At 33.7% G+C, this 245941-nt stretch overlaps 26 protein-coding genes and 4 long non-coding RNA genes across 57 annotated transcripts; 13 read left to right on the top strand and 17 right to left on the bottom strand.

Moving 5' to 3' along the window:
- The first annotated feature begins 7178 nt into the window (after positions 1-7178).
- LOC105248706 (homeobox protein Hox-A1) lies at positions 7179-26400 on the top strand. The gene is made up of 3 exons (XM_011253643.3): positions 7179-8896; positions 22678-22841; positions 26101-26400. The coding sequence occupies exons 1-3, from the start codon at positions 7669-7671 to the stop codon at positions 26341-26343; spliced, it is 1635 nt and encodes a 544-aa protein (XP_011251945.1). The 5' UTR covers positions 7179-7668; the 3' UTR covers positions 26344-26400.
- A 10368-nt stretch (positions 26401-36768) lies between these two features.
- On the top strand, positions 36769-46668 carry LOC105248693 (N-acetylgalactosamine kinase). Of its 3 annotated transcripts, XM_020026681.2 has the most exons (11): positions 36769-36904; positions 36983-37165; positions 39829-40002; positions 40502-40669; positions 41645-41852; positions 42611-42719; positions 43014-43171; positions 43797-43937; positions 44323-44437; positions 45248-45452; positions 45996-46668. In XM_020026681.2, exons 3-11 carry the CDS (start codon positions 39842-39844, stop codon positions 46171-46173), a joined length of 1443 nt encoding a protein of 480 aa, XP_019882240.1. In that variant the 5' UTR covers positions 36769-36904; positions 36983-37165; positions 39829-39841; the 3' UTR covers positions 46174-46668. The 3 variants fall into 3 exon arrangements, with proteins under 3 accessions (XP_019882240.1, XP_011251930.1, XP_025264047.1); XM_011253628.3 differs by lacking the exon at positions 36983-37165; XM_025408262.1 differs by lacking the exons at positions 36769-36904; positions 36983-37165 and adding an exon at positions 39562-39742.
- A 12167-nt stretch (positions 46669-58835) lies between these two features.
- On the top strand, positions 58836-72401 carry LOC105252009. 2 transcript variants are annotated; one of them, XM_025408264.1, is made up of 8 exons: positions 58836-59147; positions 67025-67148; positions 67319-67404; positions 69011-69103; positions 69949-70011; positions 70389-70472; positions 71127-71352; positions 71999-72401. In XM_025408264.1, the coding sequence occupies exons 1-8, from the start codon at positions 59073-59075 to the stop codon at positions 72145-72147; spliced, it is 900 nt and encodes a 299-aa protein (XP_025264049.1). In that variant the 5' UTR covers positions 58836-59072; the 3' UTR covers positions 72148-72401. The 2 variants fall into 2 exon arrangements, with proteins under 2 accessions (XP_025264049.1, XP_025264048.1); XM_025408263.1 differs by having other exon boundaries at positions 70389-70526.
- Positions 72402-74005: 1604 nt separating this feature from the next.
- On the bottom strand, positions 74006-79068 carry LOC105250037 (facilitated trehalose transporter Tret1). Its single transcript, XM_011255898.3, has 4 exons — positions 78893-79068; positions 77979-78250; positions 76235-76659; positions 74006-75676 (listed from the first exon to the last, which is right to left on the bottom strand). Exons 1-4 carry the CDS (start codon positions 78921-78923, stop codon positions 74995-74997), a joined length of 1410 nt encoding a protein of 469 aa, XP_011254200.2. The 5' UTR covers positions 78924-79068; the 3' UTR covers positions 74006-74994.
- Positions 79069-80942: 1874 nt separating this feature from the next.
- LOC109609917 (facilitated trehalose transporter Tret1-like) lies at positions 80943-85313 on the bottom strand. 3 transcript variants are annotated; one of them, XM_025408320.1, is made up of 5 exons: positions 85080-85313; positions 84265-84536; positions 82521-82945; positions 81270-81960; positions 80943-81118 (listed from the first exon to the last, which is right to left on the bottom strand). In XM_025408320.1, exons 1-4 carry the CDS (start codon positions 85108-85110, stop codon positions 81279-81281), a joined length of 1410 nt encoding a protein of 469 aa, XP_025264105.1. In that variant the 5' UTR covers positions 85111-85313; the 3' UTR covers positions 80943-81118; positions 81270-81278. The 3 variants fall into 3 exon arrangements, with proteins under 3 accessions (XP_025264105.1, XP_025264106.1, XP_025264104.1); XM_025408321.1 differs by having other exon boundaries at positions 80943-81296; positions 81386-81960; XM_025408319.1 differs by having other exon boundaries at positions 80943-81960.
- Positions 85314-85805: 492 nt separating this feature from the next.
- LOC105250034 (bromodomain-containing protein DDB_G0280777) lies at positions 85806-94535 on the bottom strand. Its single transcript, XM_011255895.3, has 5 exons — positions 93963-94535; positions 93217-93357; positions 92189-92474; positions 87029-91804; positions 85806-86933 (listed from the first exon to the last, which is right to left on the bottom strand). Exons 2-5 carry the CDS (start codon positions 93342-93344, stop codon positions 86568-86570), a joined length of 5556 nt encoding a protein of 1851 aa, XP_011254197.2. The 5' UTR covers positions 93345-93357; positions 93963-94535; the 3' UTR covers positions 85806-86567.
- Positions 94536-94578: 43 nt separating this feature from the next.
- On the top strand, positions 94579-98985 carry LOC105250035 (MORN repeat-containing protein 5). Its single transcript, XM_011255896.3, has 5 exons — positions 94579-94622; positions 97567-97729; positions 98017-98206; positions 98282-98441; positions 98538-98985. Exons 2-5 carry the CDS (start codon positions 97576-97578, stop codon positions 98727-98729), a joined length of 696 nt encoding a protein of 231 aa, XP_011254198.2. The 5' UTR covers positions 94579-94622; positions 97567-97575; the 3' UTR covers positions 98730-98985.
- An 8-nt stretch (positions 98986-98993) lies between these two features.
- LOC105250036 (NHL repeat-containing protein 2) lies at positions 98994-103135 on the bottom strand. Its single transcript, XM_011255897.3, has 10 exons — positions 102829-103135; positions 102205-102530; positions 101906-102072; positions 101668-101827; positions 101146-101561; positions 100830-101059; positions 100151-100376; positions 99789-99986; positions 99575-99688; positions 98994-99456 (listed from the first exon to the last, which is right to left on the bottom strand). The coding sequence occupies exons 2-10, from the start codon at positions 102386-102388 to the stop codon at positions 99064-99066; spliced, it is 2088 nt and encodes a 695-aa protein (XP_011254199.2). The 5' UTR covers positions 102389-102530; positions 102829-103135; the 3' UTR covers positions 98994-99063.
- A 1972-nt stretch (positions 103136-105107) lies between these two features.
- Positions 105108-106078, top strand: LOC105250033 (HIG1 domain family member 2A, mitochondrial). The gene is made up of 2 exons (XM_011255894.3): positions 105108-105491; positions 105756-106078. Exons 1-2 carry the CDS (start codon positions 105359-105361, stop codon positions 105914-105916), a joined length of 294 nt encoding a protein of 97 aa, XP_011254196.1. The 5' UTR covers positions 105108-105358; the 3' UTR covers positions 105917-106078.
- Positions 106079-106914: 836 nt separating this feature from the next.
- On the bottom strand, positions 106915-113814 carry LOC105250032 (rhotekin-2). 3 transcript variants are annotated; one of them, XM_011255891.3, is made up of 8 exons: positions 113532-113814; positions 108713-108903; positions 108376-108585; positions 108051-108230; positions 107867-107961; positions 107584-107798; positions 107228-107498; positions 106915-107115 (listed from the first exon to the last, which is right to left on the bottom strand). In XM_011255891.3, the coding sequence occupies exons 1-8, from the start codon at positions 113676-113678 to the stop codon at positions 106919-106921; spliced, it is 1506 nt and encodes a 501-aa protein (XP_011254193.1). In that variant the 5' UTR covers positions 113679-113814; the 3' UTR covers positions 106915-106918. The 3 variants fall into 3 exon arrangements, with proteins under 3 accessions (XP_011254193.1, XP_011254192.1, XP_011254195.1); XM_011255890.3 differs by lacking the exon at positions 113532-113814 and adding an exon at positions 111083-112442; XM_011255893.3 differs by lacking the exon at positions 113532-113814 and adding an exon at positions 109390-109801.
- A 281-nt stretch (positions 113815-114095) lies between these two features.
- On the bottom strand, positions 114096-116258 carry LOC105250031 (26S proteasome non-ATPase regulatory subunit 4). The gene is made up of 6 exons (XM_011255889.3): positions 116054-116258; positions 115648-115788; positions 115456-115567; positions 115010-115384; positions 114639-114924; positions 114096-114564 (listed from the first exon to the last, which is right to left on the bottom strand). The coding sequence occupies exons 1-6, from the start codon at positions 116182-116184 to the stop codon at positions 114365-114367; spliced, it is 1245 nt and encodes a 414-aa protein (XP_011254191.1). The 5' UTR covers positions 116185-116258; the 3' UTR covers positions 114096-114364.
- A 324-nt stretch (positions 116259-116582) lies between these two features.
- LOC105250028 lies at positions 116583-119571 on the bottom strand. Of its 5 annotated transcripts, none has more exons than XM_011255886.3 (3): positions 119238-119571; positions 117814-118158; positions 116583-117738 (listed from the first exon to the last, which is right to left on the bottom strand). In XM_011255886.3, the coding sequence occupies exons 2-3, from the start codon at positions 117961-117963 to the stop codon at positions 116872-116874; spliced, it is 1017 nt and encodes a 338-aa protein (XP_011254188.2). In that variant the 5' UTR covers positions 117964-118158; positions 119238-119571; the 3' UTR covers positions 116583-116871. The 5 variants fall into 5 exon arrangements, with proteins under 5 accessions (XP_011254188.2, XP_011254187.2, XP_011254189.2 ...); XM_011255885.3 differs by having other exon boundaries at positions 117814-118144; XM_011255887.3 differs by having other exon boundaries at positions 117814-118139.
- Positions 119572-120302: 731 nt separating this feature from the next.
- LOC112637789 lies at positions 120303-121129 on the bottom strand. Its single transcript, XR_003122749.1, has 3 exons — positions 120998-121129; positions 120555-120815; positions 120303-120464 (listed from the first exon to the last, which is right to left on the bottom strand). It is a non-coding gene; the product is annotated as an uncharacterized LOC112637789 (long non-coding RNA).
- A 66-nt stretch (positions 121130-121195) lies between these two features.
- Positions 121196-122612, top strand: LOC105250027 (protein FMC1 homolog). 2 transcript variants are annotated; one of them, XM_020027167.2, is made up of 3 exons: positions 121196-121353; positions 121475-122177; positions 122269-122457. In XM_020027167.2, exons 1-2 carry the CDS (start codon positions 121217-121219, stop codon positions 122151-122153), a joined length of 816 nt encoding a protein of 271 aa, XP_019882726.1. In that variant the 5' UTR covers positions 121196-121216; the 3' UTR covers positions 122154-122177; positions 122269-122457. The 2 variants fall into 2 exon arrangements, with proteins under 2 accessions (XP_019882726.1, XP_019882728.1); XM_020027169.2 differs by having other exon boundaries at positions 121223-121353; positions 121987-122177; positions 122269-122612.
- Positions 122613-122913: 301 nt separating this feature from the next.
- On the bottom strand, positions 122914-128478 carry LOC105250026 (short/branched chain specific acyl-CoA dehydrogenase, mitochondrial). The gene is made up of 9 exons (XM_011255882.3): positions 128127-128478; positions 126200-126314; positions 125969-126069; positions 124303-124509; positions 124005-124175; positions 123779-123904; positions 123459-123641; positions 123241-123376; positions 122914-123176 (listed from the first exon to the last, which is right to left on the bottom strand). The coding sequence occupies exons 1-9, from the start codon at positions 128160-128162 to the stop codon at positions 123001-123003; spliced, it is 1251 nt and encodes a 416-aa protein (XP_011254184.1). The 5' UTR covers positions 128163-128478; the 3' UTR covers positions 122914-123000.
- A 594-nt stretch (positions 128479-129072) lies between these two features.
- On the bottom strand, positions 129073-130600 carry LOC112637785. 2 transcript variants are annotated; one of them, XR_003122722.1, is made up of 3 exons: positions 130427-130600; positions 129235-129379; positions 129073-129093 (listed from the first exon to the last, which is right to left on the bottom strand). It is a non-coding gene; the product is annotated as an uncharacterized LOC112637785 (long non-coding RNA). The 2 variants fall into 2 exon arrangements; XR_003122721.1 differs by lacking the exon at positions 129073-129093 and having other exon boundaries at positions 129234-129379.
- Positions 130581-151178, top strand: LOC105250025 (protein hu-li tai shao). Of its 7 annotated transcripts, none has more exons than XM_011255876.3 (16): positions 130601-131109; positions 135851-135985; positions 136104-136290; positions 136376-136758; positions 136938-137384; positions 137468-137604; positions 137701-137818; positions 140586-140699; positions 140810-140902; positions 141155-141350; positions 141495-141632; positions 141797-141868; positions 142365-142439; positions 147586-147653; positions 148329-148457; positions 149066-151178. In XM_011255876.3, the coding sequence occupies exons 2-15, from the start codon at positions 135878-135880 to the stop codon at positions 148440-148442; spliced, it is 2250 nt and encodes a 749-aa protein (XP_011254178.1). In that variant the 5' UTR covers positions 130601-131109; positions 135851-135877; the 3' UTR covers positions 148443-148457; positions 149066-151178. The 7 variants fall into 7 exon arrangements, with proteins under 7 accessions (XP_011254176.1, XP_011254178.1, XP_011254177.1 ...); XM_011255875.3 differs by having other exon boundaries at positions 130602-131109; positions 148314-148457; XM_011255879.3 differs by lacking the exon at positions 142365-142439 and having other exon boundaries at positions 130602-131109.
- Positions 151179-151491: 313 nt separating this feature from the next.
- On the bottom strand, positions 151492-154332 carry LOC105250024 (tubulin alpha-1 chain). The gene is made up of 3 exons (XM_011255873.3): positions 154149-154332; positions 153357-153579; positions 151492-153258 (listed from the first exon to the last, which is right to left on the bottom strand). Exons 1-3 carry the CDS (start codon positions 154149-154151, stop codon positions 152132-152134), a joined length of 1353 nt encoding a protein of 450 aa, XP_011254175.1. The 5' UTR covers positions 154152-154332; the 3' UTR covers positions 151492-152131.
- Positions 154333-154489: 157 nt separating this feature from the next.
- LOC112637786 lies at positions 154490-155883 on the bottom strand. Its single transcript, XR_003122723.1, has 3 exons — positions 155682-155883; positions 154985-155231; positions 154490-154636 (listed from the first exon to the last, which is right to left on the bottom strand). It is a non-coding gene; the product is annotated as an uncharacterized LOC112637786 (long non-coding RNA).
- A 188-nt stretch (positions 155884-156071) lies between these two features.
- On the top strand, positions 156072-158335 carry LOC105250023 (E3 ubiquitin-protein ligase TM129). The gene is made up of 7 exons (XM_011255872.3): positions 156072-156267; positions 156363-156618; positions 156723-156972; positions 157069-157258; positions 157318-157512; positions 157605-157747; positions 157843-158335. Exons 2-7 carry the CDS (start codon positions 156417-156419, stop codon positions 157964-157966), a joined length of 1104 nt encoding a protein of 367 aa, XP_011254174.1. The 5' UTR covers positions 156072-156267; positions 156363-156416; the 3' UTR covers positions 157967-158335.
- A 145-nt stretch (positions 158336-158480) lies between these two features.
- Positions 158481-162744, bottom strand: LOC105250022 (DNA-directed RNA polymerase II subunit RPB2). The gene is made up of 7 exons (XM_011255871.3): positions 162717-162744; positions 160626-162561; positions 160331-160553; positions 159782-160243; positions 159338-159680; positions 158981-159239; positions 158481-158901 (listed from the first exon to the last, which is right to left on the bottom strand). Exons 1-7 carry the CDS (start codon positions 162742-162744, stop codon positions 158616-158618), a joined length of 3537 nt encoding a protein of 1178 aa, XP_011254173.1. The 3' UTR covers positions 158481-158615.
- Positions 162745-163170: 426 nt separating this feature from the next.
- On the top strand, positions 163171-167387 carry LOC105250020 (proline-, glutamic acid- and leucine-rich protein 1). 2 transcript variants are annotated; one of them, XR_003122720.1, is made up of 9 exons: positions 163171-163337; positions 163419-163808; positions 163948-164285; positions 164385-164561; positions 164643-164907; positions 165077-165280; positions 165367-165659; positions 165778-166965; positions 167116-167387. XR_003122720.1 is itself a non-coding variant. In XM_011255868.3 (8 exons), exons 1-8 carry the CDS (start codon positions 163293-163295, stop codon positions 166853-166855), a joined length of 2790 nt encoding a protein of 929 aa, XP_011254170.2. In that variant the 5' UTR covers positions 163171-163292; the 3' UTR covers positions 166856-167387. The 2 variants fall into 2 exon arrangements, 1 of the variants encoding a protein (XP_011254170.2); XM_011255868.3 differs by having other exon boundaries at positions 165778-167387.
- Positions 166907-170429, bottom strand: LOC105250021 (esterase E4). The gene is made up of 7 exons (XM_011255870.3): positions 170151-170429; positions 168896-169181; positions 168624-168809; positions 168240-168519; positions 167676-168151; positions 167306-167591; positions 166907-167228 (listed from the first exon to the last, which is right to left on the bottom strand). The coding sequence occupies exons 1-7, from the start codon at positions 170406-170408 to the stop codon at positions 166928-166930; spliced, it is 2073 nt and encodes a 690-aa protein (XP_011254172.1). The 5' UTR covers positions 170409-170429; the 3' UTR covers positions 166907-166927.
- Positions 170430-171082: 653 nt separating this feature from the next.
- Positions 171083-172814, top strand: LOC105250019 (60S ribosomal protein L8). The gene is made up of 5 exons (XM_011255867.2): positions 171083-171166; positions 171425-171572; positions 171830-171971; positions 172078-172391; positions 172581-172814. Exons 2-5 carry the CDS (start codon positions 171435-171437, stop codon positions 172758-172760), a joined length of 774 nt encoding a protein of 257 aa, XP_011254169.1. The 5' UTR covers positions 171083-171166; positions 171425-171434; the 3' UTR covers positions 172761-172814.
- An 827-nt stretch (positions 172815-173641) lies between these two features.
- Positions 173642-177991, top strand: LOC105250018 (ATP-dependent RNA helicase bel). The gene is made up of 8 exons (XM_011255866.3): positions 173642-174044; positions 174618-174690; positions 174991-175499; positions 175589-176061; positions 176130-176434; positions 176689-176988; positions 177076-177345; positions 177477-177991. The coding sequence occupies exons 1-8, from the start codon at positions 174000-174002 to the stop codon at positions 177578-177580; spliced, it is 2079 nt and encodes a 692-aa protein (XP_011254168.1). The 5' UTR covers positions 173642-173999; the 3' UTR covers positions 177581-177991.
- A 6165-nt stretch (positions 177992-184156) lies between these two features.
- LOC105250016 (dnaJ homolog subfamily C member 3) lies at positions 184157-186971 on the top strand. Its single transcript, XM_011255865.3, has 6 exons — positions 184157-184361; positions 184460-184570; positions 184682-184881; positions 184955-185280; positions 185346-185692; positions 185805-186971. The coding sequence occupies exons 1-6, from the start codon at positions 184316-184318 to the stop codon at positions 186221-186223; spliced, it is 1449 nt and encodes a 482-aa protein (XP_011254167.1). The 5' UTR covers positions 184157-184315; the 3' UTR covers positions 186224-186971.
- Positions 186972-187014: 43 nt separating this feature from the next.
- On the bottom strand, positions 187015-189365 carry LOC105250015 (dynein regulatory complex protein 9). Its single transcript, XM_011255864.3, has 5 exons — positions 189221-189365; positions 188496-188863; positions 187952-188235; positions 187644-187891; positions 187015-187368 (listed from the first exon to the last, which is right to left on the bottom strand). Exons 1-5 carry the CDS (start codon positions 189248-189250, stop codon positions 187108-187110), a joined length of 1191 nt encoding a protein of 396 aa, XP_011254166.1. The 5' UTR covers positions 189251-189365; the 3' UTR covers positions 187015-187107.
- A 1970-nt stretch (positions 189366-191335) lies between these two features.
- On the bottom strand, positions 191336-196269 carry LOC105250014 (5'-nucleotidase domain-containing protein 3). Of its 3 annotated transcripts, none has more exons than XM_011255861.3 (9): positions 196045-196269; positions 194364-194539; positions 193605-193832; positions 193237-193239; positions 193012-193152; positions 192784-192941; positions 192501-192687; positions 192271-192411; positions 191336-192061 (listed from the first exon to the last, which is right to left on the bottom strand). In XM_011255861.3, the coding sequence occupies exons 1-9, from the start codon at positions 196229-196231 to the stop codon at positions 191705-191707; spliced, it is 1578 nt and encodes a 525-aa protein (XP_011254163.1). In that variant the 5' UTR covers positions 196232-196269; the 3' UTR covers positions 191336-191704. The 3 variants fall into 3 exon arrangements, with proteins under 3 accessions (XP_011254163.1, XP_011254165.1, XP_011254164.1); XM_011255863.3 differs by lacking the exon at positions 196045-196269 and adding an exon at positions 194852-196025; XM_011255862.3 differs by lacking the exon at positions 193237-193239.
- A 326-nt stretch (positions 196270-196595) lies between these two features.
- On the top strand, positions 196596-239920 carry LOC105250013. Of its 6 annotated transcripts, none has more exons than XM_011255854.3 (7): positions 196597-196743; positions 216291-216389; positions 224469-224550; positions 235599-236374; positions 236623-236940; positions 237485-237806; positions 238067-239920. In XM_011255854.3, the coding sequence occupies exons 2-7, from the start codon at positions 216319-216321 to the stop codon at positions 238472-238474; spliced, it is 1977 nt and encodes a 658-aa protein (XP_011254156.1). In that variant the 5' UTR covers positions 196597-196743; positions 216291-216318; the 3' UTR covers positions 238475-239920. The 6 variants fall into 6 exon arrangements, with proteins under 6 accessions (XP_011254162.1, XP_011254156.1, XP_011254157.1 ...); XM_011255855.3 differs by lacking the exon at positions 196597-196743 and adding an exon at positions 214497-214604 and having other exon boundaries at positions 238067-238474; XM_011255860.3 differs by lacking the exon at positions 216291-216389 and having other exon boundaries at positions 196596-196743.
- A 161-nt stretch (positions 239921-240081) lies between these two features.
- LOC105250012 lies at positions 240082-243854 on the bottom strand. Its single transcript, XR_003122753.1, has 9 exons — positions 243650-243854; positions 243243-243378; positions 242561-242706; positions 241763-241889; positions 241553-241664; positions 241027-241199; positions 240527-240670; positions 240319-240405; positions 240082-240262 (listed from the first exon to the last, which is right to left on the bottom strand). It is a non-coding gene; the product is annotated as an uncharacterized LOC105250012 (long non-coding RNA).
- Between the last annotated feature and the right edge of the window lie 2087 nt (positions 243855-245941).

The following is a 245941-nucleotide window of genomic DNA, read 5'->3' as shown; positions in this document are numbered from 1 at the left end:
TATTTTTTGATAATTTTATGATTCAAGATTTATTTTTTTTAAATATCCAGTTAATTTATATTCAATAATCCATCCAATAGTAACAAATTATTTTTTTTTCTTTTTTTTATTATCATCATATAAAGTATATTTCAACTCTTAGGAAAAGAGAGAAATATTTTTCTAATTTTGACTATATTTTAGAAATTTTAATAAAATACAAATAGTCAAGAAATTAATTTAAAAGAAGTAAAAAATCAAGAAGAGAGAAAAAGTTGGTATCTTGACGAGGATTAATTGATGGAAGATAAAGGAGAAGGAATATTTTAACCCTTCCACTTTAGGGCCCAAGATATGTAGATCCACTCCTGTCCTCGGCAGAAGGAGAAAGAGAACGGGATTGGTCACGGAGAATGAGCGAGAAGTGCACTTATCACGATGCAAGAGGGAGAAAGCGAGAGCAATGGTGGAGGGTAAGTTGCTAATTAGAGCCAGATTAAACGCTTGTCTGGGGAGCCATTTTCCTTGCCGTTCCTCGCCGTGGCCGAAGGAGGATGAGCGGCGAAGCGGGGACGGGAAACGGAGAACGGGGTGAGGAAAAATGGGGAGAGGGTTTGCGGGGGTGGCTGAGGCTGCGAGAAATGGGGAAGGGGATGCGGCAACGGAAGGGACGACGAAACGTCGACGCCGGCGGGAGAGGCGGGCTTAATGAAAAGTGTTTGCCCCGTAAAAGTTAAGATTAATTGGCGCTCGGGGGGTGGTTACCGCGATAATCAGCCCGGGCCAGTGGTTTTCAAACCCTCCCTGGTCGCCCTCCCGATTGCATTCTCCTTCGGGCTGCAATCGGATACGTAAGCAAAGTTCTTCTTGAAAGGGTTCATGTATTTTGTCGCATAACAACTATATTTAAACTTTCTTATTATTATCTTGTATCTTAAAGAGAAAAAAATATTATTTCATTAAATTCAAATGCAATGTGAGAAATTAATTCTAAAGGATCTAATTAATAAGAAAGAAAGAAACTAGTGGAAGAAAATATAATGTTAATCAAATGTGAAATTTGTTTTTCATTATAAAACTCATATTTTAATCAATTTATGATTAGTGTTTTATAATAATAGAAATTCAAGAAAGAATAGGATTTTGCAATAATTAAAATTCTATCTTTTCTTTTTTTCTTTTTTTAGTTTTGCAAATTTCTGGTCATTATAATGTTGGAATATTCAAATCAAGTTTATATGATCGATCTTATTTTTAATTTGGATAAATCTAAGCTCAAGATTATGCAAGCTGTGTCTAAAATATGACATTTGCTTTTTCAGACAATTTTTGTCTTAGAAAATTTGATTATTTCAATTATATACAATATATATAAAAATCTTTCTTCTGCTTAAATAATAATTATTAAATAATAATTTATATTATGATATTTATATCATGATGTCAGTATAATAATAATAATCGATGAAAAAGCCGCAAGAAGTATAACTATAAAATTCTAAGAGCTTTTTCCCATGATCTTCTGCAATTTTATCAAAAGTCTATCAAAAGTAATTTATGAAGCAGCAGTCAATTATCGGCGATAATCACACGGCGCATAATTAGAGAAATTTAATTACGCGTTTTTCCGAGCAGCGCTTTCGTTTACGGTTGAGCACAGCTGGAATGGGAGGTTAATTTGGCGACACCTAGTTTCATTAACAACGCCATTAAAAGTAATGGCCGGTGAGGGGGCGAAGTCGGTCGCGAGGCCTCCTAGGGGGCTGGGAGATTCTAATTACGGAATAGGACTTCCCTGGTGGAGTACGTAAGGAGGGGGTTGGTGAAGGGCAGAAGAGATCGAACGCCGGATACGGAGAGGGTGGTCTATCGAGTCGAAAGACGCCATGATATTCGTTAAACGGCATAATTGCACCCTCCGGAGCGGACTCGCGTAATTGTGCCGAGCCCGACGACATCGTGAAAAACTTATCGTTCTTCCGAACTGATTATTGAAATCGCGCGATTAATTTCCACATTTAAAATGATAGCTAGAAATGAACGGCGAATATCTTGTATGAAATCTTTATTACATAAATTTCAATATGTATAAAAATAAGAAAGATTATTCTAAGTACGCAACGAGAATTTGGATTAGCATAGTTTATAATGCAAATGATGTAATGAAACAATATACGTAAACAAGCGGATGAGAAGGGGAAAGAAATAAAGATAATAAAGATAATAAAATTTCTGTAATTAATGATTTTTATCAATTACTGAACAAATTGTGTGTCTGTAAGTGTTTTTTTTATGTCTAAATTGATAAAGCGATAATACAAGAAGATGAGATAATTGCGTACGTAACTATATTATTAGAAAACTTATAAATCGATTATATGGCTTTATTTGCTATTATCGCTCCTTAATCTAAAGTGGAAAGATGTATTTGATGACAATGATGACTTATTTATCATGTAATAAAATAAATATTTCATAAACCTATTTATACCAATAAAATCGTTATTTACGATCTATCTGATATTTATAGTGATATACGTATATCTTTACTTTATCAGATATAGTAGAGAAACAATATTCTATTACTCATACTAGAGGAAAATAATTTTATAATATAAAAAAATATTTTAATTTATTTATGAAAAGTTTTTTATATGTAATATTTTATTGAAATGAAGATTCAGTACAATTTGCAAGATTATCACTTATATGTTTATCAATACTAAATGATAATTATTATATCTCATCATTAAACAAATTGATCGTTGTCAAATTAAAGTTTGATAAGGATTCAAAGTAACTTTAAATTTTCTAAGAGAAATATAACAATTGCCTTTAAAATATGTAATCGCAATGGAATTATATACATATTATATATGTTTATATAATAATTAATTTTTCATAATTTTATATAATAATTAATTTTTCATAACTATTTAAATAATTTTTATACAAAAAATTAATAAACAAAATTAATTATTATAAAAGAGAAGGCAAAATAAAGTTAATATATATCTTTCTTATACTCTATATTAAATAACTTTTTATGCTATTTTTGCTTTTATATTACATCAGCTAGTAAAGACCAGCTGGTAAAGATATTATACGAGTAATAAATAATCGGAGAAGTTTCAGAAGATTCTTTACTGGAAAACTGATAGTTTTGTTTCGCCCATCTCATATTTTTTGCGTTACACAAAAAAAAGTATAAAATGTTCTAAGTAATGTCATTTTTGCCACATGTAAGCGAGGAAATAATTGAAATTAATCTGATAAACATCGAATAAGGCGCAATTAACGATATTTACATAAATATAGACGATTCGTGATAAGCGATACACGACATCAATTAGGACTTATCAGCGAGGATTGTTAATCGAAACAGCAATCTTATCATACGGATAAGAAGCGCGACGTGGGAATTAAGCATTATCAAATTGTTAATTACTTTCATCAAAGAGACACAAAGCACATACAATGTTTTCCTCTCTCTTTTCTTACTCTCATATCTATGTCCATTAATTAAATCGTCTCATGACTTCTTGATTATCAAGAAAGCCGCCAAACTCAATCGCCTGCTAATTAACATTATTGGTGGGGAAATAATTATCAGGATTACACTATCGTTTTGCATTATCAACATACTGTTAAAAACATTTTTTATTGATTTAATGTGAAGATTCGTCTGCACTTATAAAAAAAAATATATTTATTCTTTATAAAAAAATTATTAATTTATTATCTACCATTTATACTTTAATATTATAGTAATTATAATAATTATACAAAAGATTTACTTGAAAAAAATATTTAAATTTTTGCTACAACATAATTTTTAATGATTAAATTCTGTAAATTAATGATACACGTATAATACATTTACATTTATATTTATCGTTAATAAGATGCGATTTGTTCGCGATAGAATATTATTTTCTGGTTATCAATATATAATTGTTTTTAATACATGATTCCAAAAATTTGTTTTTAACGAGCATTTTTAAACAGAGTTTTGTTCAATCGAAATGAAGATATGGCGGAGGACAATGGAGACGTTCTTTTGCTTATCGTGACGGAGCATAATCGGTGGTTAAAAATCGTTTGATGTTTACTCGGTAACCAAAAGTGACAGAAAGCTACCTGTTTGTACGTGCCAGCGATCCACAATACGATATACATATATGTTTACTACCTGCATGGCCGTGATATGTGTCGTCAGTGGCGTAGAATCTATACACATTCAAAGATTTATATAAGGGATCACTCACATTATAACATAATTTCGAAATGCAATTGCGTGTATCATTAAAGTTTATCGATAATAAAAAGAGAAAATGGAAAGAGATAGAAATAGATAAATAGAGAGAAAGAGAGAGAGAAGAATATTTCAAAATACAGTTTATAAAATTATAATCCGATAAATTTCACGATGACATATAGGTATGATTGAAAAAATATTGACATATATCACGTAAAATAATATGTTTTGCGGTAGCCACTTAAATTTTAAGCATCTAAATTTGCATTTCTCTCACTTTTAACTGGCGTACTTAGTTTATTATTTATAAAAATAAGCAAGATAAAAGAGATTTGTGAAAAATTTAGTTAACATTAATAGGAATGACATTTACATTTAATAGGAATTATATTTCAGCTAGAAAGATTTTGTAAAATGGAGTCCGTGCAATAGGATGGTCATTCTTTGAAAAACTTGGAAAAACTTGAACTTTCGTTTTTTTGAATTTTCAGAAAAGAGGGTTAAATTACTGTCGCAATAAAATCTCGAAATCGGCCCTGTCGAGGAAGCAACTTGCGTATCCACGACACTGTGATGCGCGCGATAGCATTACTACGGGAGTACGTAGAAACGTATCGAGAGACGAGTGAAAACGAGTATCCCGTGAGTGTGCTGGACGTGCCTCGACCCTTAAGCAAACATTCTTTCGTCTCTTATTTGGCTACATACGGGCAAACGAGGAGAGCGGACCATTTACCTTCCAGGCACCGTGGTCATTCGTGGTAGAACCACGAAGCAGGTGATCCATCATTTTTCGACTGTTAGACGCCTCGAGTGCCTGCGACACGATACGGATGCCTTCGATGCATATTTATATCGCATTACTATTAACTTATTAACTTTCGCGCCATCAAACAATTTTTGATGGTTCTATGTCAATTATAATAATTGTATATTAGAAATTTGGGCATCTAATAAGAATAAAAATAATATTCGAAAGATGGAAATAGGGAAGAAAGAAGGTGGAAATAGGGAAGAGAAATATGAGAAGGGGGCAGTTGTATGATTTTTATTTCCATTAGAAAAATGAAAGAATTTTGAATGCGTAATAATCTAAAATTTATATTTACATCATTGGAATACATGTAAAACTCATAGAATAGAAATACACTTTATAAAATCAAATATGTAATTTCGGAAAGTAAAAAGATGGATATTTTATGTGTTTAATTTTACTATATATAATTATATAATTATATATAATATATAATTATATAATGTATTATAAGTATTTCAATTCATAATAAATTAATTTTTTGTATCCTGATTGTTAAAGTAGAGCGACCGCATTACTAATCATAGAATATTTTGACTATGGAATATTTTGACCAAAAGAGATATATTTTGACATTAGATGCCTTATGTCACCCCTCTGAAACCAAATATTTAATCGATATGAGAAATAACTGATAATGGAAACGATTACAAACGGGGTGTGATACCTATTAGGCGACTATTAGGTGCCTGATAACGTAACATGTATTATTGATATAATGATACTTTATTGTATTGACACTTTATTGCTATCTGTGTAACGGACGTTCACCAATACACATATCTCTGAAAGATCCCTATCGATTACACACTTTTTAGATAATGGACTATACAAATAATCCCAACGATTCATGTGACTATATATAATATATTTTGATAATCGATTGCACACTATAAATATATGTGATGACTATATATATATATATATATATATATATATATACAAAATTATAAAAAATTTTTGAGATATTGTAAATGTATATATATATATATATATATTTCATTATTACATACATTTCAAAACATGAATTTTATACATAAACATCAGATTAGTCATACACTAAAGTTTCAAGGTATAAATGTGATAAAAAAAATCATATAATTAAAGATATATTAAATGTTATTTATTTATTAAACGTTATTAAATGTATTAAATTAATTAATATATAAATTAAATTAATTTAAATTATATATTAATTTATAAAATGAGAAGGTTTGGAAAAAAAAAGAAAATAAGTCTTTAATAATTATCGAATTTTATGTAATATTCGAAGGGTTGTTTTTTTTTAAATTGAGTTTAATAATTCGAAGGGTTGTTTTTCTAAATATATTTCGAGAATCAAGAAAAATCAAGAAAAAAGTTTGATTAAATAGCACAAAAGAAATGTATTAATTTTCACATTTTTAAGATGTACGATTCAATAATAATAATTTCCTCCTCCATAAGAGACTTCAATTCTGCTTCATTTTCTTAATAATATACAAATCGTCAAAGAGACAAATTCAATGACAACGGATTACAAGTAAAAAGTCGCACATTACGAGTTATCGTATTGCAAATTACGTGACACAAGAAGATTATTACGATCTCGGGGAGAAAACGAAATGTCTGATTGTGACAATTTGGCCAATTTCACCGCCATCTTCCATCCGAACAGTTTCACGAGTCAGACTCGGTGGGTAATCATCGGACTTGAGTCACAGTTAAATTAATGATGCGATAATATCGATTACAATACCGTCTCCGGTACCCACCGCGCGATGCACCAAGAATCCCCAAGAAGACGCCGCGGAATCGTCCATCCGCTCGCACCCTCGCCGCATCTTCACGCCTATTTGCCTCTTCTTCCGACTTCCACGGTCACGTGGCGAGCATCTGTGCGTCTCTGTCTCACGTCGGTGCCTCGAACGACTTCTGATTGGTCGAGGGGGAAATTCGCCGTCTAGGGTGGCATCACCATCCCCGTCGCATCCGACGGAAGTGCCTCGCTCTGTCTCACTCTCGCCGAAGGATCCGGTGGGTGTAGCTCTCGGACACGCCCGATCCACGATGGGCGTAGTCAGAGCCAGCTGCAACGATTCCGTCTAGTGGGGAAGCTTTTTCGGTGGACACGCGGTCATCCGCAACGTCACTTTGCGACGCGACGCCGAGCCGCCTGCTCGTGTCGTCGGCCTCGTTACAGATCGTGATATAATCGTGGGACCGATCGACAGACGGTTATCGATCATTGAGTGCGGATGATCTATGAATCGGTCAGCGATCGCTCCGATGACATTCATGTGATAATTTACGAAACTGTAGCGTTGTGTTGAAATGCACGCAGATGCATCATCTGCGATAAATGTCACTAATAACCGATCAGTTTAAGAGATGATCGGATGAAGACTTTGTTGTCACTAGAGTTCATTTGCATCAGTGTTTGTTTTAAGAATCATTCCGGTATGTCTTTATCGTTCAACCGCCATTGATCTTTCAAACGGTTTGATCTATGACTCGTTCGAAACAGTGCCGATAGAGAGATTATTATATCGATTACAAGTGGATATTCGGTTAGTGTTGCTATCAAAAAGACATAATCTCATCAGTATGTGTTAGAGATCTACAGTGATCGCAGGATATGGCAGCTATGCATTACAACGCGCAGATGGTCTCGGAAGATTTGCATCAGCATCCACGGCACCTCTACAATCTCCAACAGAGACTCCAGGATTCCGGATCTTCGCCTAGATCGGAGGATGCCAGATCGCCGCTGAACAGTCGAGTGAGATCGCTCGAGGAAATGCGTTTCGTGGACGCTAGATCACCGGACGTGTCAGAAGATAGAGTAATCAGGTACCACGACGACGCTGGAAAGCATTTCTCCAAGGACCACGTGAGTCCTGCTTTTTTTCAGGACTCGGAGAACCCTTCTAGAAAATGTTTCAGCGACGAAATAGCGACAAATCGTTGCCGTGAGTCGGAAACCTCCCCCGGAAGAACGTCCTCGCCACAAAATTACATTCTCAGCTCGTCCAATCAGCACAGCAGCTCCATCGGCAAGACATCCTTCTGCATCGACGCGCTGCTCGGTCGTGCTACGAAGCAGAATGAAATAGAACAGTCATCGGCCGATCGACAGAAAGCGTTCTCCAGAAGTCACGGGGTCCAATCCGATAATCTGAATCTTAGTAGCATTCAGGAACGGGAATCCCCCAGCGCCATAAGATGCCCTGGAGACCAAAGGACAACCTTGGGAAATCCCTTGAATCCTTTCGTTCAGCATCATGAGTCCGAGTCGCCCAGTCTGGAGGCTCGGGATAGACATTCCGCCAGTCGCGAGACCGTTCTTGGTCTTCATACCGGCGAATCCGGCGTATCTATCCAAAGAGGCCAATTCAGGCCCGAAACGGGGACCAGCAACTACCGGAACGACCGGCTGGAGAACGTCGAGGACGACACGTCTGTTGACGTCGATCCGACGCGGACCGGAAGCGCCAGCCCCGGAAGCAACGCGAGCCGCAGTGCCGCTTCCAGTCCTCCTATATCTCCCGGTTCGGAGGATCCGTCCAGTAACGGCATCCTGGGCCATCAGAGTCTTGCGTCTGGGCCTTATGGCGTAAGCGCGATGGTCAGGCAAAATCAGGGCCTCCTACTGCATCCCGCGGGACCACTTATCCATCCAGGAGGATTGTACTATCATCCAGCCGGCGGCAGCGCTTTCCACTCGATACATAAGGAGGGTCAGCCAGTCGGTCATCCCCAATCCGGAGGGCCTCATCCTCAGCAGCATCACATTCATCCACTTCAGCTCGAGTGGTTCGCTCGGACCGGCATGTTGTATCCCAGATTACCTGCAGATTTAGCCGGTGAGTGAATTGACATGATTAATCTGATTAATTAATGACGATTGGAATATCTTAATCTTGGTTATGCATCGATATTGACGCAATTTTTAATAATTATGGTATGAAAAGAAGGGATGTATTTCGCGAAAGTAAAAAAAAATGTTATTAGATTGAAATTTCGTGAATATTGAATTTTAAAAAGAAATCATATCTCATCACATTTAAAAAGAAAAAGCGATGTTTGAAATATATTTAATAAGAACTTTAAGATAACATTGATAAAATATTAGTTTAATTAATATTTAAAAAAATTAAATTATTTTATTATAAGAATAATTTAAAATTTGTATGCGTTTGTGTGTGAATATAATAATATATATAAAATAACTTTATAATGTCATCTTTACGTCTATCTGGATTCTTTTAATGAGATAACGATATTTTTTGGTAAAGTAATAATAAGTCTTAAAAGATATGTTGAAAATTATTGAACATGAATCATAAATCTGACTAAATATGACATGCCAGAATTCGAATTGCATCATTCCTATGCATAAATCATTCCGATCGAATTGCGCTTATCAACCAAAGGCGAAATATTGATCCGTGTAATTAATTGAATAATATCATTATGATCGCCAAAGAACGACAAACAATTAATTGTGCGATATCTATCGTAAAGATCGCAATAATTATCATCACTATAAAAAAACAAAGCAAGTTTGATTCTGCTATTTTATGATAAGATATCATTTATATGAGCCTTTGAGTGAAATAGTACATATAAAGTGCGAAAACAGCGAAAACACATAAATCAATAATGCATTGCAAATGTTTGATGGTCAATTACAAAGATATTACAGAAATTTTAAATTTCCTTTGCGAAAGAAAAATAATAAAATTAAAAAATTTAATTTTATATATTTATAATATTTCTGTAAATTTCTTTACAATATATTGTATGTTTCAACATAAAGAAAAAGATACATTAATTAATTATAATTAAAGTAATTTTCATCATTTTTATTTGATTGTGAGATGAGAACACATGTTTGATACATATCATATATTAATTACGAAAACGCGAGATACGCATTTAATATTCAAAACTGGGAATTTCCAAATCAAATTTGAAGGCCGCACGATTTTTATCATAATCAAAAATAGAATCACGAAGATTGTAAACTCTATACCGGATGTCTTTGTAAAAAGCCCGACTTGACCTTCGTGTTAAAATCATTAATCTTTTTTTAATGCCCGATAAATTAATGATTTGATAATAATTTGCGAGGAAATTGAGGATATGGCTGATAAAAATCGCAACGATCGATAATAATCATAAATCTCTTTTTTCTAAGTCGGCAGTGACGCGATGCCAATCCCTGAAAAATATATGTCGATTACGATTTTATCACTGATCGTAGATCAGTAACAAACAGTGAGCATGATAGCGCAAGAAAAAAGATAGAAGAAAGATAGCGTCAAAAGATCGATTAAAAGAAATATTCATAATCGATCACGAATCTCCTAATAAGAATTTAAAGCGACTCTTAATTATCGATTTTCTTGATCTGTCGGGGAATTAAATAATGTCTACGAATGTAAACAGATAATGAATTTATTCCTTTCAGGAAATATCCAGTAGGATTTACTAAAAAATTTAATTTGCAAAATTTAATTCCCGATTCGATTAGTAACACAAAATATCAAATGACATTGATTAATGACTTCGCAATCTCTTAAATCTTCGTAAAAAAAAAGATATATTGAAATTTATCGAGGGAAAATGCGTATTGCGCAAAATCGAAATCCTTTACATGGGTGAGTGGATCGCGTCGGATGATATCGTCGATCGACGGTAACTCATGCGTGGGAGGTCGTGTTATGTTAGCTCTCGACGGCTATTACCAGCTATTAACTCGAAAGTGAGAGGCAACATCGAAAGACAGATTGCCGTTACGATGAGCAGATAGTACATGTTTACGTGTCTAATGTACCGTTCCACTAAACCATATTGGCCGACTACTCAAATTTTATGATCCCGATAATATGATGATATTCGCATGCTCGTGATTTTGAATATGGCTTCTCCAATTTAAAAGAAATATATGTGTGTGTGTGTGTGTATGCATGTAACGTAAAATATTATAAGGATTTAATATCATAAAATGAGATATCAATTGTTTCAAATCAGGCATTTATCTATATTTAATCTCGCATAAATAAGATGTTCAAAATTTTTGTCTTCTTCTGTTTTGATTAAAATTTCGATCGATAATCTTTTACTATATTTAACACATAAATCAAAAATACATTTACACAATACAACAGAATCTCTTTAATCAAGTATAAACAATTTTTAATAAAAAATGTTGATTTTCTTCATATTAATTATTTCGCACTACATTTTATCTAATAAAATAACTTTACAATTTTTTAATTAATTTTTCAATGATTTTTCCTGAATAAAAAGAGAAAAGATCTAAAGATGCATCTCTTTTCATCTCTTGCCTATAAAAGAAGAAAAACTGCATCGCTGCCAACTAATTCGCAAACCTTGCCACGAATCACAGAGCTGTCTGGAAAATACAAAGAAGGGAAAGACGAAGAAAGGGACACTAAGCGACGGCGGAGGAAGTTGAAAAGCAAAGGGTTTAGAAATGAGAGAGGGTGGAGGGAAGGGAAGGGGGTGCAACAAGAGACTTGGTTATCACGGTAAATTTCGCGCTCGGAAAAAAGAGCCGTGGCCGCGTTGTCAGGCCAATCAGTCGAGGGCTTTTATCGAACAAATTGGTCAGTGAACGTATGGCGATGGCGGCGGCGGCGGCGGCGGCAGAACAGGGGGGCGGGGGCGGGGGACAAGGGAGAGACGAAGAGAAGCAAAAATGAGAGGCGGAAGGACGGCGGGGATGCCGCGGACACAAGTGGCGGGTGCGCGGGGTATTTCCTGTCAGATGATCCTGATTGGTAGTTGCCGAGCAATCCAGCGTCGACCAAAAAGGATGAAAAAAAAAATCGAGCGGTGGCGTAAAACAAGCGCAAAAAAAAGAAAAACGAGAAAAAAAAAGAGAGACAGAGCGCACATGCGCGTGGCAACGAAATAAAACGCGCTTCGAATACATCGACCTCCCCCCCGTTCCTCGCGTCCCCCCGCATGGGGGCCATCGTCCGTGGGATACACGGCTCGACTTGTTAAAAATTGCCGGCAGCCGCGCGCGCCACCCCCGCGCGACGTTTCGTAAATAATGAGGGGATAGCGGGGGAGGCAGCGGACCGGGGGACGGAGGTGGGCAGGCGGGGGTGGAATGCCGGCTTTTATTTGCGGAATATTTGTCGCGCGTTATGCCCGCGCGCGGCGACGCAACGACAACATCATGTTTCATCTATCCCGAGCCGCGCGTAACGGCGTATCGAAATTTAACTAGCGCGCTATAAACGGGGTGTGTGCACGTGTCGGGGCCCGCGTATTGCACGATGTACCCCGTGCCCGCCACCCACCCAAACCCCGCATCAACGTCCGGTCGCCAGATAGTTATCCATATCGCGTTACGAACGGACGGCCCGCGTCGCGGCCGCACTAATTAGCGCGATTCTGCGGCCATCGATTGCCGCTGTCAAATGGAAATGACCATTGAGACAGCGAAACATCATCATTACTATAACAATTATATTACTAAAATTATACTAGGAATGTGTATACGAACCTGTATGCAAATCTTGGATGAATGAATCATTTAATTTTAAATTAAAAAATTTCTTAATAAAAATTTTAATAGAATTGAATATTGTATCTGAGAAATTTTAATCGGATATTACAGAAAAATTCTATTGAAAAATCATTTTGATCGAAGAAAAGAAGGGGGAGGAAACGAAGGGAACGAGAAAGAAAAATATTCGAAAAAATATGATATAAAAAATATGATAAAAATTAAATATCAAAAGATCTCAGATACCTTTTATGCATTTTACGTAAGATGAGGATATTTCTATTAATGATTATAGAAACGAATTTTTTTTCCAGAAAAATAACTTAAGATTATTAAAATTTTATTATTGTTTACTAGAATTTTTATTATTATTTTATTATGATTAACAAGAAATATCTAAATTATGATTAGCAAGAAATATAAAATTCAAAAACGCAGTTGTAATTTTTCTTAAATATAAATAGAATAAAATTAAAGGTAACTTTTCTTTTTGATTCAGTTCTATATTTTTTAATCGGCACGTATATACGTCAATCAGCGACAATTGACATCAGTCGATAGTTGGCTTTTGGATTAACGTGTGAAACGATCATCGATTTTCCGACGGTGACAGTCACATGGACAGGCCGACGATGATTAATTGTTCGCGCGAGTTGAAATGCAATTGTAATAATTACTGTCCCCGCCGAGCATATACCGGGAAGGAATAAATTATTCATCGCAAATTTATGGCCTTTTTACGTGATATGAGCGTGCATTGAGAAAATCCTTAAGCGTTTTAATAATATTAATTGCAGGTATCGATATCAACGGTAAATACATAAATAATAGCGGAGGGTGCGATAAATCTCGCCCTTCGATAAAACTGGTAGCGTGATTTTTATTTTCAGCGTTGTACTTTACATATTTTACGACAATAATTTAATGACGGCGAATGTTTGATTTGCCGATTATGAAAATGTAAAATTTTCGCGCTGACGTTTTATTTTATGCGTCTGGGAGCTTCTTATCTCGCAATGTTGCCTGTCATTATAATTTTCAGTGACAAGTTATGGAATTTAAAATATAAATGTTGAATATAATAAAAATATAGGAACGCGTGCGTATATTACTACTTTATGTAATTCATTCTATCTTATTTTCTCTGTCGGAAATGTCGATAAAGCGATAATATTTGCTTATATATAAACATACTTTCTTTTTTTTGCAAAATCTCTTTTTCGCCTAAATGTAAATCGAGTTACGAATTCCTTTCTAATGGCCGATAGTCTGTGAAGATATTTTTTCAAGTTAATGGGGAAGCTCTTAGAGTAGAGGGTGCAAACGAAATTAAAGACGGTATTTGCCGTCGAAGGGTGTCGAAGAAAAAACAGCATTGCCATTTCTTTTTGACGTCGCAATGAGACGTCGCAAAGTAAAATTAAATATCCTATAAAAATGAACGCCATATAATTCGGCAAACTCTATTATGCTAATTATGTGTGCGCTCTTATACTTATCGTGATAAATTTTACGTATTTGCAGAAAATTATTCGCGAAAAATCAAAAACAAGCAAATTGTTCTACTTCCACGAGATGATTAAATTAATGATATAAGATAAAATGATAGTAGAAGGCGACAAAAATTAGAATTTGGCATCCACTAATTTTATTAATGGATATTTGTTTTTATAGGGAATGAATTATTAGATGTATCATTTTTTTATACATCTACAAGATATATTACTATGAAATTGTGTGCAATAAATTGAAATATAGTCTTAATATGACGTTAAATAATTGTTATGTTGATATTTTTCTTAAGGTAAAGTGTGTAAAGAATTTTGATTGTTAATTATGTAGACTCCTAAGGCTGATATTTTTTAAAGAAAAAACATAAATAACTAAATCTCGATCATTTATCTATCCAACCGCTTTGCGTTTTTAATCAGCCGAATATGGATATTCAAATCTACATAAAATATATCAGTATTATTAATTCGATATTCGTGGAACTAGAACGTACGCCGGCGATGTATAATAATTTTCAGCAGATCGATGATGTTCGGTCGAGGAAAACGAAGATTCCCCTCGAGGAACCGCAATTAAGGAGGATTCGTTTCTTCATGGACATTTCGATCGGCAATTTGGCTTAAATCGACTTGACGAACCGTGAGGGTAGCGGCGTGACGATACGACCGGAATCTCGTTTTTTTCCCTTTCTTTTCTTTTCTCTTTTTTTCGACCCGGTCCCGCCGTCCATACGAACGGGGAGAAACAATGACGAGGAGATGGCGGCGGAAACTCTACCAACAAAAGGGGAATGATACTCGGGAGACAGAGCGAGAACGAGAAAGAGAGAGAGAGAGAGGGGGGGAGTTGGTGGATGATTTAATTAGTTAATTGTGCGTCATTCATCCGTCTATTCATCCCCTTCGCAGCCTCCCACGCCCCGGCACGCCGCTGCCACCGTTCTGTCACCATACCGTTCCCATGGCAACTCCGCGGACTTATAGTCCGTTTAAACGGCCAATTTCGCATTTCCGACGGAGATGCGCGAGAGAAAACCACCCGCTTTGCACACTTTGCCCTTTATAATATTATGCGTATAATATTGTATACATATACACATAATATAACAATTGCAAAATGTATCATACATATAATAATTAAGAATTAAAGATACTATATGCTATAGGAATGATATAATAAAAATATAATGCGAGGCGTACGTAATTCGTGTAACAAGAAGAAAAGTAATAAAAAAATAATATTGGAGCAACTATTAATTAAATCGCGCGAAACATCGAAAGGAAGTTGTGTCGGCTCTTATCGTGTCGTTACTGTCGCCCTTTGTACCCTTTTACTCTAACATATGGCGCACCGATTGCGGGGGATTAATCCTATTTGTTCGAGATTTACAGCATTCCTATTAATTCGACCGCAGCGCTTATGGTGTTTCAGATAGCTAAGCTTGCGCGGCTGATTGCACGAGATATTGTCGCGATATCTACTTCCACAGGGAGATTTAAACGGGTATTCATTTAAAATTACGCGATAAGAAATTTGTATGAGAGATAAGGGAAAGAAAGAGGGTGTGCGAAATATACAAAACTCGGGGGATAGTAAATTAATTTATCATTACTTAATTATTTTTAAAATAATATTAAAATTTCGTAATGAAAATATTCGGATAAAAAAATTTTACATATATAATTTAATAATTTCAGGAAGCAATCTAAGATATAATATAAAATTTAATTACTGAAATAGTTATAAAAAATTTGTATATCTCATTAATTACTACTATATATATTTTAAAAATATCTATTAATTATTTTATACAATATTATTATTTTTTTTATGTAAATTATATCTCGATACGTTAAAATGTGAAAAATATTCGCCGATCAATATTTCATTCGCATGATCAATAGAAATCAGTAAAAATTATTTCTTTCTAATAAATATATTTATAAAAAGGATTCATATTATATATATATGGACATACAAAAATAATTATATCGCATTCTCTAGTAATACAATAATTATATATGCCATGTAATTAGATCAGATTAACACAAACTAATGACAATAATTATTTCTTCGCTTATGTAACATCGGGCTCATCGTAATGGTAGCAGTTTGAGCGAAGGCGACGAGTCGGCGTCGGGCGAATCAGCGTCGTTAGCGAGCGGCTTCTCGTTCGACCTCGGGTCGCAACGACGACCTGATGTCGATGTTGTTTCCGGATCCGGAATTAAAGCTCAACGAGAGAGTGGCAGGGAGCATGGACGACGAGCGCGGATAGAGAGTCGGAGGCGGAGGAGAGAATTGGGGAAAACCGATGCACTCTCGCTCGCACGCACGTATAGAGTAACGTACATACGCGCGATTGTATATACACTCTGGAAACCGGCGGCGGCGGCATCAGGTCCGCCTATAAGCGTATAGGTGGTAATGGCGTTTCTGAATTAGCTGCCAGCTAGTTTGGCCGTCCGCAAGCAAACAGATCTTGGTTACCCGATGTGTAACATCCCGCGCGCTCGCTCAAACGCGCCATCCCGTGTCTATATACGGTCTTGTTGGTAATACTATTCGCGTAGCTACGCGCGTGCGTGTGTGTATGTATCGTACGTCTGTGTACACGTGCGTCGGATACCTGCCGGATACGTGACGCGTACGGTCGAGTACTCCTTTTCGGCCGCAAAACACCTTTGACTCTTTGCGACAGGCGACTCTTGACCAGGCGACCGGTTTAATGCTCGATGAAGCGGACGAAGTTCGTTTTTCAACCTCGTCCGAATTAAAAGTACTTTAAAAAATATTAATTGTCATGAAAATTCAGGGGATGGCTTTCCAGAGCTACGATTAAATGATAATCAAAGTATAATATTGTCGCTTCTAAGAATTACCAATTCGCCTTCTTCGTCACCGCGGTACAATTGGCTAAGTGTTAAAGCAGAGTTCGCCGACACTCCACTCCGGAAACTCTATGGGGGGGCCTGCATCTACTCGGCGACGATGCGAGAAGATGGCGAATCGGGCGAGCCGGTAGAAATGCGCGCGGCAAGAATAAGAAGTAACATCGCGGATGTTTATGGCGTGATTTGTGGCGAGTTCGGGATTAAATTCAGCCATTTCGGGTAAGGAAAATAGCCTGATAAAACTTGCCCAACTTTTCTATCCTTTCTTCTCTCTCTTTCTCTCTTCCTTCATCTATCCATCGCAGTCTCTCTCTCTTCCTCTCGCGCTCGTCCGGCTCCGTCCCCGTCTACGACCACCCCCGGTACGTCGGGGGTGGCTGTCGGACGGCGAGAGGGTGGCGGATAGCGACTCGCCTAGATTCGTTTAGCTCGGATCTGAGGGGTAGGTAATTCGGGGGGCGGAACACGGCGAAGGGGGCCCCGGGGACTGCGGGCGGAGCTTGCCGGCGACGCACACACGCGCACGACACCCTCGCACATGCACACAGACGAGCATAGGATTGTGCTCTTTCGTACACATACACGTACACACACGTGCATACACGCACACGTGTCTGGACGGACAGGTTATAACACAGCCACGGAAGCAAAAGCTGAGAGAACGCACCACCAACGAAGTCGTTACCAACCCCTTCGCTCGCTCGCCATTTCCCTCCCTCTTTCACCCTGTTTCTCTCTCTCTCTCTCTCTCTCTCTCTCTCTTCTGCGCTCTATTCATCCTCATCTTTCCCTTTCTATCCCCCTCGAGACGACGAGCGCGCACGGTGCAAGCCGGAGGGTACAGCGGCACGGTTAGAGGTATACACGCCGATTTAGGACGCTAATTCCAATTTGCAATTCGCTATTGGGTAATTGCTGCCCATTAGAGGGAGGCCATTTTCGGCTGCTACGTAGACCAGCGTAGAACCGCGTCCACGACAGCTATGTGTTTTATGTGGGAGCGGAGTGAGAGCGCAGATCGATGCACCTTCGAGCGAAAGACGAATCGCCAATTATTTTCGATAAAAAATAGAATCTTGTATTAAAATGGCGCTTCCAGTTCGATGACGAAAGACACGAACACATAATCTCTTCTAGTTGCAAATTTTTTCCAATCTTTTACTTTACCTTTAATTCTGCATTTTATCTTTGATAACGATAAAATAAATCCTACCGGAAGCTTAAAGTAATCAATCAAAGTAGAGAATATCTTTACAATAAAATATGTATATTTTTATGATATGAATATTTTTATGATATGATAATTTTTGCATATTATATATAATATATAAAAACAGAGAAAGAAAGAAAGAAATGTTACTTTTCCATGATATGAAGCATTTAGATGATATGAAGCATTTGGGTCATCCGTTTGAGTAACGTGGCACCCTTCGGACGAACCAACGCACAAAAAGGACTAAAAAACGAAGGTGAAGTTCCTGCGGGAGCTGGGATCGAGTAATCAGTTTTAATTAAGCGTACCTTTCGCTCGAGAGTTAACGAGGGTAGTTACTCGTTAGTCCGAGATATCGTGCGATTCGTCGACTTTAAAAAAAAAGAGAGGAGTAACGAGCATGAGATCGGATCTCGGCTCGACGGGAAAAGGAGCTATATTCGAATGATTAATTCTGTAAGTATTACATAACAATCACTGATGCTGAGGAATAAATGTCTTACACTCGATATCTCGAATTGTTGCATTTGTACAAATTAATGCGCGTTATTACATGGGGATTATCGGAAATAAAATTAAAGAAATAGAAGATGATATCTTTAATTACTTTATAAGAATACAATTAATTTTTTTATTATTGTTAATTAAAATTATATAAAAATCTCAAATGTGCTGATTCATCTTATTCCATTATCTGTATCCGTTAACGACGCGAAACAAAATATGTTGCGATACCTACCGCATCGTCGCCCTTCATTGTGGCACAAGGGTATTCATGCGACCGGTGAAGTGTAATTTTTCCGGGGGTTATAAGCTACAGGGGGGGATAGAGCGAGAAAGAGTAGTCGCTTTAAGTACAGATAATAGGTGGTGTTTACCGCCACGATGATCGGCACTATTTAAGGGTGGCCTGGCATGAAGCGGCCGATGGGACCCCAAATAAATTAAATTATCATGATAAAGGCCCCTTCTACCGTCCCACCCCCTCGATATAAGAGCGCGAATGGTGATTGTCCACTCGATAAAGTTGCCCTCCTCATGTTTACCGACATCTGTCACAGTTTGCGCATTTCCCGATCCCGATCGGACGCGCAGCGTGCCAAAATGATCAATTTTGGCGGGACACGCATGTCAATGAAATTAGGCCAATTCGAAAGCAAATGTATCGCGCGAAGAATATATTGCGCGGGAATTAATTATGGAAATTAATTATAAAATGATATATATTTTTTATATCAAATTGATAGAACTGTCCTACACAATATATAATAATAGTGAGAAGGAAAAACGTTGGATGGAAAGAAACGGTTTTCATTAATGTACAATACGTATGTTGTTTTAGTATTTTTCTCCTAACATTTTTTTTCTACTATAACATAAATGCAGACACTTGTCATTTTTCTTCTCCATTATTTTTATCGACCTCGCGATTGCACCGGATTGCTTTTATTTATTGAAGCGGGGAGAGGGGAACTATTTGCAGTTAGTTAACGCTATAGTTAACGTGGCGTCCCTACGATGGAGGGGTACGTACCGTATGTTAGGTGCCAACCCCCTCGATTGCGCATGGCGAGCAAATTTCTTCGGTACGTTTCTGTAACGTACTTCGTTGATTAATACGATGGCTCAATGAATAATTATCGCGATGAGCCGGCCAATTTGACGACGAAGGGTGCGATAATTTATAGCGGCTATTTGTCATTTCTTAAACTTTTAAAAGAATGATGGATGCGAGACTCTTAAATATGTCTAAACTTGACTGGTATCGTTTGTTTCGTCCAAATAAATTCAAATTTTACAATCTTTGCAAAGTTAACAATTTATATTTAAAATTTCGATAATTAATAAAGTTTTGGGGTTCTCTTTCAAAGAATAGTTGCTTTAGAATAATTGCTAATATATTAAAAAATAGTCATTAAATATAAAATGCAAAGTTTTAAAGAGAGGGGATGACAAGTTCAGGCATTTTCGATGTGTAATGATTAATAAAAATTTTTTCACTTCAATCAAAATTAAATTCGAGCCATAATTGTGCTATCTGAAACGCGTAAAAAAATATTGAAAGAAATTTTTAGCCTAAGAAAACTTAAGAAATGATGGTTTAAATTGCCAGGAAACTTTTTTATCCCGGTTTTATCATTTTAAGTGTAAAATTGAATCGTCAGAACTCTTAAAGAGCTATCGAAAATTTTTGAGAAAATACCAGATTCCAAATACATTTCAATGAAATTTGTTTCTTGAAATTGATTATGAGGAAAATATCTTTTACAATTGATGCTTTATCTCTTACTCATTTCTCTTAACTATTTGACTCATATTGACTAAAAATAATTATAGATTAAAATCTAATAACTGATTATAGAGTTAATATAATCTTGTGTCGTATAAACAGTTTTTGTAATCGAAAGATACTTTTATCTTAAATTATCTTAGATAAGGCACAATAGAGATAAAACGATACGTTGCTGCGTGGCGAAATTTTTTGGACAATGCATAATACGATGTGATATATGTCACGAGTATCTAATGGGCATCGCGTAGATGGTGTCCGCGAACGATGAAATTGAAAAAGGGATATAAAAATAAATCATGATGGGACGAGCGAGGAGCGCAATGGTGCAAATAATAATTGTCACAAATCAGCGGGGAGGGAAATCATCGGTCAGGCCATATGTGCCCAGCGGGGGAGAGGGGACAGAGGGAGCGAAACTCCACTTCGTTCAACGATAAATAACCCAATAAATGTGCTACAGAGTCTAAATACTAACAACTATCAAATGTAGTTTCTCATGTCCCTCGCGCACGATCCTGGCTTGCATGAACAACTGTCAAAAATATTCGGTGAGCTTAGCATTTTTTTTGTAACATCCATAGGGGTAACAAACATTGAATGCAGCAACGTAATATTTCATGATCGCAAAATGAGTTTAAATTTGCTCGAAATAGAAAAAAATTTCATAAAAAGTTATCTAAATCATTCGAATTTTATTAAATTGACATTTTTATTACAACTTTATATTACAACTTTAAAAAAATTGCTCTAATATATTTTTATATACTTTATATACTCTTTTTCAAATTGTTCAATTCTTACATCATGTTACTCAATGATTACTCTTTTCTCGTAATACTTGTGCTGCGTGTGTTAAATTTGAGGACGTTGTGCAACAGCCTGATAATGCGACATATCGAGATATCGGAAACTGCCGTTTATTTGTGTATCAGGCGTAAAATCGCGCGGTCCTATATCAAAATATACTGGTCTCTCCTATTCGAGGGAGAGCGGATACGTGCGTACCTGCTCGTACGCGGCTTAGTGAATCACGCGCGCGACCGGTAATCCGAATGCGCTCGACTAAACGCCGCCATGTGTACAAACACTGACAGCCGGTCACGCACTTGCTAGTTAAGTTACGAGGGTGCTTAAGCCATTGACGCAAGGCTCACCCCGCTGTTAATCGTGGAAACCCACCGTAAAGCTCGGCAACAACAAAAACACGTGACAAAAATAATGGCGTTTCTCGTATACGAAATTTTCGGCTTTCGCGTGAATTTGAAGTCTGCTATTATTTTTTAATGATTCCTGCGTTCTCGAATAATCCAATCTTATCTGCTCGTTTTAAATTTACTAACATAAATTAAAAACTCTATTTAAGTAACTTGTTTTGCATTAAAAAGTAATTATAATAATTACAAAAAATTAATTAATGTAGTATAGCGATTAGTGTATTAATATAGCGATAAGATAGATTGTAATTGTGTAATATACTGTTTGGTATCTTGTTAATAAGGAATAATATCATGTTTAGCTCTGAATGATAAATTGTTAACATTCCATGTATTCATCGTGTGACGCGATGTACAGTACACCTCCATTCGCGTGTGGATTGATTGCAATATTATCATGTTTGTATGTATCTCGGCGATAATTTCATCAAACTCTGCGGCGTCCTACGCCCATGGTGCTATAAGTCGGCGATCCTCCCCTGACCAAGAGTCATTCACGGGGCTAATTGCAGGGGCGGCTTTCCGCCCTATCGTCTAACCCCAAATCATCCCCCGGTAATCCATAGGGATTTACACTCGCGATAATTGCATTAGCATTCGATGATTTTTATTGGATCGTCCGGCTCGCGATAATGAATCATTTTCGCTGTCCAAACTGTTTGCCGGACTAAAATCGTCAATTCAATTTGTGACTTTTGTCCAACGAATCAATTAAAAAAATTTTTTCCCTGCCAATTTTTATTATGCAAGAGTCAACATCACGTTCGTTAAAAAATTATAACCATTTGTATAATTATTTGCGATTACGATATCGAGAGATAAGAGCATGATCTATTTCATACGTGTCTTAATTATGGAACATTTCAATTTATGGATCATTATCGCAAATATTGTTACTCGAATTAATCGTAGCGTAATCTGCATCATAATTGCAATTTTTTGTAATAGAATATTTTCCTTTTGTTACAGGCTGCGCGGCACAACATGCATTGCTGGGCAAGACCAGAAGGCCAAGGACAGCCTTCACGTCCCAGCAGCTTCTCGAATTAGAAAAGCAATTCCGACAGAATAAATATCTCAGCAGACCGAAGAGGTTTGAAGTCGCGACGTCGCTGATGCTCACGGAAACGCAGGTAAATCCAGATAATGATGTTAAATCGACCATTACCTCTCTCGATATCCGAAATTCAATGACAGCCATGAGCCTGTGAATCACCTCTCTCTTTCGCGCGCGCGATAAGCATCGCGCGATTAACAATTTTTATTAGTCACGTAGTAGAGAGATGTAATGTAACGCGAATCGTGAATCATCTATAATTCCACGATAAAATACCTCTGGGTAATAAAAAGCCGTTCCCACTGCCGAAAGAAAAAACGCGAATAAGCTTGAAGTAATTTTTTCCATCGTAACTTTGCGGTCGCTCATGACGTTATAACAGCTGTCAATAGGAACAGAAAATTATGCCTTTTTGACACTCGTCTACTTTCTCGAAATTACGAGAGAGATATTTTTGCATAATAACGTCCGATCGATATGGATGATGCGCCGAGGAATCGTTAAGGAATCCAATCGGTTATTTTCCGAGTTGGAGCTGGAGCTGGAGTTAAGTTAGCTCGTCAAGAGTCGCTCGACGAGGAGTTGAGCGACGTTGGTCGGTAAATAGCGCGAAAATGGAAATTCGCGAGGTCACGCGAGCGCTCAGGACGGAAAAAGAGGAAGACCCTCTCTTCGAAAGAGAGAAAATCCCTCTCCGGAATAATCCGGTCCGCCCTTCCTCCGTCCGGGACCGGCTGGCGTGCACGCGCGCGAATCCTCTCTCGCATAGTTCAACAACTTAAACATAACTCCGAAGCTTACGAGCCCTGACGGATCGCTCGGCAAACAGACGTGAAAGTCTGAGTTATGGCGGGCTCAGTCGCTGATTTGTTTCGATATTTTACCGATTCTGCCTCGCCTCCATCTCGGCCTCCTTCCTCCTGCGTCCTCTTCCTTTCTCTTCGTTCCTCCTCTCTCCCGCCTTCCGGTCCTATGTTACTCATTTCACGTCTGAGTTCCGCGTTTGCAGAAACGCGATTACCAGCGATTTACCGTCCAAGCTCGTCGCGACGTCCGACGAAGAATGCGTTTATTTAAAAAAGACATTGAAAGGTTGCATATTTCCCCTCTCTCTCTCTTTCTATATATATATAAATCTCTGTCGTTATCAAGGTAAATAATTTTGTTGGTATTATATCGTAGTACAATGTTATTATCTCAACGGGGAAAGTCATAAAATACACTATCTCTCTGAAAGAGGAAATGCTAATTTTTTGATGTATTATGCATTTCTCCGATATTTTCTTTAGACGATCGTTTTTTTGCCTTTAGATTTTTAACGAAGTGATTCGATATTTGATTTACGACTTTATTTCGACAGCGATTTCCTGTTGGATTAATTAAAATCTGATATTCCTTAATATTCGCGATTAAAGTATCACAAAATCGCAGTCATAATCGTCGTAATAACATGCGAAATCTACGCAACAATGATCGTTAGCGAGAAAAATATCTTGCACAATTAGCGCGATTGCGATCGAAATGATATCGCGATGGGAGTCTTTCGATGTTCCATGATTCATTCGTCGCGTTCGGTTTCCCGTGTACAAAGTGTCGATTAATTTCGATTCGCGAGATAATTTACAGCGCGATCTATTTCTCCTCCCTCCCTTTCTATCGCTCGCTCGCTCGCTCTTCATCGCTCGTCGATTTATCGACAACAAATATTTATTTTCGCACGTCGCTTTTTTTTCCCACCTTCGATCCATTTTTTTCGACTGACTCGCTCACGCCTACAATTCGCGCCTTCTCGTTCCCCTATTACTTCCCCCCCTTTCCCCCCTCTGTATTCGACCCCGACGCTTGTTTACCTCGTGCTACGAATTATTTGTTAACGCGACACGAATGATTTACGTAAATTTCTGCATTCCTCTCTCTGTCCCTTTCTCGTAGCAACTCGCCTAACAAATTATCCAGCTGATCGAGAAGCGATGATACATTTGATGTTTCTCAATAAAATTCTAGACTTTAAGAGAGATAAATATATTTTCATCAAACGCTTTTAATCTTATACTAGATTTTATATATCTTTTTATTGGTATAAAAATCTACATATTTTTAAATATTTATAAATAAATTCTATATATTACATATTTCCGAAATATTAATTCATAAAGATTTATTTTCTGAAAAGTGGATTTAATTAAGAAAGATTATGGCATATTTGTTATCATCGCTGATGTATATTTTAGGTAGTAACGATTAGAAATTTAGGATTAATCTCGCCAACGGAAAGATCCTTCGCGTCGCGAGAATTCAGCGAAACGTTCACAGATTCTCCCATTCGTATTCGTACGAGAAAGCTGCGCTCCTACGCGAAGGGTAAAGATATAATACGGTCGGTGTGCCTGGAGGGGATTGGCCCGGGCGCATGATATGTTGTCCGAAAGATTTACATCGTTTTCTTACGATTGGGGAGGAAAAATCGAGTCCCTGTATCTGTCTACCTGATTTACGGCGTCTCGCGGGGTGGTTCACGTAATGTTACCCGCGCTTATGGAGTACGCATTCGCCAAATTAAATCGGGCGTGGATCGAACGCGTCGAGATTGAGGCACTTATGCCCGCGATAAATCGTCAGATAATTAGCACTTTTCAAACTGATATTGACTCGAAATCAAACTAGGAAATCTTTCAATTTATGTGAACGTATCTGCGAATGAATTTTTATCATTCAATATCAGGGAGCGTGTTTGTATGTATGTGTGTAGAAAGTCCAAAGTACTTGGAATATTATCGTTTATTTTTCGATATTTACATATAGAATGATCAATAATCGCTTGTGTAGGTAACAAGGAAATTATTACTTTGTGATGGAATAGTTTGATACAAAATTACGTTAGATAACATGAGTCATTTTCTCCTAAGTGGAATTTATTATCAGAGTATAATATCTCGTAAGTAAAGATAAATTTGATAGTTTGTTATTTTCTTCGCTCTTAAATAAAAATGTTAAATATATTTTATATGAAATATAAATTCAAGCGGAAATGTTATAATGCACACAAATCCGTTTGAAGAATCTTTCTGTTCACGCGAAGGTTATTTCATAATTATCTAAAATTAAATACGAGATAAATGATATTCAGTGCCCAAATATTTTATCAGAGCAGATATCGCGCTCGTTGTAGTTGTTAGTTCCGCGAAATCGCTTATCGCCACGTAATTTCTTTAATCTTTCTTTACGTCGCGAGCACTTTGATTGATGCGTAATAAGTAATTTTGATAAGTTTTTGCTCTTTCTTTCTCTCTCATTTTGCATCGATCAATAATTACACGGTTATACTTTCGTTGCAGGTGAAGATCTGGTTTCAAAATCGCCGAATGAAATGGAAGCGCAGCAAAAAGGCGCAACAGGAGGCTCGTACGAGCGGTAAAGTCGAAGAAACCGGAAGCGCGAGAAGTGCCGAACGAGATACCGGAAGTGACATTAGCGTCAACGCACCTGGAACACCGGAGGAATCCAGAGGAACGCTCCAGGAAAGTCAGAGAACTGGAACGGACCTTCAAGAACCTTTGTATCGGCCTTACGTGGTTTAAAGAACCAATAGAGGCACGTTTAATCTTTGGAAGACCAACATTTTTCAAAATAAACTTCAAGCATTTTTTTCGCTAGTTATTTATTTTATATATATAATAATTTATATAAATGTTAAATTAAAAAATATTTTTCCTTGTTAATTATTGTGTTTAATTTATTATAATAAAAGAAAATAGTAAAGAAGCAAGGAAGGTGAGAAGAAGAAGAAATACTTCTTTTAAAAGATTAAAAAGGAAATTTATTGTTGGCCCTCCAACGATTAGAAAGATACGAATAACATCAAGCTGAATGTGCTTCTTGGAAAATTAATTTATTCAGAAAAGTGATTATTTCGGAGTTTCTAAAGATTCGAATCTAAAGATTCTCTTACGACTAAGTTCCGCTAATTAATTCGACCGTACAATTGTTCCTATATAGATACTTTCGTAGTAAAAAGTAAGAATGTTCCACTTCGTCATCTCGATTGCGATATAATTTTGATAATCGACTATAATAATAAATATCGCCGTGATTTGTAAAGGAAATTGAAACCAGCATAATGTCGATTTTTCATCAGTTTATATCAATTGTCACAAATAAACGTGAGAATTACTTTTGCGTGCATCAATGTTATCGAAATCACCTCAATTTTGATTTTCGCTTATTATATCGATCATAATTTTTTACCAAAAAATACTTGATATCTCTCGTGTATATATATATCTCATCTCTATAATTTCTTGCATCAAAATTCTAATGTAAATAATTGCGAATGAGATAATATCCGCATACACACGATCATTAACGATACCTCGCTTGTTAATCACGGTTATTAGTGCATCACACGAGCATCATTGCTGATTCGAGAAGTTCAAAGCAAGAAATATTGATGGTATAATCGAATTAATCTTTTACAGTCTGCCTGCATTTTGAGCAAGTAGCGGCTAAAAGATTCATACGTTGTGACCGTACGATCGAACGGTACATGCGTGACAGTAAAACTTTGCTTCGGAATCTATGAGAGCCTCGAGACGGATGCCATTTAATCTAAATCCGTCGTGTACATAAACGTTCTAGGGACTATTTATTCTGTGTTCGCTGGGCTTGTAAGATAGAAATGGCAGATAAACGCTGAAACCGCGACGTTGTTAATATAAACGATGTAAAGAGGAGATACACAGGATGGTAGGATCTCTACCCTGTCCAGGGTTATAAGTGTTATTTGAGTATTGTCCTGTATGAGTGCACGAGCGAGAAGCATGTATTTATAGCATACAATGTGAGTGTAAATATTATCCGCATAGATTCTAAGTTAGCGAATGCGATGCAGATACACGGTATGATTATCGCGAGAAGTTCCTAAATAAATTATGAAATCGAGTAAACTCTCGTTCTGCGTCCTTCCTTTTCGCCCTCGAAGTGTTCTCCCGATTTAGATTTAGATATGCTATCAGAGAAAGATCATCATTTTGTATATTTACATGTTTATTATTTATCTGTGTCTCTTAAAGAGATACGCATATGTTTGATCTAAAAATAATAATTAGTAGAATTATACATACACGTCATATCTGAAATTATTTTTTCGGATAAGAAGAAACAGCTATTTCTCTGGCGATTGTAATTTTGATTTCTAAATCAGACACGTTCTATATTTTTAAACTGATAGAAATATTACAATTATCTGAAAATATTTATATGTCGATTTTTCAAACTAAAAATATTTGTTATTTAATTTAGCACATAATTTATTCGAATCAAAATTATATGTTTCAAAGTAGTTTACTTCAACGTTGTCTAAAGTAAATTTGCTTCTTTTCTGATTACAATAATAATGTCAAATAAATGGAAAAAATCCGGAATCGCAATTTTTGGAATATCAAATTTTACTTTGCACCTGAAACGCCCGGATCCGCTTGTATTGAACCGCGTGTGCGAGGGAGCCGGGTCTCCTCACGTTATTTGCATGATGGCCGCTGATTGGTATATGGCTTGTAAATGAGAGGCTTCATCCCCCCGGCGGACGGCCCACCTGGCTGGTTGGTTGATGCCCGATGGAGAACCGAACATCGTCGTGTTTCGAAAGGCATTCGAAGGAGCCGCGTCGCGCTGCGCCGCGTCGCGTCATCAGTATTTATGACATGCTAATTCCCAGTTACGAATTCCGCGACATTCCGCGGGATCCGACGGCGGGGAGTCGCTCGTTCGGAAAACGTCAGCGACCGGAGAAGGAGGAGAAGCAGAGTCGTATTTGACGAACTGGCGGATCGATGTCACCGCTTCCCCGCGCTTTCATTTCCTTTTTCTGCCGAGTCCGAAATCACTTTCGCGAAAATCGCGAAGACGACGGATGCATATCGATAAATTGGGAGTCGCAATCAACAAGAGATATAAGTGTAAAAAGTGCCGCGAATATAAATTGATATAACGCACTCCCGAAATATATGTAGAGTTATCTCTGTGCAAAATAATCTGCATAAATATCTCCGCAAGTAGATCGAGTGGCAATTATTAATTAAATAAATGGTAAATTAATTTCTTGAAAGGAGTAACCACGTGTAGCAAGAATCTCTCGCTTTAAATATTTCACATAATTTTTCACAGCATTTTTATTTCCACGAAAATTGAAAAAAAATTATTCGAATTTCGAGAACGCTAAATGTTATTAATGGATATTCGAAAAATTGTCTCGCTCTATATATTTTTCCGCTGTAATTTCGCTGCCGTGCAGATTCTCGTCAATCTATTCGTTCTTATTACCGATTCGACTGCCAATTCTTTCCCCGCCTGCTGTCGTGTGCCGTTCCAATTTTTCGTCTTCATCTTTCGGTCGTGAAAAATCCGTGGCGAGAGCAACTCGAGCGAGGATTTTACCGGCGTGATTATTTGCGAGGAAAAATCTGGGATTGCCCGAGATGCAGGCAGGCCAGAACGATCTTGGGAAACGTTCTGGCATGGCGCCACGTCTCCGTTTACGCCATGGTGCGGCGTGGCGGAAAAAGGGAATGGCCGTAAAGCTTTCTCGAGGAATACGCCGACGACCTGAGAAAGCGCGAAGGCGTGTTACCGTGACGCTCTCGAGAGGGAATTAGCATAACGGCCAATCCCGCTTCGCGTTTCCCGCGTGTTCCTTTCTTCCGGTGGACGCGGAAGGTCGGAGAAGGGGGAAATTTATTCGAGTGCGGGCCCCGTTCGCGGACGGCAATTTAGCGAAAAACGCATTACACATAGTACGCGTCAATCTCGCGATCGATCTTGAATAATTGTGTTTGTTCCTTGTGATTTATCAGTAATTTCGCGGCACTCTAGTCGATGAAATCACCACTTGACTGTTGAAGATTGTTTTGCTAATTTTTAACTTGGACATACATAAAATTGATTTATTATTTTGCTATATTGACCTACAAAAAGTGCGATAATATTCAAGATTAGATGAATGTTTATAACATCATATGATTAAGAATTTTATTTTTATCAATTATATTACTATTATCGGCACGATTATCAATTTTATTATTATTATATTTTTTTATTTTAAGATAACATAAATATATGTATAATTTTTGAGTGAATATAAATTCGAAGAGTAAGGGAGCCAGACTAGATTTATAATAAAGTAAGTATTAGAAGTAAGTTTCTAATCTATAAGACAGGTGTCTTCCTTTTAAAATGCTTCGAAATCCTTCAACTTTCAATTAAAATAGATTCAATCTTGGAATTATTTTACATCTTACTTGCAATAACTACAAGAAAATCTCACCATTGTTTGATGGACGTTATATTTCGGTTAGCTGATTTCTCTCGTATCACTTAATGGAGGCTCGTCCTCATCGAAAAGGAAGTCGAGAGTCGTCGCTGTTGCAGGAGAGGATTGCGAAGACAGCGTGCTGGAGGGAGACAGGGAGGAAGGGAGATAGTTCGAAAGGACGTGGCGACGACGAGGGTGGGGCACTCATGTTTATATGCATTGTATTGCTAAAACCCTTTTAACCGAATTACATTTAGCGATTCTAGTGCCGCTTCTATGTCTGCGTAACTTCCCTCTTTCCCTCCTCCTCCGTTTCTCTCCATCTCTCTCTTTTTGTCGCTTTCCTTGCTCCATCCCCTTTCATTTTGCCTACCTTCCGTCTCTCTTTTACTCGCTTCGAGATACGGCGCGTGTCTACGTATGCGAAGAGCTACTCCATCCGCCTTTGGAAGATCCCATACGACGACGGTGGTGAGCTGATGGCTGAGGATGATGGTGCGAGGGGGTTGGTGGGCCGATGGATGGGTGGTGGAGGACGGGGGACGGATTCCAAGAGTCGGAGAACGGCATCCCTGAATCCCTGATTCTCTTGGTAAACAAGTGCTTGGGTGATTCACTGCTTGTTCACTCCTATCGGCCGTCGTTTGTTTCTAGACGCCATTGCGTTCTACGATTCTACCTCGTTTTCCGGTCTAATGGATTTTGGGGGCCGTCGAGGGTTGCTTCGAGAGTTTCTCGCGTTACCTCTTTCTCTCCTTTCTCTCTCTCTTTCTTGAGCTGCAGACATTTTTAGCACCTTTCGTCCCCTTTAGAGAATCTTGTTTTGATGCTGTCAATGATCTGTGTAACAGAACATGTTGGTAATAAAACGCGCCTATAACAGGATGGAATACGATGAAGATTCACCAACACGATAATTTGAAATTGTCATCAAAGATGTGTAACAAATGTTGATATCACAGATACTTCTCGCATATTATAATTATTTTAATATGATAATATATTATAATTATTTTAATATTAAACTTTAAGCAATATTTTTATATATAATTGTATCAAAAATTATTATAAACGTGTACATTAATTACGAATCTTAGTTGTTCAAAATCAAGAAGATATAATCCGTATCATTGTTCCATCCAGCATTAATCTCACAGAGATTCATAATTCAACACGTATGGGAAAGAAGAATTTAACATTTTAATTAATGTGTTCAGCTTGAAATTTTTAGATATTTAAAGTACGAACGATTTTTGATTGTATCAACTTTAACGTAACGAGACATCTCAAGGATCAATCGCCGCCATCTTCGACAACACCCTGCGAGAATCACGAGAGATACGTCCCTGCCTTGGCTCGCGCGCATCTCGCGGCAGAGTCCGTCATTAGCGCTAACAAGGTTAGCCTGGGGCTGTGGGGGGTGGAGGCCGGTGGGGGAGAACGAAGGGAGATGCCACCCTCTTCCAACGACCTACCCTTTGCTCGCAACACACACGCACGCGCGCGCGCGCGCGCGACACGTGCGCGAGAGCGTGTACGTATAGGCGCGTACACGTACACAATCTTGCGGCCGTGGTCTCCTTAGAACAAGGGGGGATAATAAGATCTGCGACAATCAACCCCAACGACGACGACGCTGCCGAGAGAGCGTCATGACGCTCTTCTCGGACGAGCTTTCAGGCGACGTCCGTCACGTTACGTGCACATCTCTTCCCCCATCTCTATCCCCGTTCCTCTATTCTCTTTCCCTTCGCGTTTCCTTTCGTCTTCCTCCCTTTGCTTTCTCCCCGTGTCTATCTCTATCCTGATTTCTACATCTATCTCTATTTATCTCCGCATCTACATCCATTTCATCTCTCTTCGTCTCTAGATCCCCTCCTCTCGTTCTCCATCTTCCCTCGTTGTCTTGTCCAACTCGCCCTCTCGTCATCTCCTCCTACCTTCTTCAAGCTTCTTGTTCTCACCAGTGTACTCAGAGATAGGAAGCTATCCAGTTTCCATTTTGCCGGCACGATTCGTCAACAATTTCTCTCGAATGTTGAAACGATTGTAATTGCGTTCTTTTTGAACACTCCAATAACAGCAACATACAATAGTCATGTAACTTTTATACTTTGAGAATTGCTAAAAATATGTGGATACGTTTAACATAATATTTTTCGATAAATGATGTATTGAGTTATCACAAAATATTTGTGTTGATTTTGAACATTTATTGAATAAAATTTTTATTTTTTTTATTTATTTGTATTTTTAATTATTTATAATTTGTATTTTATTTTAATTTAATAATTATATTTTAGTTAAAACTTATAAAATTTATGTATGTATTATTGTGTGACAGATATTGTTTTAATTATTAAAAATGAAAAAATTAATATATTATATACATATATTTGATTCTTTAAGCAATAAATTATAGAGCAATCTCTTATATTAGAATTGGAAAGTTTTAATAAACCAGATGATAACGATGGGGAGTGAACTCTGATATTTATATCTTATGCTCGGTGATATGGAAGATATTAGCCAACCCCATAAAAACTAACACAAGAATACAATTCGTAGCTTTGTCAGAAACTGATCTACTATCTCTCATATTTATCCGAGTTTCTTATTTCTACTTTGTCTTCCAAGGACCAAACTTATCCATTACAAGATAGGTCGGAATCATAAAGATCGGATCTATTAGGATTAAAGCTATAATTCACGTGGAATTGTTATTGTCGTTGTTAGCGAGGCAAATTACATGCATTTTTATGTTCCGGAATAGATATGTCGAATAAAGTTGGAAATGTTGCCTTTAATGAATGTGCCATGCAAGAAATTAATGAATGACAAAGCAAGAAATTACTTCTATTTTATTAAACATTTTTCTTTATTGTAATCCATGCTGTATTCTTATTTTTGTCTTCCATATTTTTTAAAACATTCGGAATTAAAGAAACGCAATTTCAAATTTGTAAAAAAAAAAAAATCTTCGCAAGATTTTTCCTAGTCTCTACATCTCAATATAAATAAAAAAATTATTTTGATATTTTTCTAAACAAATTATAATTCGCTGTCTAAGCTTTTTATACTTTACTCTTCTACTTTCTTTACTATGTAAATTATAAGAAAGTAACATTTGATCACGCTCAGACGTTCGCGCGATACATCGTCGAATAAGAGACTAAAGCGAGATGTCCAGCGGTTCGGTAAACATGACGAAGACTCATAGATCAGTCGCCGATCCATGCTGTTCTTATCTTCGGGACCACAAAGTTTAAGTACGACGACCGGCGAGCATGGATTGCGTTGGCCGAGTCGATTGTGTGTAAGTGCCTTGGAAGGAACGGAGAAGGATAGGACTGGTGGAGAGAGGAGAAGCCGGGGTGAGAAGGGTTGAAAGGAAGGGAAGGCAGTCCGAGCGATGGAGTGAGGGACTCGAGGGGTTGCGGGAGGCTGGAAGGAGCTAACCGCATCGTAATCAACGTAAAATGGCGTCGGGAACAGGGAACGGAGAACGGAGGAGCCTCCTGAGGTCGTGCCGCCATTGTTGATCACCCTCACCCTCGTATAATACGTGCTATACGGTTCGCCCAGGGATGCACCCTCCGCGGGCACCGCACACACCGAAGTTCTTACGTCGTGTCGACCGTTTACACCGCGCTTGAATGGACGCAAAATATTTTACGATCGTGTAACAGCGAGATTTCGAAATGCAATTTAAGACTACGTGTTGAGTATTCGTGATGATGCGCGAGAAAATTAAAACTTGTATATCCTTGCATAAAATTATAACAATATCGTTCTCTAATTTATTGTCAACTTTACATTTTACGTTATAAATTTGCATATAATCATTATTATTGAGCATTATGATGAGACTGCTTCTTAAATTTTGCTCTCTAGAGACGGAGACCATAAAAAGTACCGCAATGTAATCGTTGGATTCTGCATCAGGTACTTCCAGAAACCCTTTGGTTCTTCGAGATGATCCCCGACTCTCGCTATTGTACGGTTCATTTTGTATTTTACGATAAATCCTCGGTTCGCGTTGGCGAGAGAAAGCGCGCCCCGCCGTCCAAAGTTGGATTCGACCCTGCGGGATGCTCAGCAAGTCGTAATAAATTACGCAGAAGTGGAGCCGTGAGCGGAGATTACTGGCCCGGTTTCTCCCACCATCGCATAACAGCAGCCACCGGCTCCTATTTCACCACCAACCACTCCCCTTTTCACCACCGCTTGCATGATGGCTGTTTCACTTAAACCTCTAGCTGCTAGCCTAGGCTTCTGCTGCCGCTACTGCTGCAATTTTGACGAGCGCACGCCAAATGCGACGCAAGTGAAATCGACTCGCGATTCACGCTGCCGATTCAACGATATGGAAACCGTATCATAACGTTACGTAGAGAAGTGCCCTTTAATACTGTACCGATCTCATTCGCAGCTTCCTACGCTTCAACAATATTTCAACCCCTTACGGACGATAAAATTTGCGAATCGTATAAATAGAAATGGACAAATGAGTATCGTGGGAGTTTTAGATTTACAATTTTTAATTTTTAAAATTTTTAAAATTTTTGATTTATAATTTTAAATGTTTTATTTACAATTAAATATAAATTTGACGATTATGATATTAATATAAATATAATTAATATATAATATAAAAAATAATATAAATAAATAATATAAAAATAATATAAATATATAATATGAAAAAATTATATAAATAATATAATAAATAATATTTTATGCATATAATATTAACATATTTATATACAATATTAATGATAATAATAATTTAGGCAGTTTTGACATTAAACCACTCACACATGTATCAAAACTTAAATATTGATCTGCGTACACTTATGTGTACATATATTTTTTTAGATATAATCAAGCATATTTTTTTGAAAAAAAATATGGGAATAGATTCCAGTGTCCTCTGAGACATTCTCAAGAATTACGCAGTTAATTAACAAGTCTCTTGTGATTTCGAATCCGTTTGCAGCGAGCGTCGCCAACAAAGTCGGAGTAATTCGGATTGTCTGAGCGCGGCAGATCGCATAAAAATTCAGGAAAGTACCCTCTGAACGGTTCATTTCACTCGGGCTGATCGTGTTCGACTCAGCCTCGAGGGCAACATACATTATGGTGTGCTGACTGCCTACCATCTTCCTCGATAACGCAATTTAATCCCGAGAATGATATAAGGAACGCTTTTGTACTCGCGTTGCCCCCGGAATACGTATTCCTCTTTTCTCTACGAAATTGCGCCAACTGCACGAGTGAGATTTAAACGCGTTTTCTAATTCCCGAGACTCTAGTACTTTGTTACACGACAGTCGTATCGGTAAAGCTTGCAAGATTATAGGACACGATAATCTAGTTGGATAAAATCCTTTTCGATATGACTCAAGATTAGCGCGTCGAATTTTTGCACTGGAAGAGAAAAGTTGCGTAAGCGACATATTTCTGTGTTACTTATAAATTTGAAACTTAACTTTTATATTTGCAATTATATACTCTTTACAATTCCTTTAATATCACATATATTTTGTATTGATTTTTAATATTTGTGCATCGATTTATAACCATTTTGAAATGATTAAAAGCTTTAAAATCAAATCTTCAGATAATTAAGATATATATAATTATAATTTTATTTAATTGATCCTTTAATGACACATTGAACATAATATAAGTATGATTAAACAAACAATTATTAATAAGCAACAACATGGGAGATTATCCACGTGGAAACATCAGTATTCGATATTTCTGCTTTATCGATGAAACGGAAATAATATATTTGTTCAACAATTTAGTAACTATGTAAGATATTCTTAATGTTATGTTCAATAATTTATTAATATATAGTATTATTTACAATTATTAATAAAAAATTATTAATAAAATCAGCTGAAGGTAATTTACTGACCAACGGTATCAATATTGGTTACTAACCGAGCATATAGCTTCTGTTAAGATTTTTAAAACAGCTGTAAAGAGCAAAATATAACAGAATTCTTTCTTTAAAATATATTCTTTCTTTAAATTATATATTCTTTACAAATTATAAAACAAATGATATATTCTTATAATAAGTGGTATTCCTTGATTATTTCAAAAAAGAACGTAAGATCTAATCCAGACAGCACACATGTCCAAAAGACGCCTAAAAGACGATTTAAAGTCCTTTAAATGTTTTTAAGATATTTTTTGATCTTTTTGTCTGAAAATTATATTTATTTTAAAAAAGACATAAACCAAAATGCAACAGATATGAATGAAAATATTTTATTAAAATAAAAAAATAAATTTCGATAAAATGTTAGAAAAATATTAACATATTAACATCAATTTAATATATGCTTCGAATTTAAATTAAAAGCAAGTAGAGTATTATTATTTTATGCATTTTTTGATAAGATTTATAATCAAACAAGTTATTTAAAAAGAAAGCTTGACAATACTTGCAATATTTTATAATATATGATTTGCAATTTTTAAAATTTTTTGCACGATAGAATAAAAGTTGACGTTTTGCTTTATTATTGATAAGAACATTATCAAGTCTTGAATTTTATTCCACGTTTATTACGGACGTGTTCAAATAATCCGCCACGTGTGATCGTAGTCAGTATGGCGAATGATACACCTGCAACAGCGACTCACTCGACATTATGCTGTACCCTCGTGAGATGTTCAGATCGATAAGTGGTGGACTGTAGTCCGGATGTCGCGTATATCAAAAAAGACGCATCACGTGTTGATAAGGTTAATCAACGGCGATAACGTGTTGAGCATTTAGCTTAGTCCATCGTGAGCAGCCGTAAAACAAGGTACGTTCCTATCAACCTGCAAAATTTCCTTTTGCATTTCGAAACGCTTTATTATTAAACCTTACCGTCACGTTGTAGTGTTTGTCAGTGTTTTTGACACACGAACAGCTGACGCGGCACAACCGGCGCAGCTGATGTAATCATGAATAACTTGACGCACGCGCATCACGAAAAGTTCTATTATGAATCACGTATCGTGGGATAACACAATATGCGATGTTGAACAAATATTATGATGTCTACTAATCGAATTATGCTCTAGTAATTATAATTGCAAATAATAATAATATTATTAGCAAATAATATTATCAGCAATTACTTTAGATTTATCAGACTTGTTTTTTATTATTTACACTTGTTGCAGACATTTGTTTACTTTGATATGTATAAAGTATAAATCCGAGGTAATTGCTAATAATATTATTTGTAATTATAATTAAAGCATAATTAAATTAAACATGATTTCGTGATTTTTGTTATTGAAAAAAAACTATAATATTTATAATCTTATTCAAATTTTTTCTCTGATTTCTCATAAAAATTCTTCCTTGATGCCGCGAAGACATCCATAGTACGTTTTGCGAAACTTTAATAGAATTTTTAAGCGAATAGAATTTTAAAGTAATATAAAAGGTCTTTGACTTTACTGATTACTTGCATCATTTATAATTAAATGAGATAAGATTTTTATCATTTTTCCTGATTCAATGTTTTTCAAGAGAGCGGAAAATTAAAATTATTATAATGAGTGAAATTATTATAATTTTTATCAAAAACGCAATTATCTTTCGCAATGCAATCTACAGTCGTATTACTTTCTCTTGTGCATAAAGAATTATATGATAAATCCACAATGCGGAATTAACAACAGATGTTCCATCTAGCTACGAAATAAGTTTCATAAGATAGCAATAATTCCAACTGGTAATGTGCTCAATTGATATCGATGCGCGATTACAAATACAAATGTAAGATGTGTGTGTTTTAAAATCTTATTGTATCACTACACTTTCGATTAAATTGGCATTTTAATCCACAATTGTTGATTTTCATTATTTGCATTATATAAGTTATCGATTTTGCTCAAGAAATGATTAATAAATCTATGTTAGAGATATTTAAAATAAACTATTGTATATATATATATATATATATATATATATATATATATATAATATAATATAATTCTCTTTACATATCTCTCTAAAAATATCTTTATATCTCTCTCTAAAAAATGGAATCGCGAATGAAGCCAATTATATAGGTCAAATATATATGTGATATAAGAACTCGACGATTATTCTTTATTAATGAATTACCAAGCGATCGATTTTCTTTATATGTCGTGTATCATGACAAATATTAATTCAATTATATAGGACATCTAATGACACTAAAAATTACTATGAAATTGCTGTGTGTATTAAAGTATTATAAAAAATCATGTCAAATTATTATCATGAACGATGTTGACTTATCGTTATTATTTATGTGTGCATGAACCAGTTTTATATATCTTATCATTTGAAGAAAATAAATGTTAGACTTAGCTCGATAATGCAAACTGCAAATAAAAATTATTTGCCGTTATAACGAGAAAGTTTTTAATGGATGCATCCAAAAGCAATAATATAATTAGTCAATATTATAATTAGTTATTGATTGTGATTGGTTTTCGTGTTTGAATTCACCAATCACATTCAATTGCTACTGAATCATGCTTCTGAATGCACGTGCTTCTGAATTCACTCATTGTATCTGTAATATCTCAAGCGAAGACAAAATAAACATTTTTTAAAGAGTTTTAAGAAGCTCGAGTCATATTCATAAAGGTGAAATGTCACTTGATAATAATGTGTCGCCGGGTTGGTTGTTCGATTTCCGGTGCGGACATAATGTAAATGTAATTATTCTGTTACGCATTAATAGCTTCGCAAATCTTGTTTGGTCCATAATGCGACATTAATCCGTCAATAGTTCCACGATAAAGCAGATTTGTTATGCGGTTCACGTAACAAGTTGATTCGCGTTGTATGTACATACATCAAACGTCATTTCCATGCAATATACCATTCCAAAATTAAAGGAAAAGCTGGTATCTCGCGACCTGGATGTTTGAATAAAAGACCATTGAAAAGGTAGCGACTTTACTAGGTAATAAAATTCAAAAGGTTTTACCCCAACCATTTTATTATGTACTTTATTATTATGTATTTCGTTTTTATCTTACAAAAAGCATTGTATATTGCCACGGTTCTATAAGAAGTCAGTCAAGCAATTATTTTCTTGACAAATACGTCTTTTACTTTGGCATAAATTACGAAAAATTACCAATCTGCAATTTCGTGTGGTTGAAGTATATCTTAGATATATAATAATAATAATAATATAATGTTTTAGATATGTAAAAAAATTTAAAGAGATTCGACTTTTTAAATGTTTCCAAAATTTAATTATAAATTTATATAAATATATAAATATAATAAAAATTTTATAAATATTTTATGTAAATTATTTAGAAAAAATGTATGATACTCCATATTTTTATTATATATATATATACATACATTTTCCATAATGTTTCTTATTATGTAATTTCATAGTCACATCAGGAACAAGAGGCTTAAATGAGATTACGTAGCAGGATTGCTGCATGCGTACTCCTACTCAATTGTATTTGCTGTGGCTATACCTGAAATAGTACCGTAATTACCAACAAAATTACCGCTAATGCTAAAGGAAAGCATTCAATCGTGCAACAAATTGTGTAACCGCGACGTGTAACAGTATGATTTCATTAAGCTAATCGTGCATAAATGATAATGAAACTTGTGGAAGGTACACTCGATTTCGCAAATAATGTGGATTAATTTAAGCTAAACATCCTATACGATTTTAAGAGGTCTTTTTATGCCTCTGCGTAGTTGACTCTTAGGAATGTCCCATCAAGCTAACAGGGCTTGTGTCGTCGAAGCGGATGACCTTGTGCCCATCTTGACACCCGCCGTCGATATTTTACCGCGATTAAAGACCTTGGCCGCTCATTTCACCTCCAAATACAATGTGGAACCTTCCTTCTTCGCTCGAGTGCCGGGAAGGTGAGCTATTTTTAATTTTTTTTTTTACAAGATTATACTTTACTTGAATCTCAATTATTTGCTTTTATCACAATGGATTTCTTTATTACTCAAATTTTTTTAATCCACACAAAGTGACAAAATCGAAAATCGAATCTGATCTTGAATCATTAAGCGATTACTTTATTATTGAGCACATATATTCCGATATTTATTTTTAATATATCGAAGCACAAATGCTTTATAATTCAAGCTCCAAATATTATATAAAATTAATTTTGTTTATAATATATAAAATAAATAAATATAATAATATAATATATAAAATAAAATATATAATATAAATTTCTTTCATAATTATCAGCTAAATTTATATCTTAATTTTTGTAATATGTTATAATATCGCTAATATCTTGTGGAAAATTCTTTTTACGGATTTTGCAACTTATTTTGACAATAGATAGATACATTTACTGATAAATACATTTACTAACGATTCTGTATCGTACGCATGTTGCAGAGTGAATCTGATAGGCGAGCACATCGATTATTGCGGATATGCCGTCTGTCCAATGGCTATTGAACAAGATATCCTTGTTGCAGTGGCACTGTCAAAATATAGCGATATTTGCCTCACTAATGTTGATCCTAAATACAAGGAGTTTCAATGCAGTTTCGAGAACGTAGGGTGAGTATATAACTCAATGAAAGTTCAAGTTTATTAAATCAACACACAACGTTAGTTAATATTTTAGACAAGAGAGAGTTTGAGAAAATTTAAGTTAATTAATTTTTTAACAGCTCGTACGTGTCATGATATTAAAAAAAAAAGAAACTTTTCTTTGTGCTTTGTTAAAATCCCACGTGATATGTACACATAATACTTATCTAATATGATGTAGCGCGGTATACTGCACGTGGCACATAATATCTCTTCTATAACACATTGTCATGCTTGCAGTTGCGATCTCAAGCACTTATAGCCCCCTTAACAATTTAAGCCACTTGATCCCTCACCGCGGCCATCTTGGATTATGACACTGAAGCCAGAATTATACGCGCTTTATTCCCGCACAGTGCACGTGCGCGTTCATGATTGAGATAACATCCCTGCGGCTCCTCTCATTTCGCGTAATTAAATCAAATAAAAATTAAAATTGTTTTACGGTGTAAAATTCCGGTAAAAAGAATGATAGATGTGGCCAACCGACTACGCGTATAATGTAAGAAAAGCAGATGACACCGTGCTCTTTCTCCCCTCCGTGACCCCTCGCTCTTCGTTTGTATTAAATTACCTCCTCCGCGCTTTCTTTACTCCCGGTATAATACTTGGGAAGATAATACGAACTTTCTTAATCTCATTCATTATTCAATGTCGCGCAACCACGTCAGATAGCATGTAACTTATTGTTAGCGCTAGCGAACTAAACGAACGTATTTCATTATCGATTTTTCGATTTTTATTATTACACACACATATTATATTTACGTTAATTATGTAAAAAAGGAGGGAAAATGTAGGAAGAGAGACGGAATTTTTCGAACGAATCCAATTAAATCTAATAATACGCTGACATTTTCTCTTTCGCTATTTTAATTCCGACGACAGTCAAAATTCCATAGATATGAACCGCCATAGATAAAACGCAGTCGTACGTTTCAGATCTTGCATTAGCGACAGTGAGAGCGGACCGGCATGGTACAAATATTTTTTGTGCGGTGTAAAAGGAGCATTGGAAGTGATCCCGACAGAGTCCGTTCCTACGGGAGTTCTGGTTGCGGTGTGGGGTAACATACCTCCTAATTCTGGCCTCTCAAGTTCTAGTGCGCTCGTCTCGGCCGCTCTCCTTTCAATTGTACATGCCAGTCAGGTATTTATCTTATGCAAAATGTTAAACATTATCAAACTTTGCATTTTACTTCATATTAGAAAGAGCAATATTAATTAAAACTTTACTTTTTTCAGTATCAGCACAGAAACAATTCATTTCTCATTAATAAAGATTAATAATTAAGATTTTAATAATTAATAAAAAATAAACTGCTTCTGCGTGGATATTAAAAAATTAAAGTTTTAATTTTAGGATCTTTTTTTTCTTACTGCCGATGAGAAGTTTCCCCAGTAACCTTTCGTACGAGTCTCTAGTCAAACTTTTATGGACTTGTACGAATGGGACAGAAATGAAATAACATATTTCTTATCGACTTTTTAGAGAGGTCTCTTATCAACTATGTATTGTGTTTCCAAGTAGATCAAACTACCGATTACTATCCTATAAAGCATTCTTTTATATCATCGTTGACATTTTCGAATATAGATCTTATTTCTTTGACAGTTTCGTATTTGTTTGAATGGATATCGGACGCGACGTAGTCACGGATCTTTGAGATACTTTTTTAATATTTTGTCTTTGTACATCATTATCTTGTCTCTTTTTGTTTCCTAAAGACATTAAATTCATATTTCTCAGTTAGAGAGTTTGTATCTGAAAATTTGTTTTATGAGAAAGAGAAAAAGTTTTCTTTATTTAATCTTATTCTGAGTATTATTAACTATGTTTTATAAATCATCAACGTAAATTAGGATACACGCGCCGATATTACCATTCTATTCGTATTGGTATTATAGATTCAATTGTCGAAGCATGAATTGGCAACTATCAGTGCTCGAGCAGAGAGACATATCGGAACTCAAGGTGGAGGAATGGATCAGGCCATCGCTTTTCTTGGAAAAGCTGGTAATTATATTTTTATTATTTATTATTAGACTACTTTTATGCAAATCAAACTAGATATTTAAAAAATACACATATACAATTATAGAATTAAATTTAATTATTTAAATATTTAAAATTATAGAATCAAATTAAATTTATTTAAAATAATTTATAGAGAGAGAGAGAGAAAGAAAGAAAGAGAGAGAGAAAGAACAATTGTTTAATTGCGAAATTAAATATAAAATTTAAAATCTTCGAATAATGTTATAAGAATTTTAATATTTCCGTATTATTTCTTGTTTATTCTATGTGAAGGTTCTGCAAAGTTGATAAACTTTAATCCTTTACGTGGCATCGATGTAACACTACCAGAGAATGCAGTCTTCGTAATAGCGCATAGTCAAGCTTATCACAACAAAGCCTCGACTACCGACTTCAATCTCAGAGTTGCAGAATGTCGATTAGCTGCACAGGTATTGTTAGCGTTAATGTCGTATTTGAAGAAAGAACTTTTCGTTACGATGCATATATATACGAGCGAGAAGAATACCAAGATGCAGATAATCAAACCGGGAATTTAATCCTACCAACTATTAAATAACTGCTGTTGTCTACTTAATTATAAGCCGGGCTTTCTCTTGATATTCTTCTGCTCGTTATACATCTCTATAACGACGCTTGCTTACTACGCTTGCAAATATTATTACTCGCGAATATTGATTTAGAATAAAACGTAATTGTACTCGCGATTTGATTTATCTTTTTATTTTAAACAGCGCTGAACTCTTTAAAGATCTGTAAATATATTCGCAAAGAAAGAGACTATCGAAGAATAACAAGACACGTTTTTCAATTACGCTTTCACGCTTGTCTCTCTGCGATAGACATTGATCGATGCACCTCGCATTTATCCAGGATATTTTCCAACTCTCTCTTACGGTTTCTTTAATTTTATTTCTTTTCCTAAAACATTCTTTTCCAGCCAAAGACAATGGAAACAGAGAGGTATAAATCTTACGGAAGCATGCAATTATTTTTTTATGATATTACTTCATTATTTCCCAATTGAACAAGGAAAAATCTCTCTTTTGTATTTAGATGATAGCTAAGAAGAGAAATAAAGATTGGGAGCATGTTCAAAGATTAATCGACATTCAAGAGAAACTCGCTTTGGACTTGGACGAGATGGTTACTGTAGTAATGACGGATTTGCACGAGCAGCCGTATACTCTTGATGAGGTATGCATTGTTGTTCTATAAATAAAGAGGAATTAGAATTTCTCGTTTGCATAATGTGACATGGATCTTTCTAAAGATTACTAAAAAAGTACGTCATAAAAAAGAAAACTTCATAAATTATCCGCTACAAAAAAGAGGTTATATTCATATATTTCATTATTAGAAGTACTATCAATCTATTCAGCCATATTAATTTGCTATTGAATGAATCTCATTATCAACTCGAAGAATAATTTGAAAAAGGATAAAAAAACAGAGCGAGCGAGAGCTACATTTTGTAGACTATTTGTTCAGTCATGACTTGCTATTGAACGAAATTCTTCTCGCTGATGATGAATCAAAGGTTTTTATTTTATCTGTGAAATATAAATTCTTTCCTCCATAGATCTGCGAGAGTCTTGGTACAGACTATGAACGATTGAAGAAGACGTCTCTCATCAGTTCCTTTAATACCTCGCAAACGTTCAAGCTGCAGCAACGGGCGCTGCACGTTTTTCAAGGTAAAAGCATCAATTTTCATGCGCTGGTAAATCGTAAAACGCAGTTTTAAATCCGATAAATCAAAAGAGCTTACCCTCTCGTTTCCCAAGCTAATGCATTAACTTTTTTTCGTGCGAGTGAATATCTCGTTACAGTTAGATCTGTGAATGCTTTTATGCTTGTTAAAAAAGAAAAGAAAAGTGTAGCTATTAAAAAAGTTAGAGGCGAGCACTATTTTGTCCCATTTATTACTCCAATTATAAAAGTATTTAATTCTTTTTTTCTTTTATTTTTAATGTTATTATCAGAAACGTAAAAAAGGTATCAAAAGTTGCAGATCGTCAATGACTTACGATAAAATTATTGCCCATAATATTTTGCACGTGTAAAAGTGAACCAATGATTAATCATATATATGCACATTATTCTACAAAATTATAAATTATTGTAATAGACATATATTTTCAAAATTTAAAAGTCAATTTCAGCTCGCGTTTTTAAAATTAAATATTGTAAAAAAGAAAGAGAGAGAGAAATTAATTGCATAAGAGAAAATTGACATCTTCCATTCACGAAGTATAAAATTATTTTTATTTTCTCCTCTTTATTATATAATTGCTAATTTTTTAAAAAGTTTTATAATTATTTATTTTTTCGATGCAACAAACTCTACGATCCATCTATATTAAATAATATTAAATCGATTAGTGCCTGATTAAACAGTTTGCAAATATCTTAGCTGTCACATTACGTCATCGTCAGATTAAAAAGCGCGATCTTTATTATTATGGCAAGCCAGTAAACTCGCCTCGATCAACTTGATTTTACAGAGGCTAGCAGAGTGCTCGCGTTTCGCCGTATAAACGAGGAAAGCGGTATAATGGAACTCGAGAAGCTTCAACATCTGGGCAGTCTGATGTCAAAGAGCCACGCCAGTCTCCATAAGCTGTACGAATGCAGCCATCCTAGCGTAGACTCACTCGTCGAAAGAGCTATATGTTGCGGCGCATATGGCGCCAGACTCACAGGAGCTGGGTAAGTATTGTATTTTAAGCGTCTCTTTCCAAGTGACGTAAATATAGAGATAAATGATCAGGAACCCGAGAGCTTCCATTCGCTTATAATATCTCTAATATCTTTAATATCGATGTTGTCCCCTTTCCCTATAATATATATATATATATATATATAACATATAAAAAAATATATATATATACATATAACATATAAAATATATAAAATATATATATAACATATAAAATGCATATATATAACGATGTGATCAATATAAGTTTGACATCTGTTCAAGATGTAATAATATGCATACAGACAGTGGCAAAGAAAGTGTGAATATTTAATTTACATCAAATTTAAATTCATCAATTTAAAACAAATTTTCTATTTTATTAGAAATTTTATAACTTTTATAAGAAAGGATTTATTAGACAATAGCGTGTGTTGAGATTTCCGTGGAAAAATTATTCAATATTATATTAATATATTTCGCTGATTTATTACTTTTCACTTTGTTGTTCCGTAACAAAAGTGAAACAAATCGTTATTCCGTGTTGTACACAGTTGGGGCGGTTGTATCGTGGCAATCATTGATAAAAACGACGTCCAACAATTTGTGGATACTTTGCGAACGTATCTCTATCAGAACAGCACAGAGGACCGGGTGGAGCTCAAGAATATGGTATTTCCGACGGCACCGAACCAGGGTGCTATTATTTACACTGTGTCAACACTGTTTTAAATCATAAAACTCGCAGTATAATAAATATAGTGGCTTTCCTTGGCTCGCGACGTCACGCCATACCTTTTTGTTGACATTCCATTATTTTCTCCTCACCTCACTTTACTTTACGTTCCTCTCTCTCTGACCTGCTTTTTTTCATTCTTTATCACAAATTTTAATTGACAAAAAAACATCACCTGTGCCATGCAATCTCCCTCTGGTTGTTGACGTTCGATCCACCACCGAATGAATAGTATGTATTATGTTGTTCCTTGCTGTATATATGAATTACCTAGTTTATCATAGTATAATTAAATTTCTGAATGTAATATCTCTTATAATAGCGCACAACAGTTTCAAAACGAAGATTGACAGTAATTCAAGCTATAATTATTATGTTAAAAATTAACATATTAATCTTTATCTCTTTTCTACGACTATTAGATGTAAAGATATAATTATAACATATGAAAAGAGTTATAATCCACTATTCTAAAAATATAAATCGTACTACCCTATATAATATAGATACGAGATATTTAATAATTGATAATAAATGATTATAAATAATGATAATAAATAATTATTCACATATGGTATTTATATATTGTAACAATTGTTCCATGAAATAATTTATTATGAATAAATAAAATTTGCAGTGGAATATATCACTTTAAGCGAATATATAATTTTATCGACAGAAGTAATGCGAGTTAAAAATTTAAAGTGTATGAATAATTTCTGAATTCTTTTTCTTTAATTGTGTGGTTTTTCTATGAACTTTAAGAGATGAAAATCTCTAATAAACCTCTAATGAGATACGGCGAAAGTTTAGCCTGTGAATAACGAGAGATAAAGTGGAATATATCGTAGCAAATTTCACTCAAACTTCCTACGGTATATTACCATCATTGTATGTTGCACATGAAACTAATATATTCATGGAAAACATACATGTATGATCATAATTTATGTCTATTATTTTATTATATTCTATGTATTTAACCATAATATGTGCTATGAATATGATAAAATATAACAAACACACATGCAATTGCTTTTAAATAACTTTCCTGGCAATTATTATTAAAATTGTCATCAAATGCATTATTCAAGTATATATGAAAAATTTTTATTTGCGGAATGGGATGCTGCACCTACTGTCTTAAAGTCCGACACGGATATTGATTTTCCACCGTCTGTCTGTGTCGATAAATTTTACGGCAAGTAATCATCGGTACCGCTCCTTGAGAAGTCACTTTCGACTTCAATCGCGTTGATGTTATTACTCCAAAGACGATCAATTCCGGATTCAATAGAATGGAAATCAAAATTCTAACTGGAAAGATCAAATAATGTTTTGTCTTAGGCAATATATCGATATAGCAATCTTATATTCGCACTCACAATTTGATCACATCTATTTTTATGAATATATTTTACGAGATATTCAAATTTTTTACAAAATTGCTACTTAAATCAAATTAAGTAAATTGATATATGTAGATCAAAGAAAATTTAATTTTTCAAATTTTAAAAGTTTCCAATGATTTATTTAGATTTTCATTTTTTTAATAATAAAGTTTATTTTAATATCTATTTAAAAATGCCCTTCTTTAAAAATAGTTTATTGCCGCTACTGTTGAATATATCATTTAGAAGATGCTTTCAACTAAGTCTCTTTATGTATTTTCTCAGAGGAAACATGTCTCTCTGAAAATTCCAAGAATAGTTAGCGAGCAGCTAGACTTCATTTCCCTAGAATATCCTCTACATTACGTTGTTTTAATGAAATGTGTGATATGCAAGATCTCAGGCGTTCTTTTTACAGCGAAAAATATGTCTTACAAGATTCGAAAAAATATAGAAAGCATGATTACAAATATTTATAACAACAAAATTTCGATATTATAAAAAATATCTATATCTATATTAAATAGATATTTTACGATATTCTAACAATGTTATAAACAAATACTTTTCAATATCCATTGAATTTGTAAAATTTGTAAATATTTCAATGCGAAATTTTATTATATGACTTTAATTTAACGCAATTAGTTCAACAGTTTGATATTAATGAACATATACAATATAAAAATTTCTATTATATTGGAGAAATTCCACGTTTGTACATTCGCTCTTATTACTGGGATTTCGCGTCAGACGTCATTAATATGTAGCTTTTAATGACTGTTGTAACGCGAATACTAGTATCTAGGGTCAAGCATGCAACGAGAGCGTGCGTATAGTGAGGGCGTGATATAATGACGCGACATGTACCGCATACTTGCAAATTATACTCAGTATTACTGTAGCACGAAAAAGAAAATAGGAACGAAAAGACGAGAAAGATACGACTTTACAAAGTCAATAGTTGGTTAAAAAGAGATATCGCAATTTTTTTTTCATAAATTTCAAGATAACTTAGGCATGGCTCTTGGAACATAAACTCGGTCTTCGCAAGTAAATCAAAGTAAGAAGTTAAAGTTGAAGTGTCTGTATATGTATGTATTTGCGCACGTGTATTTGTATGTGTGAAACTCTTAAACAGATCTTTCTTTGATATTTTCAACCTTTTATTCTCTAATTTTTATTTCGATTGGGCAGCCATCAGTTAAGGTCAACCAATCGTCTATTCTATCTTCGAAAAGAGAGATTCTCAATTAATTTGAATGAATATTTCACGTGCGTGAGAATAATCGATATATTAAAATATTCGTAAATTATTTCGCAGTTATCTGCACTTGCTCGTTCATTCGCAAAGTTGTTGTGTAGAGTTGAATTAAACTTGTGGGTTTATCCTGTACCTATATAGATGGGACAAAGCGGTCAGGCAAGCGTGCATTTGACCAGTCTCATAGAGTAGCCGAAGTTAAAGCCAGAGCGCTTGCTCCACCAGAACATGATGTAAAGATACTTCGGGCCATGTGTGAAACCATCACGTCGATGAAAAGAACTTAACTTTATTTTTCATCTTGTTCAAGTATTGATCAGTCGGTATATGTGTTACAGTTAAGAAAATTACATTAAGAATACAGTAAATCTATAATTTATTGAGAATCATAAGAGTAAAAAAGAAAGTTGTATATATGTAGGCTTCTTATAAATTACGAATTTACTTTAACATGACTTTCTGAATTCTTTAGTTATTTATATAATTTATAATTATTTATACATTATAATTTATCAACTCTGTATTCTTTATATTGATTATTTATATATTTATAACTATTTAAACATCACATAAATTTATTAAATTTTCTATCTCTTATATTATATATTTTAAAAATTTATTTAGCATAATATACGCACTGAAATGTAATTCATTGAGAGTATATTTGTTTTTCGTATCTTTTAACAGAAAGAAAACTGTCAGTTTGCTACTTTATTTTTGTTAAATGCAATGCTATACACAATCATATAAACGCAGTGCATCATCGACTTCATTCTTTGTATGATAACATTTCAGAAACTACATTTGCTTTATCACACTATGAAATATGAACGATCAATCATATCACTGTCAAAGACTAGATAACTTAACGAATAGCTGATATCGAAGGAATCACGTCTGAATATCCAAGAGAGAAATTCGATGCCTCGATACAGCACCTTTAAACCGCATCACGCGTTTTGTCCATTGTTCACACTTCGAAGGGGGTAAAAAGGTGGAAGGGAGGAGATTTGTTCCTTTTTTGTCCTTTTCATCTCGATATAGATCAGGTTTCTCTTGAAATACGTATACGCTATTCATGACATGACGATGATTTATCATTTTTCTTTCGTAAAATTCTCGCTATTATTTCTAGCATAAATAGTGACAAATAACACCAGTTTTTCGTAAAAACACCACTCTGTGTATTTTTTTAAAGATTTTACTGCGTTTATTTTATTCCGATCGATAGAATGGGAGGTATGAATATTTCATGCCATCCGTTCCATCTAAACAGAGGCGAATTTTATTCCATTTTTTTTTTATAACATAGTAGAAATACGCGTTGTCGCTTACTACGGTGATATACATATATGCATATTCTTTCACAGCCACCGAAAGTAGAAACGAACGGCAGCTTATCCCAAATCCTAATCCTATAAGAAAAGATGTCCGGAAAGGGAAAGACAGAAACCATTTTCAGAATATATCCTGTATCGCCTACACGCTTATCCACCATTTCTCTCAGCAAATCAATGTCATTAAAAACGATATAGTATTTATTGATATCGCTGAGCACGCTTCCAAATCGATCGTTATATCGGTCCCTCGTTTGTCGGAATTAAGTTTTCAGAAAAAGCCAAGCGGTGCCAAGGTGATGGATTTAAAAAGAAGATTTAGGAATCATTTCGATTGTGAATATTCCGCACGTGTCAACGTGAGATCGCGAGATCTCGGAAAAATTAGAGCTTAACTCACGCACGTGGCATTTATTCTCCGAAAATTTAACGCGTGACTTATCGCTTATTTTATACTATATAATTTATACTATATAATTTAGTTTGACATATTTATTGTGTTTGTTCAAAAAGATCCAGGGTTCAATTTATTTGAAAGACTTGCTCCTAAAATACATATTTTAGAAATTCGCGCTCTCACCGCTTGTAAGTATTCAGTGGTATTATGTGTCCCTAGATGAGGAAGAAATAAAATGCCATCTTTTTGGAAAATACGTTAGGTGTAAAATTTTCTCGAGAGATAACAGATAAAATTCTGTAAACTATATCATGATTTAAATATTTTTTTATCGTTTAAATTAATGATAATAATTTTTTTATTATTATTGTTATTATATAAAATAATTCAACATTTACTGTAAAATAATTCAACATTTCAACATTCGTACACATTTTATTTATTTATCTTATTTTTCTATAGATGATACATTCATTTGTTCAAGTTTTAAACATGAGTTGAAAAATTACTGAATAACTAATTAATAAAGCAATTTATTTTCAAATGAATGAGCTTCTCAATATGAAGGCTTCAAGCTGTCTCGATACAAATGAAATGAATGAAAAGCAAGCTTTTGTTGGAAAAGTATGAAGTAGTAAGATACTGAATACTCTATTCACAATTGTCTTGCTAGTCTGGCAAAACTTCTCTAATAAGAATACAAACTCTTAAAGTTCCAAGCTCACATATTCTAAAAGTAGTTTTACAAGGCATTTATTCTTTTTGTAAATTTTTTCAAATTGGAAAAATTTTGTGCATTTATTTTGCTATACAATTTCGCAATTTTCTCTCTCTCTTTTATACTAAACAATTTTTCAATTCCATTAAAATTCGTATGCAATATACACATTTCAAATTTAAAAATACAATTAAGAGAATCTTTTTAATTGTTTTAATTTAGAGTACGACATTTTAATTCTATATTATAAGATTTTTGAGCTTCCAGAAATTTTCAACGTGATTGCAAGATTAAATTTGCTAGATAATATCGTAATTGAAATAAAATTTAACAATTCGGTACACGATAAGTATGCTCTTAATTATGATTGTAATTGAATCAATTGTTGAAAGGGCACATGTCAACTTCAGAAAAGTGAATTTTATTCATATGACAACTGAATAAAATAATCTTTGAATTTCGATCAAAAGGTTTTCAAATCGGTCAATTGAAATAAAAAGCATTTGTATAGCTATTTAAATGAAATTTAAAAAAATAATAATTTTAAAAATAATAATTTTAATATAAATAATTTTAAAAATATATTTTTTATTATTGATCAAATAATTTATGATAGTGTGTTATACATGAAAGATTGTTATATTTCACAAAAATCTTTATCTTGAAATATATATGTTCAAGATATAGTTCAAGATAATAATTTACTGTCGTAGGGATTTAATATATAGTACGAATATATAAATATGAAAGTACAAAGAAAAAAATATGTAAATAATGAGAACATGAGAAGAGAAAGCTAGATAACCTGTATTGGAAGATACGACACTGAAAAATGTAGTTCATTCATCTCGAATAAAGCTCAATACCATGTTTTATCGGGACTAAAACGGGAAGAGTAAAGAAAAATCAATGTCAAAAAGAAAGTTTCTCTATATTGCAATGTATACTTAATAAAAAACTCGTAAATCAAATGTATGAGAGAAAGATATAAACTATTTCAGAATAAAATCAAATATTGCGTTGTAATAAAGAAGTATTTCTATCACGCTTCTTATTACGATAAGCGTACAAACAAAATGCGTAGCACGTAATAATTTTCTGTGCTTTATTTTCTTTATAGTGTATAAGCGTGCTATTGCTGTCATTCGTGGTTTTATTGTCATCATTCGCACTAGCGTATTCGAGAATCGTACGTGCTAACTCCGTATGTCATCACATTGTTTTTAGAGAAACGCAATCGCGATAAACCGAGAGAAAATTTTGTCAAAAATTTGTGATCGTTTCTTATAATTATTATAATTATTATAATTAGCGATTATTAGTTCTTGCGATTAATTAACTTTGATAAGATTTATAAACTTAGTCTTGACGATTACATATTGAAAATTATTTATTTCACACGATATACAGATATGTATTCATCCGAAATAAGATTCAAAGTAATAAGAGAATTAATTATTATTTTATTCTTGTTAAGATGATAATTATTTGTTCAATATTTGAACAATTTGTTCAATATTTGGATTCAAACTTCTCTCTCAGTATAATTTAAAACTTTTGCTGATCTAAATGTAACTTGCTAATTATACTTTCAGATTGAAAGGAAGTAATAATGAATTTTATGTTGATCGACGATCGTTTTGAAGAGATTAAAGTAATAAAAATCGATGTATTAATCGGTTATTAATTTGAAATTGTCAAAAAACCGGAATATTCTATCATAGGTAATAGCCTTTGAACTTTCTATAGTCATGATATTTAAAGAATTTCCATTAGCAAGACTATAATTTTTTATCCTTTTTAACTAAGTGATGTTCACTGTATACTTTTGTTATTTATTTCTTATAATTATTTATTTCTTATTTATTTCTATTATAATTTTTAATTGAAGAAGATTTATTTCCATTATTGAATTTAAAGAAGAAATGTTCCTAAGTAATTAAAATGAATTATTATTCCTATTTATGATTCTTATTATGTACTTTTAATTATATATAGCGACAACTATAGATTTTTCTCTTCCTCCTTAAAACTAATATTATTACAATATTCTGTAATCATTTTGTAGCCTGTTAAATATTTTCTTTAAAAGACAGAGAAGGAGAAGAGGAGACGTATATATACATATAGCGTGCATTGCTGTTTATATAAGGACTTTACTTTGTTCCGTATGTGTTTTCCAATTATTTCTCAAAATACGATCGAAGTATCAGAAAATGTCAAATGCAAACACATTTTCTCTTGAATATTTAAAAGTTATCAATTTACACGCAAGTAATTCTTCAAGTTAATTCTTGTGATTGACGATTCGTAAGAATACCGCGGAGATAGTTATTTATTTCAAAGAACATATATAATCATTTATGTATAAATTGATGACAAGAATTATAAATTATTTCAAAATTTACAATAATATTATATCAAATATAATTGAAGTCAAATATATTTCGTATCAAATTTTGAATTTTTCATTTATTTAAGTATAATATACGCGCTCGACATTTTTCAGCGCGGATCAACTCAAGTAATAAAAAAGAACAATATACATATGTGTGTGTGTGTGTGTGTGTCGCAAAATTTCATGTATTTTCGCATGAATTATTCGAGTAAAATCTATCATGCGAGTAATCAACAAAAAGACATTTTCGGACAAAATATTCTCTATAAAATTTTAATTCTATAACTTATATATTCACATTTATATTATAATACAAAATAATAATCATTTGTCATTCAAATTAATAATCATTCTAAAGCGTATATTACTTGTTAGTAACAAACGCAATATGTTTCATCGATTAATGCGTGAATACAATCGCGCGATCTCGAGTACTGATAAGCGAATAAGAAATTTTGTACGATCAGAATTTATTTATTGTTCTCTCTTATTGCAATATAATAAGGTTCGCATCGCATGTGATCAATGTCTGGAGTACCGTACGAAATATTCAGACATCTTATTCCACTGATTAATGCATGCGCGATCTCATATTGAACCATAATTTCGCGAGTGTATATGAATGTATATGAGTATCACGAAAAAACAGCAAAGAAAAAAAACCTAGAAAGACATCAAGTGACAATGGAGCGACTGTATGAGGTGAGCACTTTATAATTTATTATCTATTATATTTGTAAAAATAGTAGCTTGGTATCTCTCTCTCTATCTAGTTTTTACATTACCATGTAATACACACACACACACACACACACACACACACACACACACACACACACACACACACACACACACACATATATACATACACGATACATGTGAAATATAAATATAAATTTTTTTACAAAAAATATTTAATATGCAACTTTTATTTTCTTTCTCTCTCTCTCTCTCTCTCTCTCTTTTCTCTTTATTTATTTCGTATTAAATTTCGTATTAAATTTTTTTTTATTTAGTAAGTAAATAAAAAATTTAATTGCGCATAATAATTATTTTCCAATATATTAATTATTTTGAATACTGATTTAAATAATTTAAACATATTCATATTTCATAAATCAACGAATTTTACCATTGCATATTATATCAATGAGTTAAATCATTTTTAATCTTAAGATATAAGAGAGAGAGAGAGAGAGAGAGAAAATTTTTGTTAATGTTATATCTTTTGGATTTATATCTATATAATTAGAATTGATATAATGAAATGTATATGTATGTATATACAAGAAAAAATATATTAGAAAACAATGAAAATAAAACAGTGAAAAATTTGTTTCCAGCAATTGTATAAAAATTTAAATTTGTAATGGTAACAAATGCAGCTCGATAAAAATATATTTTATATTATTCATTCTCATACCAAAATTTATTTCTATAATTTTTATTCTAAACAGAAATTAAACATTTAAATTAATTGTAATAAGAATGATATAAATAAATATGTCAAATTTATTGCAAAATAAGTGTTGCAGATTAGTGCAATACTAGTGGGGGTAATATTTCGTTCATTTCGATTCTCTTTTTCGGAAGGACAACATCTGTCTCGAGACGAGAAAAGATGCTCTCGATTGAAAATAAATAACCGAACTAAACGATCGATACATTGCTATCTCTCATCCACACACTTTCGTATTTAAATTTATATTATCAATATTTTATAATAAATTTAAAATCTCGTTTTTTGCATATATGTGTGTGTGTGTTTTTTTTTGCATATATATATATATATATATATATATATATATATGTACTTGTATGCATGTATTTTGTCATGTTCTTAATATAGTCTGAATTTAAAAAAACTATATATGGAGTGTAGAGGAAACATACGCACATATGTATACAACATCCGTTAGAAGACAACGTATTTTTCCATCAAGGGAACGTAATCTCTGAGACTTCGTGGGCAAAATAAATTCAAACAGCTTCTCTGATATATATGTACTATACATATATATATTGATATATATGTACTATATGTATATATGTATGTACATGTGAGAAAAATAAGGGTTAACGAAGTCGCACTATACATAAGATTTAGATTTTTGAATAGCAAATGCACGTGTATTATTATTTAGCCTTTAAAGTAGATTTTCACACAAATTTAGTTTCACAAATATTAATCAATTATTAGATTTACAACAAAGAAAAATAAAATTACAAACCTCGGTATATTTTTATTCTATTTTTCTTTTTTTCTTTCCCCTCTTGTTACATTTTATTTTTAAAACTAATTAAAATAAATATTGATTTTAGAGAAAAACTTATATTTATATTTTTTTATATAAGAATTCTGTGAGCGCTATAAATAATTTAAGAAAAAATATAAATGTTTTAATTTATATTTATGTAGCATGACATTTCTTTTGAAATAATATGAATTTTGTTGATTAATAGGGTGTATTTTGATTACATTTTGATGAAACATGCAAACTTACACGGGAATATAGATTGTAATTAACTATTGTTCGTTAGCCATAATTTTCTGACTTCATGCCAAAGCGCCTTTAAATTTACTGCGATAAAGCACAAATGTAGTCTTTGATGTGCAAAAACGTCAGCTCCAGTTTTACGCGCCACGGATATATTCCCATCTACCCCCGGCGTCTCTATCGTCTAGTGCCGATATAATTCAGAATCAAGAGAGCTATATGCGGACACACAGATCGATATTCGTAAAGATTCATTCGGAAATGTTCGAGCGAGATAATGACGGATAATCGATTTGATTTCCTAACGCTTTCAATTTCGTTAAATCGAAACTAGGCGATTTCATTCGTTTCATTCCGATGAATTTTCTGAGTGTTTCGACGTCCTTTATTATCCGCTTTGCGGATTAAACGTCGTATCGATTTCCTATCTTGAGGAGCATTGAGTATGTTAAAAAGTATAATTTATCTGGGATATCGAGAGCGAAATAGTTTGCTACTTTACCTTCATTACGCAAGTTTTAATCAATTCGCCAAGCGCACCTATTCCTACCGGTACTTTTCGCGTAATGTAAGAATCTGCGTGGATGTTACCGTGTTGGAAGTTAGCGCAGAATTGTCGTCGATCTCTCTAGATGCATCTTATAGCTTTAGTGTCAAAAGAGGTACACGTTGCCGGGAACAAATTTACACACCAACGCATCTACATCTTGTTTATTCATTAGATACTCTTCGTCAGACAAATATCAAATTCTGCCTTTCGTAGAATATATGCTACGTCAACTTAATAATTCTAATCGCGTTCTCGAGAACGCAGCCCAAATATAATTCGCAAGACTTTGACACAAACAAATTTCGTTCGTTACGCTTTTGGCTCTCAAGAAATACATTCGCGTAAAATCCTACGTTAATTTATAATTTTGCTCATGCAATTTTCTCGATTATATAAATTAAATTAATCATACTATATCGAGAGAAAAAGAGGGACAAAAGTGGAGAGAGAGAGAGAGAAAGATAATTAATATATGCATAATTCAAAATTGATTTATGCCAATCTGGTGTTATGTAGATTACGTAATTTTCATTTTATAATGGTTATTTATAGCTTGAACTCATTTTAATTAAACGGCTACATAGATTAGTGATATATTCATGTGTGTATGCGTAACAATTTTCACGCGTGGATAGTAACGAAAATTATATATCATGATAACGTCTAAAGATTAAGAAAAATATTTAATTGAAGCGTAAATATAATTGCTTGTGATATTCAATATATATGCTTGTGATATTATCAATATGCTGTAACATGATGACACATAACTATTAGTAGAATTCCAATAAATTACATAGCAAAGCAGCGATAATTGGGAGAAAGACAAGAATAAAATCTTAATTAATTTATATGTGTCAGCATACGTTAAATCAAGTTTGCTTCGCGTTTGCACACAGACACACGACTCTGATAATGACTCTGAATAAAATCTATAAGATATACATAAAACAGATAAAAATGAATTTTCAGTACAAAATTTTTTCCACTAAATTTGCGGTAAAAATATTAAATTTTAGAAGAATTTATTTGTTATACATAATAAATGTGAAATTTAATTATCGCATCTAATAAACTTGGACAATAAACATCTTTTTCAAGATTTAATTCAGCTTTTAGAGCAAATGCAATTAAAATGTCCGAGCTGAGAGTTCAAATGAGAATTCGAAACGTGAACAATGGGAACAATAGTCCTCTTGTGTGTATTCATTTGACAACTTTTCGCGTAATGGAATCGCATGCTTTTTCTCTCGTAAAAAAATTATTTATATCTTATATCGATCAAAAAAAGCAACGAATTGATGAAATTTTAGTGACAAGAGATATGAAATACTGGCGATAAAATAGTAACCGTGCAAACAAGCCGAACCATAAAGATCGATGCTTATGTCTCGACCTCGTAATATCAGTGAACATTACTTCAACAAAGTTATATAATTCAGTAAAGTCAAAGCTTTGTATTGGTGATTGTTATAAACTTTGTAATATTAAAGAAAATTTGATACATATATATTGTTTTATTTTTGCAGCGCGCTGCTTATTAATCTTGAAAAACGTATCTGGAGCACGAATAAAAATAATACGTTTCAAGACTAAAATTATACTTGTTAACACGTTGGATGGCGTTGCCAAGCATTTTCTTGAAAAATATTTAAAAATAGATCCTTTTCTTGTCTTCCTTCAATCTTCATCAAATATCAAGTATATCGAGTACAATCATACATCATGCATCCTGTTAATATAATTCAGAACGATATCGGTAGATGATTATAAAAAAAGAATCCTGGATGACCGGCGTGAAAACTTTGTCGTGCAGTAAGTTTTCTCATTATCAGTCGAGGAAGGAAGAGAAATGTTTTGCCGCGCATCCCCTATGAGTACATATAGAAGAAACCTTACTTTCTCGATTCAATTTTATGTTTTTCTTCTGGTAATACAATACGTGTCAACGTGGAGATCGTGTTCGCGGCTACAAAAGTACCCCCATAGGTGATGGGGTATTATAGACAACCGCGCAGGCGTCACCGCTGGTGGGCTTTTTGCACGACGAGCTAACTCCGGTGGAAGGAATTTCGCGAGGGTGAAACTGACAGTCGGCGCCGAGCCGCCCTCGTGCGATCTCGCATTCTCGATTGCGTGAGGAAAATTCGCCGCGAATCTCTCATGGTACGATGATGCTCCTTGTGCACGACTTTCGATCGACCGCGACATAAAAAGTACTTTATGGTAGAATTTCATCTAGTGCAAATTTGAGTGCGGATTTGCGTGAATCCTCGCGAAAAATCGGATAATTAAAATTGCACCCTCTTTTGATTCGGCGAGAAGATCCATGTGCTCGCAGCATGGCTATCATGCAGTCCTGTTGTTGTTGGCAATCTGTACGCAGAGGCAGCTACGCTTGTGCTGTTTATACCATAGTAAGTATTGGCGGCAGAGCAGTGTTTACGTATACTTGAGAATTGTTATTATAAACAGAAAAGTTTTAAGTAAAAAAATAATATTTTCTCCATTATTTTTCCTACATAATTTAGCGATACAGAATATCAGTTTTGAAACTTTGATATTTGAAAAAATTTTAACATGTATAACAGATTCTCTACGTGCATTTATTTTGACATTTATTTTGACATTTAATTTTTTATTTTTTAAAAGTATTTTGCAAGGTATTTTACACACACACACACACACACACATATATGTATATAAGTTTTTGTTCGTTTATATTATTTATTTCTTTTATATTATCTTTATTTAAGTAAGATTAAACATTATTTTATCTACTTATCTTTATTTTTATACTCCTATATCATATTTCTGTTTTCATTTTATAATAAAATAAAATAGAATGATGTTTTAGATTCTATAGAGAGATACACATTTACATACATACACATATACATTTATATATATATAGAAAGAGAGAGAGAGAGAAAGAAACTTGATTTATATCGTTATCTTGCATCTAAGGACTTATGTGATAGCCCTATGGACGTCTAATGATTAATTTTTCCTCTTTCACGTTCGACGGTCAAGCAAAATAGTGATATGAGACAATAACAAATTAAACGGTTTAGAGGATATAATGATTAATGATATTATACTAACGTTATAAAATTTTAGATTGCTCTTTCTACAATTATAGAAAAATATAAATGTAGTAAACTCATGATGTAGTAAACTCCAGCTTTTATAATATGTATTTCCTCATGAACATTTTTCATAAAAATAGGTCGACTATTGCGTTGTACACAATATATCTTGGGAAATATGTATGCATTTCGTGATATAATTACGTAAAGAAAATTACATAAATATTAAATTTATTATATTTGTGTGATATTTATATCGAATTATCTATTTAATTCAATTTAATATCGTTATATATCAGCACAATAAAAATTTATTAATAACGAAATATTACTAAATGATAACACCAACAGGGTATATAATTAAGTTGATATGACATCATCATTAAACTCTTCAAAAGCATGTCTGGATATCATAAATGTTCTAAAAAAAATTGGAAAAATATTTGGAAATTTTTTAGATGTATTTTATATATTTATATATTCTAATATTTTAAGCATATTTTAGACACGTTTTCCCGACATTTTTAAAATTTTTATATTGTGTGTGATCAAAATTTTTTAATTGTATAAAATTAAAATTATTTTATATTCGCAAAAAATTTTTATTAAAATTATTATTTATTATTTGTGAGAAGAACATAAAATCTGAATAGATTTACTCTATTTATTCTATTTTTTCATATATTTTTTTGTTTACAGAAGAGGAAATCTAAAATTGTACGATTTATAGGTAAAAATTTGTCTATTTGTTACGTTAGGTTTTATTTAATAAACACTTATTTTATAAAATCGTACGTTATTTATAAAATTATTCTTATCTATAATGAAACAAATTATTTGCAACAATAAATTAATAAGATAGAATAATAACATATTTTTTCTCAAGAAATTGCATTACATATTAATCATGATATTTGTGTCTCGTAAAATGAAGAAATGGGAATATTACATAAAATAACTAATGATAATTAAATTTATCGCAGTTATATAATTCATGAAGTTAAAAGAAAACTATACAAATATATAATAATCGCCACGTTAGAGATAATTTAAATTATATTGTTAATGAATCGCTAAAACGTAGTCATTATATTATTATTACCGCAAATGGGGGGTCCATTAATAAATATACAATACGTTTCATGCACTTCAATTGTATTATTGAACTGGCTAACTATTGATCAGCATATTCTCCTGGAAACATATGAATTCAGTCGAAATATGCATATCTATAGTGCGCATATTATTGTACGCATGTATACACTTACACCCACACATATGAACATTCATACTCTTCTTCGAATGTATTTTTACACATTTACAATTTTCAGTTACATTCTCTCGCAGAAACTAAAGGAAAAATTGGGAAAACAAAATAAATATCCGTATTTTACAATATCAGTGAAAATTTTCGTTTGATAAGAGGATTGTGTTTAATTCGTATATTTTTCCGTTTTTTAGATACATATCATTGCGGTGTGTGTTCCAAATTGTTTTTTTTTCTTGGCAGAAGAATCATTTTTATTTTCTAAAAAAATTGAGTCAACAATAGCATACATATGTATATCTGTTTTATTGACACAAAATATTAATTTTGAAATTATGTTTAAAATAATTTTATTTAAATAATGCATTTTTAGTTTATAATGAAAATTTTGTGCAAACAAAATATTATTGCATTTTAATTTTCGAAACATAAAAATAAGCTTTATATATATTTTTTTAAATATTTTATACAAAATTTGCATTAATTATGCGTTTTATACGTAATGTGTATACGTAATATGTATATATAATTATGTTGAACTTAAAATGTGTGCGTCGAAAATTATTTTCATTTCAAAATTTTAAAGAATCGCGAAAACGCAAAACAAATTTTTCGTTAAATTATTATTGAACAGATCTGCGTAACTGTTTAAGGTCTTGGAAATTAGTGGTGTTTGTGAAAACTTATAGTACACAAAGTTACACGAAAATCATTTGTGTGAGTTTCTATGGGACTTTAAGGCGGAGAAAATTAAACGTGTCGAGTAATCTTTATCTTATAATTGCTAAAGTTTCGGTATTTAATCTAATTATCCTCGTTTTACTCTTTCATCGATCTCTGATTATTCTTCGGACGGAGAAACAACTTCCGTCTTATTGCTGCTTATCTGTGTTTTAGTTTCTTTTATAATATGTGACATTAAAATTGAATTAACTTTACAGATTTTATTTTGTACATAGTTTCTTTTATAATATGTGACATTAAAATTGAATTAACTTTGCAGATTTTATTTCGTTTCATAGTTCTATCGCGTTTTATTACTACCGCGAAATATTCATAAAAATTCAGGAAAAAAAATTCGCTTTAATTATCCTACTCTGTTAATTATCTCGTTAGTTTCTGGAACACAATTGCAACAACCTCATTACATACTTCGTAATACCGCATCATTGATTCCCTGCCATGAGAGGTTTAGAGTGATATCTGATCGTGTCGCTAAATGATGTAATGGTTGATGCAAAAAGTTAAAAATGGTTAGCATAAAAATTCTCTAATTTTATTGTTTATTTTAAATTACTTTTAATATGAATATTTTTATTTGTATTATTTTATTATTTTTATTTGTTGCTCGAATATTTAGATTTCTATCATCGAAATTTCTATCGAAAATTAATTGATCTAATCTGCTATTCTTCTCTTCTTTTATAATTACAAAAAAATACGAAATAATTGTAAATTGCCTAATACAATAAAACATTTTTTAGCTAATTTTTACGGAAGATTAAATTAATTTTATACCTCAATTCAAAAGTTTAATCAAAGTTTAACAAATACACGCGCTTACTTACATGTGCTTATAGATCTACAAAAGTCAAATGATTATCATAAATACAGAATTGAAACGAGGGTTGTGATGCTCAGTCAGCATTTCATGGATATCAGAGACTCGACGAGGCGAGAAAAACACGTAGCTTGGAGACGCATTTTCACTTTTTTTTCCTCACATGTACCGGTCTCTGTTGTACGATTTCAATAAAACTTAATTGTGCATAGAAAGCTACAAAAAAAGTTTGAAATTTAAGAAACTGTGGTACTAGACTAAGGGATTTCAATTTAGAACTTTATCATGTTGAGAAAAAATAATATTTATGTACGATAATAATTATGTTATATGAGAGCTAAAAATACATTCCAGGAAAACGTTTGAGCAAATTACATTTAATTTGATGTAATTTGAAATAATAATCTACGCATATAAAATATTATAATTAAATTATAATTATTGACATAAATATGTTCATATGTGTAAATTAAAAATTTATGTATAATTTTCAAAATGTAATTTCAGAATATAAAAATTGTTGTACAAACACACATGCTATGTATATATTTTAACAAAGATGTGTTTTCTATTTGGAGAAGAGTAATTGAGTTAAGGGAGAAAAATTTTTTTTCTATTTTTCTCAAATGGAATCTGTTAGTATTTCTCTCGCTTCCACAATTTTCATTAAACGTTTTTTTATTATAAAAGCATACAAATCAACCTAAAAGCAATTATATATTGTTCAAATTCAAACAAAATTAATGCAAGATAAAAGAATATGCGACAGTTGCGCACTTTTATTATTCTATAAATTGGCATAAAATTATGACATTCTACATAAGAGTAAAGCGAGCTATACTGATTGATTGTTTATAATAAAGAATTTACCTTAGCACTTTTATCAATATTTCTCTTGATTTTATACTTTTTTCATGTTATGAGTAAACATCAATCTTTTTTCCTCTTCACGGAACGAAAATTAACGTAAGTGTTTCATTTATACAAACTTGAGAGATTCTCAATTTTTAATAAATTTTCAGTACAGAAAATGAGAATAGTAGTTTATAATTTCATCTATAGTCTAAGCTAAAATAATATAGCATTTTGAAAAAGTGTAAATAATGTTTTCAATATATTATTAGTAAACGATCGAACTACACATTTATCCATTAATTTCGTTCTCGCGACTGATAAACAGAAATAAATTTCTGTGATTACGCAAATAGAAAATTTAATTTTAACATTAATTATATCGTTAAAAGTGGAATTAAGCTGAATTAGTATGTTAGGCAAATTGAAATCTGATACATCTGAAAAGAAGCGTAGTAACGTAAATATTAATATAATATTTAATACAGTATGACATGAAAGTACGACAACAATATATAATGCGACTTTTCATTTAATTCAAAGTATCAAAAGCGCCGTGATATGCTTACGCAACTTATTGCAGCATTAATTAATACTGCGGTGTGTAAGCAGCAGTTTCGTATTTTCATCGTGTGCGTGTTTCTATATATGAACAAATACTCTCCAGAGAAACTCTGACCATAAACCCTTGGGAAATTTGTTTACCTAATAGAAACATACCACTCCCCCCACCCCTTTTGATCCTTTTTTCCAGCTAAATTATTTTTAACTTTGATTAAAAATGTGCATAGTCTCTCTCTCTCTCTCTCTCTCTCTCTCTCTCTCTCTCTCTCTCTCTCTCTCTAAAGATTTTTCAAATTAAAAATTATATAAATTATATAAATCTCACCATGTGTCAATGTTTCAATTACTTATTCATAACGATGTCACATGAACACATATTTATTAAATAAAATTTTATTTCTTTAACAATAAAAATTATGAGTTTAAATAAATTAATACTTTCTTTTTTTATAAGTTTAATATAAAATTAGCGTTTACATTATCCTAAATTTGATATCATTTTTGTTACCATTTTTAATACCATTATATTATATTATACACGTATTATTGCATTGTATAATATATTAAAGCAACACGCGCGGTATGTTTTAAATAAAGTTCCGCGAATTAAAACACATACAAATTTATGCGTATCTCATAAAATAAATATACCAAGAAATTGAAACGGCTTTTTTTATGAAAAACCAAATAAATAAAAATATATAAAATAAATATATTTGTTCGCACTGAATCAATGCATTTCGCGCTATAATTTCCTGTTTCTTGTTATTCTATCTCTTTATTCATTTTCACAAATGCACGTTCGATTACATTATTTCGTACTCTCGGTTATTTTTCTGACAGTCTCTTGCATTACGATACATTATGTTTACAAAATCACCAAATATGTACCAATTAAATCACTTCATTGTGTAAACTGTATAATTTGTATAATCCGTTATTTATTGAAAAATGACGATCGCCCGACACACACGTGTCCTAACAATTGGATGATAAAAAATGTCAAAAATCATTTAAATATAGTTGCGGCTATCATTATTTTCATTATTACCCGAACATCATTTGCCTGAATTCATTTCGATGATTTCTCGATAATCCTTTCGATTTTCCCGATGCTCAATTGCATTTGCGATTATAATGAATATCTGTGATCGAAAGGCATATTAAGTGCAGGAACTCGCCTGAACGTCAGATGACACATTAAGACGATAATTTCGATCGTTAATCTCGGTATTTCTGTCGCGTATTTGTACAAGAAATTTTATTTTAAAAAACAGCTCGAGAGAACCGAGAAATAATAGCGATTCGCTTCGATTCTCAGTGAGATGAACATCTGTTACGAATATCGAAAGACAGATTGATTATACTCTCCCACGCTAATTAATGCACTAGGATGAACCATTGACCACCGAAACTCGGCAACTTCCAACATTTACTTTGGATGAGGTACACATAAGAGGTGCAGCGCGAACGCAATTGTTCTCTCCAGGTTTCGAAAATCTTTACGATGAAATGATATGGCGGTTTGTGGAAATTTTCTTGAAGAATATTACGTCAGAGTGTGATTTATGAGAGTAATTTTAAAATATAAACGGAGTTAAGATGAGTAAAATTATGAATTTCAGATAGAAACCCCGCACATTTCAGCATACCAAGAGGCTTCTCACGGAGTAGAATTTTAATTTAAATGCATAATGATACACAGTTTAATAATTTCTCGACATTTCGAATTTGCGGTTTGCCCTCCAAAACGATATATATATAAGCGACCTATTGATTGTATAAAGGTGTACCATAATTCGATAATTCTCCGATGCGATATTAGATTCGCGTTAGATTCATCTGCTTCTCGTAATATCGCGTAACGAATGAATAAAGTGTATAATTAATAAAAGGAACATTTAAATTTTAACATAGTAGAATTAAGTAATTAAGTATCGGAAATTTTATTATAATTTCTAAAATGGTTCTTTCTCAAAGGGCAAAATTTACAAAATTATTTTACTTATTTTTTTTCATAAATGAATTCTTTAATATTTAAATAAATGAAATATTCAATTATTCTATATATGTTTTTTTAATAAATAAAATATTGAACGTATTGCGGTGTGCAGTTATTCCTGCGGAAAGGAGGAAAAAAAAATCATGCGAGAAAAAAAGAGGATATTTATTTAATATCGGTGAATTACCACGATACTACAACGACATTCACATGAAAATATATGTTGATGGCATACAATTCCCTGATATATCCCCTGCTGACACTCCCAGAATTAAACTAACTCGGATTATTGCAACGGACGTACATGTCCTCTTTCCCACAAATTGGTAACAGGATTGCCCCCGAGCTTGCTAACGCGAAATCGAATTATTCTCCGGATATTGAACTTGCGCCGCATGTCTGTTGTTTTTTATCTTTTTCTATAAAATCAATACCTAGATATATCGAATCGATAAGCTAAAAAAATGAGACTAAACAAATCTTAAATACGCAAAATAATGGAGAAGATAAAATACACATTAAAATGCACATTAAAATGTTAAAATATACATTTAAAAAATTAAATTACACATTAAAACGTTGTTAAAATACATAGCGCGTGGGTCTATCAAATTATTCAAAAGTATTATTATAGAATGATCTGTTTAAATAATAATAATATATGAATATTCCTAAAGTTAAATTTATAAAATTAATTATGATGTTAATGAGATGTTAAATTATCTTTAATTAATAATTTTATTAAAAAATAGGTTACAATCTCTAATATCTATAGTAGTGTAATTTTTTATAAGATACGTAGTTATGTATATGTGTGACTTGTGCTTCAATAAGAAGTAACGAAATTCACAAAAATTTCAGTTTCTGCATCTAATTCCTCAATTGATTTCTACTGTTATTGAATGACGTATTTTGTAAATATAAATTAATGGTAGCCTCCATTCTGTTTGCGGTTCTAGATATACTTTGTACTGTTAGCATTAACCACTGGTATGATTTTTCGAGAGGAAAGTCAATATCTCAAGGGGAACGTTTCTCAACCAGAGTCGTCCAGCTTTCTGGAATCGGGGACCATATCGCCAAGTAAGCAGACAATAAATAGCAAGTAGCAGTTAGTATTTTAGCGAATTAATAGTATTTTATTTTTCTCATAACAAAGTTCTTGATCTCATGCATGGAATTGTCCTCGAAATTGTCTTTATCTAAGTAGTCGGCTTCGCTTAAAAAATATCGTATTGCTTGTATTGCTTCAGCCACGGTTCATTTCAACGGAATGCTGCTTATCTGCTCCTGCTGTGGCGTGTTGTGCAGTCTCCTTCTTTTGTACGGCTTGTACAAGGTAGGGCAAAATTCCGGAGTAGTCATTAAAGCGCCATATATATAATTCCATTCCTTTGAAATAATTTCATTTCTTTATTTATTTGTAATAATTAGATATTGCAGGAGATTAATTTGTGAAAATATAGAAATGCACAAAGTAGAGAGAGAAAATTAAATTCGGATTAAAAGCGTGATGATAATTCTTCTATCCCTTTACTTATTTGTGAAAATTAGAAATTGCAGATGAATTAAAAAATGTAGCTATAGAATCTCGATTATTATTGTCTCTATTATTACATTAGACTGTTGTACGTTAGATGCTATTATATAATATAAGAAAAAATTGTCACCCTACTTTTTTACATGTCATTATTATTTTATTTTATTTTTTTTTTTTGAAAAGACAATATAATTTTAGATATTTTTATAGCTATGTTATGTTTGAGTAACAGCTAAATTTACACACACACACATATAAATTCTATTAGCTTCCCAATACGAGAATTCTCCATCAGTTCTTCCTCAAGACGTAGATTTTCACGTCTATTACATTTACCACTCAATCCCGTGAGAAAGCAATGGAAGATACTTTTACTGTCATTTGAAACGTGATAAAACAGTATTATCGCTGCTCCCGAATGGATGATATGAAAAGCTACTGGTGTAACATGCACACGTTATTCCCGAGAGGTACGTGCCATTAAACACAGACAGAACGAACAATTGAATGAGCAATTCGTACACATTATCGTTAATAAGTTTATTCAAAAAAAAAAAAAAAAAAAATATATATATATATATATATATATATATATATATATATTAAATTTTTAATGGAAAATCTAATTTTGATTTTCTGATTACTTTCTACTAAATTTTTAACTCATTTCAATATTTCCTCGAATAGCATAATTGAGTAAAAATTTAAATTTGAAAATCTGTTCACGTATTATTCATTGTTAAGACTGTGATATATGGCAAAACGTGCGTATTGATTCTTTATTTTCGTTTCTGTCAATCTATAATACAGATGTATTGTTTTCTTATATCGACTGAAGTTCTCATGCAGTATAATATAGACGTAATAAACTAACAGTAAACGTATTATATAATCCACTTCGCGATATTATTATGAAAGATAAAAATCATAAACTTGCATCAGCGGTTAGCGAAAAAAAAACCACAGAGTAAAAACGCATTAAAAACCTTAATTATTCTGAGTACCCGCTTGGTTGTGACAAATATCATTAATAAAACAAACTATACCATTCACGCGATATAACGTAACATAACGTGAGTAATATATTCATGAATATTAATAGTGAAATACTGATAATATAGCGAAAGGACCCTTTGTGAGCATCATAAAACGTGTTTGATGAAAAATACCTGGTACGTTTTACATTCTATATTCTAGCCTTTTACATTACAGAATTACTACGCCTTTTATATTTTTTATTATTTTAATACAGAAAATAATTTTTAAAAAATCGGAATCGCAATTAAAATCCTCGGAATTTAGAAACGTGATATAGATAGCAGTTCGCAGAAATTTTTACGTGGAAAATCCTATGTATAGCTTTCATGTAAGCTCTTATATAAGTACTCTATCCGTGAATTTTTAGGATCACAAGATATTGCTGCTTCCATGGATTATCGTAATCATCATGTGTGGCATCATTGATATAGCGCATTCGATATATTTGTTCATCGGCACAGTGCGTATATTTTGTATTCTTCTTCATATATGTTATATAATAAAAAAATGATCTTCGATTTTTTGTGATTGGGCATATACTTAAAATTAAAAATGGTCTTTTTTATAATTTTAAATATTTCGATATATATATTTATTAGTAATAATTATTTCAATTAATTTTCAGTTCAAGTGTAAAAAAATTTAGTATATTTTCCTATATCTCATAATGTATTAATCACTAAGATAATCATTTTTATAAAACTGGTTTGTGATGAAAATTTTATTAAAACAATTTTATTAACTTTTAAGATTTGATAGAAAAGGGGCGTAAGTGTTTGAAAACAAGAATATTGTAATATTGTAAATATTCTTCTAATAATATCCTTCTTTAAGCATATGAGATTTTCTAAAAATCACTATCTGTTTTATTTTATCTTATTTTTTACAGCATTTTATACAGCATTTCTTATTGAACTTATAGTTAATTCAATCGATCGTCTTATGAGTTCGAGTGCTATAAATTTTTTGTTTTATTTGGCATGTAAAATATGTTTCCCTATTTTCTTTTCATTTTTTTCTTATTTTTATTTTGCAATATTTAAAATTTATGAGTATCGGCCGCTTGAAAGGCTCGTAACTATTTTAGGAGGCAGTGCTGTTGTTTACGAGAGAAATATTAAAACTAAACTTGGCAGTCTTTTAAAGTAAACCATGGAAAATCCAAAATATGCATTTAAGACACGAGGACAGATGTAAGTATATTTACGCCCCTTTTCAAATGCTAATAAAATTTTTTCAAATGTATTTATATGTATGAGATAAGATTGTATATAAAATATTGGAAAATTTTGATCTCTATTACAGCCCGAGTTTAATCCAGCAAGAGTTATGCTCTACACATTAAATTTCTTTCTACTTTGTTTAAACGTAAGTCTATTCAACTAATTGTAAGTTTAATTGCTAAGTAATTTGTCGCGATTCTAATTGCTTTATAATCATTATTATAAAGCCATCGAAATTTATTAAACTCATTTAAAATGATTTATATGTATATGTGTATACATTATAAAAATATATTACATAATTGTATAAATTATACAAAGTTACATATGAGTCTATTATTCACAAATAATATAATAATAATGCAAAATAGGAAAAGAATATTTTTATTATAAAATAACAATAAGTGTAAAAAAAAGAAAGAGTTATTAAATTAACTAAAATTGCATTGAAATTGCACTTATACGCATATGTGTACGTTTTACAATATTATATCACTCAGTACAAAACAAATATTGTTCCAGACATATTCGCTTTTATGTGTCATCTCGCAATATCAAGAGTACTCAGCTGGTCGCGGTACTGCTGCGCATGACTACGAATATAGGGTCAGTATTCCGAAAATTTTGCAGAGGAAAAAACAGTGGGATAAGGGACGAAAAGTTAAGTGAATTATTCAGTCGTATTCCTTTATTCACGAAGAACGTATTTAAAAAAATATCAATATTGGACGCGTATATACGTATATGTATAATTAACGGACAATAAATGTAAGACGGATTAATTATGCAGACGTATATATTTCCTGTATTAGTAAATGATCTCTAGTACCATTAGACAATGAAACGATAAAGAAGATTAACGAGAAAAATACGATCAAATATTTCGCGAAAGCTAAGAAAGTTACGACGTGAGGGGATATTCATAGCAATTTTGTTACGTCAATTATCTCATAATCATAAGAGAATCGACCATGATCAAGAATTCTGTTATATTTGTGGCTCTTTTTATCATTATCAGAGATGCTTTGTGTCGAATTCTTTTTCCATATAAAAATTATATCTCTCTCTGTCTACAATATCCTTATATAATCTTTTAGTACTTCTCATAAATTCTGATATATATCGAGCAAGATATAATTTTCAAGTTTCGTTTTTTAATATATGATTTTTATCGTTATTTCGCTAAATCTCGCGATCCACGTTTTGAAAATTTTTCATCATTTAATGTATTATTTACGTCTCATATAATATTCCTTGAAGGTTCCAGTGGTGAGATACGTAACCCAACCACCGACTACGACCGCCACCACATCGTGTTTAAGTTCGCGAAAAGGTGTCACCAACAATGAAACAAAAGCTACACCGACTCAGAGTCCCACGGCATGTCACAACCCTCTCTTATCGGAGAAAAGTCCTACCGGGGGTAGGTTATCAAGGAAGCACGTTCAGTTTCCAGATACATCGACATCGCCAAGTCAGATACCAGGTGAGCGCGTGCACATTTTGGAAAAGACTAAAAATAAATATATAAATCTAGGGCAATATGAGAAGAAGAGAAATATCGCGTCATCGATATCAGTTTATGTCGCTCTGTCACATTTCATCACACGTGTCATTTTCATTAATCTATGTCTATATTAAAGCACCAATTTTTAGTTGTCAGTCTGTTTCTTTTGTCATTAAAAATTACGTGTAAAATATGCACATTATTTTGTTCTGACATTTAAAAAATCACCAGAAATACCGCGTACAAATTATTTTATGTAAAATATCACATTTTCAAAATGCACGCCAAAATATTACACGCTAAATATAACATCGAACAAATCAAATTTTATTATTTGTGTAATTTTTAAGTGTTTTCTCTCTGAAAACTTGTGTTCCAAATAATTTGTAAAATAAAATTTTGCGATTAATAAATTATATCTTATATAAATATGTCAAATAATATTACGTAAATAATTATTTGTCTTATCGAATAAAATTTAATAAAGAAAATATAGAATACATTGAGACTAATAATAACAATAATTTTTTTCATATACCTCGTACCTATCAAATTTTGCTAATTAGTTAACTGAATAGACAAATGAAGAACGTTTTGAAATATTTATTATGCATAAATGTTTCAGAGATATCAACAGCAAAAGTTCAAACAAAGTGTTCGCCGAAAATTGATCGCAATAATGCAAGAATTTGGCTACAACCTAATGATGCTATAACGATCGTAGTTAGCCAGTCCTCTCCATCGAGCGATGAAGAGCATGTCCATTACTCGTAAATAGTATGAACATACTCGATACAATTGTTAACAGTCCAAATATACATATACAGAGTGTTCATTTGAAAAATTTCCCCGCTATTTATTTTGTGACTAACTAATTTTTACAAAAAAGGCCAAAAAAGATTAATTTTTTTGTGTCCCACTTAATCTTTATTTCTCTATTTAAAATTTTTAAAGCAATAAATATCCTAACGGGATAAAAACACTGTTCAATCGCATTTATATGTCATTTTGAAAATAAAATTGATCTTTTTTGGCATTTTTTTGCAAAAATTTTAATTGATCATCAATTAAACAAACTTGAAAACTTTTTAAATGAATACCTTGTATATGATTCTTATACGCATTTCCATGGAGAATGTATGTTATCAATGTGTAAATACATCGATGAATTTTTTTAATAAAAGGGGATTCTTATAAGCTTTATTAATTTATTTAACCTTATCTTGTTATTTTATAATAATGCTTGTTAAACAAAAATCTTTCAGTTTTAGTTTTTGAATCTGGATTGAAATCGCATATATTGCTAAAAAAATAGATTTTAAAAAATAAACGGAGAAATTTTTACAAATAAATGTAAGAGTACTATTTTAAATAATAAAGCGAAGACAGAAATAAAATAGACAAAACTAAGCGAAAATGCTACAAAAAAGGCAAATAAAATTTAATGTAATTATTATGTAATTATTATCTGAATTCGACAAGAAAAAATGCCACAAAAGATTTTTTTAAATATTGTATCTTACAAAGTAGTAAGAAAACGGACTGCTAGTTTATAACAAATTAAAGTACGTCTGGATTATAACAGTCGAATATGTTATGAACAAATAATTTAAGAGTTTCTCCATTTTTTCAAATGTAATTTCAGCAATTTCCTCATTAAATATTTAATTTATGTTTTCTGTTTTTCAAATGCGATTAATATAAACGCAAGTTCAATATATAAATTCGTTATAATAATATAAACTAATTATAATTTGTTTACGCACCGTCGACATTCAATTTATGTATTATAATTAATTTTCAATTTACTATAATGCAGATTATATTACAGGTGAGATGGCATTTGACATCAAAAGATCCTTTTCTTGGTCGAGTATGAACAACTCTTGAATACTCTTTATCGAGATAAAATTAAGATATAATTAAAATGTAAATAATTTATTCAATATTAAATAATTGATTTTGAATATTTTAAATAATTGATTTTTTCTTACTGCTTCAAGCCGTGCAATCCCTTCTTTTTCCCTTATTTGTTTTACAAGTCTTATTTTCTTATTTTCTATTTCCGATATGTGGAAAGATGTGAATAAAGCATTAACAGCTTGCAATGAATATTAAAAAACGTCATATGTATATCAATCCATTCTAGATTTCAATCCAGATCAACATTATCAATTATAATCAAATATGATTTTCACTAAAATCCACAAGCATAATTTATGATAATAGTCATTGAACTCCCAAAGGATTTTTAAGGCTATTTATAGGAAATAGTTCCAATAGTGAACATGCCAGGACCTCGAATTGGATATGGTTTCACACATGATCACGCCGGTGATGAATAGCTATACTAAACTGTTAATATCCCCATGATTATGTTACAAATTAAAATACGCCCGAATTATAGCGGTCGAGTTGTATATTAAACAAATAGTGCAAATTTGTATACAAATATTATTATACATAATAAATAATAATAGACGATGTTTCATATAAAATTAAATATTGTAACATTAATATTAATTGATAATTATAGTATAAGTGTGAAGAGATTATTTTGCAAACACAATTTAAGTATTGCAGTGTTCTTTATCGTAAATATATTATAACATAATATTATAATGTATAAGAATATTCGTTAATTTTATACATTAATTGCATTACTATTGTATAATCTTTATACTTTCATTTAACAGAAGCAATAAAAAATAAATGTTACAATTTACTATAAGAGATTATTTCAAGCAAAATGCGATGCCATGCTTATAAGCTCGATTTGCTTAGAAAACAATTTTCAGATCAACTTCCGAATAGACCCTACCTTCGAAATTGATAAAATTTATAGCATTTGAAGATCATAAGAGAACACATATCGTAAAGGATTTTTTGCGGAAACGACTAGGAACGAAGAAATTCAAAAAAGAAGACGGTAAAATTACCGTTTAAGATTCATTTCCGACAACTTTGATTTTGACATATCTTGCTAAGGTCATAACTATGAGCAATTTTCAGAAGGTTTTAACCGTTGCTTGTTGTTTGTTAAAAAGTTATTGAGAAAAAATTTTGAAAAATATAGGAGTTATTTTGATTGTTGAAAGGTATAAACTGTGTGAGGTCTGTAATGTTTTGTTCTATATGGGTTTGCGAGTTTTCACGTGAAGCAATGTTTACCCCACATCCCTTTGTAAAGAAATTGTACTCCGTGACATAGTGGTAAATCTAAACAGATAGTTATTTAGTTATTGTTTTTTGTATTAAATTGTTAGTTTAAGTTTAAGTTGTATAAGTTAATTGAAATTTAGGTTTAAAGTTAAGATTAGGTATTTTGTCTACCGACGAAATGGTTGCGGGAGGTGGAGCCGAAAGGCCTCCGCGTGTGTGTGTATGTGTGTGCGTACACATTTACGTTTCTGATATTTATATAAGTATCTTTATATAAGTATATTTATATAAGTATCTTTTGCAAAATATATGAAAACTTCCTTTTTTGAGTTTTTTTGCTTCTACTCGTTTCCGCAAAAAATCCTTTATTGTATAAATGTGTTCTGTTATAGTCTTCAAATGCTGCAAGTTTCATCAAATTCGGAGGTAGAGGCTATTCGGAAGTCTTATCTTACATTCCTACATTCGATAAGCCTTCTGCAATTTTTTTTGTATTTTTTGAAAATTCTTTATTTGTACACCCGATGACCTTTGCAGTTCCTCCTGTATCTGTTCTAAAGTTTTACCTTTGGTTTCAGGGACATAGATAAGCATGAATAAAGCACCAGCAAGACTGCACCCCGTGAATATCCAAAACGATACATGTATACCGAGATTATCGGCTATGACCAGATATAATTTTGTCACGCCAAAAGATATGATACCGGCTATGATCATATTTATCATGCTGCCGAGAGCTTTTACATTCATGGAAAATAATTCGCCGATCATGGCAAACGGTAAAGCGGATAGACCTACAGAGAACATGATGACATACATGATTACACCGACAGCAGGCAACCATTTTAGATTGCTAGTGTCCACGTTATTATGCTGCAAATTAAAATATGTTGCAACCATGGCGGTCGAACAGGCCGAACCGATTGCGGAGATAATCAATAGCAATTTTCTGCCACTGCGATCAGTAATGAACATACAGACGATTGTGCTGATCACTTGTACCACGCCCAATATCATGGTTGAATATTTGCCCTCTAAATTATTACCCATCTCATTAAAAATTAATTCGGCGTATTGCTCCACGGCTTGAACGCCGCTCAATTGGTGAATAGTGCCTAGAGACACCACGGCTATTAAGGCTCTGTAAAATCAAATTTATTCTTCAAATACTTCTATGATAGCTTCAAAGTTATCAAAAGTTACTATAACGGTTTTGAATCAATTAATTCTTTATGCAATGAATTAATATAATAATTATTAATTTATTTAAAGGAATGTCACAAAATTTGAACCATATATCTTTCAAAGCTAAAATAAAATCTCAATAAATATTTAATTTATGGATGTTTAGATTGCGTTCATGTTTATTAGAATATATTTTGTTTATTTAAATATAGAATACACACATTATAAATTTTGCAACATTTCTATAAATTTTATTTATATTAATTTTCTCATTAAAATCAATATTATATATATAATAAAAAAATATTATTCAATATTATTTTATCATAAAAAACAGATTTGTATAAAACTTTTATTTGTATAAAACTTTTATTAGCAAAATTTTTTTAAAATAAAAATATAAATTTTAGACCCATATATAAGTGAATAGTAAAATAATTATTTTTTTCAAGATTATATATTGATTTGCGAATATCGTTCATGTGACGAAACAAAGTAAAATTTGACATCTTACCTGCGATTTGCAGGTATACAGAAGAGTTCTCGCAAATTAGATTTATTGGCCAAATCAATTTTCACAGATCGTTCAATGGTGTCAATTTCTTCGTGAACATCTTCTTTCCCTCTCAATTGAACAAGCGAATTTATAGCCTTTTCCTTGGCGTTACGGCGCATTAGATGATACGGGGATTCCGGTAGCCAAACGAAAATGACAAAAAATAAGCAAGGTCCTATCAAGGACACAAGGGCGAGATGTTTTACAGATAGGAATGGTCCTATCACGTATTCAAGTGTGGTTCCAATTTTTGAAATGACTGTGAGCATGGATCCGAAATTACCACGAATGTTTGCTGGTGAAATTTCACCAATATACAATGGCGTAATCGTATAAGTGAAACCTGTAGATAATCCGGCTAAAAATCTCGATATATATAGTTCCTGACAAGCAGAAAAAATATAGGCACATTAATGGATGAAATGCATCAAATTGGTTCTTGTTTTAGTGTTTACTGTTTTTTCAAGAAAATAGTGTTAACTCCTTTAATAATTTCATAGACATATTAATTTTTATATAATTAAATAAATCTTATACATATTTTGGCAAGTATAGGCTAAAATTTTTATTCATACACTTTTATTTTAGCTTTATATTCAATGATAAATATAATATGCAGCTATGTTATATATTTTTAATAATATTTAATGCTTACATATTTATTTATATTTGAAATATTTTGAAATGATTTCAGTGATTTTTTTATAAAAAATTTTTCAGCATATTACAAATTTTAGCAGGAAAGAGAAAGACAGAGAGAGAGAGATAGATAGAGAATCTTTTTATAATGATACAAAAAAGTTTTTGATTATTATTATTATTATTATCATTATCATTATCATTATTATTATTATTATTATTTTATTATTATTATTATTATTATTGTAGTAACATAAATAATTTTCAAAAATTTTATAGATATTATTTCTTCCATTTTGATTGTAAGATAATATTTGATAAAATGTTTAAAATTAATTATTTTTCTGTCGTTACTTACAATATGTAATAACTTTATATTTAATTGCTCGTGCCAGATAAAGTTGGTAATTTTATAAAATAGAACATATATTATATAACGACAATTTTTAAAAAGTTTTTTATAGATAGCGTATCTTACGTTATCAGTATAAATTGAGAAAAAATATTATTGAATTGTCTAAAATCGTCATATATTATTTCACGTTATAATTATAAAACAGACTGTTTATCTAAAATATAAATATTTATCAAAAGATATTATTCAAGATTTAGATATTATTAACAATTATCTCACAATAATTAGATGACAATTGCATAGTATTTTTAAACAATAAATGTGAATAATCTTTAAAAGTAAGTCACAAAATTTTGTCTGAAGGAAATAATTTTCTATAAATATTATAGAAATTATTAAAATTACAAAAGTTTATCAATTACAATAAGATAAAATTTAAATTTATATTTAAATTATAATATTTTAATTGTGCGTTTTCAAAGAAATCTAAACAAAGAGATAGATTACGCAAAGTATATAAACATGCAAATAGTCAAATTTTTAAGATAGAAAATCTGGATTGATCAATAAAACGAATAAATATCTGAGTTAATTGAATTCTTAAATTCAGGATGTGTGCTTCGAAAAACATTTATATATCATTTATACCATAAATTGTTCTCAAATAAATTTAATAAATATAGGAGTTATTATAATTATTATAATTACCCACGATGACGTTGCAAAGGCTATCATCAACCAGCTAATAATTGAAGGTACGGCCGCAAATAACATGGTATTTTTTCTGCCAATAATATTCACTATAAATGCACAAATAATAGAACCCGTCATTGCACCTAACATAAGTAGAGATGCCACCCAAGATGCTTCTTCCGAAGTCAAACGCACAGGATATGTTTCATCTTTTCCTTGCAGCAGTATAGGTAAAGATGGTGATGCCCAACCAAAATATTGGCCGACTGTTAGCATGCCCAGATTTCCTGATAAAATAATAAATTTGATGCAAGACTGACATGGAGAGATATAATGTTATATGTGTGTTTATGTGTGTATGTACACCTTATATCCGTATTATTATCATATTATATCCATGCATATTGTAAGATATTAATTATCAATATTACATTACAAGATTAAAATTCTAAAATATGTCTAAACAACTATTTTAATTATAATATACAATTTTTTTTATACATACTCCTAAAAATACATTACATTTAAAATTAATTTGAAGCCGAAGAGTTGTTTTTAATGTTGCATGTTTAAATGTTGCAAGAAATTAAGACTATTAAACACAAAGTATATAAAATAGATTATATAGTACAATACTAAATAATATACTGAAAATACAATTCTAAATAATATACTGAAAAAAGTATATAAGAAAAATATTTCTCAAATTAAATACGAAGATAGGAAATTAAGTGAGAAGAATGTAAATAACATTTTTATATAAATAGCGTATTTAAAAAAATAATATTTAATTTAAAAAATAATTTTTAATGTAATATATATATATATATTATTTATATTATGTATTAACAGTAAGAGTGAAGCTGGTATTGCATCCAAAAATTTATTTATTTCTAATTATGTTTAATTATTCCAAGAAATATATGTACCTGCTACAGCGGCGAGATATACCTTCTTCATCTTTTAGAATGTAACCGATTTCACGTACAAATGTTAAATGAGTAGTAATAAGTTGATTGAATTCTGCTTAGGTAAAAATAATATAGATAATGCTATCATATCAACTTCATCACTACCACATATTGCACATTTTAATGTAAACGTAGTGTTATGAAGAGAATGACAGAACAGATCTACATAATCTTAATTTGAAAATGATTAAATATCTTATCAAGAATTATTTGCAAATTTATATATTAGATAAGTGTGGTGTCTATATGTATATCTGACAGGTAAAAGATTATATCTCCTTTTATATTGTTTTTGAAAAGCTATCATACATATAAAGAAACATGCTGTTTATCTATTGCTACGTATTTATCAATATAAATATCATAGAACAAGGTCACATAAATATCAGATATGTTGTAATATTTGCAATAGTGAATATGTGTATATATATTGTTATGCGCCCGAGTCATTACGGTCCTGCGTTGTTCGGATCCCATAGTCAAGAAACAATGATGGTCTGCTGAGAGTGCTAAGTCGAAAGATAGCTGTCAAGCTATACGGTCGTATTTTATGTACGAGCCATAATTAATCCGTTGTGTTATTATTCTGAGTCATTGTCTGTGTTCTGTGTTGCTTATTAAAGTTCTTCTGTTCTCTAAAAGTGTCTTATTTAACGCGATTCGTGACGATCGTTCTTTTTAGTAGAGCGTCTTCAATATATCTCGAAGTCTTCGCCCCGGGCGTAACAATATATATGTATATGTATATATATGTATATATATATATATATATATATATATATATTACACACACACACACACACACACACACACACACACACACACACACACACACACACACATATATATATATATATATATATATTACATATATAAATAGAAATATGTTTTTTTGATTTATGATTAATATAAATATTATTTTAAACAATTAAGTTTATTGGACAGAATACATAATAAACTAACACATTATATTATATATTGTAAAAAAAAGTGATAAGAATAATAAACAGAAGAATAATAACACAAAGTATATCTGCTATCTGTTGAAATTTCATCTAAGCATATCAGCACAAATGAAAAAATGATGCTTGTAACTAATTCGATCAATTTCTATATATATATATATATATATATATATATATATATATATATATATAATTTCTGAGACACAATAGAAAACAGAATAGAAACATTACATGGATTAAACATTAATGAATTAAATTTATTTCCCATTGTAGTTATAAATTACATATTTTCTGATGTATTATAATACTATTTAACTCTATGTATTATTATTTAAGATATAAATATATCTTAATCTTCTTGAAAAATATACTTTCATATTTAAATATCTCAATAAGTAGGTATCTATTTGCTGCAACATTAAGTGTAAGCAGTATCTTCTTTATTTTTGTAGCAACCATTGTAGTAATCATTGTAGTAATTATTTCCACTTACAAATGATATACGAAATAATAATCAGTTTATAATAAGAAGCTGTTAATCAAAGTTTTCTTTAAAAGTTTAATTAATAAATTTATTTACAACTTTACATATCTGAAATATATTATTATATAAACGTATTGTTATATAAACGTGTAAATGTTTTTATATAAACAGTTTTATATACACTTTTATATAAACTTTATATATAAACATTATTGAACAGAAAAAATGTAATATGCTTAATGATGTGCTTTATATAAAAGAGATTAAATATTAAATTGTTGTAAATAATTGTTGTAAATAAATTTGCAAATATATATATATTATATTAAATATTTTACGAAATGTATTAATATAAATTTCAGGAAAAAGCTTATAACATAATTGAGCAAACTCTTTTTTAATATATTCTTGAGAAATATTTATGTCAGTAATTACTATTAAATTATATTTAAAACAACAATACAGATACACTAACGATATACTATGTACTTACCTAAAACTACGAACAATTATAAATAAATAACAATAGATAACTAATGTAAAAAATTTGATTGTCTCTTAATGTTTTGTAACTGCAAATTTGTTATAAATAATTTTATATATTAAGTGTTCCTCCCTCTTCCTATTAAGTGTTCCTCCCTTCTCCTAAGTATCCCTCCCCCTTGCAATCCCGGGGCGCGCGCGTGTGTGTGTGTGTGCGTACACATACGTTTCTGATATTTATATAAGTATCTTCTGCAAAATATATGAAAACTTCCTTTTTTGAGTTTCTTTGCTTCTACTCGTTTCCGCAAAAAATCCTTTATTGTGTAAATGTATTCTTTATAGTCTTCAAATGCTGCAAGTTTCATCAAATTCGGAAGTAGGGGTTATTAGGAAGTCTTACCTTACATTTCTACATTCGATAAGCCTTCTGCAATTTTTTTTGTATCTTTTTAAAATTCTTTATTTCTACACCCGATGACCCTTGCAGTTCCTCCTGTATCTGTTCTAAAGTTTTACCTTTGGTTTCAGGCACATAGATAAGCGTGAATAAAGCACCAGCGAGACTGCACCCCGTGAATATCCAGAACGATACATGTATACCGAGATTATCAGCTATGACCAGATACAATTTTGTCACGCCAAAGGCCAGGATTCCGATTATAATCATTTTTACCGTGCTGCCAAGAGCCTTTATATTCATGGGAAATAGTTCACCGATCATGGTAAACGGTAAAACGGATAGACCTACAGAGAACATGATGACGTACATGATTACACCGACAGTAGACAACCATTGTAGATTGCTAGTGTCCATGTTATTATGCTGCAAATTAAAATATGTTGCGACCATGGCGGTCGAACAGGCCGAACCGATTGCGGAGATAATCAATAGCAATTTTCTGCCACTGCGATCAGTAATGAACATACAGACGATTGTGCTGATCACTTGTACTGCGCCCAATATCATGATTAAATATTTACTTTCTAAATTATTATTCATCTCATTAAACATTAATTGGGCGTATTGCTCCACGGCTTGAACGCCGCTCAATTGGTGAATAGTGCTTAGAGATACCACGGTTATTAAAGCTCTGTAAAATCAAATTTATTCTTCAAATGCTTCTATGATAGCTTCGAAGTTATCAAAAGTAATATACTATAAAGGTTTTGAATGAATTATTAATTCTTTAAATAAATTAAAAATTCATTATACAATAAATTTTTAATTTATTTAATAGGAATGTCACAAAATTTACAACTATAAATCCTTCAAAGCTAAAATAAAATCTCAATAAATATTAAATTTGCGGATGTTTAGTTTGCGTTCATGTTTATTAGAATATATTTTGTTTATTTAAATATAGAATACATACATTTATGAATTTTGCAACATTTCTATAAATTTTATTAATAATAATTTTACTCATTAAAATCAATATTATATATATAATAAAAAACTATTATTGAATATTATTTTATCATAAAAAATAGATTTGTATAAAACTTTTATTAGCAAAATTTTTTAAAAATAAAAATATAGATTTTAGACCAATATATAGATGAATAGTAAAACAATTATTTTTTTCAAGATTATATATTGATTTGCGAATATTGTTCATGTGACGAAACAAAGTAAAATTTGACATCTCACCTGCGATTTCCAGGTATACAGAAGAGTTCTCGCAAATTAGATTTATTGGCCAAATCAATTTTCACAGATCGTTCAATGGTGTCAATTTCTTCGTGAACATCTTCTTTGCCTCTCAATTGAACAAGCGAATTTAAAGCCTTTTCCTTGGCGTTACGGCGCATTAGATGATACGGGGATTCCGGTAGCCAAACGAAAATGACAAAAAATAAGCAAGGTCCTATCAAGGACACAAGGGCGAGATGTTTTACAGATAGGAATGGTCCTATCACGTATTCAAGTGTGGTTCCAATTTTTGAAATGACTGTGAGCATGGATCCGAAATTACCACGAATGTTTGCTGGTGAAATTTCACCAATATATATTGGCGTAACCGTATAAGTGAAACCTGTAGATAATCCGGCTAAAAATCTCGATATATATAGTTCCTAATAAGCAGAAAAAATATAGGCACATTAATGGATGAAATGCATCAAATTGGTTCTTGTTTTAGTGTTTACTGTTTTTTCAAGAAAATAGTGTTAACTCCTTTAATAATTTCATAGACATATTAATTTTTATATAATTAAATAAATCTTATACATATTTTGGCAAGTATAGGCTAAAATTTTTATTCATACACTTTTATTTTAGCTTTATATTCAATGATAAATATAATATGCAGCTATGTTATATATTTTTAATAATATTTAATGCTTACATATTTATTTATATTTGAAATATTTTGAAATGATTTCAGTGATTTTTTTATAAAAAATTTTTCAGCATATTACAAATTTTAGCAGGAAAGAGAAAGACAGAGAGAGAGAGATAGATAGAGAATCTTTTTATAATGATACAAAAAAGTTTTTGATTATTATTATTATTATTATCATTATCATTATCATTATTATTATTATTATTATTTTATTATTATTATTATTATTATTGTAGTAACATAAATAATTTTCAAAAATTTTATAGATATTATTTCTTCCATTTTGATTGTAAGATAATATTTGATAAAATGTTTAAGATTAATTATTTTTCTGTCGTTACTTACAATATGTAATAACTTTATATTTAATTGCTCGTGCCAGATAAAGTTGGTAATTTTATAAAATAGAACATATATTATATAACGACAATTTTTAAAAAGTTTTTTATAGATAGCGTATCTTACGTTATCAGTATAAATTGAGAAAAAATATTATTGAACTGTCTAAAATCGTCATATATTATTTCACGTTATAATTATAAAACAGACTGTTTATCTAAAATATAAATATTTATCATAAGATATTATTCAAGATTTAGATATTATTAACAATTATCTGACAATAATTAGATGACAATTGCATAGTATTTTTAAACAATAAATGTGAATAATCTTTAAAAGTAAGTCACAAAATTTTGTCTGAAGGAAATAATTTTCTATAAATATTATAGAAATTATTAAAATTACAAAAGTTTATCAATTACAATAAGATAAAATTTAAATTTATATTTAAATTATAATATTTTAATTGTGCGTTTTCAAAGAAATCTAAACAAAGAGATAGATTACGCAAAGTATATAAACATGCTAATAGTCAAATTTTTAAGATAGAAAATCTGGATTGATCAATAAAACGAATAAATATCTGAGTTAATTGAATTCTTAAATTCAGGATGTGTGCTTCGAAAAACATTTATATATCATTTATACCATAAATTGTTCTCAAATAAATTTAATAAATATAGAAGTTATTATAATTATTATAATTACCCACGATGACGTTGCAAAGGCTATCATCAACCAGCTAATAATTGAAGGTACGGCCGCAAATAACATGATATTTTTTCTGCCAATAATATTCACTATAAATGCACAAATAATAGAAGCCGTAATTGTACCTAATATAAGTAGAGATGCCACCCAAGATGCTTCTTCCGAAGTCAAACGCACAGGATATGTTTCATCTTTTCCTTGCACTAATATGGGCAAAGATGGTAATGCCCAACCAAAATATTGGCCGACTGTTAGCATGCCTAGATTTCCTGATAAAATAGTAAATTTGATGCAGAACTTATATGGACATAGATATAACGTTACAGTGTTTCTGTGCATGTGTGTATATACGGTTTATATCCGTGTTTATATTGTAATATATAATTGTTAATATTACATTAAAATTTTAAAATATGTATAAACAACTGTTTTAATTACAATATACCATTTTTTCATACTTTCAAAAGTACATTACATTTAAAATTAATTTGAAGCCGAGCAAGAGTTGTTTTAAATGTTGCAAGCAATTAAGATTATTAAAGACAAAGTATATAAAATAGATTATATAGTACAATACTAAAATAATATACTAAAAAAGTATACAGGAAAAATATATATATCACAAATTAAATATGAAGAGAATTTAAATAAAATTGAGTGTTTATAACAAATAATTTTCAATTTACTTTAAATTTAATTTTATATATATATATATATATATATATATATATATATATATAATAAGAGCCAAGCCGGTATTGCATGTAAAAACTTCTAATTATATTTAATTATTTCAAGAAACATGTATGTACCTGCTACAGCGGCGAGGTATACCTTCTTCATCTTTTGCAATGCCGAACGTTTCACACGTTTCGCACGAAATTTTCACAAACGTTAAATGAGTAGTAATCAGTTGATTAAATTCTTTTCAAGTGAAATTGATTTAGATAATGCTATCATATCAACGTTATCGCAACACTATCACATATTGTACAGTTTAATGTAAACGTAGTGTTATGAAGAGAATGACAGAACAGATCTACATACATATTCTTAATTTGAAAATGATTATATATCAAGAATTATTTGCAAATTTATGTTAGATATTTTATGCTGTCTATATATTTGCGTATCGCTTTAACGTAAGTAAGATGATGATATGTTTAACTAGTTCTTAAAATTAAAAAAAATTGTTAGCCGGTAAACCATTAAATTGATCGTGCTACGAAACATATCTATGTATCACAATTAAGTCGTACGTTTTTTACTAAGTAGTCGTATCGATTTAAACGTTTATAGCTAAAAATACAATGTGTAATTTTCATTTCATATTCTATATATTGTGATATGCGATATATTCTATACAATATTGATGCAATACCTATTTAAAGTTATAAAACAAACTCGAGAACTATTAGTTATTGTATATTGCGTGATGTTAGCATATAACACAGTTTTCTTATACGTATCTATATATATGTATATATGCAATGTAACCTAAACAGCAAACTTGGAGTTATGTGTTTAAAAAGAGAGGATAAACGAGAATGTTATGCTTTTTATTCAACGCATCATCGATTTTCGACACTTGTCCATGTTAAAAAAGTACATTTGATTTTTTTTTCATATACAATATACGTGGCATTGAACGCGTATATTCTATAACAAATTAATTCTACGAAATGTACAAAAAATTCTCAACGCTCAGTTATATCACAATTGTTAGTTATATGAAAAAGGATGCGTAATGTCAATCAGGGTCCAAATAGATTATCGACAGAAAGTTGCTATTAAATATTCATCAGTGATCGTATCATAATCGTAATTTACTTGTAGACATAAAATATAATGACCATTTGGACCGCGATTAAGATTTCGAAATTGTCTTTTTTTCTCCGTTTTTTTTCAGTCTATTATTTTTATGCGTTTAACCACTCCCTAAATGTATCATAAAGTAATACGACCCACATATCTCTGTCTCGGTTTGTTTTACATATATTAGCATGGAACAAACGATATCGTGCTAATATCTTACTTCTAGATAAGAGGACAATGAAGAAGCTATTAAGTAAATTCTAAACGAAATTGTTTACAAATTTTCTAGAACATGCCAAGTATACATCCTGGACCGCTACAACGTGCTAAATTGATAAAGAGGGAAAAAGAGAGAAAAGGAAAAAACGTCATTTGAGCAATGCATCGAGAGAATCAGCTGTTTTCCCGACAAGAGTTCACAGAAATAAGACGTCGAATAGAAGGAACAGGATCGAATTAATGGCATTGTCGATGTGAACTTTTATCTAAGGTAATAATCGGGGATTAAAACGCCCCATGTGTAATATTAAACCGGAAGGATTGTGTCGAACAAAATATAAGAAAGGCCTATCGAGCTTTAATCTCGGTCTCTCTGATAATCCAGAGGGCTGTCTTTTCTCTCTATAGAATCGATCCATATGCGATTGGTCCATATAGAACGAATCCATGTGATTCTCTTGCGAAGATGTTATCCCTCCGTATCTCGACGCATCCTCCTCAGAGATGTTGGCGAAATTGTCAATGTTTTCCATTTGTCGTCTGATACTTCTTAACGGGCTCGCAGGATACGTTTCTACGTGATGCCGACCGTTAAGAATATTCTCATCGCCACAGGTACTGAACAGGTTCATCTATAAAAAAAATTTATCAAATATCAAGAATTATATAAGAAATAATTATTGTTAATATAAGAATGCGTATATCAAATAGATATACATATACTTACCTGCAATACATCGGCCAAGTAGAGACGGTGACCTACGCCATTGATTCCCTTGAAATCAGCGTTGCCCGAGAAGAGTTCATCGAGACCCATCCTCTTCAAAGCGGCAGTCGCGTTGACGACAGATCTGTGACTGAATTTAGGCACTTGCAGCTCCAAGCCATTTCTCGGTATTAGGGTCTTGAGGAGCTTATTCCAGGCTCCATCGCGGAAAGCGCTTCTAACGAGACGCTGCTCGAGACGATCCAGCGTGTCACCAGGCGCGGTATGACCCTGTTGACCTGGCAACACAAAAATTGTCGAAACCAATTTGTCGCTTCCGCCAAGGGCGACGGCGGTAGCGTCAATACTGGGCTCGTAGCCGGCTAAGACTCCTGATCGCCAAGTGGTAGCTGGGACCGGCACGAGTTTCCTCTGCCTGACAGCTGGCGAAACCGCAAAATACAATTCGCCGTCTCTTCCAATGGAACTGGTCAGAGTGCTATTGCAATCAGTCTGAAATACATTGGCAGAGAGCGCCGCCAGCGGTGACCTGAGCGGGACCGTATTCGTCTTGACAAAATCCTTGATTCTACCACCCGTCTGCTTTCTAACTAACAGATTCGTCCTTCTACGAACGAGATCGCTGATGGTGGCAAAGTTCACCTCGGCCACGAGACCCTCGTAAAATTGTTGGGCCTGCTCCTTGTAGAAGGGCATGAGCTTCCTGACCTTCATCTTATCGGCGAAGAGCTCACGAACGAAGGCCGCGTTTGCGATACCTTGACTACGAGCCAAGCTTACGGTGTCGGTTATATTCTGGAACACCAAATGCGGATTGAACGTGGCTACATCGTCCAGTCCGAGCACCTCGTTCATCTGATCAGACGTCGGTCCACGCGCACCCAGGAAGATCATCGCCAACAGACTGGTCATACCAAACGGCGATAAAGCCAGTGATCTCGCGGTGCTCAGGCCCTTGTTAGTGGCTACCCAGAAATTGAAGGCCAGCTCGTTGCACAGTCGGGCAAAATTGATGATATCGGCGCTCGTGTGTTTTGTAGTGACATCTAATCCGCTCGCGCTCTGCGATGCGTCCCAGAGCGGTAGCACGGATTGCGTCGAAGTGTGCTGATCCTGCTGATCGAACTGATGAACCGCCTCTGTTTCGTTTCCCGGTGGACGAATTTCGACACTCTCGTTCACCGAGTCGGACGACTGAGTCTGGACGGGATTGACCGGCTTCCTCAGTGGCTTCGGCGGCTTCGACATAACCGGCGAGGTTTGTTGCGATATAAGTGTCCACTTATGCTCCCCGTCCATCTCGGTCTTCGAGGCGTTAGACTTCTCCGACAGTTTAGGACCAACCGTAGGCTTCGATGTCTGTCGGATCGATGGCGGTGTTACCTCCGGCTTCGAAAAATTTTCTGAGTGTTTCAACGACGCGGGTTTACTGTCATTATTTGAATTAGTCTGCGAAATCGATGCATTCTTTATCGATGAAAAACTATTAACTACCGGTATGATCTGTGTCACATCTTTATTATTTTGATTTGATGCATTATTGGTAGAATTCAAATTGTTTGTGCTATTAATCGGACTTGGTTGAGAAAGTTCTTCCTTGATGTCGCTTGCATTTGTTGGTTTTTTCACAATTTCGATAATAGGACGATCGGTTTTTACATGTTCTTGGATTGATAGAGAAGATAAAGAATTATTATTATTATTATTATTATTTATATTATTTTTATTTTTATTTTTATAATCAGTTGTGTTATTAACGCGATTTTGCAAAAGCGTAAGATTGACAGGATTTTCATTTGATATGATGGGAGTATTAGACGTAACGTTCGAAACATTAATATCTGTAACATTATTAATATACTTGTGTGAACTGTAGAACTCAAAATTGGAATTATTAGCAGATTGAACTGCTTCCTTCGTTGTTGACGAAGCGTTCACAAAAGATTCATTCTTTTCGCTCAATGTTTCTATTTTTGAACTATTCTCCGCGTGTACCGAAGCATTTACTGAATTTCTTGTATTATTCGCGTTAGCCGAATCAATTAATTCAATTTTCCCAGGTAATTCAGGAGTTTCGTCTATCTTTATAATGGGCGCTTCTGTCGTTTTCACCTTTTCTTTGTTTTCTGTTTTCTTCTGATTATTAGTTGTATTAATATTTAACGATTGCTCAGGATTTACAGCGACAACTTCCTCAGTAATTGTGCTCTGTCCAACGCTGTCCTTTGATTCATCACTAACATTCGCGAATTTGTTTAGCGAAGTGGCTAAAGATACTTTCGTAGGATCATCGATATTCGACTCATTACTATTTGACAATTTAATTGGTTTTAATGTATCATTTGACTCTTTCGTGCTGTTTCTAGCCGGTTCCGTTAGTGTCTTTTGCGTTGACGTTTGCAAAATATTTTTATCTTCCTGGTACTCACTTACGTTAAATCTTACAGTTTCTTCGTATATCTTAGTGATACTTTCAGTGGATTCTGCAAACTTTGTCGCGTTATTCGATGCATTTTGAACCGTTTCATTCTCACTAATTTCTTCGAGGGACGATCTTTCCGATGTGCTCGTTGCAAATCCGGCGATAAGGCTACTCGCTAAATCACTAGCTACAAAATTCGTCGTGTCACTCGGTAAACCGATCGGCTCGATCTCAGGAGTGCTGAACGATTGTGGCACAATATTCAATACTTGATCGATAGCGGACACCGGATTGCTCAAGTTTAAATTTGCGAAAACATTATCGAAATATTCGCTGGTCATTTTATTCAAAGATTCACTCGATGCAGTTGTCGATTGCGTTTTAGTTACTACATCAAGTGTCGAAGTGACAGGTAAAATTTCTTCGGGCAATTCTGTAGTTTGATCGATCGCTTGTTTCTGCAAAGTCAATACGTTAATAGCAGTAGTGGTTTCGAGAGTCGCGAGAGTCTTGGTCTGATTTCCCAGCGAAGAAGCGTCGTGAATCTTCTCGAGCTGAATCTGTACAGGCGAAGAAGATGCCGTTGATTCCATTTTTGTGCTAATCAATTCAACATTCGGTCCAGCTGGCGTCGTGACTAAAATATTATTAGCCGTTATTTCGTTATTCGTCGTTTCGGTCTTAATCGAAGCTGTCGATGTTGTCATCGTAATTCGAGAGTTCGCGGAAGCATCAGTGATTGATTCTCTATTCATTGTATTGACAGGCTGTTGAGCGATAGAGTGATCAATAAGCTTAGTAGTAACGTCTTGTGACGGAATTTCTGTAGTAACTATGTAAGTTTGTGAACTAACATGTTCAACATTCATCTCGTTCGTATCGTGAGACATAAATGTATTTACATTAGCACTTGCGGGTTTATCTGAATCAGATACGTTTCGCCTCTGATTGTAATTAATATTTATGATCGATATTTCCGGCGGCGCCTCGTCCGATAGAGATAACACGGTGGGCCTTACTTCCGAAACTTGATTCATTACATTCGAAAAGGAATCTATCAATTGTGTAGGCAGCGGTTCCATCAGTTCCAAAGACTGGATCTCGGCTGGAGATTGAGAATTAAGATAATTTTCCGTGTACGTTGACGTAATCGAGCTTGAGGATTCTTTCGTAACTATCGAGGAACCTTCATCGCGATGATAATCCGTATGCAGCAAAGTTGGAACAGTCGAGACCTCGATTGTCGAAGCAGTGGCGAACGTAGATGGTGAATGCGTGATTTTGTTAGACGCAGTTTCTTCTCTTACAGGCACGGATGCGTGAGAAAGTGGTTCCGAGGTAACAGTATTAGCTTGTGAAAATATTTTATCATCATTGTACGTTACGTTCGTTTGAGATTCTTTCGTAATCTCGGGTATAAATGAAAAATCCTCAGATTGTTTCGTATTGTTTTTATCTTGTATAAGAACGTAACTCGCATTCGAAGAGGAAGATACCTTGTCAGCATTCTTCACTTCAATGGACTCATATGTTACAGCCTGCTTTGTAACGGTAGGAGCATCCGTCGATATATTCGGTATGGTTGTCGAATAGATCACCGGAACTTTTATTTCTTGACTTGCTTGATTATCGGGATTCGTTGTCGTCGACTTTGTAATATTTACAGGATGCGTATCTAAGCTCGTCGGTTGCGAAAATGTTGTAGCTTCAGGTACTTCCGACAGAGTTATCTCGACAAACTGTTCCGTTTGATTAAATCCTTCGATCTGAGTAGACGGTTGGGCGAAACTTGCGGCATCGATGTCAGCTGCATACAAATTGGTCTGGCTCGTCGTCTTATGAGTACTCTCAACTGGGATCACACTAAGCATTTGGAAGATTGGACTTTCGGTAATGGCAGAATGCAACGTAGATAGTTTTTGTTCCGTTAAGGTAATAACTGGAACTGGAATCATTGGTTTCTCTGTGATAATATCAGCCGATGTTTGCTGCGAATAATGGCTAAGCTGCAGTTTCTCATTATGATGCTTGTTATTCGTAAAACCAGCGTATGCATTTGTCTGAACGTCTGACACCGCCGGCTTCTTCGTTGTTGGATTTTTCAGACTAATTCCGACATTCGCGCTTTCAGTCGACGATATTTGTATCTTTTCTGTTGTAAGCTTATGCAATAATTGATTAGATTCACTGTTTGGAGAAATCGCATCTGCCTCGCCGGACAGAATGGAAGGGAGAATGTTGCTCCATTCGACGTTTGCGTGTTCCGGAATCTTCGGTATCGAACCCGTTAAGATCGGTGGTTTGTCGAGTGCGCTCTTCAATACATTCTGTACCTTCTGTACTACATCCATGACCTAAAACGCGACATGAAATGTGTTAAATCCGTAAAGATGAAGAAGACATGACAGCTCCGTTAGCTCTTAACTGGTTATACATTCCTGTTTATTTCTTATTTATGTTTAGATAATATCTAATTTTAGCTGTAAAATTAAATCATACTTTTTCATTGAATATCTAATTTGCACGTAAGTTTTTATTTAATTGCATTTAAGTGAAATTAACTTGATTAAATATACATGTTTTTTCGTATCAAAATATTTCATTAATTTATTTACATTTTTAATTAAAATAAATTTTATTTTAAGTAAAATGAAAAATATATGTGTGTGTGCTATTATTTTTATCTATTTTTCATTTACAAGATAAGAGAAACAAAAGACAAGAGGTGGTGAATCAACCTTTTTTCCGCCCGTCAGAACATCATCGGCTTTTTGAGGTTCTTGTCTGTCCATCGGGACGTGATCCGCGCCACCTGCAGCGATGAGACCTTGAATTTCCTGAGCGGTCATCTGCCGCGTAATCATATCACCATTGTCGTTGTAAGTATAAAACTGAAACTTGTCAGGCCGCAAAAGTCCAGCCGGGGAAGCGACCAGTTTGTGGCTGGATTGCGTATCGTTTTTGCCATTCGGAGGATGCACACGTTTGTTGTAGTCCTGGCGAATCATTGTTGAAGTAGCTACGCTGTAAAGGCACGAAAATCCATCCAGAATATTATCCTAACTTTTGCTTTATAACATTCGGTTATTCAAATATATATAAAAATTATATAAATATACATAAAAATTCGATTTGTATGATAAATAAAATATACGAGATTTTCAATTCGAAATGCGAAAAATCGTATTTTGAAACGTGTATAACAAATGTACGAAGTTTAATGTGCATCATGTATTTTTCATGTAAAATTGTTCATTTTTCAATGAGCTTGTTTTAAAATTTAAATATACACTGAAAAATATACACTAAATATACACTAAAGTCTTGCGATGGTAGATATATCAGCAAGGATTCTTCTGTGAATTGATAAGAACAAAAAGTTCAATGGGCATGTAATTATCCTTAATTAATCTATTCATTAAGAGCACTGAAACTGTCTGGTAGCTCGGGAACTAAGTCGCGATGCCTTTAATAAGAACCGACCATGCTTTTCATGCTTTTCCTTTTCCGCATTCTCTATCTTGTCTTTCCCATGCACAAGGTGCGATCTCTATCTATATACTCCTTGTTCGCATTATCTTACGTCGCCTTTATGTCATCCGTCCGTATGAATTTTCCGAGAAAAGAACTCAGAATTTAATTTTAACTTCATACATATACACATTATATTAAAGCAAGCTCTAAACTTAATCTCTAAATATGTATGGCATAAAGGAAATTTAAAATTTACATGAAACCGTAAGAAGATTTCTTTTATGATACTGACCTAGGATCAAATGTATTCACAGGTATGTGCGGACGTTCATTATGAGCCGGTAAAGGCGCACTTAATTGCGGATTCATCAAAGATACGATTAGTGCCGGCAATAGCCAGCGTAATCGTTGCAGCAACATGATAATTGATTTTCTGAAAATGAAAAGATATTTCGAGATTGTGAAGATAAAGATAGTAGCACTGTTACATTATAAATTACTCCTATTATTAATTTTCTTTCTCTATCTACGATGCGTTTTGTATCAAAATGTTTATTAAAGTTTATCAAAGAAATTTTAATATATAATAGAGAATATTAGACAATATAATTTTCAACATATTCAGAGAAATAAATCGAAAGATAAATATTTATACGATGCAGGATACATATAGACAAATCAACCGGATAAAAATCATGACATAATAATGTGCGAAGAAAAAGAAGCAAAATGAAAGAGAAATAAACCATTGACATTTTTAATTCCTTGCTAATTATATATTAGCGATCTTAATTTTTCTTGACTTAATTACTCTTATTTATTTTTCATTATATATAAATCTGATGACTATTACATGCAATTAGTATGTTTTGCCTTTTAAAAAATCTTTTTCATATATCTGTAAGAAAAGTGTGAATATTTATTTTCTCTTTCTTTTCCCTTTATAAATTTAATAATTACAGATTGCCTCCCGCTAAAAAAATAAAACTTGAGCTTTATCTCTTAAAAATTGAAACTTAGCTTCTCGTAAACACTCACACTTTGAAAACGAAGATAGACTCCTTGAAAATGTCATTTAATCCTATCGAGAATTAATTACCATCAATAATCCCGGTGTCAATAACTCGGTGATCGCGACGTTCGAAAACTTGACACTGAACACACCAGTTCGAGGTGACACAATCAACTCGTAATAATTGACAAAAGGAAAATGTTAGGCGAGTTTTGACGACCCTGTTTAACTGACCCTTCGATTCTTTAACGCGAGACGCGATAGTCTATCCCTTTTGCTTTCTCTTCTTTCGCGTCTGCTCGTTCCTCTTTCTTTCTCTCTCCTTCTGTACCTTCCTTCTTCCCTTCTTCGTTAAGGGATCAAGGACGTTTGGCAGTTGAAACTATTTTGCGGTCGACCTTGTTGGTTGGTCAGACTCGCCGGTGTAGCGACCTCGGCGGAGATTACGAAGCGTGTATCATGAACTCCTCCCTTTTCTTTCTGTCTGCAGGTCCTTTCTCATACACTCCCTCTCGTATACTTCGCGCTCGCTCGACACTCCGGCGCGATTCTCTTCCTATGCCACTTGTTCGCTTCTGCCGTCTTATACCCTGGATAAACACGTACTGCAAGGTAGGATCCTTCGCTGGGAAGAGCGCAGTGGAACAAGAGGCAGAAGAAATAAGGAGGGGAGACGCTTCTGAAGGGTAAGACAGAGAAAGGACTCGCCTCTCTCGCCTCTCGCGATAGTCGTCGGATGGAGTGGATTACGCGGAAACAGGTGACCGCGCGTACATACGCGAGCTTTCTTTCTAACAGATCGCCTTCGACTCGAATATGATCGAAAATTACATAAAGATTATGCAAAAATGCTCGAGAAATCTCTACCGGCAAAAATTGTCATAATCTTCTCAAGTTTATCGTCTCGCTAATATATATTCGAATCGTCTGCATCGCACGATTTACCTTTCTTCGATGAAAAAAAAAAAGAATAGAATTTTAAGTGATGAGCGCGACAGACGTTAGAGACGCCGGTCGACTTGATGTACGCACATCATGGAGCCGCTAAGAATCGTGCTCCCGCAGATCGCCGGAGAGACATAGCGAAATGAGGTAGCCATCCATATTTTTTTGAAACGACAGACGCAACGTAAGCCAAGCCAACGATTCACAGCGACGATTAACGGTACATCGACCGAATGAGTTGCTTACATGACGTACTAAATTGTGAAAGAACCAGTAATGGGCCGTGTGAATGGACACCACAAAAATGCGGCTTTCGGGAGGGGAGGAATCTTTTAAGAGATATTTTATCGGGCTAAATAATTCGTCTCCCTCTTCTTCCCCCCAACGAGTTGACCAGCGTCCATGCATCTCGCATCAATCACACTTTACGCAACTCATTCATAAACGGATCGATTCGAGGCGCGGCGCAGATCCTCTAAGATATATCGATCTTTTTTTAAGAGGAACAATTCCTTTCTCGACCTTCTAAACCTTCCGTTCGCCAGAACTAGGCGATCAGGCCGAGTCCCGAGCCGCACGAGAGCAGGAGGCGAATCGAAATGATAGATTTAGGTTTGACAGTTGATCACGCGAGAGGAGATGAACGAGCTCGCGCTTGGCAAAACCCGTTTCTCGTTTCTCGCGCGACTACGTCTGGTTAAGTTTTCTGTGAACGTCGAACATGCACGGGTTAATAAACAGCCGTCCCACTTGCACGACTGTCCATCCGTAACCCAGTGTTTACCAAGACAACGGTACCGCGCCGCGCCGCGCCGGATTAAGGCTTATCCAACGGTTACCTATCGACAAATTCGACGTCGGGGTTGGGAGGAGTAGCATGGGAAAGGGGGTCGCGAGAATGAAGCACTGGTAAATCCCCGACCTATTTTCCTCGTCACCGATTTCACATCGTACATCTGATTCAATTCACCAATCGATTCGATATATCCGCGATTTAGTTTGAATTTTTTTATTTTTTTTTCCACGAACACTCGATTAATTTGAAATAAATAGAGAAAGAATCCCCTGCGACTCTTTTTCTTAAAAAAAAAATTTAAATAAAAGGATCTTTAGACTAGAGATACTGATGCACGATATGATATTAAAAGTATTCTCGCGGTATTTTCAGAATTCGCTCTTAGCAGCGATTTCGACCTTTACTCGAATCTCAATTAATTCGATCTTCTTTAAGCAGCAATCATTTGCTTCACATCTATGACTATAATTTCAAACATCATTTCTGTCTTCGACACGATAAGTACGAAAGTATGATAACGCTCGGGTGGAAGAGAGAAAAAAAATACAAGTTCGCCCCCGGTGTATGTACCTACTTATGAGAAATTCTCAGGTGCGTGAGAGATTCTCCAGAGAGGTGTCACGCTCGGCTGAGCTAACACGACATTCCAGATTACGTAGCTGGAATCGTTGCTCCGAAGGGAGCATCGTCCGGAAACGACTGGCGTAATCGCCCCCTCTTTTCCGAGTCTAACGTAGCGAATCTAATGTTATAATTGGAGTAATAATTAATAATTTACGATGTGCATGTAAATTTTATGTTCATACCTGTTATATTTAATTTAACACAGAAACATTCGCTATTAATACATATATTTTATATATCACATTGCATTTCCCATCTCACTTCTTACAGAGGGAAGCTTTGCAATGAATTAGTTGCAAAGTAAGAAATTTACTCGTATCCGGAAATCGATTGCAAAGCATATATATGCAAATACAATGTTTTAATTAAAGTATGCTTTCCTAACAATTTTCTATTGCATTGTTTGAGTTACTAAATTGTAAAAATTGTAAAAATTCCTGTCGCTAAAAAATCCATGGATCATAAACTATTTCGATAATTGGCGCATTGATCATTGGTGTCGGCTTTAAAAATCGCGTAAAAAAATAAATTCGACCCCTCGGATATATTTCAATAGATATTCGCATATTTGCTATTCAAAGCGGAATACCTCAACCGAGCACCGGTTAGCTCCGGTAGTATGAGAGCGCACGAAACTTGGGGAATATGTTTCTCGACACATATACACTGGAGAATGTACCACTTTCTGACACATAACAGTAGTATATGCGGCACACGACGAGTAGACGAGTAGACGGGGTCTCTCTCTCTCTCATAGAAATACAAGAGACATAACGGTCCCCTCGCCATTGTCCCATCATGTTACGAACACGTCCGTATCCGAATCACGCGCGTCCAAAAAATCTGATTTAGTTACGCGTGCGGGATATAAAAAGCTATGCCACCGGGTATATTACCATTTGCATTTGTTTACGAATTCGAGACGCGTGTCTCCCTAGTTTTGCACGCCGTTCGTGCGAGACGACTTATGAACCGACCGAGATTATACCAGGAATACCAGGCAACGAGGACATCCTGTAAGGATAAACCCAGTCCCGGTTGATCATTCCGGAAGAAGTCGGCGCTTGTCGACTACTCATATAAAAATTCATAATTAATAATATTAAAGCAGAAATAAAATAGCGATAATTAATAATATTAAAGCAGAAATAAAATAGCGATAATTAATAATATTAAAGCAGAAATAAAATAGCGATAAGCGAAAGAACAAATTTTTTAAATATTTACAATTACAAATAAAATTACAATTTATTATTTTAATATAGGATTTATATATGATCAATCTGATCAAAATGAAGGAAAGTGATAATAAAGAGGAAGATGAGATTGAAATGTTACGAGAAATTCGATTTGTCAATGGAAGCACTTACGAAGGGTTGTGGGATGCGATTGACATGACCGGCGTCGGCAGATATGTCACACCTTACAGTTAATTAATCTTAAATAATTTCAAGATTAGTTTTGTTTTTTAAATTATTTTTACATTATAAAAATGTTTCATATTTTATTTTACATTGCATAATAAACAAGTTGAGATCAGCTAGGAAAGTCAATTAAGAACTAATTAAAACTAATATTCATCAGTTAATAATCAGTTAATGATCATTAATTAAAATTTAATGACTAATCAATTAAGATTATTTCCTGTAATATAATTGTAAAACTGTAAAGTGCATTAATAGTAATTAGTGCAAATTTTATTATATATTTTTTAGAAGTTGTACTAGAGGGAGAATTTCGGAATGGCATGCTTCATGGATGCGGAAGTATGTATTGGCCACGTGGGCAGGTAATAGATAGCACCTGGAATCGTGGAAAAATGGAACGACAAAAGCGTTACACGTTTGCGGATGGTTTAGTATATCGAGAGGATGAATGGGATTATTGTAAATTTCCCGATAGGCGGTTAGCATAATTCTTGAATAAACAGAAGTCTTATATGCCTATATTATTTTCTCTTGTGTTATAAAAATATTTTAGATTTTACAATTGCATATTAAACGGATTGAGACCAGCTGGAAAAGTATTGAAAACTAATGACCAACCAACTAAGATTATTCCTCCGTTCTGCTACGATACCGGTTTCGGAATATTCAACCCAGACAAGAATTGCATAACGTCATATCATAATTGTAAAAAAGTAAAAATACACTGTTCGATAATAATAAAATCAGAAACGCTACTCATATCTATTCTCACAAAATAAATAGTAATAGATTTTTAAAAAATTATGAAGATACTCAAGATTCCAACGACTGTAGAAAGTAATTGGATAAAGCAAAATTGTCGAAAAGGTTGGTCAGAACCGACCGGTCATCGAGAATGGTTACGTGAATACTGGCAATCGGGAGCGGCAGATTTTGCAACGTTACCGCACATTTCATCGGAGGATGAAACGGAAAATTGGTGGCAAAGGTCGATAACGTAATCTTAGCTACAATTATATATATGTAATTGTAAAATTACTTGATGGAATCAATTCCTGCTTTTATTAACTTCATATATCGTTTAAGACTGACGAAATTTGTCAGACATGTGCCTACAGACATGAAATGGAAAAAACATAACTGTGTTGAAGAATGTCAACTAAATCGTTAAACAATACGAGGAAGAAGCAATATTAAGACTCGAATTGAAAACTAGTCATAAAATGAAAAAATAACATGTTTTACATAGGTATAAAATTTATATAAGTGATAACATACATATATATACATATTTTTCATATATATGCTATAACTATAAAATTTGTAATCAACTTACTAATTAACAACGAGTTCTTTTTCTTCAGTCACAACTATCGGTGCATCTGTCCTTCGATGCACATTAAACAATACAGACAGTTTCAATGGTATACACGTGTCAACTGTACAAGCCATTATGTTTAATGTAATACGTAATTGATTTTCTGTTTCATCTGCAGGAAGCTTTACCGACACAGGAGTTGAAAGTCCACCTGTTAAAGAGTTTGCTGCCCATGTATTTATAGGTAAGAATACATGCCATTCTTGTGGTGCATCTACATTTAACTTCAAATTATTTAGAAATACGATATTAAATAAAATATTTAATTCTCCACCATGCGTATTAATCGATGTATTAAAAGTAAATACTTTATCAATATTTTCATTTGAATCATGTTTAGATATAACCATCTGAAAAATAAGATTAAAAAAGTTAAGATATATATCATTATATATATCATTATATATATCATTATATATAAAACATTTTTTGTATGAGAATTTTGAAGGAAAGCGAAATTACACTTACAGTTGAAATTTTTTCATTTTTCAGATCAATAATCTTAAGAGTATGATTATTGGTATCTGCCACATAAAGAATATTATCATCTGGGCTGATAGCAAGACCACTCGGTTCATTGAACTGATAACAGAGTATTTCAAAATTTGTATTAAATATTTGTATTAAAATGTTTACAAAAAACTTTTGAAATTATCTTTTCAAAAAACATAACGAGACTTACGGAAAACATAGGATCAGGTTTTCCTGCACCAAATAAAGTCTTACAATATCCTGTTGTGGTATCTACAGTTTTAATCTTGTGATTATAGGTATCAGCTATATAAATTTGTTTATTCAAGTGATCCCATGCTATCCCCAATGGATGTTGAAGTTTAGCCAAATATTCTTTTCCATCTATATCTCCAAAAGCATGTAAGTTCTATAATTTAAATTAAATAAAATAAGTTAATATATATTACACGACCTTGATATATTGCTATCATTTTAATGAAAAATGATGTATTTTTTGTTCATGTACACAAAATTAGTTATATATACATAAAACAATAAAAAAAGATGAAAAATATTTATTATTAAACGAACCGTTGGATTTTTGTCTCCACCACAAACAGCAGAGACTCGACCATTGTCTAAATGCACTCGTCTAATAGCACTGCTTTCACTGTCTGCAAAAAATGCAATTTTATATTCTTGAGCGACTGCGATACCGGAAGGTTGTGCTAATCCAGCCGTATGAGGATAACTGTTGTTACGGTTCTCTTCCCGGCCACTCCCGACAATGGCAGCGCATGTGCCTGCTGTATATTTTCTTAAAACAAATGGCAAATTTTTAAGAATATTAATCCTTGTATGTGTAGGTTACATATTTTCTTTGCTCTGTCCCTAATTTTATGTATGGTTAAAATGTCTTGTAGTTTTAATTATCTCAAGGTGCTTGCAAATATCTATAAAAATATATATTCTTTGATAGCTATAAAAACTGATCATGTACGACAAAAATTGAAGAATAAATTTTTAATAGATTAAATTGAAATTCAGTAAATATTAAGTATCAATATTTTCAAAATAATTCAATATTTTCAAAACAATAATTTTCAAAATAATATTTTTAAACAATCTTTAAAAGTCAAATATTTTCTTAGTAAAAATTTGTTTAAACAAAGAAGAAATATTCGTTTATTTTACACATTTTAAAACAAAAAACATCAAAGAAATTAAAACTAAACACAAAAATATTATTATATTTTATTAAATATCTTACTTTTCTTTCCACCAAATAGTATCTTCCAAAAACAATGCCCAGATTTGATGAGTACCCGCTATAGCGATTAATAAGACTGGCACAATGCTATCTTTATATTCGTGATGATATATTGCCACATCCCAAGGAGATGATAAAACTTGATTGATTCCCTGTTTTCCACCTTTATGATCATAACCTTGTGAACCAGTGCCAGCTATAGTAGATACATTATTTTCAGTCAGATTTATCTAAAAATGATTCAAAAATGACAATAAAAGTAGTGAATCAATATTTTAATATATGATATGAAGAATGGGAAAATTTTTCTCCTTACTTTTCTAATGGCATGATTGTTATTATCCGCAACATAGATTGTATTATTTAATACGCAGACTCCTTGAGGTGAATTAAATCTAGCATTTTTGAAACTGCCATCTTTAAAACCTTGATTGCATCCACCTATAAAGTGTTCCACTTCTCCATGTTTTGTTGCGATAACAATTCTATTATTTCCGCTATCTGATATGATGAGCTTTGTTCCATGCTCAGATGAAAGAATAGCTAATTTACCAGGAAATAATAAACCATTTTTAAAAGATGATAAAAGATGATATGCTGGCCTCAGTGGAAGACTATGGTTCGATATTTGATTTAGGGATTTGAAATATGCTATCATTACTCTTGCATATAAGAGTATTTCATTTTTGTGATCTTCACCAACAAAAACAGCCAATGGTTGACCATTAGGTCCTGAAATAGATTTATAACTATGTATAGCAATAACATATATACAAATTTCATACAAAAATAGCATAAATCATTTAAATCTTATACAAAAAGATAAATATGAAATTACCTAACATGACAAGACTAGGCCAACATATAATCCCCATATTATTCCACATCCTTAATGTCACATCATTTACCACAGGATGTGTAATATTATATCTCTGTATAGCAGATAAGACATTTTTTGAACTACGTTCATTTGTAAACTTTGCACTGTGAATTCCAATCTAAAACAGGAAAATTATTGGGCAACTATTATAATTGAATTTGCATAATATTTTTCCTGTGTAAAATAATATATTCACCACAACAAGACCATCTTCTATAGAGATTTTTTTTTCGATCTCCTCTAATTCAGCTAAAACATGCATACAATTGATGCAACAATAAGTAAAAAAATCCAAAAGCACGATTTTTCCCTTCAAATGCTGCACTAATGATAATCCTTCCGACACATTGAACCATTCTAAACCTGTACCGTATAAAAATGTATGAAAATGTATAATGAAATTATACTAGAGTAAATGTAAATAGAAATTTTATTATATTTCACTTTGATGTTTATCATTAGCAATAATTATTTGTTACAAAAAACAAAAATTACTTTTTGGAAAATCCTCAATTTCTGCTCCGGTATTTTCGAACCGTTTTATATGTTTTAAAATTAATGTTTCCTTATCCTTTCGTTCCGTCAAGTCATCCAGATGAGAGCGCATTTGAATGCAAACTTGTGTCAATTCCTCGACTACCTCTTGTGCGTTCATTTTTTCATTTACGAGTCCACACATCTGCACAAAGATAGTCGGAAACTAATGAAATTCTTCAAACGAGCATTACGGTTTCTCTCGAAGGTATCTGACGTATTCCGCACACACAGAGAGAAGAATGAGATCACCTGTCACCTGTCATCTGGTCATCTGTCATGGCCTGCTTTGTCGGAAGAGGTTAGGTTAGGTTAGGTTAGGTTAGATCGAAAAATTATCGTTTGACAGTTGGCATCCCTACAAGCTGCGGAAGCACTGCGCGCGCGTATACAAAATAAACTTCAAATTGCTTCTAGCCTAACCATTTTTAGCGATTGACTTTACTTGAATTGCATCGCGTCGCATCGAATTATGATGATTTGCCCGAACGTAATTCGGGACATCTCGATGCTGTAAAGCATCGAATGAGCACGAATTGTCACTAATAATAAATTAAATATGAAATATAAATCAAATCAACTCACCATTCACCGGCTGCTCCACAGGTCGCTCCATTCGCTTGCCTCGGGATATCCCATTTGATGCACACAAATTCACACGATATCATCAACGCGAACTTTATTCGGCGACACTTCGACACTCCCGATTCCCGATACTCGCTCGCATCCGATAATCATCATCAAAGGCGTGAATAACGCGACACAATTTCGCTTCACCTTCGCGATGACGCTATCACTGAATACTGTCAAAAACCGCTATCGCGCACTTCCATCGACATATTATGAAAGTCGCGCGATCATCCTTGGACACTCTCAACGCTCGTTTACTCGTGATATTCGTTTATTTACAGTTAAAGACGCGAAAAATGCGGATGTACGACGAGCTGCGTAACTGCGTATGTCTCCCATCATGTATGACGTATCAATGACGCAACTCGAACTAACATGGCGGCTGAACCGGTGCGCATTCGTTTCTGCGCATGGCCATTATTGCGCTCAACATTCGCGCGACTTTGATTTCTGAACATTGTCTATGGCTTTAATTAATAGCTTTAATAAATAATAATATATATAATATGTATATGTAATAATAATAAACTAATAATAAATTAATATACCTCACATAATAATAAATATATAAAGATATAATACTCTTTATAGATCTATTCTTTATAAAATTCAAAATAATTCATTTTGTAAAACTAATTATTACGCGCGATCAATTGTTTGATCTTTTATCTCTGATATTAATACTTTAAATGTAAAACTAGCAAAAAAATATTTTTTTTTATTATAAATTTTTAAAAAATGTAATTAAAAGTAAAGAGAGTATGTTAATTTTTATATATGAAATATTTAAATAATTATATTTTAAAAATATTTTCTAAAATATTAAAATATTTCTATATAAAAGTATTAATTAATAAAAAAAATATTATAGATGCTTTATTACAAATACTTTAAATATGTTAAAGTTAAACGTGGAATATTTTATACATGCATTATGTGATTTTTAGTGAATTATATATATTATCGAGAAAATGAAAAAATAATAAGCAATATATCTATTTTGAAAATAATATATATAAATAATGCATAATTTTATATATATACGGTACATGTATATTAATACGAATTATAGGTTCAAAAGTTTAATATAATCTAAAGTCATGATACAATAATCGTTTAATTAATAATTAATTTAACAATTTATACGTATTTCGTACTACTATATCTTTATTATTCGAGTGTCGCTGTGTGAATGATACCAAGACTGTATGATATGAACACTAGCGCGTTATTGTTTACATCGTCAAGGCCGAACATCGCCCAGTGAGAAATGTTGATCGAATCTACATCAATTCGACATCGATTCGATATCGATTCGACAAATGATTTATCGAATCGATGTCGAATCGACATCGAATTGATGTAGATTCGATCAACATTTCTCACTGGGCGGGTTATTGTCCATTCGTTATATCGAAACATATTTTATGTATTTTAATACAGCAAATAACTTTTCAATATCGATCGCGATCGCGTCTAGAAAAGGAATTTAACGGAGCATTAATTTACTCCTTGAGTGTCGTCGCGCGAATAATAATATAGCCAAAAAATTAGCCCGAAGGATCGAAAACCGTGTTATTATTTTTTTATCGAAACATTTTTTAAGACTGACATATAAACATTAGCGCGCTATTGTTTACGCCATCAAAAGGTCGGTATTATTGTCTGTTCGTCATCGAAATATTTTACGTTAATTATTATTATTTGAGCCAATTTTTTGTTTTAATTTTAATATTTATAGTATTTAATATTTAGAAATAAATTAGAATTTTTTTATGTTATAATTAAATTTAATATATATATATATATATATATATATATATATATATATATATATATAGTTAATATATATAGTTTAATATATATAGTTAAATTTTTTTATGTTATAATTTATTTTCAATGATGAATTGTGATAAAAACTATACTAAATTATGTAGTAATAAAGGCGATGGTGATTAATATATGTATAATAATATCGGATAATATATTTTAATAACTAATTATACTTAATGGATAGATAGAAAGAGAGAGCGAGATCACACAAAACTTATTTATATTAGAAATGTAATATATACAAAACTTTTGTGTTACAACACTTGTGTGATATTTTGTGCACGTAGCATGGAATACAATCCGAAATTCTGTATTATCCACTGAAAACATTCATAGATTTGGCTTCGTAGTTCATGTTCACATTTTCATGTTTATAGAGGACCATGCCATCTCTCGTTCTTCTCTCTGGACAGGGAAAAGTAAAGAGAGAATAAATAAGATTAATGTCTCATTATTGTCATCAAAAAGCCATTAACACGAATGATCTATATCTATATCATTTTTTAAAGAATTAATTTAATATAACCATTGTTGAGATTGTCCACGAGACGCGAGTTTGATGCTCTTTGCAACATGACACGAGCATCGGGCATCAGTGGCAATTGGCAGGTACTCTCACAAGTTATCTGACAAATTTCATCAAATACCGAATATGGCCGATCAAAAACCAGACACTGAGTTAGATTGGGTGAAAATACGAGAAGAATTTAACAGCGATTTTGTTGTCGAGACGATATTCGATAAAGCGAAACGTAAAACACGAGAGAATCCACTTGTACCTATAGGTAAAGTAATAGTAACCTCTAGCAGTATCAAGATTTCATCTATGCATTTCATTTTCTCCCAATTTATAATAAAAAATTGATAAAAGAACTCAATTTGAAAAAGAATAAAATATTAAGAATGAAATAGATATTTCTACAAAGAGAGTATTGTATTATTTTTTGAAAGTTGTCTAGGATATTTTTTTGAATTATGTATAGGTTAAAGAAATATTATTATTAAATTTACATACATCAAAATATTTTAGTAGATTTATATTTCTCTAGGATGTTTTGCAACTACAGCAGCACTTACTGCTGGACTTATTAGTTTTATAAGAGGAAAGTCACAGATGCAACAATATATGATGCGGGCGCGTGTTGGTGCTCAAGCATTTACCATCATTTCTATAGTTGCAGGATTTATTTTGCTACCTAAATCAAATTAAAATATAATACTAATTTGTACAAATGCTGTTGTAGTATATGAAATACTCCTGCAATTGTCATATTAGATTTATGTATCTAATATGAATATTATATTTTTTCCCAAGAAATACCTATAAGTTAGCAAGTACAACATGGATAAAGAAAATATATTTATCATATCTGTAAATTAATATCTATAAAAATATATTTCCAATTGTTATCAAACAAAATTAAAAATGTATATATATATTGTTTTCTTAACAAGTGTATTCTTAATTATTATAATATATAAAAAAAGAAAAATATTTTATTAATTTTCCTATAATCTATTCTCTTAAATTAATTCTAATATATATATATATATATATATTAAATGTCAATAATTAAATAATTTAATTAATGATGATAAGGATTTTCAAAAACAAATGCATAGATAATTATACATATGTTATTATTATCAGTATTATATTATAAATTCTATATATTACACATATGTGTATTCTTATTACAGCCATACTAAATATTGCAATGCTCTTATTTTTTTTAATAAATTTTTTTTTAATAAAAGCATTATTGACAGGGCTGCTATTATACTTTCTTTAATAATAAAGCTTCGCATTATAAAAGTAGAAAAGAAGAAAGAGAGAAACCATTTGAAAACGAAATGTTTTGTACTCTTTTATATCCACCAAGTTTTGCTAAACATATCAAATTATTCAATCAATATATATTATCAATATATATTGTTTTTAGCCAATACTTACAATTTTTCTATATTTTTATATATTTATTTTAAATTGAGAAGGATGTCATTTTCAATTTAGAAGGATTTTCAATTTAAAATTGTAAAATATTTAAATATATTAATTTCTAATATATCAAATATATCAATTCCAGATTGTAAAAGTCTGATGTATAGAAAATTGGAAAACTATAGCATACTTATCTCTTTATGCAATAATTCTGTACTTATCGGATATATTGATTCTTCGGAAAAAATGGTGCACGCACGCATAAAATCGTTATACATTTTTATTAGTCAAATGGGATTTTAATGTAATGGCACTTTGTTTAAATGCACCACTGATACTCAGTGAACGGGAACGCAGGCTTGTCAAGCTATTTGTGGAACTACAACTGCTTAGACTAGTGCTAGGTGTGAGATCAAAAATTGTTTGTATGGTAGGTTTCGCGGATGTATAATCCGATGGGATTGATTCTGTAATGAAAGAAATATTAGTTGATAAATAATTCATATTTTTTGAGAAATTTTGAAATATCATTTATCAAATTTTGGAAATTAATACATATAATTAATTATGCATATTTACCAATTAAAGGTGTTTCATCATATAAAGAGCCCTGTCTTTTATTGCTGATAAAAGAATTTCTTGTACTTTCAATATTAGACACCCTTTGAACAACTTCTACAGCATGTTTCCATCTCGAGTGATCATTAATATGTGCCGATAAAAGCATTAACCATTTTTGAGCATCCTCCTTTGACTCAAATTTTATGGACAATAATTTGTTCATGCTATTGCCAGAATTATTTATCAAAAGTTCTCTAGCAGAAGATTTAGATAATCGAAGGGATGTTCTCTACAAATATAAATGAAAAAATTACTTAAACTGAACAATAAATTAATTATAAGAAATATATATGTCTACAAAGTTGTCAACTAACTTTATTAATTGGTATGACATGCTCTGGATTTTGACCTTCTTCTGCATGTTTTTTTGATTCCCATATTTTTATATAAAAACCTTGCAAGCGTGCCCAACAATCTTGATTATCCATTTTCACATTATTGATGCCCATTTCCTTGCTAATACAGTCCGGTTGCGCTGCCAATCGACAACAAAAATGTCCGAAAAGTGGCAAAGAGTGATGTTTATGCTCTGAAAAGAAAAAAAATGTAATTTAAATATTTCAAAAATACATTCCGAACTTTTTATATTTTACTTACCGATATTATTAATAATGAGGTCATGTGTATGAATGTTATCATCCGTATCATCTAGGGTCAATTTTGCACGAGCTACTAAGTCAAAATGTGGCCCACTGAAAAGAAAGTGTCTAATTAATATTAATATTTCTAATTTAATAATATTTATATTTATTACAAAAAATATAAAAAAAAAACAACTTACGATTTGCCGGAACTAAATTCGTCACGAAGGGAAGCGGCGAGTTTTTTGCCAACAGTTTTCGAAATTGACGAGTGAATTGTTTTTTTTATTCTTCTTGGCGTGCTAGCGATACTTAAATCCTCTTGTAAAACGTGGCTATAGATTTCCAAAACTAATTCAAATTCGGCAGGCACATTGTTACTGAAGACAAAGTTTATATAAATAAATAAATATAATTACTACGTTCTTTGATTATGATTAGTATGATTACAAATATTTTAATTTATGTGCTTACGTCAAATTAATAAATTCTTTACAAAAAAATCAGAGAATTATTAAAACTTACAATATTAAAACATCGGGAAAACTGATATCCGTATGAGCCCTATCAATAGGACACAATAAGGATGTATCATGGATTTCCGTGCCCAGTCGCGCTAAGCAAAATACAGCGAATCGACGATAATCTCCACGATTTTTGAAATGATCGGAATCCCTCCACATTAAAGGTATTCTAAGATCCGAAATCGATAGCTTGCCCGTAGTTCCAGTATTACTGAAAACAGATACATTATATTATTATTATTAGATATCATTATAGAAGAAGGATTATATGTTATTTTTTCTCTACGTATTTTTTTTTGACATTTTTACAAAGAAAAAAAATACATGTAAGAACTAACCACGGTTTTTTAAGAGATTCGCGACGACGGCTTTGCAATTCCGCCATGTAAACCGACATTCTCTCGTTCGATATAAGCAACGCTTTGGCAGCTTCCAAGCTCTGGGCACGATGCTTTGCGGCTGCCAAAAGTCTCGCCGAGCCTTCTCTCATCTTGATTTCCACCTCGATCTTCTGTTCGAGATCATGCTCCTGAAACACACATAATTCATAGCATTTTAGCAATCGATTCGAATTAGTTGCTAATCTATCGAGCGTTCGCGAAAAATCTTAATTCGAATTTTTAATTAGAAAACTATCCGAAAACTTCAAATGTGAAGTCATACGGAAAGTGCAATCTCGCAGCACAGGTGTTCGCAGGTGTTGAATAAAACCAGCGTAAAAAAAAAGAAAAAGAAGCGACCGGTAGTTATGATCGAAAAAAATCGAAGTATCAGCAATAAAATGACTATGTGGCTAACACGTGGTCACACGTTCATTGTATCGAGTTACATACCTAACGAAACGTTTTACATATTTTGCGAACGCATCATTTCACTCATTTTACAAGATATCTATATAGACCGATTCACGAAGCGTACAATTTAAAATCATTTTGCAAGATTAAAAGATTTTTATTATAAATTTTACGATATATATTATTGCATTCAATATACATAAAAGGAGCGATAACAACACCTGAGAGAGTGTAGTCTTCTCATTCGTCGCTTTTTCAGATCTCGACATATAAAGCTACTATTTTATCGCCACGTAACACGTGTACGAGATGAATGAAAATTCCGCTTTACGAGGCAAGAAATAAACTTTGCGAAAGCGTAAATAAATCGGCGCGATTCTCACAACGCTGGTGTAGCAGAACGTGGCGGAATCGGACTGAAATAACGACTCTTCGGGGAAGTGGCTGAATGCACGAGGGGGTGACGTTCACCTCGACAAATTGGCTCCTCCTTCCACCCTCGGGGAACCATCATACAAACACGGAGTATCGATCCATGCGGTTAGTTTCGTTTCATAGTCAGCGTGCACGAAATCACACGGGTCTATCCTTGCGAAACGCACATTTCTCTCTTATAAAAAATATCGGACACAAAATTCCCCCTCTGAGAATTTTTTTGTACAATAAATTGCGAATAAATTTTTATATCTTGGAATGAATCGTATAATCCAAAAATAACGAACGCATCAGTAAGATCAATAATGAAGATGATTCATTGACGCGCATCGAGCGATTTCGTATTCCGTTGATGTTAGCGTGACACATCCTTTACCTCGACACTCGAGGTGTGCGCGCCTCGTTCTATCAGAGATACATGATCGGGTCACGGCGTATTTCTCTCGAATGTCTCGATGGTCTCGAACAGGAATTTTGCAACGACGCAAGGGTAACCGCGGCCACATTTAATCCCTGACCCCGGTGCTGTAACGAGCCTTGATGAAACTCGTTGCGATGCGCACTGTGCGACAAACGAGTTCACGTACGACGTAACGCAATTCGCGGCTCTCTCGTATCCCTGGTTTTTTTTTATCCTCTACATTTAACGACGTATACTTGTATGTAAACGTTTGTTTTGTTAGCGCGAGACATTTCTCCCGTTCCGTTTTATCTTGTTCCTTCGATCCCTGCGTCCTTCATTTCCACATATTCTCCCTGGATTACTTTCTCTCGTGTTGCTAACAGTTCGTGTGCTTTCCCCGACAGCTTGTCTGCCGAAAATAGTCGCCAGAAATCCAATACCCCGTGCGGTTGTGCCTGTAATAGTCACCGCACACGCGCGACACGCATCCTTTTCCTCTCTCGCGTAAATCTCCCAAGACGCACAACGCACGACATGCCTAACATTCGCGACAAGTATGTAAAATAGTTGGGAGGAATTAATATTAAATTATCATGCTGAAAATAAATGAAGTGGCACATGTATGTAATCACGTCATGTAAATGCATATAAATAATAAATGTGAATAAATATTCGCTTTACATTCTTTGATATTGATTTGTTACGCAATTTTCAATATGTCGAGCGAATAAACGAAAATAACGCGTCTCGTACAAGATCATTATCTGTGAAAATTTTATGTAGTCGAGACTTCCAATCCGTTTGACATTGCCATTTGTATGTCGACCGACGCGATATCACACACGACGTCTAAAAATACGGGCAACTTGCGAGAAAACGTCGGCTTCCGTGAAACGCGTATATGCAATATTATAAACGCGTATAAAATTTTTCACTTTCTATCTCCAAGTTAAATCTCTGAATAATGTCTTGTTGAAGAATCTATTAGGTAATATTAAAAGAAAATTAAAAATAAGAATTTTTATACTATAATTTATAGCAATCGATATTTTCGAAATTCTGCGTACAAATCCTACCTTCGAATTTCGTGCAATTTGTCGAACGTAATACAGATCCAAATCTTGAAAGACGTCATTCTTTCCCTGGAGGGTTGAAGTCCTCGATTGGATGCGAGTATCCTCGACGTTACATTCCTCATTTCTCGATTTATTCGTCGTACGCGGATTCAGTATCGTCAAATGTGGGAAGCAGGAGTCCATTTTTCTTTATTTTTTTTTTTTCGATACGGTACTATTCGTCGTTCGATATTAATTACAATCAAATATATACAACGAAATCACTCCGATTCCGATAACTTGCGAACGGAATCGATGTCGAAGACGCATACCGTCGCGGATGAACAATCATAGATCACAGGTCCATTGAAACTACATTTGCTGAAAATGCCGCACGTGTTTACGAGCGAACAGTTTTACGAATGAATACACGTGACTGTTTTTTTCTTCGTAGCCTTGACGTATCTTAAACAGGAGCGAAAGAGAGAAGGTTGTCCACTGCTTCTTTCTCGCGAAAAAAATTGGAGTCAAGGTAGACTGAGGAGAAGAGGCTCCGCTTCCCTCCAAAACTTTTTCATCCGCCTCTTCTATTGTTCGATACGTTATATATGTTTTTGTAAACTTTCTGACCTCTAAATTTGGCGTAAAACAATGAAGAGAGAAGAGATGTCACATTATCCCGAGGATTATTTCTTCTTCCTGTCCTCTTGTAACGCGAGCGGCCTATCGTACCGATTGCGAGTCTAATCGCAAACAACGGATAGATATTCGGCCGTCCTACGTTTTTCCGTTAGTTATACAAAGTAACTCGTGACGATATACCGCCTCCGCGCGATACAACATACGAGAGCTGTCGTTTCGCCTTTCGTTTCCCCAAGTACTCCAATTCGTTCGCCTGCTCCACCAAATTTCTCCTCTTCTCCACTTCCGGTAATAGTCGACGCCCAATCGCCTATCATGATTCACCGTCGAGCGGGGAAAAAAAGCGATGTGTTTTATACCCTCGCGGATTGTCTACCGGTCTTCGTGCGACGAGACATCTTCCACGACACGTGGAATGTACGATATGCAAATTCGCGAAAATAATTATTATCGGGGCGGTTTAATGAGGCCGATTAAATAGATATTAGACCAAACTGAATACAGTGTATCTGTACAAGAAATCTATGAGTCAAACAAAAATGCTGTTAAATTGTGAAAGAGAAGGAAAGAGAGAGGCACGCGATTCTCGGGAGCACCCGACTAATACTGAATGACGCTCGATCATTCGACTGTGTAAGCATCAACAGGACGCACCAGTGCTACGCATCGCACGCGGTAAATCAGTATAAGGACGAGGAGAAAGAAGGGAAGGGGGAGGAGAGAGAGACAGAGAGAAGGGGGGGGCGGAGGGGAAGGGATCACCGGCGTTAACCGACAATAGATTGAATAAGAGAGCGGGGCGAATATGAGGAATCGCCCACGTCAAACGGCATCCGCCGACTTTTACATTTAACTGTGTGCATTAGAGTAATTATCGCGTAATTATCTACGAAATAACTGACAGCGTGTGCGTCGCTCTCGAAAGTGTCATAAACCTATTAAATAGTAGTAAATATATTTGTTTCATTGCAATAATGAATATTCTCTTATCTGTTAAATATATATCAATTATTTTTGTTGTTATATCAATAATCATGGATAATTACTTGTTATGTATTGTTTCATTATATAAGATGTTTATTGAATATTATAGTAAATATATATTAAGAAAAATTTGAGAATTGAAAATTAGAATTGTTTAATTTTAACATCATTGTACAAAACATATCTCCTGATATCTATTTATATGTGTATATGTATGCATTTTCTCATAATTATTGTATAATATAAATAGGATAAAATGTATTCCACAAAATAAATAATATCCTCTTAGCGAAATCCATAAAAACATTAACAATTCTCTTGCAACTAAAATGAATAGCTCCATTTCTCATTTTTACAAACAATCCAATTGTCTCTATAATTTCAATCTATTTAATATATATAAGGAATATTTTTCCCAAGATATATCTGTGCGCATAAAATATAAAAGACAATTATACATAATAAGGCAGTATATATACATAATAATTACACATTCTTTGTCTTGTCTAAATAAAAACATCTTATTTATGAGAGCAATGTCAACCTTATAATTATAGTATACAGTTAATATTATAATTGTATATTAATAGCATAATTTTCTCAGATATGCAAGCATTTACATTTGAGAAATTTGCCAAGATAACCTAACCTAACCTATCTGATCATTTAAAGTATTTTTCACATGTTCTATAAATAGCGAATTTAATAAAAGAAATTTAAATCAATATTTATTAATCTCTATCGAGTAACAAGCTAACGAATTTCAATTAATGCAAAGTGCAAAGTATTTTTAGAAGCAAAGTCAATGAACCGTTATCAAAGAAATCCGTTAAATTAAACTCACCACATGATTTCTTGCATTTCTAATGCTTTCTCGCCTACGAACTCTCGTTTGAAAGTCATTCAAGCAGGACAAATAATTATTCTCCTTGTAAGAAACATTGTTTAAAGACTTGCGTGACGTTTGAACGCTTTTCTTCCGCGGCGCCATTTTGTAATTTGAATTTTTTATGGTGAATGTGCACGGTTCACCATACCGTTAGGACGCCGAATCAACGCATGGTGAATTTTCATGAACTGAAATTAAAATAAAAATGTTATATTTAAGAAAAATAAATAATTCATAATTATATTCTTATATACTTCTAATTCTTTTCCTTGTTTTTTAAAATGTAAATTATATATTTAATAATATATCGCATTTATACATCATTGGACGTCAATTTAAAGAGAGGCAGCAAGTGTACATACGTATATTACATACATATGTTACAAACATATATTACATATATGTATTATACTGCCCTCTTATAAATGAGGACTAAGAATATTTAAAGATAATTTTTCACAATTGTTTAAAAAATTGACTACAGCCCAAGGGTATGTAAATTAAATTCGTTCAAGAGAGTGAAATTCTTAAAAACATGTATTTAAATAATACAATATGCTGCACTTTGAATCATTGATTCGATTTACCGGGCTTCAAAATATCATTTCGAATTACTCGAATATACGTGTACAATATTGCCAATCAAAAGTTAGGCAGTTTCAATAATAATTGATAATATATTTCATAAGCAAGATAGAGATTAGCTACAATATCATACATAATAATGAAAAAGTTCAAATTTTTTTTCAATTTAGCCGTAAATATGAATGAACTAAAAAAGAAGCCGTTTATTTCTTCTCTTTATCTTTCTCCTTCTCTTTCTCTTTATTTTGTTGTAACGATCCGACAGCTTGGCGAACAGCTTCGGATTGTGGATCCACGCCTGGTAAGTTCTCCAAAACCGATTGCAGAAAAGCAGGATCGGACATGACAGCTGCATAATCTTCTTCTACATCCATCGCTTCTTCTTTTTGAGATTCTAGTTCTTCTAAATAACGATAATAAAAATAAGTGATTTTAGAAAGATTATTAATATTATTGATTTATTTATCATAGACTTACGTTGATCTTGCATAGACATTTGCATAGCGAAGGCGATTTGTTCTTCTTCTGTCATATTAGTAAAATCTGGTACGTTGCCTCTGCATGGAGCAGTGTCATCAGTAGCGGCAGTCGAATCTTCCGCTCCTTCAAGAGACATAGCGAGGGCACGTTTTAGCATAGCTTCCTCATTTGGAGCTTCTTTTATAGTTTCCGGTTGCTTATTTGTGGCAGTCTCATTCGCTTGTGCGCGACGTGCTTCATCTTCTTGTCGTTGTCGTTGTTCCTCCATAGAAACACGTAAAGCCTAAGAGGGAGAAATCATATAGTTTATAAAATCATTATTATTTTTAGTAGGAAACACTAATAAGATGTATATTTTAGGTACCGACCAACGCAAGTTCGGGATCTTCATTTGGATCGACACCAAATTCAAATGCAGCGCTACCCATACCAGCTGCACCCATTCCATCTTCACCCTGTATTATAGGAGAAGAGATCAGGGCATCTGATAGATGTGGTCCTGGTGGAACAGTGACGAGATGACTTCCGGTGCCATCTTTACCATTCAATGCATTCACAAAGGCTGTCAGTACTTCGTTATTAATACTCTCTTCGCCGAAACTTATGACATCAACGTTCACTTTTTCCTTTTTCAAACGTTTGGCTAGTTTTACCAATTCCTTTTCGTCAATATCTATTGGACTTCCGATAAATGCAACAATACGCATTTTATGGTTTTTGCCTTGTCGATGCTTCAATGCTAACTATAAGTTTTACAATCCTTAATACATGTTTGGCGGATATACTTGAGTAAAGTTAAATAAGTTATACATACATGAGCAATCCTAATTCCTGTGATGAGACACAATTTTCCATTTGGCTGAACCTGATGAAGCTTAGACAGTATTCTGCCGACATCGCTTGTGAGTGTTGCTAATACTTCAACGCTAAAAAAATTAAGAGATTTATATTTAACATGCGATAAATTTTTACGTCCGCAATAATATTGATTACACATGAATCATACTTCGCAAGAGTTATGAGACCAACGTTGTTCTCAGGATTCGAACGAGTCTTGGAATGACACACCAAGTTGACAGCATCTTGCTGGGCTTGCAATCGAGTAGGCACGAAATCCCCGTTTCGCATATAATCGCTGTTATCAACGCTGCATATATTGAGATTAATTAGTCTAACTTAAGGAACATTTAAGAGCAAATATTTCAGGGAGGCTCATTATATATATTTAAGATTGTCAACGTCATTGTCATCGCGCTAACCTCGAAATTGCGATACAATTAACTCTAAAGACGCGTACGGAATTAAATCAGAGTTAAAACATTTTATTATAGGGTAAACCGATCTCGTAAATTCAATAGTAATATCGCCAGAGGCGATAAAAAATTACGAATGAAATTTTAAAAAAGACTCACCATATCATCGTACTTTCCAGCACCATGTTGGATGGATCGTCTGTTGACTGCTTTATTCGACGCGAGGCGGCGCAGCAATTTAATCCAATTTTCATCAACTCACGTTTCGCCTTGTGCGCATGCGTACGCATTTAAAGAGCAACAACTCGTCATTCATTAACTAGATTCACTTTAATTTTTACGTCATAAATAGCAATGATTAATCAACAGCTTTATATTTCTTCTTTCTTTCCTTTTTTTTATTTATTTATTAACTTAATTTATTAACTTAATTTATATTAAATTAATTATTTATTTATTAAAGAACACAGTTCCCAGGTAGAACATGAAATTAATGACACATTATTATGACGTCATCATGATTTTATTTATCACTTAAACGTTACCTAAACAAAATGATTAAAAAATGAGTTAAAGATGGCAAAAAGAATCATAAATTTTTAAGTTCAATAATCGCATTATATAATTTTAAAAAGATTATGTTGCTTAAATATAATTAAAATATACATGAATAATTAAATAAACAAGTAATTGCGTAATATATATAAAAAAATGATATTATTATTACGATTGATTCTTAAGATTTCATACGCCAAGTATATATATTCTTCAACAGAGTTCGCTAGAATTGTTTAACATCAAAAATAAGTCACCAAAACATTGCCAAAAGTCATATCAAATGAGATCATTATGATTTTTCTAAAATGACTTTTAGGTGACGTCATAATGATGTCATTATGAGTTTCATGTTCTACCGGGTTTTAAAATATATAAATCATCTCGTATCATACATGTATAAAAAGATAACAATACTCTATTCATGTAGAATGTGACTTAATTACGTGACTCGAAAAGACGAAGGTGGGTGACGGGGGCGGCGAGGGCGGTAGCGAGTTATCGTCGTTTAAAGCGAGCGACGAATATCTTGGCGCTTCGCTCGAGAAGACGGCTTGCTCGTAAGTTGGCGGCAAATCTTCCCGCGCGGCAGCAGCCAAGGCATGCAATTTCCTCGCTTGCTTCCTCTCGTCCAGGATACGTAAAATAATCACGATCGGCCCTATCAGCAACATAATCGCTCCGATCGCTACCATAGTGACCGCCGTGACCGCGCCGCTATTATGAGAGAATCTTATCCTGTTGCTGCTCCTCCGAAGGCTACTGTTCGTCACTTGACGACCGCTGTTTTCGCGAGCAAAGAATTTTGATTCGCGCGATACATCGTCCACGGAATTAAGATCCTTTTCCTTCGCATCACGATTTCCTTCCTCCTTCGATTCCGAAATGGATCCGGTGACGTTCTCTTTTGCGTGGGTGTTTTTCGAGGGTCTATCGTCGAGGAAATATTCCCTGTCCCGAGCTATCCTAGAGGTTTTGCTCGACGAGCTTTTATTTTCGCGGTGATTTTCTATTCGTAATGTTTGTCCATCAGTTGTCGAATTTTCAAAGGGATTTGATAGCGTGGATCGTTGCTCTTTCGAAGCGATCTCGAACTCGTTTTTGATTACATTCAATCCAGGATAATTTTTGTCATTTCGTACAGATGATTCTGGATCTACTCGAATTGTTATCTTCTCATTCCGATCGATCAATTGATCCTGGGCGGATACTATGGCGAGATATTCATTTTCGGCGCGTCTTATAGATGTGATGGTGGATTCGATAGACAAATCGATTGATGAATTTGTCTGCGAAAAAGTAAAAATCTTATATACCAATAATTTTATTTTTCTGATTAACAATTAAGTTCGAGTTTCAATTACCTCGATAGTGTAACCAGTATCCAGTATTCTCTTCCGCAAGATATTAACACCTTTTTGAAGAAGGATGATAGCGACGGCGTTCCAGATGACTAGATGTAATATAATGATTATTCTTGAAGCCCATCTGTTTGTTCTCAAAGTGAGAGACATTACGGCAACATCACATTGGCGATTAATCGGAAGTCAAGGTGTGAATATACCTTTCACACACCTGCTGCTCCTTCCTCCATGATAACTAAGCGACATTTTTGTCATTATATATTCACCACTTAGATCTCACGTGGGCGGTGAATGACATATATATCTGTGAGATGTTGAAAGAATATCTAATCTAACAATCAGGATCTAACAATCAATATTCCAAATATATATTAAAAGCTTAAATACATTAATTCCATACGTCATCAAAGAGATATGTCATTCTTGTATGACATAAATAAAAAAATTGCCAAATTATAATTTAATTATTCAAAGAAATTTTTCATATTTTATATAATATTTAATTTTAAAAAATGCGTTTAAATATATTTTGCTAAATAAATATATCATAATTGCATATTTTATTCTTGGATGTTGCTTTATTCGATTTAACATTAATTATTAATTTTTTACAGACGTAAAAGTAATACAACTATAGAACTTTTATTATCCGAACTATTCGATGAATAAGTCTTTAAATGATCGATTTTTCAGACAATCGAAGTTGTCAGATACTCGATTGTTTGAAAGTGAAAAGGAAATTTATTTATTATATAATTCTGTGAATGCAAATATACAAATTGTATTGCATTTATTAAGTATGCAAATTATAATTATATTAATTTTACAACCTTCTTCATTCTCCATTCTATTTTCTCAAGTCTTTTTCTAAATCGTTTTTTTTATATTTTATATCTATTATAAAATCTAATTTTAATGATATATATGTATTTTAAAAAAAAGCCAACTATAATTGCACAGTAAAAAATTATAGTTGAGATTATACTCTTTTTATAGTTTTTATTATTAAACTTTTATAGTTTTTACTATTAGTTTTTACTATAAGGTTGATAATAATATCCTTGTGATAATAACCTTGTGCGTAGTAATAATAATTTCAAATACAGTTACAATTGAAAATAATTTATGATTTAATAATTTATGATAATTACAAAAAAAAACTGATAAAAATTATTTTTTATTAGTATATGTATATATTTTATGATAATTACAAAAAAACTGATGAAAACAATTTTTTTATCAGTATATATACATCTAAACTCTTACTTGCGTAATCTGTGATATATATATATATATATATATATATATATATATATATATACGTTTATTTTTATTTCCTGTCACTGTCGAAATAATCGAGCGTTCATTTAATTAAACAATAACTATTCGGATAACAGAAGTTCTACGGTATTTGTTTTACGTACAACACGCGTAGAAAATTATTTCAGGTGTCAGCGGGGCACTAATTTATGCGTATTAAAACACATGAGATAATCTCTGAGTCACTATAATAGCAAACCATTTTGAGAAAAAAAATTTGGAGATTTTTACATAACGTTACTATAACAATTCACAGTATGAACAGTCGTTTTAAGCGCAGCACGATTACGACTTATTTGTCCAGTTATACGCGACGGGTCGTAGAGAGCAATAGCGAATGACTCATTTCCACTACCTTGCACCATCCCGTTATCCCGCTTTATACATGCGAAACATGACGACCCTGAAAATTGATGTCTCGTACCACTAACGACTGTATTGTTAAAGACAGCGTCGAGTTCTTGCGTAGTTTAAAAAATTCGCTGTATGTTCTGTCAAGAAAAATATAATTAAAGTAAAAAGTAAAAAGCACAATTGATAACAACAGAAATACAGTTATATATACATGAGAAAGAAAATTATTGCATGTATTTACCATGGCAAGTGACGCAATAGCGTCATAACGCTAAATATATAAAAGAATTGGATCTGAAAAATTATCAATTTTTTTAATTCTGGAATGTTTTTCATCTCTATTTCTTATATAGATAATTGTGCGATTGTCTTTTCTAGACGTCAGCATATTCTGTAGTTTTACTGCTTGTATATTTAATTTTTTCTTCTGCTGAAGTATAACGCGAGTCAGCAGCAATTAATTTTTTATGAAAGATTCAAATGCTATATGTTCAAAACTTTCTCTATCAGATGCTATTTTTTACGTATTTTTCTAAAGTTGAGAATTTTGCTGGATTTTTTCATCTTGGAAGAATGATCTTCAACAAATAGCTGTTTCTCTAAAAGATTGTAAACTTTTGAAACTGTGAAATTCTTTCAGAAGATATTGCTTCTGTCCCGTAAAGTTTTTTTGGTGTATTAGAAGACAGATTACTATTTATAAATAATAAGAGATAAAGTTTAAAATAATTATAAACTATATAATAATAATTATAAACTACTCTATATATCAAACAAATTAATTATTTCATATTATTATCACCTTCCAATCTTTATGAACACATTAATTTTTTCAAATAAGATGTCCACAATTGTTATAATCTATGGGTGCAAAATTATAAATTACACCTATAAATTTCGTATAATTGCACTTTTGATATATGACAAAGGTATTTTCATTGCTTTCCATTTCTTCTTCATAAAACCCTCTTGAGATGCTATAAGAATATACATATAAATAGTCTTCATACGAATTTTTTACTTTTTAAATTATTTTGTTTGCACCATACAAAAGTTAACAAACCTACATGTATTCATAATATCAGTCATTTTTCTGTTGTGCAATTTAAAAAGACAAACTTGTGTATGTTTGAAATAAATTTGTTCTATTATATACTAGGTCTTTCTGTTTCTTTACATTTCAATGATTTAATGTTGATGTAATTGCCATGAACTAAATATTCTATAATAATTTGACGCGTTTTTTCAGATTTTTTATTAATACGATCTTTTTCTTGCATTTTAAATTCCATTCCTTGAAAATCGGTCAATCGAATTAGTTGTTTTATCTGAAAAAATAAATGTATTGCATATAACTTAACAGATCTTTTATTATTTATTTTTGTAACATGTATAAAAAATAATGTATATTTAAAACTTGTTGAGAAATATCATATTTCTACATCTTCTATATAATAAAACAATATAAAAGAGATTTTCAGATATTTTTATAATAAATATATATATTTACCTTTAATTCTGTATATATCTATTTGTTTTGTGACATTTCAAAAATACAATTTAATAAATACAATATTATTCTAATTTTTGATAATATTAGATTCTAATGGAGAAACATTTTGCATCCAGTAACTCTTCCGGCCATCGCGATGGTGATACCATCTAACGAGCATCGGGACAAATAAATGGAAAATGAAGTGCGCCTGCGCCATCGGCGCCATGTTCAGTCATGTCGGAGACGGACAACTTTGTGCTAGTGACTCGTCGAAGGAGGCATCGTAAGGCAAAGAAAAACTTGTGCGGAGACGTGACTACTCAAAACGTAGTTACGCAGGACTGCGAGGTTGATTGCGAACTTCTTCTTCGGTAAGCTCGTGTCTCGTTTCTCGAATCAGCGAAACAAGGTTCACCGGTTACCTAACCTAATTTCTGAGCGCCTTAACCCGAGTCAGTCCCTAATCGCAATACGTTTTACGGCGATTTTCAGCACGTTAGGCAACACGATAATCGAGGTCAGAGATACATCCTTTACCAAGTTTGTTCTTAGCCAATTGACGGACTCTCTAACCGTCCTAGCCTCTAAGGGTATTTCCGAGATAGTCTGCTACGGGTTAGGACGATTCTCGCAGTACAGGTCATCGAAATGTCAATTGGCGCTTCTGCTGTGTTTGAAGGCGCGACACGTGGACGCTCGCGTGCACGTGTACGATCCAGTGTTTTGCCCCGAGGAAGTGCAAGTTTTGCGTGCTCTGGGTCTAGAGGTTATAGAGATCAACGAGGAGGGCAAGCGTATCGTCCAGCGAGATAAAACGACTCTCGTATACATGCCGCATTGCTCGCGGCAGTTGACCAATAATTTTCTCTACGCAAACTGGGGAGAGGGATTAAGCAATTGCATTCTGCTCGCTAATAGCTTCTCAGGGATAGTTGACAGTTGTTTGCACAGGGATGCACTGAATATGGCAGGTTACATATTGCGCATTCGACCTTATGTTACAGAAATTCAATTGGAAAATTCCTTTGAGTACGAGGAAGTTTTCAACGACCTTAGCATTCATATCTTTACCAAGCAAGATTTGCTTAAAACCCCGGCAGATTTCTGGAACTCTAGAGAGGAACCACAATATTTAAAAAAGGACGTCGAATTTATTGCAACTGCACGTTAATAAATAATATTCGACACGAATTATGTAATTATTTTCTCTGGTTCTTGTGGATTGATTTATAACATAAAACATAGACTTTTCCTGTTGTACGACTAATGACTTAATTCACTTTTAGAATACAGCAACAATGAATGGTAATATCAAAATTGTTCGTTCTCTCGTACGAGAAATTCGCAGAGTCTCGCAGAATAAGAGTACAAAAGAGAACGCAATGTTACAGTATATCATGGAACAAGCACATATTCATAAAGAGACGTCTCAAGTTTTGTGTAAAGCAAGAGAAGAATTGAAGAATTTAGCAGAGACGTATCTTTGTTATTTGAAATCTCAACAAACCTGTAAAGATATTCATAAACAATATGCTGGTAAAGGTGAACGTAGTATAAAAGAAACTGCAGATCTTGTAGGTTTTAAACTACCTCATGATCCAAAATAAAATGGATAGTAATATTTAAAGTATCATTAGCGATACAAGTATTCTCACCTGTCCATTTGCCTGTCTATTGTATTTCTGAAAAGATAATCTATAAGTGAAGATTTTAATTAAAGATTATCATACTAACACAAATCTGAATTTATTTTATATAGCACATTTCTTTGTACATCACTTATTTTCAAAAATATGAAATTGTACATGTATCATTGTAATAAATATATTTCTTTTAATTTTAATATTTAGGAATTATAGGTTGTACATTAGAATATTGGAAAATTGAATTATAATATAAAAATACAAAAATATATTTTTGTGGAAATAATACATGTGTTTTATCTTAATAATGACAATCATGATGTAATTTATACTTATATGCATCATAATTTTTAAAAAATTTATACTGATTACCGTTTAGGAATATTGTTTACGTATACATTTCGCAATAGTAGATAATTGCATATTACTTGTCCCTTCGTAAATAGTGCCAATTTTTGAATCTCGAAAATATTTTTCTTGTGGAAATTCTGTTGTAAATCCAACACCACCCATGAAATCAATGCACTTTGCAGTAACACGTAGCGCAGTTTCTACATAACATGATATGTTATTCTTTTGTTGAATTTATAAAAAAGAATTTGATAAATTACATACCAGATGCAACTAATTTGGCCATAGCCGCTTCTTTCATCACATCCTTTTTAGCATCTACCAATCGTGCCGCGTTATAAACGAGCAATCTAGCGCATTCGAGTTCGGTTGCAACTTGAGCTATTTGATGTTGCATCGACTGAACACAGATTTCACAAATTAGGAACAAATCGTTTCTTAAGTGACGATTTTTAATACAAAATAAACGAATTCTTATATACCTGGAATGAAAAAACATCATGTCCAAATTGTTTTCTTTCTAACGTATAGGGAATAGTCGCATCTAGACATCCTTGTGCTATACCGATCATCTGTGCACCAATTCCAACTCTGCCTTCGTTTAAGAATCCAGCAGCATATTTATATCCCTGTCCAAACTCGCCTAAGATATTTTTTTCAGGTACCTAAAGAATAAAAATATGAAAATAATATTGATTATATAATTAATTTTATGTATTTGTATTTGATAAGAGCAATATCTATATATTCACATATGTACATATATGCAAAGAGATTTAGTTTTATCTTTGATTATACATACTCTAACATTGTCGAAATGAATCATGCACGTTCCGGATGCTTTAATACCTAATTTATCCTCTGGTTTAGCAACTGATAAACCAGGCGTATCGCGATCCACGAAGAAAGTTGTGATACCGCGATAACCCTGTTTTAATTAATAGAATATTGCATCAGTTGATTTTCTAAGATTTTATGTAAATAATCATTTCATCTTTTTTGTATCAAATACATAAGGATCTGCTCACCGCGGAAGGATTCGCATTAGCAAAAACTAAAAAAACTCCTGCGATATCAGAATTTGAGATCCACATTTTCGTTCCATTGATAATGTAATCAGAACCGTCTTTTTTTGCTACAGTCTTAAGGGAAAAAGCATCTGATCCTGCTCCAGGTTCCGTTAAGCAAAAACTGCCAGCCTAAAAAAGGTATATTAAAAAAGAATTTTAAATTATTTTATTTCTTTAAATCTACATGTATCTACATGTACATCAGGGAAAATAATGTATATTTTCATAATGTAAATGTGTATCGATAACAGCTTACGTAATTTTGTGCTAATTTAGGCAAATAGGTTTGCTTTTGATCCTCGGATGCAACTTTAATGATGAGCGAATTTACCAATGTATTATGTATGTCGACAAGAGCCGCTATAGCTCCATCGACTTTAGCAACTTCTTCGACGGTCAAAATAGTACTCATAAAATTGCAACCTGCGCCACCGTAATCTGTTGGAATTTCGAGACCCATTAACTGAAATTGGCAAAATTTCAGGTATTAAAATATAATATTTTTTTATTTAACATAGTAAAATATTAAAAAGATTGCGTTATATACGCAAAATAAAAAAAATTGACATATTTTATTATTAGACATTATGAAATTTTATAAATAATTTTTTCTCCTAGCGTGAGAGAGAGGGAGAGTAGTAAATAAAAAATATTCAAGATTTATTTACATATAAATTACTATTCAAATTTTGACTACATTCTGTAGCAAATGTAATTAACATGTATATTGTAAAAAAAATGGAAACTTACACATCACGAGATTTTTATATCTTATTACAAACACAAAGATAAGAAAAAAACAAGAATACTTTTCCTCATTGCTGCACAAAAGACAAATTTTTTTTATCGTTTTACATATGTATTGTGTATAAATATCGTGTAAAAATATCTTTACATGATATGCGTGCAGACTGCAAGATAAAAAATATCTTTAGTCTTTATAGTTTGTAATGAAAATATATATCTTCTTTCTTTATCTTTTCCAATTTGTTAATTTAGCGTATAAAATACGTGAGATATTCGGCATTATCACATTTATGGAATAGATCTCGCAATTGCTACCAGATAGATACAATATTTTGATTAAAAACTTGAATATATATATTTTTTTATCGAAACTTGCAATATACGACTAATTAATAGATTTTGCGAAATTCATCAGTATCATAAAATGTGTCGATTTTGTCGATCAAATTGTGTCAATATATTTTATAAGTGTAAAAAATTATTAAAAGAATATGAATTATATAAAATGTGTGCGAGAGAAAGAGAGATAGCTTTTTATTTCAAAATATTTGTCAATGCAAGATTAATATCTGGGAAATTTAATTTGTTGTTAATTTCGTTTCGATTTTGCTTATGTAATTTCAATATTATTTCTTCCTATTTCTTTTTTATTGGTGATTAAGAAATTATCTCGTGATAAATGCTTTTGATACACACAAGCGACAAGGCCGATTGTTTGTACAAATGCTATATCACTTTCAATGACTTTGATACATTCGTTGTTACTTCATTTTTTACTTCCTTTATCTTTTGATGTACACTCAGTATATTACATGCTGTTCCTTATTTAAATACGAACACATTTTATTTTTATATATTTGAAAAAGCAAAAATTCTTTTTTTTAATTGTACTTTTATATGTATAACTATAATAAATATATAAATAATATAAATGTGTGAATGTATAAATAAAAACAACATAAAAATATAAGTTATATACTTATAAGTCTCTCATAAATATGTAGATATGTACTCTCTCTAAATATGATTGAAATAAACAGATTTAAATATTATTAATCTCTCGATTTAATAACACAAATTGATTGAGAAATGGTAAAGACATTTTTTATATACACACATTCGATTTAAAAGTTTAACTCGATCTAAAATTCAAAAATTGTTTCGAAAAAACTTACGCCGTTCTCGAAAAGCGTTTTCAGGACATAATCATCTATTTTCCCCTCCTTTTCCATTTTTTTCACGTGTGGAGCAATTTCCTCTTTTGCTAGTTTAGCGACTGAGAAATATAAATATACGATATTAGTTTATAAGTTCCATCGATGTCGCAATAAATAGACTTGCAAATCGACTAGCTTGTTTATTGTCATTTTGTAAATTGTACAATCTTGATGAAAAAATATTCTTACCAGTTTCTTTCATCATTAATTCGTCATCGGTAAACTCCGTCAAAGGAGCTGGACAGTGATCTAATCTTGATGTACACAAATGTACTCCTCGCGTTTGCATCAATTTTTTTGGCATCTATAAAATGCATATATTATACAGAATACGTATATATATATATATATCAGTATATCACATAGTTATCAGTATATTTTTCAATATAAGAGGTAACAAGAAATATGTATTTTTTAATAACAAATATGTTTCGTATATGCTAAAAAAATAAAATATATATATACATATATATACATATATATATTTTTTTGCATATACGAAGCATATGTATATATATTTGTTACTAAAATTTTATATTTCTTGTTCTTCTTATATTAAAAAATATGAATGATAAATATGTGCGTGCAGAAAATAGACAAGCCTAATTTATCAACTGTAATTGTAGTCTATCAGTCATTTAATAGTAGAACATGATATTGCACAAACATTCAGTTACATACAGAATATTTTCAACAAAATAGTAAAACTGATAGTACGTAGAAAAGTAAAATTGTTATGACTAATAAAATTATAATTAGTAATTTATCTTGAAGTAAAATATGATATCACACAAATATATTAATTATATGTTAATATCATATTATAGATTTTATAGATATTATATTTTACTTCAAGATAAATTACTAATTATAATTTTATTAGTTTAATATTAATTTTATTGTTTCATAACAATTTTACTTTTCTGCATACTATCAGTTTTACTATTTTGTTGAAAATATTCTGTATGTAACTGAATATTTGTACAGTACCATGTTCTACTATTAAATGACTGATAGACTACAATTACAATTGATAGATTAGGCTTATGTATTTTCTGCACGCACATATTTATCATTTATATATACAGGGTGTCCCATTTTAATGCCCCACCCCAAATAACTTTCTTATTTTTAATTTTAGAAAAAGATGTTTCAGACAAAAGTTGTATGGTTTCAAGGGGGACATAAGGTGGTGTCATTAGTTTGACCTTGAAGAGTCACATGAAGATTACGTGAAGGTCATTTTGAATTTCTTAAATGGAACACCCTATATATTTTTGCATATTCTTGTAGCTTATCTCGAGAGCTTTCCAAAACACTATAAATAAACATTTTTTCATCAAGTACTTTTCGAGTTATGAGGCTTGAAATCATTTCTTAATTTTACATAAACCATAAAATATCTTGTAAAATATTCATTTTTCGATTATTTTACCTTAATACTTTTATGTACAAAATAATGAGAGAAATCAATTGGTGTAAAGAAAACATACAGTTATTTTTAAGAAAAAATATGTAATTTGCAATTAACAATTTCATATTTTTTCTTAAAAACAACTGTATGTTTTCTTTACACCAATTGATTCCTCTCATTATTTTGTACATAAAAGTATGAAGGTAAGATAATCGAAAAATGAATATTTTACAAGATATTTTATGGTTTATGTAAAATTAAGAAATGATTTCAAGCCTCATAACTCGAAAAGTACTTGATGAAAAAATGTTTATTTATAGTGTTTTGGAAAGCTCTCGAGATAAGCTACAAGAATATGCAAAAATATATAGGGTGTTCCATTTAAGAAATTCAAAATGACCTTCACGTAATCTTCATGTGACTCTTCAAGGTCAAACTAATGACACCACCTTATGTCCCCCTTGAAACCATACAACTTTTGTCTGAAACATCTTTTTCTAAAATTAAAAATAAGAAAGTTATTTGGGGTGGGGCATTAAAATGGGACACCCTGTATATATATATATATATATGAATGATAAATATGTGCGTACAGAAAATACATATATATATATATATATATATATATATATATATATATATAAATTCAGCAAAGCATAACAAAAAGAAGAAAAGAAAAATAGATAATTTATGCTCACGTACTTCACGGAAGATTGATCTGAATATGGACGCGTTCATGTTTGTATGTTCCTTGGATTGCTGTTCAAAGATACGTTCGACGATGCTGACAGTCCGCAAGCTAAACTAACACTGACTAGGATCATTTGTGCGGGTCGGTTTTTTGTCGCTCCGAACCGATCAAGAGAAGCCGAGCTAGATTGTGCCTTCATACAAAACAGGTTGTTGCGTAATAAAAAATTAAGAAGTTAATCACGTCAAACCAGCTGCAGTGCTCCGACAGTATGCTTGGAGTATTTGTTACGTCTTTCTGGTTTATTATATGCGCCCGCAACAATTGATCTTTATCGATTCGTATTTGCTGTTTAATCTTATCATTGAGGACACCATTTTTCCAAGATACATGCGTATATGTGTGTATTCAACATTGTAGTGTAAGAGATAGTGTATTCTAATTTACATCAAAAGAGAATTTTTTGTACTTGATAAACTTGTTTTGTTATGTTTTTACGAATTGTGAAATTTTGTTATCGCAATGTTTGCGTCATCGACAATAACTCAATAGTTTTGTGTACAGAACTTTTTCTATCTAGAATTTAATAATTGTTGATGTTGATATTATTGTAGATTAATTATCGTAGATAATAATTATTGTATATTAATTATTATACTCGAGAATCGATCGACAAATTATTTTTTTGAAAATTTTTTTCTGAAATCATTTTTTGAAAATTTATACTAAACGAAATATCAATATATTTAATTTACTAGAACCGTGGTCCAAATAATTATTACATATTTGTGTAATTTTCAGGCGCGTATCTTTTTAATTGATTTTTTGAAAATAAAATTGTATGTACAGATAATATATACAAATGATATCTGACTATATTAATTATACGATTTTGATTAAAGGCAGATTAAAAATAAAGAAAGATGAAAGTTGGATTGATTTTACAATCATATATTTATTCGTTTTTATATGTTTTTCCTGAAATACATATAAAAATATTAATTTATGTGTTATATTTTATAGTACTATAATAAATTAATATTTTTTTTATAGTGCTATTAATAGTGTTAACATAAAAAATATGTGCAATGTATATTTATCATATATGTATATCATTACTCGACGTTTAGATAACATCCTTCTCTAAAAAAGACATGTTATTGACATTGTTGCCTCTTTTCCACGATGATTGGTTATTGGTCGTCAATAATAATTTGCTGACTTCATTCGTGTCGTTTGACAGTTTGACAGTTTGACAGGTTGACTATTACGTTAAGGAAAGAAGAAATATAAAATAAATTAAAATTAAAGAGAAAAAAAGTGGAAGAAGCGGAAAAATAAATAGAGAAAAAGCATTATATATATATATAGAGAGAGAGAGGAGGGAGGGAGAAAGAGAGGAAGAAAGAGAGGAAGAGAGATAGAAAGGAAGGAAAAGGGAGAAATAAGAGAGAGAAAGAATAAAATAATAAGGAGGAAAATTAAAAGGAAAAGAATGAAAGCTAAATTATTAAGAAAGTAGCGAAAAGAAGAAAGATGAGAAAAAGAAATATATATAGTTATATATATATATATATATATATATATATATATATATATATAGTTGTTCAATTTTATTAATATTATTTAATATTATTAAATTGAATTATATAATATTAAGTATAAGTATATTGGAATATAGATTATATATATATATATATATATATATATATATCTTGAATATTTAAATATTTGAATATTTTATTTTTTTCATGTAATAGCTCAATAGCGCGCGCCTGTGTTGTTCTAGTATTAAAAAATAATCGTGTGATTCGACATCACACCATTATTTAATAAATCACACACATATATACATATATAAAAATGAATTTTCACGAAATGTAACCAAAAGGATTTGAAGATTTTTATACATATTATTATTTTTTTTAATTATTTTAGTGTAGCACTCGCCCTCAAAATTTATAAAAAATGTTTTAGTTACATTCTGTATATATATTATGTACTTTTTATATTATATTTTATAAATGTATTTTGTATATATGTATTTTTTATATTATATCGCAAGTATATTATAAAATAATTTTTTTATAGCCAGGTAGATGTAACAAATGTACATCTCAATTGAAATAATTTTTCGGATATCAATTTTTCTCTCTCTCTACATCGATTAATTTACAAAGCTGGCGATTAATCCACTATAACAATTATGGTCTAAAAATCACTTTTATATCTTTCGATATCTTTTTCTTTTTTCAAAAAGGACATCGAACAAAGGACAAACATGATATGGATATTCATGACAAATATTTACCAAGCCAAAAAAATATTGGCAATCCTGTTCGCGAATGTGGGCAACCGACGACAGGTGGCGCCAATCGTAGAGATCGCGACTCGTTTACTCGAGCGGCCACCTAACGTACCTATCGCAGTTGATTCATGGACCATTGTCGAGATACGCGCGGCGTTTACCTGGAAAGTGTCCAGTGAGCAGTCACCAGTCGGTCGGTTTCTCGAGGATCGCGACGACGTCGCGATCGATTCCGCGTGTACGTCGTGCAAGACGAAGACCCGGGACCTCAGCTATGCGAGCTTTCGCGGATCTCGGGGACACGAGACGCGCGTAAAAACGGACGTGTGTTTCGACGAGAGATCGCGCTTTCCGACGCCGGATCCGAGCATCGAGCCAGGACGATCGGGCCAAGTGCGGTTTATCAATGAGCGGACAATAGATACACATTCGGACAGAGTCGGGAGTCGACGCGGGAGATCGGCAGCGTGAGGCCAGGCCCTGGAACGTCGTGTCAGGCGGCAGAGACGGAGGCGGCGGGTGTAGAGGCGGAGGCGGAGGCGGGGAAGCTGTTCATCGAACGGAACAGCCGCGCGCGCGGTGCGATACGGACGGCCGAGCTGTTGTACGGTTCGTGAAACGGCCACGGGCATATCTCGAAGAGGGAGGAGGAGGAAGCGGCTGGCGACGGCGATCCCTTTAGATAGGTACGTTGAGATATCGAGTTAGCCTTAACGTCCTCTCCGTTATCCTTCCACTTCCGTGGACCGACGAATCTCTCCAACGGCGATCCAATTTCGAGCCCTCGCCCTCGTGAGTCCTCGTCGCTCGTTATCGTAGCGTTTCGTTGCCGTTCGTTTCTCTCGTTCGCGCCGATAATGAATGACGTCGCGCGAGGGGTGTGTCGTCAAATGCTTGATGCTACTGCCGTTGGGCGCGATTCCGGTGCCACGCGACCGACTCTCCGGTCGCTGTCATTGTGTCGTCGTCAGGCGCGGACGGCCCGAGCGGCGACGCCCGACCCCGACGACGAGCTCCATCCCCGCGTCCCTCGGCCGAGGAATCGGCGGTCGAAATCTAAATTCGCTCCCCCCGAAATGTCGCCATTTGCATCGTCCTCCGTGGCACGAGCTACCCCGTGATACCTCTGCGCCCATCTCGAGTTCTCTCCTCTACAAGCGGACGTTTTTGTCGTTTCCATCGACGCTCGGCTTCGAGCGTTCCGCTTGGCTAATTAAGTGGACTCGCGCTCGCTCGAATTTTACTTGTCCCATATTCGAGATCGAAGACAACTCGTGCATTATTAATATCGGAAATTATTTTACAATCAATCTCCAATAGAATTCCAATTAATTGAGCGATCGCGGATAAAGACATTGACGAGTTGTCTTCGCGTTTCCATAATTTCGCGACCTTTCCGCAAAGGTCAATGCGATAACTCGAGACAATCCGCTTTAATCGAGCGTCCTCCGTAAAAAAAAAAAAAGAAAAGAAATACCGTCTGAGAGAAACGATGAAATACGAGTATCGTGCACGCGACATAAAGATACGAGAGCAATATATATATAATTTAGCGAGGGTTCAACAGTCGACGTTGTATATAATCGATCCTTTATTGTCTCCCTTCATCATTTTCGTTCCTTATAATTGATAGCGATTCTAGAATGCGCGCCCGTCCGCTACGACGAGCGTAATCTGTGATTAGCCATGACGTCATTGCGTAAAGTGTCCGTCGTCGTTGCCGGTCGGACGCGCGACGATGGTAATCCTCGTTTACGTGCTCCTTTTGGCGCATGATGTCAGTATTGACGCGAGTAAGGGAGAAAAAGAAATGTTTACGCAACGCACGAACGTAAAGTTCCCGGTTTTTTAATTGACAATCAACAAATTTATATGATCGCGATATAGTATATATATATTTTCGATGACTCATCGCTCGCTCTTACCACGCACGATATAGGTATTCGCTTACGATACCGTTTGTCCTATGTCAATAACCCACGAATCGGACGAAATTAAAGAGCGATCGATCGATGAATTGTGAGGCTGGTAGTTGACGTTATGATATAAAAATTCGAGAGGTAGAGTCCGGTCGGATCTTCGGGCCAAAAATCCTGTACTTTACGGATTCGTAAACAAGTGCGATCTACAAGCACGTGCGCAGGTGCACACGCACGTACGCACGCACTTGATGCACTTGATGCACTTAATGCATGCACGCACGTAGTGCGATTCTATAGTTACGGGCCAGGTTGCGTAAGGGGGCTGATCGTCATCGCATCACACGGGTCCCCGCGTTAGATGCAGCACTACAGAGTAATATAGTTTGTTTTCAACCTTTCTCCTTTATTTTTATCGCGTTAATTAGGGTACCGTTAAATATAAATAAAAAAAAATATCGGATAAAGAAACCAGAATATCTACTTTCTAGAGAAACGTGGAAACTTGGAATTTTCAGGAATTTCTCTTTTGGGGAAATTAGGAAATTTCTCTTTAATAATGCTTTTATAATGCTTTTCGTAAATAAGCAAAAAATCCGATAAGCAAAAAATTAATTGTGTTTAAAAAAAAATATATATATATATATATATTTATTTATTTATTTATTTATTTATTTTCGTCTATATATGTCTATTCAATGTCTTAACAAAATATTGAACATGCAGTGCACATTTTTTTATCGCAATTTTTTGCGGTGAAGAAGAGCGCACATTCTTTCTATGGTAATTTTTAGCGATAAAGAAAAAATGAAAATGTTAAACGAGCGAAAAAAATATTACGAAAGCTGTTCAGTTTTTTTCAGTACACTTGCAAATCTAGCGCTTGAAACTTGAGTGGATTTGTGTTTTTTCTTCGTACAAGTGAAAAGCATTAGAAAATGTATATAGAAATTTATTTTAGAGAAAGTGGCACGAGGAAATATTCTCTTTATCTAAAATTTTGAACAAAAATGGAAGAATAATTCGAGAGTTTTTTTTCACAAGATTCGAGCAGACACCCTAGATTCACAACAAAACTATTGAACCGATATCAAATATTGATTCGTATTTCATTAATTATTTATATATCCGCAAGATACTTTCTCGGTGCTATTTAAGACGAACGTGAGATATGTAAAAGTAAGAGAGAAAAATTTGCCAACAAAAGATGTATCCGACTCCGTCCCTGGCCTTTCTCTATTTTAAGACGAGGACTCGCGCCAGGAAACGAAGGCAGCGAATCTCTGTCTGTGCGATCGCTTTCATTCAGTTCGCGGAATGGTCCACTTTGTCTCGTTACCGTTAAGATAAGCGCCTCGGGACCGCATGCAACCCCAAAAGGATGTAATCGAGACGTTTTGACGTAGACGAACATACATCGTTGTGTCAAAGTTCATGGCAAATTAGAAAATTTCGAGATATAATTGTGCGGCACGAGAGATCGATCGAAACTAGAACTCGATAATCACCAATGCAGTTGCCCCAATGATTCATGAAAATTCATATCTTCGTTTGCTCGAAAAATCGAGGGCGAGCATTTATTGTCCTCAATTAAGTTTCTTTGTTAACGTAACTCTTTTTCTCTCTCTCTCTTTTTCTCTTTTTCTTTCTCTCTCTCTCTCTCTCTCTCTCTCTCTCTCTCTTTCTACTCTTGATATTGACCACTTCATCGATACCATGGGCAAAATATTACGGCACTGTATTACATTGTACATCAACGAAGCAGCGCGCGTATACGAGGGACTTAAACGAAGCCACTTATGCCAAATACCTAAACCCCTTAACGTTAATTACCGTCAATTTGCACACCGAGCCATCATTGACAGCAGCTATTATATATTTTTGCGAGCGATGTTTCCGTACTGGATTCGGCAATGTATCGAAAGTATATAATGCATTAGCTTGACTGATGCGAGAGCGAATTCTCCCTGGCAAGGTTTCAAACATTAATACGCTGCGAATACTCTGCGTTATTTTCGTATTAGGTATAAATTGTTTGCAGGCATACGGAAGCTTATATTAATTGTATAGATGAAAATAATACATACATAATATAACGATGAGATAATCGACGAACATAGTACGTGAAACGAGTATCAGCCTTGGTCTGCCTTTTATTCTCGCGAAATACTTAAGAAACGCGTTAAGAAAATTTATTAATTATTATATTTGTTTATATTCATTTATAATATAATTATTAATTATTATATTTATTTATAATATAATTATTAATTATTATTATTTATTTATTATTAATTATAAATTATTTATTAATGTTTATTGTTATATTTATTAGCGATTATTAATTATTATCTCAAGAGATTTTCAATATAAAATTTTCACGAAACGTACATAAAGTTTGACAATATGTTATATAGATTGTGCGTTTTACGCGCTTGCGTGCGGTTAACTATGTATTCTCTTCTTTTTTTGTGCGTGTAACAACGGAAGTGCAGACGCATGACGCACGTTTTCCGGTGCAGTAATAATCGCAAGTTTAATCGGCGGATCAAACTCATTGGAAAGTTCATCCATCGGTGGTTTTTGTCGATAATCATCGTAACGTTGATTTTAAAAGCGTGACGTTTGCTGGTAAAAATGAAAAAAGCAAACACATTTTTTCAAAGGTGTATATATTATGTATTAAAATGTTCGTGTGAGATTGCGATATAATACTTGCTTATGCAAGCGAAGGATTTAGCGTGGGATTCGGCCGGTGGCGAGGGAAATGCGGCGTGAAAAGGTGAAAAGCGGATGCCGTAGGATAAAGATTGTATGTAGCCGAGTATACGAGAGCATTGCGTGTCCGATGCACCGGTACTTGACGTAAGGAAAGCCAAGCGGTGAACGACCGGTGACACAGATCCGAGTTAAGCAAACGCTAACTGAGTAACATAGTCATTGAACATTTTATTTTATATATATATATATATATATATATATATATATATATATATAAAATTTTTTCGAATGGGGGATATAATATATATGACGTGGTATAATAAATAAACAAATATTCCCCTTATTTTTAAATTTAATAGAAAATTGAAAAACTCCCCTGAAAGGTTGCGGCTAAATAAAAGGATGTCGTAACGCAAACGCGGTTCGTTGCACGCACACGATTCCTGGTAGGGCCCCGCAACTTTATTGATCGCACACCGGTAAGGTGTCCATACCTCGTATTGGATTCAGGAGAAACGAGCGAAAAATTTCGCTTACACGTTTGACAGATCGTTCAGCTATACTTCTTTATCTTTGTTATTTCTTTTTTTATTTTTATCATTTTTTTTCATCATTCTGCTTTATTCTCGTAATAAATATGTCGAGAAATTTTCCGATTACATACAATGAGATATATCTTGTCCATCGCGACTCTTAATATTGATTGCATGATTTGAAATAAAAATATATCGGAGCAAAAAAAGATTATTTTTTTTTAATAGTGATATTGACAAATGATACTTTTCAGTTGCCGGTACTTGTACGAGGCACGAAAATGGCAGACACGAGTCAACAAGCATTGAGCGAACCACACACAAATGGTGTGGTGGACGGTTTGACGGAAGATGAAAAAAGCAAGATGAGACCCGCTGATATCGATGCGGTAAGTTTCGTCCAATAACGATTTTCTATCTGAATTTTTCCAGTACGGAAAAAACTCGAAAACAAGTGAATTAAACACGCAAATGTATACATTTTAAATGAGAGGATTTTATTTACAGGATATGAGAGAAATGGAGAGGAGAAAGAGGGTCGAGATGATGATGAACTCGCGAATTTTCCGAGAAGAGCTAGAACGTATAATCGAGACGCAGATGAAGGACGGTGCTGGACCTTCCGGTCTTTTGCAGCAGATCTCTGACATGATGGGTGCACAAGGAGCCCGATTCAACGGCAATGTGTTCAAAAGTTAGTCCCAGATTCTTTCAAGTTGTATTGTCGATTGTCTTCCTTTTCTTGCTTGCATTATCATACGGTTTATTCGAAAATATAGATTCAAATTGCGTCTTACCTATCAACGATATTCGCGGCGTGGAGAGCATGGGATACGCCAAAGGCGAAAAGTTGCTACGTTGCAAATTGGCAGCGGTGTTTAGATTGCTCGATCTGTATGGATGGACACAAGGCGTCGGCGGACAAATCACCGCTCGTCTTAATCAGGATCAGGAACACTTTTTAGTAAATCCTTACGGGCTACTTTATCATGAGGTCACCGCCTCGAGTCTGATTAAGGTGGACATGCAAGGCACGATTGTCGAGCAAGGGACGACGAACTTTGGCGTGCACGTTACAAGTTTCCAATTGCACTCGACAATACACGCCGCGAGACCTGATATCAAGTGTATTATTCATATTACTACTCCGTCCGTTACCGCTGTAAGTATGCTCCGTTTCGCATTTCATCATTCCTGACGATTTGTTTGTTTAGTATTGCATATTTTTATGCAACGATTGTGCGATATTACTTCAACATTAATGATTCAAATTTATTAGTTCTATTATTAGTTCTATTTTTCGAAAAGAATTAATACTAACACGTGCGTTATATTACATAGATCTCCTCCTTGAAATGTGGATTGCTACCGATCGGTCAAGAGAGCATAGTGATAGGCGAAGTGAGTACCCATCAATATATAGGAGGTTCCGTTGAACCGGAGGAACGGGAGAAGATTGCTAGAAACCTCGGACCGATCAATAAGGTTATGCTTTTGACGAATCGTGGTGCCCTTTGTTGTGGAGAAACTGTGGAAGAAGCATTCTTCAACGTTTACAATACCGTAGTCGCTTGCGAGACTCAACTGAAGCTAATGCCCGCTGGTGTAGATAATCTAAATCTTATCAGCGAGGAATCGAAGAAAGCTATATTTGAAGCTTCGCGAAAACCACCGATCCCTCAGCCGAGTTCAGTAGTAGAGTCATCTGCTCTTGCGGAAAAACTCGAGAAACGTTGGAGAATCGGCGGCGCCGAATTTGAAGCTCTTATGAGAATGCTCGATAATGCTGTAAGTTCAATTGTGATAATCATTCGACATTACAATTGTTCGACTATAACATCTTTCTGTCATGTCGCGTTATTTTATTTCAGGGATTCCGTACGGGTTACATATATAGAAATCCACTCGTAAAAGGAGAACCTCCAAAACCACGAAATGATGTTGAAGTTCCACCGGCTGTATCGTCCTTGGGGTATCTACTTGAAGAGGAAGAATTGTACAAGCAAGGGTAAGTTTCTTTTCTTTGATACGAGCAATATTTTGCTCCAACGATAGAGTAGTTAAAGTCGCATATTCAATTGATTTTCTTTTTCTTTTGATGCAGATTGTGGAAAGGTGGACGTAAAGGTACGGACCGATCCCGTTGGTTAAATTCGCCAAACGTTTACCAGAAAGTCGAGATCCTGGAAACTGGAACACCCGATCCTAAAAAGATCACCAAGGTAGAAGTCATTACTTTTGAGAATAAGACCGACTAATTAATTATTCACATTTTTGCGCGTATTCGCCTGACGCTAAATCTAATATAGACATTCTTATTTGGCAATATTAATATTGTAATCGCGTATTGTGGCTGCTAATCGAATTACGACTTGCGCAATGAAGGAGAAGGAGAGCTTTAAACGCGTCAAATATTAAATAATATAATATATTAATATATATATATATATATATAAAATAATTACGACATTGATGTACATGGAATCGTTTATAAGATTTATTTCTCTTAATTGAATTTGAAAATAGAATATTACTAGGCTTTTTTGTGATACAAAATTTCAACATTCGACATTATATTACAAATTCATTTTAATTGAATTTTGACGCTATTAAGATTTTTATATTCAAATTTTGTGTATCTTTTTACGAGATACACAATTTTTTTTTTAAACTAACATCTATATATGTTATATATTTATTATTATTACTATTTCGGAGCTTTTGTGAAATTAGTATAGCGATATCTAATTCTATTATCAATTTTTTGTTAATTTTTTTTATATCGGTAAATGATAACTTTATTTTACCGAATAATATTTGAGAGATATTTTTAGCGATGATTTGAGAAAGACAACGCGCATATCTATGGCCGTAAATAGATAGTATAACCTCGTACTCAATGCGATATTATGCACTGGTATTATCAGCACAGTTTTCAGTCAATTGAGAATTGCATTTTATCATGTTAATTGCATAATTTAATTTAATCTTTTCTCAATTTAATTTAGTTTAGTTTTATTATATAAATATATATGAGCAAATATATACATATATACATATATATGTTATGCTAAATAATCACGATTGTTTTTTTCTCGAATTTAATGCATTCCAACTCGTGCCATTAATCTGTATTGCTAATGTGTTAAAAATGATAATTTCTGTATTATATCAGTTTAATCGCAACAAGCATCTCCTAGAGTAAATAATATATCAAACATTTGTGATGTTTGTTATAATATATTGAAATATTTCACATTATAGTGATTATATTGCTCTTTAACTACAGATATAAATATAACTCTTGTTATCACAGAGGGATACTATATTTGACAACTGCTTATTAATGCGACGATATAAGGGATGACCAAAGTACAAATTTGGAACAAAAATTACATTTTCAAATCCTGTGTAGAAATAAACATGTGTATATATGTGTATGCACGTGTACGTGATTTATGTGTATAAATCTTGATCAGACTCATAATATTAACAAAAAGAAATTGTATTTATTATTTAATACAATTTTTAATTGCACAAATTTTCATATGCGATATAAATGTTTCACAATATGACAAATATAAATTAAAACCAATTGTTATTGGTGCATCCTTCAACTAATATATTAAAATGATAAAAGAGAGAGAGAGAGAGAAGTTAAAGCTTTCCATAATAACAAATATCAAATAATTTTATAATTTCATTAATTGTTGATTGAAATGTATTTTATTTTTCGATTGAAAGTATTTTATAGAGGCTGACAGTACAATCTTCTTTTCACTATACATTTGTATTTTGACAAAGTTTTATTGATACATAACTAAAAAAAATAACTCATTATAAATAACTCATAAATCATAAAAGAGCTCACTGAAAAAGTATTTAAAAAAAAAGATATTTCTGTTAAGAATGAAACGCGCAAATCGAAAGACTAGGGATGAGGGCGATTAACATTTTCGTAAACACAAATTATGAAACATCATGTTGAATTCCAGTCAATCGTTAGCATAAGTATATTTACATATAAGATATTAACGACTGTTCTTCTGTAGCCTCTTGATGTTTAAATAAAGTTATATGTGCTGTTTAAAGAAGATGATTAACTTTAATAAAACTTCAACTTTAATGGTATTTTATACTAGCATTATATTCATAGCCTATGATGCTACACTAATAACTTGGCGCCTTTCATAATATATTGCAAAGTTATATATTATCGCGCCTACATACGATATATCGATTGATGCTAATTTTATGATTTTGAGTTTATCTATTCTATTTATATACAGAATTATCCTCTAGCAAAAATGATCTTAAGGTGTAAATATTTTGTACACTTATAAATAGAGGCACAATAGGGTTTTGTGCCTTTTATCTCAATACTCTTTTCATGAGGCGAGAATAGAATGATTTATTTGTATCTCTTATTTAAAAAACGTTTATTTTAAACACTTTTTATCATAATATAAGTAGAATTTGTATAAAAACATATTAAGTGTTTGACGACTCTGTATGAATGTGTGCCTGATATCGTCTTCCTGGATAAGATCTCCCTGGCCTAATGACACTGATTCCACTGCATTTACAAAACCAGATCAAATGACCCTATGTGTTTCGCGGATTTTATTTATTCTATTTCCTTGAAATGTTACATGTATGTTAATAATATTATGTTTCTGAATTGTGTTGATTTTCGTGCAATATAATATATTGATTTTTATATGATTCGTATAAAGATAAATTATTACAAACATAAATAATTATAATGTAATATCATACTTGAAAGAGAGAGAGAATTTATTTCCCAGTTTAAAGCATACTCTGGAATAATATATTAAAGAGGATATATATATATATATATATATATATATATATATATATATATATATGCAGCAGGCACACATAGCATGCAAGAGTCTTTACTTATGTTAATATTATTATTTACAATGGTTTGAAGGGGGTCGACTAATGTTCTGGTTTTGTGTGCAGTGGGTGTCTGATGGATCTCCTACCCATAGCAGCACACCAGTGAAGATAGACGGTGCTCTTCAGTTTGTACCGAAAAATACCAATCCAAAGGAATTCAAACAAATACAACAGCAGGTAAGTGTTGCTAATTACATTAGCATTATATTTTCTTTGTTCTTGTTTTCTTATATCAGCGAATTTGCATAAATGGAACAGCTGGATACTTGCTTTTATCTCCCTGACAGATTAAAGATTATCGACGAGCAGAGAAGATATCGGCTGGTCCGCAATCCCACATACTGGAAGGTGTTTCATGGGAGGAAGCTAAAAAAATGCAGGTATGTCAATTTAACAAATTACTAAATCTTTGAATCGATTTAAATTTAAATGGACTTTTATTATATTTAATATTCATTATAAAATCATCAAAAAAAAGAGCATTTCCATTGAATAAGTCTTTTTAATTCAAACTTAAATGTATACCGTAATGTAAAATTTACAATTGCATTATAATAATATTTCTTTTATGTTTATAAGTTTTTCTGAAGAAGATACATATGTCTAATTTGTATACTTGTTGTTTTTATAAGGATGCAACAATTAGTGGTACTGCAGAACAAGTAGTTTTAGTAGGAGCCGCTAGTAAAGGTATTATACAACGTGGTTTTCAACACAATGCGATGGTCTACAAGACACCCTATGCCAAAAATCCCTTCGACGCGGTCACGGATCAAGAATTGGATCAATACAAGAGAGAGATCGAACGCAAACAGAAAGGAGATCCTTGTTAGTTTCATTCAATCACCAATCCAATCTCTTCTGTCTTTGCATGCATTCTATCTGTATCCTGTATCTTAGAATTATTGTGTAATCACCTAATGTTTACCAGACATTTATTGGAGCCATTAATATTACCTATTTTGTAAATAGACGATGAGTCACAATCAGAATCCGAGGCCTTGTCGTCCTTTAACATCAGTCGTGCGACGCATGAATCCAGCACTGCCAAGAGTCCTATTCAATCACCGGTTTCTGTTACTTCGGAAACGGAGGAGGAGAGTAGAGACGGTAAATTTATGTATTTTTAATTCACGACTCTCCATACATATACCACGGAATCTACCACATTTGACACACATGGAATCTACCACATTATATCTACCACTTTATAGTAATATATTTTTATTTTCTACGTTATTAACTACACTCGCTCGTATACTCCTTTGCTACAGAACCCCGAGTATTGCGAATAGAAACGAAACAAGTGCCTGTGCCGAGTCAACCCGAAGTCGTATTAAGTGATGGTAAGTCTTTCCCTTTTTTATTTTTATTTTACTCCAAGTGAAGTGTGTTTTTCTATTTGATCTGTGTAAATGATCAACGAAATGGTTAATGAAATGGAAAGAATATGTATTATGCGATACAAAGATATTTGCTTTAATTTAACCTGGACTTTTGCATGGCTAGCTTTTATTTGCGATAATTTGCATATGACACTCGCAGGTCTATGACCAATTTGTCACAAATAATTAAATTATAGCATGTTTGTATATAGTTACAATTGCACATGAGAGAACTACATAATTTTGCACGAGTTTATCGGTGTTTGTGTATTGATAAATATGTAATGATAAATCTCTCAATGCGATCATTTACAAAATGAATATGTCAGTATTTCACGACAATCACAGGTATTATGTATGTATTACATTTTCAAATATTACATTTGAAAATGACAATCGATTATGTCGAGCATTTTACTGATGAATGCATGTGAACGTATTTATTTTTGACGTGCAGTGAATGATGCTACTACAGAGTTCCTTAATGAGATGCGCTACAGAGCGATGGAGCAACAAAGTAGTTACAGAAGAGGTGAGTTTTATTTTATTCAGGGAAACGAGGGCTGAATTTGAAATTTTTCATCTGAAATATTTTTTTTCTTATGTATACTATTTACGACGGTAACTGAAGAAGTCTTATCTATATTGTATATTGCATTTGTAAAATAACAAGATGTGCAAGGCATGATTCTCTGCATGCGCGATTTTTATTATTATTAGAAAATAAATAACTCTAGATAAAGAAGTATAATTTATGATTGCGCATACTCGAAACCCGAGCCGCAGTAGAAGATAAGATTATCTTCAGTCTAATCTCGTACACAGTTTTTTATACGATTAAATTAATCTCACTCGGTTGCGTAAGATGCGTTTCATCCGGTATAGGACTACACCTCTTCCGGCATGAAATACGCTCCCTATCCGCAATTATAAACCGCATATATGTGTTTAAACTTGAATAAATATGTTTGTTTTAATTTTATTGCTAGAGATACGTATGCAAAGTTACCAAATTTGTCATGCTTTTGCCTACGTATGAGCCTCAAAAGCCCTCTCGTCTCCTTCCGCCACTCGAAATAACAATTAATGCTTGCATCAATAACCGAATCGTTCATATTAAAGCACTTTTTTTATTTGATTTTTCTCTTTATTTCTATGTGTGAAACGCTATAAAAATTCTTCAAACTCGCACGTATTTCTACTTAATTTAAGGTGTGGTTTGTTATCATTATTAGGTTTTTTTCTAAACAATAACGCGAAGATAATACAAAAAGAAGCCTTATCGATTTCTATATAAAACTCGAGATAATTTTTTTCTACAATTTTTCTAAAATTTTTCCTTCTTTTTATATAACACAAATGTATAATTACATGTAGTAATTACATATAGTAAAATAAATAACGGTGAGTAATAATTTTATTCAGGGTAGATCAATAAATAGCGTATTTTTGTGCAATTATAGCATAAATGCAAGTGTAAGAAAATAACGTAGAAAGAAAGTAAGTGTAACTCTTCGATTGTAGCGATAGCTAAAACTAAAGCACTAAGAATATCTATTTCGAGCGCAGCGTAAGCGACGATGAAGACTTCGCGGATAGAAAGTCCAAGTATCCGTGAACGTTCTCCGTTTCTTCAAAACGAGAAGGACGGGCACCGATCGATCGTTTGCCGGATCTATGTTTGAGACATATTTTTGGAGACGTAATTAATGCTTGCAGATTGCGAACTAGGCAGCAATTGCAGCAGCATGAGCAACGAGCGTGCGCAAGTGTACTATGGTCGACGATTTTCCGAATCTTTTTACGACAGCCTTCGTCTGGAGAATGTTAGAACTTCGATAATTGCCGAACGAAAGAAACCTCTTCTTGTTACACATTCAAAGACGTCCATTAGCAGGCAAAGTATGATGCAATCGAACGCGATCGTCGGGGACGAGAGTCTCGTAAGATCGCGCTACGAAGCGAGACGAAAATTTTTCGAGGATCTCGGACGTCAAAAGAATTTAACAACGGAATCGAAGACAGCAACGAGCGCGAATAAAGAGGAGAACGTATCTAAGCAATATTCCATGATGGATTCCACGAGTAAAAATTTGCATACTTATCCTGTAAAAGTATGCGATGCATATTTAACACAAAATGTAGATACGAGAGAATGCTTGAAAGTGAATGGCGAGACGCTTTCGGACATTATGGTGCATACGAAATGGGAAAATATTGCGCAACCAAATTTCGTTACAGTAGTTAACGTGAAGGAGACAGAACCGAGCTTTTGCGACAGCGCGTTTTGTACGAATGACGATTGTCAACTCGAGGAAACGATAATACATGAGAATCATGTAACGACGATTGATGAAAAGGATGCTTCTGTAAGAAGGGAATCTTTGAAAATTCAAGAAAGAGGCAACGATTATTTAAATTCGATTCAGGCAATGAATGAGGAACAGCAGCAACGTATATCAAAAACAATAATAAAAACGATGAAGGAGAACCGTAAGATGTTTCTACGTGATAACGACGACAACGAAGAAAACTCGCAACAGCTGAGCGATTTATCTTCCAACAATTGCAAGAAACATTCCACCAATCATGAATGCGATGAGGATAAAGAAGCACCGATGAATAAAGGAGTAAACGGTTGCGCGATCGAGTTAAAGAAACAAAGCATTTGTACATGGATCGAAAAATCCATGTGCGAAAATAATTGGCCGAATAACAAAATGGAAAACGACGATATATATGAATGTTATTGCGATGACATTACAAAAATCGTCGAGAGCATTGATTTAAATATCTCTTCATCAAGAACAGAGCTAGACGCGTTGCCCAACACGGACACTTGCGTCAAGTACAATCTAGACTCGACGAATATGAGTCTCATTTACAGTCTAACTCCACCAGCGGTCCAAGAGGAGAGTGGCAACGACGATACCTCACACGACTTGGCGGAACAATCGTCAGAGTGGCAATCTGATATAACGAGAAGCGACAATGATGCGTTAGACGATTACGTATGGATAGAACCAACGATGATTAAGGCAGAGTGTGTAAAATCTATTCAATGTCCGCAAGATCATAGACCAGTGTCGAGCAATGCTAGTAGTTTCGACTCAATGTCCGAGAGACATTCGGCGAGTGGGTCCGACATACTCGAGTTACCGAGTCGCACGATTCGCGAATTAAAGGATATCGACGGCGAAGTTTTTCATAATGGGATCAACGAGTCCGCTAACGAGATCATCGCCGATCTTAACGCAGCTCCTGATGAAGAAGCGCCATCGTCGAGTGACGCTCTACAAATTGCACAGCATATCCTCGCCGAGATTATCGAGTCTGTTTACATTCTGCTTTTCCTCGATTCTTCTATTTACGACCTCAACATCGCAAAAGAAGTCGTACGTCAATTTATCTACAGCTGTTGTTACGAATATTCTCTCGCAGAATTTGCCAATCAAACATCCATATCAGATATCTCGATGATCAACACCGATGTCGATAATATTTGTCGAAGAAAAGGCTTCTTGGAAAATTTGTCGCCGGATTTTGCCGGCTATAATAATGAAACGATACACGAGGATCCGGAATCTTCTGCCGTAATCGAGTTTTGTACCGTAGCCAAGGGGCCGCCGATCGAGAAACCGAGTGCTCTGGCATTAAACTTTCGCATTATCAAGGTCTCGCCGGACGTACATACCGATACATTGCCTGATGCTGCTCGGACATTTGACAGAAATTTGATTGATAACGATCGCGGTACCAAAACCGATAGGATCTTTGATAAAACGAGGTACAGCGAGAACATAATCGTGTCAAGGTCAGAGATAGAAACGTGGAAGCCATGCTGTTATTGCCAAGAGAGGGATGAAGACTCGACGAGAAATAAATTGAATTGTCTAACACCCATAATTGAGGAATTGGACGAGAATCTGCATGATTCTACATTTGTTTTAGAAAATTCCAATGAAGAATCGTCACGTCACCTGGAAACCCATCTTGTCGATGCTGTCGAAGAAAACAGTATAATAAATTCCGCGAAGAAATCTATTTCTCTAGACGATACCTACACGATATCCGAAGTTAGCTCCATCATTATCTCTGATAACGATGAGACAAGCGATGTTCAAGAACGCTGCGATATCTGGGACTCGTCTATAGATTGCATGTCTTATTCATACGACACTAAAGAATTTATACGCTTAGAAAAGGCTATCGCGGATAATTCGCAATTGAACACGTAGCTGACGCGTCTTCTTTTAGAAAATCATATTTTATTTTGATTCATTTAGTCAAATTACTAAACAATTTTTCTCAATTTTTTTGGGAAAAAGAAAGAACTTGAATGATTCATTCATCGATATGCACAATCGCATTGCAAGAGCAATTTTAAAACTTGTACGGTTATCCCAACTACATTAATCGATGAAGTAAATTTATTTTTAGCATTAATATTTAGATTTGAAGAGCATCTCTCTTATAATATTGAATAGTTTGTACAGTCAATCTTTCACTTTATACGCGCGTTTATTTAGTTTAATAACATATCAAGTTTTCCTACATTTTAAGCCGATAGAAAATAGATTTATTCTATCATAAAAATGACACGAGAAGAGAGTAAACGCGCAAACGTTAGATGTTAAGGAAAAAAGAAGATATTATTTCAATATTCGTTAATATTTCTCATTCATTATTTCTTGTTCTACAATTTTCTTTTCCTTTTTATCTTTTCTAATTTGATGAATCTCTTTATGTATGAACAAAGTACATTCCTAATGCGATCGACTTTAAACATATCTGAATAGGAAAAGAAAATTTTAACAATTTCTGCACGTGAATTAGAGCATTGATGAGAGCATTTATGAGAGTATTCTATTGTTTATGTAACTTATATTTATGTAACATTTCCTGAGATTCAGTTTCTTTTGCTTTTCCTTTTTCTCTTTTAGTCAAATTGTGACTTAAAGACGAATTAAAAGAGTTTTATTATTTAGTGTGATACAAGAGTTTTATTTTAATATTTTTGTTTATTTTCTCTTCAATCTTTTTGCAATGAGTTTAATCGATATTACATTGTGTTACACACTTACATTGCTTTCTACTAATGATATTCTACTAATGATATTGTATCTAAGTTAACTTAAATTACAAATGCTTGTATAATTCATATAATATCGTAATAGTTTTGCAGTTTGATGATATAAAAGTTTGCATAAAATAGTTTTTATAATTATATTTTTCTATACCCATCTTTATATATTTGAATCTATGTGTGTGCATTAATTCTCACCATTAACACCTGCTACTATTTTGGTGGTATACACGCATCCTGCAAGCTACGAATGATCGATGCTATTTGCTTGGACATTGATTTTTTATAACGAATTCAAGAACGAATACGCTTGGCAACAAACATCATTTCTCGAAAGGTAAGGTGCATCTATATGTGTGCGTGTGCGTGTATCTCTTTCTCTCGCTTTTTTTTAATTTTAAAATATAATGTCGTGCAATTTTCAGCTGCCCTAAGTTTGGTGTGATTGATATCAAGATCCCTTGGCTTACAAATTATTACAAAAAGATGTATTGGCTAGAGACTTGATCGCTACCTGATGAATTTAATTTAATTATCTTATTGTAATTTTGTAAGAATCTAAATTTCATATAATTCCATATTTGTGTTCTAGGAGAGAATACCGTAAATGGCGACCACTCAGACGCTCATCACAGTACTTTCTCACAAAGTAGCAAGGAGGTTTGTTGCACAATACTTTTAATATCAAAGTCACCGTACAATATTACTATACATCATATGCGGGGATATATTGCATTAATTTTTCACACGTTTTATTATGTATATATCTTATTCGATCTTAATTTTGAAATACTGATAAATATAAACATGTCTCTTATACACGGATAAATCACATTATTACGGAGAGAGAGTAAAAACGAGAAATTAATTATATTTCATTAGAGAAAAGAAATTAATCCTACTTTACATCATGTGATTTGAACAAAGCAAATATAAATCTCCGCATATGTATTACATTTGCTTTCACACATTTCACACATTACATTTCTCATTTATTCGTAAAAATTTGGGAACGCTGTTTTCACAGTAAAAAAATGAATAAGATATTTCTCGCTCTATAATAATAATAATTACAAAAATATACAGCGTATCCGATATCTAAGCGAATTATCGCTTTGTATTAATTTTTCATACTGCTCGTTCACAAGCATTAATAGCCGTTTCATAGATTCTCTTCTACAAACTTTTCTATTATGTCCTGGTTTGCATGCGATCAGATTATAATTGGCTAATAGAACGATTAGCGAGAAAATTCGACGCGCACTTATGCATGTGCATGCAGAAAGGTTTATGGTTACGGTTGGGACCTTCCGTGTTAAGGGTTCCATGTCGCAGGATGTGAGCGTTAGCGAGGAATCGCCAAAGAAGGAAAAGAAGAAGAAGAAGGGCCTTAGGACGCCTTCTTTCCTTAAAAAGAAGAAAGAAAAGAAGAAGTCGGTCGAGGCGTAGGTAGTCATAACTCAGGTAAGCGAGTTCAAGCCAATTGAACCCAAGTTCGATTTACTTTTCATTTCTTATTTCTTGAAGAGATATTTTAGATAGATCCTAAACAAATACATTTACGAATTTATCGAACGTTTTTCTTATAAGCGTTTGTATGCTTATGTTAGAGAGCGTTTTTTATAATCTACGATCTATAGATCGACCGAACGAGTTTCAAGCTTTTATCGCTGTAATGTTTTAATCGTTCGATTACTTTTCTGACGTTTATTTTTGAATATAATTTTTTTTTTAATGATTAAAAATTTTTTTTAATGATTAAAAATAATTTTGACAATTCGCTCGTTCGCTCGTTCAATCGATCATCTCAGTCTGCACTTTTCTCTCGAGGATGATTAGTTTATTAATCGAAGGTAGGAGAAGAAGCATCCCTTTTCTTTAAATTAGGTGCGCTAAATTTCATTTCGCATTCGATACAATACAAATCAGAAATCATGTTTCTTCAGATATAGAATTACATTCTCGAGCAAATATCTAGCAAGAATAGAGTTTCTCAAATATTAATGATTAACGAAACGCGCACAAAAAGAGAATTCGAATATTATTGACGCTGAATTAATCTATATTTGCAGACACTGCCACAAGCAAAAGCTTATCGTAAATAATAAAACGAAAATATATAAGTTTAAACTCAAGATCGAAGCGAGTTCGGTTTAAAATAAAGGACGAAACATTCGACGAGTAACGAAGCACAGACGAATAGCGAAGGAATGAAAAAAAAAAAAAAAAGAAGAAGGATACGAAAAATCGAAGCGGATGAGCAACAATCACAGCATCTTTCCAGGACTCAAGACTGCCATCGCATTACGTCTACGATAAGGAAACTATATTGTACTGTTAATGTTTTTACGTTTTTAATTTGTTAAGCGTCGCGCGCTAATGTATTTAATCCGCTATTTAATTTTGCCTCTCCTATCCCGTTTGTGTGTAACGCAATAAAGAGTTACATATGCATACTTTGCGACGAAGACAGATAGAGAGGCGTCATCATTGTCGTCTTCGTCATTTTATTCGCCGATATCGACAGTTGCCGTTGCCACCGTCCTTTTCCTGTTCATCGTCGATGTCATCGTTGTCGTAATCGTCATCGTCGTCGTTGCCGTCTCTCATCTTCATTCTTATTATCACAATTCATTATTATTATCACAATTATCATTATCATCATTCTCATCATCATCGTTATATCATTCTCGTTATCATTACCATCACTATTCTCATCGTCATCTTCGTTGTTGTCGACGTTGTTACTATTGTGGTCTCATCGTTGCTAATTTGCTTCTTTTTCTTTTATCTCAAAATTACTAGTTTCTATTCCTTCATTATAACTTTCATTAGCATCGGTAATTTTAGACTAGGAGGAAGATGTTTTATCTTTTTTTTTTCGCAAAACGAGGTATATAATAGAGTTTACGGCGCAAACTTTACGCGCGCGAATGTTAATTGGGAGATATATGAAACATATTTCGAAATTTTTATGGATTCCACTGGGCAATATGGTCAGCGTTATCGTAATAAAATTATAGAGATGCATGCGAAAGGCTGTGTTCTAAAAATTTAATGTTGGCATGCGAGAGAGAATGTTACGGGGATATCTTATGTTTGCAAAGGTGCAATTATGTTTCTATTAAAAACATCCCTGTCAATAGAATCGTCCTCGATGTCCCGAGTGTCCCGATTGGTGTATTCGTCTTCGTGATCGATATCCTGTGCAAAGTTAATTCGTGATCTTCTCGTTGATTACGAAACTTGTTTTTTAAAAAAACTATAGATTGCTGCTTACATCAACGTAACTTGATAAAATAGCATAATGCTGACAGTATCAAGAGCCCACGGCAATATTCATTGATTTATATCATATCAATTTTAAAAACGTGATCTCTCTTGAATAAATTTACATACATTCATTGAAAGATAATAAGGTATAAACATGGTAAACTTGAAATTGATCCTAAAGTGGAATCAAGACGTTTTCGTTCAAAGATTTTCAACAAATGCTTCTTTTATATCAGACTTGGACTTTGATCGAATTTTAATATTTCGAATCGAAATTTGTTATAACAAATATTTGTTGTATATATAGAAAGAGAGTTTGGAACGGTGTATGATTTTTTCCCTCGTTTCCTTTTTTTAAATAAGAAATTAATTGCTTACTGATTATTATGTAAAAATGTGTCCTTGTTTTGTGGTCGATTAGTCTTAGTATTCGAGAACTGTCAATTTTATTCTTTATCGTATTTACGGTAATTAAGTGATTATCCCTTTGATCTGCTTTGATCATTTGCGTGTTACTTGCGATTGAACGACAGTTTTTTAGAATAACTTCAACAAGTCATATTTAATCGGATCAAGTAAGAATATTTCTTTTCAGGATCTTGAAATATTTTTATATTATTAAACAAAATATTATAAAAAGCACTCAAAGTTACGATCAGAATAATTATTTTCTTCTCTATATTATTTTAGCTTGTTGAAGCTATCGAGGAGTTGTTGTTCAAATTTATAATTCGAGCACTAATGATTACGTTATTCATAATTGATCGCGATCACTTACAACGTATATTTTGTACAAATAAAATCGGCGTTAAACTATCTATATATGACATGTATAATAACGTACGATTATGTACAACTATGTATAATACGATTCGTATTATACATAGATCGAGAAATATAAGATAATAAAGATATAGTATATATTATTCTCCATCAGTGAGAAAGAGAGAGGAAGAGTATGTTTTGATTATAAATCATTCATGCTCGAAATGGCTAAAGATTAGACGAATAGATAACAAGAGAATGAAAGATATAATACACGCATATATACATGTATATATGCACGTTGCTTTAAAAGTTTTTATCAAGTTTTATGCCTGCGCGAAGTGGCAATATTGACGCTATGTTTTATTTTATATTGTTTTATCGAATCGTGAAATTAATGTGTTAACGACTATTATTTACCATCGCTATTATTTGGTCTTATTATAAAAAAAATATTATATTACTATTAATAGAGTATTATATTATTAAGGTCAACTCAATTATCATCGCTATCATTACATCTACAACAAATTGCGAGTTCGTGATTCAATTGAATTCATGTCACGTTTTCTTCTTCGGATAACGATTCATTGCGAGATCGTATGATTTTATACGCTGACTAGACATCTATGAAAAAATTCGCTCATTTTCCACTTTTTTCTCATTCTTCTCTTCCTATCCTTATAGTATTCGCGTATCATATAATGATTGATAATAACTGTACGATCGAAGACGTATATATTAATGCAATCTATTATATTGTAATGGTTGATATAATATATAAATCATATTACAAAATATACGAGAAAGTATTTTTAGATGTGTGCTTATATATACATCTCTTAATAGCGCTGTTTCTTCAAGCAATCGAGTGATATTATAACAAAGCGAATACGATCTCCTTATTGAAGATGTTATATATATCGCAAGATACGTAAAAGATCGAATCAGAAAATAAAGTTACCATAGTAATTTGTTTTGTGTTCCGTTGCAAGATTAGGCGGAAAAAAGCGATAAGAAAATAACTGATAACAGGCAAGAGCGCATGGTACAGATATTTGAAATACAAGAGTATACAGAAGAGTAGGAATCGCTAATCTTTAATATTCATCCGCAGCATCTCCCTCGCCATCGATGGAGTCCATACCGACTTCCTCGTAGTCCTTCTCCAAGGCGGCGAGATCCTCTCGCGCTTCCGAGAACTCGCCCTCTTCCATCCCCTCACCAACGTACCAGTGTACGAAGGCTCTCTTTGCGTACATGAGATCGAATTTGTGATCGAGCCGCGCCCAAGCCTCGGCGATCGCCGTCGTATTGGAGAGCATGCATACAGCACGCTGGACCTTGGCAAGATCCCCGCCAGGAACGACAGTCGGTGGCTGGTAATTGATGCCGACCTTGAATCCAGTGGGGCACCAATCGACGAATTGTATACTGCGCTTGGTCTTGATGGTCGCAATCGCCGCATTAACATCCTTCGGTACTACATCGCCTCTGTATAACATGCAGCAAGCCATGTATTTTCCGTGACGCGGGTCGCATTTAACCATCTGATTTGCTGGCTCAAAACATGCGTTTGTTATCTCGGCGACGGAGAGTTGTTCGTGATAGGCTTTTTCCGCGGAGATTACGGGGGCGTAGGTGACTAGAGGAAAATGAATCCTGGGATAGGGCACCAGATTTGTTTGAAATTCCGTCAGATCGACATTGAGTGCGCCGTCGAAGCGTAACGAAGCCGTGATCGAGGATACAATCTGACCGATCAATCGATTTAAATTGGTGTAGGTCGGTCGTTCAATGTCCAAATTACGTCTGCAAATGTCGTATATGGCCTCGTTGTCTACCATAAACGCACAGTCGGAGTGCTCGAGGGTGGTATGCGTCGTGAGGATTGAATTGTACGGTTCGACGACGGCTGTCGAGACCTGAGGCGCCGGATAAATCGCGAACTCCAGCTTCGATTTTTTACCATAATCGACCGATAGTCGTTCCATCAACAGGGACGTGAAACCGGAGCCAGTGCCACCGCCGAACGAATGGAAGATCAGAAAGCCTTGTAGTCCCGTGCATTGATCCGCCAGCTTGCGAACGCGATCCAGAACAAGGTCTACTATTTCTTTGCCAATCGTGTAGTGGCCACGCGCATAATTGTTAGCAGCATCCTCTTTGCCGGTGATCAATTGCTCCGGATGAAATAGTTGTCGATACGTGCCTGTGCGTACCTCATCTAAACGAAGATTTGAAAAGTTTCAATTTCGTTTTTTGTCTTAAATTATTCACAATAATAATAATAATATAATATTGTTATATATTTATCGCACTTACCCACGACAGTTGGTTCGAGATCGACGAAAACAGCTCGAGGTACATGCTTTCCAGCACCGGTTTCGCTAAAGAAGGTATTGAAACTGTCGTCACTGCCACCCAGGATCTTATCTGAGGGCATTTGTCCGTCAGGTTGAATGCCATGTTCCAAGCAATACAATTCCCAGCAAGCATTCCCGATTTGTACTCCGGCCTGTCCTACGTGGACGGATATGCACTCACGCTGTAAAAAAAATTACAAGATATATTGTAGCAGCATTTGAATTTGAGCTTCATTCATTTCTTTTTGTTAAAAGATTTTTTTTAACCGCTATCGAATAATGGAATATAATACGACGTATTATGTATGTACACTCCGCGACAACGATTCGTTCCGCGTCCCTCTCGCGGGGCAAGGGGAGCGTAGCCTCTAACCAATCAGCCACTGCCACGCTGCCGGCTGATTGGTCACTTCTACGCTCCCCTTGCCCCGCGAGAGAATGGCCCCGGAACGAATCGTTGTCGCGCAGTGTACATATATCTAGAATACTATACAGAGGAGTGAAATGTAAATAGAATGCAGCTGTTTGTCCCGAAAAAGCTCGGCAAAATTGTCGCGAGCTTTTTTTGCGTTGTTGCTAATTAAAGAAGCGCTAGACGGATCGTGACCTTGACCAGTTTATAAGAATATTAAATTGAGATTCTCTAAATTGAAACCTTTCTCTCTCTCTCTCTCTGAACAATATGATAATAAAAGTTGTATTTATTATGTTTCTTTTTTATAGAAAATATATAAACAATGGATTTTCTTACCATATTGAGAGACGTTTATCGAATTGCGCGACAAAAACTTCTTGCGTCAATCTCTACTAATGTATTTCCAATAGCCGTTTGAACGAAGCTGGCAATGGAGCTCCTTCGAACGATCTTAACTCACTGAACCGGGCAAACCGGAACGGCGGTCTTTTATAGCCTCGGTTTGTACCCGATTTACGCTTGTTGCTCCAAGAGCATACGCTGCCATCAATGACACTCGTCACGCTTCGCATCCGGTTACGTAGGAGTAGGATTACGCAATCACATTTGCAATTATAGTCATAATCATGCGAATGTTATAAAGTTCACTCACTTTTTTTGCATTATTTTGTAATTAACGATAGAATCCGCAAAAACATCGTTTACTGATTGTACGTGGCTTCTTTAGATATCTTTCGATCATTCTAATAATAATAATTCTGTAATATTTCTGCGTTTTTTGCATACGCATTGCGATTTTATTTATCTCTTATTTTGTACGTTTTCTGGAAAAAGCCATAAAGTGTAAACCAAAAAGATTGTCGCGAGTCTAAAACGATTTAAACGAGCAGGATAATTTTAGAGAACACTGTGCTGTAAATATCATAGAGAGTAATGAACTCTATAGCTATTAAACGTGTATGTGTTTCTGTTCTAGAATAACCAGTGTATTCTTATAATGTCTATTGTATCTCTTAATTATAACGAATCATTTTACAAAAAATAAAACAATATTGGACGCGACGCGAATCATCAGCAATCATCAGTAGCTAACTAGTATTCTTTTCGTATATAAAATGCTCTTGAAATATATTTTTTCCAAATACATATGTTTTTCAACTTGATATAGCTACTTTTACTGTGGGTGAATTGAAGTGGATGCATTGCCTATTTATTGTCGGTTCGATCGAGCGAAAAGGCGATAGCGAGACAACCTGGATGTAGGTGCAGCAGTATCCTTATAAGGCGGGGGAAACTGGCGACGTTCATATTTTCAATGGAGAGTAGGTCGTGGCGAGAATCATGTAACTTCCTGTAATCGTGTAATGAACCTTCGAACGAGCAGCCTATCACATTGTTATAGAGTGCGTATATTGCAACCTGGAACGTATTTTAATTTTTAGTTTTAATATTTTAAAATGCCGAAGATAATTATTTTTTTACACAAAATCATTCCTACTCGGACACCCAAGTGTGATTAATTACCGCCATATTGATTAATATTGATTAATATAATTGATCATGCATATTATTATGTTTGTAATACAACAATAATTGTTGATAATATGATAGCAACTTTGCAAATTGACTATCTGAGTCTATATAAATATTATATATTGTGATGATGAAAATAATTTATATTACAATCCTCCTTCCCTTCCATATTTGTATACACACATAGTAAGATATGTTAGCTCAATACTTCAAAATACTGTGTATTGTCCGAATGTTTTAACACAAATATTTTGTAAACGCTTCGAAAATGTTGTCTGAGAGAGATAATATAATTTTTTTAAACGATGTAAAATTATTTTATCAGAATTATATTACCCCGAATACTTGTTGAACTTGTTTTGCTAGGACAGTTTGATAATGTTATCAATGTTAACTACATATTGGAAATATTAGATGTTATTGAACATTGTGACAATGTCACGTTAATGATTTCTTGTTTATTGAATAGAAGCTAGACACTAATATCTTTTATACGTAAAATATTTGAGAGAAACATTTTTCCAAATACATAAACATCTCACTAACATCTGACATGTTCGCCATATGTGATGCACGTGATCGGCGTGGTGGGAATAAATTCAAACTATTTTGCAACAGTGGGTAAATTTGTATTCGAGAGATGTCGATAATCAAGTTTACGACCTTAACAGCATGCATGTTGATAATCAGTGCTAATGAATAGGTGTAGTCTAACCTGTAATCATCGACAGAGAAAAAATATATGTGTGTTTAGAATTTTAATATAATATAAACAAACATATATATATATATATATATATCCGATGTTGTAAAATCGAATAGGAAATTCTCTGTATCAGTCTAAGCTGAATCTAAATCTCAGTCACCGACTTCCATGGATTCCAATGATTTTATAGACATGCTGTAAAGGAATATATTGGATGTAATCCATCATCATTATTATTCTTTATTTTTAGTTTAAAGGACGGTGGAAAAAGAATTGTGTGCTAAAAGAATTTACGAAATATAACATTGCAGCGCGCTTAGATCATTACGCTGGCTGTCAGAAGTCGTCTCTTCGATGAAAAAGCAATGTCTGCTTTAATTTTCTACACTTTATTTTATCTTCTGATGTCCGGATGTATCGTCTATCCGCCAACGGAATTCGTCTCGGCGGGACTGACTGTGAAAGACATTTTCGCCAATTGGCTCGGTAGCGAGAATGAGCTTTTTATACAGTATCATATTAGAAGAAGCGTAGTTACATTACTCGTACACTCTATGCTTCCTTTAGGTAATGCACAGTTTTTTTTAACTTGGGTTTAATCGCCCTTGTTTCTGTCATTTTAAATTTTCACAGATTTGTGTATAACTTTTTCTCTTTTTTCTTTTACACAGGCTATATTTTAGGATTAATTTTCTTCGGTCATGTAGACGCCACAAAATTGTTCCTCGTCGGTGGAAATTTCTTTGGGCTATTAATTGCTTTTTGCTCTACGATTGGTCCACTTTATATATTAAATAAGGTCTTTGAATGGTCCTCGCACGATTGGGCCACGCATCCGATAGCACAAAATCTTTCTGTATACAGTAATAATAATATGTCGTGGACATCTGTCGCCTCTGATATCAATGTAGAATATCGAAGGTTTATTCAGAAGAAATATTCTTATCTATTAATGACTTTTAAATAGTATTATAAGTATCTGGATTTATTATTTAAAATAATACAATTTTATTTTAGAGTAGATAAAATTGTTATTGTCACAAGTAGTGTAACTCGTATTGTAGCAACGGACAATTGGATTATTAAGATTACACCTTATAAGTTGCAAGTGGCGCATCAAAGCGATGCAACTCTAATTGTGAATAAAAGCGATACACACTTAATGTCACCAACAACGAGAGATCAAGTTCAATTTATCAATATACAGGTATAACAATATTATATATAAATTAGCATTTAAATAGAATTTTATACACAATTTTGCAGGTGAAACCCACACGGGCAATGGCAGGAGCATTTGATATAAGATTAAATGCATTGGATTTTAAAGATTTGCAAGATAAAGTTTCGCGGCCAATTATTGTACTGCAAAATATAACGTTTCACAGAACTTTGCTCGATAGATTTATCGATACTTTCAAAGAGGAAGTTAATAGAAATCCAGCCTACGATACTACCCAGGTATCAAGTGACGTGATTGTTTTAGTTCAGTTATTTAAATTCTTCTCTTAAAACTCGTTTTTAATTATTGATTTGTACATGTATATATAAAGGAACTGGATCAATGCATTGGATGCATGCAAGCGTCTTCAAATATAAAATTGAACAGATTATGCAATGCCGAAAGTAGAGATTCTGACGGTTGTACAACATGTTACTGTCGTCCAATGTGGTGTATAGAATGTATGGCAAAATGGTTAATATCTTTTATTCCTATTATTTTCAATTATTCTTATTTGTGCTAAATCATATAGCTAAAGTATATTCTTAATAAACTTATTATTATTTAAGGTTTGCTTCGAGACAAGATGAGAATGCACCAGAAACATGGTTGTCCTCCAAATGTACTTGCCCTGTCTGTAGAGCAAAATTTTGTATTTTAGATGTATGTCACGTAAGAATTTTGAACCATTAATGTTTCAATATATTGGATTATTTTCATTAAACAAATTTTAATGTTATATCTTCTTTTGGAAATAATTTTCAACAGAATAACACATAAAATTAACAATTTCCATGTAGATTTATATAGATGTTTAGACTATATACATCTTGTTCATGCAGTAATGCTAATTACTAAAATGATAATTAAGAAAAAAAACATATATGCATATATGTATATATATTAACATGGTTTTTTATCATATGAAGATATGCATGTGTGTGAGCGTGCCTTTATATTTGTATCTATTTTTAGTATCAATTATCACACAATTAAATTATAATCTGCACTCAATTAATATGAATACAACTCGATGCTTCTGTAACATTAATAATTAGCAAAATCATTTGTTTCATTTTTTTTATCACAAAAAACTATTGCTAAAATATGAAAAGTTTAATGTACAATAAAATATTGTTATTTTGTTATTAATAAAAATACTCCTTGATCATAATATTTTATTATTAATTAATAAATACTTCTTGACCATATCTTATCAGAAATATATGAAAAATCGTTTACTAAATAATTCACCTCACATATTTCATTACACAACAATATTGTATACAATCTGTATATAATTGAAGATTATTTTATTTATGTATACAATAAACTAAAGCTATTAATGTATCATAAGTCTGGGTGCAATATTCATTGCCATGAGTTCCTGGAACAGCAACTTTGCTGCATATGGTAGTCTAATTTGGGAAATTTGTGTTTTGTTTTTACATCCTTTACATTCAAAAGTATTGTTTCGTAAATTCGCTATGGCAATCAAACCACAGAAATTACAAATATGAATTCGATACGGATCTGATACTTCAAAGAGACGCTCTCGCAGAAACTGTGCCGCACCGTGAGAAATTTGACAATCTCGTTCCATTTCTCCAAAACGAAGTCCTCCATCCCTATACAAATATATAGGCATATGAGTATTTATATACAACAGAAAAAATTATATTAGAGATTAATAATATGCGTAATTACCTCGCTCGTCCTTCCATAGGTTGTCTAACTAAAATTTGCACAGGTCCTCTCGCCCTACTGTGAATTTTATCGTCTACCATGTGCTTCAAACGTTGATAATACGTCGGTCCTAAAAAGACTTGCGCATTAATCTTGCGACCTGTGTGTCCATTGTACATAACTTCGTTTCCTCGCAACTGATAACCATATTCTTGTAAAAGCGTGGAGATCTTTTGCACATTTACAGCATCATTAAATGGGGTAGCATCACCAATCTCTCCTAAAAAATACACATTAGAAATAAATATATATAGATAATCTTATTTAAATTGAAATGAAAATTATATATTATTTTTAAGAATGAAAACTATATATTACCTTTATTAGCAGACACTTTTCCCTGTATGCACTCTATCAAGTGACCAATAGTCATACGAGAAGGGATAGCATGGGGGTTGATAATAATATCGGGAGTAAGTCCCTCGCATGAGAACGGCATATCTTCTTGTCTATATTGAATGCCGCATGTACCCTTTTGTCCGTGACGTGAGGCAAATTTGTCACCAATTTGTGGAATACGTACACTGCGTACTCGAATTTTGCAAAATTTATATCCTTCACTGTTCAATGTTAACATCACTTGATCGACTATGCCAGTCTCACTGTTTCGTAAGAAAGTTGAAGCATCTCGTTTTGTAAAACGTTTCGTTGTACTATCTAACTGAAAGTATAAACGAAAGAGATAAAATATCGTCTAATACCTCACTATCTTTATTAATTAAATAATACAATATTTGTTATTATAGAAGTCAATCAACTTACCTCGTCGTCTGTTTCTGGCAAAGTAATTGTTTTTCCTATAATTACATCATCGCCTGATACTCGAATACCAGGAGCAATGATTCCATCGTCGTCCAATTTATCATATATAGCGTTACGCATTCCTTGACAAGTTAAACGTGAAGGTTTTTCAAACTGTTCTTCCTGATCACCAATCTTTTTTGACTCGGCCTCTTTGTAAGAACGATAAAACACCGATCTAAAGAAACCTCTTTCGACAGCGCTCGCATTTAAAATAACGCTATCTTCTTGATTATATCCCGTATAACACAGGATTGCGACGATGCTATTGATACCCGCTGGTAATTCACGGAATCTAAGATATTCCATGGATCTCGTTGTAACCAGAGGTTTATGAGGATAATACAATACGTGAGCTAAAGTATCCATACGCACGTGAAAATTTGTAATATATACACCCATAGCTTGTTTACCCATAGCACTCTGAAAAATGATATAGCCGTTTTTATACTATATTTTGCAAACAGATGGAAAGGTAAAAGAAAAATGTATTTATAATAAATTAGATACCTGATAAGTATTTCTAGGACTTTGATTATGATCGGGGAATGGTATAATGGAAGCGCATACGCCCAAGATCATCGCTGGATGAATTTCACAGTGCGTATATGTTGTACAATATGCATATTCTTTGTCTTGTTTAAGGTCATCAGGCGACATGGCTATCATAACAGTTTCTTCTTCCAATGTGTCTATATATTCTACTACACCGCTACCTACTAATTCTTGCCACCTGTAACATGATATAATTAATGTGCATTTCCACAACAATTAAAGAAGCAAATGAATCATATCAAGCGCTTACCCGTCGTTATTATAATCTCTTTCTTTCAACATATCAATGTGTCTCTTTTTTAATAACAGATTCTGTCCCTCTACTATAAGCAAAGGTCTACTGATCCTGCCAGCATCAGTGTATATTCTTATCTCACGATCTCTGATATCACGAATCATGGATACTTCCGATACAATGATGTCCATTTGTCTTCTCAACTTGCGTAAAGTAGCCATTAATTGATCTGGATCTCTGTGAATGCCAACCCAGCATCCATTCACAAATATCTTCGTAGCATCGGCGATAGCACTCGGTGCTATCTCTTCGAGGTTCTCCATGGACCACTCCTCCAAGAACTCAAGAATAGGAGAAGGCTGTGAACCGACGCTTATGTACGCCATCAGAGCTAAATTTTTCACCAATCCTACAGCAGCACCCTCGGGAGTTTCCGCGGGGCAAAGCATACCCCACAATGTATTGTGTAATTGTCGTGGTTTGGCAAGTTTACCGTCTCTTCCAATAGGAGAGTTTACTCGTCTCAAGTGTGATAACGTCGATGCAAAAGTCAATCTATTCAATACTTGTGATACGCCCGCTCTTGCCTGATGCGCTTTCTTCTGATCACCCCAATTCCCCGTAGCGAGTGAATATCTTAAGCCATCGGTGATAATTTTCGTCTTAATGGCTAGTTCAAGATTAAAGTCTTTTCCACGATCTATAAATTTCTGTGCATACAAACGTACTTCTTTCATCAGATTTTTAAATAACCCACGAAATAGAAATGCCAGCAGAGGCCCGGCCAGATCCAATCTTTTATTGCCATAATGATCACGATCGTCTAATTCCCTTCGTCCTAGAGACGCTGATAATAATCTGTGTACCATGTAACCAAGGAAGTAAGCTTTTTTAGTTTCACAAAAATCGCTTATGCCAACATGCGGTAGCATCTCTTTCTGTAAAATTTCTCTGGCATATTTAATTCGTTTTTCTTTAGTTACACCCGGCTTGGCACCTCTTGTACCGATAAAATTCAAGGCAACATTTTGTTCCTGTATAACAAAAGCTTCGTCTAAAGATGGTTTTACCATTTCCATCATTTCTGGATCATCGAAATCGTAAATAATGTGTTCGAGGATGTCGCGGTCAGCTACAAATCCAAGAGCTCGGAAAACTACCATTATAGGTATCTCTTGCTTGATGTAGGGAATGATGGCGATGATGCGTTGACCAATCGCAGATTTTTTAATACTGGCACCACTCTTGGCCATCATATTAATCCATAAAGTTGAAGTAGGTCGCGAACTGTGTTCCAAACAAGACCTGATTTCCGCCTTGTAAGCATATTTACCATCTTTCATGCTGAATACATAAACAGTATTTGTCGCCATTTTCTCTTGTGCTATAAGAACCTTTTCTGAACCGTTAATAATGAAATATCCACCGGGATCTAACGGACATTCGTTTAATTCTGTTAAATCACGATCGGATAAGCCAGCGAGCAAGCAATATTTTGATCTTAACATAATTGGTATTTTGCCAATAAATGTTTTCTGATGCTGGGTCTCCACAGGGTCCTCGCCATCTTTTACAATGGTCTTAGTAATGTCTACATACAATGGTGCGGAATATGTTAAATTCCTCAGTCTGGCTTCATTAGGCATCATAGGAGATGGAGCACCATCTTTCTCCCAATGAGTCGGTTTGGATAAATAAATTTGTTCGAATTTCAATAAGTGCCTAACAGGATTTTCTATTTCGCCCGTAGTGTGTTGTGCTTCCGCTTGCAAATCAATTTGTGGTGAATCTTCTACTATGCGTTGAACAGACATTTCGATGAATTCATCAAAACTATCTAGTTGTTGCCGCACAAGTCCTTTTTCATCAAAATACGCATTAATAAGGATCCAACAGGCTTCTTGCCAAAGTTTCGACGAAATTTCTTCCGCATCTTCATCATCATATTGATCTAGATAGAAAAAGATTTTTTGATTTTTATGAATAAAAAAAATGGACTACAAATTAACCGGTAATTGCAAATGAACGAGGAAGCATTTATATATAAACGTTTCTTTTTTTTGAATTTTTTCTTCATCAATCATTTTATTATTTCTATTCACTTACCATCTTCGAGAGCAAATATATTGCTCATTTTCACTAAAAATATTGTCAACTGGTTCAATGAATATTCACACGAACGCTGACAATACGAAAGTTGAAAATACTGTTGATACCGAGCAGAAGTAGCAGAACGAAAAGAATCTGAAATTATAAAATACTATGAATAGAAGCTACTCATCAAATCCAGCGAAAACTCTTCTAACGCCCTCTGTAGAAGTCGATAGGATAATAGAGATCCTCCAATCAGAGTTGTACCATGAGGAGAGACTCCAATCAGGATTCATATCATTGGTCCCACTCTTCCACTCTTTGTCATGTGACCAATTTTCGTTCACTCGTATTTTAAAAATATGAGGCGCGTTCAGAAATCCTACCCGCATGGTAAAGTAACATCAAATCGACCAATCATGATAAAAGGAGCAAACATTTCTCGATCCCGATTGGTAGGTTAAGTATCACTCTACTTTACGAGTTTCTGAAGGCAGCCATGTGAGTCGAAAAGTAATCTCGCTTTTCAATTATTTTTTACTACACCATTTTCCTCTTGTGAACGAAAATTCATAAAAGATAAAAGAAAAAATGGAGTTTATGCATAATGACGATGTGCCATTTGATAGCCAAAAGGTATGAAGTATTCTTTGCAAATTTTACAAAAACATTTTTATACAATGTTTAGAACTGTACTTTTTAACGTGTATATTTTAGATCGAAACAGTACAACAGAGTATTGTAAAAAGTATAAATTCTCGGTTAAATCAAGCACGATCCGATGGTTTACTTCTGCTGGATAGACTTCTGCCTTGTTCTAAGGACACATTATCAAAATATGGTTTATTCTGGATAACTAATGCCATTAAAGTAGTGGAAAACATACATAGTAATATACAAGATTTAACACTGGCATGCAAAGTATTAGGTCCTCTAATTGAACATTGTAAGAATATCCCAGAATTACATAAACAGATTTCCACACGAATTATTAAACAGATTATAAATGCACTTAGTGCTTTACGAACAAATGCAAAATGTGGAGCGGTGTATTACTTAATAGCTGTTTTGCTATATCATTATCCTGAAGTTTGCGAACGGTTTCAGGTAACAAAATTCATCAAAATTTAATTAGCAGCTAAATATTTTATATATAAAATTTTTTGTGAATATTAAATTTATTAAATTAAACAGTTATAAATTTATAAAAATTAAAAATTATATATGAACATTTTAATATTTTCAGGAATTGATAAAAAAAATGATATTACTACAAATTGATTCAACTGATGACAATTTGGTTAATGCAAGTGCAAAATGCTATGTTCTTTTTTCTAAAGCAACAGAGCGTTCATTTAAATCAACAGAAGCTACACCTATGTATACCAGATTAATATATAACGAAATGTTGCTTTGTAATAATTTAAATGCTATAATGGATCAATTATTCCGTGAATTAATAGAGCTGAAAAAGAAAGATACAAAAAAGGATCTATTAGAATTACCATATATAACTGATAGGGAGTATAACAAACAGGAACAAAGATTTTCAAATTTGTGTATATATCTCTCCTCAATGTTACGGTATTAATCTTAAGTTTATATCACTAAATGATTATTTATATTTCAATATCATCCTATTAAATATAATTCTTGAAATATATAATTGATTTTTAATTACAGTGGATATGAAGCAAGAAATTCAGTTTTGCCTCAGAATATTTTACAGGTTTTAAGTCGGGGATTAATGATTACACCATTAAATTTGAAGACTAAAACTTCTGACGAACGGATGCTATACATAATCTTGCCAAAATTACATATTAGTTTGCTCACAGTTTTAGATGCACTGATAAATGGGTATAAAAGTTAAAATATATATTTATGTTGAATTAATTAACATGAACAGCATGATTTATAATATAAATGTGTGTTTCTCAGATTTGCACAGGAGTTGGTACCATTTGGAATAACAATATTAGAGTTATTCCAAACAGTATTACAATGGACAAATACTGATTTTAAAAATCAAATAACATTTAGCAATAGTAAACCTTTCAGAAGTGTAAAAATACAGGCTTACAAATGTCTCTGTTCATGGCTGATGAATACTAGTTCATTGTCGGGTATAGAGACAATCGCAAACGAATGTATTAATTCTATATTGAAGGATATAATACCAGAACGAGATCGTATATTATTAACTGTAAGTTTTAGATATGAATTAAACAATGTTTATAAATCTAATCGATACATTAAAGAATTATTAAAGAATCTATATATTATTCATAAACTATAAATTAATCATGTAATAATGTATATATATTTACTATAAACTATCTAATAAAAAATAATTTTATTATCTTCTGTTTAAGATGCACCAAAAAACGCCACAATTATCTAAACGGGCTATAAAACGTTTTAAACAAAGTCAATATGAAAATAGCACAGTTTTGAATAATGAAAAAGATTCTATTAAAAGTGGACATTTAGACCCAGATTTGTGCAAAGAGGCTCTTATTACTTTGTATAATATACTTTCCAGTGGTACAATATTATTAAAAGAAACGTTTTACAAGGTAAATTTATCTAAGTTTACTTTATTATTAACGAAACGGTTCTATGATATTTGATACTAATGATATTTGAATATCTCTTTTTTTAGAACGTTCTAAATACTGTGATACCTTTATTATACAACCTTTATTTAAATTCTTTTGAACAAAGCTTTTATAAAGAAAACCACAAATGTCGCTTGGAACTATTCAAAGTCTTAAAAGCTTTGCTAATGTATCCACATATTACGTTAGGATTTCCAATACAATATTGTCTAGAAATATCACATATGGCAGCTTATGATATTGATATAAACATCATTCAAGAAGCAAAACTTGCATTAGCTGAATTAGAAAAAATTATACATCCTGCTGCACCTACATTACAATTACCTCGACAACAGTAAATATCTCAAGTTTTATTTAATTTTATGTATTGTGCGTGAGTGTGTGTGTGTGTGTGTGTATATGTGTGTATAAGAGAGAAATTCTAAACAAAAATATATATTGTTAATTTGCAGGGAACCTGATAATGAATTTGTTTCTGAAAATCAAACAGAAGAAGTTGCTATTACTAGCAAGTCAGACAAAGGAAGTTGGGTTGAAGAAGATATTTCAGAAAATGTTTTTGAAAGTCAAGCAGAAGAAGTTGCTACTACTAGCAAGTCAGACAAAAGAAGTTGGGTTGAAGAAGATATTTCAGAAAATGTTTCTGAAAGTCAAGCAGAAGAAGTTGCTATTACTAGCAAGTCAGACAAAAGAAGTTGGACTGAAGAAGATCTTTCAGAAAATGATGTAACGTTATCTGTACATAAACGACCAAAAATAATTGCGTCAGAAATAATACAGAATGGAAATAATATCAAATTAATAAAGAAAAAGAGCACATTAAATATAGATAAATTTGAGACAGAGAAGAATTCATATAAAAACATTAGCAAATTAAATAAAAATGATAAAATTGAAGAAGAGCTTCCTAAATTGAAGAATTCATGTAAAAACATTAGCAAATTAAATAAAAATGATAAAATTGAAGAAAAGCTTCCTAATGATACAGATATAGCATCATTTATATGTGAACAGCCAAAAATAGTTACTTCAAGATGTACTGAAATAATTCCAAGTAAAAATACAATAGAATCAATAGAAATAGTTCCGAGTGAAAATACTATAAAACTAATAGAAACAAATAATAGTATAATGGATATAGATAAAACTCAAGAAGATGAGAATTTATGTGAAAAAGAAGAAACTGGAAATATATTACAAGAAGAATGTGAAATATACTATAATAAAGAAAAAAATCAGCATAATATTGATAAAATCATAAATTCCACAACTGAAAATAAAGTAGAATGTGAATACATTACACATGTTAACACAGAAGAAAAGAAACAACTCAAAGAAAATTTAATATCATGTACAAATGAACCGGATAAAAAAGTAGAAGATATTTTTCTTCAGAAATTTTCTGAATTTGATGAAGAAATACATATGGCGATGAATGAAAAGTCAAGAACAAAAAGTGAAGAAGAATTGGTCAATGCACAGGATATACAATCATTGCAAGAAGAAGAAATAAATTGGCAGACAGATTAATATATATTTTTTTATTTGATACATTTATACAATAAAAAGATATGTGTATAAACTAAAAGAAGTTGAACAAATTTAACCAGCGAATGGTATTGATGGTATAGGTACCTTTGGTAATAATCTGCCATTTGTTTTACGTTGTACAGTATTCTCTTTATTTGGTTCTTTAATATTTTGATTGGTCGATTGATTCGCGATGTTAAGGCCAGATTTAAGATCAGGAACAAATTCATTTATTGTATTAATAGGTTCTTGAATTACAGATATTGTTCCTGTGGTACCTTGTTCTATTAATTGTAAAGGAGCTTTATATAAACTACACATTGGTGATTGCAATCGTTCTGGCACAGCGGTCCATAATCCCATTTCGCAGTATCTAGAACATTAATAGCAAACGGCACGGTTTAATGTACCAGCATGAATATGTAATTCGTAAGTTTTTCGCAGCGTTACCTAAAATTATTCATGCTTTTCGGATCCGTCGTGATACTAATGAAAGAATTTGTTTTATCTGAGAAATTTGGAATTATATCCGGCTTCCAAGCACTGCCATTAGAGCGTATATTCGTAGTAGGTACGCTAAACGTCCCGCTTCTTGCGAAATTTGCTATCATATCCGTAAAAATTTCGGTTACATTTTCATCCACTTCATCTACTTCATCGTTGTCGCTTATTTTTTCACCGGTAATTGTATTTCGGTCGAATATGAATCCTAAATCGTCTCCATGATTCAAATTACCTACGAGATAGATAATAATTTCAATGTTATGTATAAATGAATAATTCGATAGATTTATTTTATCGTGATTATCATAAATTATACCATTCGATGATTGTTTGGCGTCAACGATTGGCAATCCCGCAAGGAAGTCTTTACCGTACTTTCTTTTTCCTTTATGATCAAAAGTGTATAAAAACGCATTTGCTTTTTTGGACCAGTGATCGACGGTCAGAAATGCAGGAGCGTTATAGAGCGAGTCACTCAGAGCTTCTGCAACTCTTCCAATTGTATTCCGCATGCTATCACTTCCAAAGATGTTGAAGTAGCCGTTGAAAGCTTGCGGGATGAAGCGCAAACCGTTTCGCATATTCGGAATAGTCCCTTGCAAATACGGTATGAACTCATTGGTCAAATAATCTGGAGCCATGTTTAGTTTATTTTGCACTTCATCTTTGTATTGACCGAAAACGGCACCTCCCGTTTCATCGCTCATGACTCCTGTCAACAGCGGTATAGATGGAAAATTGCCGAGCTTCAAAGAATCCTCCGGCGACGCCGTCATAAAGTTCGGGAGCGATCTTAAAGATTATACAGTATTTCTTTCTCGCAATTAGGACAATGAATGTGTAAATTAAAAGGAATTTCAAGAGCTTTTGATGAATTTACCTTCCGTCATTGGAACCTTCTACGACGGGACCGGATCCGAGTAGATTGGATAAACTGGAGACGAAACCTCGTGCGGCCGCACGAATGCCTTCTAACTCGGAATCAACTCTAATCAATTTTTCCACTGGCAATTCTCGCAGACAGTACACCATTCTTCGAGTATCATTTATTGGACAGCTATTTTTACGTGCTATATATCTGGCCGTTTCAAAAGGGTTCTTGTCGACAGCGAAGTGAGATAAAATTGAACCGGACATAGCGATCAAGCCGCTGAAACTATCTGCAAAAGAATGTGACAATTCTCTTTCATTAGTGACAATAATAAAAAAAATATGTAATGCGCGGTAAATTATATATATTTATGTATAATTGCCAACACATTACTTTCGCAGAATTTTGACAACGATAACATCATGGCAGAACTGGCGCCGGTACCGTGACCGAAGGCTACTATTTTCTTCGGATTACCGCCGAAGAAGTGTATGTAATCCTTCACCCAGTCGACGGCCAGTATCATGTCAAACATCCCGTTGTTTCCTGGCATTTCTGACGTACCTGTACTCAAAAAACCTGGGCAAGATTTCAATAGAGTATTATTTTCTTTATTATATTATATCAAAATTATATCTATCTGTCAGAATGCTTCTTTCAGTTACCTAACGTTCCCAATCTATATTGGATAGACACTACAATCATTTTCTTTTTGATCAAATGTCTCATTTCATATTGACACGCTGCACCTTTTCTAAAACCACCTCCATGAATCCATATCAGTACAGGATAACCGTCAGTGGTATCCGGAAGCGATGGTGTGAAGATGTTCAGAAAGAGACAATCTTCGCTTCCTATAATTTTGTTGGTTCCATCATAGGCAGGCTGAGGACAAGGAGGTCCCCAAGTAGTAGCGTTATATTCTCCTTCGAGATATACAGGTGAAGCTCGCTGTAAATTTATTTTTCTTACGTGATATATGTTATTTTAATGACGGCTCTATTATTTTGTTTCAAAAAAAAGTAAAAATTATTATTAAAATTAATCAATTTTTTAATTATAATCAATATATAATATAAAAACATATAATTAATATTATATAATAAATCTGTTATATATAACGATTAATAATAGTTGATAAATTAAATCAAGATTATCTTTACTGATTGATATATAAAAACGCAAAATTGCATAAAATTAATTAATGTGTGTTGAATAGTGATATTGCAATATTTAAATTTTAATGCTTGCTTTATTCTACCTTCCGGCTGGATTGATAATATATATCAAGTTTATTAAATTGGGCTGTTGTGACAGGATACATCAAGAGATAAAAAATGATATCCCATTTAATTTCGCGTCATCAAATTTTGTACTAACAATGTATAAAATATATAATAGCGGTTTCTTATATGGAAGAAAGCTATTATTTGCGATTGCTTGTTAAAGCAAAGTACACGTTTACTCGACAGGTCATTGAATTTAATTATTGTACGCGTTGTGTTCGTATAGTATCGCAGTATCGCATAACGGTTTAGTCTCATAATCATTTGCACTTGTAGATATTACATAAAAAATTTTAATTTAATAAACTCTTTTATGATCAAATATAATTATAATTAATTTCGCACTATCTTTTCAAATTTTAAAATTCTGGAATCTGCATTATTAATAATCATTATTAATAATCTTAATTTTTATTTATAATTCCTCATGTTGATGGAAATCATGATTAAATTAAGCATTGACTAAATCTTTTAATTTTTAACAGCATAGAATTAATTGTAATACATTTATTCGATAAATATAACACCAGAGAGATAAAAATATTTAATTATATTAAATGCGCGCGTGAGATATAATTTATAGACAAATAATAATGAATCGTTTTATCGGACAGTATTATATTTTTTGTTTTACCTGAAATCTTGCTCGACCCGTCGGTGGTTCCCCAAATCTGATTCCACGAAAGATGTAGAATCCTTTGTCAGGATCGCGATTGCCGATAATACGCGCGTGTCGATCATTTTTATTCACAAAAACCACCGGGTCGTCCTTGGGTGGTTGCGCGGCCGCGGTTCCGCCGACAATTCTCTTTCGTCTAATCAGCTCTACATCTCTGGCATTAATTAACGAGCAAAGTAAAAGAACGAAAAACGAGACGACGCGTCCATCCATTTCGAACGTATAAATTGTAATGAAAGAACATCGCGAGTTCCTCGTCGATACGAATGAATCTAGTGGGGATATATTATATTGGTTTTCATGTTTTCGCGCAATGTGTCTATAAATTTTATGTAATTTTATGTAAATTTTATATTAATATTTTAGCATTTATTGTTTCTCACATACATGTATATTAAAATAATATAAAAGTTTATATTTAAATAATATAAAATTTTAGATTCTCCTTTTTTAATAAAACAATAATTTAATATAAGACAATTTTACAATGAAAGTGTCAGATTTTATAAGATTAATAAAATATTATTAAAATAATTGGAACATTGATTTCTTTTTACGTGTAAACAAATTAAAAAACAAACTTAAGAGGTCATTTAATATATATTACTTAATTCGTATTTTATTTATTAATCTATGTTTATTACAATCTTACGCGTAAAAATATATCATCAAAATGTAATGCGTATCAAAGTATGTACAAATTCATTATTCAAATATTAAGTTTTGAGCGCGAGCAGCAGTCATATGAAATGTCACATTTGGCGAGTTGACACGCATCAAGGATGCGTTCGGAAATTCTACCCGTGAGATAGAGCAGATTTTAGTCGACCAATCAGAGCGAAGAAGTCTTTGTTTCGATTAAATCCAACGAATAGAATTTCCGAACACACCTCGAAGCACAATATCCCCCACCACGACCAACTGCCACGACTTCCGCTCTTGCCTTTCTCTATTTCATGTCGGCTCTCTCGGTACGTGTAAGATTTCGCTTGCGCGGAATATCCACTTTAATTTACACCTATGAAATGGATCCGTTGAAAGAAATTAAAAATTACGTTCTCTCTGCTATCCGTATGCAAGATATTTTCGATATTTTCGCGAATCGCGGGATATTAGATTTGCATTTTGAGCGTCACTTTAAGGTTAACATACACCAGCAGGAATGCACAACGTGACGCGGTGGTGTTGTTGTAACGAATATTATGCATGATACCGTGATTTCTTTTCAGATTTTGAGCCATGGGTCGAGTAATTCGTGCGCAGCGTAAAGGTGCGGGATCCGTCTTCCGATCCCATACCAAGAGGAGGAAGGGAGCACCAAAGCTCCGCTCTCTAGACTACTCTGAGAGGCATGGATTTATCAAAGGTGTCGTAAAGGTTTGTAACAACTTCTTATTCTGTTATGAAAAGAATTAGAGTAACTTTAATGGGATATGTTAAGTTTACTTGAACATTGGACTTGGTTCAACTTGCTACAAATTATTCGATTTTATGTATTTATGATGATATCCGTATATCTACAACTGATTGATTAAATGACGTCAAATCAGAGGCTCTTTCTGAAAATATATTCTCTTGTATTTCAGAAATGTTCCTTCAATCGCATAGATACTTATTAAAATCTTTGTTGTTAGGATATTATTCATGATCCTGGTCGTGGCGCACCATTAGCAGTGGTACATTTCCGTGACCCTTACAAGTTCAAGACACGTAAAGAATTATTCATTGCTCCAGAGGGAATGTACACTGGTCAATTTTTGTATTGTGGAAAGAAAGGTACAATAATTTTTACAACAAATAATATTAAACGGGGATCTAAAATTAATGCTTTATCCTTTTATAATATGATCATTACAACTCTTATACTTTTTGAATTTTTCAGCCAATCTTCAAATTGGAAACGTAATGCCAGTTGGTATGATGCCTGAAGGTACTATTGTCTGTAACTTAGAAGAGAAGACTGGCGATAGAGGTCGATTGGCCAGAGCTTCGGGGAATTATGCTACAGTGATAACCCATAATCCTGATACCAAGAAAACTAGAGTTAAGTTACCTTCTGGTGCAAAGAAGGTCATTCCCTCTAACAACAGAGCGATGGTTGGAATTGTCGCTGGTGGTGGACGTATAGATAAGCCTATATTGAAAGCTGGTAGAGCGTATCACAAGTACAAGGCAAAGAGGAATTGTTGGCCCAAGGTATATTTTGTAATTTTGTTCTTTATTATACAATAAGAGTAAATTCTTTGTCAATGATGGTAATTATGACATTTGAAACCTGAAGAATTTCATGTAGAAACTTTTTTGACTGAGCAAGATATATAGACTCGTTTTTATACGTAATTTAAAGTTTGTATATTGTGTCTGAGATATTTTGAATATTTCTAGGTTCGTGGTGTTGCTATGAATCCTGTGGAACATCCTCATGGTGGTGGTAATCATCAACACATTGGTAAGGCATCTACTGTCAAGCGTGGAACCAGCGCCGGTCGTAAGATCGGTCTTATTGCTGCTCGTCGTACTGGACGAATCAGAGGAGGCAAGACCGATACGAAGAAGGACGATTAGATATGAATTATTAATTTTTGTCACATATGTGTACAATAAAAAAAAAGAAAAATATTTACAAAAATGTATTTATATCACACACTCGAAAAGAATTCGCATTTTGTTTTGAAAAATGATTTGGTTAAATTGAAAACTAAAGATAAAAATGAAGAGTATTCGAAAAATTAAATTTTTCTATGTCTAGATTTTTTAACTGCATAGTTTTTTAAAGTATGTGAAGTATCAATATTAATTTTACAATTATAATTTTGAATATGTAAGTACAATTGTGTGATGTAATTTTTATTGTTAACCAAAAACAATTTTTGTGAAGTTAAATTTAATAATTTTAATTATCATATCATATATATATAAACTTGATATGTTAAAAAGACTTTGATCTAAAGAAAGAAATTACAGGAACCGAATCTTTGATAATATGCATATTATATGAAATCTGATATATATTCATACTTGGATACAAAAAGGGTAAATACTCAAATATACAGAGAAACCATCTTTTCGATGATGATACTTTTGTCGCGAAAAAATTTCAATATTTTTATAATATTTATACATAAAAAAAATATCTCGATTATAAATTCTTAATTATAGCAATGAAAGCATCATCAGCTTTCGCTTTTTAATTTTAAGATCGACAGAGATAGGTGCTAATTTATTAATTCTTCCTCTATTCATATGACAGTAGGAATGATATATATATATATATATATATATATATATATATATGTATTTTTTTTTAACGTAAATTTCCGAGTATATACATATATATTGAACAGGATAATAATATCGGGACATTCCTTTCCAGATATTCCCCGTCTACTTGCTTTGACATCCGGCGGAAGCGCCACTATTCCCACCAATTTGCCACCATTTTGCTAGCTCGTGTCTCGGCCATTTTTGTTGCGTCGACGTCAGTGTGCGGCCAGGGGCCTCTCGCGCTCTCTTAGCAGTTTAGCAAGTTGTCTTCGGAATTTCAGCCGTTTCTCCGTATCGCGTGTATCGAGGGACTGATCGGACACGTGCCGTTCTTGGGTTAACCGACGTTAATTCGGCCGTCACGAAATTATTGGCGAGCGTAAATCAAGCCCGCGAGACAACAAAGACATAGGTAGCGCGTTGGACGCGTCGGGAACTTTTTCGGGCTCAAGTGAGGCGTGTGTGTGTGTTAGAGCGGACGAGAGCTAAAAGGGCTTCAAGCGACAGAGCTGCGAAACCTACGCACCGAGGCAGAGTAATATGAGTAATGCAGCCAACCAGAATGGATCAGGTCTAGAGCAGCAGGTAAAGAGACAGAGAAAGGAAACGTATCGCTTGCGAGAAGCGATTTCCGCGAGTCCTCTTTCCTTCCTCTTTCTCTCTCTCTCTCTCTCTCTCTCTTTCTCCATTTTTTCCTTTCCCCGATTTTTCATATCTCCATGGCGTCCGCCTAACGCGAGCTCCGTTTTCTGCTGTCCGCGAAATTTCGCGAGCAAGATGTTCATTTTTTCAAAATTTACGCGGAGAGAGAATCCCCTTCCCGATCGAAGAAACGACCCTTCATCAACGGCCACGAGCACGATGGATGAGCCATCGTCATTCGGACAGCTCGTGACGTACATTGGCGGCGTATAATGGCGGCAAGCGAACATTTCCAGGAACGGCATGCCGTGTGTCATGACGTATTCGCGTCCTCTGTGTTTTTTCACGCGCGTTAATCCCCATGATTAGATCGCGCGCGGGTTATATATAAACGATTGGATTTTTTTCGCGAAGAAAATGAGTCATCGGTGTTCGTGATAATGACTCCTCGCATATATTTTAACACACGATATCTGTTGTGAAATATTTAACTCGAGTTTCTTTTTGTCTCTTCAGTTAGCTGGTCTGGACTTGCAGGGCTCCCGCCAGGGTCGCTACGTTCCACCGCATCTTCGTCATAAAGCTGCAAGTTAGTATGAAAATTTGCCAAACATTTAATTTTTAAGTTAATTTAAATTAATGAGAGATTTCGTTCCCATTTTTATTAGCAAATATATTATTTATTTTTTATTGCTCATGATACCTCGTGATGGTAAAATGTTAAATGATAATTGAAGTATAATAAATTAATAAGTCAGAAAGAGATTGACAGAGCTGATAAGTATATTTTAGTCAGTGCACTGTCTGGGCTCTGAATTTATGAAATAAAAATGCTTCATCATTGCTATAGAATAAAAATGTTAAATATGTAAATTACTTGTTTTACCAGGTAATCCACCTTTGGATTTAAATTATTCTTCCAACTCAAGATCGTTTGGTGAGAGAGACAGAGGTGGAGATCGTGACCGAGAAAGGGACCGTGATCGGGATAGAGGTAGAGGCGGTTATCGAGAATCACGAAGTCCTCGCGACGTCGATTTCGCGAACTTTGGAAGCTTCGGTGGGCGCAATAGGCGCAGTCAAGAAAATGGAAGAGATTTCAGATATTCCAATTCTGAGCGCGATCGACCAATTAGTGGTAATGATCGCTGGCAGGAGCCTACTAGAAATGATCGCTGGCCAGAGACTAGAAATGACAGGATGGGTAGTAGCGGAAGATGGGACGATAGAAGCAGCAGAGGCGGAAGAGGCGAGGTCGATTGGACAATTCCGACTGCCAGGGATGAACGATTGGAGGTGGAGCTGTTTGGTACTGGCAATACTGGGATTAATTTTAGCAAATATGAGGATATCCCAGTTGAGGCTACCGGAGAAAATATACCACCACACATCACATCTGTGAGTATAACATATGGAGAATGCCTCTTGATTCTTGAAAAGGTCACCTTTTTTATCAAGCTCTAATTTGACTGTTTCTTAATTTTCAGTTTGATGAGGTTAAGCTGACAGAGATAATAAAGAACAGCATCGCCTTGGCAGGATATGACAAGCCTACACCAGTGCAGAAATACGCGATACCGATCATCATCGGACGCCGTGACGTGATGGCCTGCGCTCAAACGGGGTCCGGTAAAACAGCGGCCTTCCTAGTGCCAATATTGAATCAGATTTACGAGAGCGGGCCGCGACCGCCACCAGTACAAGCGAATTCCTCTGGTAGACGTAAACAGTATCCATTGGGTCTAGTATTGGCTCCTACGAGGGAACTCGCTACGCAGATATACGATGAGGCGCGGAAGTTTGCGTACCGATCGCGTATGCGTCCCGCAGTCGTATACGGCGGTTCCAACATAGTAGATCAAATGCGCGAATTAGATCGCGGTTGCCATTTACTTGTGGCGACGCCAGGACGTCTAGTGGATATGTTGGGACGCGGTAAAATCGGTTTACATAATTGCCGGTAAGACACTTGATAAGATAACGATTTAAGGAGGACGATTAGATTTTTATTTGTCATTCTTATTTCAGATATTTAGTTCTGGACGAGGCAGATCGCATGCTGGACATGGGTTTCGAGCCGCAAATAAGACGTATCGTCCAAGAAGACAACATGCCGCCAACTGGAGAAAGACAAACTCTCATGTTCTCTGCTACTTTTCCGAAAGAGATTCAGATGTTGGCCAGAGATTTTCTTAGCAATTATATCTTCTTGGCCGTTGGTCGAGTGGGTTCGACTTCCGAAAATATCACGCAGAAGATTGTGTGGGTGGAGGAACACGATAAACGTTCATACTTGCTTGATTTGCTACAAGCTAGCAACTTTTCGGACCCTTGTGAGTGGCCGTATTGAGTTACAATTTAAATTAATATGGAATTCTTTGTTGTAAAGATTTATAATTTGTAAATTATATCCCATTATACTCTCTCTCTCTCTCTCTCTCTCTCTCTCTCTCTCTCTCTCTCTCTCTCTCTCTCCTCTCTCTCTCTCTCTCTCTCTCCTCTCTCTCTCTCTCTCTCTCTCTCTCTCTCTCTCTCTCTCTCTCTCTCTAAAAAAATAAATTAACGTCATACTTTTATTGTCGCGCAGCTGCAGAGTCGCTTACTTTGGTATTCGTGGAAACAAAGAAAGGAGCCGACATGCTTGAAGAATATTTGGCCACAATGGGATATCCAGTTACTAGCATTCATGGCGACAGAACCCAGCGTGAACGAGAGGAAGCCTTGCGTCGCTTCCGCGCGGGTAAAGCACCGATTCTAGTTGCGACTGCAGTAGCGGCACGTGGTCTCGATATACCACATGTTAAACATGTCATCAATTTTGATTTGCCTGGCGACGTTGAGGAATACGTTCATCGTATTGGTCGTACCGGTCGTATGGGCAATTTAGGTTTGTTTTTAAAATTAAATCTTGTAAGAGAGGATTATGGATTATCGAAAAATGGATAAGCTATACATCTTATTTTATGTAATTCAGGTTTGGCTACATCGTTCTTCAATCACAAGAATCATAATCTGGTACGCGATTTGGTGTCTTTACTTATTGAAGCCAATCAAGAACTTCCACCCTGGCTGGATGACATGTATACCGAAGCTAGGTATTCTGGAAGCTCATCTCGGCGTCCTACTGGTGGCACCAAAGGAGGCCGTTTCAGCGGCGGCGGTTTTGGTGCAAGAGATTATCGTCAACAACCCAGTTCTGGATCTGGCCGTAGTAACGGACCTTCAAGACCTGGCGGTTATGGAGGTAAATTAAAACGAAATATATTAAAAGTGAAATTAAATAATTGCAGTTTGCAAGAAACAATTATCAAGAGGGTTGAAAAATTAAACAGATGTATTATTCTATATTTAAATGTATTTTTCATTTTGTTGTAGGTGGTTATTCAAGTTATGGAGGTAATTATAATAATTCAGCGTACAATAATTCCACTAACAATGGCAATAGTGGCCCTGATTGGTGGGGAGGATGGGACAAGTAGACGATTATTTCCATCTCTATTTCTACTTCTATCATTATTATTATTACTCTACACGCAAATTCAATTATATGTAAGGAAAATACACGACATTATGTCTGACACTACAAGCACGTGTTTTGCGCGCGTTGTACATACGCGCAAAGTACAGACAGTTTATGTATAATATGTATTCACGTTTTTTGCTAACTGCCTGTGCACATCGATTTTTCGATGAAAAAGCAAAAAAAAGAATACTTACAATACATATTTGTTTAAATTTCCCCTAAATTACATTTGTTTATGCGCGACATTGTGACAAATCCTGCGTGCAATTTAGTATTCGTGCCGGTAAATTACCGGGGAATATTTCGAACGTAAATGATCTCACCGTACAAAAATGCGAGTATCATAAATGGGATTTGTTCAACACTATTAGTTAGAAATCCATCCAACATTTCATTGCCGTGCGTGCTGAGAAACACATGTAGTATATAATCACTAACGAATCAAATCGATAAGTCGTTAATGCCTGTTCGAAGGTAATAACGATGTAACACATAGTAGGTGGTGAAACTTAGTAAAATTTTTTAGAACTCCTGTCAAGACTATATGGGGCTCATTGTAGCTTTATTATTTACATTTTTTTCTTTTTTTCTCATAGCGGTGCAGTGGGCGTATCTTCGGTCTGTCAATGCTCGACACTGTTATCAAACGTTTTATAAAAAAAAAAACGCTTTTTATTGTCTTTGCTATCATAATGGCCAGTAGGAGAGTCGCGCAATTTTCTTCGAATGCATGACATAATTTTTTGGTTACATGTATGCACATTCATTAAATGCCTAGGATACGCCGAGTCACCATAGATTACATGACGATTCTTTATTATTATTATTTTTTTCTTAATTTACTGTATAGTTCAGCGACGAATGGTACTTTGTTGTTTTGCCGTCCCCAGAGATAGATGTTGCGCCGGCAATATCAAGTTTTAATTGAATAAGCCACGTGAATTTTTCGGGGATCGAGGGTTTCGATATCGGCGAAAAAAGCAACACACACAGGCTACGTCTTAAGATACCTTTAGAAATCTTACATTTTCGTTATAGTCTGATATATATGTATACGCATTTTCTGTCGATTATAATTTAGTAAATTTCAAGACGCTTATGCAACATACAGCTGATAAAGTTATTTTCATAATTCTGGCCATTGCAGTGGAACCTCAATATGCACGATGATTATATAATCAAACTTATGCAACGGGAGCATTTTCCAATTGTAAAAAATATGAGTTTTGTTTGTAAAAAAAAATAATAATTGTTTATATAAATTTTTCTTTTTCCTGATCTATTATTAATTACATTATTCTCTTTCAGATGTAGAGATTTACAGTGAGCATTAGATGATGACAAAATTTTCATTAAAATTCTTTATTAGGTTTTATGATATATTGAGTTTATATTGAATTATGAATAAACAAGAAATATAAGTTCATATAAGTTTCTTTTTCTTGCGAAATACATTAAGACAAATAAACTTTTTGAAATTTTTATTACTCATGCTCGATAATATAAATTAATAAAATACGATATTTATTAATGCAAAATAACAAAACGAATTTTTGTTTGTACATATAATTAATTCATACATTTGTCTTATATTTTCTTAAGTCTTTACGACGACTTAAGATTTAGCAAGCTATTTATTAATTCATGAATAAAAAAAAAATTTTGACGTATTTACCAATCAATATTATAGAACACGAGTAATTGTCCTTTGATAATTCATAATTCAATATAGCTGCAGCGAAAATACAGGAATCTTAAATAAAAATATTAGAGAAATATGTGCATATGGAGGTTTCACTAAAAGCGGCTATTTATGTATGTTTTAGTGCAAAGCAGGTATATATAACTATTTTATGTACCTGAACTGTCTTGAGTAGTTCTACAGATAGAACTGCATTGATCCTATATAGAAACTATGCTTCGAATAGCATTTCTAAATGTAACAGAGACGTTGCCCTGCGAAATTGGTACGGCGCTTTACAAGAAAATCTTAGTCTACAGTACACACACCGAGTGTGAATGTGTGAGAGTGCTCATGGAAGATAAATTATATTGAGATGGATTAAAAATACGGTTGCAGTTACAGAGAGACATTAAAACCTGCTATAAGAGCAGAGGAGAAGAGACGGTGGGCTCAACTTCATTAAAAAGGAAAGAAAACAAACGAAAGCCCCTTGAATAAGGAGAGATATACGGGGCGCACTCATATTATTTTCTAGCTGTATTTATCAATATGATATACGCGCTATATATAAATACATACAACTAAAATAATTGAAAAAACGACTGTGATATTGAACGATCTTGTGACATTCAATTTCCACGCGAATTGATAAATGTGAACAATTAACGGAATAACAAAATGCATTAAATGTATTACATTAATCAGGTATTGAATGTCGGGAAGGTACTAGCTCAGTTTGAACTGAGAACGGAATATTAAGTCGTTAACAGTAACACACACAAGACAACGTGGCTGTTGTCCGATTAGGGGAGGGCTGAACGCTAGGCTCTTGCGGTCCTAAGGGACCTTCCTAGGGCATTGTTTCCGCTTAAAATAATGCGCATTATAACGGTATATAAGTGAGCTCGCGCTCGAGCGAAGTCATTACCGGCTGATAATGATGATGTTGGTAGGGCTTTATAGGATGTCGATATCGTTTCGTGCAAACGTCGGATTCTTATCTATCTAATCTATCTACGCGAGAGGGGGGGTAGGGGGAAAAAAGTACAAATTCGATTTGCGTCACAACCGACAAGATTTTTAGACACACGTCATACTTATACCTGTTATATTACTAGATTTAATAGTGCAATCGCGTGCGTGAATCGTATGCCGTGTGATCGTGGACCAAGGTGTGTGAATGCCTCTTTTTACGAGAGGGATAATTATTTCATCTAGAATCATTCGAGGATAGCGTTTAACGAGGTAAAATATCGTTGGCTTTCGACCGCGGATGCGAGTGTTCTCAAATTTTTAATACGATTCGTCATCGAGGCTATTTGGTCAGCTCTCGGAGGCCCTGCCAAGAACATTAATAAGAGAGAATCCTTCGTGGACAGCGATACATCGATTTGATGACAATTCTTGTGTCGTCTTCTCGTGCAGATATCTATTACGGCAATAATCTTTGTATGATTTATTAATCGACACATGGATTTTGTCATATACACGTGTATCATTTCTCAAGAAAAATTACATCGGTTCCGAGACTAGTATTATATACGCAAGCCTTTGCATCTCTTATTTTTTTCTATTTTATTTCGTATTATTTTATAAAGTAACGAAAGAAGAAGGAAAGACATCAATGGTCGTTGGATTTTAATGAATTATATCACGTACATGAAACGATAACAAAATTTCACGAAAATTTATAAACAGATGAAGATTATATGTGATGAAATTTAAATATTACATGTTAATCCGATATAATTTTATAATTAATCCTTGGATGTATAAAAAAGATTTTTAACATCTTGCAGTCTCTTTATCTTTTCATGATGTTTATTTCTTCAGTTTAATCTATTTTCCTTTTAAGTAATTTTTAGCGAGACTTGAAGCTAGCTTCTGCATTCAATTTAAATTAATTTGTAAATTACTTCCGCAAACATTTATTAGACCGTGCATCCAAGGGTTAAAATCCAATTGTACTAGTGATGTATTAAGCATTCATGACGCATCGAGCGTTACATGTTTTAATCAATCTTATGCATTTCGAAACAATATATTTTGTTTGTAACTCACATGGTGGACAGAGAGTATGTAAAACAATATATATACTTATAATTATATATACTTAAGGCTATTTCCATGTTAATGTTTCCTATTTTTTTTTTAAGTGATAATCAATGATATTGATCACGTACCGAGATAGAAAAACTTTCGCTTTACATTATAAATCTTAGGATGCGTAATGTCAAACTTAGGAAGTCATTGAACGTTCCTGCGAAATAGTCAAATGTCCACCGTGTAGTATCTATGACATATATGTATAAATTAAAAATATGGTACTATGATTTATATAACGTATTAGTATAGCGGAAGAGAGTAGAGAACGATGTAATAAGCGATTACTATTTATTGATCGATTTAGTATTTATTTTCTACGTTTACACGTCTTGAAAGGTAAACAGTGAATATCTTCTGTACTGTGTACTGTATTTTTCGTGTCATGTTTGGTCCTCTGAAGTATATCGGACGAGCAGCCTTAGGGAAAAAACACTTTATACGTATACATACAGAGAACGCGGAATAATCCAGACGAAAGATTAATTTAAAAGAATATTTAAAAGAAAATGAGGAGAGGAGAGAGGAGAAAAGAAAGAGAAATAAAAAAAAAGAGGGGCTATCGGTTTACGATGAATTAAAAAAGGAAAAAGAAAAGAAGGAAAGAAAGAGAAAAATAGCATTGACTGTGACTGCAATCATTACTGAGGGAAGGAAGAAAAAAATTGCACGATCCGCAAGGAACACATTACACATTGTAAGCTGTATTATGTAATAATACGATGCGTGCGAGATTATACATATTACGCCGCCGGCGAAAGCGGAGAAATTGTTCACGTGCGAGTATAGTCTTGTATTTTTTATTATTTTACACACGTACACGTACGCGCGCGTGCGTGTACGTGTGTCGATGGTTCCGATTTCCAACGACACCCGTCGAAGGGAGGGATCGGATGCCTCACCCATCGGAATCCATGCCCTCTCTTCGGAGATAGCGATAAGAATGCGAATCTGGGGCATAATATGGGACGCGCGCGCGCGCGTTCTATAATAGAGCGAGGTGGGATGGCAAAAGAAATGTCTTCTAACTTGTTCCGAATGTTTCAATTTGGGGTCGAGGATCGTCGTACGTGTCAGGGAGAGTACAAGAATATGAAAAAGATTACCGCATAATTCGTTGCGACTCATCGCGGTGGTAAGTGCGATAAAAGCGATATATTACGAGAACGAGAGAGAGAGAGAGAAATATATACATAAAAAAATGTACGAATACAATGTGCGAGATGTATAGTGAATCTACGTGCGACGTTCCTCGCGCGTTATTTGCTTGTAACCGTAATGATACTGCTATACGTTTACTTCACTCGATGTCGAGCGAGAAAGAGTATCTTAACGGAACGGTAAATGTACCATTCTGTCGGTCTCTTATTTAGTAATTTACATACTTAGCGCTAAAAATCGAGGCGAAATCGAATATGCGAACAAAGATGAGAAATGTTCCAATGAACCGTTGTATATGTTCATGCACGTACGGTTCTATATAAATATATATATGAAAAACGCATTGGATAAATTAATAAAGTGTCTCAAGGAAAGAATTTGCGAAGGAGAAAAATTGATCAATGAAAAATAGATGAGGATCAATGTGTATCGTACACTTATCGTTCATTAGCAATAAGTTATTGTGTGCGTCGCACACATACTTCTTGCATGCGTAGGTACAATACAACGTATGCTCGTGAAGAATGATGTAGAGTGTCAATATTGTTACAAAATACCTCATACGGGACGATCACATATTAATTCGGTGTTCTTTCATTCGGTGAATTTTTCGTTTATTTATATAGTATTATATATGAAGAGAAGGAACGAGAGCGAGAGAGAAACAAGAGCGAGAGTGAGACAGGAGACCTACAAAAATGAATATAATAAAGATCACAAAAGAAGATTAAGTAGAAAATCCTTGTTTTATGCGTCCTTTCCACTATCTGTATAATATTCAGATATCTTTGTACATTAATAAACATAATTAAATCGCTCGTCTTGTGCAATAAGTGGCAACTTATTGTACAAAATTTTAAAAATGTATGTTAAAAATTAAGAAATTATATTAAAATTATAAAATTATATATAAAGTAGAGTAAGCAAATTTAGATTCGATCGTTCTTTAAAAATTTACACTGTTTTTTTTAACTTTATTTTCACAAGCATCACATTGAAATTCTGATTAAATAAAATCAAGATAAATGGGAGAAGATATTAATATTTATAGAGATATTAATATTTTCTTTATCTATTTTATTTGTGGGAATTTTTGCAAAGCTGCTAATCATCTAAACAATTCGAAAAAGCATTTATAAATAGAATTGTGAAATAGCTTTAATCAAAAACCTAAATATCTAAAATATTTTAAGTATATTATTAAATATATTATATTTTAAATACATTAAATATATTTAAATATACATATATTAATATATTAAGTACATATATTAATATATAATATATTACATTTAAATATATTTATAAATATATTATTAAATATATTTTAAATCTATTAAAATGCATGTCATAAGATGCATGTACTCTTAATGAATGTTTGTACCATATCTACAGCTTCATTATTAAATTATGTTCAATTTACAGTGGGTATTCGTCGAGGAAAATTACATAATCGAGCAGAAGTAGTCTGTTAATTTCCGACGTTTATTTTTCCCGCGTTACGCTATCGCAAGATATCGAGCTTATCGGATCAATTATTCGACCAAATTCAACTCGCGGTGGGAGGAACACGATGCTCGTGTGACCAATCGCGTAAGACCACGACACAATGGCGGCGTGGCTGGACAGTTTTGTGTTGTCGAGTGGTTAGGTGTCATTAGGTTTCTTGTCGCGATCTCGGATTAATTTTTTTGTTTAGAAGATTGCTTCGTTGCGCTCGGTGAATTAATTTTCCTCTCAGTCATGCACGGTTTCCTGATAGTAGTCCTGTTGGATTTAACCTTCGACTGTAGGTATTCCTAACCTTTCTCTAATAAATTTGAATAATTGAACTTATTATTCTGTGTCTTTGTGCCTATCTACAATTGATAATCGGCCGTTTTTTAGTGGTCGGAAGTGTTTCTCAATTGGAGATCGACAAGCATCTAGAGTACGGCAGAGAATTCCTGGCAAAGGGCCAGTTGCAGGACGCACTATCGCATTATCATGCAGCTGTCGGTAAGTTGAATTATACATTGCAGTTGCTCTTGGAATTGCACTAGACAAATTTAATTGACAACTCTTGTGCTAACGTAGAAGAAAAATAAAAAATTAATAAATTTCTTTCAGAGGGAGATCCGACCAATTACCTGACATATTATAAGAGAGGAACAGTTTATTTAGCATTAGGTAAAGCCAAATTTGCCCTACTCGATCTTAATAAGGTTTTAGAATTGAAGGTAGACTTTACACCAGCAAGACTACAGCGTGGTAACATTTTACTGAAGCAAGCTCACTTTAATGAAGCTGAAATAGATTTTCAAGATGTCGTATGTTATTTTTTATATATACTTTACATCATAACCAGTATATAGTAATTTATCCTCATTTTTCTTATTTCAGCTATCTGTAGAACCAAATAATAAGGATGCCTTGTATGCCTTAGATAGGTTATCTTCAGCTAGAGAAGATATGAAATTTATTAATACACTGATATATAATGACGATCATGCAGCAGTTGTACAGCAAATTACTCGAATCCTTGAAATATGTCCATGGTCTTCTGACCTTAGAGAACAAAGAGCAGAGAGTCATCGCCACCTTGGAGATTATATGAGTGCTATATCTGATATACGATCGACTACAAAATTACTGTCTGATAATACAGAAGGATTCTTCAAGCTCTCGACATGGTTGTATCGTCTTGGACAAGTTGAAGAGGCATTAAAGTGAGTACTTAGTCAAATATATATATCTTTAAGTAAAATATATTAAAATTAACATAAATATTCAGGGAGATTCGAGAATGTTTGAAACTTGATCCAGACCATAAGGAATGTTTCCCATTTTATAAGAAGATTAGAAAAATTCATAAATTCCTACAAGATGCAAGGACAGCACTAGAAAATACAAAGGATTATAATTCGTGTATCGACTTATCTAATCGTATATTAAAGGAAGAACCATATGAAAAGAACGTGCAATTTACGGCTTTTCATTATCTTTGCAAATGTTACACGGGAACCTCTAATACAACTTATGCAATCCGTAATTGCCAAGAAGCATTGGAAATTAAAAAGGAACCTGATTTGATTTGTGATAGTGCAGAAGCTTATCTCGCTGCAGAAATGTTCGATGATGGTAATCTACATCTTTTCCTTAGCCTATCTTATGATGAAACATATGCACAACCTTTTATATGATTTTTGTATAATGTAATAAACAAACATCTTTTTTTCTGTCCTCTCTACAGCCATTAGAGAATATAAAAATGCCTTAGAGATAGAACCGAATATGCAGAGAGCCAAGCAAGGATTGCAAAAAGCGCAACAACGCCAAAAAATGTCAGAAAGCCGAGACTATTATAAAATTTTAGGCGTATCGAGAAATGCCAGCAAACGAGATATCATTAAGGCATACCGGAAGCAAGCACAGAAGTGGCATCCTGATAATTTTCAGGAAGGCGAAGAGAAAAAACGTGCGCAGAAAAAGTTCATCGATATTGCCGCTGCCAAAGAAGTCCTCACGGATGATGAGAAGAGAGCGAAATTCGATCAGGGCGAGGATCCCTTAGATCCGGAGTCGGGTCGACACCAACAGGGCTTCAATCCCTTCCAGGAGTTCCATCAATTCCATGGTTCTCCCTTCCAATTTAAATTCCACTTTAATTAAACACATCCTAAGATCTTGTTGTAATAGAACAATTACTATTCTCGAATTTTAATACTCGTCGTTTTAAACGCGACGGTCTCTTTATTTCATCCTAGCCCGAATTTCGTTTCGCTGTCGATGGAAATGGCGCGTGTTTAATCTAACGAATTCGGGAGATTGCAGATGAACAAATCGATGAATCGTTAACCAAGACCAATGGCCATCTAGCGATACCGGGTAATGCACATATCCCGGTACGCGTTTAATAAGAGATGCAAAGAGAGACTTTAATCGCTCGCTAGTTTGTTTACTGCAAAACTTATAATACAGTACTCGTTCTACTAGTACATGCATACAGACTGAACGATAATTATAATATATTTCAATTCACACGTAAATATCCGTCGCGCATAATTTTATCATTGCACTATCCATCTTTATACTATTGTATGCTACTGATAAAATTGTGATTGTTCCACGTATTGCAGTACAAACATGATATGTACAGTGATCACTTGCTACTGATTGTTTCAGCAGCTCATTTTTAGCTTGGGAACATGCGACAATTAGATCGAATTCGAAAGATATTGCGCGTTTATCGAGTACGAATATATTAAATCGGTATTTATATTGTTATTACTTTCGCGCGTATTATATTCGTACTCGGTAATGTTCACATAATGTGTAGCTGTGCGTATGAGTGTGAGTCAAAACTTTATGTAAATACTGTATTTCTGAGACATTTGTTTAAAAATATATTTGAGTAATTTATATACCATTATAAAATATATGAAAAAGGCATTATTAGTATATATATATAAAGAAAGCATAAGCGTTCACTAAAACGTCAAATTTTATATTGTTTGCTCAAGCGTCAAATTTTCTTTTTAAAGCTTTCTTTTTGACTACACTTTGCCTTTTCTTTTCATCAATCGCTCTTTCTGTTTTCTTAATTTCTTTTGTTTTTTTAATCCTTTTTGCAGATTTTTATATTTTCCTAATTGTTGTCTCACCATGTGACCCCTCCATATCGATTGGATAATAGTTGCAGCTCTATTTAGCTTTGCTTCTTCCTGCAATCTTTCTTCTTCTTCGATAAATTTTTGCCGCTCATCTATCAAAGTGCGCATTTCTTTCATCTCTAATTTTTGTTCTTCTATAAGACGCTATCGAGACAGAAATATAGATTCATGAGTAACTTAAAAAGTTATTTGAAAATATACTATCATTTATATAATTTTATATTTTTTATGCTATTCAATTTTAATTCTTTTTTTTACTTTTCTTATTTTTTATTTTTATATTTTAATAATTATATTTGTTTTTACTTAATTATACTATATTATTTTTGACGTTCGGAAATAATTCTGATGTGTGAAATATGTTTTCCTATAGCTACTAGAAAATATTACTACTCTCTTATATTAATCTTCGAATGTACCTTTAATTCGTCGATTTCCTGCTGCCGTTCCACAATTTCCTCGTTATATCTCTTCGTCCACATAATTACCTGTTCTTCTTTCTCTTTGATATCCGCTTCTAAATAAGCGTTCATTTCCGCTGATTTAATTTGCTCCGCGTTATATTCCTTCGAGTAGTCGCTTAATTTGTCCAGCATTTCTTTCTTTTGTAGATGCAATTTGAGTTCCTGCTGCTCTAGTCTGGCCTTCTCCCATTTTTCCGCATAGCCTGAGCACGATAATATTGATAAAGAAATATATTTGCACGTATAGAAATGATGTATCTTACCTAATTTTCCGCTGTTTAAAAATATTGCGTGATCGACTTGCGCGTCGCTTTCCTGCGCGAGTTTTATTATATTTTCTCGATCCTCTTCATTCGCCTTCTTGTTAGATTCCAATAGTTCTTGGAGTTCCTTAGCTTGGTTGAGCCAGATCTGGGCATTTGCTTCGAGATTACGTTCGCTTTCCTGCTTCTTTGCAATATTATCAATTTCCTTTTGCAAACTGTCAAATCTGCCATTTTTTTTTATGTCGCGAAGAACTTTCTGAAGGACTTGATACACATAATTTCTAAATACAAATTCGTTAAAAATGCATGCATTAGAAAAAATTTGGTGTACATCTTCGACTGGAGAAGTTTTAATTCATATATTAGGAAGATACCGAAAAAATAGCATCTATATAAAAATATATATTTAAATATATATATTATACATACATATATATAAGCAAAAGTTATAAAGGAATATTTTGGAATACCTTTTTTAATTTTTTTTAGAAGTATTGAAGCTGTGTAGAGTTTTATATAATGACATATGCATTAGACAAACCTATCCCTCTGCATTTTTTCAGCCTCTGTAGGTACGATTGGCAGCAGATCCATTTCTTCCCTGAAGAGCCTTCTAGGCTCGTCGGGCACTCCGTATGTCTCGTCAATCGTTTTAAACGTGTCGTCCCAGCGTGAATCAATTTTAGCCGGTATCATGAATCCTATTATGGCGAGCTGATCTAAACATTCCTCAAGGACGCATGATATAGCGGCCGCTTCCAACGGAGTGAACGAGTCGATCGGCGGAACTTCCATTTGCATACTTTGCACCCCGATATTCTCTGAATTTTTTACTCTCGGCAGCGTATCCACAAACGACTCCACAGATTCCGAAGGTGTCATTACAGACGATTCAATCAGATGTAACGGCTGAATAACAAATGTTATTAACTTATGAGACGATTAAGTTATCCTTTCAGCAAATTATTTCTCATTATATGAATTATTTTTTATTGCGAAACATTGTATATTATATATTATGTGCATTGTATATTATGTGTACAGAATGTCATGTTTGATATTAAGAAAAAAATGTATTTGTTTATTTGAAATCATACGTTATACTTCAAAAAATATCAACATTAAAGTCAAAGTTTTTAATTTCTTCTCAGAACATTTCATGGACTTTTACCCGATAATTTAATAATTAATATAATAATTTAAAATAATATAATAATTAGGATAATATAATAATTTAATATTTAAATGATTCTTTAATTTTGTTACCTTATGATGTTCATTAGTTGTACCGAACATAATCGGAAGATTTGGCAATAGAAATGTAGCAGGTCCACAATTGGTGATTATATTTCCGTGCTCTTTCTGTTTTATCAATTCTTCACCTTGCAATGTTATTGAAGAAGTCTCCAAAAAGCAATTTTCTTCAGTCAGTTTTTTCGTATCTTCAAGTTCGATATTTTTCTAAATATGTATTTATATATAATCTAAATATGTATTTATAATATTTTTCTAAATATGTAAATATACTTCGAGATTTATGAGTATAATTCTAAATATAAAATTAATTTTTCGTTATGTATAATATACGAATAATTAAATTTTGATTAATTTTATTTATATTGAATTTCTATTTATATTAATTCTATTTATATCTTACTACGATATAACGTTAATCTTACTTTTTCATCTTCTATTTTAGAAACGATTATCTTGTTCATATTTTGCATGAATGTGTCGGTTGTTTGTTTCAGTGTTTTCTCAACAGCATGTCCATCTATTGATGCATCATCGATGATGATTACATTCCTACGAGCTTGTTGAACTATTATAGACGATAATCTATCGAGCGCGATGTCTTTTTGAAATGCTTGTATATCTTGAGATACTTTCAGTTCATTTATCATTTTTGTGATTATGCTAACATAACAATTATATATAATGTTATTCATAAATTAATCAGTTATATATAATATTAAACTATTTTTATGTACAATTTAAGAGTTTATATATGTTTGAAAATTAATTTTAGAAGAAAAAGACAGAATCAATTAATACAATTTAAATATTATTCGTATCTGTGATATTACGATATTCACTGCTAATTAGTGTCTTAAAAGTTATATTATAAATTAAAATAATTGTATCGTTGACAGAAATTTAATCTACGAACTTTACCGTTTTTTTGCCTCATTTTTTTTCATCAATTAGTATATCTGCCAAAAAAATACAAAGTGTGAGAACACAATATATTGGCACAGAAATCTTGGGTTTAATTTCTTCCCAAGTCATATTGTTATATTGAATTTTTGCTATTGTCAAGTTTGTAAATATTGAAGCTGTATAGAGAAATAATCTCGAACAAAGAAAAATCTCGAACCATGTGAATGCTACGAGCCAAAGATCATTCTATATTTAAGCGTTATATACAGTTATTCATATTTTGAAAACAAATATTATTGATGAAAAAAATGTTCTCTTTGCTCGTTGTATTAGGATCTCGTTAGCAGTATGAGAAAATAAAAGTATATTTGATAACAGTGATACATTTAATCTATAAATACAATAGATACATTAGATAAATATATTTATCATAGGAATCAGCAGTTTTTTCATTTAATAATGACTAAAATGTTTGAACACGCAAAGTTATCTTAACAAGTATATCTAAGTAGTACACTATATAATAACACTATATAATAACTATATATAACACTATATAATAACACACACACACACACACAAATCATTCTATAGAATATGACAAATAATGTAATCTCATTTATTGTATATTTAAATATTCATCAAAAATTTATTTTTTCCGCATTTTTGTGTAAAAGACAAAAAAATTTATATAGGAATTTAAATAGACAGTTAATAATAGCACACACACACACACGTAAATTTTAATTTAGTTTATACAAATCCTGGTTAAGAATTGATAACATGTATACATGATATATGATATATTTGTACTTCCTGTTTATATATATACATATATGTCATATTCATAGATTCATTATACACAAATTAAACTTTAAATTTATTATGCTTTAACAACAAATGTAAATCTCATTGCAAAAATAATTGAATATCAACATGACTTATAAATTGGCATTTCTTTAAAAGCCATATCTATCGCGCAAAAGTTTGCTAGACATGATTTATCTCTTCTCCTTACATTTTCTAACAATAAATTCTAGTAACTATTAGTACTTAAAATATTTGACGAGTTTCATAGTTTAATAATACTTTGCTTATAGCTACGCTCTCTTGTCTATAGCTCTTACTTCATTTCCTATTCTATGCATTTTACAATGTGATATATCACATCATTTTACATAATATGGCTATTGTCATGGTAATAATAATAATAATATAAGAGCCTTCGTAATCTATATAGCTCATTTCATCGCATTTACATACATTATATTCCAATGCAAATTAGTTATAACTATGTGGCTGTAAAAGCACATTAACGTTGATCGATATAGATTTACATTGCATGTATGCATATAATCATGCATACATATACCTATTAAGGTATATATGTGTGAGGCAAATCCTCATCGTTTCGAAATTATAAACTTCTATATTATGACATTTTAAATAAATCAGTTTTTAACTTATAATTGAAAATCTATTATTATCGATTCAACATTTAATGCGAAATATTTTGATTGTACGCTCCAAAAGCGTTTGCTACTCACATAAGAACAATAATTAATATTTATTTTTTAAAATACTAAAGCTTTACATAAAGTAACTGGTATATTCATGAGGCATTACACCTCTTCTAGGATAGAATGTATGACTCGTGGAATATTCTAAAAGATTTGTGATTGAGCTCATGTAAATGTCGGCAAATCTAAACAGTCTTCTGGAAAAATAAGTCGGATTGTGATATGTTCTGAATACTGAGCCAAATTGTTTGTTGAAGACCGATTTGATCTCGTTTCTCAATTGATCTCGTTCCTTCATCCATTCACCTAGCTCTTCTTGTACTTCGGCTCCTTCATAATCTTGATGTTCCTCGATTACACCAGTTAACATCTGAAGCCAGTTAGCGTTTTCTTTAAACTTTGGATCGTTCAAGGTTTCGATTTCGTGCTGTAATATAATATATAATTCTTTATGCTTTGTATATTATATTTATATTAAATTAATTTCAAAAAACAAATTTATATTAAATTAATTATAATTAATTATATTTAATTATATTATATTAATTTCAATTTTTAATACTTTTGCTTGATATTAAATTAATTTTATTCGAAAGTTTTATCAGAAATAATTAATAAAAATTTTGTTTAAATTACCGTTAATTCTTTGATTATCGCACCCGTTCGCCAACCATGTTCTAAAGTTACATCCGCTAAATCGCTGTATGGATGATCGCCAAAATATAACACTTGATGTCCTCGCCATCCAGTTATATCTTGAAGCTGTTTAACTGTTCCCTAAAATAATTCATTCAATTATTAAAAATGTATAATGTAATGTGTCTCAAGGATGTAAATTTCTAAGATATCAAAATAGGAAGACTCACTTCAAGATATACAACACCTTTGTTGAGTTTAGTGACTCGATCCCATAATTGCGTTTGTTTAACTTCATCGTAAATTCTCAAAGGGCGCGATTCTTCTGTAAAAAATCTTGGTTTCCTTGCTTGAACAATCACTACATCGAAATAGTCTTTCCAATTTTCACCGACCAAAAATTGCATACCCTTATTACTGCAAAACATTAAGAATTGTTTTATCGTTGCTATATTCTGATAAATATCTGAATTAATTATCTAAATTAAAATTATTAATATTTGAAAAACATACACAAAATGAAAAGGACTGTTTGTGACCAAGAACATTTTCTTGTTGGCTTTGTGAAGTCGCTCGAAAAATCTCCTTAAATCTTTATTCTGTTCTAGATACTCGGACACGTTTTCCACCACTAGTTGATGCATTATAGGATGGCAGCTTTGCACAGAATTCTAGATATTGTATAAAATGAATTGTATAAACAATTAGCAGGATTACATTGGCTACGTCAAAGTAATTTACCTTAACATCTCTAAATAATATCTCTGGATGATAATCAATGTGATTTTGCAGAAAATATTCCGTAACGTTGCACAATAAACTCATTTCCGGCACCGAAAACAAATCGGCTAGTTGAATCATTTTCGTGCGATGCACAGCATTCTTAAAGAAAAAAACAAAATGTGCAATTACAATCTTTTCAAAAAAATTTTTATATATCTCTCGCAAGTATGAATATATACTCACTTTCTGTATAAAACAATCCATCATCAAAAATACATATGTTGATAATGCAAATAGAGAAGATTAAATATTTTTAGCATATTTTAAAGGGTCCGTTTTATGAAAACAAATTATGAATTTTGCAAACATCATTATTTCTTTTCGTCTCATGAAAAAAAGAAATTTTAAGGGAAAACTTTTGATGATTAAAAAAGCCAAAATTCTGTCAACTTATAAATGAAACAATTATATTTTTAGGATTTTAAGCAGATCATGCATTCCTTCTGTTAAGGAATACGCATAATTCCTGTTACATGTACTCTTAATGTATTATATTTTTAATTTTATTTATTGATATTTGCAATTCTTTCATTCAATAATAACAAACTTACGTGAGAGTGCTTGTGTGGCGCCTCCACATAAGCTATCGGTATTATTCTATTTTTGTAGACTCGGAGGACCTCATCGTCGGGTACAGGATGCAAACCACGATAAACGGCACCCAATTGAATTTGCAAGAAGCTGTCGAGCTTTAGCAGGAGACCCTTTTCGATGTCGTAATGGAGGCCGCGGACGGCAAAATTTTCTCTGTATTCTAGATTGGCAATTCCCTCTGGATACTGAAAACGGCAATTAAATGAGTTTAAGCAAAGTTCAAGATGAAATTCTAATCGGAAATGTAATTATCTTTTGATTTCGGCAGAAATTCCGAGTAAGTTGTCCTTTGAGATGAAGGCAAGTGGGACAAAGTTCTGTATACTTTTACTTTTAATTCTTTCTTAATGCTTTCTCATTTTCAGCTTTCTCGTCTCGACAAAATATAGAAATTATATTTCCAACAAACTCTATACTTATATGATTAAATAATAATTTCTTAAATAAAATAAATGTTGGATATGATAGCTAGTGATACACATGTACATACATATACGCAATTTTTTTCTATCTATTAAAAATATTTGTGATTGAAGATATTTCTAATAAAAATATATTTTTTCAATTATATCATTACGATATGTGAATTGTAATTTTAAGAAAAATATATATTTAAAGAACAAGAAATTGTATATGAGTCTAATAAATTATATAAATATTTTATATTTTATACTTATTATATTTTAATCGATCGATTATCACAGAAAGATAAAGACCTTGTATTTTTTAATGAGCATATCGCGTCCCAGATTGTAAAGCAAATAATCCATGGATGGCTTGTAACAGGCCAGCGTATAATCGTAATCAAATCCATAGACCTGAACTTCTTTTAAGTCGAGTTCATTGCAGGCAAATACACCCTTCGGATTCACATCTTGAGGGAGTTTCTTCGCTAAAATTGCAACGATATAAATAAATTATCAATACTATAGATAATGAATATTGCATCTAATCAGGTGCAATAAAAAATGTGTATATAATCTGCAATAAATAATAGAATATTAAATAAATATTAATATAATTAATATAATTATATTATAATTATTAATATAATATAATTAATATAATAAATAATTATTTTGTACGTTTCTCTCTCTCGAAAAAAATATGGAATCTTTTTAATAAATATCGTTATTGTTCTCGATCTTAATTCCATGCGAATTAAAGTCCTTAATTGGAATGATATGAGAACTACAGTTATTACTTTTTCAGACCTAACTGGCGATCAATTCGCGCGGTGCTCTCGTTTCATTCTACAAATATACAAGCTGATTTTCACTGTCCTAGATTTTTCTGCCTATACATTCGTCTCTGCTTTCGTTGTGCCGTGGGAAGGGAGAGAAGGGCGAAGAAACCGATCTGCGATCTAAATCTAATCTGTCTCCGTTGTTCCCCCTCTGTCCTCTCTACGCGGTCTCTTTATATCGCTTTTTTCGGCGCCATCGCGAGCTAATTAATGAAGATAAATATCCTGATGAGCTGAAAAGTAATGGGAAAAGATAGAGAATCTCATCAATAATTTATGTGCTCTTTTATTTTTATCTGTTCTCTCGAATAATTTACTTGATGTGATTTAGCACGTCTTTTATATATATATAAATGTCGTCAGTTTATAAATATAATATCACCAATAAGTTTGTCAACGCAAACGGTTGGCAGAGATACGAGAGATACTTTATCTCAAATCTTGCGGTGTGCATTATGTCATGTTTTTCGCACCCGTAACAAATTTATGTGTATGTGCATCGGACTAAATGTTTTTCTTGGTAAAACTTTCCACTTCTACAATTTATCGACGCTCCGCGAATTTATGAATAATAATATATACGCATTAATTAATTCCCTAATTATATGAGTGACAAAAAATGTGCATTTGTAATTCGAGATATTTAAAGGAAGGAAAAAGATCGTTTACAATAGTCGCGAAAGCGATAATATCGAACGTTCTTCAAAAGTACGTTACGAATAACAGGAAAAAACTAATCTCGCACGTTAATAGTTACTCTCGGACACGTGGCAAGATACTCGGCAACACGCCAGAGAATCGTGATAAATCTCTTCAGTCGCCAAATTCTACGTAATAACGAAACCTCTCTTTCTCTCTCATCCGCAAAATTTCGCGACTTGATTAAATCTTGTCCCTTCTTTCCTAAAGACGTAACGGTGCATCTTCCTCCCCCCATCCCCCTTGGAGGGGTGATGATCCGCGTGCCCAGTAACAATAACTTCTCCGCCGTGCGCGTCGTGTCAAGGTCGCCCGCGCGCGTCTTATCGATACCTCGAACGCACGACGCGCATGCGCCGCGCGCGCTCGGACGTGCGAGCGAGACGGACGTATCCAGACGGACGTCAACGACGCGCACGACATTGGCATGGCCGCGGACGTTCGGTACTCACATTTGCACTTGTCGAACATCCTCAGATAATTCGCGCGCATAACTTCGCGCGACACGGGACCGCGATTGAGGGCGCGGTCGCCCACCGTGCGCCTCGACTCCCCATAAGATGCGGTGATCTGGCGTAGACGCGCCAACCGAGTTTCCGCGACGCGACACGTTGTCACGACGGTCCTCGCGTGGAGCATCACGGACGATTGGCGGGCGCGCGACGCAAACTGTCGCGGCGGCGCGCGGCGATTGGCGTGCTGCGCGGGCGGCCGATTTGAATCCAAAGCGCCGTCACGAACTAGCGGAAGGATCTAAGGCGGGAAACTCGACTCGCGGGACTCGGAGGCGCGTGATTGGCCGGCGCCGGCTCGTTCCGATGCGTTGATTGGGCGCCACGATCGCGCCTCGCGTTCCTATTGGACGACGTCGCGTGTGGGGGCGCTGGGTGCGCTCCGTCGACCTCGTCTCGCGGATGACATTCCGTTCTCGATTGTTTGTTGCCTTCAAGGCCGCGCGCGAAACGCGTTCGCGATATATATACGGAATATTATTTATGTAATAGAAGAGTTATTTGAGCGTGTTAACTGCTATTCGGACTCAATGAGTTTAAGTGATGTACACCGTTACGTGTTCGATGACGACGATGTTTCGAAATCACGGCGTCTCGGCGGATATCGTGATCGAGTATTTACGAAGTGGCTATTTTAAGGTAAGATTTTGAGGTTCTAAACACGAGGAGCCTCAAGAACTTTTGAGATATTCGAAAATATCTCGCCTTCACATTATTGGATATTCGGTCCTTTGTGTTAAAAATACGATTTCAAAGATACGATTTTTAAGAATTCCATATACGAGAGTTGTTTTGAATATTTAAAAAGCTTCTTAGGTTCCTTGTTATTTATTGCATTTTTGTTTTATATTTGTAAAATGGCGGATCTTTAAACGATACATTCCGTCCATAATTTTCATTACTGTTATTTTTATCACAACGAATATATAATATATTCGATTCTAATAAGCATTATTTTAATGACAGCGTTCAAAGATCCGCTTAAATGTACTATACTTTGGGAAGAAAATGTCATACATTTCTCTTTCATTTTATTCCCAAGTCACGGAATAAAATTGATCGGTCCAATTCCGAGCTATTAAAATACTCGTGCGTTCTAACGGCCTACGTGACGTTAGATATCCAATTAGGGTCGGCCGAATGTTCGAAACGCTTTGACGCTTTTAGAAAGCCAGGCGGGCGATATCTGCCCGCGGGATCTGTATTCCGTGGCGATTCCCTTCCCCTTTTATTTGCTTAATATTTTCCTCGCGCTAGCTCGAGAATTGGGTTAATTACCTCACGAATCCAACCTGCGTGATTTGAATGCGGAGGTTTTCTTCCTTTTTTTCCCTCTTTTTTTGCGAGCTAAATACCCGGCGTTCGACGCGCATAATTCCCAGACATACCCCTGCTCCCTTCTGCGCAGCGTATAGACTTGTACGAGGACGTTCTAGGATACTTAACACACTTCGCACCTGATCCTAATTGCGAGAAACTACCCGCGTGCGTTTGCAACCGGTACCGATTATACGCCTCCATATTTAATGGGTGGCCGCGAGCGTGCGATGGACGATGCCAATGGTATGATTAACGATCGCGATTGTGTCATCCGTCCGTTTCTTCTGCATCCGCGTGTTTTGCCGTTATCGGTTCACTTAATAGATCAAAAAAAGCTGGTAAACGTCATTTATCCCAAGATTATAGGAAGCCATCGGTTAATGAAATGGAAGGATGAGAATAATGAATTATACCGCGTGTTACAGGCGGCTTTTAAGCTTCATATAACGAACAAGAAAGATCAATTACCATCGAAGATATTTTGTAACATAGTATCTCTTTTTTATTTGTTTATTTGCACATTTGTTGTCTTGTGCTACTTGCAAGTATCGATAGTCTTCCGATTGTATTCTCTAAAATTTCTCTAAAATAGTGATGCAATCGAAAAAAGAAATATATCGAAATTAATGATTTTTATTGCGGAGTAATACCGGCTTTCGACATTCAAAAACGATTATTCATTGATTCCTTGATCGATGGAATGTCGGAAGCTGCAGAATTTTCCAACATATCCACATGTAACTATCCTGCTGCTATTGGTGACACGCGACCTCATTACCTTAATCTAACATAGTCTTGGATCCTCGGTCATCGTACTCTTCTATGATAATGTATTTAGTCGTATATATTCTGCGAGACGTTATCTTGAATGATTACCTTCTCGGTATACATATAATTATGGTTATGAATGTTGCATAACAGTCTGTTTATTTACATTTAACAGTGTTTATTGCTGAGATTATATGAGAACTAATACAAAAGTACATGTAAGATGCAGATAAAGTAATATGTAATATATAATTTTATACTCTCTATCTTTATTAATGATATTAATTTTTTTGAATAATAATAAACGTCACATGTTATATGTAAAAATATACGTATTTCTCACACACGCGTACGGATATGTAATATTTTTCAGCTCTTTGATAAAAATGAGACGAATAAAATTACAAACTTTTACGACCGAATTTTTGAAATACTAGCCGTCGAATTTCGACTTCAAATATACAATTTCACAGTACAATTGAATTTTACGTTATAACAAAGTATGCGTACATTCACAATATTCTCTGTAAAATTTCCCATACGTTTTCCGTGATACCCTGAGGCACTGAATGCACATCCTGCGTCTCGTATATTGACAGTTTCAGCAGAATCAACGTTATGCACGTTGTTGCTGCTGAAGACTCGTTCGTTCGATCGCGAATTTCATATCCGTGAATATTGTGTTAAAAATAGTAGCTTTTTACTCCTTTACGGAGAGTTAGTTTTACGTTTGCGATTTCCTATGTTATTTGGCGCTTTTCAATATGATTCCATATATTTCTATATATTTTTCCTTGTATCAATTATTTCCGATTAACGTATGGTATTTTTAATTGTTATATTTTTGTTATTTTCATGCTAAGAAAATAATTTAATGTAAAATATAAAAAATATTTATTAGATTAAAATTGTTGAAAAAAATAATATTTCGAAGAAAGATAAATCTGAGAATGCGAGAATGTTCGCTTTAGAAACGCTTCAAAAGGATATCTCGAGTGATTTACGAACACTATAAATCTTTTTTTTCATCGAATTACGCACACGCTATGCTTATATCACGATAATATTACTATCATATAGCTGTAACGAGTTATGCGAGCGAAATGCGCTAATTAGCCGATAATTACGCTCGCAATTTTCGATCTGCACTAATCTGTTACTTAATGATTTACACTAATTTTAGTTTGCGGCCATTAAGCTCATTCATTTCTTCGCGGATCGTCAAATTTGCAGCAGTTCTCGAATAGTAAAACGCGGCCATTAATTAAGTAAAAAATAAATAAAAGTCACCACCGCAATAAAATTCAGCCAATTAGATTTAAATTTGTTTGTCTTTCTTGTAAAAACAAATCGACAGTTTTAGTTAGTTACAGAAATACCTTTAATGATTGAAACTTTTTATTAAGCTGTCAATTTTGCCATTAATTATGTTGTTAATTTTTTATAAATAAAAGATTTTTTTAAGTTGAATATAAGAGAAAATAATGATTCGATATATCAATAAATCTAATTTAATATATTTGGATATTTATTTTTCGTGCATTATTATTTACAATTTTAAATGAAAAATTATAAAGGAATATAATTTTTATTTGTATAATACAATTGGAACGTTCAGTGCTCTTTAGATCAGATTATTATCAAGTTGGAAAAATAATGTTTTTAAGATTTTCTCCTGAATACCTGAAATCGTGAATTATGAGCACTTCCTGTGTAAAGATATTGTCGCATTTCCCATCACACGGATGACTTCTCTCGGTTTTTATCGTTCGCGTTTCAGCTTCTTATAGTTCTAACAATTGCTCGTATTTGTCGTTTTAGTAGACGGAGGTTAATTACAATCAGAGAGACCGTGTTAATGGTGCCTGGAGACTTTATGCGGGAAGAAGCGATTTTCTCTTCTAATGACAATGAAACCTAATCTAAAGCTAGGCCTATCTTGATAATGCAAAACCGCTTAAAGCAAACGCGTTTTTAATAACGTGTGTGTTTCCAGCAGCAACTGTATATAACACAATAGCGATGATCGTTTCAATACAAAAATGGTTTTAAACAATGGTTTTAAACATTGAATCATATCAGGGATTTCAAATAAAAAAGATAAAAAATCAATCAGAAAATTGATTAAATGCTCTGAATATAATATAAAACCATATTATGTAAAAATGAAGCATAAAGTCACGTTTCTTAGACAATTTATGACGATTAAAAAAATTGGTGTCTTTTTTTTCAATTTTTAAGAAAACCATTTGAATTATCTATATATCCTCCTATTCATAAAGTCTATATATCCATCCTATCTCTATATATCTTATTTATAAAGTTAACTCTATATACATAAACAACCATAGGTTTTTATATTAATAACGTGTGTGTTTTTTATATTAAATTTCTGATGATCGGAATTGATGCATTTTGCAAATTTTAAAATGCTTAATTAGATACGATTTAACTGATCGATTTTGCGTCTATTATATTGAAGGAGGACGCAAACCGCTAGGTTGTTTTGCTCTCGAGATGTAACTCATCTTCGGCTCGCTGATGATGGAAATTGCTTCAAAAGGCTCGCGTCTAATTAATATCTCTTCTCTATAGTCGCACACATCTAACGTGCATGTGCGACATGTGAAATTGCAGTATGCGTCACTCAAGGATATACGCTAGTGTACGATCGCGCTCGCGCGCGCAAGCGGCGCAAAGGTGGCGAAGAACGCAGATCGCTAAAGGCGCTGTTCCGGTGACCTACTCCGCGATTATCACTCACCGGTGGCCGATCGTCGATGCAAGTGCGTGAGCGTTAACTAGTGTTGCCAACTATACCACGCCACGAGAAAAGGAGGACGCCGCGACGCGGGGACGTAATCACGATGTAAACGTTGCGCGAACCTCTTCTTGTTTTTCGGGCCCTTTCTCGGCGCGATTCTAAGGTGCGTTGAACCGACATTCGTCCGCAAAGAGATAGCGACTCGTGATTTTATCCCCTCAATCCGATTTAGTACTTTACTAGGATTCCATTTTCCTTGGCATCCGAAATTATTTCTTGAAGAATATACAATAAAATAATCAGAGTATCATTAAATGTCATAATAAATTCCTGTTTTGTGTTACAATATTTTATATAAATAATGGCAAATATTTTGTAGCAACAAAGGGAATTAATTTTGAATTATTATAAAATGTTTGCAGTGACACTCTTTGTTTATTGAATCCATTATCGAAATATATGGAAGGATTTTGGATATTATTATGCAGCTTTCATTTTCACACATCAAATTATTTACATTGATGTGAATTTTAAATTTTCGAAATCTTGAGTAGAAAAACTTAATCTTCTTCTATTAATATACTTTTTTTTACTAAAATTAATTTAATGTATAATATTACAGAGAATATGTTTTCCATTAAAATAGAGGTAAAATATCATGCTATTTGATTTGTGTTGATATACTTATGTAGCTTTCGAATATGAAATATATATATATTTATTAAATAAATTTAAATTAATTAAAAATATACATATTTATTAAATAAATTTAAATTAATTTAAATTTAAATTTTTACTAAATAAATTTATTAAATAGTGTAGAGATTAACTGCGCAATAATCATATAATAGCGAATCAATCAAATCAACAGCGAAAAAAATCTAGATCTGTTTCTCGATCTCCCTCTTAGTCCGCCTATTAAGTGAATGATGAGTCCGGGATCGCTGGGTGATAATTGCCAATTTCTGGCAAGAGTCTGCGCGGAGAAAGTATGGCCGATCAGAAAGATGCTGCGATCGATCTGGGCGGCAAAGCGTGACCGATTCGTGAATATTGAACATGATTTCTTGATCGCAAAGTGCTTTTTGCTCGTTCGCGTTTATCCTATTTTTCACGCGTTTTACCGTAACCGTTGACTTTTTAACGCTATAACAACATGTATGATATCTCTCTTCCTTGTTAATGTTTATGTATCTTCCAACGGGTTGTATCTCAAAATTTTCTTTAAATATTGAATTATAACGAATTAAAATAACAGCGAATTCGAGGATGAGTGACATTTTAGAACACATGACGATAAAATAAAAATTGTTAAATAAATACGGCATACTTTTATCGAATATATTTGGCAAATGAGGGCATTGTTTGGAACCTACTTAACATATATTTCCAACTTGTTTGCACAAATGCGGCCGCGACTTTCTTATCGTGACGTCACTCTTACATTTATCGTGTGACTTGATGCGTAAGAAATTGAACCGTGCACCGTGTTTTATTGCCGGCTTCCTCGTTGTTGCCACCCTTGCAGCGTAGTATGTTATCTTGCATAGTTTAAGACTCACTGCAGAGATTTGACGTCATCCAAGGCACATGCAAATGATGATTACTTTGAACGGAAGAGCGGATAATGAAAAGAAATAGCTCGGTACAATGACTTTGGTGATTCTTTAACGCTAGTTGCACTCGACGAAATATGATCGGAAAATGGAACGGTATTTATCATCCAGAACCAGGTAACAAGGCAAGCAAGACAGCGTACAATTATCCCAGCAAGCGGGAGGGCAATGAACTGAAGAAAACTGCCCTTTCAGTCCAAGTAGAAATCTTCCTGTTGATTCCATATGTGTCAACTTTACATTATAAACTTTATTACAAAAATTATTAATAAAATTAATAATTAATAATTAATATTTAAAATTAATAATTAAATTTTAAATTTAATAATTAATATTTAAAATTATTAAAATTATTAAATTATGTTACAAAAATTTCTTTTACGTATCAGATATAGAACATAATGTGCTGGGATTAAAAGAAATTAATGAAATAGATTTTTTTTTGTAATGAGCTAAATGTTCGCTGAAAAAATTTAATAATGAACCTAAAAATGTGATATCTTGTTATTTGAAGATTTGAAGCATATATTGGAGATTTGAATATATAATGGGATTATTATATGAAACGACAAGTGGCACTCTCTACGCGCGCGCGCGTTTAACGGATGGAAAAACAGCCTTGACCTAGTCGGGTGAGCGTGTATGTAATGTCCAATTGACGTATTTGAAAATAGTATTTTATGACCAATTCGCTATCGGCAGAGACAATTCAGTTTTACACGTTTCTAACCGCAGGCAGCACAATGGAAACAGCAAAATGGTATCATTGCAACAAGCAACTGACGTAAGAGGCTTTAGTTTGTACGTCTTGTTAACTGATTTGTTGTTTCTTTTGTCGCGTTTCTGTCTTGCATAATTGAAGGAAAAAAGCTAATGGTTAGGAAAACTCGTCTTGCGGACGTGTAAAGTAGTTTATTATCGTTTCATAGAGCTAAATTGTTAATTATATCTCTTTCAAAATATAGGTGATAAAATTATATAATTAAAAATATATGTAAATTTAATGATACACATTATAAAATATGTATAATTATACGTATATATAATTATAAATTTTTCAATATCCTATATAGTTGATGTGCATTAAATAATTGTTGTAGTATTAATGTTTAGCATGTGACATTGAATCAAAATTAATGTATCAACCTTAATAGATTTGTTGACGTACATGATTACACTAGATTATATATAGTTCTCTAATTAAGTAGAAAAAACTCTTCTACTAATTTAATTTTAACTAAATTATTTGTAAAAAAGATTACATTTTTCTTACATTAATTTTCATATTTAATTAACTTGATATTACTGCTTGAGCAAAATTCCCACTTTCAGCATAATTAGATTAAATTACAAAATATATTATATGCCGTAGCAAAATAACATTATGAAGGATATTATTGGATTTCCGTATTTTTAGCAGGACATTAACGCAAATACGAAATATATCCTCCTCGTTTTACGAGGACACGTTATTTATGCGGCTCATCGTCGCGACGCGATACTATAATAAATAATTTCGATTAAAGGGCTCCGTTTATCATACAAATTCAATAGGCAACGCTTGCCCCGGCTTATGACCGCGGCTACAGTGCGTTTCAATTAAAATCGTAATAGAATACATTATCACCTCTGCGCGGAGCATAAATTTTCCCGAGCATAATAGTCGAAAATATTTCTTTTGTTTAACGAGCGCGATTGCGATTTTTTAAACGTGAGTGTAAACTGAACGATTTACTGTCATTTCACATTGAAAATTAAATTAAAATTCTAGTCTTTCAAAACAAACGGAAAGAAAATTGAGAGTAAACACGCCGCGATGCTTATTTGCATCACAGGAGAGGTATCTGGAATCTATAAAATTGAGATGCTCCGAGTAATCAGGGCTCGGTTGAAATTTCCGTCAAGGGAAAGTCGGCTGGACGTTGGTCAAAGAATACGTTCCTGCTACTGATTTCCACCTTTTCTGGGCCACCCTGTAGAGAAAGAATATCGAGACGATGGAAGAGAGTTCGTCGATCCGCATACCACGTCGCCGGATGATTGTGCGGCGACGTTACAAACACGCGCGCGCGACACACACGGGCTCGGTTGTTGTAGGCCGGAGAAGGAACGAGACACTACAAAGTGGCGTGCCACGGGAGTATGGACCTTGCGAGCGGTCAAAGTCGTGGCCTACTTCACTTCCTGGCTCCGAGAAACTTTCTCCTCGTGCCGCTCGTGCGTTCACGCGAGAACCGAGAGCGGGGTGTTCTCGAGATCGGACGTATCGTCGAGATCGCGGTTTCCCCCGCTCGTCATCTCTAGGATGATGCACGGTGGACGAAAATGCCGCTCTAAAGATCAGTGTTAGCGCTATTAGCATATTTAGCGTAATTATTGTCAATTCCAGATGACGCTACCTTTGATCTTCACGAGTAAACTTAGTCGGAGAGCTGTATTATTATTTTATCGTTAAATCAATCCGTAAATATAGATGTAAATTTTGTGTAGAAGTATGTGAATTTATCGGTAAGAAATTTGTCCAAGTTTAAAGTATGGATCTTCTTATCATGCTATTCATTTTTATTTTGTTGAGAAGGATATAAATATAAAATCTAGTTCAGGTTTTTTTCTGGGAAAATCTACAGCGTGTTTGATACTTTGATAATTCCATTTATAAAATTATTCCCCATTTAATTGATAAATCTTTGATGCTGGCACAACATCGAGATAGATGTAATCTTGCGTATTATTCTTGGAAAATGGATCAAGTCGTTGCTTTTAAATTTTATTTGAGCGAATTGGTGTCCATATCGTAACCATTCCGAGGATATTAATAATCCGCCGTTATCGATGCTAAAAACGGTCTCTCATCTCGTCCTGATTTTTGTTAATCGGCCAACGTATAACTAAAAGTATTATTCGGAACGTTCCATTGGCCGAGTATCCGACGGTACATCCGAGTATGGGCCACGATCCATAAACCATGTGTACGAAGCGTGCACCACTCGCTTGCGCCAGGTCGATAATCCACGAGCGACCGGCAGTAAAATATCCCTGAGATCGGACAAACACCTGAGAGAATTGATACCTCGAAGTCGTAAACGCGTATCTTGGGCTCTCATGGGTGCAGGCCGACGAGTTTCACCGATTACCTTTCGAAGGTTCAACCTTCGCGGTGATACACCTTTCGATATATCCGATTCGTCTGCTAGTTACACTTTGGAAAATTGCAGCTGACTGATGGCCCCGACGGGTTTCGGGTTCCTGATTGTAACCCGTTCGGGGCCAGAGAACGTCGTCGATCGCCATGTTCTGATTGCTTGAGGAATCAGAGCGTCCTCTCCGTGTTGGTCGGACTGATACAGATTTCGCAAGTCACCGTGATCTAAACGCGATGCACCGACGATAATAATGCGTTGGTAATTAGCTATTGGTGTATTAGACATCTATCATTTCCAAGAAAATTTGATGGTGCGAATTAATGTGTGCTTTGGCAACCTTTGATTCATTTTTCTTATGCTGAAATTTCATTTTATTACAATATTGCAATATTTTTCTTGAGAAATTTCGTAATAATTAATCTGGAACTGACAATGTTTGATATTTTTAAGTTAATTGTTCTTTTTTAAATAAATATTTATAATAAAATAATAAGAAAATATAATGTTTTGCATAATTAATAAAATTATATGCATCAATGGAAGATCAGATTTTAATAGAATTTAAAGTACTTGTCGCAAATATATGTGTGCTATTTTAAAATAAGAATCGTAGATTATTTAATTGAAAAAACGTTCGTTTCAATACACGATTATCCTGTGAAAGGATAAGAAAAATACACAATTATCGTGAGCGTGTACTAAATGTATAACGCGTTAATGTGCACGAAGGGAATTTGCGAGTGAGCGATTATGGTCCGTTCAAATTGATGGATAGGATAGAACGTATCTAGCCGTCAGTGAGCGAATATTCTGTTTGCGAATGCCGGGCGCCAATCGATTCCGGATGCACTTCGCAAAAGCTGCGGGAGTGCTAGATGCGATTCTCCCCGCAGTATCGATGCGGCTCGAATTCCGTTGCGAGAAAAGCCAACTGCAACGCTATTGTTGGCGAATGCACTAGGTCGATCGTATTACGGAATTTATAGTAAGTGCACTGAAAAAGGTCCGGTACTTTCAATAGTTGAAAGTTTAATCGAGAGAAATAAATATCGTAAGATATTAATCAGTTGTAATAATTGCATAATCCTTTAATAATTCCTTCGATTGTAATAATGTATAATTCTTTAAATAATTTAATTTGTAATAAAGAAAATGATATTCCCATAAAAATATTAAAAAGATTTATTAAAGAAGATTTATTAAAGAAGATTTATTAAAAAGAAGAACGTGCGCAAGTTTGGAAAGTTTACAATATTTTGTTAAAATAAAATTCGTCAAAATCTTGATGTATTACGATATAATATATATATATATATATATATATATATATATATATATATATTATAACATATATTTATTTAGATCTCTATATAATAAGAGAAAAACTGAATCCTTTATTCTTTAAGCAATATTTTTCTGCTTTTTTTTAAAATCATAATACAATGATATAAACGTAAAGAAAGAATATGCTTCATTTTTGGCCTTACCGTCGATTCATAATTTCAATATAATGTTTTAATATAATATTTCAATATAATATTTAAGACAAAATGCTATAATCACTGTAATAATAATAGCTGTCTTACTGCTATTATTACGCGATACTAACAAGTTTATCCACCTCGTTATGACAAGAATATAATTATCATCAGTAAATTTCACTCGTGAGTTGTAACTCAGTAAGTAGATAATGTAAGTAGATATTTTCGATCAAGCTAGTTTATCTTTTTTGAAATCTGCGGAGAAAAAACATTAATGAAATTGAACAATATGAAAAAAGTTGAAAAATCAAGATAACTAATTATTATAGATATATTCGAAAAATATATTCTTTTTACTATATTATCTTGCATTTACATAATTATTTTATTTTTATATTTATAATAACAATTTGTAACAAAAATATATTGTATTGCAATCATATTAAAACGCGATAGTAATTACATCGTAAATGACAAACGTGAGATTAATGGGCTATTTCGCGATGAACATTGCTCTGTAAAGAGATGAACAGTGTAAAATGACTGCCTTGAAAATTATTCTTTTGTATCGTAATTCGAAGTAAGTGTAACGCAACTGAAAAGACAAAAGAATTTAATAATGCCGACGCAATCTTTATCCACTCTCGGCCATTCTTTTTATAAAGTATAAAGGAGCGAGTTCCACTCTTAATGTGATCTTAAATGAAAAGCATTAGAAAGAATAAGAAGAAGATAGAGTGGACGCGGGCATTTTATCGTACATCTCTGTGTATCTCTTATCCTATTTACTTGTAGAATCTTGATTCTGGATACGCAGGATGCAGCTGGTGAAAGTGAGTTCAGGGACGTACCCGAGTTTGTTGAAGAGATTCGATTTACTCGAGTGAAAAAGCAATGCAGCGTTGCTCGATTCTATGAGAAAATTGTAATTATTCTATGAATGAATTTTAAATACAAAATTAATATTATTCTTATTTCATAGATAAATTTGCGCTTTTTATAATAAAAATTGCAAACAAAGAGTTATTAAATAATATCTACACACTCTCTACTTTTACATGTTTATAAAATGTCAAACATTATTCAAGTATTAAAAATAAAAATATTATGTGTATTATGTTGATTATATCAATTAAAAAAAATAAACTTGTCAATTTCGATCGAAAGTTTACGTCACAAGACTATTTTAAGAAATGATATCGTAACCATTCATTGACGTCATTCTATATTCGGATTTCCGGTGGTCGCATGCCATTGGCGTGCAGGAGGCGAAACGATAAAAGTGAAAAGTGAAAGCAAGTAGTAGTTCTGCTTATAGATATTGTCATGCGCAAGGCGGTATGAAAATAGCAGGGAATTGTCTTTCCTTTCACTCAAACGTTTATGCACGGATTAAAAATATATATCAAAAGCATTATAACAGATATACATTTTACATTTTTATGAATTTTATTATTTGAGAATGGATTACATACGTGTGAGGGGGGAGGGAGACGAGATATTTTTATCAAATGCGATTTTCACGTGATAAATAAGAGGAAAAGATTGAGTCAGTTTTTGAATTACAAAAGAGAGAATGAAAGGTATTTGAATTAAGCTTCTGAAAAGGGTGAAGGGTTAGGGCACAATCCCCCTAAAAGGATTAATGCGGAAAGAACTTTGTTTTATAATATCTGTTAAAAAACTACGAACCGGATTCAAATCTTTTTCACTGTGGGTCTTTATTAAACCAAGAATGCACACGTAAAGCGAAATATGAGGTGAAATATTCATTGTCGAAAAACGGGGGGGTTTCGCAACAGTGAGTCATTGTCACGCAAATGCGTGACGGTAGGCGGCTGACAGTATAGAAAATTGACACGTGGGTGGTGAAAGTGAATGTGTCGACTGACTTAAACGACATCGTTATCGTGCCGATATTAGAAAAGCGAAAATGGAACGCTTTTTAATGACGTCAACGTAATCCGGGTACGAACAGAGAATGTTTTTCTTCACTCGATGAATACGACATTCTTCAAAGAGAAAGTACGCACAGTTTTTAGTATATTCTACATACGGTCTATTTTAACGATCGAATGATCCATATTAATGATTACCGTGACTAACTTTCTTCCAAGTTTTTTTATCGGTCCCGATTAATTCATATATCCGGTCGTCGCTTGCTTCCCGTAGATCCCCATGTTCATCGATGTGAATAGAAATCAATTAAGTTCATCTAGCACTACGCAGAAGTCGCTGCAGAAGAAGAAGCCGACACGAAATGAAAATGACTGAGAGAAGGTCGCTTCGCACCATGCTTCTCGTTATTCAAAATTAAATCAAGTTCCGCGAGTCATTACGAGAAGAAAGAGATCTCGATTAATTCGAATTAATGGAATGACACGACGAAACTGCACGGTGTATTGTGCAATCTGCAGAAATTACAACTCACGCATTTGATAAGAGTCACTTTGCGATAAGAACGATCATAACAACATTTCACTGGCGAACCGTAAGATGTGTTTTATATACTAGGCAGACATAGATACCTACTTTTGCTAAATACCATCCTCTTCTGTGGACTGAGCCGTAGTCTGGGTTCACTAATCCCGGGTTACAGACCCGCTATCCCTTTTTAAATTACAGTTCTACATGTAATGTAGCGGCTGGAAATGGAGAAAATTTAGTTAACCAGTGTTAGAGAACGCTGGTGCATCCGTTCCTTAGTCATATTACCGCGTGAATGCTGCGTGAAATGGTACACACTATTCTACGCGGATGGCTAATTTCAGTGAAACTTAAATTGAAACGAAAGATAACAGTTGTTCTCGCGTCTCGAGCTATTTTCCAGATGACGTCCAAGTTTTTTGGCGCGTTTTGCCATAAGCTTACACGGTGATCTACAGTTGGCCGACGTTATATGTTTAAGCGTGTTTTTTTTTTTTTTTAAACACAATGTGCAAATTTCAAATGCGATTTAGGACGAGATAACATTTTTATGGATTTTTACGGTAAAATAACCGACGCGGAATGTTGTAAAATGGTTCGAGATTAGCACGTTTCCATATTTATGAGGCGCTCTTTTAATAAACGCCGGTGTACGCTAGCTAATTGGGTGTAATTTTTCGACATGATACCCGTCGATAGGCAAATTTTTGTAGCACCGCATCATTTTATTGCGCGTACGCGCAATTATACACGCAGAGCGAATGGGTGGGGAAAATGTACGAGGCTACTTTCCACCACTCGTTGTTATTGCGAAGGAGTTAAGATAATCGCGCGTCAAAGGATTTACTGACGTACACGATAATTTACATTTGACACGAGCGCGTATTCGCGTGTGGAAGCGTATTCGTGTCTGCGATATTCGCAGACACGAATATTACACGTTAAACTTCTCATCGTCGAGCGATTAGCATATAGGCACACTGACATACTAAGAATCTCGAATCTGTACGGATTGTCCCAGAAAGTGCAATCTTCCTTCGAACCGAGGATATTAGAAATCAAACTAAATAACAGAGCGATCCATTATAAGTCTCATGGATATTTTTTGCGATTCATGATATAGAGAAAAAGATCTCTTTAAATCTACATAGTAATCTATATAGTAATCTACATAGTAAAAAGAGGAGCGCTTCAATCTTATTTTAATCGGAAATTTTTTGAAAAGAAAAAAGAGAATGATACACTCGATCTCGTATCTATATAGTAATCTATATAGTAAAAAGAGGAGCGCTTCAGTCTTATATCAATCGGAAATTTTTTGAAAAGAAAAAAGACAATAATACACTCGATCTCGTTCGATCGATCGGCCTTCGCAGCCGTCGAATTTTTATTCTCGGCAAAGTTGCATCGCAAGTGCATACATCTTGCAATCGCACGCTTGCCGTGATTCTTGAATTTGCGTACGTCACGCGGCGCGAACGCGACGAAGATTTATCCCGCACTCACCGTAATTACCGGTCGTTTCTTTTCCGCCGTTCGTCAAGGTTTGGCGAGTGCACTCCGCGCTCCACCATCCCTCTCGTCCCGGGCCCGAGTGAAAAGATGGAAGAAAGTCAGCGATTCGGTGACCCAAAATTACGGGCCCGTATAGGTACTATACATCGGCTACATCGGTCGCTGCCTGTAATAAACGCCTGCAAAGCGATTGTCTTCGGAATCGTTCGAGGGATCTTCTCTCTAATCGGGCACGATTAGATGCCGTCGTTGACGTGTGTACCTACTTCGAGCGATCTCTCCGTTTGTCTCGTTGCAGAGAGAATCCGAAACGTTTGGCCGCGCGTAAACATCCCCGCGAAGATGATCGATTTTATTAGAACGCGATATCGCGAAATGTTCGTTTTCTGCTAGCGATGTAAATGAGGTAGATTATTCTCGTTCGCAGAAAATGAATATTCCTCGAACACGCTATAAATTTTGTAAATAGCGAGCGATAAATTATGGGCCATAATTTTCACACATTTGGACACGAAATATGAGAAAGTCGAGTTTCAATCATTTCCCTCTATTTTATTTTTTCAATCAATCGCGTCGTAAAAGCCAACGTACCACTTTTTAATCAAGATTCCTAGCTCGCATCGCATCGATATGTGGGTTAACCTGTCTTTGCATAATAATAACGAGCATGCGACGATTAATCACGTAAAAAGGAACGCTCTTTTCCCCGTCTATACATGACAAGTTACGATCGATCGCGGATCAATCGCTTCGTGCGAGATGCTGATGCATCACACGCAGTTAGTAATATTAATCTCGTGGGCGCGGTACGTGAAGAGGCCCTCGGCATCGTGATCCGAAAGTGTGTCACAACTAAATCTCCCGTTCGACTTAGCCGGACGCCGGGCGTGCGGTCGAGCGGCACCGCGATCGAAATCGACGTGGTCTACTCGTTGTTTCGATACCCGTCATCGAATTCTTACGATTCCGGTGTTACCGGAACAAGAAATCGGTCAGACTCGCACGACTGCATGCCTCTGCGTATCTACCTTGGCGCCTCGAAAAGTGTCAATCAACTTGCGTCTTCGTCCATCGATCAGTCTCCAGATTCCTTCGCGTTAGCATAAAGTTCTCTCTACTCCTGAACAAAATTAAAATTAAAATTAACGCATATTTTCTTTCACTTTTTCTTTAAAAGATGATATTTAAATTTTAACGAAAAATTTTAAAGAAAAAGTCAGAACAAAATTATGCGTTAATTTTGTCCAGGAGTATATTTGTAACATTTACACTAAGTTATATATAATTTTTAATAATATAATATATTTCGTATGTCAACATGTTAATATTATTTAGACGTTTAATTGGTACGACTTTTCATGACGTGCTTTATTGCAGAAAAAAGAAATGGAATGCGATTCTGGAGATTAAGAGCCTTCCTATTTACGGAAAGATCGTTTAATATGCGTTTGTATACATGTGCGGTTCGATATAAATATATAATCGATTCGAAAACATTGCATCGCGTGATGCAAAGGATACGGATTCAGATGCAACGCGCACGTTTCATAAGTCCGTGTATCCGCGCGCGGGTGCTACATTTCACAGTAATCCGAAGACGAGTTTCAGCCGTGCGGAATCCAAGAGATTAGAGCTTAATCGCGAGAGTCTAATTGCTCCTCCGAGGCTACGGTAACTGTTCCAGACTGGTACGTTGTATGCCAAGAATACCGGATCTTCGTACACACACACCAACGCGACCTGAACACGGGCTCGGGAGAAAGTCCTCCGAACGTGCGATATCCACGTTACCATTTCGTAAAAGAGAAAAAAAGGTATTTCCAACATCTATGACGCACAACGATTACAATGTCCGAGGGACGAGTGATGGACATTCATGTGGCGAAATTGAATTCGCATTGAAGATTAATATATTCACTTAAATCTAAGCCTGGATTTAGCTGATGAAAGTGTGTCCGCGACAGAAAGAAATAAAATAGAATTTTGATATATAACACATACATACATACAGTAGAGTATAGTTGGAATTACGGTATCTCTGGAATGTTTTCTCAAAGCTAGTTTACGAGATAATATAGAATACAAATCTGTCCGATCAAAGCATTTGAGGAAATCATTTTCACGACAGGAAGCAATTATTTGAGACAATGCTGCGACAATGCTTGGATAATGCTCGTCGGATCATAACGAAATGTACAGAGCACAATTTACGACAATGATTACGGCGCTCTTTGTCTGAGTAATTTCAGAGAGATATGGGTGTGTATAGTTTCTAGGATGACCCACTTTTTAACTGCATGAAATATTAATGAGAGATGTTTTGAAGAACTTGAAACCGATCTTTTCAATTAAGCACAATATATTCTTATAAATTAATTTACTGTGGAATTATTTGTTATTTGTTATTTTCTCGAATACATTAATTTTATATATTACTGTCATTAAAATAAATGAAATATACTTATTGTAACAGAACATCTGTTGACAATTCATCAAATATCAAATTGTATATATAATGTATGTTATTATTTAATTATTATCTAGTAATGTCATATATATGGTTAATTTTCCATATATGCTATTTTTAACTGTAGATTATTGATCTTTGGGCTTGGCTCATTTTTGCTCCAAGGTCTGCAGTTAACAACTGCGATTTTGTCTCTTTTTTTCGGATGACAAAAGCTTATGCCACCCAACCTTGATATGAATTCTGCTTCTGCGAGATATAGAATTTCCCAGAAACATTGATCTCTTTTAGTTACGGAAAGAAAGAGAGAAAAAATAAAAGTTATTTTTTCTCAAAAATTAGATTTTAATAAAATGCATTTTTTAGCATTTATTAATTTTAAGTATATGAAAAATTATGCAATTGGATCTTATATTTATTTTTTACTTAATAAAACACAATTTTTAAAGGTAAAATATACTCTTTATTATCTATCTAATAGATAATATGACAAAAGATTCTTTAATCTTTAATGCTAACTTTGCAGTAATTTATATGAAAACTTTAATAACGAAACAATCATTACTTTAGTATCTGTACCTGAAAAGATATATTCAATAGGTCCAGGACATCCACTGTGAGGACGAAATTTATTTGTTGCAATGATCTTTCCTTTCTTTGCTCGTGCTCCCGCGATGAGTCTACTTATGTAGGTATCTAGACAACAAAACAAGATCCGTGTGAAAGCCGCACGGCGCTCTCTTGAATGGTTGCTGACGTCAGAGCGCGAGGAAAAATTGCGCAATTTCACCATTCCGGCCGAGGCGGAATTTGTTCGCGCAGCTTTCTTCCGGAATTGGATCCGCTCCGAGGAGACGGAACCAGAAAGGGAGAGAGAGCGAGAGAAAAGGAGAAGAGGGAGAGAGAACGGGGGTGAAATGGCGATGATTCGTTTCGTAAAATACCCAGCGTATTGTTTCGTCTGCGATGCCTACAAAGCTCTCAATTAACATATATTAGGTATGCTAATACACGATAATCAATGCAGTGATTCATTAGAATATAACAGAGAATTCACAATATTCTATTTATATTTTAAGATTCTTTAAATTCTTTAAATCCTAATTATACTTATAATCGGTGTTATATGAATTAAATTAAATTAAATTAAATTAAATTAATTATTAATTAAATTAAATTAAATTAAATTAAATTAGACTCATAGTAATTTTCTCAAGACTAATAAAAATTTTATAGCGATTTATTGACTTGCACTGATATAGTGAGCTTATTTAAATTTTATTGTAAATATATTACATATTCTCTCTCGACGATATGTGCTAATTTCAATGAGCAACGAATGTTTTAAGTCAGTAGAGTATTTAGCATCTCAAACAAGCTTGTTACCGCTATAAATGACACTTCTTTATTCTCACTGACGAGTAAATTGGAGAGTTTCCTTGACCCGAATAATCAGTAAGCTGCTTAACGTACTATATTATAATAGTCTGTTCCACGTAACCGTTTCTTCCTCATGTACGGATGAGTGAGTTGCGACAGCGATCAAGAAGAAACTAGACACTTAATAAGACCGCGTGCGCCATAATACGTGTTGACCTTCACCTAGGTGCGCTTTTTTAATGATCATTAACGTCGAGTGTTACTTTCCTTCCGACCATATCCGTCGAAAATATCTTCCGGCCTGGTTCGTTGCCCTCGAATCTTGTTCAAAATAGATCGTTACAAATGAGATAAAACTATCCTTCTGAACTCTGTTCTTTAATCCTATACCGGAGAGAATCAGTTTGAAAATTCGCTCCGAGTTAACTCTTGCCCTAAATTTCATACTTATCTTGAGCGAAAGGAAAGGAGAAGTAAAACTTTGCGAAACTTCTTTAAGATGATTGATTTTGCTTTCTCAGTGATTGTAATAGGTAACTCGGGGTCGTTAAAGAGCTTAGAATATCAAAAGATTGTATGATCGATCGAAGTTCTTGAATAAGGATAACTGAACTATTTTTCATTTTAACTTTAATCTTCTTTCCTAGCATGATGTATAATATATGATGCTTAATTTTTATTAGTCTTTGCATGCAAATTTTTAAGACTTTCTTATTATATTTCTCACACAAATCTGAAAAATATACGAGACATTAATTATCATTATTAATCTCATGTATTATTAATATTAATAATAATCCCATCACTAATTTTGCTTTAAATAATTTCTCGGAATGTGATTTTATTTTATAGTTTGCAATTAAAACAAGCAAAAACAAATCCGAAAATATGTTTTAATATAATTGAAAGAATGATTCTACTTTATTAATAAATTGCAATTTATATTTTTTTATATAAAACATACAATTTTAAGAGAATATTAATGTTTTATCGAATATAATAATAATTTTAAAAGCAAATAAAAAGATCATATATGAATTACAAGAATATTTAAGTTTATCTTTTTCTTATTAATTCTGTCAAACTTAGAGACAGACTTTGGTTTCATTTTCAATTTTATGCACATTAAGAATTTAATTTTACACTCACTATTTTATTGTAATATTTTCTCGTATTTGTAATATCGTATTGATAATAAATAAATAAATAAATAAAAATAAATAAATAATATGAAAATAAATAAGTAATTTCGCATATATTGATAATAAATAAATAAATATATAAAAATAAATAAATAAATTTCAGTACCGCATTCCAAGGAGCATGACCCTGAATGAGAGAGGACTTTCGCTGGCATCCGGTCTACGGTCGACTTCCGCCATCGCAGCCAAGCCGGCCGTCAAGGTAAAACCTTACCGAATTCGAGCTCTTGACCGGTGATTCAGACCACTTTAGCCACTCAACTCCCGTCTACAACGATGATTAATAAAATAGAAAGTTGCGACCTGCGATGAAATAAAAGGTTCGAACTTTTTGTCGCGCTGCTCATACTTGAAGAGAGAGAAGAATCGGAGAGCGAGTTTCTTTTTTTTTTCTCGCCTAACAATCGGGATCGACGAGACGATACGTAGAATTTCGATTTTTCTGCCAGGCGACGATTACACCTATCGCAGTGGTCGAGGTGGTTTTTGGTGAAAGCCGACGACTCCGAGAGGGGAGAGTATATAGGCCGCGTGTCGTTTCAGGCGTGCTCACAACTAACGCACTCGCTAAAGTCGCCGGTGTCCTTCGAAAATACCAATCGAAGATCAAACCGAATCGATCGACATATCCTTTCTCCGGCGTTTCGCTCGTGAAAAAAAAATAGCAAAAAAAAACGAAACTTTCTCTCGAGCTTTTCGGTCGGTCCCGACGTGGACGATACGCGATAAGGGGGAGGACACGCAGCAGAAAGAAGTCACAAGTGCCAAGTGTGTGTGCCAATAGGATTATAACGAGTCCTGTTTGCCGAATCTGCTGAATCACGGAGGAAAAGAGGTTTGTGACTATTCGATACGTGTTAATCGATATGTGATCAGTGATATGGTATATTTCGTAGATTGTGGTGCGATTCATAAGTTTCATTTGATACGCGATGACTATTTTTTGCGCTCCTATTTTCGAAAGAGGTGAATGACAAGTACACGACAGCAGATGTAAGTGGTGTTCATCGAACAGTTATATATGTTGTACTCATCAGAGATTAATTGCTCGAAATTTCTTTTTATTTAAGATGGAGGAGAAGAAGATTATATACTAATAATATATATTGATAATAGATGAATAGTGCTCATCAAATTAATCGATGCTCTCTTTCTCTTTTTCCCTGTTGGAACTTTTCATCACAAATTAAATTTTCTTTCATAAAATGTCTTAAAATTCATTCACATACGTCAGCTATTTAATTTTGTCGTCAAAAATATCTTTTTTTTGATAGTTTTTGACTGTCTTTCGGTAAAAAGATTTTGCCGAAAATTTTCGCATCCAACTGTGTGTCGATTCGTCAAACATCGTTACTTTTCGTCATCGATGAAGAAGAGCAAAGAAGACAGCAAACGGTCTTCCTCTTCGGTCTTCCTCCTGTTTCTCTCTTCTCATCTCGTCTCCCCACTCGTGGTCCGGCGCGAGCATACGTTGAAAAGGCAAAAGGGTATGTGGGGTAGCGAGTCAGTATGTCAGCGTACTGGCATCTCTCCTCGCGCGGAGAGGCGCGTCCTTCCTTCTCCGGCTCTATGTCAGAAATAAGGCCGCGCGTAGGTAGGTAGGTAGGTGGAAGGAGACCATCTGTTATGCGACGCGGCAATTTATAAAAGAGAGGTTGAGATCGCGTCTAACTTGTGATGGAAATGTCATATCGAATATCCGATTGACCGCACTCTAATGAAATCGATACACGTTGGACTAATCTGAATAACGATGCAATTAGCTAGAAATTTTGATCGGGAAATAAAGTTCTCATAATTAATACTAAAAAAATTGATTAAAGCTAAGAGAAAGAGAAGGGTACAGGTAGTTTGAGAGATGGTTGCACGAGAGAGAGAGGCGAACTTTATCCTCTGATTGCCCCCTTAGCCGCGTAGAACAGTCCGTTATGCTTTCTACTAGATTTCCATAAGTTCCTTTTGTCGCGGTATGATTTTCCGCTTTTCTGGATGCGATTATGTGATCGTGATGGAGCTCGTTAGTCGTTGAAATTCAACGCCACGTGATGGTTCCTACGATGTTAGAAAGGCCGAATGCAATTTTACGCGCTCGGCAGAACGGATCTAGAAACTACTCGTTGTCTAACAGGCAATTTTATGATCCTTAAGAAGTGATGCAAGGATTTTTACAAGTTTTGAAAGACTTCAAAGAATCGATACGTGTTGAGGTCTTAGATTGAAACAAGGAAATTGATTTACAACATTAGAATACCAATTAAATTAAAAAAGAAATTATTTTGATGGTTAAAGTAATTAAAACTTTTAAAAGTAATTGCTGAAAATATAATTTGTAGATAGTCGTTAATTTATAATCGTTAATTATTATTAATTATAAATAATGCAGACCTTTTTTAAATTTTGAGAAAATGTAATTTTAATTATTATTTTTTACGTATAATATAATACTTTTTTTATACGTTTATGAAGACAAGTAAGAAAATACAATGGACATTATTTTTTCTTAAATAAGTTTATACAAATTATTATTAATTTATTGGTTTAAGATTGACAATAGCAAGTATATTAAACAATTTTAACTATTATATGAATATTAATAGATTAATAGATAATTTTGTGAAAAATAATAGAAAAATATTCTCATTATTATACATTGTACATATCAACATATTCTTATTTTCTTTTAAAATTCCGTTAAAGAATAATGCAAATTTTAGTTCATAAACAAATCTAATAAAGTCTATAAATATCTCGCGTTTACACCGGCATGATTTATTTCGCGCGGAATCTTTCTTCCCATTCGAGTCACTTTCACGAGAGTGCAGAATTTGGTGCACGGTGTTCCGTGTCACGTCACATTCTTATAGGGTTTCACCTGGCGTGTGTGTCCCGCGTATAACGGTACCGATATTACGTCACTAGTACACACCTGTCACGCACGCGTCGTGAACAAAGGGTTGCACCATACGACCTGGTAAAATAATAATATACGGAAGAAGGGATTGCTACTGTCGCTAGATATCTGATTTCCTTAACGTGAAACTTGGACGTTGTAAGAAAAGTTTTTTCCACCGTAATATATGACAAGCATCTTATCTTTTTGAATTGTATTCTAATCAAATGAAGTATTCATTTTTTTAAGGTTTTGAAAAAATTTTAATAACATTAATTAATACGTCAGCGATTTTGATTAAAAAATATAAAATCAATATTAAACTAGAATCGATAGATATTGATTACGCAAAACTAATAACATGAGGAAAAAAGCAAACAATAATTAAAATTATACAGATAATTTATAATTATATGCATGAGAGAGAAAGAATGAGAAAGGGAGAAGGGGCGAAAGAGGGAGATAAAATTCGGAAAATAAAAAGGAATTTATACAAATTTCATTTTATATATTTTCCTTACAACAGCTTTCAAAAAATTATGCAAAACACGAAATATGTTTGTGGAAGACCTTTTCTTTACGCAACTTGGCATGGTTATATAATCTATTTTCTGATTAGTAGAAGGAAGTCAATAATAATTATGTATCGTGATAAGAAACGGGAACATGTTTCATCTTATCATTCTCTTGTCGTTTTCACGTGTATTAGAATTCAGTGTTTATTTTTAACTTAAAATTTCATTTCTTTTGTGTAATTTGCTTTTTTCTTTCTACCACTTTTTCATGTCCGTACTTTACAATTGTGATGAAAACTTGTCATAAATAATTAGATTTACGATATACAATATATGCGCAATTATTTTAAATAACTGTGATTAGAATTAAAATATTTTTGACAAATTATAATATATTTTGCGCTATGTGCAATCATTTACAATTAGATTGCAAATTTATCGCAAATTGTTTCTTAAAATTGAAAACAATAATATCTAAATTTTATGTTGACAAGCTACCGCCTTTATTCGAAAACAGGATTCTTACACGTATGCTTAAATTCCATATACAAGTATCACTCTTCCTCTCTCTCTCTCTCTCTCTCTCTCTCTCTCTCTCTCTCTCTTTTTCTCTCTTTTTTTCTCAAATATCAAACTATATGACTGTCCTTCGTATGCTGGTTTCTCAAGTGCCTGTGATGTATACATATGTAAATACTATAGTACATATAAAAAACCGAATTTTATAGCGCACTTAGAAGTAGACAATCTTCTCCTTTTTTCCATGAAAGGTCTTCGTCATCGGGAGATTTGGGTCTTCGGAACGAGAGTCTTGGATAATTTGGCTTGTTCGGAATAGGCTGCATTGCCTTGGATTCATGGTTTTTGATAGGGTATGCTAGTGATTAATTTTTGAGGTCGCTTTCTCCTAATAAAGCTTTCCTTTCTATCGATGGTACAAGGTACAAGTCCCCCTTTTTTGGGACATGAGCGAGTCTGTTTTCGTTCGCTCACATTCTTTGTATACGATGTCCATAATAACCATATATTCTACTTTCTTCTGTTATTATTAGAGAATGGGATTTTATAATATTTTTTGGATTTTATAATATTTTTACATACAGGTTTTTTTTTAAATATATAATAAAATCTACATTTATATAAATATTATTTTTTGTAAATAATTTTTAATTGTGAGAATAAATTATATATATAAGATCTATGATATATTTGTATATCAAATAATTATCGTTAGATTAATAACGTAAGACTATAAAAATATGTTTTACACTGTAATTACATAAATATTCGACTTAATTACATAAGTATTCGAATTAAAAATGTCTGATCAATTTTAAAATATTCTCCAATGTGTGCGTTTCCTGTGTTGATTGGAGTTTTCAGTCGAGAAAATTCAAGTAGAAGAATATAATTGGTTGATCAAATTTAGTTTCCGAATCATGTACGACATAAGACATCGACGGTGTAACTATTGCTCAGAAATAAACAGTAGAGATTTAATTGAATATTGACTAAACTTGCACGAGCTTACGATAACGCGACTCGTCTAGACTAAATGGTTGAAGAAGCAAAGCGACGGTTCATGATGAAACTCGTCTATGGATTTCCTCTTTTTTTTCTTTCTCTCGAATGTTTTGTGGCAGTTTCAATACTTTCGACGGAGCTTTTAATACAGTGTATATTCGATATAGTTATTTAGGATACTCGTCAATCGACGAGCGTATAAGGTATGCTCTGGCGGAGCTAAAAGGCCAATCGATGGCTAAAAAAAGCTGGGAAGAATAATCGACGTGAGAAAATTCGATGAATGAAGGTAACTCGTCTCTAGATAAAAAATGCAGGAAGACAGAGAATAACTCTTACTGGGGAGAAGAAATGTTTAGATACCGACTCTTGAATAGGTTATTTACATATAAAATATGTTACACACAATCGTCCAAAATAAAAAAATATAAGCTATTAGAGTATACATTTGTGATAATTTTAATGAACACACGTTGATGCATTGTGCTAATAATTTTATCCTTCGAAGCAACTTGAAGTGAATTCGCAATCTAATAACGTTAGTTTCCTTGGCAATGCAATGTCTGTCGCATTATTAATTAAAAGGAATATCTTTTTCCAGTCGTAGTATCTAGCAAATTATAATTTGCTCAATATTTTTTTAAAATTTCTCAATATTTAAGAATTAAAATACGAAATCTAATTTTATACGAAAAGATCTGTTTGGTGGAAACTTGTTTGGTGGCTGGACTTGTGTCGCACTCGAGTGATGCAAACGTCGAAAAAAATGGCGAAAGAGAACGTTCACTCGCACTTTCGCATATTATCTACCGTTCGTCGTTATCCCTCGACGTGGGTCGGCTACCATAAGCCATTTCCGGATGGACGAGTTAGCGCCATGCGGGTGGGAAATCCAGGTCAGCTCGCTGCTGTCGATTAGCTTTCGAGTCCCGTTCTTATCGGTCGTGGCATTACGCAAATACAGCCATATGCAAACCGCAAGAATTTCGAGAAGTGAAAATGAAAGTGCGAATTATAAGGCGAGCACATATTCGATGATTGGTCATTTTTATCAGGTTTCTACTTTGTTCAATCATGAAATGACTCCAATTTTTATATCTCGAATCAAGACGAGATTAAATGTGTAGTATGCACAAATCGAGATAACTCGATCGAGGCACGTTATAAAGTATACAATCTATTTCACAAGAATCATGATAAACTCGGCTCGAGTGTTTCCGTATTCTATGCGAGTATCGTGAAACCTGGTGCATCGCTCGCGCAACTCTTTACTCTCAACGCTGGGTTATATGATGCTGTGTGAAACGACGATTCGCGAAATTGGACTTAGGAGAGATCAGCCGAGTCCGTATGTCGTGACTCAATTCTCAAGCGGAGAAACGTCCTCGTTTCAACGACTTCTGCGACGTCCTTCGTGCGATTTTTTGAAATTGGAGCCAGTTCGGCTTGCCAGTGTCGCTTCTGGTTTCCATCGCATCGCGAACCCGTGTTATTCGAGTCACGAGTCGGGCATCCATATCCTTGTCTCTTTCTCTCTCCGTCGCTCCGAAGATTTGTTCTCTCTTCGACAACCGTATGACGGATGGGTCGCATTCCATTGTCTCGTTCGCTATCGGGAAATTGATCGACGTGATAAAAAAATTTTCGACTTATATAGTGACGTGAAAAAACGACGATTCCGTCGCTCCGGCTATTGTTTGCCTCGAATAAATTTGCAATCTCCTCGTGACGCAGGTGCTTCAAAATGTTTCGTTGTGCAGTTTTCGTCTCGTTGCTTGCGTATTTCGATCATGCTCTATGTACGCATCGCCGCTGAATTATTATCGCAAGAATGGAAACATTGTATACTGCAGAATATCACTTACGTCACTTTCTCATTACGGCATCTCTAATTTTAACCTTTCCATTGAAAATCTTTTTTCAATGAAAATTCATTCGCGCGCGCGACGTGTGACGGATATCTCGTCCAGCGCGTGTCTTTCACCTGTGCTGTAAGACCCCTACTACTCTTCGAAGAGAGAGAAAAAAGAGCAGGAGAGTTGAACGCGTGGTAGGGATATCTCGCCGTCGACATGGTGGGCCTGTTTGGGACCTGACGTCGCGTAAGGTGGAGGGCGAGAGGGGGCGATGGACGAGCGCGATCGAGATCTTCAGTAGGTCACTGGGACGTGGCTCGTGGCCGAGACGAGTGTGGCTCGCACCTTCAGTCGGTCCCCGTCGACCAGGAAAACCACCTCTGGGCCCGTCGAATCCTCGCTATCGGACACGAGAGCACGACGGTAAAAATTAAAAGAAAAAAAAAAAGAGATTTGAGAATTGAAAAGGAGAAAAAGCGCATAGCCTAATGAGGACCAACTGACGCGAGTTGTCGGAGCCTTCCCGTTGCGGTCGGTGCATTCGTGGGTTCGTTAAAGGGGAAGAGCAGGTGGTTTTAACGGGGGGATTGTCCAAGTGATCGCGCGTTTCTTCCATAGAACGGGGCTCCGAGAAACCGGAAGGATACGCAACGAGGTGCATCGATCTATTGTTCTTCTTTCACAAGACTCTTGTTCCGGACGCGTTCTTCGTACTTTGAAGAAAATTCATAGTCGTGCGTGCTTTCGTTTGCTCACAGAAAATGTATTTGACATATTGAATCGTGGACGTCGACCTACGATTTTACGGATTTTTTAATTTTGTTGATTGAATAGACAAGCATGATGAACGTTAAATTATTTTTTATTATTAAGGAGTGTGTTTGTATCGTAAATCTTGCAACACGCACATGCATCTCATGATGGATGATGTGCAATAAATTTTTTTTTACCTCTTTAGAAAAGTTTTAAACAATAGAACGGTGCGGTATTTTTATGCAGTGTCACACACAGGTGTGCATTTATTTTCAAGAGATTTTTAAATAGATTTCGGGGACGTTTCTGATCATAAGTTCCGTGTTCCGAGATGTGGGTTAAATGTTTATTGCGTAACGTTCTGCGTGCAGCCGTTGACAAGTAAATGTGTCACTCTTGCGTGTCCAAGTAGCGACGATCGACGGTTATCCTTTGCCTGCGTCGTTCTTCCTGCATACTTTGAATCTCATCTGTGTTTCTTGTTTCAATTCAATATAATTTCCTTTAATTATACACACTTAAAGCAAATATTACATTATGAATTTAATATTTTATTTATTAAATAAAATTATTAAGGTTGTATTTAACTATTTAATTCTACGTATATCGAGTCATTTAAACAAAAACATTGTATTACTGTAAATTCATGATTAATACAATCTTGAAAATTTATTGTTTTCGTCGATAGATATATAATGTGAACTTGTTTAGCTAAAGTTTCCAAATTTTTCTTTTTATTACAGAGAGGACACCCACATGATGGAGAGGACGTGGCGGAATATACGAAAGATAGCTTTTATCCTACTGCTGCCCTTATTATTGGCCGTGAGTAAAGCGCATTAATTTCTCAAACAGTTCACCATAAAACGCATCAACGCATTCTTACGTATTAATAATAATTACAAATAAGTCGGATTCATATTCAACTTATTTGCAATTATTGTTTTGATATAAAATATGCAGGTTTTTCAATCAATTTTACATGACAATTAACTTCATTCTCTTTTCTACGTGTGATATGAATGGATGCGGATATACAGTCTAATAGATTCTAATGCTGACATTAATCGCGCGTCAAATGAGCCAAATAAATCATCCATGCCAAACGCATTGCCAATCTTCTAATTCCGCCGGAGGTCGATTACTGCATTCCCGGTGCGTGCGCGACACTACGCATCCGTTTATGACGCCTCACAGCAAATCCGCATGCCAACGACGATCGACATTGTAATTTCACTGCGATAATTTCTCAGTCGAACAACGGAAAATTATACTACTATCGCGGTTAGTGCACATTCTCTCTCTCCCCCTTTAAAGTGATAGACAGGTCGTTAATGCGCTAACCGTTATGTGTCGTGGTTCGAGTTATTTACGCATCTATGCAGTGTATACCTCCGCGTGACATTTCGCGAATTATATATACAGGACGTCAGGGCAATCTCTTCCCAAAAAAAACTCTTGTAGCTTACCTCGAGAGCTTTTCAAAACACTATAATAAAGTTTAAATTTTTTCATCGAGTACTTTTCAAGTTATGAGGCTTGAAATAATCTCCTAATTTTACGTAAACCATAAAATAGTAAAATATTCATTTTTCGATTATCTTATCTTAATACTTTTATGTACAAAATAATGAGAGGAATCAATTGGTGTAAAGAAAATACCCAATTATTTCGAAGAAAAAATGTGTAATTTGCAATTAACAATTACATATTTTTTTTCGAAACAATTATGTGTTTTCTTTACACCAGTTGATTCCTCTCATTATTTCGTACATAAAAGTATTAAGGTAAAATAATCGAAAAATGAATATTTTACTAGATATTTTATGGTTTATGTAAAAATTAAAAATTATTTCAAGCCTCATAACTCGAAAAGTAATCAATGAAAAAATACTTTATTATAGTGTTTTGAAAAGCTCTCGAGATAAGCTACAAGAGTTTCTTTTTTGGGAAGAGATTGTCTTGACTGTATATGTTTAGAAATGAAATTATTATTATTAGAGCGTTTTATTAATAATTATTATAATTAGGGCGATCCAAAGATATAATTGTAACATGCATCTTGTCTTGAGATTCTTCATAGATTTATTCTCTGAATATTAAGTCCGTCTCTATTCGAATTGATGTATAACGTTATGTTAATCGGTATGTTTTATTAATATGAATAACATACATGGATTTGCCAAAGGTATGAATAATCTTTGCATTCATCTTGCGGAGGATAATCGATTTGCAAGGATACCACAAAGTAAGAGGATTCGCATATATCTCCGGTGTTAAATATTTATCGAGCTCGTAACGCGCTGTCTTTTCCACCGAAAACATCATCTGAATATCTCTGCCGAACGAACATCCTCGAGTCTTCGATTCACTGTCTTCGTGTTGAAAGACATCGTTCCACGCGAAAAGATGCAAATTATCAGGACACGATAATCCGGAGAAATTCGGAGAGACACCCTCGGAAAGAGGTGATCGTCGAAATGTTAAAAGAAGAAACCGATGCGGTTAAAAAATCCATTCGACGAAAAGTGATACTTCATTGATGCTTAACGTCTCCCCGAGACCGCTATGCGACGTGTGTACGTGCCGTTGGCCGAGAATCAACACGACGTTAAGTTAATGTTTAAGAGGAATCACTCGTTGCCGCGGGCGCTACCTGTGCCACATATATAGCCGTGGCTTTCCACAAGGCAAAAGTCTGAATGAAGCGGCCTGCAACCGCGTCGGATAATCGGTAAACACGGATATGGCTCGCGGGGACGCGCGCTCAAGTCAGCGTCAATGATGATCGTACGATGATTGTTCTCATCCCCACGTGGGAATTGACTCTTCCGCGTGGGAATTGAATCAATCGTACGTAGAAAGGTCTCATTAACGATAGCGCGATTATGCGATACACTTATGTCATATTATATTTTCACGTTAACACGATTGCGTACGGATTTATTGAAAAGTATAGCAAATGAGCAAAATGATAGGTTCTTTTTGAACGAGGGGGATGATTTCGATGAGATTATACGATCAAATTTTCACGAAAATATTTTTTTTATTCCCTCGGTATATTTATTCTTTATTTGTGTATGAGTTCTGTCATTGCTCGTTTTCATTTTTATGAAGGTTTACCTGGTGCATCGCGATACTCCTGAATTAAAAATCGGTTGCAGAGGGCGCGTTAACTTCAATAACGTAGCTTCGACAGTTTGATCGATCGTGGCAGTTTGCGCTCTTGCAAAAATAATGAATGAATAAAGAATGGCTGGCGATACCGAAATTTTGTACTATGACATACATTGAAGTTTTGAAAGGCTGACTGTCAAAGAAAATTAGTTTTCTTATCTCGCAGTTTACAGAGCTCATTCGTGAGCTCCTTTACTTCGCTGGTATTATTTATGCAACATCGTTCTCGACAACATAACGGAAAACAGAGGAAAAATGCCAAGCCTAGCAATGATTCAACGCGCTTAATAATTGATGAGAGAAAACACGGTTGAGAGAATCAATTCGCGCTCGTGAGAAACTGGTGCATACGGACGTCCAATTTGTAATTGCCTCCGATATATTTTGATATATTTATTGAAAAGATGAACGCAGAACAGGTGTGTCTAGAGGAAGATACGCGCGCGATATAATCTACGTGTTTCCTTTCGCACATGCAGCGTGACAGCGTGACACGCAAATAACGCCGAATGCAGTCATCAGACGACGGCGGGGGATAAAGTAGGAGGAAATACGCGACCGGTGCATCCACATCTACGCCGTGTACGCATATCTCTGCGTCGGTGTATCCCTGTATATCGCGTATATACGCTTCGCATACTCTAACCACATCGGCTGTCTACATAGCCGAGCCGTCGAACCGAAGATAGTAGGTCACTGCGCCGGACGCAATGCCCTCTCTTTCAACTATACTCTCTAGACGGTGCTCTCTCTCTCTCTCCTCGTCTGCGTTTCCCACTGTCTTCATTTCTTTCCCTCTTCCTTCATCGTTCGTCAACTGCCTTTTTCATCCTCTCACCTGTCTCCGCTTCTCTCGCTTTTTCTTTTCTCCCATTATCTCTCTCTTTCTATCTCCCCTGTTTCGATCCCCTCGCTTCCCTTTCCTTTCTTTATTACGAGTAATATAGCACGACGCATAACTTGTACCATTTTTATCAAACAATCGGTAGCTAACTTCCTTGAGAAAGTTTTCGAACAAAAATACTCGAGGAATTTTTTGTGAACATTCTGATTTAGGAGTTCACATCGTTCGCACCGAGCATGTTTAATTTAATGTCAAATTTACGGATTTTTATCAGATTTATCATCAAAACTTTTAATTCGAACAAAGTAAATCTGTGAGAAACAACAAACGCGTGCTCCAAAATGTTTCTTTTAATAAAAAAATTAAATATCTTGTGATATAAGATTTAATTAAAAATTAAAAAAGAATCTAATTTATTACCGAAATGAAACATTTAGTTTTCCTTAATGACGCATATCTGATTCTATTAGTTACGAATGAGAGGGTGACTTTATTTATCGCGTTGAGTCAGGTGGCAAACTCTTTTCATATTTTTGACGAGATTAGAAAATCTTTAAAGGCGCCGTCATATTGGGACGGGATTGTAAAGATAGAGGGCTGCGGTCTATCTATAGAACACGAAACTAATGCATCTCACTAATTTACTCTGATTAGTCCGCGCATAATCTTTTGAAGTTGCAATACCTTTGATTCAGGCGCGCATTTTTCAGTCTTTATTTAGTCTCTGATATCACACGCAACACTGGTAGCACACAAAAAGCAATCTAAAATAAGTGCTGCATTAGACTGACATTATTCAGCAAAGTTAATAAGAAATTAGCATACGACTGCGACGTCATTTTTCTTGAGCGATGACAAGTAAAAACGAATGGACTTATTAATTTTGTTTTGCCATTTATTTGTGATATTAATGTGTAATGCGAAAAAGAGAGCACAAAGACCAAAGTATGACTGAGAAAACGGAGATGCAACAAACGGAAGTGATTGTCTCGTCTTTTAAACACGAAGATACGTGATTTAGTACTAAAAGTTCTCTTAACCGTAGAGATCAAACCGCTATTGACAACTCGTAATGAATGGGAATGAAACCGTCCCCGTGTATTTGCGATTCTTAACAACGTGCAATCTTGCGGACGACCACAGAGTCTCATGCTGCACTCGTTCTGGCAGCCAGTTAAGCGATCTTGTAATTCGACATCGTTACCAGTCTTTTCCATGTGTTTCAACCATCGACGAACATCCTATAATCACGAAATACCACCTTACGCGAAACTGTTAATTTTAATTGCGTTTTATTCGTTCAATGGAACAGCTTTTTCTCAAAATAACACGTTAGAGGAGATAATGGTATCAATTTTTTTTCTAGAGAATGAGTTAGTTATTTACACTAAAGTCTCGGCGAATATTGCTGTCTTTTTTATTATACAAGAATGCGTGCGTTACGGACGAGACATACAGTAATTAATTAATTGTAGTAACAATTTTATATTTTTTAAATTAATAAATATATTGATTTATTAATTTATTAAATACGTAGCATTATAAATCTTTAAATCTAGTTTATAGAGGTGTATATCTTTATAAAGATTTATAATGCTATATATTTTTCAAATTAATAAATTGATTTATTAATTTACCAATTAATTAATGTAGCATAAATCTTTGAATCTTTAAATTTAGTTTATAGAGATGTATATCTTTAAAGACTTGTTATAATATCTATATTTAATTATAAAGTATATTCTCTTCTTTGATCTGAAGAATAAGTATAAATATAACAGAAGTAATGTCTGTGTGAGAGTTTCTTAAAGTATTATTATTAATTTTGTCATGTTAATATAATTATCAAAAAGTCGGCGTTTTATTATCTTGCAGTTTTCTATATAATTGGCAGTTACCGTAGACAATTGTAGTGATTGAATACAGCGTTCCAAATAATTTGATGACGATACTTAAATCGTAAATCTATAATTTTAATTCAAAACTAGATTTAATTGCACTGAATTTGCTTGATGGAATTAATTTATTTTAAATCCCTATTTCTTACAGTAATTAATTGTTCCTTTATGAGGATCACGAAGACTTCTTCGTTGCTAGTAAAACATTCTAGTCTATATTTATCATTGTATCCGATGGAAACGAGCGAATGTTAATATGAAATTTTTTTTGATACTCCAGGAAAAGTCTCGAGAAAATAATAATACAATTTTAATTGTAATAGATTAAAAAAGTTGAATCTAAAATTAAAACTACGGTGGCATTATATCGTATATTCAAAAAATTTCTCTTTGAAATCCTGCGTATCAGGAATTATAATCGCCTGTGTATCTTTCTACGGGAGAGAATTATTACTTCTTTTTTCTCGTGAGCATACATATATGTATATGTGGAAGCTGGATACACATCCTTACGCGAATGAGATTTTCATAACTGTTTAATTGCAATACTTTCTCGTCGCGGTATAAGGCGCATCAAAAGTTTCCAACAATCTAATCCAGCGTTTTACAAGCGCCGTCATAATCCGCGAGGAGTTGCGTAGGATTAAATTTAATCAGCATCCGCGGAATGAAATTTTAATCATGAGAAGAGGGTCATTGACACGCGAGAGAGCCGCACAAATGCGAACGCTGCGAGGATTACGCGCGGATAAAAGTTAGCAGGAGTTGCGCGCGATTTACCCGGCCATCGTCGCTGCCGCCGAATTCGCGGTGACGTTTGCGCACTCGATGCATCGCGTAGTAGTATTGTACCTATCCGCTCTATCCGTACACCGGCGTAGGGTCGGTGTCCTTCTTTAATTAAAATCCCGGCCGACGAGTTTTATTCCGCGAAAGTGCACGCCCGTCGCGGTTCTCAGCCTGGTTCGCACGCGCTTTTGTACGCGCTACGACGCTAATCGCCCTGTTCTTAATTAGATCGCGCATCGTCTTCCCGCGCTCGCGATACCTCAAAAAGAAAGAAAAAAAAAACGTCGACGATTTAGGTCCCTCCTAAAGCGGGTAATCTGTAGATTAGATCTACGGAGCGTTTGAATGCAATTTATTCCACTCTACTTGGACTTTTCATTCGTAAAGTACCGTTATTATAAAAATGGATCAGATTAAGAGCATTAAGTCTCGGCGAAACATTATTGTCTTAAATTTAATAATAGTCTTGTCTGGTTCTTACATATTTTGTACAATTTCCCTCGGTAAAAGTAAATTTTAGATTCAATGTAAGAATGATTCGCAGTCTTCTTGTTAATCTTATTAGCTCTGTTAAATTAGTATTGGATATTATCACCTTAAACTAGAGCGATCAATGTCTTTTATTTTTAATGTTCCATATAAGCGATATATTTGATCATTTATTTCAAAAATACAGGTTCTAGTTTTACATTATCGATAGATATTACGTATCTTGTACACTTATACATACATATAATGTTATCTATTAATGTATAATATAATTTTTTTATATTCACCTTTGCAGTTAATCAGCTTAATAGGAATCGATTAATTAACGTTTAGAATATAATTAGACCTTGATTTAAAAATGTACAATCGATACGATAAAGTCGAAATCAATTCGAACGGTGATATATCATCTTGCGAAACGAGTCAATGAATTTTTTTCGCGACTATTTCGATTTCGACGTCGAACGTTTCACATAATAGCCTTATCGAAACGTACAACGCGACATGTAGTACCGCCGTCTACGTTGATTGACCCGGCCTACTTTTTCGCCACCATATATAGCCGAAGAGACATCGCTTGTATTACGACTCGAAAGTTTCTCTTTGTGAAAATTTCTTATCTTATTTTTGATAGCGGGCTGTGTTACATTGTTGGATGCGCAAACCCGCAGAAACGCGAAATGATTTTTAAACGAGAGAAATTCGATCGTCAATTCGTTTGTCGTCAAATTTGTCACATGTATTTCCCGCGAATAAAAATATCTTTGATGATTGAGATATGAATCAATAGTCATCCCGATTGCGTATTAATTTTTCGGTGTCTATTTTTGTATCTTTAAAATTATACCAACTTGTCTGGTATCGTATCTATATATTATATTAAATAAATTAAGGAAAATATTAAGAGATGAATCAACTATAAATATAAGTACCAAATCAATAAGTGTACTCATTTTGAAGGTTGATATTCGTGAACTCTTCGCTGTGTATATAATACGAGGGAGATAAAAATACCGTCATCGTGAAATATCGGACACCGGTATCCGTCCATAGCACTCAACCTATTAAGCAGCGCGGCCAATAGTGTAAAATTGCGCGATTAAAGCGGAACTTCTGAAATCGTCAACGTCTCGTATCGAGCCATGACATCCGCGGCTATAAGATGCTTATTTTGCATTTTCAGTGAAAGTACATAGATACGTTCTCCAATCGCGAACAATTCGTTGTTCAAGGGACGACAATGGAAAAGTGAAATCACCTTGTTTTCTGTCGCGATCACATATTCTTCATCTGTGATGCGTCTTCGAGTGCTTTCTAAAAAAAGATAAATTTAAATTAGTTGATGATTATTTTTTCACTTATTTTAATTTTGTAATAAATTAACTGCAAACTAAATAATTTGACTTTAGGTGAATTTTTTTATATTAAGTGTGTTTTTTTATATTAAGTTTTATATCGTTGCATAATTATGTATTTAATAGGTTTTAAATATATATAAATATATAAATGATATGTATATATATATATATATATATATATATATATATACATATCATTTTTTAAGACAAATTTATCAGCTTCAATATGAAGCTGATTCTATCAGATTTAATGACTTGTCATGAAAGTTATGTTTTGATATTAAAATTAACGATTCATCGTGAAAGTTATTTTTCGCTAAATACTAGACTTAAAAGTCGCGTTTCATCATTCAAGAATTGTAATTCTATCTTTAACCTATTTATATACTTATTAAAATTAAGGATGGCAGGAAGACGTAATAAAATGAAAGTAGAGTACTAACTTTTTAACAATGTAAAAGTAATAATTTTAGATATAAAAATATAGATAGTGGAGATATTAAAATATGTACATACATATTATCCATAAAGAGACTCACGGACTGACTAATTAACTCGAATTTTATATTTATTCTGATCTATATATTCATTATCATATTTGCGCCGGAAATTCGACAGCCTAGCAGAGAAATCGATCGCATTTATTTAGCTTATAATCGTAGCGGACCATAATTTCGATGTATCATCGATAATTTTCGGTAATTTTTTATTCAGAAAGAATCCTCGAATCTGATGCAGATACAAGTAGAATAAAGAAACGAACAGATATGACACCGATTTACTCGGTGAATCGCCACTATTGTCTGGCTGTCGCGATTGATACGACGATTAAAACGATGGCACTGCTTCACTTGGTCTTTCCAGAAAATTATAATAATAATATATATAAAATTATATAAAATTATAATTATAATATACATTGTTGAGATGAATAGAAAATCAAAAAGTACGAAGAAAATAGGATTTTTCTGTCACAAGATAGGATAGGAAGTCTCAAAATATTTTATAATTCCTTTAAGTTATTTTCAAAAATCATTTCTTCCAATGTTCTTTAAAATCGCTCGGAATCCTTCGGAAGTAATCCTTTTCGCAGCTCATGATTCATACTAGAAACGTGCATATTTAATGGAGCAATTATAGAAACAAATTAATGTTGCGTTATCCAAAGATTAACGACTGTATCAATTGTACGATTAAGATTCATGCGGTCTAGTTTACCATCACGCACGCGTAACGTTTGGTTTCTGTAATTAGCTTATAATGAAAACTGTTGCAATTGGCACACGACGATCTAGTTTTATACAGTTATCTCTGAATATATATTATATATATATATATTTCTCGCGCGCCTCTTTATTTTTTTTATATACAATGAAACATGGTATCTTAGCACGCAAACTATATTCATAATCGCTATCTTTAAATCGATATATTAATTGCACGTTCTTTTCAGTTATTAATCAGTATCAGTGTGCGAGATTCATATCGCAGAATCAAATGGAAAACGCTAGATTTTAGATAAGGACAAAGCAATGTGTGTATATGTATGTGTTTAGAGTTGCGTGTCAAATTGGGGAAAACATAAGAGAATGCGATAGATACGCTTTACGAATAAAATCGCATTTAGAATCTCCCTTGGCGGAAATAAAGACATTGTACGCGAGCATAATTACGTTTCTGCAACTCTGCGCCAAATCGGAATGCAAAATTGCCCGAGGGAACCGGCCGATCTTCCGAACATAAGTCCGCATTCGATTGCTCTCGACGAATGCTCCTCCTTTGGCTAACAGTACACGTATTTTCGGTCACATTTTTTGTCAGCATATCTTCGAGCATTATTAACATACGGTACCTGATGCGTATTGGCACAAAAGTGTCGACATCATTCGACTCGGATCCAGACTTGTATATCGATCGTATCATGGTTATTAGGTTCGAAAGATTAATATTTACAGAGTACATTGTAAGAATTAATATTGAACAATCGCTTTGAGGTGCAAATGGACTATCACGAAAACAGTGACGAGGAAAAAGAAAATAAAAAATAATAGCTTCCCCAATTGCACAATACTTGTATTATTATGATTTAAAATCTCTACTACTTAATGAAATATAAATTAATTTATTAGAAATGAGAATATAACTTTATTATAGAATTTATTGTATAATTTCATTCGAACTTATTTTTCCACATATCTACACCTCTAAAAAAAAAGTTTGCACAAAAGAGAGCAAAAAGAAAGATATATAGCGAATCGTAAATCTTCTTGGTCACGTACTTCGAAGATTCTCTCGTCCTTAATAACGAACTTAAGGATGTTAAGGAAGTTAAAAAAGATTCAGAGATGCATTTTTCAAGGTCAAGAAGTGCTTTTTTTTCTACGGAATTCGCGCACCGTAAATCGTGTTCGATTGACATTCCGTTGTAAAGGTCGCAACGGCCGAAAACATTCGTGGAATTCCTAATCTTCCAGCCTCGCTTCCGTATCGTGCCAGAGGGAATGAAGGGGGTGACGATGAGAGGGAGGGGACGTACTGCGACTCGTCATTCATTGTAATTCCAGAAAGACCGTAGCTTGCGAGAACTCTCGTCTCGAAAGAAAAGAGTCGAGAAAGACGGCAAATCGTTGCTTTTCATCACGTTTAATGCGATTCTGTCGAAACTTCAGTTGAATCTCCGTTATAAGACCGCAGAGTGAAGAGCCCTTTCGAAAGGCGTACGTACAGGGTCTCGAAAAGGACATGCGTCTCTCGAAATAGTTGCACCCACCTGAATAATCTTCAAAGTCGACATATTTCAATTGCGTCATATTCGCTTTACCTTGTTTATATAAGCAGATTGAAAATGTTTTGTGCAAATAATTAGTTGCATCTCGAAAGAATAAATGCGGCAATTTTCATAATTAATCGCATTTATTACATTTTAATTTTGATATGTAGTTTTATTATACGTTTACTTGTATCACTCTTTAAATAGGATTTTTGCATTTATTTTAGTATAAACATTATGCATCTTTATTATATGATGAATAATTATTTTTCTTGATCACTGTTTTAAGATTAGAGTTGCACGAGATACTAACGGTAGTCTTGTCTTGCTTCAAAATTCGAGACCAGATTTTTAATTAGTTATCAAGATTAATTTTTAAGATTGATTTTTAAGAAAAATCGAGACAAGACAATATTTTTGCCAGAAAGCTTCATTCAAGACTAAGATAAGATTTAAGTTTTCAAAAATGTTTAATACCAAAACATTTTTGCAAGTCTTGTCTTGAGTCTTGTGCAAACCTTATTGAAGGCGTCATTCATCCTTGCTAGGGCGTACGGAGTGAAGCACCGTTGGTTGACAGCAGCGCACTACCACTGGAACACAGATCAGTCTATGGAGCCCCAGCTCAGTACGGCCCGCCAGCGGTTCACGAGGAGAACTGGCCGCTGGCGTCACCCGACACCCCGCAGATCAAGCATCTGCAGGTGCAGTGCGAGAAAACGCACATGCGGGTGAACATCGAATTCGATCGGCCGTTCTACGGTATGATCTTCAGCAAGGGCTTCTACTCGGATCCGCATTGCGTGCATCTCAAACCAGGCACCGGTCACCTGAGCGCGACCTTCGAGATCTTCCTCAACTCGTGCGGCATGAGCTCGTCGGCGAATCACAATGTTGCGGCTTATGGTGCCCCGACGCCATCCGGCAGTTACGTGGAGAATACGATTATCGTGCAATACGACCCGTACGTGCAGGAAGTGTGGGATCAAGCGAGGAAGCTGCGTTGTACTTGGTATGACTTCTATGAAAAAGCGGTCACCTTCCGGCCGTTCCAGGTCGACATGTTGCACGCTGTCACAGCCAACTTTCTCGGCGACAACCTGCAGTGTTGGATGCAGATACAGGTTGGCAAGGGTCCGTGGGCCAGCGAGGTGTCCGGCATCGTGAAGATCGGTCAGACTATGACAATGGTGTTGGCTATCAAGGACGATGAGAATAAGTTTGACATGCTGGTGAGAAACTGCGTCGCCCACGACGGCAAAAGAGCGCCGATTCAGTTGGTCGATCAATATGGTTGCGTTGTCAGGCCGAAGATCATGTCCAGGTGAGTTTCAGCCCATTCGTGATAATATAAAATATGATATGATCGCAGGATATATTATAATAGCGTCAAAATATAATATAAAAGTATATAAAAAATAATAATAATATACAAGAAAATATAATAAATAGTAATAGACAAGAAATATTATTTGTATATGAAATAATTCTCTTATTGTGTATAATATATACGGGAGTTATAATTAATGTAGTTTCCAAGAGAGAGGAGTAACGAGGCTGTTTCTTCTGTAGGTTCCAGAAGATCAAGAACTTCGGCCCAAGCGCGTCCGTTGTTAGCTTCGCCTACTTCCAGGCCTTCAAGTTCCCCGACAGCATGAACGTCCACTTCCAGTGCGTGATTCAAGTTTGCCGATACAATTGCCCCGAGCCTAAGTGTGGACATCCTGGTCTCGAGTACGGTGTGCCTGTCGCCGGCATCTCTCACGAATATGGCGCACCGGTTTCGCAAGGTCTTTCTTCGGAGTACGGTGCCCCGCCTGTGCCTGAATATGGCGTGCCACCGGCTTATCCGGATCCGCGACATCCCAGCGGACCCGCTGGAGCGTATAGGTGAGAAAGCATAATTACTGTTTAAAGAAAGCTTTTCTACGAAGTGTCCATTGAGAGTCGCCAACTCGCGTAAAAAGAAATCTGCTAGATCACGTTAAGAATCTAGCAATTTTTTCTTGCTGGAAAAAATTATAATCTATATTTATTTTATTTACAAATGGAAATACATCTATAATATTTTTTATAATTAAATAATTATACAGATAATTAAAATATGATTACATTAATATATATATAGATTTTTTCTATAATTTTCATGTATGCTTTTATGAAATATTTTGAATAATTTATTTGAAAATTCTTTTTACTGAGCACTTTTTACGGGGCAAGATCTAATCTTATTATAAACTTTTATTGCTGTATAAGAGTAATATTTTGTTTAAAATAAAAATTTTTAACATAAATATCATGATGCTAATATATATTTATCAAAACTGGATAGTTTAAATAAATTATTCAAATTAATACAGAAGATTATTCTTTAGTAGAAATATGAGAGATTGTTGGCAAAACAATATTACAACAAATTAATTTCTGCCCGCAGCGAACCGAATCCAGATGTAGTTCCGGCGCCGCAGGCGCAGACCTCGTCCTCTTCACCCAGCTCTACGCCAGGCGACGCTACAGCGAGCAGCTCACCCCAGAGTCCCCAGGACAATATCCATCTCCCTCCACCCCCTCTACCCGGCCATTCGGCGGCGTACCAGACTGTGAAGCGAAAGGGTACCGCTGGTACGGAGGAGCTTGAAGGTAACCTAGCCATCCTCGGAGGTCGACCGAGGTCGGTCGAAGGTTTTCCGGCCGAGCTCAGAGGCGCCAGGAGGCGAAGACACGACGAGCCGCACGAGTTGGAAGATGACGATAGTGTAAGTATTTTTTCTCTCCTTCTTTCTTTCTCTTCGTTAAATCTATTTTCCGAATGTAAGATCGAAGTAAACATTTGAAGCAAAGCTTCAGAGTCTTTCAGTAGTTGCAATTCGAGTTATTAACGTAAAGTATCCTCCTCCAATTTGTCGACAATGTACGCTCATGACGAATACATTATCAATGACGCGTTCTATGGTACCGTTTGCTATCCTACTACGACGAATTCTTCGGCATTACAACGGTTATCCTCGATTTTTAGAATATCTATCACACGGTGACCCTGTTCTCCACCCACGTGTACAAACGAGCAGCGCAGGAGATGACGGACGTGAATACCTCGAGAGTCATCCAAGTAGTCGCACCGGGTGACGTCAATTTTGCGCTGGGCACGACGAATTCCAGCAACGACACCACCGTGGTGATACAGAACGCCAGCGCGTCCACCGATCCAGAGACGATCTGCATGAGTCTGCCCGGTTTCGTGGGCGGTCTGGTGATGTTGCTTCTGGTGGTCGTGGTTGCCTCCCTCGTGGCGGCCTTCCTCTTCGTCAGGGTGCGCGCTGTGGACCGCAAGAACGCCGCGATAGGTGGAAACGGCTTCGTACATCCGGCGTATGTGCCGGACTGCAACATGCCGAATCCGGAGTTTGTCAAGGTCGCCAACTGAAGCAGCATATACGATGCGCAAAATCAAAAAAGGACTCGTCGCAGGAGAGGAGGACGATGACGGAATCCCCCCCGGAGGATCGTCCACCTCGAACGACCGGCAATACTTCGGAACCGTATCGCGACATTTCGCCCGAAATTCGCGACATTCGTCGGAAATTCTCCTTGTCGAAAGTTGCAAAATCACATTTCTCTTTTCTCTCCTCTTCCATCATGATAGCTTGGTGTCTAGTCCAGTTGCGTCAATCGCGCTCGTCGAATCCAGAGGAACAACGGCTAGATCGCTATCGAGAAAGCGTGAGTGCGATCGTACGAGGCGGATCTTTGAGTAGCATGTAAATAAGAAGTCCGAAAGCACGAGCAAATTTAACGAAGAAATGGAAAAACGGAATGAGAGGAAGGTAAATGAGAAAGCAGCTACACTGATGCGCATTCCATCGATCGTTCGCGATTGGAATTACTTTTTTTCTACCGAGCAATTCGATCGCGATCGATGGAACGCGCGGTCCAGTAATAAATATCGCGAATCGATCTTCGATGATGCTTCGTGATCACCGCAGCGCGGCAGTAATCAACGTCTAATATCCACACGTCGTCAACAGTCCGTCCTCGGTATCAGGAAGCGAGAGATCAATCGCAATCGCCAGAGTAGTCTCTAGGAGGGCATTGTAAATAAGTCGCGCGGGTAGTCAGATGGCCCTTCAGGACCCGCTTGTCCTCGCGTCTCTTCTCCGATTCATCATGCGTACTACGCATTTATTTATATACGCATCGTTTAATTCAACGAGCGCGTTTCTCTTCATCATTCTTACCGTATCTCGTCGCGTTTTATCACACTCCGCGTCGGCGATTCTCGCGCGTCGCGACGCTCGACGTCATACGTCGACGGCGATGCTTGCCATCTCGAACGATTCAGCGAACGCTTCCGGTAAACATGTTTGTCTCGCAGAAAGTTGTTCAAAGGCAAAGGCTTGTTTTCTAAAAGTTTAATTCGGAGCGAAGAATCGACTATTCGATCGTGGAACGCTCGCTAAGTCGTTTAAGATTCAACGAGAATTCTATTTATTATTTTTTTTTCTATATTTCTCTTTATATTCCCTTTTTTAACTCTACATCCGGATTGATCTAACATAATTTATTGATCAAAATTATACGACCTTCCTACTTCGCTTAGTACTTAAGTTATCCGTCTAAGAATATTCCCGGGAATTGGGAATATGTTTACGTATGTGTCTTAAGCACACACACACACAAACACACACACGTATACATATACATATATACATACATATATACATATACAACACAAACGTGTACAAACTAACATGTACACATGAGACGTATGACATCATATATGCAATAAGTGTGTGTTGTATGCGTTATAATACCAGTGCGAGAAATGTATTCACGAACATCCGTTACGATAACAATTAATTGTTTGAGAATTATTTTAATTACATGATTCATTTTTATTTATATAAATTTGAGTCTCCCTTTCTTCTCCTTCAACTATTTTTTATATATCTTTTATATTACACTGAAACAACGAAAAGTCTTTGGAAAACATTTTTCGAACTAACATTTCTTCAATTATATAGCTTAAAATTTCTAGTTCTTCGCTTTACACGATCGAGTAAAAGCATGGTTGATCTTGGAGAAAGGTTTGTATTTGGCAATCATAACTTTACGTTGCTTCGCGAATCTTTTCACTTTTCGATATTCCTTAGCCAAATCGTACAGACTGCTATCCGATTCCAAGGTTTTGGACAAATTCTCCTGGAATCGACATCTGCAACATGGTTTTTACGACAATTTTCAAATTTGCATTATGTTATTATCTTATACCTTAGCATATCGCTTTTCCAATCGCTTGCTTCTATCATATAAGATGCTTTTTCTTTATTAAAATTCAAAATTGTCCCCAATTCTATTCTACAAAATAAAACCAAGATAAATTAGTAGAAAAATTACTAAATAATACCAAATAAAACCAAATAATAAAAGTAAAACATTTCTGAGAGAAAGTATATTTCGTTTAAAATAATTGCAATACTTGATGTTTTTATTTCTAGCAGAAAATCGCAAACTGATGTTTTTTTGATCGATGATTCGCAAGCTGAGAAATTCATTCAATTTTAGGCAAATCATTTTTATGTGACAGATATCCTCTTTAGGAAAATCCTGGTTGCCATTCAGTCTAAAAGTACATTGATAATTTATTAATTATAATTACGAAATAATATGTACATATTTTTATTTTTATCATATTATATTAAAAATATTAGTAAATTACAAGTACATGTAATTATGGTTAATAATAAATAGAATTTTCACATATAATTTATCACACATAATTTATATATAAGTTTATTCACACATAATTTATATATAAGTTTTCACATAATTCATTTAGTTTGAATAGGATAATAATTAAATGATCTGTGTTTTTTTAGTAAATTACTGCTGTAACTTTTATCTCCAGGAAAATAACATATCGCATAATTGAAATGCTTTGTTCGGATAGAATTTGCTCTACTTTCTTGCTTGACATACTTGTTTCCGATCTCTTCTTGTCGTTCTTCGACAACAGGTTTCTGTACCTCGACGACCTTCTTTTCCTTATTTCTAGATGATGAGCTAGAAGATGATGCCGATGTCTTAACATTTCCGGAACTGAGGAGCCAATCAAATGGAACATGTTGTGTACATAAATCGGTCGGTCTCTCCTGCAGTTTTCAAAGAAAAAAAATCTATTTCGTTCATTTTATATAATATATCGATAAAAGAATTTTGAAACATTAAGTTTTGCATGAAAGATCGACTCACTTTGCGCGTTATTTTTCTTACAAAAGACTTTTTAAATCGTTTGAATAAATTCAAGGTACTCGGTTTATACACAAAACTTAGGAATGACGTATATATAAAGGTTGCCTTCGCATACTTTCAATCCGTAATCCGTAATCCGATGGAAAAGTTAAGGAAGATGAAAAGTTTTAGTTCCGTTCGCTTATTCATGATTGATCGAAAATCTATACGCGAGGAAAGTGGAAAAAACTCTGGTAAACGCGTTCACACCTACCATATACACAGTCTCGAGTATCGACTCTCTCGGCTTGGCATTCCAAGTCCAAATGAGAGGCAGGCCCGCGGGATTGTCCGTAAAAATTCCTCCGATCTGGTTATAGGACAGCCTGCGGAAGTAATTGGAATCGCGTGAATCGGTCGAGCGAGAGAGGCTTCCTCGACAGTAATTAAACATTCTTTGTAAATTCTTTTTTCACGAACAAACCTCGCCGCGCCGTCCACGTCGAAAACGACACCGTATCCCATAGTGTCGAATATTGCCAAGATCTGAGATCCCCTTCCGATCCCCAATGCATCTTTGCCTCCTGGCGTGAACACAGTATACATATCGTCTTGAAATCGATAGTAGCGATTTTTTTAAGCCTGTCTCCGAAGGCCGGTCTTCTTAGATTGAGTGATATTTACGAGTGTGATATCGTCGCCAGTCGAAAATTGATTAATTCAATTTAGCAATCGTCAATTTTGAAAAATATTTAACAATTTTATCATTATTTTTTTTTATATTTATATTTAATTTTTCGATGGATGACGATTTTCTTTTAATTTTTGCTGTATTGCATATAAATTGTATATATATACAGAGTACTCCAGAGAAAATTATCAAATATCGATTAAATAATGGATGACAAAAATAAAATGACAATTATTTAATGATAAAGAAATTATGACAATTAATTTATTTACTAAGAGAGATGAATGTTTAAAAATTTATAAATGTTAACAATATACGACACAAATGAAACATTATTTTAATAATGTTAATATCTAAACTTTGTGATTTTTATTCTGATTATTTAATAGAAATGCAATTTAATATTTAATCGTCATGTAATTAATGCATCAAGTTAAATTAAATCAATATAATTATTATTTAATTTTATGTTTCATTTTTTTAAAGCACTTGATGCGAAATTTATTAAAGGATTTATGAATGAGACACTCTATGCAGACAATAATGATGGAGTACTCTGTATAGATAGCATTATGTAAATAATTCAATTACATTTCCGATTTTTTGGTTTATAAACCCTAATAGCTAATATGCCATTGGGATAAAATAACTCGCCGGAACCATCGGGATAGAATTTCAAAAATGGTGTTAGACCATCTTCATAATATTCCGTACCTTTATGCTTGTATTTTTTTAACCTAATATAAAAACATAAATTACTTAATCATTTAGTGGTTAATCATGCAATATTAATAATTTAAATGCAATATTATATAATTTAAATTGTAGAACTGGTAAAAAACATGCTCTGTTTGCAATGGTGTCTCTTAGCTTAATTCGTCGGCCTAATTGTTTAGTCATTAGAAACTAAATAATTACGAGACTTTTTGCAAAATTAACTGTAATTTAATCATTGTTCAATTTGCTTACTTTTTGCTCTAAATTAATATTAGCATCTTTTAATTTATCTGATTAACGACAATATTGGATCATTTTTAATCTATGTTTTTATATACTAATTTTAAATATTATTATATATTGCTTATATAAAATCCTATGATATATATTATCCTATGATATATATAGCTTTAATAAAAATTTTCACTATTTTATTTTATAATGTATAAATAATAAGCTTACTTATTACTCTTATTATTATTTAAAAAGTATATTATTTATATATTTTATACATTTATATTATTTTTTATAGAGATATATTTGAATATTTACTTACCAATCTAACCTGGGCTTTGCTGGTCTGGCTTCATACTGTACGATCTTTCTCATGGTTTTAGTAATCGGCAACAGGGTCCAGCCAAGTTCCACAAAGTGCGCGTTCGATAATTGATACTCGATCGGATTTGAAGGATCTATAAAAGCAGAAATTTTCCATAATTAGAATTGCATCTTTTCACGCGATTGATAATGCGATTTGTATGATAATACAAGAGAAGGTTAGTACCAGAATGATTTCGTTTAACTTTAATAAGTGGTAATTTTTTCTATCCTCATTTTATCTCAATTGCTCACGTTAAATTACACAAAATTTAACTGCATCAAATTGAAAAAATATTATACCAGTTTTTCATAATTTATGCATTATTTTTTTGTGTTTTATAAAAAATGTCCGCAGACACTTACTATTAATTCTCCATTTTCTCGCCTCTTCGAGATCGTATCTTTTTTCAGCTGAAGCAGCTTTGCGTTGTTCATCATTTGCAGGAAGTTTTCCCTCTTCATTAACGACAAAGCGTCCCTCTTCCGCATCGTCAAGCGAAACCGTCGCTTTCTTAGTCCCAGGCTCCTTATTCTTATTTAGGAGCATCGTTCCTTCCCTCTTGTCCTTGTCCTTCCCTTCTTCCTTTCTATCTCGGCGAGTAGTTGGCTTTTCCTCGTTCTCGTGTCGATTGCGATCATTCCCATCCTGCTTTACCTCGGACCTTTTGGTTGGCTTCGATGTCTCTATCGAAGTGCTCTTCTCTTCGACTCGATCCAATCGGTCGATCTTCTTCGTTCTGTTATCCAGCAATCGCGTCTCGCGTTCTTCCCAGCGACGCTGTTGATAAGGATTCTTACCGGGATTCCCGCTGCTCTCTTCCACCGTATTCCCGTTTTCCGTATCTCCATCTTTTCGTGTTTTTCCAACCGCGATCCACGATCTGTTCGCTTCTTCTTGCACGTCACGTTGAGCCGAGCGGCGATCTTGCCGGTCCTTATCTTCGACCTCACCGAGTCTGTGCTGATACGGATTATTATCACGTTTTTCGCGTATTCTTTCCGTTTCCATGCCGGTGTTTCTTGTACGGTCCTCACTACGTGTTCCACCTGCTGACACTCTTGTTTTTTCGCGCCGAAGTGAATGATTACCATTCGCTTTCGATTGATCGTTGGCGGTTCCGATATGATGATCTATTTCCATAGCCGATTGAATGAAACGCTTAGCTTTTGTCGAATTGTCTTCTCCTGAAGTATTTAAAACATTATGACATTTGTTATGTAATTTTGTCCAAGTATTCGAATATGTCTTTGACTGGAAGCCAATGTGGCTCTTATAGTGATCCTCGAGTGTAGTTAGGCCATTAGTGGAGACTAATTGTAATCTTGCATTATTGACGTTATCGATTCTTATAAAGTCATTTTTTTGCAAAGTATTCTCACTTGAATAATTCACTTTGTATTTGACTTTGGTAGGATTAGAAGATTTTATTTTTGATGTATTCTACGAAAAAGTAAGAGAGAAGACAATCGTAAATGAATCTGTAGTATAAGCATAATTTTACAAGTGAAATAAAGATTACATGTGATACATGTGAGAGCCACTCCTTCAATAATCGATCGAAATGTTCTGCTGCGATGCAACAAAATTTCTCCTAAAATAATTTTCATAAGCAAGTAGAAAAAGTATTCTCACGAAGATAAATCTCTTCTAAAGAGGATAAAACTCTTTTGTATTCTATTAAAGTATTATGTTAATAACTTGTATTTTATACCGTGTATTGCCGAGTCTCCTCGTTGATAATACTGTCACAGAATTTGCAAATTTTGAAATGGGACCGCGTTTTACATGGTTTTTCTCCCCATTCGCGAATAAAATTATTTGCAAGATTTAAGAGAGTTTTTGTCTGAATATGCGCCGGCAGTTCTGCAATATTACAAGAATTTTATGCGAGAAGCATTACTAAAAAATACTATCTCTTGTAAATTAGCGAGCATAGCAATAAAAATAAATAAAGATTATTTGCATAAGAGTCTTAGCTTATAATTTATGAGATAGCAAAATAATTCTGTTTTAATCTATAATAACATTGCATCTGTTTAATTTATCCGATATGTGATATTAATTTATAATTTATGACAATTGTTTAATTATTTAAGATACGAGACATAAATATTTATATAATAATTTTATTGTTTGCAATTTTATTTGTTGTAAATTATTATATTTACTGTAGAAGTGATTTTTAATTTATAGAGATTTAATGCAAAATTGTCAAATAATCATATACACGTATAAAACTTAAATTTAATAAGATTAAAATTAAAAATTTAATATTATATAAACAAATATTAAATATTCGTACACAACGAAATTTTTTAAATATTAATATAGTTATTTTTCAATAAGATATATTTTCGATAAAAACATTTATACACATACATACATAGATTTTGAGATATCTTGTTTCTATTTTGAATGAATAATACCTTTAGCGATTTCTTCGCAGCATGTCATGTTTTCTGCTTCTTTTAATAAAACAGATAAGATTTGAAGTTTTTTGAGCACAGAGATGCATGATAAATCAGCTAACGCAAACAAGGTAGATCCCATCTGCGTCGAATAATTTTTTATTGTCGACGATTTTGTGAGAGGCTTTATCGTAGTTTCAATCTGAAAAGATTTATATAATTGTGTATAAATCATCAAATAACAGA

This window comes from Camponotus floridanus, unplaced genomic scaffold, assembly GCF_003227725.1.
Source record: "Camponotus floridanus strain SB8 unplaced genomic scaffold, Cflo_v7.5 scaffold20, whole genome shotgun sequence".
Taxonomy (NCBI): domain Eukaryota; kingdom Metazoa; phylum Arthropoda; class Insecta; order Hymenoptera; family Formicidae; genus Camponotus; species Camponotus floridanus.
Note: the sequence above shows the minus strand (reverse complement) of the source record. Positions and strands in the feature narration are given on the sequence as shown.

Excerpts from the sequence above, each read along its gene's own strand:
- LOC105248706 (XM_011253643.3), top strand. The coding sequence starts at position 7,669 with ATGGCAGCTATGCATTACAACGCGCAGATGGTCTCGGAAGATTTGCAT. Across the intron at positions 8,897-22,677 it reads ATTACCTGCAGATTTAGCCG|GCTGCGCGGCACAACATGCA; the intron begins GTGAGTGAATTG and ends CTTTTGTTACAG. Across the intron at positions 22,842-26,100 it reads TGATGCTCACGGAAACGCAG|GTGAAGATCTGGTTTCAAAA; the intron begins GTAAATCCAGAT and ends CTTTCGTTGCAG.
- LOC105248693 (XM_011253628.3), top strand. The coding sequence starts at position 39,842 with ATGTCCCATCAAGCTAACAGGGCTTGTGTCGTCGAAGCGGATGACCTT. Across the intron at positions 43,172-43,796 it reads AATGTCGATTAGCTGCACAG|ATGATAGCTAAGAAGAGAAA; the intron begins GTATTGTTAGCG and ends TTTTGTATTTAG. Across the intron at positions 45,453-45,995 it reads GCCAGACTCACAGGAGCTGG|TTGGGGCGGTTGTATCGTGG; the intron begins GTAAGTATTGTA and ends TGTTGTACACAG.
- LOC105252009 (XM_025408263.1), top strand. The coding sequence starts at position 59,073 with ATGGCTATCATGCAGTCCTGTTGTTGTTGGCAATCTGTACGCAGAGGC. Across the intron at positions 70,527-71,126 it reads AGTGGGATAAGGGACGAAAA|GTTCCAGTGGTGAGATACGT; the intron begins GTTAAGTGAATT and ends TATTCCTTGAAG. Across the intron at positions 71,353-71,998 it reads ATCGCCAAGTCAGATACCAG|AGATATCAACAGCAAAAGTT; the intron begins GTGAGCGCGTGC and ends TAAATGTTTCAG.
- LOC105250037 (XM_011255898.3), bottom strand. The coding sequence starts at position 78,923 with ATGAAGAAGGTATATCTCGCCGCTGTAGCAG. Across the intron at positions 76,660-77,978 it reads CCTTTGCAACGTCATCGTGG|GAACTATATATATCGAGATT; the intron begins GTAATTATAATA and ends TCTGCTTGTCAG. Across the intron at positions 75,677-76,234 it reads TGTATACCTGCAAATCGCAG|AGCCTTAATAGCCGTGGTGT; the intron begins GTAAGATGTCAA and ends TTGATTTTACAG.
- LOC109609917 (XM_025408319.1), bottom strand. The coding sequence starts at position 85,110 with ATGAAGAAGGTATACCTCGCCGCTGTAGCAG. Across the intron at positions 84,537-85,079 it reads ATACCTCGCCGCTGTAGCAG|GAAATCTAGGCATGCTAACA; the intron begins GTACATACATGT and ends CTATTTTATCAG. Across the intron at positions 82,946-84,264 it reads CCTTTGCAACGTCATCGTGG|GAACTATATATATCGAGATT; the intron begins GTAATTATAATA and ends TCTGCTTATTAG.
- LOC105250034 (XM_011255895.3), bottom strand. The coding sequence starts at position 93,344 with ATGTTGCTGCAACGATTACGCTGGCTATTGCCGGCACTAATCGTATCT. Across the intron at positions 92,475-93,216 it reads GTGAATACATTTGATCCTAG|CGTAGCTACTTCAACAATGA; the intron begins GTCAGTATCATA and ends GTGCCTTTACAG. Across the intron at positions 91,805-92,188 it reads TTCTGACGGGCGGAAAAAAG|GTCATGGATGTAGTACAGAA; the intron begins GTTGATTCACCA and ends GTCGCGTTTTAG.
- LOC105250035 (XM_011255896.3), top strand. The coding sequence starts at position 97,576 with ATGATCAATCTGATCAAAATGAAGGAAAGTGATAATAAAGAGGAAGAT. Across the intron at positions 97,730-98,016 it reads CAGATATGTCACACCTTACA|AAGTTGTACTAGAGGGAGAA; the intron begins GTTAATTAATCT and ends TATATTTTTTAG. Across the intron at positions 98,442-98,537 it reads CATATCATAATTGTAAAAAA|ATACTCAAGATTCCAACGAC; the intron begins GTAAAAATACAC and ends AAAATTATGAAG.
- LOC105250036 (XM_011255897.3), bottom strand. The coding sequence starts at position 102,388 with ATGTGTGGACTCGTAAATGAAAAAATGAACGCACAAGAGGTAGTCGAG. Across the intron at positions 101,060-101,145 it reads ACAATCATGCCATTAGAAAA|ATAAATCTGACTGAAAATAA; the intron begins GTAAGGAGAAAA and ends AATCATTTTTAG. Across the intron at positions 99,987-100,150 it reads GTGGAGACAAAAATCCAACG|AACTTACATGCTTTTGGAGA; the intron begins GTTCGTTTAATA and ends TTTAAATTATAG.
- LOC105250033 (XM_011255894.3), top strand. The coding sequence starts at position 105,359 with ATGGCCGATCAAAAACCAGACACTGAGTTAGATTGGGTGAAAATACGA. Across the intron at positions 105,492-105,755 it reads GAATCCACTTGTACCTATAG|GATGTTTTGCAACTACAGCA; the intron begins GTAAAGTAATAG and ends ATATTTCTCTAG.
- LOC105250032 (XM_011255890.3), bottom strand. The coding sequence starts at position 111,265 with ATGGACTCCTGCTTCCCACATTTGACGATACTGAATCCGCGTACGACG. Across the intron at positions 107,962-108,050 it reads GAATTTAGTTCCGGCAAATC|TGGGCCACATTTTGACTTAG; the intron begins GTAAGTTGTTTT and ends CTTTCTTTTCAG. Across the intron at positions 107,116-107,227 it reads TGATGAAACACCTTTAATTG|AATCAATCCCATCGGATTAT; the intron begins GTAAATATGCAT and ends CTTTCATTACAG.
- LOC105250031 (XM_011255889.3), bottom strand. The coding sequence starts at position 116,184 with ATGCGTACGCATGCGCACAAGGCGAAACGTGAGTTGATGAAAATTGGA. Across the intron at positions 115,789-116,053 it reads CTGGAAAGTACGATGATATG|CGTTGATAACAGCGATTATA; the intron begins GTGAGTCTTTTT and ends CAATATATGCAG. Across the intron at positions 115,385-115,455 it reads CAGGAATTAGGATTGCTCAT|TTAGCATTGAAGCATCGACA; the intron begins GTATGTATAACT and ends TAAAACTTATAG.
- LOC105250028 (XM_011255886.3), bottom strand. The coding sequence starts at position 117,963 with ATGTCTCTCACTTTGAGAACAAACAGATGGGCTTCAAGAATAATCATT. Across the intron at positions 117,739-117,813 it reads ATACTGGTTACACTATCGAG|ACAAATTCATCAATCGATTT; the intron begins GTAATTGAAACT and ends ACTTTTTCGCAG.
- LOC105250027 (XM_020027167.2), top strand. The coding sequence starts at position 121,217 with ATGTCGGAGACGGACAACTTTGTGCTAGTGACTCGTCGAAGGAGGCAT. Across the intron at positions 121,354-121,474 it reads GATTGCGAACTTCTTCTTCG|CACGTTAGGCAACACGATAA; the intron begins GTAAGCTCGTGT and ends GGCGATTTTCAG.
- LOC105250026 (XM_011255882.3), bottom strand. The coding sequence starts at position 128,162 with ATGAACGCGTCCATATTCAGATCAATCTTCCGTGAA. Across the intron at positions 126,315-128,126 it reads TCAGATCAATCTTCCGTGAA|ATGCCAAAAAAATTGATGCA; the intron begins GTACGTGAGCAT and ends TGCATTTTATAG. Across the intron at positions 123,642-123,778 it reads TTCATTTCGACAATGTTAGA|GTACCTGAAAAAAATATCTT; the intron begins GTATGTATAATC and ends TTTATTCTTTAG.
- LOC105250025 (XM_011255874.3), top strand. The coding sequence starts at position 135,878 with ATGGCAGACACGAGTCAACAAGCATTGAGCGAACCACACACAAATGGT. Across the intron at positions 137,819-140,585 it reads ATCCTAAAAAGATCACCAAG|TGGGTGTCTGATGGATCTCC; the intron begins GTAGAAGTCATT and ends TTTTGTGTGCAG. Across the intron at positions 142,440-143,626 it reads ACAAAGTAGTTACAGAAGAG|ATTGCGAACTAGGCAGCAAT; the intron begins GTGAGTTTTATT and ends TAATGCTTGCAG.
- LOC105250024 (XM_011255873.3), bottom strand. Across the intron at positions 153,259-153,356 it reads TCTCGAACCAACTGTCGTGG|ATGAGGTACGCACAGGCACG; the intron begins GTAAGTGCGATA and ends ATCTTCGTTTAG.
- LOC105250023 (XM_011255872.3), top strand. The coding sequence starts at position 156,417 with ATGTCTGCTTTAATTTTCTACACTTTATTTTATCTTCTGATGTCCGGA. Across the intron at positions 156,619-156,722 it reads ACACTCTATGCTTCCTTTAG|GCTATATTTTAGGATTAATT; the intron begins GTAATGCACAGT and ends TCTTTTACACAG. Across the intron at positions 157,748-157,842 it reads ATAGAATGTATGGCAAAATG|GTTTGCTTCGAGACAAGATG; the intron begins GTTAATATCTTT and ends TTATTATTTAAG.
- LOC105250022 (XM_011255871.3), bottom strand. The coding sequence starts at position 162,744 with ATGAGCAATATATTTGCTCTCGAAGATG. Across the intron at positions 162,562-162,716 it reads TATATTTGCTCTCGAAGATG|ATCAATATGATGATGAAGAT; the intron begins GTAAGTGAATAG and ends TTTTCTATCTAG. Across the intron at positions 159,681-159,781 it reads TGCCAGAAACAGACGACGAG|TTAGATAGTACAACGAAACG; the intron begins GTAAGTTGATTG and ends TTATACTTTCAG.
- LOC105250020 (XM_011255868.3), top strand. The coding sequence starts at position 163,293 with ATGGAGTTTATGCATAATGACGATGTGCCATTTGATAGCCAAAAG. Across the intron at positions 164,562-164,642 it reads TTAGATGCACTGATAAATGG|ATTTGCACAGGAGTTGGTAC; the intron begins GTATAAAAGTTA and ends TGTGTTTCTCAG. Across the intron at positions 164,908-165,076 it reads GAGATCGTATATTATTAACT|ATGCACCAAAAAACGCCACA; the intron begins GTAAGTTTTAGA and ends CTTCTGTTTAAG.
- LOC105250021 (XM_011255870.3), bottom strand. The coding sequence starts at position 170,408 with ATGGATGGACGCGTCGTCTCGTTTTTCGTTCTTTTACTTTGCTCGTTA. Across the intron at positions 168,810-168,895 it reads ATATAGATTGGGAACGTTAG|GTTTTTTGAGTACAGGTACG; the intron begins GTAACTGAAAGA and ends AATCTTGCCCAG. Across the intron at positions 167,592-167,675 it reads CGCCAAACAATCATCGAATG|GTAATTTGAATCATGGAGAC; the intron begins GTATAATTTATG and ends TCTATCTCGTAG.
- LOC105250019 (XM_011255867.2), top strand. The coding sequence starts at position 171,435 with ATGGGTCGAGTAATTCGTGCGCAGCGTAAAGGTGCGGGATCCGTCTTC. Across the intron at positions 171,972-172,077 it reads TTTGTATTGTGGAAAGAAAG|CCAATCTTCAAATTGGAAAC; the intron begins GTACAATAATTT and ends TGAATTTTTCAG. Across the intron at positions 172,392-172,580 it reads AGAGGAATTGTTGGCCCAAG|GTTCGTGGTGTTGCTATGAA; the intron begins GTATATTTTGTA and ends GAATATTTCTAG.
- LOC105250018 (XM_011255866.3), top strand. The coding sequence starts at position 174,000 with ATGAGTAATGCAGCCAACCAGAATGGATCAGGTCTAGAGCAGCAG. Across the intron at positions 174,045-174,617 it reads GATCAGGTCTAGAGCAGCAG|TTAGCTGGTCTGGACTTGCA; the intron begins GTAAAGAGACAG and ends TTGTCTCTTCAG. Across the intron at positions 177,346-177,476 it reads AAGACCTGGCGGTTATGGAG|GTGGTTATTCAAGTTATGGA; the intron begins GTAAATTAAAAC and ends ATTTTGTTGTAG.
- LOC105250016 (XM_011255865.3), top strand. The coding sequence starts at position 184,316 with ATGCACGGTTTCCTGATAGTAGTCCTGTTGGATTTAACCTTCGACT. Across the intron at positions 184,362-184,459 it reads GTTGGATTTAACCTTCGACT|TGGTCGGAAGTGTTTCTCAA; the intron begins GTAGGTATTCCT and ends GCCGTTTTTTAG. Across the intron at positions 184,882-184,954 it reads AAATAGATTTTCAAGATGTC|CTATCTGTAGAACCAAATAA; the intron begins GTATGTTATTTT and ends TTCTTATTTCAG.
- LOC105250015 (XM_011255864.3), bottom strand. The coding sequence starts at position 189,250 with ATGTTCGGTACAACTAATGAACATCATAAG. Across the intron at positions 188,864-189,220 it reads CAACTAATGAACATCATAAG|CCGTTACATCTGATTGAATC; the intron begins GTAACAAAATTA and ends TTTGTTATTCAG. Across the intron at positions 187,369-187,643 it reads AGGAAATCGACGAATTAAAG|CGTCTTATAGAAGAACAAAA; the intron begins GTACATTCGAAG and ends CTGTCTCGATAG.
- LOC105250014 (XM_011255861.3), bottom strand. The coding sequence starts at position 196,231 with ATGCTCCACGCGAGGACCGTCGTGACAACGTGTCGCGTCGCGGAAACT. Across the intron at positions 194,540-196,044 it reads GATGTTCGACAAGTGCAAAT|CGAAGAAACTCCCTCAAGAT; the intron begins GTGAGTACCGAA and ends TTGCAATTTTAG. Across the intron at positions 192,942-193,011 it reads TATTATTTAGAGATGTTAAG|AATTCTGTGCAAAGCTGCCA; the intron begins GTAAATTACTTT and ends TACAATATCTAG.
- LOC105250013 (XM_011255854.3), top strand. The coding sequence starts at position 216,319 with ATGAGAGAGGACTTTCGCTGGCATCCGGTCTACGGTCGACTTCCGCCA. Across the intron at positions 216,390-224,468 it reads CAGCCAAGCCGGCCGTCAAG|AGAGGACACCCACATGATGG; the intron begins GTAAAACCTTAC and ends TTTTTATTACAG. Across the intron at positions 224,551-235,598 it reads TGCTGCCCTTATTATTGGCC|GGCGTACGGAGTGAAGCACC; the intron begins GTGAGTAAAGCG and ends CATCCTTGCTAG.